The 225434-nt window shown below is 37.3% G+C and overlaps 8 protein-coding genes across 16 annotated transcripts; 4 read left to right on the top strand and 4 right to left on the bottom strand.

Annotated features, from left to right (window-relative positions):
* Positions 1–3015: 3015 nt before the first annotated feature.
* On the bottom strand, positions 3016–4532 carry LOC121316101 (transmembrane protein 252-like). The gene is made up of 2 exons (XM_041250915.1): positions 4258–4532; positions 3016–3283 (listed from the first exon to the last, which is right to left on the bottom strand). The coding sequence occupies exons 1-2, from the start codon at positions 4530–4532 to the stop codon at positions 3016–3018; spliced, it is 543 nt and encodes a 180-aa protein (XP_041106849.1).
* Positions 4533–8145: 3613 nt separating this feature from the next.
* LOC121314921 (protein unc-45 homolog B-like) lies at positions 8146–24918 on the bottom strand. Its single transcript, XM_041248678.1, is given in 21 exon segments — positions 8146–10403; positions 10751–10906; positions 11380–11497; positions 12453–12568; positions 13376–13489; positions 14017–14083; positions 14955–15082; positions 15395–15535; positions 15994–16135; positions 16866–16960; positions 17463–17710; positions 17713–17759; positions 18279–18450; positions 19606–19776; positions 20128–20293; positions 21413–21580; positions 22165–22254; positions 22819–22994; positions 23375–23411; positions 23651–23809; positions 24820–24918. Coding segments are annotated over 20 exon segments (2772 nt in total). The 5' UTR covers positions 24820–24918; the 3' UTR covers positions 8146–10142.
* Positions 24919–33225: 8307 nt separating this feature from the next.
* On the top strand, positions 33226–87786 carry pip5k1bb (phosphatidylinositol-4-phosphate 5-kinase, type I, beta b). Of its 4 annotated transcripts, none has more exons than XM_041248650.1 (15): positions 33226–33337; positions 49728–49805; positions 50538–50606; positions 51519–51649; positions 53681–53798; positions 56263–56415; positions 57181–57480; positions 66135–66340; positions 66881–66964; positions 67142–67190; positions 67820–67904; positions 68762–68917; positions 70658–70805; positions 78820–78937; positions 86398–87786. In XM_041248650.1, exons 3-15 carry the CDS (start codon positions 50538–50540, stop codon positions 86398–86400), a joined length of 1620 nt encoding a protein of 539 aa, XP_041104584.1. In that variant the 5' UTR covers positions 33226–33337; positions 49728–49805; the 3' UTR covers positions 86401–87786. The 4 variants fall into 4 exon arrangements, with proteins under 4 accessions (XP_041104584.1, XP_041104576.1, XP_041104598.1 ...); XM_041248642.1 differs by having other exon boundaries at positions 33226–33368; XM_041248655.1 differs by lacking the exon at positions 33226–33337 and adding an exon at positions 42028–42275.
* A 4033-nt stretch (positions 87787–91819) lies between these two features.
* fxn (frataxin) lies at positions 91820–100115 on the top strand. 2 transcript variants are annotated; one of them, XM_041248623.1, is made up of 7 exons: positions 91820–91983; positions 92688–92786; positions 93242–93330; positions 93460–93580; positions 98121–98218; positions 99039–99216; positions 99858–100115. In XM_041248623.1, the coding sequence occupies exons 1-6, from the start codon at positions 91858–91860 to the stop codon at positions 99193–99195; spliced, it is 690 nt and encodes a 229-aa protein (XP_041104557.1). In that variant the 5' UTR covers positions 91820–91857; the 3' UTR covers positions 99196–99216; positions 99858–100115. The 2 variants fall into 2 exon arrangements, with proteins under 2 accessions (XP_041104557.1, XP_041104566.1); XM_041248632.1 differs by lacking the exons at positions 98121–98218; positions 99858–100115 and having other exon boundaries at positions 99039–99126.
* Positions 100116–101470: 1355 nt separating this feature from the next.
* Positions 101471–146593, top strand: LOC121314858 (tight junction protein ZO-2-like). Of its 5 annotated transcripts, XM_041248610.1 has the most exons (25): positions 101471–101657; positions 105483–105548; positions 106167–106235; positions 122428–122481; positions 124040–124164; positions 124309–124411; positions 124571–125213; positions 125679–125782; positions 126177–126330; positions 130207–130318; positions 130859–131001; positions 131980–132043; positions 132941–133091; positions 135274–135382; positions 138043–138262; positions 138700–138884; positions 139282–139377; positions 139479–139558; positions 139934–140144; positions 140489–140589; positions 141214–141435; positions 144037–144147; positions 144539–144862; positions 145329–145414; positions 145715–146593. In XM_041248610.1, exons 4-25 carry the CDS (start codon positions 122437–122439, stop codon positions 145878–145880), a joined length of 3555 nt encoding a protein of 1184 aa, XP_041104544.1. In that variant the 5' UTR covers positions 101471–101657; positions 105483–105548; positions 106167–106235; positions 122428–122436; the 3' UTR covers positions 145881–146593. The 5 variants fall into 5 exon arrangements, with proteins under 5 accessions (XP_041104544.1, XP_041104535.1, XP_041104528.1 ...); XM_041248601.1 differs by lacking the exon at positions 106167–106235; XM_041248594.1 differs by lacking the exons at positions 101471–101657; positions 105483–105548; positions 106167–106235 and adding exons at positions 111076–111350; positions 113053–113108.
* An 8332-nt stretch (positions 146594–154925) lies between these two features.
* Positions 154926–186088, bottom strand: LOC121314849 (endoplasmic reticulum metallopeptidase 1-like). Its single transcript, XM_041248567.1, has 15 exons — positions 185705–186088; positions 177061–177362; positions 175127–175254; positions 171243–171348; positions 169720–169866; positions 169340–169432; positions 166582–166794; positions 165610–165830; positions 162390–162564; positions 161191–161381; positions 160422–160574; positions 159388–159590; positions 158930–159045; positions 158280–158443; positions 154926–157007 (listed from the first exon to the last, which is right to left on the bottom strand). Exons 1-15 carry the CDS (start codon positions 185995–185997, stop codon positions 156840–156842), a joined length of 2673 nt encoding a protein of 890 aa, XP_041104501.1. The 5' UTR covers positions 185998–186088; the 3' UTR covers positions 154926–156839.
* A 3088-nt stretch (positions 186089–189176) lies between these two features.
* On the top strand, positions 189177–193440 carry LOC121331241 (melanoma antigen recognized by T-cells 1-like). The gene is made up of 5 exons (XM_041278542.1): positions 189177–189281; positions 189973–190071; positions 191468–191564; positions 192096–192215; positions 193059–193440. The coding sequence occupies exons 2-5, from the start codon at positions 189998–190000 to the stop codon at positions 193125–193127; spliced, it is 360 nt and encodes a 119-aa protein (XP_041134476.1). The 5' UTR covers positions 189177–189281; positions 189973–189997; the 3' UTR covers positions 193128–193440.
* A 2113-nt stretch (positions 193441–195553) lies between these two features.
* On the bottom strand, positions 195554–215067 carry LOC121314841 (uncharacterized protein KIAA2026-like). Its single transcript, XM_041248555.1, has 8 exons — positions 213296–215067; positions 212265–212465; positions 207863–209553; positions 207360–207439; positions 206363–206452; positions 205686–205801; positions 202850–203037; positions 195554–201587 (listed from the first exon to the last, which is right to left on the bottom strand). The coding sequence occupies exons 1-8, from the start codon at positions 214729–214731 to the stop codon at positions 198235–198237; spliced, it is 7155 nt and encodes a 2384-aa protein (XP_041104489.1). The 5' UTR covers positions 214732–215067; the 3' UTR covers positions 195554–198234.
* Positions 215068–225434: the final 10367 nt, after the last annotated feature.

Here is a 225434-nt window from a genome sequence, read left to right as displayed (position 1 = left end):
TATATCCTAATTTCTGTTAGTTTGTTGAGGTTTGTTGTGCACATTACATTATCCTACATAATGGCTAACCAGGGAATCAGAAGAACTCATAGATTGTTCAATTAAACTGACCTTAACCCTGGTGGATCTAAATATTGCCACTCTTTAGATGATTAAAATATGACCCTTTAAGAACCAAGGTTAAAATATTTAGGGGTATAGTCAATGTATTTAACAGCAGCATATTTAAACACTGACACTAAATCATCAATAAAGATTTCATAGTTATGAAAAGCAAACATCCAACAGGTTTTTCTGCTGTAAAAATCTTTAAAATATGTTAAAGATTCAAATTATTTCTTTATTTAGATCCACCTCAGTTAGATCAATTGAATATACCCATTGATCTCTATTCGAAAGTATGATATACTGATAGTTCAGATTGCCAGGTCAAAACAGAACTTGTTCTATTTCATCATTATACCATGTACTGGTTTGACAATAAATGTGCTGTCTTTTGTGTAAAGTATAAGAGCTGCAGCTTCCCTTTGCAAGGCAGTTTCAGTTATGATGGGCAGGACAGAGACAACTAGAAAAAGATACAGAGATGATAGGAGTCGCTAAGTCAGTGTCTCCACACCCAATATTGCCCAAATAACTTTATGTTCACAACCTTGCAGTGCCACCCTGGCTACCTTACTGACAGTGCTATGGCAGGTGTTTTCAAAGCCTGTATTTTGCTTGAGCAATGTTTTTTTTCTCTTGCAGAAATTCATGGTTTAAAAAATGCAATGTCATTGTTTTTCAGATTCATTTTATGACTGCATTTTCATTCAGAGATTAAGACATGTACAATAAAAACGATTGTCATTATAAAACAAGACTGTACATTCCAGGTGATTGCATGAAGGTGTGTAATATTCCACAACATAAACCAGCAGTGTATGTATTTACAGTATAAACAATGTATATTGTGGTATCCATGAGTGTTGTTTGAGTTGAATTCCCCACATGGCTCCACATACCTGGAGGTTTAGTGGGCTCCTCCAATCCCACGACCAAACAAGCTTCCTTTTTCACCTGGGAACTCAAAAGTGGATGTCACAGTGAGCTACAGACCTCTGAAGGACAAAAGCCAACATTATTCTATGGAAATGTAAAGCTACAAATTGCCATGTACCAATATAAAAATGTACATTATTGCGAAGGTGTTGCAAGGAAGTGTCAAAATACAATGTTTAATACATTTTTTATTAAGCAAATCTTTATTTTATTTACAATGTAACAATACACACATGTTCTTTGTACACAGTGCAAACATGTCCTTGTTATTTTCTTATTTACACTCAGCATTCACACATTGTAAACAATATATTATTTGATAAAGTGTACATTGATAATAGTGAAGGAGGGTGCACCTCTGCACGTATTCATTATACAGTGTGGCTATAAATTTGTTTTTCCTATTTACAAGAAATCCTACAGTATATTATTCTATACTGGAATAGAGTAGTATCTTCCATTTGCAGAAATTTACTCAGATCTAATCAAAACAATGTCATTACAGTTATTTAATGTATTGTCTAAACAAATATTCTATTATCTCCTCTCAAGCAGTACAGTTCATTAAACAAGACCACTTGACTTATCTTCTCACAAAGACCGTTATTAACAACCCTGATATACTGAATGTAGGGTGCATTGTAAATACATCAAGGCATTGTAAATGACAGAAGAACAGTCCTGTTTCTGTGGATTTAGAAAAAATGAAACATGTTATGGTTCTAGATATGTCATTAGAAGTAGGGTTTTGTGATAGTGTGCACCACCCCTGTGCATATTTTTGTTTTATATCTTGTATGTATTGTGTTAATATTGGTGTTTGTAGTTGGTACACGGGATATAATATGGGTTATGAACACAAGTGATTTAAAATGTATATTTGTATTTAGGCATGAGGATTGCACAGCACTTCACATGCAGGTAAAACTCAATAATATGTGAGCACAGGAAATTGCACTAGATTAATTCACGTGCAGTTGTACCGAGACTCTAATTGAATGATTGATTATCAATCGAGTCTCGGTACAGCTGCATAAAAGCAGCATGTTTTCACTCACTCGGGGTTGCGTGTTCAGTGAGTGGAGAACAAGTTTGGAGAAGAGAAAGTAATTATAAATAAGTAAAGAATTTATTTCACTCAGAGTTTTTGTTTGTCTGTTCGTCCGCTGTTTCTTAGTGTCTGTTTTATTTAGTGTTAATTCATTTTGTTTGTTTGTTTTTGGTCTCAAGTGCCATGTCTTGTTTTTGTACAACTGTTTTATTTTCTAATAATAAACCGTGCAGCAGCACATTAATTTAATTCACCACATCACCAGTACTGTCTGTCTCTTCCTGCTTCTGGTCTGACATTACCCACTGCAGCCATCGTGGTGACAGGTATGCATCGAACATTTTCCTCCTAATTTAATGTTTCCCGTTACCTGATAGTTCCATAACTATATAATCCAACAACGCTTTTTAAGTTGAAAGTGCTGGACATACATTGCACATCTTTGTACATTTTGGTCTTGACAAATGTTAAAATGAGAACCAGAATAAGGCAGTCACAAAGGGTTAAACCAGCATTGGACATTTAGGTTGACTATAAAGCCATGACACAAATTTTGCAATCTGTTATCCAACTGGATATGACATCACAGCTGTTTACAACATTTTCCAGCTTACTAAGTCGCTAATATTTTAGTCTGACTGTAGCCACCTCTAAGGTTATGTAAACCACCTTCCTTGTGCAAGTAGTTGTGGTTAACAGAAGAAACTGTAAACTGTGCTTTGAACCAAGGTAAACCCATACAGAATGTCCATCTTACCCAACAGCCTGCACCTCGAGACTTTTCATTCACAACCAGCATCTTAGCATTGTTGATACGACATGCATATCACCGCATAAATGTGACAGGATGTGTACTGGCTGGTAAAATAACCATCTAGTTGTAAAATATTAACTTTTTTTTTTTTAAGCTTTGTCGGAACCGTTTAATCCCATTCAGATTGCGTGTCCCTTGGTTTTACGCTCATGTCGGTGTAATGATCACCCAGCCTATTAGATCGTAGCATAGACTCTTCATAGGATGGAGGTTGTTCTTCACTTTTGTAGACTTCTTCCCAGATGTCTGATCTATTCTCTGTGTACAGTGGGGGAGGAATGTTGCATCTCTGTTCCTCATCAATGACCACACAATCTACAAGATCCTCAGGGTTGCGTCCAACAGATTCTTCATATGATGGGGGATAGAAGTCTGATCTGAAATTGGAAAAAGAGAGCATAAAAGCGTTCATTTTGATCATAGAACAGCATTTAAAAATAAAGTTTGAAATAGTTTTCATCAGAACTGCAGTACTTACTCTTGTGGTGTTTACACAACCATTTGCTTTAATTTAACAATCGTTTTCGTTGATATACTATCTTTTTTTTATACATTTGTAATATACATTGTAATGTAAATTATATAAATTTATACAGCATGTAACATGATTGATCGAACAACACAATTTCCATCGTACTTTCGGAAGTGATTTTTCTTCACATCTGCACCATTAAAAAAAAAAAAAATGTATTAACTAATCAATTGTACTAATCAATGAAAAGCCTTCATTGTTGAATATTAAACACTAAAATCTAGTAGTTAATACTTCTTAAAAAGTCATTCAGCTGGAGTGCACTTTCATTATGGGCTGCTGGTAGTGGGGCCTGACCAAGAAAGGTAAATATATCTCTAGTTGCACTGTCCAGGGCTACAAAAATAAACTGTATTTAACAGTCAGTGGACCATTCATGGCTCCAGTTAAGGAAGTGATTGCCCCTTATGAGATAAGACCTTTATCCAAGAAACTGGATGTGTTCAATGCCCCAAGACACACTCCACTGTTAGTGTGATTAAATAGTCAGCAGACCTCCTCCATCTTATCAAGCTTATGTGTGTTATGTGTTAGACAGGAAGTTGCACAGCATATTCCACCCCCTTACCACTGAAGGAGAGCTATTATAGACAAGGCAGAGCACTGGTGGAATAAACCTGGATCACAATGTGACAGGCGGCAGCTGTTGCATGTGCACACTGGGAACATACCCTCATAAACACTGAATGTGTTATGCCTCCTATTTCATACCTCTATACATTGTTAATTTGCAGCTTATTGACACTGAGCTACATTCCAAGGAATACACCTGGCTTTACCTATTAATTCATAGCTCTGGTGCCTGCATACATTACTTACCTGTCCACAGTGTTGATATGCACCTCACATTGTCTGGGAAGTAGCAAATTCTGTAGGAAGCTTCTCTGTCTCATTCCCTGGTAGACGCTCCAGAAAATCACAGCCAACAAGACAAGTAACCCGCATGCAATTAAAATATAGGCGAAGATGAGTTTTATTTTATAGTTGCCGATGTTTTTTATGGATACAAGGAAAGCTCCTAAGCATATAACTGCAAAGGCAATCATTGGCAAAGTGATGCGGAAGAGCGCCCAGAGTTTCTGATTGATCTGCATGTTTATCGGCTCAGCAGGAATCTGTTTGACTACTGCCTATCATAGCGGAGCTAGAAGGGTATTTATCGTCTATGGAGAGTTGGCCTTTGTCATGCAAGATGACATAAGTAGATCCATAAAAAATGTTACACATAGCAAAACTACTAATCAGAAGGTGATGGTATCAGTAGCATTGCTGGAAGGTGTGACAAGATAAGGTTTGAGAAAAACAAGGTTTACTCTAGCAGGTCCATTGCAATGGTTTACTTTTGTTTAATAGTCACCTGCTCGAAACCTTAACAGAGAGTCTATTTTTATTTTTTCAACACAGGCCAGTGACAGAGGTCCATTGAATGAGAGGTCACCTGTCTGAAGCAATCACAGCTGTTTAGTTCATTTAACGACAGGTTAATTCAGGTTTTATTAGCAGTTACATTTCCTAAACACCTGATTGTTACAATTCGGAACGTGACAGAATAGGTGAGTTTTCTAGATATAGGTAGCTTTAAAAATGGCCACAGATAGAATTTAAAGGAATGTGTTTGTTCATAATATTACAGGTTATCCACAGCCTTCACACAATGGGATACATGCACATGCAAGGTAATAATATACTTGTTTATTGCTCGATAACAATCTCAATGGGTAGATTTTCCACTGTTTTTGCAGTTATTTCAATAGATGCAAACAAAGATAACAGGAACAAAACAAGGAACACACCAATAACACTGGGCGATAAACTAATTGTTCTCTTACACAGTTTAATTTCAGGTGGAAAACAGCCTTCCGAGTGGATCTAATCAGAGACAGGGGAGACGATTCTCCAAGTATTTATTTATTTTACATATATAAGATCCCAGCCAGCAAGACAAGTAACCCACATGCAATTAAAATATAGCGAAGATGAGTTTTAGTTTATAGTTGGCAATATTTGTTATGGGTACAAGGAAAGCTCCTAAGCATATAACTGTATATATATAAATGATATATATAGTGGTTTGCAGAAGTATTCAGCTCCTACCAATAATGTCACATTTTGTTGAATTACAAATAATCTATGTACAGTTTTTCAAACAAACTTTTTTTTTTTTTAATTCAAAGCTGTGGTGGTTAAACTGAACACTGTTATATGAGGAGGAGGCTAAATCTCAGCAAAACTTGTAAAGAAAATGTACAAAATGAAATTTACTGGTTGCATAAGTATTCAGCTCCTTAAGTCAGTACTTGGTAGATGCACCTTTTGCAGCAATTACTGCTATGAGTCTTTTTGGATAGGTCTCTACTAGCTTTGCACAGCAGGATGGTGAAATTTTTGGCCATTCTTCATGGGAAAATTGCTCCATTGGTAGAAGCACCTTTTGCAGCAATTACTGCTATGAGTCTTTTTGGATAGGTCTCTACTAGCTTTGCACAGTAGGATGGTGAAATTTTTGCCCATTCTGCATGGGAAAATTGCTCCAGTTCTGATAAATTTGTTGAGGATCATCAATGGACTGCAGTCTTCAAGTATCGCAATAAATTTTTGATTGGATTCAAGTCAGGACTTTGACTGGGCCACTCAAAAACATTAATTATTTTCTTGTTCAACCACTCCAGTGTGGCTTTGGCTTTGTGCTTTTGGTCATTGTCCTGCTGAAATTTGAACTTCCTCCCCAGTTTGAGTCTTGCCTGACTCAAACAGTTTTTCCTCAAGGATTCACCTGTACTTTGCACCATCCATTCTCCCCTCTATCCTGAGAAGCTTCCCAGTCCCTGCTGAAGAGAAGCATCTCCATAATATGATGCTGCCAGCACCATGATTGACAGTTGGGATGGTGCTGACTGGGTGCAGTGTTGGGCTTGCGCCAGACGTAACACTTGGAATTTAGACTGAAAAATTACACTTTTGTCTCGTTTGACCACAAAACCATTTTCCACATGTCTGCAGTATCATCTACATGCTTTTTGACAAACTCCACACGTGCTCTAAGATGAAGCTTTTTGAGTACTGCATTCTTTCTTGCCACCCATCCATACAGGCCAGCTTTGTGTAGGGACTAGTTTATTGTTGATGCGTGAACGCTGACTCCAATCACAGACAGAGAACTTTGCAGATCTCTCAAGGTCATTGTTGTCTTCAGTGTGACATCCCGTTGCTCTCCCTGACTAGTGCCCTTCTCGCCCGGGTACTCAGTTTTTGAGGACGGCCTGTTCTAGACAGATTCACAGTTGTGCCATATTCTCTCCATTTCTTAATAATGGACTTTACTGTGCTCTGGGGAATATTCAATGCCTTGGAAATGTTCTTATGTCCTACCCCTGATTGGTGTTTTTGAAGAACTTTATTCCAGATTTGCTTTGAATGTTCTTTTGTCTTCATTATGTAGTTTTTGTTTGGAAATGTACTAACCAGTTGTGGGACCTCCCAGAGACAGGTATATTTAACCTGAAATCATGTGAAACACAGATGGACTCCATTCAACTAATTATGTGACTTCTAAAGACAATTGGTTGCACCAGAGCTTATTTAGGTGTGTCATAGCAAAGGGGGTGAATACTTATGCAATCCAATTATTTTCTGTTTTGTATTTGTAATTAATTTAGAACAATTTGTAGATTTTATTTTTCACTTTGACATTATGGACTTTTTGTGTTAACTCATAATTAAATGCATTTTGATTCCATGCATATTGTTCAATATGCGTATGCAAGTTCACCCTATACATACATAGAGAAATGGTAAACTGGGTAGTGTCACAGCTTTAAAAATATATATAAACCAATTTCTGAATTTCAAAATGCATTTTCAAATGATCTATTAAATCATTGTTAAAAAAGACTACAGTATCTCACCTTGGCAGGTGCATCCCCTGGAGTTACTTTGAGCCTCATATAGGAATATCAGCATGCAAGAAAAAAACACTTCCCAGGCAAGGGGAGTTAGGAGAGTGGACCGTGAGAAGACAAATGCTGGTGTTCCTGCAATGCATGTTAGTACTTGTCAGATAGATCTGTACATTTCTTCACGAGTGCATAAATGGCTCAATTTTTGTTAAATCCTGGGACCCTATTTGGAAGCCAGTGGAAAGCCAAGGGTGAAAAAAATGTGCAAGTAATTACAAATGTTTTAGTCCTCTCTGAAAATGTGCTTTTATCTTTACACTTAAATGGGGTCACATGGTTTTCTTGTGCTACAAACCAAACTGCATTGCCTTGCATTCAACACATAAACACTATTATAAACAGAATATCTCTGGTGGAAGTGCATGCAATAGGAGCAATTAAGTGTAGCATCATTAGGTTATAGATTAAGTCATAAAAGAAACAATATAACACATTGTGGTGTGGAAACTAGGTTGTTGGTTATGAAAGTACATGTACACTCTGGCATTTCCCCCAAATTTTCAAGTTACATGCTGGCACTCAAAGTTTAATTGGTCCGGACAGTCAATATAACATTATTTCTTAATGGTCTTATTTGTGCCAAGGTTGTATAAAATAGAGGAATAAAATTCATACATTTGAAATTTGATGACAAAGGTCTCTGTGCCCATAACTCCACTGTTGTAGCCTTGACAGCACTCTAATGGACAGGTTTGACTCTGAAAGTTTCACCTTTCCTTTGATCATAGAAGAATGTGTAGTCCAACTCAAGTTGAAAATCAATCTGATTTGTCTTTATTTCCAACATAAAAGTCTATTTAACAGCAAAGGGGAGCATCTGGTCTTGTTCTTCAAGGCTAGATTCTCTGAAATCCTAAAAGCAACCAGAACAATATAGACTGGTCCAATTTTTCAGAATTGTTCATATATAAAATGCAGGGGGGATTTTTGAAGAAAAGTTGGTAACACATTATTCAGTCATGTGGATGGGCTGAATTCAAATATGGTGTTTAACAAGCTGTATTTTTAATTTGATATCTTCTAAATAATCATTTAAAAAATTAAAAAAAAAAACTGGTTGCCATCGTAATGTTTACTTTTCTCAAAAATAAAAAAGGTATTTATTTGTTTTCTTAAAATTAAGCAGAATTAACCATTTCTTGCACCTATACGCACCTGCAATACTTGCAAATATGAGGCAATGGTGTAAAGTTGAGTAGCAAATATAAAATAGCTTACTATTTGCTTTGAAATGTTTAATTGCCATAGGTAATTATGAAAACAGGGCATGTGTTCATCATTTCTTCTTATCATGAGCTCTCCTGTCCCATTAATTGGGTAGCAGAACGCTTTCTTAAATGTGGATTCTTCAGTGTTGTCAAAACAGATTGAGAAGAAATATAATGAGGCACTGCAGAGTAAAGAAATCTATTGCAAAGTTGTTGTATTATTATGACCCAGCTTAGACAGGCTGTTGCAATCCAAGGTACAATGTTCACTACAAAACATACATATCCCGTGGCTTTGAATCGTAAAGCCTTGTGGATGCAGTACAGCAGTGGTTCCCAAACCTGGTCCTGGGGACCCCCTGTGTCGTCTGGTTTACGCTCCAGCTGTCAGCTACTCTATAACATTTTATAAGTAACTTGAACTCTGTTACTGTTTAGGAGCTGAAAACAATTAACAAGCTCAAATTAAATTATCAGTGCAGCACATGACCTCAATTCTAACCACTGACATCATTTCAATTCTTTCCAGGCCTGAATATGGTTTTGAAATAATCAGCTGTAAAAGACCATGAACAAATATAAAACATGTCCAATTAAACAAATAATTAGATCAGTTGTGTTAATTCAGAGCTTAAGTTGGAATGAAAACCAGAAGACCCCACGGCCCTCGAGGACTGGAGTTTGATACCCCTGGCTTATGAAGAACAGGGCTGTCAAACTCCAGACTTTTCATAGTAGGTCAACAGATTTAGGAGTCATGATATCCCCTATAGGACCATTTCAGCTACTGCAAACTGCAGTCTATGTGAATGCCTTGAATTGCTATACATGGTAATGTTAAGAAACATACAAATAGGGCCCCTAATACTAATAGAACACCACAAATCACAATGCAAATATAATCTGCAATGTAACATACTTTCTTAATAGTGCATAAGGTGAAATATTAAATTAATGAAACAAAAAAAAAAAAAAAATTGAAAGCACACCAATGTCTTATTGGCTCAATTTATAAAAAACAAACAAAAAAAAAAAAATTTTCTCATTCCAAAAAAAAAAAAAGTTTCACTCAGGCATTTTCATCCATTTTTTTCAACATAACAAAACTAATTAAAATTAAATACATAATTACTAAAGCATACATCATTGTCGTGACGATGGAAATATACTTGTGCACATTTAATGATCTTTGAGTATGAAAAAATAAATAAATAAAAAAAGAATACTGTGCAGATTTTATCCCCCCTTTTTTGTGCCACAATGCCAACATTTTCTTTAAATAGAAATGACAGTTAACACTTTACAATATTGTAATTGTAATTACATGAACTAAAATGCTATTTCCTATTGAATTCCAATTCATGATAAATCTCAGATTTATATAAATTGCCCTTTATTGTAAATGGTTCCAAATCCTATAGCCTACAAGGGGTCAGTTACATTGGGGAGTTTTAATGTATTTTGAATTGAAAATATGGAAGCGAATGTAAAAACGGTCCGTTCATCTTCAGTCCTGTTTGATAAATAATGGTGATCTTCTTTAAGAGAAAGGTTTGATCAGACCGTAGTCCATGGCAGCCACAAGGCAGCTACGTGCAGCATCAATCATTGGCTGCTTCTTGGGGTTATCTGGCTGTTTGCCAATGACACTTAGGATCTCCAGCAGCTCACTCTCAATCAACATCTTGGCCAGGTCTTTGTCTGCCGCGATCATATTGTAAACAATCACAAAGCCCCTGTGCTGTATCTCCGGCCTGTCATGCAGGCAAAGTCTCTGCAGGATCTCCAGCCACTGTGTGGTCTGCAAGAGGTAAAGAGTTTAGAGCTGATCAGTAACAGTTCTATATAATGTTGTAAAAAAAATACTGGTGTGTTCTCACTTTACACTAAATCACTTTATTAGCAATGCAAATCACGATCTAAAATACATTCTGCAACCAAGTTCTCAAGTTTCTCCATTAAGAAAACCACACCAGTGTACATTAGGATACCAATACCCACAGATAACGTAAAACAAGAAATTTGGAAAACGTCTAACAGAATAGGTTTATTTTCTGAATACCAGTTATACAGTGAATAAACTCTTATTTTGTGTTTCTTATTGAAATGCCTAAAGGGTGTTTGTTTAGATGGAGAATATACACTCACTACTGTAGTCAGCTTGGTGCAGAGTTTCTTTTGGGCAGCAGTGAGCATGGCTAGGGCTCCTGCTGCTGCAATCTGCAGTTTGTCGTCATCCTCCGCACACAGCAGGACCAGGAGCTTCAACTTATCATTCCCGTCAGCCATATAATTCTCCTGGACCTGCCGCACGTGACAAGCATACAACAGTCAGCTCTCCGTTTCATTGTGTCATTCCCACCATCATGCCATGTGAAAGAGGTTGCAATTTAAAACACACCCCAGTTAATAGACAGCACAAATCCCCTGCAGCTGCAGTAGATGCTGTGTGGTCAGAACGTCTGTACAGCATGGAGACAGAACTGGGTCAGCATGTTTGACTAATGGCTGGATACTGACTTGTCCGTAAAAAAGTGTGTTGCAATGGTTTTAGACATGCAACCCCCCTGTTTTGTTTTGCTGATGTTTATACAACATTTTACCCAAACTGACAACAAAATAAAGCACTGAGTTTGTTAATCTACAATAATAAAGCTTGGGATAAAACACAGTTAGTTATTCCTACCCCAACCTTGAATGATGGGGTTAAAATTCAGGCATACTATATTTTGTGAGAGGAAACAGTTGAGCTGCTTTATGTCCCTACTGATACCTACATCTTTGCAGAGGACCAGGTTGCACATACACTCCGTTGCTGCTTGACGGATTTGCTCATGTTCTTCAAACATGTAGTTTTCAATCTCTGGTAAAGCCTTTTCTTTCAGTATCTTTAGTCTCCAAGTGAAAAAAAACAAACAATATTGTATTATTCCCCTTTAAGAAACAGGACTAGTCTGCTTATAAACATGTGTACTCTTGCTGCTTCTGACACTTAGTAATCTGGAGCATATACAGCAAAGTATGCACCTGTATGAGTGTCAGTGATGTACAGTATGTGTATGTGTATGTGCATATGTATGTGTGTGTCTTTGTTTGGTGGTTACATTTAACACTCACACTAACATCATTTTTATATGAAATTACTGAAACACCTATAGAGCTAGACTGTTTCAGAATTTACAATGTCAATCTTTTTTTACTTTGAATTGTTTGCTTGTAATCTTTGTAAAGCATTAAGACCTTGAGAATATGTATGTGTTGTTAAAACACTCAAAGCAAGTCCCTTATAAAAGTACAATATACCGTAAACATTTTTTGTTTTTTGGTTGTTAAGCAACACACTATATCAAACCTAGCTCTGTTTCATAAACACCTTTCTGCTATGAATTTTTACAAAATGTGTTTCTAGATTATAATGAAATTGATTGTATTTTATAGAGGATATACAGTAAGAAGTGTAGACTCAAGCAATTAAGTCAGTGATCCGAATCAATATTTTTATTAAGGTTTGTTTCTTAACATAATTACATCTCAATGAACCATGTCCAATGTGTACAAGCAAATCTTGCCTACTTTAATTACACTGACTTTAATTATAAAGTTAGCTCAAAATATACCCAGACTTACAGGAAAGTTACCATTGGAATACCATTATAATACTATTGTACTATTTTGGCTGACCAAGCAATAGCAACACAGTGGATTTGTATCAATTATTGTGCAGTGCTACTGCTCTACCATTGTCCTATATCACTTCATATCCTAAAAGGTCACCGTTTCCAATAGTACACTATTTCTACAGATTCCCTCACATTAAAAGTTGTATTGTGTTGTTGTTCCTTCAGCTCACCTCAGTTTTTCAGTCATTCCTGACAGATTTGTTAGAGCTAAAAGAGAGTCAAAGTTCTGCAGACCATCTTTATCAGTGCTGAGCAGGCTGACCAAAGGTCGTATCACTTCGTAGATCTTTAAAAAAAAAAATTAGAGAACACAGAATAAAAGTCAACGGTTGAATATGCAGTACAACAAGTGAAAGTGTAGCCTATTTTGGAATCTATTTTACATTCATTCAAAACTAAACGTGTGGAGAAACGACTGTTCCAAATAAAGCTACATTCCTCAATGTGGAGCTGGATTTCTGGAAGGCTTTTTAATTTAGGGCTAAACAAACTTTCTTTTCCATATGTCGTACTTATATGGTATAAACAGAATACTACAGTACAAGAATATTCTGACTTCATTTTTGAACTACAGTGCTCCGTGAACATTCATTGAGCATCCTCTATATATTCACTTAACCATCTGCCAATTTTAAAGAGTGTAACACCCAAAAAAGAAAAGAAAGAAAATCTATGGCTGGTTTCACAGACCCTGATTAGTACTAATCTTGGATTACCTAATGCTACCTTAGGTGAGGTAAGACAATAGGGGTTTGTGAAACCAGTCGTTGATTTTAGCAAAATTATGACCTATGACCCAGTTTGTTAATTGAAGATTCAGTATTGTAAACAGGCCTTCGTTGTTTTTGATCTTTTTAAAAACTCCTGTGAAAATGCTGCACTGGAGTGTATAATGAATTTGGACAAAACAACTTCCCCTTAAGTCATATGTGTTCATGAAATGGGATTGCCTAATGTACTTCATTGTGATTAAAGGGAAGGTTAAACAGGAATGTTCTACACATCTGTAAACAAAACTGCTGTGTCACTACAATAACAGCAAACAGACACAGCGAAAGCATTTCAAGCTAGTTTAGGAAAGAGCTCCACCTACCCTTTCTCCAGGGAAAGCAATCTCTGGGTTAGAGGTTGCAGCAATCTTTGCCAGTGCGTGGGAGGCCCTTGTTTTACCCAGTTCTGTGCCTTCCAGCGCAAGAGGAATAAGAGCCTGAATTGAATATTGAAAATTGTCAATAATAACCCTGTACAGTCATGTTCAGCTCATCGATTGAATTTAAGTGGAGTAAATAATGAATATGGAGTTCTACAGGATTTTTTGCAGTAGACGAAATGTAAAGGTACTAAGGGATTGATTGGATACCTACAGGGTACAGCGTGAAATCACCCCCAACTCAAGTAAATACTTATAAAGGCATTAGCTGAAACATTTTCTTCTTGACTTGAATAAGTCCTATTCACTAAACTCCTGGGATATTTAAAGAATGTTTTTTTTATTTTATTTTAAGGATTTATGGAACTCATTTCTTCGCTAATCCCCTTTTTAAAAAGTTTTTTTACACAAAAGTAAAACCCAGGAACATTTCTGGCACTGAAAAATATATAAATATCAATAAGGAATGCAATACCTTTCAATATATTTAGGAACAGATGCATTTCAAACATCTTATAGAATTAGTGACACTTTAATGAATGCTGCTCATGCTAAATGTTGAGAACTGAAAAAGTGACAGTTACCTTTCCACCTCCTTGAGCCACAATGATGCCACGCTCCTTAGGGTCTTCAGACAAGGCCAGAAATACTCTAAAGTTTACAAACAGAAATGATCATTTGTGTTTTTTCCACAATAAAGGGTTCAATGTTGAAGTGTATTGTATGTCCTCATTGAACAGAGAACAACAATAAATAAGCCATTCTAAGATTGTAGTTGCATATCGTTATGTGTGTTCGGTTCTAGAAAGATCATTAACATATATTTTTTTGTTTGATCAAGTCTATTGCATACCAGTATTTCGCTTCTGCAATTTACCTGTTCTTCCTACTACCTTCATTTAAAGTTTCACTTTAACTGTATTCTTAAGGCAAGGAAATTTAAATTATTTACCAAACTAAGACAGTAAAGAGTTGCCTTGGCCCTGTCCACACTATGCCTTTAAACCGGCTTAGAAGTGTTAAAAAAGGTTAGCATCTACACTATTCAACGTTTAATACCATACTCGAGAAGTAGACTGGAGACCACCTCAGGGGGCAGTCGAGTCCGATTCTAAATTAGATCGCATTAGATAGTGCTGTTTATCACAAGTGTGGGCTTTGAGTGCCAAAGTACTTTTTTTTGTGTATCCTCCAATATCCCAAAATGCTTTCTGATATGTTTGATGAAATACTCAGAACAGGCACCTGGAGGGCTTGCTATCAGTGTACACTCGGAGGTGGGCGTTAATTTTTATGCATAAGACATCTCTGTTAAACTGGTGGGGAAAACAGCAAAAGCACAAAAATGAAATGCGAGTTAAAAGTAGAATAAAAATGTGTCAGTTCTGTTTGAAATAAAATCACTGGATTCAAAATCCATGAAATGAAAGAACATTATTCATGCCAGCCCTGAATAATAAGCTACATTTCGTGCTAAACGTGATGCATCTTTGTCAATTAAGGATGAGGAGGCTCTGTTTACCTTGCTAAGAGCTCCTTGGTTGGGTCTGTCAGGATAGCACTGTCCGCTTTGACCATGCAGGTTAGTGCTGAGATAACGCCAGCCTTCAGAAGGCGTTTCACACGTTTCTGTATGAAATCCTTCTTATCCTGCAAATGAAAAGAGGAAAAGTAAATGTTACCAGAACACTTTTTTTTTTTTTTTTTTAACAGCTGGGTCTCAGTTAAGATCCATATGTAATTGCTTTCATGACACACAATAGTCTTTTTCCCTTATATCAAATGTTTACACTGCTCAAACTGACCACAAGAATGACTCTGATAACAAGAATTACACTTAACAGACAGTAGAGGGCACAATAGACACAGTAACAAAGAATTGCTGTAGAAGTACAGTACACAGTCAGTTCAATGTGCAATGGGTAATTGATGGTTGTAAACCCAAAACCAGTGTTATTTTACCTTTGGGTGCTGCTCGGGCACATGTTGCTTGGAGAATTTTGCCAGTTGAACAAGCTCTGGTATGATCTCCTTTTTGTCATAACTGTTAGTGCAGTTCACTAGCGTGGAAGCCACAGCATAGAGGATAGTCTTGTCTGTTGACTGCAAAGAAAAACCATGGGACAGAAACTCCAGTTAAATCTGCACTGAAGACCACCTGTCTAAAGGGAACCCTCTGGTGAATCACCACATACAGATTTTAAATCACCTGACCACATGTCTACTGCAGTATGGTTAAGCAGTATGTAAAGCACTAAAAATGTCACATCAATCATCTCGCTCAATTAGGTTCTGAGAGGGGCGCTCAAGCCTTCTAAAGCTAACAGGACTTTATTTGAATGAGATTAAGATTTTCCCTTTAAAAAAAATCATTCAATACTAATTTTGTTAAAAGTAAAAATCTGTAAAAGCTGTAAATACAGGGCCTTGAATGTAACCCATTACTGGCACTTGCCAAGGCTTTATCTCATTAATTAGAGGGGTTTTTTTTCAGAACCTCAGGCCCCTCAGTTCACAGTATCCCCTCAGGTCTCCTCTGATAACACACAATCCTCAGATACCTTGGTCAGTTCAAACATGGCCTGCAAGGCAGGTTCATCTTCCACAAAGTCATCCTTTACATCTGCGTCCATCGTCAGGTAGGCTAGACCCTCCACAGCCCACTTCCTGGTGCGTACATCGATGTTTGGGTTGCACAGCCACCTAAAACAGGATAAAATACAGTTGATAAAAAATAAACTAAGCTTCTGTGGGTTGATTTGAAAGGTTATGAGAAACATTATGTTGGTAAAGGTACTTATAAGCAATGTACTTTTTGTATACCTTCACATGAGTATGGTACAAGTAAATAATTATACTAATTATGCATTCATGTACAGCTATGGCCACAAGTTTTGCATCAGTTAGAATTTTAGGATTGAGACGCAATTTAAAAAAATTAAAACTACATTAACATAATTTAGCTATTTTATTTAACATGTAATCAAAGAAACTACAAAACGATATCGCAAAAGTCTACTGGAAACCATTGTAATAGTACAGTATTCCATGTTAGATTTTGAAATGTCACATTTTTCCATTTTTGTCAGTTTTTCATAAAGTATATAAACTTCAAAGCTGTATGTAATTAAATATGTTAACTGGCTATTATTCAGCAGGTTTCATTCAACTTTATGAAGCAAAATTAGTTAATTGTATAGGGTGAGGCAAAACATTTGGCCCAAGCTGTACATGTACTTACTGTGAGAAAGGTTTAAGTCCAATGATGATGTGAGGGCTGTAAACAGGCTGTGATTTCAAAATATATATCTAGGTACATCTAGGTACTGTGTTTACTAATATGTAAAGATCTCTAAGAGCAGCATACTAATTTGAAAATGTGAAGTTGTTAGTAAAGTGGAAGGTTGCATGAGGTTCCTAGACTAGAACTCACTTTCTACATTGTTTTGCCAGCTTCTCTGTTGAGCCCTCAGCAAACTGCCTGAGGGCGTAATCATCCCCTCCAGCTGAGCCCAGTTTGCAAAGACCCTGTTAAAATGAAACACAAAAAAATAATAAACCACTCAATACAGTATATTGGTTATTGGTATTGAGACATTTTAAATATTCCTTGTAAGACCATGTCAAGGGATGAGTAGATGTTTACTGTCTATACAGTTGATGTCTATGTCTATGTCTATACAGAATGATTAGAATTGGAAATAATAATGCTAGTTCACAAAAGTAATTACATTGGAATTATTTGCACTTTCCTTACATTGGTATATTTATATTTATATATTGACTTGATAAAATCTCAAGAAAATGTATTAAGCCCACTGCTTAAAAATGGTCACATTTTCATGAGACTACAAACGTTTTATGTGTTCTGAAGCAGCAGTGAATAATAACATTAAAGAATAGTAATGTGAAATCACATGTAAAGTGATTATTTGTACTAGGAAAATGTCAAGGTACCAATCAGAAACCTTTCTTTAGTACTGTATATGTTACTTGTTACCATGCCTTAATATTGGCTGGTTTTGCTTACCACTAAAGCTCTGATTTTGATCTTCTCATTCTTAGTCTTCTTGTAGATGTCTTTGAGCAGAGACACTCCATTGGTGATGATAAAGGTTGCTTTGCTCATCTTGGTGGAGGCGTGGATGAGGGCCTCTACCGCCACCAACTGGTCAATCTCCCGGTCAGAGCCGCACAGAGCCACCATCATCTCCATCACTCCCGTCAAGCCTGCAATCTTGTTGCCCACATCGAAGGGGCCCTGCAGCAAACCTGCATCTGGATGGCATGTAGGTTCTTCTCCATGTTGTTCGGGTCAAACTTGCCCCTGTAATAGAATACCATAAAATAAATCTATATATATAAATAATATATATATATATATATATATATATATATATATATATATATATATATATATCACCTAGGTCTTGGTTTAGTTTAAGATAGGAATATTTTGTACAAATGTGCAAAAGTGAAATATATTTGAATGTCTCACTTTGATTAGTTTTTTTGCTATCTTTAATGGACACCAAGTTTTAGATCACAAATAATATTAACCATTTATACTTTGAGATAAAAGAGCAATGCTGGAAATTTCCAAATTTAACATCCTAGACACTCTATCACAGAGGTGTTAAAGAAATTGCAGATTTCTTAATGTTTCCCTAAGCAGGCCAACAGCCTTTAGCTTAACCTACAGCATATCATGTTCCACCTTGCAAAACTATTAAAAATGAGCAGGAAAATGTTCTACCACTTCCTCAGAGAGAGAAGGTGACCCACACAGGTTGGAAAATAAACTCTTCACAGTTCAGATTAAAATGCTTATGGGTGCAGGACTTACATAACATACTCCTCACATGTCACCCGGAAGTTATCTCTCTCTGGATCACAACGCAGGTCGTCATAGAGCTTATTGAGGAGGATGCTCGCAATCAGCTGCGTGTTTTCTGTCATTGGCAGGTGATCGGGCAAGTCTACGAGTTGCCCAGCCACTTTCAGAATCTTTTTCAAACCTACGAGTTTAATTAATACATACTAGTGATAATGTGTACTGTGCAATGTTTAGACAGACAAAAATAACAAAAGCAAGACAACACCATCCAAAATCATTATTATTCATGTGTATATTTATATATATATATATATATATATATATATATATATATATATATATATATATATATATATATATATACAGTACCAGTCAAAAGTTTGAGTACACTTGCTGGAAACTAGGTTTTTTTTCATAATTGACAATGTTTTACGTCATATACGTTTCGGTAAATAGTTGAAAATGAAAACACGTTACAATATACAAAACAAAACATAAGGAGTATCAAAGCAATGTTCAAGAAAACTGAAAATTGTCTCTAAATCTTGGATTCCTCAAAATAGCCACACTTTGCCTTAATAACAGCCTCACAAACACGAGGCATTCGGTTAACAAGTTTCAGCAGAAAATCACCCGACATGTCTTCCCAGCTCTTCTGCAGCGATTCCCAGAAATGAAGGGCACTTGTGGGTAGCTTTGTTTTGACTCTTTTGTCCAGTTCGTCCCATACAAGTTCTATAGGTTTGAGGTCTGGAGACTGGGCAGGTCAGGTCATTAGATTGAGTTGTCCTTCACTTTCCTTCTTCGCCAGATAGTTCTTGCACAACATTGAGGTGTGTTTTGGGTCATTATCTTGCTGAAGAATGAAGGACTACCCAACTAGTTGTAATCCTGATGGAATGGCATGCCTCTGAAGTATGCTATGATAGCCATGCTGGTTGAGTTTGCCATGGACTTGGTAAAGATTACCAACTTTGTCACCAGCAAAGCAACCCCAGACCATGACACTGCCTCCTCCATGCTTGACAGTGGGAACCACACATGCAAAACTCATGCACTCATCCTCTCTGCGTCTTACAAATACTCGGCGGTTGGACCCAAATATATCAATTTTTGACTCATCGGTCCATAAGACCGACTTCCACTCCTCAAACGTCCATTTTCTGTGTTTTTTGGCCCAGGCAAGTCTCTTCCTCTTATTCTGCACTCTTAACAGTGGTTTATTTGCAGCAATTCTTCCAGTTAGGCCAGCTTTATATATATAATCAATTTTCTACACTGCAGTTTTAGAGAGAGAGAGAGACACACACACAAACACACACAAGAGAAGCCTCACCATGATCGATAGTGAAGAGTGTTTTGGAGTTGTCAGGGTTCCTCAAGTCTGTCCTGGGTACATTTTTGGACAGCAGGTTGAGAGCTTGGTCACGTCCATGGCTTGATACCTTCGGACTGATCAACATTTCCAGCAGGGCCAGGAGAATCCCTTTCAGGTCCTTAGTGGTGTCTGCGCAGAACAAGCAGAATGATACTTTGAGTTGGATTCCATACTTCATGTGAGTGATAAAGCAAACAGACAACATAGAAACCAGATAAGGTCACATAAACTTACTGTATGGATTTATAAAGCATTTCATGTAGGAATTTAGCTATAAAAAGATACATACAGATTATAATTGCATTTTATATTTTTGAATATGGAATCTTATTTTTAGTAACTACTGCATGAATACCAGGTGTATGTTTTTCCTAGTGATGAGTTTTAAGGTATGTAACCAAAGTTTATTTATTTATTTAATCAAATTGACATAGAAAAAAAATAAAAGTAAAGAAGCTGGACAAGAAAGACAATATTTACCAAGAACCAAAGCCTCCTCATTCCCATGCTCTTTCTTGTCTTCTCCAGACAATGAATCACAAATAGTCTGGAAGAGGTTGCAGGTAGCCAATGCGATTTCTTCATGGTCAATAGCCATGATGCTGCAGATCTTTTCAATTCCAATCAAATGCAAAATTGCTGTTGCCTATGATATGATAACAAATAAAATTACAGCCAAGTAAACCCATTATACCCATTATACTGTATTAATTCAACGACACAATCAACCTTTTCAGAAACACGTTTTGGTTAGCTTGACAAATAATGAACAAAGCAGAAACGATAACAAATTGCATAGATGAACACAAATAGCCTATTATACAGCAAATACATTACAGGAAAATGTCCATGGTACTGGTACTGCACTGATGGCTAATGCATTTGGTTTAGCTGTCAGTAATTGCCTGAAAATGTCAATTAATTAAAGCCTGATACCCACACAAAATTATGCATAGTATTCATATGCTGTGAGGAAGGAACATGCTGTAGGTATCTACATATTGTATATATTTTTTTCTTCTTTTATTTGTCAAAAAGCTGATTAATTTATGGCTATGTTCTGGGTATAGAGAGTAAAGCAGTGAGAATTAAGATTAGAACATGAGTCAGTTACAAGACATGCTTATGAATACATTCACAGATTCCTAGCGAACATTTTTACGGTAGCTTCAAAAAAACGCACTTTAATTTTTCATTAAAGTTCCAGCTAGGTTGTCTGTTTGATGCATGATACATGATGTGTTTTGTAATGGCTGCTTGACTGAAGGCTGAATTCACCTTTGGGACCTGAATAGAAATAGGAGCCGAGGATCTGTAAAGTAACCAACCGCTTGAATTTAGAAGCAATATAGCAGTGTAAGGATAGAACGTTATTACCTTTATTACCAATTAACACATTTTCTTTAATGATGTGGTATGCTGAAGCCATAGAGGTATGTGTGCTTTTCTTTTTTCCTGTTGCTTTTTTTTTTTATATTGCTTTATATTCTGTCAGGTTTAAGACAATCCCTGAGTTTAAAATCAAGCAGAGAGCTGGATTTGCAATGTCGGTTTCTTATACAGTGTCATGCCATGTAATGTTTTGCAGAAGATAAAGCTTTATTCATCAAGTTATCAAGATCTGTGAATACGTCCTGAAGTCAGCAGAATGAAAGGTTAGAGTTAAGGTTAATAACCCCATTCCTGCCCATGTAGTTCATTACTTTCATAGACAATCAATAATGAGTTGTATAGCTATTACTGTGTTTCCCAGTGTTCAACTTACCCTAGCTTTATGCCCAGTGCACATTCCTGAAAAAGTTCTTACTGCTGCCAGAATCATCTCAGGGTTTTTGGTGTTAATCAGTTCCATGAGCAAATTGATGCCATTATTCTGGAAGATTCTTTCAGCTCCAGCATCTTCTCTTGCAAGAACAATCAAATTGTTTGCAGCCTTGAAGGGAGGATTAAGAAGGAAATTATATAGGAAAAACCTTCTTTACAACCTAGATATTGTTTAGTTGTTTGATTTAACAGTGAAGAGTACATATTGCATGTGTATATCATTGACCTAAACCAAACATATTTGTTTGAAAAAAAGGAAGAAAAAAAACACATATGCTCTTAATATAGTATGTCAAGCATAACATAACTATGGTTGTGGATAATAGTGACTAATATCTGTCTATCAATTAGCAGAGGCATTTTGTTAATACTAACTAATGATATACATTGAAACCTGTTTTAGCATTCACCTAAACTATCTGCTCACCTGCTCCTACCAGTCACTGAACCCTGGATTTTCTTTTCCTTTTTTATTACAAGTTAATGACAGGGGTACCTTGAATAAGCAGCCACAAATGGACAGTCCCTTTGGTGACCAGGTAATGCAGGTTTTATTGTATATATAGTTTATAATAGAAACATTTGTTAAAATGACAGTTAACAGTACATTATTTGTTCATACTGGCCTTATGTAACTCACCCAATACAATAATTCAGCACAACTATTACTCCTCCTGTTTGATATCAACAAACCTTCTCTCTCTTCTCTTTGTCAGTCTCCTCACCAAGCAGAATTTCAAACATTTGCTTGACTCTGGAATCGGTGGAAAATTGGACCTTCAGCTGTGGAAAAAATACATAGATATAATATAATGTGACATTTGTGACCTGCTGATAAACCCTTTTGTTGTCTATCAATGTAATTTATTTTTTGTTTTTTTACTGCAGGTTGTTGCTTATAAAGACTCATAAAACAATAGGCTTTTCTACACAAGCAATCTTCAGAAATGCAGATTAAAAATATATAGACGCTTACATATCGAACTTGCATTTTGCTCCACTGTGCGTTTTATTATATCAGGCACATTGGTAAAAGACAATGATTCGATCTCTACAGATTGTTTTCAGGACCTTTGTCTAAATGGCTGTCTTTTTCTACGTGTTGGATATAAACATTTATAGTGCAAGGTCTATTTGTAGATTTAAAACAATTGTACATGCTGCTGATAAAGATTCAATAAATTATGAGAAAAAAAAATAACGGAAATGTCCTACAAACAATAAGATCTCATTGCAGTTACCCATGGGTCCAACTGTGTTTTCTTTCAAACAATGATGTGGAAGCTCCTCAGTCTGGAAGGGGTTTAGACTAGATGTTCATGTAACTGGCACAACATCATGAAATACCTTTTCTTGAATATCTGACCCGAGTCGTCGTAGAGTTTCCAGGAAGGTTTGGTTCTTCGGCTCAATTGTAGCGCACCTCTGGACATCCTTAAAGGCTTGATCCAACTTCCCCACCTTCTCCAGAGCTTGACAGCGCCTATACAGGGCTTTGATATCTGAGGCGTCAATATCAATCGCTGTATAAAAAAAGGCAACAAAGTGCTAATGAAATTTAAAAAAAATGTAAAAACCTGATCCATTTATAATGTTGTTTCCTTTATTTTAGCTTTAAATACCTTTTGTTGTGCTACAGTGTGTTATATTGAAATTATCTAAACATTTAAATCATTAAAATATGAGCACTTTATTCATTACAAATTATTATTAGAATTCATTATTTAAACAGCAGCTGTGCTTAGATGCTCTATGGTTTTGATCAATTTATTTTGATACACATTACAGATACAGCAGGCCTATTCTTGTTTGTTATTTTTACTCCAATAAAGTGATTTATTCTCTTTCAGAAAAGCTTATTCATTTAATTGTATATTGACAAGAATTAAAAAAAAAAAAATACCTCTTGATGCGTCAGATGCAGCTTGTGCATAGTTTTCCTTAAATAAATAAATAAATAAATAATGGTTATTAGTTTAAAAAGGTCAAACATGGAATCTACCAATTTAAAAAAACAAACAAAAACAAACAAAAAAAGTTTTATAAATAACACATTTTATTTAATAAACCAAAACTGTTCAAACCCTTGTGAATAGTTAGTATGGTGGGTTTTGCGACTAGGGACCAATTGCAGTCGTGTTCTTTAATGTCAGTCCAGGAGAAATGAATGGCGTGATACCTTTTTCAGGTAGCACGCGGCTCTGTTTCTGTGGAGTATACCCAGAAGGTTTTTGTCTTTGCTCAGTTTAAGGGCATTTGTGTAGCACTGGATAGCATTTTCATAATCATTAGCCTGGAAATACTTGTTTCCTTCATCTTTCAACTGGATCGGATCCATCTGCTAGAATAAAACACAATTAAACATTAACAGGGCTTATTTTACACTGCAATAAAATAATATATAAAAAAAACCTCACTGCATACATTGTTGTATTTTGAGACTACTTAATACTGAGATAAAATGTTCACACATTGTTTGTTTTAAAAGATAATTTGGTGACTTTTTCCCAGATATAATTGCATTTGCAGCCAAACTAATTTAGATTAGATGACAGGGATCCCTAAACTGTACACAGGACCCAACAAACATCACTGTACACAAATATCATTTTATATCAATTTCAAAATATGAGCATTGGAAGTGTCTTTATTACATAAAATGAATGAAATAAATACATACATTATTTGTGCTAAACTGTAACTTATAGCCAATAAATAGTAAACTTTTTGCATAAGTAAAATATATATTGATGGCATTTTAGAGTATTTCCTTACCATTTTTCAGCTATCTTTAACCAAAGAAAGAACTGTGTCTAATTTACTGTACTTGGAAGAAATGGCTCAGCACATGTTATCTTACACTTTAAATGCCTGAGTTCATACCTTTTTTGGGCAGTGTTTCGCCCCCCACTGTGTCCTATCACTCACATTTGGCTGGCACTTTTTATGATTAGCTTTTCATTATCATAGCTACAATTTAAAAGCATCCCTCTGATGGAATTTGAAATTTTAACCTTGCCTTATTCTGTTAATTGATTAATCAGAGTATGTGAACTTTTGATCCATCCATGTACCTTATAATTACCAAAGGAAAATAATTCTCATAACATATTTAGTAAAATAAGAACTGTTAACACTAAGCTTTAAAATACCAGGCACTGCAAGTATAACTGCAAGTGCAATCTAATTCTTAAAGTGATTTAAGGTGCTTATTATTAGTGTATTATAGTATATGCAACTACCTGAGGTAGAATAAGAATGTGAAAGGATTGAAGGTAACTTAACATAGGTTCAATCTGACTTGAAACCATGCATTAATTGAAAACCAAAAACAAAATAGCCACCTACCTTGTAAACTGAATGTTTCCTCCCCTACTTTCAGTCAATTTTGCTCCTCTGTTATTACTCCTGGCAAAAAAACCTGTAGTATCGTTAACCACTGTTACCCTAGACTGGCCGCCTTACATCATATATACCTCAATGCAATGGGCAAAAGACAGGGTGTAGGCTGTACCAAAAAAATTAACATGAGGTAGCAATATTAAATGGACAAAATTATGGCTTTTCCTAGTAATTAGTTTAATGGCCTCACCTACTGCCCAGCATGTCTTCAGTATTTAAAATAAAGCTTTCTATATGTTGTGCTTTTTAGAAAGATGTATTTGTTTCTAAAGAAATGTTAATTATTTATACGCACCCCTTTCGAAAGTGGTCAGGCCTAGTCTGGGCTATTTAAGGAACAGATGTGACAGCTGAGAATTTGACCAGCACATGTTTTGGCTTCATATTGGGGAGATAGCTGTCAGCAGCTGCAAGGAAGCCCTAGTAGCTTCTAGAAAGTGGCTTTCTGGAGAAAAAATAGCACATTAAAATTTCCTCACACCAAGCTTACTGGGTACTTCCTGAATGTTCCTTAAATGTGGATTGAGGGCCTCTGCTTTTCATTAGTTTTGAAGTAAGGAATCCAGATTTTTAATGAAGGTAGCCAAATTGGTTTTTCAATAATGTACTTAATTAGATCTTTTTAATTGTTCTTCGCTCCTAAAAAGTTGCCAATTTCAAGTTACTTATAAAATGGTGTAGTTAACTTGAAATCCCCAACTGTTTAAAAGCTGAAAACAATTAAAAAGGTCTAATTAAGCTAATGAATAGTTCAACTGAGGGTTCAATTAAGTAATTGAGAAGTCAGTTGGAATGAAAACAAGCAGACACAGGGGTCCCCCAGCACCAGGACTGGCAAACCCTGCCTTAAGCGTTTTTCCTATATGCAGAGACTACTATAATACTAATTATTATTCTTCATATTATTATTATTATACAATCAGAATTGTAGAATTCCATTTTAAAGTTATTCAATACCCATATGTTGAAGCCCCGTCAGAGCAGAGGGTCCTCTGCTTACAATGCACTTATTAGAAGCGTAATGGTCCAATTAAGGTAATTTAGGGTACATCTGGAACAAAAACCTGAAGGGACACCAGCCCTCCAGGACCGGAGTTGGGAACCTCTGCTTTAGTATTTCCAAAGATTAACAAAAGCACTGTTTAATACAATAGAAATCACATCAGGAGGTTCTGTAAAGGTTTAATTTAAATGCATTTTAGGTTCCAGCACCTAAAAACCTACAGTTTATGATTCATGCTGAAAATCCAAACATCCATTAAAATGGATACAGGGACTGAGGAGGATAATGTAAAATATTGAAATGTGTCTTGAATAGGTATAAAAGAATTAAATTGGAATTAATGTGTTGGTTTCTACATAATTTTAAATAGAATTGCTGACTTTCTCTTGAAAAGGGTTCCATGTTCTCCCTTGGAGTAGAACATGTTTAAAATGGTGGAATAGCATGCAGTGCTTTAGGTACACCTCTTTTCTAATGACCCTAAATCACTGGGATTTCAATTAACGAGATGGTTTACCGAATTCATCCTTCTCCAAGCCAGGCTTTTACTTTCGTTTAGCTTCTTTCTATTGATGCAGCAAGAGCAGCTGGAAGGCTAGAGTGGTGTAGACAGGCTGACTTAGCAACTGCAATGAGTGTCTCACAAAGCATCAACAGGATGCTTTGGACAGGTGCTGTCTTACGGAAGCGTTGTAGAAGGATATTGTGCTGACTAGCCAATGCAAGGAGTGCAAGAGAAAACTACATTAGTTTCAACCCCTTTCCTAAACTTAAGAGTCTATTGTAGCGTCACAAAATCTGAAGTCAGAATTGAAATATCCTGTACAGTTCCAGAGCTAGTCAAGGTTTTATAACACCGTGTAAAATTTATTTTTTTTTTTTTTGGGGGGGGGGGGGGGGTTCCTGGGTAGTAAGTGTTATTTCCTAATTGCTTATGCCTCAAAAGCATAGAAAATGGCTATTATTCCCCACAAACTTTGCTTTTGTGACCAGGACAGTGATATTTTGAAATTTACCTATTTTCCAGAACATTCCAGATAGATTCAGTGCTGAGTAAACTTGAAGTAACTTCTAGAACTTTCTACAACTTTCCAGTAATATCAATAGTAGTATAAATACAAGGGCCTTAAGCCCACCAGTTCAGTTTAGTTCCAGCTGCCTAAGTGGATACATATCTGCATTTTTCTGAGATGGCATCAAGAGACTGCAAGCATCCAGCAGACGCATTTTGCTATGTCTGCGGCCAATTTATCAAGACAAGAGCGAAAAAGTACTCCGTGGAAGCATCTGCTAAGATGTGTGAGGCCTACAAGGCATATTTCGGCATGCCTGTCGGGGATCAAGACAAACCCTGGGCACCTCATTTTACCTGCGAGCACTGCAAAAAAACTCTGGAAGGTAAGATGGACAATTGTTGCTCGGAATTTTATGTTATAAAATTTGTTAAAATTTTTTAAATTGTAAAAGTTTTTAATTTTAAAATGTTTTATAATTTTCAATGTTATTGAAAAAATATATCATATATGAAAAATGTTGCGAGAATCTCTTACACATTAGTCATGGGTGAAATAAATATATTTTTGTAGGATGGTACAGAGGGGAAAAGAGAGCCATGAAGTTCGCTATCCCACTGACCACTCAAGCAACTGCTACTTCTGCAAGGTGGACCCTTCCAATCGTCGGACTGGCAAGAATGCACCTGGTATGCACTCACGTATTCGGACCTTCCTTCATCCATCGCTCCGGTGCCACACTGCCATGAGCTCCCCGTACCCACTCCTCCGGAGAGAGAGCAGCCGTCTTTAGAAGAGAGCAGCAAGTCAGAGAGCGAGGAAGACATCGTAGATCCAGATGACAAACCCATACTACCCCAAACAAAAAGACCTCAATGACTTGATTAGAGATCTTGGTCTCACCAAGTCCAATGCCAAGCTTTTGACGTCTAGGCTCAAGCAATGTAACTTGTTGGATGAAAGTGTGCAAGTCGCAGATCAGAGGAAGCGTCACCAACCTTTTTCCAGCTTCTTCACCTGTCAAGATGGGCTCTGCTTCTGCCACAATGTGACCAATCTGTTCAAGGCAATCGGAATCGCCTGTAACCAGAATGAGTGGCGCCTCTTCATTGACAGCTCATCCAGGAGCCTCAAAGCCGTGCTGCTCCATAATGGTAACAAGTACCCGTCTCTTTCCCTGGCTCACTCGGTACACCTCAAAGAGGATTACAACAGCATCAAGACCTTGCTGGACGCCTTGAAGCATGATGAGTACGGCTGGGAGGTCATAGGAGACTTCAAAATGGTGGCATTCCTGATGGGTCTCCAAGGCGGTTTTACCAAGTTTCCATGATATCTTTGCCTTTGGGACAGCAGGGACACCAAGGCGCACTACCACAGGCGGGACTGGCCACAGCAGACCGAGTTCTCTGTGGGTAGGAACAACGTCATGTGGGAGCCACTGGTGGACCCCCGGAAGGAGCTGATGCCACCACTGCACATCAAATTGGGCCTATGAAACAATTTGTCAGAGCTCTAGATAAGGAGTCGGCAGCCTTCAAGTACCTTCAAGACTTCTTCCCTAAGCTGTTTGAGGCAAAGGTCAAAGCCGGTGTCTTCGTCGGAACACAGATAAAGAAGATCCTGGAGTGCAATGAATTCCCCAAGAAGCTCACTAGTAAGGAGAAAGCGGCTTGGAACAGCTTTGTCACAGTGGTTGGGGGCTTCCTGGGCAATCACAAGGCCGAAAACTATGTGGAGCTGGTTGAGACTCTGGTGAAGAACTACGGCACAATGGGCTGTAGGATGTCCCTCAAAGTCCATATCCTTGATGCTCATCTTGATAAATTCAAGGAGAACATGGGAGCGTACTCAGAGGAGCAAGGCGAGCGCTTCCACCAGGATACACTGGACTTTGAACGCCGCTACCAAGGACAGTATAACGAGAATATGATGGGAGTGATTTACAGTATAATCGTAAATCTCGAAAAACTACTCACTTCCAAATCTTTTGTAGTCATTTTTGTATTACTTTAGTATAAATACATGTTAATTTGGATTCATATGTTGTTTTTTTCTGACTTTATGTGAACGAAAAGACACAAATTTGCCCGTTTTCTCATTGGAAATAGGTAGATTTCAAAATATCACTGTCCTGGTCACAAAAGCAAAGTTTGTGGGGAATAATAGCCATTTTCTATACTTTTGAGGCATAAGCAATTAGGAAATAACACTTACTACCCAGGAACAAAAATTGTGTCACATAGTGTAATACATAGCATTTTAGAAAAATCAAGGCCTAAGACTTTCCAAAAACTGAGATTGGAAACATTATATTTGAGATAAAATTATATTTAAGTATATAAATAAAAAACAACACACAAGATAGTAAGTAAAAAACAGCTGAGGTTTTTTAATTTAAAAAATAAAATACAAATATTGGTAAAATAAAGTCTTAGACAAAACCTTGAAATGAAGATTTTTATTTTCAAAACTAGAATAGTCAGACTGAAAATCATTTCTTGCAAAAAATGTATATCACAAATGGTTAAACAAACTAGCTTGTAACCAGGAGGTCCCTGGTTCAAATACCAGCTCAGCCACTGCGTGACCCTGAGGAAGTCACTTAACCTCCCCATGCTCTGTCTTTTGGGTGAGGTGTTGTTTTGTAAGTGACAACTGATGCATAGTTCACACACCCTAATCTCGTATCTTGTAAAGCGCTTTGTGATGGTGGTCAACTATGAAAGGCACTCTATAAAAATAAAGATTATTATAGTAAATTGTCTTTACTGAAAGAAGAAACAGAGAAAACATACAACAAACAGTAAGGCAAGATCCCATAGGAAAAAAAAAACAACATATATTTTTGATATATGGTAGAAAAGTATGATCTTTATATTTTTCATATATTTAGAAATTGGACCATTGCAATTACAAACTAAAATATATTTTAAATATATCCCATATATTTTAAATATATTAAAAAAGGGGCCAATTTCTATATATTAAAAATATAAGGATCATACTATTCTACCATATATTAAGTATATATGTTTTTTCAATAAGGGATGCAATAAGAAAACTGTATGGCAACATGCAATAAAAAAAACTGTATGGCATTAGGAGCATGCAGTGGATTAGAAGCAGAGGAAACAGACCGTATAGAAGGTACAGAGGGAGGCATGCAGTGACAATGTTTCTTCAAGAAAGGATAAGCAGGTGCAGGAGCAGGAGCTGCAAAAGAGAAGCTAACCACCAAAAAATAAATAATTAGTAAGAAGTGTGTCCAGAGGTCAGGCACATGCAAAAAGTAGGAGAGAACAGGAAAAGCTATAAAGGGAAATTGGGCGAAAGAGAAACACTTGCAGAACAGGATACCAATGTGTACTGTCATATACTTACCCTATAGTTGAAGTGCTAGGCTGGGACTCCTCCAGATCATCCTCATCCTCCTGCAGCAGCAGCTCTTCATCAAGGAGGTCCTCCTGCATGGTGCCCATGCCTTCGAGGTCCTCCACAAGGAGGATCCCCATCTCTTACTCAGTCAGGGCCCTCCTCCTCTTCAGTGACTGAATCAGACGCTGTAAAAAGATGATATATGTAGGTACCGATGCATATCAGTAGGTTTTGAGTAAAGATCTGTTTTAATAAATCCTTGATCAAGTTTAACGAAGGTATCCGTAGGTTTTGAGTAAAGATCCGTTTTAATAAATCCTTGATAAAGTTTAACGAAGGTATCCAAGAATTAAATTTCTGATTTTAGATCTACCGAAATATTAGGATGGATATTATTTGCTAACTCATGAAACTGGAAAAAGGATTATTCTCCATGTGTCCATATTCCGAAAATGACATCCACATGTTCTAAAGGTAAAATACTTTACTCAACAACATATCCTCCCATTTACCCACAATGCAGTGCTTGCAAAATGCTTGCCTAATGTTGAGCCTATTGCTGCGTCATCATTCTGCTTGAAACATTTTTTTCCAAATGTAAAATAATTATTTCCTAAAACTATCTTGATGATATTGAATATCTCCTCTGTACGTATTATGTTCTTATCCTTTTTGTTATCCAGTGCCTCTTTACATGCCTCTAAAGTTTCATTCCTAGGAACACTGGAGCACAGGGATTTTACAACCATGCAAAATAACATAGTATTCTCTGGCAGTTTATTTTTTGATCTGTTAATCCTATTCAGAAAACATGTTGTATCTTTAACACAGCTAATTAAACTTTCAAAATGTGGCAGCAACTGCCTCTCAGCTATTTCTGCAATAACATATATTGGGTTTTCAATTGTGCTAACAATCATCCATGTTTACACTCATAACTTTAAAATGTGTTTCAAATCACTTTTCAAAATGGCTGCTCTATTGCACTGATAACGTAAGGATTTATTGTCCACATTGTCAAACAGGTAACGCACCAATAATGATCCATGATGTGGTACGGAACACAAAAGCCAGAGCACTTGTTATGTTTGTTGTCGTTCTTCCTGCAGTGATTTATAGGACAGATCTCAAACCCCAGTGCACTACAGTGGCCATTTTGAAAATTGCTTTGAAACTGACTTTAAAGTTATAAGTGTAAAAAATTGTCAGGATGTTAACAATGAAAAGACAAATTACAGGCACGTTATTGAAACAGTTATAGCAGCACGTGGGGTTGTATAACGCTATATTTTTTTGGAACCCCGCTACTTACTCATTAAGACCCTCTTGCTTCCTTACTTGCATCAATCCACATTCTTAATTTACTGATCCACACAAAAACTTAATTTCATTTTAATCTTATATGCTATACACGTGATCTGGGGATAAAATTCAAAATAATAGTAGGAATAAATACAGTTAAAATAAATGTAACTAATTATAAGCTTGACTAGTGCAACTTTTTGAAACAGGTATTATACAACATAGTTTACACTGAATTATTTTCGTATCTTACCTATAAATAAGCAAAATCAAAAGAGTGCACCTGTCATTTAAAATCAGTAAAATGCATGTATGTCCGTAAATGTTGCATTAATTATTTAATACATATTTTATTATATATGAACATAAATTATATAATATATAAAAAATATATGAACTGCTACTTCAATATATATTTCCACATATCACAAATATATGGTTTAAACAATGATATCTTTTGATATTTATCACATGTCATAATGTTAGATACCACACTGAATACTGATGTTGTTTCAAGATGGCGCTCACATTAAAAAGAGCAAAATTCAACACATGTAAAAATAAGAATGTGCAACAGACAATGTGTTGATTTATTTTTCCACAGGAGCAATGCAAAGTGTTCCAAGTGACTATAAAGCCAACCTTTTAATGCACATTGAAATCAGTTCATACAGCTAACTGTGCCCAAGTGCTGAACAGAAGTGGAAGAGGGAGCCTGGCAGGGATTGAATCCCTGAAACACCAGGCCATACATGCTAGGGTTATTTACATTACAACAGCGCTCATGAGGATCCAATTATACTGGCTTTTCTCACTGAACTGTTTCTCATTGGACTCATTATCACTTGAGCAAGGGGAGCGCTGCAGAATGTCACAGTAGGGCTTCTACAATAGCTCCCCAAAGGAGCTGTTCTGACTGGCTGTGTGAGGTAATGTACTGTACAGTGCATCACAAAGAATGAAGAGAAATTAATAGAATCAGTTAAAAAAAAAAGTTATACCAGCTCATGTTCAAAGCGACTAATTACGGCATGAAGAAAACAATAATGTATAACCAGAGAAGTGATTTAGGCTGCCAGTGGTAACCTGTGTGGAGTTATTCTAAAACTCCATTACACCCTAAAGGAAACTATAAGTATCTGGTTGTACAATAATGTAGCTTATTAATTTATATGGAATGTACCTTTCTATACTACTAATAATAATAATAATAATAATAATAATAATAATAATAATAATAATAATAATAATAATAATAATTGTTAAATAGCTTGATAATCTACTGCTTTATTATGCAGTATATACCACATATAGGCTTTCTCCTTTTTTTAAAGTCATTAGCATACATCCACATTTATAGTGCAGCTACAGTGCAACAAATACAAAAACAAACACAAAAGGCTTACAAAGCAATATAATGCACGGTGTCCATCATTACTGTAGATTAAAACCTTGTTTGCCAGCAGGCTTCACCCACATCCTGTGACTAGCTAAACCACCAGCAGCCTGCAGGTGGCCTTTATGAAGCAATGTGCTGCGAGTGCTCGTGGTCCCAGTGAGGTAAAGCGAACGCTTCAAATCTCCAGTAAGCGCAGAGAGGGCGGAGTCCGACTCACGCCTGACAGTGTGCGGTTGCTTAAACAAACAGTGCCTCAGTGAGCTGAATGGGGTGCGGGCTGTGTGCTGGAGCGACTAGCATATACAATATATGTAACCTTTCTGGGATAATTTTAACCGATTTCATTATAAGTGACTGCACCTCCTGAAAGTAAGCATTGGTTTTAGAACCACCGTATCAGGTAAACTTATCTGTATGTTTTCCTTTAATCATTGTAACCGATTCTGGCAGACCTGTTATACTGCCTATGCAATTGTACAACAAATGCAGTACGTTAGTGTGAGGGGTTACTTTGAAGACAGAAGGATATATGGATTATGGTTTGTTATGTGGTTTTACTCCCAAAATATTTAACATAATCACGGGACATAGTTCATACTCTGTTTGTGAGATGCGCAGTTACTGTCATTAGAAAGAAACAAATGGAGGGAAACAGTTGTTTGGAGTAGGTAAGCTATCTGCTGCTTCTGCTGTACTAACCTGTTTTGTTGCACATTGCCTGTTCCACATATTTATGTTTACACTTAGTCGTTTTAAAAAAAAAAAATGATTTGATTTGTTTGCAGTGTATGCATCAGACTGCTATTTGTTGGTGTAAACCGACCTAGCACTGCAGGGTGGTGATGCCGTGAGAATATCTTCAGTTATCTGTAGAAAACTCAGATTTGTAGTAATTGCAGGGTGTACAGTGTTTACACATTGCACGAGTTACTTCTTGTTGTTCTCTTGGAAATGCATTTGCTATGGACGTGCCTGCTGTTGGGTGGTCATAATAACATTTGATTAATGATTCATACGCTTAGATAAAGAGCTAGGTATTTTTTACTGAGCTGTGGGATTTTGCCAGCCTCTGAGATTCCGCGTTGTGACTGATTCTGGTAAAGTGACACCAGGATTCACGACTACCTGCCTCCTCCAAGGCTATAGAAAGGTGTTCTGTTGTGCAGCTGCAGTGTTATTGTTTTGTCTAAAGTTTTTTGCTTTATATCTGTATTTATGTGGCAACAGAGGCTAGGCTGCAGGTGTGGTGAGGAATGGTAACTTAACAATTGTGTCTTGTGTTCGGTTAAGCTTTAAGTGCTGTGAACTGTAAAGGGAAACAAAAAAACAACGTTTAACCCTTAAAACGCTCACTATAATGCGTTGTAGGTTTTTACGTAGCTGATTTAATAAAATTAGAACAGTCGTGTTGTCAGGACATACAGATAAATGTTTTACATTGATTTAAAAAAAAACAAAAAAAACGGGTGCACTGTGAAAATAAGATATGGCCAGTCGACTTCAGATAGTCAGGGTATGTTCAGTGAGTGTGGGTGACGCAACGTACTCTTCCAATATATGACCTAGTATGAGGCACATATACGGCAGTGTACTTTTTAAAACATCAGCTAGCAATAAGACGTGATGAGGTAAACACCTAGAATGATTGTATTCAATTTTAATACAAATGTGTATAGCATACTGGTCTGAATGATTTTCCATGAAGACATATTTTCTTGTATTGTGTGTATATATATATATATATATATATATATATATATATATATATATATATATATATATATATATATATATATATATATATATAAGGTATAAGACGTCACATATTTAACTTTTTTTTTGTTTTTTTGCAAAACCTGTTTTCGGGAAAAGCCCTTCTTCAGCTGTGCAGAAAGAAAAGTAAGTACAGTGCAGTATTTTTCAAGAATTCTGTGGATAGGTTCCAAAGTTCCAAGTTTGAAGGTGAATTCATGTTCCCTTTGTTTTCGAGCAGCATTTGTTCCACAGACAGCTCCCACAGGTGGTAATGTCTTCAGCAGTGTGATTATAGTTGGTGAAATGTCAAGCTACTGAAAATGTAATGGTGTTGATTTGAATGCTTCATAAATGTTCCACAAAGTGGTCTGCGAATCGTTTTTTTTTTTTTTTTCCCCCCAATGTTTTAGACAGCCTCTTATAGGGATACATTACATAATAAAGAAAGCGCAGGTTTGCTGAATAGACAGATACTGGTACTAGTTAGACATGTCAGCTGTTTCCCAACAACAACTCCCTTTCATATCCGTGAGTGTAATTAACCATAAGGTCTAATCCATGAGTTCCAGTTGTCAGCCAATTTCCATTTAACGGTCAGACTTGAATACAGACAGATAATTTCCGTTTCCATTGTACCCCAAATCAAAGATCTGTACTTCCACATAACCTCTTACATCACCCCGTGATGCAGTAAGTAAAGTAAAACAGTAGTCTGGCAGTCATGTGAGCTAAGGCCCCAAGTGATAAGCTTAATCAGTACTCTGCATGGAACTTGATGGTACTTGAAAAACTGGCATTTAATGTTGAGAAATGTTCCATGACAGTCCTCATTGCAAATCCCAGCACTTGCCATGATAACATCAGTAACGGTCATGAAGAAGCTTTGGACCCAGCAGTATAAATATATGTTAGTATGGATCTGTATTAAAGGTTGGAAATTCTTTGCTCACTAAGCTCGCCTTGCTGACATGTACTGGAAGAGATTGCTAATAGTAATAGCAGGTGTTTGGCAGATACAGTGTTCACGACTTGCCTGCAGACACTGCTCTTGAATCATGACCATTGTAAAGGAAAGAAATAAAATGAAAGGGTATTCACAGTATAAATATCCCAATAATGCGACAGTCACTGACATTTTTGTATTTTAAAACTAATATAGGAATGTCCAGTGCCTGAGATGTGTTCATAAACTGATATAACCCTAACTGTCAGGCAATAATGTCTAGAAACCCTACCAAACTCACCTTGTGCATCCACTTAGTTTACTGGGTAAAATGAGGCAATTGGCTTGGCAGTAAGATCACAGGTTGCAGAAGTGAGGGGAAATTAGAGTTGAATATTTCAAATTAGATAGAAAATTGGGGTAAAAATTAATTTCAAATTGTTCAACAAAAAAAGAACGTTTTAATTTGTAAGTATTTGTTTTATTCTACGACATACTGTAGTCTATGCAGTCTATTTATTTTATACTGTGTAATATGTGTATTTTAGAAACAAAAACCAACAGTACACAAATAACTTTTTTTTAGTCATCAGGTTATTTTTTTTGTTTCATCCATATTTAGATAGCCTAGTTGTTTTTGTTACTCAAGGCATTGGGTTGGGCTAAGTCAGTTCATTTTAGTAAGCATAGTAACTGGATACTGTATAAAATAAACATTAGTGACTGTCAGATTTTTAAAATCTTAGGAAAAGGGTTTTAAAGATGTAAATAATGTGGGTTGTTTGGATTTTTTAAAACTGTGTAGTTCTATCCAAATTTGTACAAACCTGGTTATTACCTTTCCTTACAAAATATAATCTATAAACAGGTTTTATGAGGCCGGAACGAGGCTAGCACTTAGCTAAACAATAATAAACAAGCTGTTCTGTTGCACGGCTCCCAAAACCAAGGCTGAATTTTCCAGGAAACAGCTCTAAATGCAGAGGCAGAAGGATTTTATTTTGTCTCCAGGAAAGGGGAAGCAGAATGTTCCGCAGATGCTAGAAATGTTACTGTGCTCATAAAGAGTATTTTTATCTTAACTTTCCCTTAAGATTGTGAATTAAAATAGACTAATAGCTGTAGGCCCAGTATATGTAGGTTGTTCTTTTACTGCTGTGTCTGTGCCCAACTCTTATGTTAAAGCATGACAGAATTTTATAACTTTCTCACAACTTAAAGTTATTGATTGAATTTGTTAACCCGGGACAGGAATCGGATTTATAAAGTTGTTTCGATTGTTGCTGTCCCCTGCGTACCACTCACCCTGTGACTCGGGTCATTATTCTTAATTAGGTGCATACTCGTGGGAGTGCTGGTTATATTATAATTAATATAGTAGTATATATACTGTTAAAAACATCAGTAAAATAGTTTACTATTAACTTTATGTAAATTTGTCAGTGTACATATTGTTTTCTGTATATTGAAAGTCTGTTACAGTTAAACTGCCAATTTTTTTTCTAATTTGTTTTTTTTAAACATTTTGGTTTTCTTTTAAACTGTAATATTTTGTCTCCATACAGTAGCAAAATATTATATATCATACTTCCATTACATATCCAGTAACAATGAGATTAATTGTAATGCAAATCTCTTTCTAGCATGGTTGCCATCAGACAGTAAAAGAAAGATTATTCAGAGTAGAAGTAACTTTATACTGGATTCTCAGAATGCAAGGCACCACAGGAAACTCTGTTTAGGAAGAAAAGGGGCTGTAATTTAAACCTAAAACTAATATCTGGCTTCTGACTGGCATTCCATGAGGGGACTTCTGTAGTTCCTTTGTTAAAATGAGGCTTAATCTATGCAGAGTAAATTATTGGTTATTATTGCTTATCATAGACTTGGTGTTCCTTTTAAAGTTCTTTACCTTTTTAAGTTAAATAGCAGTAGTGTTGTTCTCAAAAAAAAGTACAAGATGGTGCCTTCAAGATCGGTGGTTTTGGTTTTACCTCTGTTTTGTGTTATTCAGATATTTTGCTGAGGACACTTTATTGGTCGCACTGTAGTTACCAGGTACACTTAGTGAGAAGACATGTTTAAGAGCGCTTGGGGAGTTTGAAACTTCTGAATTATTCAAAGTCACCAGGACGTGATGACGACAAGAATGCATTAATTAACATACTGTGATGGAAATATTTCATTCCCATACCAAGTTTCTGTTTTGTAATTAAAACAAAAAATAGTCACTACAGGAAACAGCACAACATACAAAAACAAAGCCACCTGTGCATGGAAAATAATACACTCATAGAGATACTGTATGATGCCACACACTGTATTAAATGCACTTTGACTTGCACTTATCTGCTCCCTAGTTTACTGTATTTAATCCTGTACTTAACCCAATCTGTAGTATTTTGTATTTAACCTGCACTTGTATCTAACACTGATGTAACTATCAACACTGTTATCTGCTGTTGAACTGCCCCGATATCAAATCGTACAGTGTTGTGTATTTGCTGTTATCAGGACTAAAGTCATTGTATTTTGTATCTTGATCTTTTTGTGATTCTTGATATGTATTTTTGTATACAACTGTAAGTCGCCCTGGGTAAGAGCGTCTGCTAAGAAAATAATAATAATAATAATAATAATAATAATAATAATAATAATAATAATAATGTTATACAAAAATTGTTTTGAGGGCTTCATGGCTCTCATATACAGTAAAGAATTAATTTTGTTCTTGTCTGCATAATTGACCCACAAAAAGCATGCACTATTCCAAGAACATGGCTGATTTCCTCAACTCTAAGGCATTGCTAGTAATCATTTTCCACATTTTATATGACACCTAGTATGTTATGAATGCAACAGATGGATTCCACAGAGCTTGACTTAATTGCACCTTTTTAATGTTTATCCCAAGGGATGAAGTCCTTTGTCAAACTTATTAACTTGTTCAACGATGGTGACACAGCAGGTTCTGTACTTGGTTTTCTTTGCAAACACATCATTTTGTTTAATGCTTGGTCACAGTTAGAAGCTTCCTTAAACTAATATAATGCCATTATTATCGGATTTTAAAAAATGTACCCATGTAATTATGTGAGCATACAAAAATATATGTTAAATTACAAATTTGTCAGTGCCAAGTGTGAGTGGAATATCTCTTGTTGGTGTAAGCCCTACTATTTCATTGTGTTACAGTCTGCTTGCTTCTTGGTTTGCAGAGGACCCTTTGATTTTGTCTTAGTTGATATGAGCTACTACCCTGGTATTTAGAGTCCCCATTCGCTAAAACAAGCCTATTGTTATCCAGAATGTGACTGTTTGTTTCACTGTAAAGAATGTCTGAAAAGCTATTTCATCAGACAAATCCAAGAGAAATACTAAGGTGGTAGAATTGCCAGAATATCTATTGGAATTTGAACACCAATTTAGTAGTTTCTTCCTGGCAAGTTAAAAAAAACAAAAAAACAATGTTTTGAGCAACTTAATTCAGTTAATGGTAGTGTACTTTACAATTCCTTTAACAAGCAAGACCAGGTGAAAACCAATACAGCCAACTCCAACTAAAACCTTTGCTGAAGTGTCTTTTTTTAAATAATTGTAGATACTGTAAAGTACACAATACGAAACACCTTAAAACAATAAGGGTGTGGCCAGGCACGCAACCAGGGCCTGTTTGGTATGACGTAAAACTTGAGGGAACAGGCAGTAAGGAAGTTCCTGTTTCACAGATTAACTAGCAAGCCATGCAAAGATCAGGTTGGTTTGTTTGGCTAGGAAAGCAACAGATGCAAAATATCCTGACTTGGAACGGTCACCAAGGTGATAGATAGCATTGTTGCCTATCTGTATGTAAATATTATTTCCTTCTGGTGCAGGCCTGAGCTGGTGTTAGCAAAGTTGGTGGCTTGTGCAAGCTGGTACCAGAGGCCTTTCTTTATTACAGTGTTTGTCGTTACTGTGTATAAAACTGCATGACAAAGATAGAAAGCTATGCAAATGAAGACATTGTTGTTGCTTGGCCATGCAGTGAAAACATGTGCAGAACCAATAGAAAATGTGTTTTAAAAGCATACATGAATAGCATTTTCCTGAGGGAGAAAATAACTTTAAAGACCTTTTGGACAATTCCATGTACTAAATATTTGGTAAGACATAATATTTAATCCTTCACTGTTGTGTGAACATTACAGGTTTTGGTGTGCAAGGTACAATACGAAATGTACTTGTATTATTATTATTATTATTATTTATTTATTTATTTATTTATGTATTTTAAATGAAGGTTAACAAACCAAATCAGTGTGCAGGCTTTTACACATTTCTTATTGATGAATTATCCAATATATAAAAAAAAAAAAAAAAATCACCATGGAATTGATCAGATTATTTGAATGTCAACCAGTGGGATCAGTAGGGGGCTTTCAGTAGTTGAAGGTCAGTGCTATAAATACTGCTTTTCCTATTTAGATGTTTAATACAATATTGTTAAATGAACAGATTGAGCCAGTGTGTTGTATCTAGGTCAAAGGGCAGCAATGGCGGGAAGGAAGGAAGCTAAACCTTCCTACAGTAATGGATTTCTACTTGGCTGTTTTAATTACACTGTAGTTTACTTTCACAGAGGAGCTGTATGCAGAATACTTGTAAGTGATGGTTCTAGGCACCATCTGACATTTGCCATGTTTCGCTGACTCCTTAAAACAAGTGTAAGTGTAATTTACTTGAACAAAACAGCTGCAAAATTGAAAAGGTAGTGTTGGGTTTTGTTTTCTTACTGCATGCTTTTTACTTTGATAACAATCCGGAAGATGTAATGTGATCTTACTAGGAGCACGCCTCCTACATTTACCACTTACTTAGACTTTGATCAGACCTACATACCTACTTGAGTGCGCATCAGTGGTAAAGGTCTAGTTCCAGAGTTTTTATTTTGAAAGAAAAAAAAAACGGAGTTAAAAAAAAAAAAATAATAATTCTGTTGACAGAACATGGTGTTTTAATGGAAAGTCTACAAGTTTAGTACAGTAGGAAAATTGATTTGTGAAATATGCACACCACAGCATGCGATTACTGTAATACGTTCTGATGATAGCAATCTTTTTATGTTGCATTATGCTTCAGAAAATGATGAGACTGCCAAAACATTTATGATCTGATGCTTAACAAGGAAGTTAATAGTAAATGAGTCCACGCTTAAGTGGGAGCTGACCTTATCAAAAGCAGTTATACTATCATAATCACTCCTTTTGGGGTTACTAGTATCCATGACAGCATACTGTATTACACATGGGAAGCTACTAAACTTTCATTATGGTAATCTGTTTCCCAACCAACTAGATTTGCTTAGCACACATCATTCACTGTTTTTGTCAGGGCTTTCATCAGGCCACCAAACCTTATATTCCGAACAGTTCATCCAGTCCTCTGCTGGGGGTCCTGCTGTCATGTATAGCAAATGAAAGTTGTGCTGCTAGATATAAACTTTTTTTTATGTGCACATTACATGCTCCAATAGAGCTGTAGGAGACATTGATAATAAAATGCTTCAAGGGGAATAAAGCTTCCTATTGAAATTCTCTTTTTCTTCTCCTTTATTAACTTTTTCAGGTTTGTCTTTACATTTTTCAGGTTTTTAACTTAAGTAACCTTATGTAAATAATTCATTTGGACAGGTGTGTGTGTGTGTGTGTGTGTGTGTGTGTGTGTGTGTGTGTGTGTGTGTGTGTGTGTGTGTGTGTGTGTATATATATATATATATATATATATATATATATATATATATATATATATATATATATATATATATATATATATGGAGGCTGAAGAAGGTGTCATTTTCAAAAAGCTCAAGCCGGATTTATTTTTACAATTAAGAAATACATAAAGGAAGGGAAGGGGAACTGGGAGTAAAATAACAAAACTCTTCTCATTCCGGAACACACAAACTCCTGTCTGCGAGACCCTACTAGCACTTTCACCCACACAAACTTCCCAGACTGTAGCCCGGCTCAAACCTTTATAGCCTCTGGCCCATCCCCATCTTAGCTCCCTCCATCTACTCAGACTCCCCAGCCCACAGACACTCGCTCATGCAATCCACGACTCAGCCACTCATCTTGCACGTCCCACTTAACAACCCCCTCCCAAAATAACACAACATAACAACCCCCCTCCCCCCTGAATCTAACATAACACCCACCACCCACCTATATACACTCCCTTCAAACCACTCTGACTCCCCACCTCCTTATACATTTGTAGTATAACCCTAACCCTAAGTTCCTCACAACTGAGTTTTAATACACATCTGAAGGTAGAAACATATGTGATATTCTGTAAAAAGACAAAATGTTGATATATAATGTTTGGAGGTTAATTTACAGTTAAGATTTTAAAGGGTGGAAGGATGTTGGTTTTTGGGTGAGGGAGGGCTATGCAGTTCAGCTCTGATGATTGGACACACCCACCTAGACATGTTCTGTCTCCCTGTTTCCCTGACGTTGCTTCGGTTGAACTGTTCTCAGACATGCATGTCTCTTTATACACGAAAACAAGGGGATAAGAGAGAAACACCTGGCTTAAATCTGGTTTTCTTGCTGCTGTTGCACTGTAAGTTTCCTTGGAAAATGTATGTACTGTGTTAAATGTCACAACTTAAAAAAGATGAATTTCTGGATTTAATTGTAAAAGGCTTTTATAATTAAACTAACATGTTACTCGTAGAATGTTACTTCCCACACTAGTATGAAGTAGTAAAGATTAGTAGATTCTGTAGACTGAGAATAGGATTAAACTCCCTCTGCGATAAGTGTTGTACATTGAACTGACCTGTGGAATAAAACTAAATTCAGCTGAGTTTTGCAAACGTATGCACAGGAAATATGTTTACTGTAATGGACTGTAGTTATATCTACAGTATTCTACATTTATTAAGGACAATAACAGCTGGATTGTGCATTCTGAAGGTCTCTTATGTTACAGAGGGAAAAAAAAGGAAAATCAAATGAAAATTCTAATACATAACAAATACAGCAGGCTACTGTGCTCTGTCTAGCCGTTAACAAATTAAATCTAGTGCAGCAGCGTATTGTAAATATGCAAAACAAAGGGGCTTTTTTCTCATGCAATGTGGTTCGAGTACTACAGCAACTCTTCCTGTAATTTGTGTGTCATTAAATTACAGAAGCAAAAAAAAAAAAAAAAAAAAGGGGGGGGGGGGGGGGGGGGGGGTTGTACAGTGCCTCTGTTCCTTTTTTTGTGAGAAATGTATTCTGATCCAGTTCTTCAATAACCACATTTTGTTTTTTTGGGGTTTTTTTTTAAGATAAACTGTGCATACTGTAGGTAAGTAGTGCTTGTGTTACAGGTATAAATGGCTGCTTTCTGGATTTACTTTACAGCTAAAAATAACATGGTGCTAATTTATGATCATTTCAAATGTAGTTTTTAGGTTTCTTTAAAAAACCTGTTGAGTTTACGTAAGTAAACAGGGCAGGGGTCGCCACTGTGAGCAGGTACAGTATTTCAAGCCTGGTTCTTGAGCCCAACACCTTCAAGTTGGTTGTTTCTCATTTGGTAACATTAATATAACATTGTCTCTGTTAAAAAAAAAATGAGTTAATTAAAGACTAGAGTAAATGCTTTGAAAATATGGCCCATGGTGTCATTTTAGCAGCCTTTGATAACTGAGTTGCTATGCGCATCTGTCCTTTGCAGAACTATATAATATATGTTCAACTTTTCAACAAGCCTTCCTATTTTGAAACATTCTCTGAAGGTACACCACTCTCCTTGTTTGCCTTTTCAACCTCTGTGCTTGTTACAGTTTGAGTAAAGCAGGAGGGCACATCGTGTACTGAGTTCTAACCTGAAAGGGAAAAAAAGCATGTGGGATTGAAAAAGTACAAGTGCAAAATCATGGACTTCAACAGCTGTAGTGTCGTTGAATGTGCTTTCTGAATGTAATACTGTAATTGTGTTGGGTTAAGTGTATCAGTCAGAGCTGTATGGCTGATTGAACTGTTTATACAAAACTCCAACGCTTATATTCTGTGGATTTACAATAATGTGTTTTAGCAGGGTTAACACCAACAGGACGTGTATCAAGTTAAAATGTGGCAGCATTTAGATCTGATACTGTTGAGATCATTGAAATGTACCAGTTTTAACAAACAATGACAATAAAGGCATCATTATTGGCAAGCTGGCACAGAACTCTTGTAGTGCAGAGGTAGACACGTGACATTGGTTCTTATTAAGGTCTTTAAAACTGAAGAATGAGACATATCTAATCAACGAGTATAATTCTCTACACACTTTATCTAATTAGTGGCATTATAGCAACAATAGTTAAATACTAATACAGAGAACAATGAGTACATAAGTAGGCTTTATTATGTTAGAGGAAACTTATTGTGATGTCAGTGTTGTTGTAAACCCAGTGTTCTAACTGTAATGAAGAGTTCTTAGAACTAATGACGTAAGAGTTTTACCACTCAGCTTGTTTACAGAAAGGCACTTTACAGGCATTGCATTGCTAAATTGTTTTTCAAGTTTTACTTTCTACAAAAACAGGATTGGTGAGTGGTTTCAGGTATGCATGGTTCCTATTGCTTTTGTAAAAGTTAGGCACCTTTACATGAGTGGTACAGCAGAATAGAACAAACCATTCAATCTCGTTTATTAACTAATGATAAACAAAATCTGCATATGTTTTTCTGGGAATCCATGCCTTTTCATCTGGTATAAATCATGCATGGTGTTGAAAGGCTTTTTTCCCTGCTGTGTTCACCAGATTTTACCAGTGATCCTATTTCTAGCATGAGATATTTGTTTACCGTACAGCAATCCTAAGTCATCCTAAATCAGATTGTTACTGTATTGAAAAACAAACAGTGGAGTTATACGTAAACCTCTAATGGCATGATAATTGTATTTATATTTTAAAACATTTTAATCTCTGTTTGAAATAAACATCCTCTGTAACAAGCTATCATTAGGGTATAGGGCCACCATGGGTAGCCAGGTGTAAGATGCTTGTAAATGTTCTGGATAGATACTTGCCCTGTCCTCAATAATTCTTCCAGTCTGTTCTTTAGATTGGGTAACATCAGTAATGTATTGATGTCTATACAGACATTGCATGTCCTGGAATTTACTTATTTTAATTTTTTTATTCTACAACATTTTTAAGAATATGAAATATACACAGGGCTGCATGACCTCCTCACCGGAAAAAGTAGACAAGGGATGCAATTGTAGAATTGAATTGTCCTTGATGGAACAGTGAGCGGCAGGTGGATCCGTGAGTGTGGAAAGAAACAAGCTATTCTGCTGGCCATGTCTACCTTTTGTCACTGTTTGTGACTTACCCAAACTTGCTGTCAGTCTTGTGGGAGTTGGCTGTATGTGTTAGCCAAAGATACTCTGTAATCTCAATTTCATGGGCGTTAAAGGGAGAAAACAAACCCATAAGCAGAGGGCCAGGGATGCATAGGCAGGCTGCAACAGTTTGTGTCGCATGTGTTTTTCAGTTGATATCTGATCAAAACATATCACATGCACAAAAACAGCTAAGAAAAAATAAATGGATCAGTTTTCTATTTCAGTAGAAACGTAAGGAAATCACAAGTATATTATCAACATTCATTATATTTGACTAGCAGTATTTGCCCAAACTAATGTATTTGGTTTATTTAACTGCTATGTTTTATCTGTAATCTAGAACATTTTTGCATGCCTTGCTAAAAGCCATGGCACTGGAAGTAGAAACTTCCCAGAATGGAGTCTCACCTACAAGGTTCAGTGTCTTGAAAAGGGAGGAGAAATGTATGTTCTTGCATTACACTCTGTTCTAACATCTCTCAGAAGTTGTTTTTACTGCTATTGCAGTAAGAGCTGCGTTTCTGGAAAGAGCCATCAAAATCAGTGCCATGTCTATCAGAGGTTCTTGCTAGATTGATTCACTCGTTGTGATTAGGAGCAGAGGGCAGCTGTGGCAACAGTCCACTGTTTAGTAAGATGTGTGCATGGATTGCATATGAGTGCATGGATTGCAATAAAATATAACAGGAGCTACAAATATCTGTGGAGGGGAGATCAAAAGAAGCAAGCTGCATTAGGCATCAGACTTGATCCAGATAATGTTTAACAGAGATATGAGACGACATTGAATAAGAAATAAGATTGGAACACCAACTGAAGAAACACAAAAGACAAGAAAAATAAATAGCTGTTTGCAATAAAGTACCCTGAGGGGAAGGTAACCGGTACTTAAAGAACAAAAGGTTAGTGACCTACAGTGGCAGGTGGATGTTTATATGGGCTAAACCTGTTTTTTCTGTCTGGAGACATTTTATAAATTGTGATTTCATACTGTATAGAGATACCCCAAAAAATGACGAGAGCTAATAGATTTGACCACATGTGTGAGTTTTGTTATTCGTGTCAGGTCAAGTCAGCTTTATAGACACGGCAAGTGGGAAATCGCATAGCAAGATCATTCACTGTGAAAAGTGTAGCATTTACAAGGAATTGAGCGGACAAAGTGCTAAGATACTGATAACAAAACAGAGAACTGCCCAATGGCACACCCTTTCCTATAATAACTGGGCCAGTCACGAAAATGCTTAGAGGCTTATTATAAAGCAGTTTTGTTTTCTTTCTCTTTTTTTATTTAGTTGGTAGCTATTCCTATTAGAACATGTATAATACAAACCGATTTCAGTGTTAAATCTTGACCTAAACTCTCGTACAGCTAAACTAAACACTGATTTGTCTATGAGTATGAATAAGTATTAAAACCTTATTCTAAAACAGAATTATCTTTAACTGCAGATGCTCTTTGCAAAAAGAGCATTTTTAGTCTCAAAGGGATACCTCCTTTGTAATTAAAACATTACTGAAGATGAATTGAGGAAAAACTCAGTAAAGGGTTGAAATTCAGAAATAATTTCTCCCAGGCTGAAACAATTTAGCCCAAATTCCATGGCTGTATAAAATGTTTTTCATTTTACACAACGATATGTACTGAATAATACCTTTCTAGAAGTACCATACAGAAGTTTAATATTTTAAAGTATGACTTAATTAACAACACAGTATAAAAACTATTTTACCTTTATAACAGTTTACTAATATCTAATATCAATTAAATGCCCTTAAATTTAAAGAAATGGGTATATACACCAAAGGGCCATTTAAATGCCCTTAAATATGTACTTGGACCATATTTTTCTTGTTTCTGATGGTTAAGCTGACACAGCTCCTTTCTTATTATTCAACCACAAGCGTATTAGGATGGGAACATTGCCTGTTTAACTAAAGTCAGAACTGTAAATCCAGTAGATCTGTTCAGTTAACGATATTGAACTGTGCTAACCTAGTTGCACCCATATTTTTGTTTGGACAGTCCCAAGCTTTTTGGGATAGTCTATCCTTACACAAAGTTTAATCACCAAAAAGTTCAGTAGTCTGATATTGATGTTGATTGCAATAAAGGTTACATTGAGTGCTGCATTGTCATTGATTAGTGCTACAGCAGCCTGAATTGTCCTATTAAGGAATTTATAAACATACCCACTTACTTTGTTATCATTAACCCTGGCCACGGGCCTATAAAAAGTCCTTTGTTCTTTTCAAGCCTGGCAATGAATCTGTGGAGAACCCTCATGGCTGCGTCAGTGAACCAGGGTGAGGAATGTGTTATCACCGTGAGTAGACTGGGATAACTACAACTGTAAGAACAGGGAATAATATAAGCGATTCTAATCCCACCAGTGATTTTTTTGAGTGTGTGCAGCACAACAGGTTCCTGGAGCGGGCTCCTCCTTTCAGTGGAGGTAGTGTTCGGACGCTTGTAGGCCAGCTTTTGTTGTGTTAGTTGTGTTTTTACTGTGTTTTGTTTTGCATTTTTGTATTTATTATTTTGCTTATAACTTGTGTGTAGGTCCTTCTGCACTGGGTTTTACCATTGCTGATACTACTGTAAATTGGAATTGTAAAAACACTGTCAATAAAACGTCTGCGATTGTGAGGCATGGCAATGTCAACCATTGTGTCTCTCTGGTCAGTCAGAGGATAGCCTCTCACCTCACACCATTGTACTTGTTGTATTCTATTATGGTTTTAAGAGTTAAAACATGCAGTATTGGACACACACACACACACACACACACACACACACACATCCGTGTATCAGATACTTCAGAGGATGTAAAAAACAAGGACTACAAAGTGTCTAGTTTAGGAATAACACATGCTACTGTGAAGTTAACCCACTGTTAGTGGCCAATGTTCAGAAATGTGAAATAATAAAAACCTCATGTGCAATCCTTTTTATTATCTTACATAAAAGCCAGTAGGCCCCATCGCAGGGCCTCAGAAGGATTACTTTGAATTTACTGCATAAATGAGGAAAATGTACAAACCCTATTACCAAAACACTCTACGGTACCTGTACGTTTCTATTTCTACTGTGAATGTCTTTAACATGTCAATCGCCAAAAAATGACACCTTTATTGGTTTATTTGATCCTTGTTAACCTGTCTGAGACCTCCCTACTTTTCCCCAGTAGAAGAATACAAAGTCTAAAATGTATCGTATATAAAAAATAAAGCAGCAATGCCTGAATGTCTGACTCATAACAGTGCTTAGATATACTCATGTGAAATAACATATACCTACACCCCCTACCGTCAAGGTGTCAAAATCATAACTAAGAAGTTTTTTTTTTTTTGCAGGTTTCCTGGTAAAATCTCTTAAAATCCTGCTTTATGCTTACGTCATGTTCACTAAAAACACACAAGCAATGATTATATGGGACAACTACATGGGACTATATGGGACAGTAAAATACTGCAGTAAATTGTTTCAGAGCTACATTGTTTTAACCAATAGTCATATCCATTACTGAGGTCTTTTTCAATTCATCTATTTCACTTCATATGCACAAGCTGTTCCATCAGAGATGCCATTACCCTTACGTTAGACCCCAGGGATGTTTTTGTTCGCTAATTCTCCATTTTCTACAGTGTAGTTCATCCCTAATACCTCTAACAGTGTTTGAATTATGTTTACTGTTACTGGTTGATATACATATCAAGTTTAAAGTTTTGCTGAAGTGTTATTCTGTGCAAGTAAATAGAAAGAAGTGCATTTTGTGACTTTTTAAAATCGTGATTACTATTATGTTGCTTTGTTTGGAATTAGAATGACTGTGCTATTCCCCTTAACAGCAGTGCATGAAATGATCTGTGGGCAGTGTTGAAGGTGGCATTTCTCCACATTCCATTCCGAATTGCTAGAACTCATTCTCTACACAGCAGAATCTTCATAGCACAACAGTTCTTATCTAACCTAATATGTTTTTTTAGCAGACTGAAGATGTGTCAGCCTGGAGAGTGGAATATATTAGGCAGAACTAATTTTTACGGAAAAAAATACATTATAACTGTAATGGCAGCCTACAGCTATTCAAGTGAATGTGAACATATTCCCTGGTTTGCATATTTGCCAGAGAAGATCTTACAGAACATATTCAGTTTAAATATCAAATGTGTAGTTTAAATCCATTTTCTGTCCTCATTACCAGCTTTTACCTGAATCCATTTTGCTTCTACAGATCATTTGTTCGCTAATGTTAATCTGGTGTGGAACATGGGAGAATTAGGGCTAAACCAGCTGCTTGTAACATTTAAAGCTGCAGTGCCTCACTATCCCAGTTCATTTCATAATACAATATGACTCCATGTTGACTGATTATTTCTTTTCAGTTCTAATTTCCACACTTTCTCAGAAATCTAGACGTTTTCGGCTTTCCAGTTAGTTTTCGTTTCCACCCTCCGTAAAGCTTGCATGTATTCTCTTTTTCAGTCTTTGAACAAGTCAGTCAGGCTCCTGTTACTGCCCAGTGCATCAAGAGATTATGATTATCTCCTACACTCCTTCTAATGGAAAACACCTAAAATGTGAACAAAGGAAAGACTCTTTTGTTATACAGATAATGTTTTGTAAATAAAGTAGGTGTGTTTCAGGAAGATCTTTTTTATACTATTTAACAGGATGCAAGATTAGAGGTCACATGACTGAATTATGCAGCCGCCGTGATCAACAGATGACTTACACATTGTTTAAGCAAGGTATTGGAAGCATGGCTTTTTATATAACATACTTTTCACATTTGAACTAGTAGGATATACAGTTTTACTAAGAAAATGTTCCCATTTGCATTGCATGTAATAAAGAAAGCATAATGCTCTTAGTACATTATATACTGGGTTGCCGAATTGTTAATCTGCAGATCTCTAATTACCATAATGTGCTGCTACTGGACTTTTATAATTTAGAAACCAAACTGCTTTTCAAATTACATTCAAAATGAAACCAATGTAGATGTTCCAGCTATGTACTTAAATGAACCCTTATTTGTACCTTCAGTGTGGTAATTCATTAATGGATACAAACATTTATGACAATGGTTTAAAGATTTGAGGATACAGAGAAGGTAATGAAGCAATTGCTTCCATGCCAAAATCACAAATAGATTTGCCTTATTTATAACTATACAGTTGATAATGTATGGTAGTTATGATGCATAATTTTTGTTTTTAATTGTATAGAACCTTTTTTGCATGTTTATTCAGTTGAAATAAATATATAAATACAATTCAAATAAACACTACAATTTCAAGTTTTCTGTTCCACAAAAGCCAGGTATAAATGTTCATTTTACAGGGAAGTGATTTTTTTAATTTATTTTTTTCTTAGCTTTGAATTGACTTTTGGGAAGTCCTGACTTGTTCATGTTGATATCAGAAACAATTTCTTCCCATGCTAGTATTTTTTATTATTATTTTATTTATTTTTTTAAGATGTCGTCTGCCACTGAAAATGGAGTTGGAGTGTCAGGGAAACAAAATGGAGAGAAAACCTACAAAAAGGTAAATGTACTGTGAACATCAGCATAAGCTGTACTGCAGCTTCCAGCCAGCTGTCTTGAAAACTTGCCATGTCCCCTGTCGTGATTTATATCACACAGCAGTGTATATTTCAGTCCATGCAATGATGGGTCATCAGCATTGGGTCAAGAAAAGGGCTTGTAATCAGCAGGATCCCTGGTTCAAATCCCATCTCACACACTGACCAACTGACTCAGCAGGTCACTTAACCTCCTTGTGCTCCATCTTTTGGGTGGGACGTTGTTGTAAGTGACTCTGCAGCTGATGCATAGTTCACAAGCCCTAGACTCTGTAAGTCACCTTGGATAAAGGCTCCTGCTAAATAATAATAATAATAATAATAATAATAATATATTATTAACAAATGTACATGTTGAGACACTGTATTCTTGTGGTTAAAGACTGGCTCCCCACACATCCTGAGTTAAAGTCCCTGCTCAGCCACTGACTGCATGACCTTGGCAAAGTCACTTAATGTGCTTGTGCTTTAGTCCCAATCACCCACATACTCAACCATGAAAAATAAATAAAATACACTTTCTAGCAAAATTGTTTTCAATTAAATATAACATTGGATTAAATTCCATTTATTATATTGCTAATGAAAGTGGTTGTCTTGCTCAGCCCATTTCCTAATTGCTAGTCATTTTTTAATAGATAGTAGCCTTCTGTAAAATGTAAGCAATATATATTTTTTGTCAGAATTTTATGGCTGCCTCTGCATAGAGGGTCAACAGTTTGAGGAGCTTTGGAAGATACCCAATGGGTGTCAAGAGACAGTGACATCACAGTTGAATAGCTCACAGTTTCAGTAATCAAAGCATAAGGGGAACATTATTAGAAATTGAGGACATTATGCTGATGTGCTTACTGTATATTGTGTTTTATTTCCAGACAACATCCACTGCGTTGAAGGGAGCTATCCAGCTGGGAATAGGGTACGCCGTAGGGAATCTTACTTCTAAGCCGGACAGAGATGTGCTTATGCAGGATTTCTATGTAGTAGAAACTGTGTTTTTACCAAGGTAAGTGCAGGTACCCTTTTGGGGCTCACTACTTTGCTGTGGTTTTTGCTAATTGAAAGCTTATAGTGGCGTATCCAGATGGTGTAGATTAAAAAACAAAAAGGCTGTCCCTTACAATAAGATACTGCAGCCAGTGTTATGGCAATACATTTGCAGGGTGTTCGAAGTTTGCTGTTACGCTGCCCCATGATAGTTGGCACAGGTTTGTATGTCATATTTTGTATGTCATATTTTCTGACACCATTCCTGTATATCTATCTATCTATCTATCTATCTATATATATATATATATATATATATATATATATATATATATATATATATATATATATATATATATATATTATATAAGCTGTGTGTGACGGATTTCCATCTTGCTGTAACAACATATTTGAATTGTGCTAAAAATAAAATCAGTTTTGTTCCTTTTTAGGGCCCTCATTAAAAAAAAAAAAGGGGGGACCCTTATATGCTTATCGTGTCCGTCCATCTACTGGTCTGTCTGTCCATCTGTCACACTCTCCATGGTGAACATGATAACTGCCTTGATCTTGCACCTTTTATCATACACTCCTAGCCCCCATAGGCATTTCAGATTACATTCAGCTGTAACACAATAAACTTGATTTTATACACCTATTTGTAACTTGCACTTGTTAAGCTATTATGAGGACCTTCTGTATGTGCGTGCACTGGTTTCTTAGAGAAAAGGTTTCATTGCTTTTGCACCTCTCCTGTGTCTAGCATGCATCAGATTTGTCCTTGACCAAGTTTACTACACCCACACTTGATAATGAACACCTTTATTTTAGGTGAAGGAACTCTTTGGTCTAAAACGTTTTTCTTCTGAGCAGTTTGGCTTCAGCATTTCAAGCTGGCTTTTCTAACTTAGAAAATGGAAAGCCATTAGTTTAGTGGCCTCACAGAGAAATATAAAATATTGGTTAACTGGATTACCTTTTTATTTTTGTTCAAAGCAGTTGCATTAGTTTGCATTCAACCAGCATATTGTTCTGTTACCTTCATTCTAAACGTCCAGCTCGATAAAGTTGCTGCAAAATAAATTAGGTTTGGGAACCGCTGAGGCGATTTATCTCTGGTGACAAATTGCCAGGGATGTCAGCAAGAGAAAAGAAACCCCTCCACATGAGTGACCCTTTAACTCTTATCTGTGAGAGCCTTGATGAGAAACAGAGTAGTTGATACTCTTATCACGTCCTAACAGGAAATAGAGTCAATTCTTCATTTTATTTTAAGCCGAGCGATGAAGATGAAACTTTTTGATGAAGTGCATTTATCAAACAACAATGACTGCTCCTAAAAGAAGCAGATTCTACCCAACTGTCATTTCAACCAGCTGTTGAAAATGTATTTTCAGAGTATTGTTATAATTTTGCCTTGCATAATGAGAATGTTTTACGTTGTTAAAACACGCTTCTGAAGGTCACTAAGTTAAGAGTAGTCTCCTGTGACAAGGTGTGAGAAATGCTGGAACAAGTTGGACAGATATTACTTAAGCAGGAATGACCACAACCACAAAAACAGCTTCCAGCCTTGAGAAAGTTTAAGGGTTTAGCTTGAACTTTAACAATGAGAGCCTTTAAAAACAGTTTTCACTTAGCAAGTAATGTCCAAAAACTTCTAAAATGGGATTGTATCACTTTGGCGTGATATCACACTGCATGGATTACTATAGCCTGGCAATAAATGGGTCTTTTGTAAACTGTAAATGTATCTAACTTGTTTTTTTAGCCAATGTAATAGATCTGCATAGGTTCAGCTGTACACTGAGTACACTGTTTATTCTAAAACTGGAGCAAGAACCCATCATTGGGCATACAGACACATCAGTCATGCACAAAAATGTTCTGTGTGTTTGTGTGTCTAGATCTCTGTTCAACATACATGCATGAACAACCTAATGGTCTTACTTATCTACAGTATTGGTTGCTTTGTATATATTAAACTTATAATCTATTTTACCAGTATTGTTAAATCATGGCAATCTGTTTCTCCTTTTTTTTTATATAGCGAAGGCAGCAACTTGACCCCGGCACATCACTACCCAGATTTCCGGTTCAAGAACTACGCTCCCTTAGCATTCCGCTACTTTAGAGAACTCTTTGGGATCAAGCCAGATGATTACTTGGTAAGCCGCCATCTCTTGTCCAGTCCGTGTTCAGCAGTACACTCAGCATCAGAAAAAGCAAGAGGCTTTAAAGCTGTCTAGTTTTGCCCTCCTTATATCTTTGAACAAAAAGGCAAACAATGATTTCCCTGAACAACTGGAATTTATTGCATAACCCTTTCACTGCTGGTACTAGTTGTTCCTGGAAACTAAACAGCAGTTTTCCTGCAGCACTACAGCGCAGGTCAGCCATTGCATTTGTGATGTGTGCTGTTGTACTGTGTTGCACAAACAAGTGAATGACTGTTTGTTCCCGTATTGAATGCTTTCCAAAATAGAGACAGTGCTGTTCATTTATTTTGAGTTTTTGTCTGATATTAAACTGAAAGGGTAGACAAGCTAATTGATTGCTGTGTAATGATAATTTTAATTGTCTGTACAACAAGATAGAATTAGCTTTAATTACCCACTAGAATTTGTTCATTAAACACTAATTGAGGGGTTTCAGGTAGACATTTCAGCCAAACCTATTATTTGTATTGAAGATGGTGAGTATGACCTCATTAAACTGGCTTGCAGATAAGAATCAATATTTCTAAAATAAAATTTTTAAAAAATTAAAAAATCATCAAACATCACCTGCAACTACAGTACATCCAATATGATTTTAAAACCACTTCTATGGAGGACAAAGCATACTGAAAAATAAGACACATCTATGTTTATTTCCAGTATGAAACATTCAGTATGTTTCCAGTACATGCTGCGCTGTCCCACATTATCTGTCAGAAATCAGCCTGAAAAATGCATTCCAAATGATGTAGATGTAGGAAAACAAAGGGTTCACTTTCTGAATGTGTATTTCCCGAAGCATATGTAAATCTAATGCACTCTGCATATATGTTCATCTACAAGTTGCCTTATAATATTTCTGTTGGCTTATATCAGTATCACTATGGGCAACTAGGATTCTAGAGTGTTTTAATATGAGTTTTACAGTAAAGTAAAATATTCTTTCATTCTTTCGCATTAAGTGTTCGGCTGTTTAGGTCTCTAAAGATCTCTCAAAATGTTTAAATCAAAATGGGTTTTATTTGCATGACCAGATACACAAGGCATGTCACAGCAACTCTTCCTTTCTCTCCCTCTCTCTTTGGGATGCTTGCATGCTTGACTGCTTGAAAATCCATTTTGTTATTCGCTTTATTATTAGTTTACCCTCATAAGAGTTGATCATATTAAAAGGAAAAGTGTAATCAAGTTTACTGAAAGCAGGGTAAAGTATAGGTAAGCATTGTAAAGCCCAGGGAGTTATGGTAAAGCTTATAATAACACATTGTAAACAACAGTAAATGTGTATTATTGCCATAAGAAAAGCCTGGGAACATTAGCAAATTAGCAAAATTATCAGACGGTTGCTATGCAGAAGTAGTTGTAATAATTAAACTGTTTAATTTACTCCTAATTTGGTGCTGTCAGGTTGGGAACGGACTCTGTAAGGCTTCAAAAATACTCAATTTATCACCAATGAAACAAAACTAACAAGTACACTGTAGATCAAATGCATCTTATTAGGTTTCCAGCTTTGAACAAGGACAAACATAGACACCTGGGGCATTTAAGTATGATAATTCCTCAGGAAAAAGACAATTAGTTGACAGTCCCTCTATTTAGGTATGCAAATAGCTCATTGTTATTACATTATATTGACAGTTATAGTAAGGGGTAAGAAAATTGATTTTAACATTGTCCAAACAGAGGAAAAATAGGAACAATTTAAAACTGTGACACCGTTTGTGGATGGCAAGTCATTGTGTAGTGATGTTGCACTTTTTTGGTGTTGATTAACGCAATATTGGACACAGTTGGGTGTTGTGTGTTTAACCACATCCTGTGTCAGAGGGAAGCCATTATGAAAGTGTTTATTCCTGATATTCCTCTCCCTTGAGGGTTACATCTCCAGTAGCTGCAAGACTTTGTTTTTGGTCTACACTGTTACCAAACCCATATAACAAAATTTAACAGTAAACATTTTTATCTTATGTTTAAACACAGTTTACCATGTAAAGTATTAAGTTAATACAAATGTAAAAAATATATATATTAATATGGCATTTACGATTTTAATGTGTAAACATTAATGGCTGTTTTCACAGACCTTTGGCTATCTAATGTTACCTTAGATAAGGTAGTCCAAGACTATTGCTAATCTGTCAAACCATCCAGCAAAAGCAGATTTAATACCTTAATAGTACTATATAAGTACGAGTATTTTGGAGCACTATTGCAATGTAACTGCATTATAATTGCTCTAGTACTTTTTTATGGTTCGGTTGTGTCTACAGTATAAATCACTGTGGTAACATCCTACCTGTAGTTATAGTTTTTTGTACAGGAATATTAGAAGAAGTAGGGTCAAATCAGAATAAATTCAGAACCTTGTGATTGCATACTGATTCACACATGTTCACAATTGTCTTTCCAGTACTCCATATGTAATGAACCGTTAATAGAGCTGTCCAATCCAGGAGCCAGTAGTTCCCTGTTTTATCTAACCAGTGATGATGAGTTCATTATCAAGACTGTACAGCACAAAGAAGCTGAATTTCTTCAGAAGCTGTTGCCTGGTTATTACATGGTAAGAAAAGAATCTTCCAAACATGTTGAATGCTGCTTTTTTGTTTTAAATGGATGGGTGGGGGGGGTGGGTACCTCCTCCCATGGTGGGGGTCCGGGTAGAAGTCATGTTATTTTCCGTATATTTTCATTAATTTGATTACAGTATTTAGTTCTACCATAATTATTCTGTTTTTTTTTCATTACTGTTTAAAAAAGCAGTTTAGTCTAGTAGACATTTCAACAATATGATATACTCGTCCTAACAGTTATCAGCTAGACTTAGTTTACCTCCTAAAGAGGAAGTGAGAAACATCAGCATGTTTAAATGCCTATATATAAATCACTTGCTTAAAGCTTGGCTTAGTCATTTTAGTTGTGGGAATACTGAATACGCCCTTATAGTTCATAAATTCATAGCCATGACAGAATTGATGAAGTTTGTAATACTCACTGGCTGCGCTATATGGCAAACTTTTGCATGTAGAATTTCACGTGGTTTGAAATCCAAAGTCTGTCACTTATGAAAAATACAAACATTCTCTGTTAAAAACCATCAAAATAGGTATGTCTTGAACCAAATTATGGAAACTGATTATGCAACAATGTATGTATATGATTCTCTTTAGGGAATTTTTTAACTTTAAATGTATGCAGAATAGCAGGAAGGGACTTTTTTATGGGCATTCATCATGACAATCCTACGTTTCTAATGTATTGCAACACTAGCAAGCATTTTGTTAAAAGGAAATCCACATTTTGCCATTTGTCTTTCCCTTTTTTTCAGAACTTAAATCAGAATCCGAGGACACTTTTGCCAAAGTTTTATGGGCTTTATTGTGTGCAGTCTGGGGGTATAAACATTCGAATTGTTGTCATGAACAATGTGCTTCCCCGCTCTGTGAAAATGCACTACAAGTACGATTTGAAAGGTTCAACCTACAAGCGCAGAGCGTCACGCAAGGAGAGGGAAAAGTCCTTCCCCACCTATAAGGATCTGGATTTTTTACAAGACATGCACGAAGGCTTGTATTTTGAAGCCGAAACCTATAATGCCTTAATGAAGACAGTACAGAGGGATTGCAGGGTAAGTGCCTGTAAGGATCATAAAGTTTGCTGGTTTCTCACATGATGTTAACAGGCATTGGATGAATAAATACGGTATCTTTATCTTCATCCTTTTGTGCCGCAAATGGCATCTTCAGCTGCACAGGGTATTTGAGATGCATTAAACACAGAACATAAAACTTTGATAGAAATCACATAAAATAACTGGGGCTTAGTGAATTTTCCTAATCTTCAGAAATGTCTATAGTTAGTTTTAGCGCCAAGTTCTACGCTATACTTGAGTCAAACATGTTGTGTAGACCACACTGTCACATGATTTCTCTGGGATCAGGAAGTGCAGCCATATAGTCAAACAACATGACCTGCTTTAGACAAGCTCAAAACGACTGGCAGCTATAGAAAAAATATTAATAAATAAAATTCACATTTCCAGGGGATGCTGTGTGTCATTAAGGTGTCTGAAAGGGAAAGGCACTGTGTAAGAAACTGCAAAGTAATAGACCATGTGATTACTTTATCTAGAGCAACAGCTTTTAAAAAACATGCCTCTATATCCTGAAAGTATCGACATCGATCCTGTATGTCTGTACAAGAGGAAATCAAAGAATATTGACTCAGACAAAAATATGAGAAGTTACTTCTAGGTCTGAGCCAGCAGGACTATTGTGCTGTTTTGAGACTTGAATATATTGCAGGTTGATATACTGTCAGATCCCTTATGAGGGGGACTTCTATGACCTGAAAAAATAATGGTGGGTTTTCCTTGAATTTAAATTTCAGTTTATGTCAGTGTTACATGCATTAAAATGAAAATACATTTTATTTGCAAGTCAATTTCTCCAGTCATTATACAACTCTCTAAGCCAAAAACCACCAAATTTGTAATATGTGTAACTTGAAAGTATTGAAATGTATGGCCTCTTTACAAAGACTTTGTGGACTGTTTGAATACCAACAGGTTTTATGTTGATACAAAGTGATTTGTAATATGAGCTTTAGCTAGTGGTGCAGGTGTAAGCTGTACCTCCCAAAGCAATGTGTGTTTTCTCAAATAAGACGCGGAATTAGTGTTCAGTAACTAGTGTTGAGATTTCAAAACGCACCACACACGTTACAGCATGGCAACCAATGATAAGAACAGACCTTGATTCAAATTGGCACAAATACTGAGATTACCATTGTATTAGCTGTTATCAGCCAAGAAAAGAGAACAGTTTAACACGATGAGATTACATGCTGTATACACTTCCTTAAGGATGCGTGCCAAAGTTGTAATTCAGATGAAAATCACCTTCATCTTTGGGTCTGTATGAATTGAAATAGCAGTTGATTCATAACACTATGTAACACAATTTTTGTTCCTGGGTAGTAAGTGTTATTTCCTAATTGCTTATGCCTCAAAAGTATAGAAAATGGCTATTATTCCCCACAAACTTTGCTTTTGTGACCAGGACAGTGATATTTTGAAATGTACCTATTTCCAATGAGAAAACGGGCAAATTTGTGTCTTCGTTTACATAAAGTCAGAAAAAAACAACATATGAATCCAAATTAACATGTATTTATACTAAAGTAATACAAAAATGACTACAAAAGATTTAGAAGTGAGTAGTTTTTCGAGATTTACGGTTATACTGTAAATCACTTTCACGAGTCAGCCCCCAAATGTAGTCTCCCATCATGTTCTCGTTATACTGTCTTTGGTAGCGGCGTTCAAAGTCCAGTATATCCTGGTGGAAGCGCTCGCCTTGCTCCTCCGAGTACACTCCCATGTTCTCCTTGAATTTATCAAGATGAGCATCAAGGATATGGACTTTGAGGGACATCCTACAGCCCATTGTGCCGTAGTTCTTCACCAGAGTCTTAACCAGCTCCACATAGTTTTCGGCCTTGTGATTGCCCAGGAAGCCCCGAACCACTGCGACAAAGCTGTTCCAAGCCGCTTTCTCCTTACTAGTGAGCTTCTTGGGGAATTCATTGCACTCCAGGATCTTCTTTATCTGTGTTCCGACGAAGACACCGGCTTTGACCTTTGCCTCAGACAGCTTAGGGAAGAAGTCTTGAAGGTACTTGAAGGCTGCCGACTCCTTATCTAGAGCTCTGACAAATTGTTTCATAAGGCCCAATTTGATGTGCAGTGGTGGCCTCAGCACCTTCCGGGGGTCCACCAGTGGCTCCCACTTGACGTTGTTCCTCCCCACAGAGAACTCGGTCTGCTGTGGCCAGTCCCGCCTGTGGTAGTGCGCCTTGGTGTCCCTGCTGTCCCAATGGCAAAGATAGCAGGGAAACTTGGTAAAACCACCTTGGAGACCCATCAGGAATGCCACCATTTTGAAGTCTCCTATGACCTCCCAGAAAAAAGCAGATATGTATCCACTTAGGAAGCTGGAACTAAACTGAACTGGTGGGCTTAAGGCCCCTGTATTTATACTACTATTTATATTACTGGAAAGTTCTAGAAGTTACTACAAGTTTACTCAGCACTGAATCTATCTGAAATGTTCTGGAAAATAGGTAAATTTCTAAATATCACTGTCCTGGTCACAAAAGCAAAGTTTGTGGGGAATAATAGCCATTTTCTATACTTTTGAGGCATAAGCAATTAGGAAATAACACTACCCAGGAACCAAAAAAAAAAAAAAATTTGTTACACGGTGTGATTCATCATTAAGTCTGCGGTGAAAAAGATTGTTTTGAAGAGAGCTGTGGTAGTTCTGCATTGTCTTCTGGGGTTTTTAGTTGAAACTACAATAGTGGAAAAGCCCAGTGAGCCACATTGGTCTTTAAACATCACTGTGTAGCTATTAGCTTGGGTAATACAGGAAATACAATGAGTCATGGAAAACAAATATGTGCTCTCTTTAGTTCCTGCTGCAAGTAATGTTTGCTGTACATATTTCATTAAGTAATTCATATTTTATAAAGTGTTGCACGGAGGCCTGGTGAGTTTTGAATTTGTGCCTGTTTCAGTTTGTGCCTGTTTCAATTTCACGCATCACAATTTGCTGGCTTGAATACGTTCAATAAATGTAAATTAGGTGCTTGCATATAGAAACTTGTCACATTGCTGTCATCTTTTTCGCTGACACATTTGGCTTAAACAACAAAGTAGTACATGCAGAATAGGTATTGAGGATTTACTGATACTAGTGTGTTCTCAGAACCAAGAAGTGTACAGTGACATTTCATTTTAAAACTTTCTTTTTTTTGTAAACTATGACTTTCATATATGGACTGTAGTCACCCGTTGTGTGTTTCAAAGTGAACATTGTAAAGATGAAATGCACATTTCCTGCGTTAACTTGTAACAAATGGTGAAACATTATTACTGTGCTTGGGACTTAGATACAGCTGCCTGTGTCATTAATGACTTTATCGGCAGTGAGAGAGAAGATGAATGTTAAAGCCATCGCATTAGACTCATGTTGACCTGAACAGTGCTCTGTGTGTGAATCAAGTTTCTCTGGGACCTGCCTCTAATACCTTTATATCACCCCAAGGTCTAGATACAGTGTAAATAATAATTTAAAAAAAATGAAAGCCTTTATTGTTTACAGCTCGTGTTGTTATAAGTTTGTCAAATCCAAGCCAATTTCCATGTCAACCTTTACGTCAAGAAAGAATTCCTCATTTTCATCCCATCTGCTGAATAAGTAAAGCCTGGATGTATTGGCCATTCTCCAGTAAAATATCTGGCACCAGATTGTGACATTGTCAGTGATGTTGTTTTCATGTGGATCCGATTTCTTCTGAACCAAGTCCAAGAAAAAAACAGATCGTTTCTTAGGTTCAGAAATACGTTTCCTCAAAAAAATATCTTGAAGGGACAAAATAGCTTAATTTATTTTTAAAAAATTACTTTGTTTGCAATTGTTATTGTTCTAGTTGACATATTCTTATATTCAATATAGACATTTGCAACTCAGACTAGAAAAGCAAAATGTCTGTATTGTTGTAAGAGCCAGCACAACCTTAACCAACTACTGTGTATTGACAGCAATGCAAGGTGAAGTTTGAATCACAGTAGATGTTCATAAGATGGCAATGGCTCCTGCCATACCACAGACAATTTGCAGGTCTAGCAGGTGTCTGTGGTGAGAGCGAACCAATCTTCTAGAAGCAAGCTCCTTCTAGTCTCAGGTTAAGCACTACAGACTATATCAAAAACTATATCATTTGAGAAATTGTAATTAGAACTTCTAAAACAAATGGCAGTCTTGATAAAAAGGTAAAAGAGCAAGTATGAAAATGTAATTGTAAGCACTTATTCTTTAAATGTATCTTCAAATAAAATCTCCAAATACATTCTGAACAATTGCTCTTATTATAGCCAGGATGCAATAAAAGGCTTTAACCAAAGGGAAACAATTCAGTCTTGTCTGTTGTAAAAGATTCAGTGAACCAGCAGGTAAACATTTTCCCCTCAGTCCAAATGTAATACGGCACATCTTGTTTTTCCAACTGCTGCTTTCTTTGTTCAGAGAAAATAAATGATAACATCACAGGGTTTCAGGTACCGTAAGTTAAAAGGCTTGTTTTAAGAACATGTTAAATGAACAGTGTTGTGCTTGGAGTGAAATGTAAAAGCCTTCTGTTGTTAAATTGTCTATTTGCAGATACAGATCTGACCGAGTTTAGCCTCTGAAGCGATCTGTAATTAGACCAAGAAAGGAAATAGAGTCTGAGTTACACCCAGAAAAAGTAAAGGCCGATGAAAACTTTGCTAGTTTAACATGCTGTGCCTTAAAGGAAGAGAGATTGATGCAGACTGTTGATAGGCGCTGATGGACTGAAATACTGACTGTTAAATGACCTGTACCTCATAATTATAAAGCAAAGAAGAAAATACTACAAACAATGTACTGTAAGCCCAATCCTAACAGAAAAAAACAGGAAGCATGTGAAGCATCCTCGCATTTGATTTATTTTAAAACCCAAATGTTATAATCCGGGCTGTCAAGCGATTAAAAAAATAAATAAATAAATAAATAAATCCCTGTTGAGATTCAAAAAATTGAGATTAAAAAAATTAACCTCAGTTAATCTTGGTTTTATTCACATATTTAATTGATACAATTACTGCATCCATCTCACGTCCCAACACAAACACACACACTGTACATTGTATTTTACTCTTAAAGGCTGAAGCTCTTGTCACATCACTTTTACATTGGACATGTGGATGGCATAGAATAGATCTTTTACCTGTGGAACAATAGCCATCTAGAGAGACCTTGCCATAACGATGCATTACTAAATGAGTCTTATAGTTATACTGCATAGTTCCCTTTATAGAAACAGAGCTATTCAGGTTCTGAATAAATTGATAAAATGTGTTTACCTGACCTGATTAAAATAAATCTTGCATTTTGTTCTTGGTACAACAAAAGACTAGCCTCGTTTCCGTATTGAGGACAACCTAACCCCACATTACTGCCACTGTTCTCTAATTGTTCTCAATGTTCCTGGGAAGCAGTGCTTATTCATTGCAATTGTGTTTTGGTTGGACTGCCAGGGACATGAAACTAGGGCGATTTGATATATTTGGATCTGTATACCAGATAGATGTAAAATGCATACCCAACGCTTTCACAGGTAAATTAGTTGTGCTGTTGTTTGCAAACATCTTTGAGGTATCCTAGGTAACATTCAGGTTGAAAACTGATCTAATTTAAGATGTATGGAAATATGATGCTGGTGTTTAAACTAGTCTACCCTCCAGTAAGCACTATGTTCAGACAGAACAGCACTTGTTAAAGGACAGTGCACATTACTAATGAGTACGCCTGACTAGCTCAAATTTGTACATTTACTAATACAGTAATGGTAAATCATCTGTTTAAATGGACCACTTGTCTATAATGCCTCCAATGATGAATGTGCCATGTTAATATAGCTGTCTATAAAGAACAGTTTTAGACGGCCCCTTTAGCAGTTGTTATTAGGAGTAGGAGGTTTACAGTACTGGAACACGTTTGTATTTGTTTTGTCATTAAGAGCCTGGTGTTAATAAATATTGCACAATGGTCAGCTACATTTTTATAACAAGTTAGAATGAGGTCATCATAAATTAAACCTCATTTTACTGTATTTAGTGATGTTATTAAGAGCGTCATAAAAAAAAAAATGACCAGCGGGAATAGTTAAAAGCATATCCTCTACTGTTTAGATCATAAAACTGCACCCTGTTGTCCTATCAAAAGCACTTGTGCCCATTAAATTACATTTCCTGTGAAACTGTACTGAGGATTGCAAGCCCTTCAGTGAAAAGATCTTCTGTATACATTCAAGCAGTCTGCAGTTTAAAAAGGCATTTTAAAAGGTGTTTCTATCAGGATCTGCTTGTTTAGAATGAACTTGAAATAATGTATTTCAAGTTGTTTAACACCATGTTTGATGAATATAAGAGTAAGTGGCTTCAGAGGCCATTTTAATGTCATGTTAATATAATTGTATGGTAATCATTAAGAGTTCTAGGTTCTGTTGCTCTGATATTGAGTTCTGTTATTTTTCTCTAAATCTCCTTCAACATGTTTTGAGCTGCTTTGCGTTTATCTAAAAAAATCTTAAGAGCTGGCATGGAACAGCCTACCTCATTCTATTCAAATCATGTGACAATATGACTACACTAGGAAATTCAGGTCTGATATGTAGCAAACCTATTTCCACTCAAATGTCTTAACAAGGATGATATTGATCAGACAGATTTAGCTTGGATTTCAAATTAGTTGTATTTTTCAATCAGTCAATGTCAGGATTAAAGCAGAAAAAGCTACATCTACTGAATTTGTATTGAGTGTTTGCTTATTTGTGTAACTAAAAATGAACTGTAGGGTCTTCACCCAGTCAATGCATCAGACTCTGACAAAAATGAAAAGCCTTTCCCTTGGTTGAGTGGAGCCCTCCCAGTTTGAATTGAGCCAGGTCACAGCAGGGCAGAATGGCAGAAAAAGACTATATTGCTTCGTGAAGGGTTGCCAGCTCTCCCTCTGCCCTTGTGTTTTGCAAGCAGTAATCTTTACAGTGGCTGTGTTTGACAAAAACTGCATTGGTTCCAGATCAAGTGGTAGGCTAATGCAGGCATAATTATCAAGACTGGCCTTTAAAATGTGGGACGGATCGCAACCCTGTCTTCTAGCACTCTACTGTTGTAGTTTATTTTCATATCTTGAATGAATTTGTATAACTCCACTTAAACTGTGTGACTAAAATTAGCAAAACTGGTTATTGACTGGTGATTAGATGGATCTTACAATACAACAGTTTTGTTTGGCTTCAGCTCCTCATACTCAGATTACAATAGCCACTATTTAGAAGATGGGAAGTTCAGATTATGGATTCTGAATATCCATGTGTACATACACTACAGTATCAACCACACCCTGGTATACATACAGTACCTGACCTTTTGTTACCTGAGTAACACGTTTCAAACAAGCTCTCAAATTACTCTGCAAAAATAAAACAGAGAAAACTTTGCCTTGAGCCTAAATGTAACTCTGCCCTACATTGAAATGCCAGCATTGCAAAGCTTCTGCGTCAAAGTGTAGTGGTGGCATGGCCAGTACCAGTTGGGCATGTTAGATAAAACAGGTGGGAGTCTAGTATGGTTCCAGACGAACAGTGATCTGTATTATTTACACAGTGAGTAGAACAAAAACAAAACAAACAAACAAAAAGTAACTTCACGTTGAAGTAGTGACTAACACAAGAATGTTCCCTAACTAATACAAGACTAATACTCCCTGCAACAAAATAAAATCAGTTATTTTACTTCCGCCTATCAAAGTTCCACAAGCACACATATTTACACCACAACCAGTCTGGACAAAGGACAGCTTTTACCCCAGTCCCCCCCCCCACCACACATTGCAACCAATCAACACACCATTAACAACCAGTTAGCATTTAAAACAAGGGTACACAGCTGTTCCTTATTTGTAGGCTAAGTGTCCCCAGAGGCTTCTGGGAAATGTGTTTTGTTTCTTTTTTGTTTGTTTTTTTTTCAAAAGGATTTTCAGCTATCTGAGGGCCCCTACTGGTCTGCCCACTGTCATTACACTTTAAACGGGGTACAGTGTTTTAACCATTCTAAGGCTGACGCATTTACCAACAGTGACTTTACCACAGCATGTAAGAAAATAAATCTATTTGCAATCAGTTTGCTTTGCTTAATTGCATAGTTAAAGTTGCATTTTTACTCAGTTATGATTGATATACTTATTTATTAAGATAAACAATAAAATCTCTATTATCCAAACAAATTGGTACCAAGGACAATTTGATTGTTTTGTATAATCGTATTTTAATTGTATAACCGTTTAAATTACTTTCCCAATCAGGAAACCTTGTAAAATTGATATGATTTAACTCATTTACCTTTAAATATATAACATACAGTATTGCATTACTGTGTAAATAAGAGAGATTAAAGGCTAAATGGCGCATTTTCTTTGACAACAGGGTAGAAGAACACAGCACACAAGAAGACAGGTTACCAGATAACAGAGGTGTTGGGATAATCAAGGGTCAGATGATCAAGGTTTTACTGTACTCTCGATCTGCGAAGGGAGGGCTAACAATGTTGAAACGAGAGAGTGTTGTTATGTTGTTTTGTTTTCTAAGCTTGTTAGACTGTTTTCCAATGGCTTTCATATTTTTCCTCCTCCATAGGTCCTGGAAAGTTTTAAAATCATGGACTACAGCCTGTTATTGGGGGTTCATATATTGGACCCGAGTCCCAAGGAGAGAGATGGGGAGAATGCGCAGGTGGCAGTGGATGGGAAGCGGCATGGGGCCCAGAGGGTCCTGTACTCCACAGCCATGGAGTCCATCCAGGGGGAAGGCAAGTCAGCAGAGGCCGTTACCACAGACGACACGTGAGTACTGCTCTCCAAGCTGAGGCAACACCCATGATGTTACATGTACAGGGTTGTTGGAAGGAACTCACAGTTTTGGCCATAACTTTCAAAGAGAATGTTGAATAAAGTTTATATTTGACACAGTGGCTGTTGGGTCCATAAGGTTTTTCAGTACATAGCATATGCTAATGTTTAACTGTTAACGTTAACTTTAAATTAGCACATATACAACCGCAACATCCATTGCGCACCCTCTAACTCTGGTGGAAATGGATCAGAGTGTCATGAGCTCATTAAGCTGTCTGTCAGATGTGTTCCTAAGCACATATTCTGTTACAAGTTATTTGTTAGGATCATCTCATTCACCAGACCATCTATATTATCATTGTATTAGCAATTCTGTCTCTCCTAGTCTGTTCAGTTTTTCTTTCTAGGACTCCCCTGGAAACTAGGTAATTCATCCCATAGTTATCTGCTGTCCACTTGGACCCTTTTGAACAAAAAAAGACAAAAGCATATTATATAAACATGGTCACATTTTCTCATTTTTTTTTACAGAATGGGTGGTATTCCAGCCAAAACTCACAAGGATGAAAAACTGCTTATATTTCTGGGCATTATCGATATCCTACAGTCCTACAGGTACAAAGTTACTGAATTAATGACAGTAATAATTAAACAACAATTAATAACAATCAATATTTCAGCACATTTCCTCCTAGGCTTACACATTCTTATTTTGTACTGAATGAAGCGCCCTGTTTTTATTGTCAGGTTCTGAAAGTCGAATTTTTAAGCAGCATGTTCGGTCTCTTTCAGATTGATTAAGAAGTTGGAGCACTCCTGGAAGGCTCTTGTCTATGATGGTGTAAGTTCTTTTAAGCTTTCCAAAAGTTATACAGCAAATCCTGTTTTAACAGTGCACAGTGTGTTAGGCTTCACACTTCTCAAGTTTAATTATTGCATGTTAAGTGTATTATTTAATAAAATGTGAACAATATCTGTGGATGTGAACAAGATAAATATGCCCTAATCCTAAAAATGATTGGACTACTATATTCTCTTAAACTAACAATTGCTTTGAAAATGGAAAATTAACTTAAATTGAGAAAAGGTTTCATGAATTGCAAGCTTGGTTTCATTAATCAGAATTACCTTTAAAAAGTTTAATAATTAAAATAGGACATAGGGAGCTTGCATTGCATTGCATTGCCATGAGAACTGAATAGTAGTGAAGTGTTAAAGCCTTTAAAGCTAATGAATGAGGTAATACTTTGTTGCAATGAGTTTAATGGCATAGTGTATTCTCCTCATCCCTAGGGAGTGTTTTCTGGAGTGTTTCAAAGGATGTTGATACCGGTATTCGTTGCTTTTATTGATTGAGTGGGTGTCCTGTGAGGGCAGACCTACAGCGAGTCACAGTAGAAGCAGTGATCAGGTATCAACATGGAGTCTGCAGACAGAGGAATCACGTGTTGCATCTTCTCTCTCTTGCAGGATTCAGTGTCGGTGCATAGGCCCAGTTTCTATGCAGACAGATTTTTAAAGTTTATGAGCACCCGGGTTTTCAAGAAGATACACAGTAAGTGGGACCTACATTTGAAACTGATTCTGTGTTAACACTTGACACAGTGTCAGTTCATGTGGGTTGTAGTATGACTGTTCATATGAATAAGCGTGGGATTTATTGCGAATTGCTGATTATTCTACTGAAAAGCAATGAGAAATACTATAGTGTTTTACCTCAAATGTAACATTTCCATGCAGTAACTGTTTTCCAATCTTTAGCTGAGATTTAAATGAGTAGCTTTTGTTATGATAATGCATTACTTATATGTACTACATGTGCCATAGTGTCTGAATAAATGCAGGGTGTTTATTGTGTGGAACACATTTATAGAGTGATACAAATGTTAACTGCCGTTTTCGACCATTTTTCCTTTGTATCCAGAAAAAAAATAAAACATTTTACACTGAAGTGGTCACAACAGGATGTATGAACATTTTGCCATTAACCCACTTCCCAGTGCTTATGTTGTGTTAGAAAGAGACGTCACCAAGTTTTGGCACTCTTGAGTACACAGCAGTTGCAATTGTCCCTATACTAAACCAACATTTTACTTTTTTTTTCTTACAAAATACACATTAATTTAATAGAACAATATGGATTATTATTCTGGTGTAATAGCCCATAGGGCTGCTTCAATATTATGCTCTAGTTGGAAGATCCACAGTCTGATGCAGTGTTAAATATTTAGTTGTGCATGTGACCGTTAACATAGATTCAAAATTGAACAAAGTACAGTTACCATGCCACTAAGAATCTACAAACATTACTTCACTGTTTTTTTTTAAACGATCACTAAACCATAGTGACTGTTGGTTCTTCTGAGAAGAATAATGTTGATGGGGTTCATAAGTTCTTTGTTGTCTTTGAAGCTTTCAGATGCTCTCCTTCCAAGAAAGCCCGCAACTCTATCCCAGCTCTGAAGTCCTCTTCACACGAGATAATATCCCCCCAGAGCGAGGAGCAAACCGACGAGAAGAAGGACTGTCTCAGTGGCTCGAAGAGCCTCGTCAGCCTGGATGGACAAGGTATTGTTTCACATATGGTTTAAAACGCATAGTGCGGCACCAACAGCAAGGGGTTACCTACTAAATCATTCAACATTCTCCACTACCAAACGGGCTCCAGCCAAGAGATTTTCAAGGTCTTCTAGCAGATGCTAGCAACTAACCGTCACCAGAGGTGACGCAAAATGATACCTAGAATCCATACCAGTGCTGTTCAACAAAGCCTCAACATGTTAAGGTGCTAATGCTCCTTAGCCGTGATCTGCTTCAAAAGATAACAAGCTCTCAACTACGCGTTATCACTGTTTAAAAAAAGTATTGCAATCAATCCAGATAACACACGATAGCACACATTATGAGGATGTTCTTGTCCCAGCATATCCTAGTGGTGAATTGAAAATGTTAAGGTACTTGTTCATGAATAATCACAGGCAAGTAAGAGCCCATACTGTAATTAAAACAAAAATGCAGGCTTCTTGTAGATTGCACTGCTTACATTATGAAAGACTACTTGAAATACCAGAGAAATGTAAGTGCTTAACAGTAAGTTACCTGTGGGTTGTGGCACACTGCAGGGAAACAGTGAATCATTAAACCTCTCTCATCCTGCTAGCAACCAATTGAAGATTTGCAAATTGCAAAACTCAGCATAATGTGGGCTTGTAATGCCGTATTTACGGTGACCTAAGTCTCTGTTTCTCCTGTCTGTTATCAGTATTTTCAGGCAGCAGATTGCAGATAACATTTTATGAATCGCTAATGAATACACTCTGCAGGTGCATAATAAATAATGCATGTATGACTGGTTTACAAATATTCCTGTAGATAAATAAAACATTTCTGTTGTGATATTTTGACAAGCTCTCCCACCCTCTAGCAGAAGTTGGAATGATTAAGTTCAATTCTGTAGTATTTGAGATATTTCCTACATGTGCTTTAAGATTTTGAGCATGGTAGCAGTTACATTTATCAACACATTATATGATGCGTTGAGGCGTTTGATGCAAATGCTTTTACAGATACCCCCACAGGCGAAACTTGTATTGTCCAGAGGGAATTGAAGGTTAATATCCACCCTCCATCTTTTAGAAATGCATTCAGAACACACAGTGTTGTGTGATACACTGCTGTTACAAATGCTGCTGAACCTTGCTAGCAAGACAAGGTTAGGATCCCTGAGTGGCACAAACGTGTGCTGTGCAGGGTGGGTAAGTCATGCTGTCAGGGCAGGTCAGGCTGTCATTCTTGGCTGGGGATTCCGCTGGGAGCATCACATTGGCCTTGCTGTTTCCACAGGTTGGGGGAGTTAAATCAGGACGTTAACCTCACTTTGCTGAAGCCACTATGAGCTTGAGAGAAGGAGTCACTGAAAATTAAACCCCCCTTTTTATGACCTGTCCCCTTGTACTTATGTGGAAGATCTTTTGGTTACATAGCAGCATTTACATCAACTAACATCACACTACCTGATGACACGTGATTTGTTCATTTGATAATTTTAATAATCTAGTGCCCACTGCCTTAGAAAAATGCAAACTGGTCTTCTTTTTTTATAACCTATTGTTGAAAAGCCTTCCTTTCACCTTGAGTGTCTCTCTCAGACCATTGCTACATTAAAAAAGATAAGAACTATACAAATGAAATCCACTACTCAATACACCATTTCTATATATATATATATATATATATATATATATATATATATATATATATGCCCCTCATCATGACTTTTGTTGCTAACATGTTGTTTTCTGGTTTTAGTATTTGGGTCTTTCTCTCGGCCGGATCTGGTGCCAAACCCTCAGTCCCTTTTTGAAGCTTCCTCCTTGGTCACCACAATCTCCTCCTCTTCCTCACTGTATGCAAATGAATGCTATGCGATGGACAACACTGGGGTCCCTGGATACAGGTACTGCTTCTCATCTGCATCTAAATGACCAACATCTAACCTATAATTAACATTTTAATAGTCAAACTGGTATTGAATTTTAAATAGTGGTAGCTTTGTCATTTTCACATTTTTATAACTTGCTATGATGTTTGCAGTAGTTGTGTAGTGATCCTGGTATCTTTTCCTCCAACGTGTCGCTGTGATCTGTAACTAGTTTTAAGGTAATTCCACTGCTGGTCGTGGACTGCTGTCTGACTGCCCGTTCTTTGAATTTCTCATTCCAGAATGACATGTGGTGCTATGACCTAGAAACTCCGTTGGCTCCATTTACTCTATTTCAGAAAAGAATACATTTAGCTAAAGCCCAAGACATTAGGGAGAAAGATCAATATTGCTTGTTCTATTAAAATCAAAATCTATCTCTAAGGATTGGTTTCCATGCTGTGTTTGGAAGGCTTTGACAGGACAGTGTCAGAGCCCAAGGGGACTGCAGTACTTCATAAAGGAAGCACTCTGGGCTGTTGTAAATCCTCAGAAGTCTTTTCTTGAATCATTTTGATTATTATTATTCAAGAAATGTAGAAAAGTAGATTATTTTACATTTACAGTTGGCTAATTCATTTTGTATTGTAAATGAATACAAGCTAAATTAGCATGTTGCACTTACATGACATTTCATTTGAATGTCCAATGAGCTACTTTGTTCAAATGACCCTGCCTTAGACATACAACACCATAATCCTGAATTGCCACAATTGCATTTCCCAAGGTTAATCCATTTCTAATATTAAATATTTAACAAGCCGTTCAATAGACATTTCTAATGGCAATATTGTTGTTAGTAGCCAATTCAAAAGGTGCTGGCGAAGGCAAATTAAACACAAGGCTGTAACAGTTCTGAAGAATAACAACATGCTCTATATCCAGCCTTGTTATTTATCAAAAGACCTTGTCCCTTTCCTCAGTTCTTTGTAGAAACCCAGGCATTGAGACGTCAAAATACTTAATTTATATAACTAGGAGAAAGCATTGTAACCTTAGTATAACCTTGCACTGGTTTAGTCCGGTCAGTCACAGGTAAATCTGATTGCCATAATGTGAGGTATTAATAGTATACTATACTGTTCTTCAGGACATGTTTTTGTGAACTCAGCCACTGTTTCATTCTGTAATCGACTACAGGTAAGAGCTGGCTGCTTCTGTGTTTATTTTAAAAGAGTCACACTAAAGGTGTTGGTACACATTTTGTAGGGGAAAAAAAATAAAAAATTAAAAATACCCTCCATACAATACTGGATTCACAGACCCCAATTAGCACTGTCTTGGCCTGATTTAGCGCTAATTGGAGTTTGTGAAACCAGCCGACAGTGTACTGTAGTTTTATAATTAGTAACAAATGTGTAATCTACTACTAAACAGATCATATAAAAACATTATCTGTTTTAAGAGGTGTGTTATAATCTGTTCATGGCAGTAGCTGGCACTATAGTGAGATACCAAATCCAGATGGGTTCAATCAGAGCATTTCTACTGCTTACAGTATGCATGCAGAACAGTACACAACGTCATACTGTACTAGTGAAACCGACACTGAAGTTAGTCACTGTTCAACTGAAATGACTGTAGATTACCATGAGTATTCCACAGAGTGAACCCAGAGCTTTCTACACCAAAACAAGATTTATCCTTATTGGGCTGAAGCAGGGCTTCTCAAACCCGATCCTCAGGACTCCAGCGTCTTCTGGTTTACATTCCAACAGAGCTCTCAATTACTCAAGTACTAAAATTACTAAACCCCAAGTTGAACTAATAATTTGCTTAATTAGACCTTTTTTTTAATTGTTCTCAGCACCTAAACTATTGCAGATTTCAAGTTACTTGTACAATGTTATAGTTAACTTGAAATCGCCAAACTGTTGAAGAGCTGAAAACAATTAAACAGGCCTAAAACCACAAGACACTGGGGTCCCGGGGACCGGGTTTCAGAAGCCATGGGTTAAAAGAACAGATCTGCTGTGTCTTAACTATACAACACTGTGAAACTTGTATTTCTCAATGAAAGATTGGGCTCCTGTGTTATTTGACTTCAAAGTCCATCTCAGTAGGGTTACAAAAGTTTCACAGAATTGGTTGCTATGATTTGTTTAGATTTTAAGGATTAGCAGATTAAAACACTGTAGGCTGTAATTACTGAACACGTCTTTGCTGCAACGACAGCATGCATTTTGAAATGTAATAATGCAGGATATACACCATTAACATGCAATTTTGCAATTTAACCTGCTTAAAGGATCACATGCATGTAATTATGTTTATATAGGCGTAGACCTTTCATTTTTCATCATCTGTTTTTGGAATAAAATATTTAGGTAACTGTTCAAAATGTCCAGATAGCAGAAGTAATGGGTGCTTAACATACTGTATATTTTCTAAGAAAAGAGTATGTCTGTTTGGTTTTTTGGGGGTTAAGCTTTACTTAATGATATGGTACAAAAGATATAGGAATTACAAATGATAAATACTGTTTTAAAGAGCCGACAGTCTCCATGTTGGGGGAACTCATTTTAATGTTGTAATTTATGCTTCTTTGTTTGAAGATGCATAGAATCCATCACTCAACAGTAATACCTTTCTATGTGCTGGCACAATGGAAGTGGTTTGTAGCAGGGAGAGATCTGTGCTGACTCTGCTGGCGTGTTCATGGGCTGCAGGAAGAGGGCGGCAATCGCCCAACAACCGCCTGTGAGTCATGGCAGTGACACGGGGAGGTGGGAAAGTGGGTGTGTGGACTTTCCCCCCCTTTCTGAATGGCTGAGAGGCGAGTCTTGGGTGATTGTTGGTCCTATAAAGTAACGCTCTGCTGTCTCCTCAGCTCTGCCCACTTAGACGCACCGAGAGTGCGGAAGCTCTGATCCAGGACCGGGAATCAGGCGAAACAAAGAGAGACAGAGAGAGCGGGGAACCCTTGGGCAGACCCCAGCGTATTGTAAAAGAGCAGGCTAGTTAGCCTACAGAGTAGGACGGTGATCCGGGTCGTGCGGGTAGCGGCGACCGGGATAACGCTGCCGAGTGCAGCACCTTTTATTTGTAGTTTTATTACTGTTTTATTTTCCATTGTTCTTTTCGCCTTCTGTTTTCATTATTATTTCTTTGAGCACCTGCGAGTGCACTTGCTGTTCGCGTACCAGCTGTGGTATTTCTGTGGTGCTGTCTATCATCGTTGATAGGCAGCCCACGGTCAACAGTGCCCTCTGCCGGAAAAAGTAAGAACTGTCAAAAATAAAACTGGGCACTTGTGTGGTGTTTTCAATTACACCTGTCTGTCTCCTAGTCAGTGAAGTACCCACACCCCTTCCACACGGTTCTTTTTGCTTTAGGTTATTTTATTTAAGATGGTTGATACTGAATTTAATTACATTCCTACAGTAAGAATTGTGTCTCATTATGAAACTTGAAAGCGGTAATTGCGATGCATTTGCTATATGTTAGCCTTCACCAGGACGTTGCTTTTAATGAAATGGGTCCTCCAAAAATGACAGTAGACCGAGTCAGCCTGGTATTGAGCTACTGTAACTCTCACTGAAACATGATAAAACAGCCACAGATGTCAGTCCTGGGTGTGCAGATGTGCATGGCATATGTAACCCACTACAGAGTTTGTATAACCAAACAGTCAACAAATAATTTAGACATGTACAAAGAACCAAACACCAATAGAAATAGATCATTAATTACAATGCCCTTGTAGAACCCTCCAGCAAATCAGATTGAACTTGAATAGAATTTTATTTATTTATTTATTTTTACTTAGCAAAACAACGCTGTTTGCTCAGTTACCCAAAGTGTTTAAAGAATATACAGCTATGGCCAATAGTTTTGAATCACCCTGTAGAATGAACTAATTTCGCTTCATAAAGTCAAATTAAACCTGCTGAATAGTGTTACGTTAATATATTGAATTACATACCACTTTGTAATTTTCAAAATATTTAACGAAAAACTGTCAAATTTAACAAATGTGATATTTAGAAAAATCTAACATGGAATCTATTGTTATGGCTTCCGGTAGACATGTTCTTCCAGTATCATTTTGCAGTTTCTTTGATTACATGATGTTAAATAAAATATCTAAATTATGTTCATATAGTTTTGTTTATTATTATTATTATTATTATTATTATTATTATTATTATTATTATTATTATGTCTCAATCCTAAAATTCTAGGTGATGCAAAATGTTTGGCCATAGTTGGGTTTTAGAATAATGCAAATATAATGCAAACATGATGCAAAGTCACTCGCCGACATGATGCCCCATCCAGAACCACAGCATGAGTGAAGGCTTTGCACATAACATGCAGTTTGCATCCTGAAAGTTCACAAGTACAATGTTCAAAATTACTACCAAGTTTTAATGATGGTTCATAAGAATCTTCTTGCGCGCATATATATATATATATATATATATATATATATATATATTATATATATATATATATATATATATATATATATATATATATATATGCCACATGGAAACGAGATCATTTAAATTATTATATTAGTATTATTGTGATATTTCTTGACAATGGCACATAATTCTGTGAGAAAACATGTTATCTTTTATAATTTATATATACATACATACATATTTATACTACAAGCATGGGTATATTTAGCATAGAATATATAGAGGATACTGAATGATCGTTCATGGTGTATGGTTTATATTCGCCGCAGGAGGATGTCCCAGTAAATCTCAAGCCCCGACAGATATTTTGAAGTTGTTATAAAACACGTATCGGTGCTCAATATTGTTTGAATTATGAATGTTCAGCGCCATCCTGAATTACAAGATTGAAATGTAAACAAAGACACTTTCAATACTAGTCCTGGTTAGCATGTTATCCCACTCATGTTATCCGACTGAACTGGGATAACAAAAATGTATCCCACGCTAAATATACCCACACTTGTACTATATAAATTTTTTTTTCAGACGAGCTAAGTCCTATATTTCTAATATAAACAGACAGAGTGCTTTATATAATAACAGCGAACAGCCTTGTCCTCATTTAACAGCAAGACCCATCTACAGCACCTGTTTTCAAGACTCCCCCATTGATATCACATAGAAGAGACAAGAATCTAAGAGAATATGTATCCACAGTGAGATTCGTCTGTCTGGGGAACTTTTAAAAGGCACACTTCCATGCAATAGACCATATATATACAGTGCCTATAGAAAGTCTACACCCCCTTTCAAATTTTTCACCTTTTGTTGCCTTACAGTCTGGAATTAAAATGCATTACATTATTTTTTTCCCATTTATCTACATATCCTACCCCACAACTTCCAAGTGAAAAAAATATTCTAGAAATTTGTAATAAATTCATTAAAAATAAAAACTGAAACAGCTTGGTTGGATAAGTGTCCACCCCCATTGTAATAGCAATCCTAAATTAGCTCAGGTGTAACCAATCGCCTTCAAAGTCACACACCAAGGTAAGTGGCCTCCACCTGTGTTAAATTGTAGTGATTCACATGATTTCAGGATAAATTCAGCAGTTCCTGTAGGTTCCTGCAGTTCCTGTAAGGCGCTTTCAAAAGAACTCCGGGACAAAAGTTGATGAAAGGCACAGATCAGGCGATAGGTATAAAAAAATATCAAAGGCCTTGAATATCCCTTGGAGCACCACCAAGACCCTGCCTAGATCAGGCCTTCCCTCCAAACTGGATGACCGAGCAAGAAGGAGACTGATCAGAGAGGCTACCAAGAGGCCAATGGCAACTTTGCAAGAGCTACAGGCGTTTATGGCCAAGACTGGTCAAAATGTGCATTTGACAACAATATCCACTCCACAAATCTGGCCTGTATGGTAGGGTGGCAAGAAGGAAGCCATTACTCAAGAAAGCCCACCTTGAATCCTGTTTGAAGTATGCAAAAAAACACTCAGGATTCTGTAGCCATGTGGCAACATTTTTTGTGGTTTTTAACGAAACTAAAATTGAACTTATTGGCCTAAATGCAAAGCATTATGTTTGGTACAAACCCAACACAGCGCATCATCCAAAGAACACCATCCCTACTGTGAAGCATGGTGGTGGCAGCATCATGTTATGGGGGTGTTTCTATATATATTTGTATGAACTTAACATGCAGCCTACAGAACTCAGTATTCCCAGGTGGTCTCCCATCCAAGTACTAACCAAGCCCAACATTGCTTTGCTTAAGCATTGCATGGTAAGTTTGATTTGAAGAGCTTTTTGCCATCAGAGACGTTGCCCAGGGGTCACTACAAGGAAGTAGCTCTTCTTGACCCCTGGGGTGTTTCTGATTGGCAGGGACTGGGGCACTTGTCAGGATAGAAGGGAAAATGAATGGAGCAAAGTACAGAGAAGTCCTTGATGAAAACCTGCTGCCCTTTGTAAGAAAGCTGAAACTGGGATGGAAGTTCACCTTTCAGTGTGACAACGACCCAAAGCACACAGCCAAAGCTACACTGGAGTGGCTAAGGAACAAAAAGGTAAATGCCCTTGAGTGGCCCAGTCAGAGCCCCGACCTAAATCCAATCGAAAATTTGTGGCATGACTTGAAGATTGCTGTCCATTAACGCTCCCCAAGGAACTTGGCAGAGCTGGAACAGTTTTGTAAAGAAGAAGTTTTTTAAAGCACATATCCTTCACAAAGACAAATCTGCCCGATTCCAGCCTTGCTGAAGCACCCCCAGATGAGTCCAATTTTCAGCTTTGCCCAACACCTGGTCGTCTAATGGTTAGACAGAAACCTGGAGAGGCCTACAAGCCACAGTGTCTCGCACCCACTGTGAAATGTGGTGGAGGATCGGTGATGATCTGGGGGTGCTTCAGCAAGGCTGGAATCTGGCAGCTTTGGCATGAATCAAGCCAAGCACAAGGTTGTCCTGGAAGAAAACTTGCTTCCTTCTGCTCTGACAATGTTCCCCAACTCTGAGGATTGGTTTTTCCAGCAGGACAATGCTCCATGCTATACAGCCAGGTCAATCAAGGTGTGGATGGAGGACCACCAGATCAATACCCTGTCATGGCCAGCCCAATCTCCAGACCTGAACCCCATTAAAAACCTCTGGAATGTGATCAAGAGGAAGATGGATGGTCACAAGCCATCAAACAAAGCCGAGCTGCTTGAATTTTTGCACCAGGAGTGGCATAAAGTCACCCAACATCAATGTGAAAGACTGGTGGAGAGCATGCCAAGACTTATGAAAGCTGTGATTGAAAATCAGGGTTATTCCACCAAATATTGATTTCTGAACTCTTCCTAAGTTAAAACATTAGTATTGTGTTGTTTAGAAATGAATATGAACTTATTTTCTTTGCATTATTCGAGGTCTGACAACACTGCATCTTTTTTGTTATTTTGACCAGTTGTCATTTTCTGCAAATAAATGCTCTAAATGACAATGTTTTTATTTGGAATTTGGGAGAAATGTTGTCAGTAGTTTATAGAATAAAACAAAAATGTTCATTTTACCCAAACACATACCTATAAATAGTAAAACCAGAGAAACTGATAATTTTGCAATGGTCTCAATTTTTTCCAGAGTATATATATACACACACACCTTAGGTACACTTTTCATGTTTGTCCTTCTTTTAATCTCAAAAATGAAAACTCATTTATTTAGGGAAAATTTAAGAACAAATGTTCCACCAAGATATTTTGCTTTGGTAGTAAATATTTGGTATGTAAGAGGCAATAAAAGCTCCATTCCCCAGTCATTCTGTTTCAAAACAGCTGTCCTTTACTTTGCCTTGAATAGCAATGTTCTGTGTTCTGCTTGGAGGGTCATGATGAATCACACTTGTGTTTATATTAACTCTTAGCTACTACTAGCTACATCAGATCCACCACTGGAAAAGGCAGGTTTTAAATGTATATGTTGGGATTACTGTAAATCGTTTTCATAGTAGTGAATGAATAAAGCCATTACTGAATCCTAAATTTTTGTTATAATGCAGTACCTGATGAAATAATTCTGTCTTTACAGGGATACGATGGCCTCAGGCTCTACCTTTACTTTAGAGGACAGTGCCATCTGCCTGATGTCGGAGCAAAGCACCATGGAAATGGACAGAGATGATGGCTCAGTGTTTGATGTCTATTTAGTAAGTAATTCTTTCTACAATGTATATTGTAAGCTGATAAGCTGATCCCTGGAGCCAGCATTACACTTCAGCCATTAACACCAGACAGAAGGATATCTACATCATTATATGGAAGGAAATGCAAATGGATGGAGACACATATGGATCACATTAGTTTACTGTAAAGCTACGTCTTAGTTGGTGCTTATCTTGGCGAGAGCCGAGTTCAAATCAGCATGAAGTTTTAACATCTACTCTCGTGTAATGGAAATCATGAAGATCTGGATACGTCCAGTGACTGCTGTGAATAGTGCAGCTGGCAACAAGGGAAAGACCTCGTGACAGCATGGAGAGACAGCTGACAGGAGGAAAGAGACCCCATTGGGGCTGGCAAGGGTTAGCTACCCTTATCGGCAGTATCCAGCTCTGTGTTTACAGAATGCTGGAGACACCTGCCCAAGGCTTCTAAGAAATGAAATAGAAAAATACCCCTAGAGTCTGCGAGAGCAGAGGTGGAAGATGACTCAATGTTGGACAACACAGTTAACGACTTAGGAACAGAAATGGATATGAGAATGGAGAGTACTTCACAAAAGACTAGTTCAAGATCTGCAGTTAGCAAAGACATGGAACTCCAGGTTTGTGTCTGCGGCTGGAGCAAGGCGACAACGGTCAGGGGTTTGAAGATTCATCAAGGGAGAATGAAATGCTTGAGGGAGAAGGGACAGGGCCTCGCATTGATCAGTACTTCTTACGAAGTCAGTCAAATCAGTCAAATGAAATCCAGCGACAGGAAGCAAACCACAGTTCGCAGGATATCAGCACCCCTGTCATAGACGTGAGGAGGACTTGCATGGACACAGTTAGTGATGAACCTAATGATCCTTGTGAACCCGGTCAGACAAACCAGCATAAGAGAGAAAAGAACCTCAACGGGCACAAGCCTGGAGTTAAATGGCCAAGAGTTTGTGAGAAAACTGCGTGGGACGCAGTAAATACAGATCTCTGCTTTGCATTGGAAAGGTTAAGTGGAACAGTTGAAAAGAAGCTGGAGAAATTTGGGGACATCATCTACGCATATGGAAGTGAGAGGTTTGGAGAAAAAAGGAAGGAAAAAGTACAAGCTGTTCCTGGAAAGTCTAGACGGCAGCAGGAGATTGAACGCTTAGTTAGAGAAAGGAGACAGCTGAGGAAGCAATGGAGAAGAGCAGAACAAAGTCAGAAGCAGTGACTCAATCTCTTACAAAGGGTCATAAAAGATAAGCTTGCAACATTGCGCAGAGCTGAGCGCCTACGGAAACGCTACAAAAAGAAGGAGCGTGCGAGAGCTAACTTTTATAAAGACCCATTCAAATTTGTAAAGAAGTTATTCACCAGTGAGAAGATTGGCACACTAAAAGCATCTAAGGTTGAGCTGGAGAGATATTTGGAGGAAACACATACAGATTCAAAAAGGCAGGAGCCTATGTCAATTCCTTCAGACATCCCACCTATCAATTCACCAGAATACCAAATGGAGGACTGTGCACCTAAGTGGAAAGAAGTAGAGCAAGCTGTGAAAAAAGCAAGGGCATCATCATCACCAGGGCCTAATGGAGTTCCGTACAGAGTGTACAAGAGTGCTTCAGGAGTTCTACAAATTATGTGGAAATTGATGAAAGTGGCATGGGAAAAACAGGTTGTACCAAGAGCATGGCGCCGAGCAGGTGGAGTCTTTATGCCTAAAGAAAAAGATTCTACAAGCATCAGTCAGTTTCGTCCTATTTCCCTATTAAACGTAGAAGGCAAGATTTTCTTCAGCATTATTGCTCAGAGATTGTCAACCTACCTATTAAAGAACTGCTTCATTGACACTTCAGTACAAAAAGCAGGGCATTCCAGGTTTCCCAGGATGCTTAGAACACATCAGCATAATCTGGCAACAAATTCAATCAGCTAAAAAGGAGAGGAAGGAGCTCCATGTGACATTCCTGGATTTGGCTAATGCATATGGTTCAGTGCCACATTAACTTCTTTGGGCAGCATTTGATTTTTTCAGTGTACCGATGACAATAACAAATTTAGTGAAAGCCTACTTTGGATATTTGCAATTTAGTTTTTCAACTTCAGAATTCGGCACTACATGGCAATGCCTAGAGGTTGGAATAATGTCAGGATGCACCATTTCTCCATTGGATTTTATCATGACAATGGAAGTAATCATTAGGGCATCAAAATGGGTAGTAGGAGGAGAGCGCTTGGCTTCTGGAATGCGACTACCACCAATTCGAGCATACATGGATGACATGACAACCATGACTACAACAGTAGCCTGCACTAATCGGTTATTGGGCAAATTAACCAATAACATTGAATGGGCACGAATGCAATTCAAGCCCACTAAATCAAGGAGCATCTCTATAATTAAAGGCAAAGTAGTAGATAAAACATTCTTCATTAATGGTGAGGCAATACCAATAGTCTCTGAGAAGCCATTGAAGAGTCTTGGGAGATGGTACGACGGGGATCTAAAGGACACAGTTCGTATGGAAGAAGTTGGACAACAAGCAGTGGAAGGGTTGAAGAGCATAGACAGCTGCTCTCTACCAGGCAAACTAAAACTCTGATGCTTTCAGTGTGGTCTACTGACGAGGTTGCTGTGGCCACTGACTGTGTACAAGGTTTCTTTGACAACAGTAGAGAAGCTGGAAGCTTTAATCAGTTCATACATAAGAACATAAGAACATAAGAAAGTTTACAAACGAGAGGAGGCCATTCGGCCCATCTTGCTCGTTTGGTTGTTAGTAGCTTATTGATCCCAAAATCTCATCAAGCAGCTTCTTGAAGGATCCCAGGGTGTCAGCTTCAACAACATTACTGGGGAGTTGATTCCAGACCCTCACAATTCTCTGTGTAAAAAAAGTGTCTCCTATTTTCTGTTCTGAATGCCCCTTTTTCTAATCTCCATTTGTGACCCCTGGTCCTTGTTTCTTTTTTCAGGCTGAAAAAGTCCCTTGGGTCGACACTGTCAATACCTTTTAGAATTTTGAATGCTTGAATTAGGTCGCCACGTAGTCTTCTTTGTTCAAGACTGAACAGATTCAATTCTTTTAGCCTGTCTGCATATGACATGCCTTTTAAGCCCGGAATAATTCTGGTCGCTCTTCTTTGCACTCTTTCTAGAGCAGCAATATCTTTTTTATAGTGAGGTGACCAGAACTGCACACAATATTCAAGATGAGGTCTTACAAGTGCATTGTACAGTTTTAACATTACTTCCCTTGATTTAAATTCAACACTTTTCACAATGTATCCGAGTATCTTGTTAGCCTTTTTTATAGCTTCCCCACATTGCCTAGATGAAGACATTTCTGAGTCAACAAAAACTCCTAGGTCTTTTTCATAGATTCCTTCTCCAATTTCAATATCTCCCATATGATATTTATAATGTACATTTTTATTTACATCAGGAAATGGTTGGGAGTTCCACGCTGCCTCAGCAGAGTGGGACTTTATGGTAAAGGAATACTGCAGCTACCAGTCTCCGCTCTAACCGAGGAATTTAAGTGCGCCAAGGTCAGACTGGAAATGACATTAGTAGAGTCACGCAACAAATGCGTAAGGGAGGCAGCACCTGTGTTGAAAACTGGAAGAAAGTGGGCGGCAAAGAAAGCTGTGGAAGATGCAAAGGCTGCCAGTCGAATTGGTGATATCATGGGGCAAGTTCAGCATGGAAAAGGGGGTCTTGGTCTCAGTTCAGCTCCTCCTACATGGCACAAGGCAACCCCAGCTCAAAGGAGGAAGCTGGTAGTCAACGAGGTGCAAAAGCAGGAGGAGAGGATGAGGTGTATAAAGGCTATTTCCCAGGCCAAGCAGGGAGAATGGATGAGATGGGAGAGTGTGGAACAACACAAGATTGGCTGGCAAGACCTATGGTCAGTGGAACAGAGCAGGATCAGTTTCCTCATCAGGTCAACATATGATGTTCTCCTGTCACCACAGAACCTAAACCTTTGGGTAGGAGAGGATCCCTCATGTCCTTTATGTTCATCACCTGCAACATTAAGGCACATTTTGACAGGATGTAAGGTGGCTCTTAGCCAAGGTCGGTTTACTTGGCGCCATGACCAGGTGCTGCGATGTTTGGCCTTAGCAATGGAAGACAAGCGTAACCTGACCAATAAGTTGCCACCTGTTCCATGAAAACATTACACACAAAAGACAACATTCCTCCTCCCAGGAGAGCAACAACCAAGAAAAGGTGTTAAAACCAATCCTCGCCCAGGACAACTGGAAGCTGCTAGAGAACGGCTTATTTTTCTACCTGAGATTGCCACCACTAACCTTCGACCACATATTGTCTTGTGGTCTGGATCAGCACGCCTTGTTCACCTGGTAGAGTTAACAGTGCCATGGGAGGATGCTGTAGATGAGGCGTACAAGAGGAAGGAACTGCGGTTTGCTCAACTAGCCACTGAAGCCGAACAGCGAGGATGGAGAGTCCGGGTTTACCCAATGGAAGTGGGTTGTCGGGGATTTGTGGCACACTCTGCAACCCGGTTTCTCAGAGATGTCGGATTCAGTGGCCAAGAGTTGCGTCGCACAGTGAAGAACTTATCTGAAGCAGCAGAGAGGAGCAGCAACTGGCTGTGGTTGAGACAGAAAGATTCTGGCTGGGGATCTCAAGCACAATAGAAAGAAAGAAACGCTGATGTACAGGTAAGTAAGCTGGGCTGAGTTGAGTGGGGGACGGAGGGGGGTGATGCTGGGACGCCAGAATCACCGTCGAGCCCTCTTGAGGTGTCATGGACTAGTCGACGAAACACTGAGGATGGAAGGTGCCCACTTGAAGACCCCAGAGATGTACCCTACTTAGCTCAATCCAGACAGTTGTCATGCTGATGCGCTGGGGAGGCCGCACTGTGGTTGATCCCCAGAGCCAGCATCGCAGCCGTTGTGTGTGCTGATGCTCCAGGTAGGCAATAAGCTGATCCCTGGAGCCAGCATTACACTTCAGCCATTAACACCAGACAGAAGGATATCTACATCATTATATGGAAGAAAATGCAAATGGATGGAGACACATATGGATCACATTAGTTTACTGTAAAGCTAGGTCTTAGTTGGTGTTTATCTTGGCGAGAGCCGAGTTCAAATCAGCATGAAGTTTTAACATCTACTCTCGTGAAATGGAAATCATGTTGAACTGGAAACACTGTCTACACTCTCTCAGTCACCGTGTTGGGGGAACTACCTATGCTGTATCAACTACATATCAATAGTTATTCTAGGATTAGCTCTATTGGTTTGATCAAACTTAGATTTAGGGATTGGTGTTTCACACATTGATAAAATATGAATTGGGCATGATATTTAAATTTAAATCATAATGAATACGCACGTCAGTTTTGCTGCACAGCTTGAGGTTGCATGTTATCAAGCTTCTTGTACTTCATTGATTGTGAATGTGCTGCATGCGGTAGCTTGTGAGTGGATCATAGGAATGCCGTGACAGCTAATTGTAGGCAGCCTGGCAATTGCCAGAAGCCCATGACCAATAAGTCTTGGTTTTCAATACAAAAAATAAGCCAAGCAAACAACCGCGTGTTTGAGACTGGTGAATAAGCTCTGTCTATAACAACATGAGGATTTTCCCATTTGAAGATGTCTGCCTGATGAAATACCAGTGTATGTGGTCGGAATTTATTGAGAAGAATCATGTTAACTTGACTTCACTTGGATTGACTGAGGCTGTGTTTGAAGTTTTTATTTTTTTCTTGTTGTTTTTTCTTTCTTTCTTCATTTCAAGTGGAGGAGCTTTGAAAGATGTATAGCTGGACCTGCATCATTCTTGAGGAGGCAAAGCTCTGGAATCTGGACACACAGCTTTGTAACTTAGACGAATCTAGTCTGCATGCATATTTTCAACCTGTAAACCCTTGTGCCATTATTAAATTGCGTGTGGAATCATCCAGACACCTTACAAGCCCTTGCGTCATGTCTGACTAATTTATTTCTGGTTTGGTAGCTTTATTGGGTGAGATTTTCCTTTCTGAAACAATGGGGCAAATGACAGTTTGGAGTAAAAAGTTGAGAATCTAGCCTCGTTTTGACCCATTACGAAAAAAAGGAAACCAATGTTCAGCTTCCAAAATAGAAGACATGTCTCATTTCAAGTAGTTGTTCTCATCTCCTGATTTTACCCCCTTAATTCCACTTTATTCCCTTTATTAAAAGCAAGGCCATCAGCTAACTCACACGTTTATCTCTTCAAGCTCAAATTATCAGTATTGTTATTGAGTTAAACAGGCCAGGTAGTTACACCCAAATTAAAAAACATTGCTTTTACACAAAAACATGTGTGCTAGCCACAATGTTTGTCATGTTTGGGCTATTTTTACATTTGCCTTGGGGTTGGGGATTGGCATGTTGTTATGTTACTATGTTGTAACTGGATCAATGTTATTCAATTTCAGTTCACTGTATTTATATTATCATTTATTATATTTTATTTAGCATTAAATATTTTGTATGTAACATTTTTTGTGTATATATTTTTTCAGTTTATAAGGCCTTAGTTAGTATAGTTACAGTAGTTTTTTTTTTTTTTTAAATTACAATTTAATACCTGCAAAACATTGTCTGACCTTTTAGAAGAATGTTTGAAATAGTGTTTTTGACTGTATTCAAAGATAAAAAAATATTATTATAACGTTTTTTGTTTTAACTAATATGCACAACCAAAATTTGCGTTTAAAAACCAGGAGTTACATTTCTTGGATTCCACAATTGTAAATTTGGTTGCTTTTCTGCAAGAAGAATCCGCCCATAACCAACACGTCATCAGCAAGCACATAAATGCTCTGTGTGTTATTCTCCCATGTCGCTTCTTTTGTTTCGGCCTCTGTCACGCACTGGGACGATGAAACAGACGCCGACCGCTTAGTCTGGAGGAGGGGCTGCCCTGAGCCACCCATTCCCTAAGGGAAGGCCGTCCTCCAGGCTGTAAGCGGTCGGCTCCCGTTTGTGAGTAAGGATTTTTCCTTACCTGAGTGCTGAGCAGTTCGTATTTAGTTCTGCAGGGTGCGTGGTCAGGCTGGAGAGGCTGGGCTCTTTCCCCCAGTGCAGTTATGCTCTGGGGGGTGGACCGTGTCTCAGCTGCTTCACTTTCATTCATTTTTCAATATTTTGGTGGATAGGTGGCAGTGCGCCACTGTGGGGTGTGTTAGACTTTATTATTATTTTCCGTTCATTGTTTGACGGCCTCGTCTTTTGGGGGGAGGTGGAGCCATTTCCTATCTGCGGCCCTGGGATGCATGTATCTGTTCATGTTTTTCCAGCCGGCCTCGTGCAGGTAGCCGTCGGGCACCCACGGACGAGGCCTCCAGACAAATCATTCATTCACTCGGGCCCCGAGCACAGTTCATCACAGCTCATTAAATCATCTGTAATTGCAATCTCTGTGCTGAAACACTGACACTTTTTTCTTCTTCTCATTGCAGTAAACTGTCAGAGAGTGTGTGCCTGATGAAGACGAGCACTTTCTACACTCCAGAACACTCGAAGCACAGGAACAGATTCTACTTCAAACACTCAGACTGAATTTAAAACTCTTCCGCAGACATTGCTCAGGCTCATAGAACCCTGTGTCCTATTTCAACAGCTTTCCAGACTCTGCTGGATATTCATACAGTAGCTGCTATATATGTACATGAATTATTGTCAGTTCATAGTGGATTTTTGAAAAAAAAATCAAATCCATGTGATGTAAATCATTGTAAGCTTCTCAATCAAGGGTGAATATAGTTGTTATTATTTATATATAGTTTTTTCTTTTTCTTTTTTTACCCCTATGTAAGCATGCCAAATCAGTCTCTGGAATAATGCACTTGCTGATAGAATTGTGCTTTTAATAATGAAGTTTACCTGTTTGTATGCAAGTGGCACTGTTTTGATTGTAAAGCTGCACTGTATTGTTCTTAACTAAAACAGCTATTTGTACACTGAATACAAAACAGCCATTATATTTATATTTTGACCAACTGTTTTAATATGATGTAAGCGCATCCTTGCATTCTGAAGGGACTGCCAAAGCAGCATTTTGTACTGGACCCTAGTTCCAATAGGTTGTCTATCCAAGATCAGGAATGATGATTGGATGAGATCATTGAAATGTCAGTCCCCTGATTTTGATTGTGAAATTGACAGGTACTGGCTGAAATGGCATTTCAAGCTCAAGCCTTCGTAAACGTAGATCAGTCTAGGCACTAATAGATGATGAGGGGGAATCAGAAATGACAAAATACACTCAACCATGAAAATTCATACAGATTGCTCATTTGTGCTATGTAGATAATAGATATCTAGACAAATAGTTAACACAGAGAAAGGTAGCTAGGCAGATTTAAAGAATTATTTATACATGGACTATATATATATATATATATTATATATATATATATATATATATATATATATATATATATATGTGTGTGTAGTGGTGCAGAAGGAATCTCTTTGTTAAGAAATCTGTTAAAGACAGATATTTTCTGTCACATCTTGGAATCATTTTTCTCAGGATATCTTCTTCTTTTTGAATTTCTCTTGTACAGCATGTTGCCTAGGCCAAGCATCCAAGCATTTTTAACACTGCAGCTGCTTAGTGGAGCCTTTCGGCCTATGTCAAAGTGTCTTTAAATCTCATAATCACAGCTATGTTGTTCTGAGAAAACGAGATGTGTAATGTATTTAAGAAATAACTATCTTATTATATAGTTTGCTGAAGATGAAAATATTTTATTCTCAAAATGTAAAAATATTGTATTTTAGAAAAATGAAAGTGCTGTGTGTAAAATTAAAAGTCTTTAAGCAGAATAAGATGGGTGTTTATGTTTCTTTCACCACTGCTGTGTCTTTTCTAATAAATTATTTATATTGCCTTTGTTTTAACAGTGTTTTATAATTGCACACACACACAGTACACTTTGTTTGAATATGGAGGCACTCCCCAATAACCATTTAAACCAAACGAAACTGCTGTAAAAAGCATGACATACTGTTCAATTGATCAACTTCAGTAGCCAGTGCAAGTATTGCCCTCTAGTGTTCAAATGACGTTTAAATATAAAATAAGATTCAGAAACACTTAGGGACACACAATCCTGTGCTTCTTACCTATTCGTTGTGGTTAACGAAGCTAATGGTAAAACCTGCAATGGATCAACTTGCAATGGAATAGGATTCCATCCCTGCACAAGGAAGAAATATCCATGCTGAAGAGTAATCACCTAACACAGTATCATTCCCTCCTATATGTATCTGTTCACGATGTGTTTATGCAACGCAAAATAACGTCTTTTGCATAGCAATTTTCATCTGTTTTTTTTTTCTATAATATGTATTTTATAGTAAAGCATGAGATTATTTTTATACCAATGAATTGCTCAGGTAAGTTAACACTTTCACAGATTCAGAAACATGGGTATAGCTAGCTGTTGTATAAATTAACACACACACACACACACACACACACACACACACACACACACACACACACATATATATATATATATATATATATATATATATATATATATATATATATATATATATATATATATATATAAAGAAGATTATTCAGATCTCAAGGTTTAGGCGATCTGAAATATGGTCACTACACACACACTCAAAAATAGAAAATGTTGCCATTTTTGTCATTAAGCTTTAATAGGTCATTTTAACAACAATAAAGTGAGGAAAATACAGAAAATGTTAATTTATTTATGAAATACAAGTGAAAATATTACCGCGTATTACCTTTCAGTTCAGTGCGGTGAGGGTCTAATGTAGTAGCACGAGAGGCCGCTAGAGGGTGCGCAAGAAACTGTTGAAATAATAATAACAGAGTTAGTTTGAAAGAGAGTTTTATGGGTTACATTTAGAGATTAAGTTTAGGGATTAGTTGTAAATTGCATTTGATGTGGACTGAAGTTGCGCGTGGACAAATAAATGGTGTTAGTAATTGTAAATGAGGTGTGGTGAATGAAGGAGTAACATGGTGTTTAGTTCAATTAGTTCAGATGAAGAAGTTTTTGGATAAAGAATTTAAAAAGAAACTGCACGAGCGCAACGAGAGTCGCAGTTGTATGTATTATAACATTACAGCTGTATATTGTTTTTTTATATATTTTTGTAAATAGCTTTAGGATTTATTTATTTTATTTTACGATTTTTTTTTCTTTTACTTTAATATAATAAAGATCAAGGATGAGAAATTTGGTAGAATTTTGTGTTTTTGAGTGTGCAAGTTAACTTTTTTTGCACCACCTAGCGTTCAAGTTTTCTACATCTTATAAGGGTCCTAGCAGCGGCATTTTGAACCAGCTGCAGTCTGTTTATGGCGCGTGATGGAAGGCCACCATTGTGAGAGAGAGTTGCAGTAGTCGATTCGAGAGGAGATGAATGTATGACAGAGTATCTCTCCATCCAGAAGGGAAAGGTAAGGACGGACCATTGAGATGTTTTGGAGGTGGTAGAAGGAGGACTTGGCTACAGAGGAGATTTGGGCATCAAAGGAGAGGTTACTATCCAGAAATACACCAAGGCTTCATATCGTGGGGCAAGGCAGCAGCAGACAATTTCAGAGGTTCAAGGCATCAATATTGAGATTCTTGAGTTGAGTTTTCGATCCTACTTTAAGAAGTTCATATTTGTTTGGTGTTGAACTGAAGATAATTGGCAGACATCCAGGCCTCAATGTTTTGGATGCAAGCTGAGAGCCAGACCAAGGCAGAGGGACTTCCAGGGTTTAGTTTTAGGTAGAGCTGGGTGTCATCTGCATAGGAGTGAAACATGTTGGTGGATGAGGTGACCCAAGGGAAGCATGTAGATGTTGAAGAGAAGAGGCCCGAGAACAGACCCTTGATGGGCACCGCAAGTGACCGGGATTGCATCAGCACTGTTTCCATCATAGAAAACAGACTGCATGCGTCCAGATAGGTAAGAGGACAACCAGGAGAGACAGGTTCCACAGATCCCAACATTCTTCTGAAGGCAGTCAGTGATCTATGGTGTCAAAAGCAGCAGTTAGGTCAAGGAGGACAAGGACAGAGGGAGTAGCTGCATCAGCATTAAGCAGAAGATCATTTACAATCCAGAGTAGAGCAGTTTCAGAGCTGTGATGTGGCCGGAAGCCAGACTGCAGAGATTCAAGCAGATTGTTACCTGTGAGATGTTTTGTCAGCGGGCTGGCTACAGCCCTTTCAAGAGTTTTGGAGAGAAAAGGAAGATTGGCTATAGGACAAAAATTAGATAGGACAGCCCGGTCGAGGGAGAGTTTTTTAGAGTAGTGGCTATATTCGGGCAATCTTGAGGGCAGCAGGATCCAAGCCTGAGCCCAAGGACAGGATGAGAGTGTACATAATGGAAGGGGCAAGATCAGAGGCAAATAGATGGACAAGATTTGTCAGCCAGGGTTCCAGGGGGCACGTGGCAGTAATTGATTTCAGCAGTATATTGGAGATATCAGTAATGGAGAGAGGAGAGGAGGAGGAGAGAGTAGTTGAGTACTCTACTGGGAGTGTGGCAGGAGTGCGTAGAATAGATGGTGTCAATTTTGTTCCAAAAGAAAGAGGAGAAATCATGGCTGGTAAGAGAGGGGAGATGGATTTATCAGCGGCCGGATGTAGGATTTGATCATTGGATTTAAAGAGAATATTAGGTTTACCGTGTCCCATGGATATGATTTCTGAGAAGTATTTTACCCTGGCAGCAGCGAGAGCACGCTTGTAGCCACTGAGGTGATCATTCCAGATCTCTCTGTGAACCGTTAGTCCGGACAACCTCCACTTGCGCTCAAACTTGCGGCAGGTAGACTTAAACAGTCGAAGTTCGAGGGTGTACCATGGGCAGTTGTGACATTTTTTCACAGTGCTGGTTGCGAGTGGAGCAACTGTGTCAACGATCTTGGTAAGAGTGGTGTTGTAGAGGGACACCGCATCATCAACCAGAGACGGGAGAGTGCCAGTCAGAGGGGAGGAAGAGACCGAGAGACCAACAGGGGGGAGGAATACGCTCTGAGAGTATTATAGGTATTATATTATAATATTCATAACACACTACTCTCCAGTAAAACTGCATAAAATGGGAGTCATTCCTAATCATTTGTGCCATATATGTAACCTAACACCTTGCACTCTGCTTCAATGCTTTAGTAGTGTCCAATTCTATTTTTTTGTAGTATATGTAGTAGTGCTGGCTCTGTGGGCACAAAGTGAATAAACTAAACTGTTAATTAAGGACATTTTCTTGGGTAATAACATATAAATATATATTTAAAACATAACAAAGCATATCCTATGTGATAAATTATTGTATATAGTTATTTTTTCCAAATGTGGTAATGTCATATTTCATACTGTGTATGTGTGTTTTTGTTTTTTTTACCTGTGCACTTTATAAACTGATAATTATTGTATGACTCCTAAGATAAATGAAAATATTAGTGAGAAAAAAATACTTATTGTTTAAATTATTATTACAAGCTACATGATGTAAATATTGGGGTTTCAATGTTTAAATTAATAAATAATATAAATTATTTAAAAATTATTTTATCTAACTATTTTAGTAATAAAATATTCTGTTTTAATTACTTTATATTAACTTTTTTGTGAAATGTGAAAAGTTACATGAACCAATAACCGACTAAAAGAAAGAGGCACTTTTTGGTACATGCATCTAAGGTTTGGGCAATACAGGTCATGTGTACTAAAAATACATTTGTCAAAAACAATCTATATGAACGTAGCACCGATGGATTCCATATTATAAAATCGCTGCCTGATTTCACTAACAGACGTAAATAATCGATCGTGAATAACCGGTTATTTCAGACTGTACGAATCGCTTGCGTGGTCGATCGCGTGCTGGTGGTGACAGTCTGCCATATTAGTATATAGAAGATGTTAGGAATGGCAAGTAAAGGTCTATGTGTTTATAAATGTTTGCAGAACTCCCAGCTTCATCAGACATGGTCATTTATGTCCAGAGTTATCAGCTCGCTATCAGGAAGTTGTCAGCTATACAGTGTAAGTACAGTATTAAGGATCTATGCAATAAGACGAACATTGGCATACATTATTTTTTTTCAATGAAAGCATGAATATTTTACAGTCATATTTAATAGGCTTACATTTAAACATATGTTTGTGAAATAATTCATAACGCATAAACCACTACAATGTGTTGATTTATAATATTAACTAGCTTCAAGCTTGGACTTTATGTAAGAAGGTAAACAGAACATGTTTTAAGGTTGTTTTTGAGCAGAGATAAACATTTCGAGTTTATACAGCTGTGGTCGCATGAAACCTGCTGAATAATGTTGCGTTAACATATTGTCGAATTACATGCCGATTTGTAGTTTTCAATGTACTTAACGGGGACTTTTCGAAATCTAATTAAATAATGTGCCTTCTTGTAGACACTTGCGATATAATTCCGTAGTTTGTTTGATTACATTATGTTAGGTAAAATTATGTCCATGTAGTTTTGTTTTTTTAAGTTGTCTCAGGCCTCCTAGTTTAGAATTCGAAATGTTTACCTGCTCATACACTACAACTAACACGTTATCGCGTAATTGTTGTACAGATGGTCTTTCATAAGGTTTGTACTTGAATTTTTAGGGGCACAGTGGTTTTGGGAGGGGGCTACTTCAATTCTTCTAGACTCTTCATAACATGACCACTTTACCCACACATTGTGTCTAGCTTTTTTTTTTTTCTTTAAGAAGTCCAGCAGTTTTAAGCATGCATTTTCCTGGACCCCGTCTCTGCTGCAAAGTCAGCCAGGACACCCAAGAACATGCTGGTGGACCGGGGTATCAGCTAAGGTCAGAAAACATGTCAAAGACTGAGTGTTATTTAACCCAGATTATGAAAGGAAAATATTTTATAAAAACTGGAGAGGGTTTGAGTGCTTAAGAAACCTTGAATCATTTGACAGTGTATTTTATACTAGTTTTGTAAAATTAGCATAACAATCCTCCTTTAAACAAAATGAGTTAATAATAGACTGGAGTAAACGATTTGAAACTATGCTTCAGTTGGTCAGGGAACCCGAGCTGAGTTTCCCATAATCCTGTTCTCTAAACCATGAGCTCACTGTTGCAGTGACTGACATCCCCACGCTGAATTCAGTGGCAAGGTATAGCAGAAGAGGTTACAGGGGGAGAGCAGCCTGTCCATCATATTAAAAGCATCTTGACCTGTAGCAGCACATAACATAATCTCCCTTTCCATTTGTTCAAAAAAGTTTTTTTTTGTGTGTGTGTGTGTTTGCTTCCAGTTTATTAACCCACGTCTGCCTAGTAAAACATGGATCCAGAGTATTCACTGCACAAGTACAAGACACCTAGAAAATACCAAAAATGCAAGGTAAAATGTTGAATTGCTAAATTTACAGTGTACCAATGTATTAATGGGTCTGAGTATGGGGTAAAACCTTAAGCTTGTTTATGTTGAAACCTTTCTCGTGTGGATTTCTTTTTTGTGTCTGTCTCACAGCTTGATAGATGAGGCTACTTATGAAGGACTTGCAGAGGAAACCCTTGATGCATTAGCAGAATACTTTGAAGATCTCTCAGAAAAGCCTTTTACTACTGCAGAGTATGATGTTACATTTATGGTGAGTTTTTCTTTAATGAAAAAATAAACTTCAACTTTTAAATATATACTGGTAATACATTTTCTGTCATATTTGTCTTCTCCAAACACTGAGTTTGTTTTTATCAGTAAGCAAATGGCTCATTGTTCATTAGGTGCTGCCATAACTGCTAAAATAACACCAAAGTTAGTACGTAGTTTTGACAACAATATTCCATGTAAATTAAGTTTCTGAATGTTGTTTTTGTGTTGTACTTAGAACTAAGGACAGGTGGTAAATTCCAAAATTAAAATACTTAACTTTGGAATAATGCAGTGCTAAAATGAAATAAGATTATTGCACACTGTAAAACCACAGGGTGGAGCTGTAAGGCTTGCTTCTCATTGCTTCTGTCTTGGTTTTACAGCTGTCTGTGATTTGAGTGGTTTCAGCACAGAAGCAAGGATCAGTTCATTACACAGTAGAGAGATATCAGTCTGTGACATGCAATATTAGACTAGCTAAATATATAGTTGTAAATTCTTCAGTAAAGCGGTGAACCGCAAATGTTCATAACACTGCAGGATTTCAAATAAAAATTCTACATGGCTATTAATTGACCTACGGTAATACTTATATTTATAATGATGGTGCACAACCTGTCACTTTGGGGGGGGGGGGGGTGCAGTTCAAATTCTGACTTCGGTCCTGATGCCATGGAGGAAGACAGCTGTTTTCAGATCAGGCACAGCACAGTTTAGGGTGGTCCTGGGTTTGTTTCAACTCTGTTGTCACTGTATCCATATCTGGGGTTAAAGGGTACAACAGGTCATTCTTGGTGTTTGCACGTGCTTGCAAAGCAGTCTACAGCTTTAGGTTCCAGATAATGCTGTTCACATCCTGCTCACTACCGTACTTTGTGAATCTCACTAAGTAGTAAAGAGTGTGTTTACTACTACCTCCCATTTACACCATACTCTGTATATAGTGTTGTTCCAGGCAGACCATCCACCCACATTTACGTTTCAACCTGATCAAATTAAGGAGGTTAAAAGTTAGAGCATTTCAAAATGTGACATTTTACTCTATAAAAATATGTCTGTTAGGTGTCATTTTATTGGAAATGATGACCTGATAGCTAAGATAACAAAAAAGTTAAAGTTTTTGACCTTTGATGAAAAGCCAAAGATAAAAGTCCCTGTTTCTCATCTACAAAGTTACAGAAAAATAAGATTCAGGTTGTGACTCAGACAACACACTTGCACAAAGAGTTGAATGGGTTGATTAAAAGGTTGCCCTCTTAAGCTTTGACCCCTTGACCAGATCAGGAGAGTTTTAAATTAAAATAGGGGTGGGGTGAGGGGTACTATGAAATAAATCTTGTAAGAAACTTCACAGTAAGGCAGCATTATTAGTAGGGTTTCTGTTTTTGGTTTTATATGTAAATCAATTTGTTTCAGGGCTTCAGTTTTTTTCTGTACTGTAAAAAATTAATGTTTTTGGTTACTGTCATATTTCCTGTCACAATATGTATAGTAACTCGACAGTACTTGCACTCTTCAATTGTACATTCTTTCCTTTGCTGTCTTGCACAAAGTCATTATTGTCACAGGCGTATTCTGTTCTTTTTGTGTGTTTAGGCATTTTTTTTACATTTTGCCACAGTTTTCAATTCTATTTTAAATTCCATGAGCGTGTAATTACTATGTACTGTAATATATCTTTAAATCTCTTGAGCAAGAACGTATCATTTTAAATCTTGCAAGCTTGTTGCAGTCCTCCAGTAGAAATGCAGGAATTTGCTGCCACTCAGGAGTTAGGGTGGGTTTAAAGTATTCAGAACGAATCAATGCAAGATGCAAGTCAAGAAGGAGGGACATTGCCCAACTGCACTGGTGAAAGTTTTTTCCAGTGTTTATTGGATATTCACCAATGTATTTATTTATTTTTTTTTTGGGGGGGGGGTGTTTTATATTTTTTTTCTATCGGTTAAAACCGAAAATCAGAAGCCTTCATTATAAGTTATGAAAGCTTTTAGGATGCAACCCTTAAATATTGTTTTCCTATTCTTGTGTTAATGAAAGGCAATACTCCAGTTTTCCAGTAGGTAGCATAGTAGAGCTAATAAGGGTGCAACTCGGAAATTTACCATTATCTAAGCAACAGTATAAAAAAAAATCACATTTCAAATACAAAGACCTGGTGCTGGAAATAAAATTAGCAGTTGCAAAGGGATTATGCAATCATGGAAATGTCCAGCCTCAAGGTCTTGCATTACAAGATAAGTGAACTGAACAAATCCATGAAATACAATAGCAGGTGAGAGTTTATATGAAACCATTTCACATGTGCGCTTTCTGAACGTCAGACAGCCACATTGTTTCATTTCATAACAGTCAGCCCTTCGGTAAATAAGCTTCAGACATAGACACATGTTCAGTAATGAAATTGTAAGCCTTCCAACCAACTAATTGTTTCCAATTAGAGGGCCATGTTACATGCTGGGTGATGGGTTTCCAAGATGGATGACAGATTGACAGATACTTTAATTCCCCTGAACTTGCCCAGTTAACTGAGCGGATCACAGTTCAGCATGTGACCGACACAGTTGTTAGTTTTGCACAGAGGATGTCATTCTTCTCAGTGACTGTGGTTGGCACATTGGGGCGTGCATGGAAGGTGTAGCCAAAGGTTGATTCACATTCAATATTTTTCAGTCATAAGGAACTTTCCCATTTGATATTGTCCTTGGCTAAAGTGTATTATAGTAAACTGAACATTTTGTATTTTTTTTATCTACACATTTTGTACAATTATTGATGCTATAAGGTCCAGGTTGTGCACATGCCCAGCAAGGTTGCTGATCAAGCTGTAATGTAAAACAGGTGTACCAGAAATGCCATTCCACATATGTTTTAGAAAAGCAGCTATATTTTGTAACCAAATGTGAAGTGTAAGTGGATTATTGCAGCTGCTGTCAGAGAAGTAGCAAAAGTGACCTGTACATTATTCAGATGGCTGGGATATTATACAAAAGACAATGCCAAATAGATTTCTCTGCCATCCTCCAAAGATCACTGAGTGGCTCATAAAGCTTCTTGTCCAGCCAATTAGCAGAGCGAGACTAAGAGGTCATTCAAATTGTAAGCAAAATGAACATTGAGCTAGACACCACTGGTAATGAGCAGTCAGCAAAGAAGAATGTTACATTCTTTTGATTAATGGAGGAATGTGGTGCATTTTATTGTTTACCAATGAGGTAGTACTACAAGTCAATATTTGGGCTTGATTCACAAAGCTTTTATTCAGTTGACAATGCTTTAAGAAATTAACTGGGCCCCTATCTCAAAGCTTTAACTTTTAAAAATGTTTTTGAAGTCTGTTTTTGTAGATTCAGAAATGTTGTACCCATAAAACTATTCTAGATTGCGAACCAGATTTTGTTTTAAAAAGCTAACAGCAGATTTTGTTATAGAAGCTTACAGCAGTCTTAAACAGTTTTAATGAATAAGGAACTTTATTTGACCCATTAAAACAGACTTCAAATACTTTTAAAAAAAGCTTTGAGAAAGGGGCTGAATTATTTTTTTAAAGCCGTGTCAGCTTGATCTAGCTTCTTGTAGTTTTAGTGAATTATTTAGATCTTTGGTATGTATGTTCCTGGCAAGCTTTTTTTGTTTCCAAGTATCTGCCAAACAGGAAATTGATCTTATTTTTATTTTTATTATTACTCTAATGTTTACTCAATCTGTGTTTGTTCCTTGTCTTCACGTGGTTCATGATTGGCTTATAAAGCAGATGTTAGCCTTGATTGAACATTGCTCCTGAGAACCTTGCAGCAGACACTTGAAAGTGATGAATTTTTAACTCGGCTGTCAATAAAAGATGAATGATTAATGGAGGGAGTGTCCTTGTTTGCTCTTGTCTTTGGGAAGGTTTGTAGGGTGCTGGCTCTACTGTATACGGACATGTTGGTGCTAGGCTTGAGGTTACACCTCTCAACCACTTGCCAAGCTGAGAACCCAAGCATGAGTCACATTTCATGAGACAAGTGGTTGTTTAAGTCACAAAAGGGGATTTTGGCACAATTTAAAAGGCTCTGCTAATCCAAAAAGGAGATTTAGTAGACCTTATTAAACAAGATATTGTGACTGTTTCTTCTGAACCTCTCTCTCTCTTTTGCACAATAGTAATTGACAATGAGTAGTTGTCTACAGTGACCAAAAGAGATAATCATTACTTTCAAGGCAGCTTAGTCCACAGTTGATACTATAATCAACTTTGACCAAAGACAGTGTAGTCCACAAAAAAACAAACAACCTACAGTATACTCCCTTTCTTCAAAGGAAACATTGATCTTGAGACAATACTATTATTATATTATTATATCTGTTTATCTCTTTTTTATTATTATTATTGTTAATGTGTTTTATTTTTCTAGTTAATGTAGTTTTACAATCTATATTTTTGAATGTGTAAGCTTTGTAGATGACAAGTACTCATCACAGCTGTTAAGTACGTAAAACAACTGTGTGCAACCTAAAACCTTCTAGGCAGTCTTATCTATTTTTTTTTTGTCTAGAGTGGGGTACTTACAATAAAAATAGGAGGAGAACATGGAATATATGTGCTAAACAAGCAGACACCAAATAAACAAATATGGCTGTCCTCTCCAACCAGGTATGTGAACATTTTGCCTGCAAAAGAGGCATTTGGGTTCATATATTCTCTTGTCAAAATTTTGAATACATTGCAAATGTTCTAAGGAATGCTATACTTAAAGTACAGACTGTATCATGGGGTCTTTTTTTCCCCCACATACAACCATATTAGTTGGATAAACCCAAAATGCAGACATTGAACCAACATACAAACCCCTACTTAAGTCATGGGGTATAGGCCCTACTAGTATTTCATACTTTGCAGTTTTAATGCAAACCACATTTCTTGTTTTAAGCCACAGATATGGAGTGAAGTTCTATGGATGTTAAAAAATATTTGAAATGTGAATCAAGAATTGCCACAGAAAACGGGTTCGCATACCAATCTTCCTCTCTTTGTTCAATATTTTCCAAGGAGATACATTGCATAATAATAATAATAATAATAATAATAAAGTACAAAAAATACAAACTGTATACAGATCTTCCAGCACTAGTTGCTACTTAACTCCTGCATTGGTTGTAATAGTGCTGTAAAAGGTTGGGAATAAAAAAAATTCTGATTTGTAGTTTTAAACAGAAAAGTGTTTCTAGTGCATTGAATAAGGTTTTACCTGCCACATGCACTGTTCATTGAATAAGGTTTTACCTGCCACATGCACTGTTCATTGAATTTCCAGCAGGAAAAGAGAACATTCTTGGAGTGAAAGGGTTTTGTTGTCCTCTTCACTGGTTATTGCTTGCATAAGGACATGGAATATACTGTGATGACAATACTGAAATTTTCAGAATACCTGCGCTAGGCCATGTGAAGTTGAAGTCTTCCTTCTCTATTTCAGCGGGCCGAAACGTTATGACTGGACGGGCAAGAACTGGGTGTATTCGCATGATGGAAAGAGTTTACATGACCTTCTTACAAAAGAATTCTCTGCGATTTTTAATACCAAGATAGACTTGTCTAGTTTAATGCATTCTGGACTGGAAAACACCAATTGAAACTTCAACAACAAACAAATTGTAAGCCATGACACTTCTACAGTTAAACACATATCTGTAATAATTTGACGCTTGATACCTGATAGAATTGTGCTGCTGATGCCATGAAGACTTCTAAAGGAATTCGAAAGATTTTCTGTGTGTGTGTGTATGTATATATATATATATATATATATATATATATATATATATATATATTATTATTATTTATATAATGTCGGTTTGTGGTGAAAATTAATACTGTTTATTATGTGTGTCGGTTTGTGGTCAGATAATGTTCTTTTCTTGTTATCCATTTAGCATTTTTAAACCATATTGTATCTCTTGTTCTGTTAATCATTGTACGTACTAAGAAATAGACTGTCAGGTGGTTTTTTGAATAATACCTTTATGTATAATAAATTATGCATTAAATAGGATAACCAATTACTGGTTGATTTCCTCTATGCAAAAAATAATTTAATTTAAGCCACTTACCGTTAATTAAAACTGGCCCAGTTTACTGGACCTTTCACAGCATGTGCTGCAAATTTAACATCCACACTGACCCATAGCGGGAGGATTGAGGATTTAGTAAGTCAGTCAGGGTTTAGGTTAACTTTGTAAACCCTTAATCCATGTTTTAAGTAATTCTGTGTCTTTCCTTTTATTTTTTATTACAGTTTAACAGAGGATGATTTAAGACAATATTGTAAGTGGAGCTGGGTAAACTTGTACAATGACTGTCTTTCCTTGGTGCTCTTCTGTACACTTTCTACACAAAGCAGCGCCATTTCCATGGTGTAACCTTTCAAGCCAGTCAAGATTAAACAAACAAAGCTGATGATGAGGCATACATTCTGTAAAGTCCTTTGAGATACCATGGTATGAAAGACTCTGTACGAATACAATAAATAAAGCTATTTACCTCTTAAAATAAATATACAGTTGTGCATGATATCACCTTGCTCCCTCAATATTTCACCATTTTATAATAGATTAAGTTATGTTTGACCATGTTGAAAGTAAAAACAATTTTCCTGTATAAAGGTCCTTCCATAATTCACTGTTTTTAATATTTTGTGGGGTTTTTTGTGTTTTGTTTTTTCTTTTTTTTTGGTCATAGAGGAATAAGGGAACTCTGTACCACATGTTCATATCATATATAACCATTTAAAATATTGAATCTGCTTACAGTTTTAAATAACGATTCTGCTTTTGCACAGTTAAACAGTGTTTTCCAAAACTAGCAAATGTATTAGTTGTACGTAAGATACCTACACATTCTTGTTACAACACTGCTGTTTCCTTTCCAAAAGATAAAAAGTAAGCAAAGCAGGCTGGACCCTGTATGCAGTATTTTAAAGCCAACTTGAACGCATTCATGTTAGAGTTTATACTAAATATTTAATATACTGTAACGCCTACACAGAAATCCTATTATGAGCCATGTAACTACATAATTCCAAATATTTTATTAGTAGAGTCTGATAGGTATTTTATTATCGTTAATTTGGTATATTGCTTAAAATTATGTTGATTAAATATTAACTATTAAGCCCATATTTTGAATATGTATAAAACAGTACTGCATAGAAAATGGATTTTGATTGTTGGCTCGGTTTTTGTAAGGGCTTCGTAATGGAGTGGGAAAGGCCACTGTACTTAAGGTTTACTTATAGTTGCCTTTTTATTTTAAAAAATGCACCTACATTTTACCGTTCGTTAACACCAGCTGTCTGTTAATATAAAACCTATTTTTGCATGTTGAGTAAAATGCAACGTTACAAAACACGTACTTTCTCCAAAAAAAAAAAAAAAAAAATTAAAAATGGTAGCAGTTCTTGATGAGCGTCACGTCTAAAGGGGTAAAAACCAATATGGGCATGCGCAGTGTAGGGTGAACATCGTCAGGGCATGCGCAGTACGCAAAGTAGGAACTTTTGATAGGTAGCTGAAATTGACGTGGCAACAAAAAGATCCTATTACAACAACCACAATACACTAAAAAGTTTACTTTTTTAGTTTGGCAGTGCTTTACTGAATTAAGTTAAATCAGTTGTGTTTCCTGTTTATGTGTATGTAAATGTTTATGACGGGTAGAGATGGAGAACATGTATACCTTTGGTACACAAAACTGTTCCGACGGTCGACGCAAAATGAAACCCGCCTTAAGATAGTGTAGTAATGTTTATTTGTGTCTGCCTACAAGAAACTCACCTGTCGATTTGTTACCCATTGAAGGACACACCTACTATACCCGAGTCACACAGGGAGCTAACAAAATAGTTCCGTTTCACAGCACCTTTGAGTCATACTGTCACACGGTCTGTTCAGATACGTACAAGGTGGATAATTATCTTACTAGAAGTAGAATCAAGTGATAATTTTGGATGTTCTTTAACAAGTGGATTCAACATAACCAATGAAAACTACACCTGATCCAGATTTGTTCTCCTGTTGACCTTCCTGTTAAAAGCAAAGTAAGTTTGAATCCACATATTAGGAAGTTATTTTGTTTCTTGTATTTCCAGTAAGTAAGTGAAAGCCGTTGAACTGGTCACAATGTTAAATTCAATAGCTGACAGCGATGGTGTAATCTCTATTCTTTCACGCCATAACTAATTATGAGATAAAGAGTTACATATTGAATACACAAACTAAACTACAGTACTACAAATGCAAAGAAACTAGTTACTGTGTCGAATGTATTCAGTCTTCTACACTGTTTTGGCAAGTCACATCATGTACAAACTGGTTATGAAATCTCTACATTTCGCTGTGCGTGCTACATTTTATATAATCGGTTAATTATATCCAGTTGATATGCAGAGAACTATTGGAATCTAAATTACAAGGGTCTACTAATTGTTAACCTAAACCTGAAAAAAAATCCATCTACTGTATATATATATATATATATATATATATATATATATATATATATATATATATATATATATATGATTTATTTATGATTTAAAAAAATAAATACACTTTTAACACAAGCCATTTTTGTACAACATGCTTAAACTGATTACGTATGTGTGTTTTTTTTGTTGTTGTTTTTTTTTTATGACTGTTGTGGCTTTTGTCCAGTATAGCTTTTTAATGCCCTTTAGAAAAGTAAAATGTACTTCATATTAGCAGAACTTAACATAAGCTATCTCACCATTTAATTTAATATAACAATTAGAAACCTCAGATGCAGTCTTTTATACTACCTTTTTACCAATTACCTAACTGTTTTGACAACAACCCCTTTTAGACTAAAGGAGTGCTTGTAGAAAAAGCAATAGTTGACCAAATTTTCATATGAAAGATTTGTAGAGTTTAGTGAGAGTACTCCCTGGCTTTGAGCTTGCTTGGATAGTGTGTGTGTGTGTGTGTCCCCAGAGCAGTTTAATTAGTGTAATGTTTAGGGATCTTTTGAATTATGTAACAATAACGCTCATGAGATTTAGAAAGCAAATTTGCATTTTATTAACTAAAGCTCCCCTTTTTCAAAAGAAAAAAAAACAAATCAGTATAACTAAATTGGCATCTGGTAACCTCCATAGTTATTAGATTCCTATAGCATAGCAGTAAGTCTATAGTGTGCAAGAAGAAGTACAAAAAGTATATAACTATAATGCAAGCAGCTATGGGTATTGCACCCCTAAATAAAAGGGAGCGTCTACCTCAGAGCCGGAATTGCAACCTTTGGAAGCAGGCAGGGTAAGTCTCGGTTTTATATTGAATTCATATTTGGCAAAGATGTCATCTGTATTGAAGTCACAGCTTTGTAGTTTAATCTTATGGGTGGGGAGCAGCATCAAATAGGATGACATTTTTACAAGCTAGCAGGAGAAACTCTTGCTGTCAGAAATTGATGAGAGTACAATGAGTTTTTAAATCATGAAACAAACCTGTCAGAGCTATTTATGTCATATCGTGTAGCCGAAGCATCGCCCACAACTGCATTTGCTGTCTTTTCAGTGTTACATTAAAGATACATCGGATGGTAAAAAAGTTTATTTGTGTCAGTAACTGAGCAGTAATTTATAATTTTTTCCATGATTTTACCCTTTTACATTGGCTCAAAAAACAGCCTCAACAGTTCTTTAAAAAAGATGGCCTGTTGACCATTCAGCCAGTTTTTTTAAATGATATCATGGTGTCTGCAATGATTAAGTTACTCATTGGTTTATCCAACATCCAAAACTGATAAACACTCAATAGCTCTGAATTGAAAAGCACTAAAAGAAACATAAATTCAGTGACAAACATTTTGATTAGAAGTCTTTTTAACACATTGTAAAAGACTTCTACTTGAAACGTTCGTCATCAAATTTAAGTTTCTTTTAGTATTTCTTTATAAGTTACAGCAAAAAAAAAAAAAATACAAAATAATAATAATCTTTCTGAAACAGCTAACTGAATGCTGTGTTTCCCTGTGCTGTGGGTCTGTACCATGAGTCGCGTTGCATTTCTGGTAGAGCAGTCACTGTGTCACATTAAAATGTGACAGTGACTGCTGGGGAAACACAGCAATTCACTTCTTTCTGGTTTAGGGTTTTTTTATTAGTTTATCTTGGCAATACTTTTCAGTAATTATAATTTGTATAATTTTACCATGTGATGCTGTTGCATTTGATCCTAAACCCAGCTCTAACATACTTATTAACCAGTATTGTGAGGAATCAGAGGGAATGAGGGGGTATCATCATAATTACTGCATAATTCATTAGCTAATGTCTGGGTGACACAAACCCAAATATAGATTCTAAATAGTGTTCCTTAATTTCACTCCATTTGTCAAAAAAGGGTACACAATGGCAAATGTGAGTTAACGAGTGTGAACACCTTATCCCCAGAGCTTAAACTAGGCCATTATTTACTTTTGTCAGTAATGGCAGGCAGTCTTTGTGAGCTAATGTTATTGTGTTCAGTACATTGCAAGTGGTGCTGATGCAGCTTATTAATGAAGAGAGCTGACTGAGTATAACATAGCAAAACTTGCTGGTGTGAAGTAACTCAGTTAACATTAGACACACATTAAAATTACATTTAGTTTTATCTTTGATTAGTTTTATTGCTGGTCACTCTTTTGGCTGTTTTTGTCTTTTTACATTAATTAAGGACATGCAAATATTTCAAATACAGCGTTATAAAAAACTGCTGCATCCTGGTACCTTTGCAGTAGATCAGGTGATGTGATTGGAGCACAGCAGATCAGGGGATTAGTTACTACGACAACAACTTTTCATCTGTAACATTGTCTTTGAAGTATCTGCATTTTCCAAATGGAAGTATAACATACAAGCAAATAACCAAAATATCTTAAACGGAACAGAAGTGGGACCAGTGCTAACATTTAAAACCTTGGCTAACACTCTTTTTAACCCTTCTTAAAATAGAACAAGGTTGCTGAGGGTATTTTACTCAGGATACAACTGCTTTTGAAGTTCTGATAACATGTTTTAATAAAGTGGAAATATGGAAGAAGAATCAATCTTACTTACACTAAACAATGATTACAATGATAAAAATATTTAGCTAGAAGCAACACAGTCTGGACAGATGCCTGTTTATGTGGTCAGAACATGAAAGCATGTTAATTATTATGCCCACTTGTTTAGAATGTAAACATCTTGATTTGGCGTGATTTAATCACAGAAGCACCACTTAAATATTAACAACTCAATATGCAAATAGGGAAACTGACATAAGTATTTGATTTGATGGATCTTCATTCATTGTCACAATAAGATATAGAGCTGCTAGCAACTTAGCCAATTGAGTGCCTTAAGCCATTTGGTAATTTTATATTAAAATGTAATTACAAAGTAACCACATAGTTGTTGTATTTGATGTAAACAATATTTATCCCCTCCTGGGTGCCCATAGCTTAGGTAGAGTATGTAGCACTTTAGGGTTGTATCTATTGTGAGGAGTCTTTGCTAGTACTATAATCAAAGTTTAATTGATCAGCTCACTATTAAGACCATGTGCCAGGTCCTTTTACATAATTTGAAGCCAATCGCTCAGTTATAAATAGCTCAAAATGATAATTTTGCTGAGACGCACTTTTTGAGAGGCGCATATTTTCAAAGCATTTACTCCAGTTCCCAATTAACATTTTTTATTTTTTATTTTTTTTGCTAAGGTGTTTTACTACTTTTGAAGTCTACTGAAAAAAAATTGTGGATTTCTTCAAAGATTTTGTTGGCAGTGGGACTGCAATGTGCCTACCACCAGGTTGAAATGTAAAGTGACTAATGGTCAGTTAACTGTATAATAATGCCAATTTGGTGTTTTCATTCCAGAGATAATCAACCCTTGTTTACTGCCACCTGCGCCTGGGATAGGAGTTACTGGACGACTGAAACAAGGTACCTCACGGATAACACACATCTAAGGCTGCCGAATTTTGTTCAACTTCGCCAGATATTATTGTTTTCAGGGAAGCTGACATATCTTCCCTTATATGTACACTAACTGGCAAAACATGAGAAATGGCCTTAATAGCCCACAATGTGCCGCTCCGGGCATAGCTTCCAGGGGTAGTTTTATACAGAAATTGCCATTCCTGCATTATCTGGCAAACTGTCTTGATGTTGGACAATGTAGCAACTGTGCTGAGGGAGAAACTGGTTGCATATACCCCTTATAAAGTCATAGTTGTCACTTGACCATATGTTTTCACATTTTGCTTTACTTTTACTTTTACTTTCTTCACATGCTTTGGCAGTTTCATATGATTATCAATGTACTTACTATACCTTTAAGTTCTTTGGGACATCATTTGTGTGTTTTCACTTATTTGAAAAGGTAAAATCCACAATAAGGTTATGAAATCATTACCAAACCACTCGGTGTTATGGGGTCTTGAATGATATGCCCTAGCTTTTTGGCTCAAATTTTGTCAAATAAGCAGGTGCTTGTCTTCTTTGAAAATGTTAATTTGACAGAATGAAGTGGTTTGAAAACAGGTTCCTTTGTTTCTGCAGATTTCTTTATTGCAATGTAAGCAATAGGGCAGCAAGCCAAAGTGACCACACCCCTGTGTATATTATGAGGTAGGAGATGTAGCTGACTGCTGCTAGTCTAATACCTCTCAGGTGTGGTTGTGTCTTGTTGTCCCACCCAGTGGAATGTGTAATTGCTATGATGAAACATTTTGTAACCACTGTATTGTATTTAATTACTTTTTTTTAATTACCTGTACTATTTCTTATTTTCCAATGGGTGTATACTTGATTGGTGTTGTGATTCCCATAAAAAAATCCTTCCATTATGTCACCTAGCTGTTTGCTGAAAGAATTAAGCAAACTGAGATCAAGTAGTTTTATAATATCATAGTAAACAGAGGGGTTGGCAACTGAGAGGTTACAGCTTTAGTAAAATATACACAGCCACAAAAGCATTTAGATTTCAGCTCTGCACTTCCAAGTCTGGAACATTTGTAGTACCATCAGGCCTAAACACAACTCAAGAAAACAAGAGGCCTAATTTTCCTTCTCTCATCCTGCACCTTCTGCGTCACAGCTGCCACCACGCACAGCAATCAATATTAACCTACCTAAATACACTGCGGTGTAAAACTGTCAAAGCCACCTCCATACAGAACTGAAATGTAGGTCCTAGCACGGGCTCCTCCAAGTTTTAGCTAATCATGAGCCAATGCACACACATTTTTTCTTTCATAAAAAAAAACACCCTGTTATTGATTCCTGTTGAAATAGTTGTGTGTTTTGTGAAAAATAACATATTGTGCTCGGTGTGTGAATAAAGTTTGTTTGACTGATGTAAAATATCAGTAAGCCCTTTTCCTGTCATGTAAACAAAATAACTTTATAAAATGAAACAGAAACAAACATGAATGTACATTAGCAGCACCATTACTGCAGGGGTCTAATCTTGCTGCACTGTCTTGGGTACTGCAGCGCTGTGTTATGTTTAGGTTATTAGTAATAAATATTATTATAAATAATAGGTGCCTAGTGCATTGCTGAAGCAGAAGCATGGCTCCAAAACCTCAAAGTTCCTGTTGTATTCAAATGCTTTAAATACAGTACAATAACCTCAACGCAGTTAATTTAGTACTGGAGCTAAAGTGCTTAAAGAACTAGCAAGTTTGGTTGTTAATACACAATTTCTAGTGGAGCAATTTATGACAGTGGAGTAAGGCAAAAATGTATTCAGGAGGAAATAAGGCATTTTATCCAATGATTTTATTATAATATGTGCTCTAGTTACTGGCACAATTGTAACCAAGCTAAACATTCTGCGACAGTGCTGTTATTTTATAGAGTTTATGCAACATTAGCACTGACATCTAGGTTTCTCTAAAATCCGTAGCATTGATTTGTGCCAGTCCAATTTGTGTTCACATTAGCAGAAGTATTGTGGGTGACCTTGAGCCAAGAGAGTGGATACAGCAAACAGAATATTGCATGACTGATACAATATTAGAACAACCTTTAATATATAGCGTGCATTTTGAATCAATGCTGTTCTAGTATGTAAGATACATTGTGACCATAGTTGTGAATGGCATGATGGTGTGTTCAAAAGTGGTGTTCAAGTGGAATTTTAACTATTTGCATGCAGTCTCCTGTGACTATACCTTTTGAAGTTGGGAAAGATAAACAGTTTGACCTGTATAAAATTTGGAAGTGTTAAGGACACTGGACAAATATACTAACAGGATTAGGCACATTTGCGTTGCTTTACCAGTACAGCAATGACTACAACCTTTAACATTAATTTGTTTGGATAGTCGCATCATGTGTATGGGAAAAGGGGTACTGTTATTTTTCCCGGGTCGGGAACGGACGCATATTTTGGTGATAATAATCTGCATTTACAATTGTGTGGAGATGTGTGCAGTGTGTTCATAAACAAAGAATAGTAACAAAATAATTTACTATCTGATATGACAAGAAGAGCCATCACTGGGTTGAGACATCTGAGAATTCAGGCATGTGCAGTATTTTTTTTAACTTAACTATGGTTACAATGTGATAAACTAAAAGCCATGTCTCGGTTTATGCAGTTCATTGTCACTTATTTCAAACCTGTAGCAGTTGACTTGTAAAAACAGCTGAAATGTCACATGGAGATGACATCTGTTATAGCAACTAAAGGTGCTTCAAGCAACCCCTTCATTGAAACTGTTGTCTTTTCCTGTCAGCAGTGAAATGGTGCCACCGGTCATGTGTTTGTGTTTGTTTTGAAATATGTAAGGAGCCTGTCAAGAGAATAAATGTATTTTATAAAACTGCATTTATAGAGTCAGGAACTGGGTCAGTGTTGGCTTTGTGATAACTGGAGTCACAGTAGCAAAGATAAAGGACAGATAAAAACTGCTCTATAATCAGGACCCAACTCTATGGCTAATCCAGGCTATCACCGCAGCTGATGCATGCTGAAATGGCATTTTTCTTATGTTTCTAGGTGCTTAAGAGCAACTTTGTAGTAGAGTTATTGTAACCAATGCATTGTTGTTTAGATGCACATTGTGTCATTTTCGCTTTCTGTCGTTGGATAGTGAAACATTATCAAACTGCAAAGCACTCATCAGTCCTCAATGTACAGTAGCTCTCAGAATCATAACCAACCTCTTTCAATAACCAGTGTAACCATCCGCCTGTCCTCCTGCAACACTGCCTCCAGTGGATGTAGGAAGTACTGCACCACATAGAACAAATGTTAGATATGGAAATTGGAGTTTGGACAGGATTCTGAGTTTTATAAGGATGCTTTAAACTTAAAAAGATGACTGACACATAAAAGGATCCAAAGAAGATCTAAACAACAATAAGAATACATTTGTTAAGATAGATGTTTAAAAGCTGGTGTTGCTGCTGACTTTATTGCAAGGTTCATCCTCCATGGGTTTGTTAGTTTAGTTTGTTTGTTTTAATATGATCTGCTATTGACAAATATTCCCTTTTCCACCAATTGGAGAATGGCAAATAAAGTTAATGATGAAATCTAGTAGTGTGTCACACATTTCTGGACATTGAATAAATGCTGAATATTCTGTTATAAAGGGTGGAGGGCACTGCAATTGAAATCAAACCAATGCAACAAACCCCACAGATTTCAGGTTGCAGTCACTGTATAATACTGTCAATTAACTATTCATTGGACTATACTACACTGCACTATCTTTACTTAGGTTTAAGTTACATTTTTCTGAGTCATCTTATAAAATAAGCAATTGGCAGTCTGGGTTGGGTCAACTGAAATGTTAAGCGTTGTTTCTAAGTTAACGATCTAGAAGACATTTTGTCTTCCACTCATCGTTGTCTTTTTCACAATGGATCGCCAGAATTTTTTTTTTAAGGTGGTTAAAATATACTATTATAATTACTATTTAAAAATGTTATATGGCTTAAATATGCGTTTATATGGAAGTAAATGATTCAGCAATGTTATACACGAAAAGCAATGGGTCTTTTTTCTAACATATTTTCGCCGTATGCAAGTGTTGTTATTAGTTAGGCAAAAACATTAGATTTACAGGCTGGTGTTGATCAATTTTCCAAGATGACAATACCCCCTTTTTAGTTTATCTGTGTACACATGTCATTTAAAAGTTTGCTACATATTTTCATGTTCGAAATTCACAGAATTGTGGTGCTTATTACTTATTATTGTACATTGGTTTATATTTGAAAGAACGTGTCATTCTTTGTGGAAAGCAGATGTATTAAATTTAACACGAGGTTGTTAAGTGTGTATTGTGGAGTATAGAAATGTACTTGCTAGTTCTACTCTAATTACCGTATTTACTTTGTGTACTTTTAGTGAGTAGAAATAGAGCACTGTCGCTTTAAGTAGCGACAAGTTAAGTCTCGCGAGAGGTGGAAGTTTTCGGACTGAATGAGTTGGAGGAATGTAGCTTAGGCTCCTGGGCAGTGAATATCTAACTAAATAACGGAGTGCTTAAGGCTTGTTTAATTATTGTTTTGAATAAAGAAGCTGAATATGTTTAAATGCAACATGTGTCGTATGCAGTTCTTCGATGTTCCACGGGAAGTACTAAAGCAGAGAGGCAGGATTGCGGAAAACAACACGCAACATTAGCAAGTCTAATTGAGATGTATTCAGATGGACTCTAGTTAAACTGATTTCTTGCTGTAAAATGATTAAAACAAAAAGTTGTGCCTCTGTTTATTTAATATAGCCGTAGTTAAAGTATGTAACTGTGAAATATTTACTTAACTGGGATATCAGAAGCTGGCAGCAGTTCCGTTAGCGTTAAAGTTTTTACCCACTTTTAAAACAACGTTTCTGTGAAAACGACGACCGTAATTACACACTTTATTACTATAATGTAATGATTTAGTGGAACGACATTTTCAAGTTTGTTATAAAACCAGCACTTTGCTTTAAAAATAAGTGCATTGCACGTTTTGTGTAATTTATTTTAAGAATAAGAACGACGTTGACGAAGCGCACCACGCTATGTCGTCGTTGAAAACTGGCCCAGTTACTGACTTGTTTGTTCTCGATCAATTCAATAATATTATATATTAAAACAATATAACTATAGTTCATTTCACTGTGTTTGCTTAGGACCCACGGAATGGACACAATGTAAATCATGCAGAAACCCCACAGCCTTGCTGGAACTGAATTAAAAAAAAATTGGGGAGGGTGAAAGCCAATGTTCTCAAACTTAATGTTAAAAACTTGATGTGCGAAATAAACGTACAACAGGCTGTAAAGGAATTACTTATGTATTCTTCAAATGTATTAATGATATTTTGTTATGTTAACACGTTTTAAATCTGTCAGTAATAAAGTCGTCGTCCCCCCCCCGCCCCTCTCATTTCTCCCTATGGTACATTCCTAAAGGTTTCCTCGGATAAGTTTGTGCTCCCCAGGATAATATTTACAGCTGTCTCTGGCTTAGCAGAATTGGTTTTAGGAAAGTCACTGTATGGGGAAAAAAGTAGACCTCAATCAGATTATTTGTTGTACAACCGTCTAAGTTCACGAATGTTGAAGTTCAACGTTTGAGACTTGTATAAGAAAGGACAGCCTCTTGCTCAGTTGTTGTCTCCGGATTGTTTGACGGTAAAATAAATACTCTTTTGGTCTATTCAAAGCGCAGGAGGATGCCAGTGAAAGGAGAAAGGGTGGTTTACGCAAGCAGAAGTGTATCACAATTGTTTGGTGTAAGTACATGAGATTCCTTATTTCGTCGCAATAGGTCGGGTTTCACAAATACCTCTTGATTGCATGACATTTATTTCAGTTGGCTATATGAAAAGTAAATTGTCAGGTTTTTTTTATTATTATTGTTGCGGAATTAAGCTTCGGTACATGATTACATACGTGGTTTCTTGTTTGGAAGTTCACATAAAGTTTCGCCGTGGTGTGCCCCGTGCTGGAATGTAACTTCCACCTGCTGACCTACTTCTTAGTCAAACAGCGCAAGACACAGCGAAATACTGTTTGCAAGATAATTGTGCGTGTTGAGTTCTTTAACATTAACAGGGCGACGTGTATATCGAGGTTGCGCTTTTAAAATGCTGGTTGTAAAAATAACAAATGTACAATATATTTATAGAAACCCGTTATCCATCCTCTCCCTTGGTTGCAGGGTCTGTTTACGTCACATGTCAGAATTAGTCCGAGAGAGAGAATACGTATCTGGGATAAAGGAATGTTGGGACTAATATAAGTAGTTTAGTTTTAAGTGATTATTATTATTATTATTATTATTATTATTATTATTATTATTATTATTATTATTAATGACATGTGCTACATTATAAGTAGGTGCTTTGAAAGCGACGGGTAATAGACTCCAAAACATTCTTTTGGATTCCCCTCCCCCCTCCTCATCGAGCAGGAAAGGGTGGCGCTCTACAGCCAGGTAAAGCCTTAGGCTGTTCTAAAATCTGCACTTTGCGGGTGGAGCCGGGGGTGTTAATTGGTAACTGCGTAAGTATTGGTCTGGTCGACCCTTTTTCTGCGGGGATAGCATCTTGTCGTTTACACCATGTAATGGATGATTTTTTTTTGTTTATGTTGACTCTGCGGGTTTGGACAAAACCACCCGCGTCTGTCAGCAACATGATACATGCACTCAGCTATTCCAAATGTAGTTCATCCCACTATTTCACCGTTCTGCAGGGATCCCTGTTAGAACATTCCAGTCTTGAAGCGGGAGGTAACGTGTGAGTCGTCACAGTAACAGGTGTTGCAATTATAACTATGATATGCCTGTATAAAAACAATAGTAGTTAAACAGCAACAGTTTGGGGTTTAAAATATGAATATAAACGTGCCTACCCTTTTAGGCGACATGAAGAAAACACAAACGCATTCGAGTGCTTCAGTCCTCTCCTGTTCATCCGTTCTTTTAATCTAAAAAGTAGTGTAACCAGTAACCACAACAGATCAGTCAGCGTGAGGTCTTTTCAGTAAAACCATGAAGTGACCTTTTAAAATCAGAGGTACCTGTAATCTCGTTTGGGTCATCAAGCCTAATAGCCTATATATATATATATATATATATATATATATATATATATATATATATATATATATATATATATATATATATATCTATCTATCTATATATATATATATATATATATATATATATATATATATATAAATGCTCTGACTGTCTGTGACCATTAATAAGGCAATTATTCGACAAAAAATGTGGAAGTTCCTGCTGTCAAGTGAATTGGCCTGTATAAGATGTGTGTCTAACCTGTGTTTATTTCCAATGTAAATGTTTGATTTAAAAAAAAAAATAATAATAATAATAATCTAAACAATACTGGTTTACATTCTAATGATTTGGCCAAAGTAGTTTCAGATTTTGAACAGCACGCCTCTGAACTAGTTTGGCTTATTCAGGTTTATCCCAGCGATGGAGATGTAAAGGAGGAGCTGTTACAGACAGACTAATGCATGTAAGTTCCACTTATTTTTAGCTGCATCTTATATATTCCAGTTGTATTGAAATTGCGGGTTCCGCAGTTGAATTTCTAGAAGGTTCCGATAAAGGTTATAGCTTGAACGGTTTGCCAGAACTTGGGTGAAAATAGCATACTGTTTACATGATACTAGTGATGCCTGTAATGTCATTTTTGTAGCTTTTTTATTTTATTTTTTAGAAATTAACTTCTTTGCTGCAGTACTTTCTAATGGGGTGGGGAGTGAATGTTTAAAACTGGTGATCCTTATGTGGAAAATCCTTGAATCAGATAACCAGTATCCTCGTCATGGGGCAGATGCTTGCGTGATTTTGGTTTTCCACTCCGAAGATTAATCATATAAAACCGACACAGGATAATTACAGGAAAAGTAGAGTTTACAGTAAAATTCCTCAGATGAAAATTAAGTTACAGCTCACTAAGTATAATTGGGACAAAGGAAGAAAACCTTAGGAATTGGCCAGCAACTTCAGAAAAAAATATAATATGAAAGCGCTTCGTAATTCAAGTTTAAGTAAAGTTGTAACACAGCGATAAAGGCAACATTGTGATAAATGGTAACTTACTGGAATTGTTTCTTGTTTTTTAGTTTCAGAAAGGAATGCCTGAACTCTTTATACACAAGTCTTGTTGCTTAGCATTTGAAACCTTGGCTCTTCAGACTTGGCATGAGATTCAGATGGAAGTGGACTCAGCCCTGGCATCACATGCAGCTAATTCTCGGTCAAATAAAACATCAAAGTAAAGGCCGGAATCAGGCCCGTTCTACATTTCATTTTATTTTACAATTATCTGTGCCTAGTCTCTGTTTTTGTACACTGAGGTTGTCATCCTTAGAGAAAGTCAAAGTAATTTTAATATGGGATTTACAGTGTTCATTGATGTGATGTCTGAGGCTGCCACCGTAAAAGGGAATAACTTCCTATCCAATGATGAATGAGATTTCCTGCTGGTAAATTTTGTATCCTAGATGCTAATCACAAAACTGTGAGGCTTTTTCTGCTGTGTGGGTTAAAAATCCAAATGACTTTAACTATTGTGTTATGAGTTTCCCCATCAAAGAATGAATAATTAACTTCCTTTCAGGGACAGTAAGAACAATGGACAAAAAAATTGACGTAGCCACTAATAAAAAGAAGGATGTTGGTTTAGAACAACAAGTTAGACTAATATATAAATACATAAATAAACTTTGCATTCACTGCTATTTTATAGTACGGCGCCCAATATCTATGCTGAGCAATGTAAGTTACCAACATTTGGAGAATTACATTTTATAAGTTTCAATTTATTTTTGTATTTTCACAGGGGGGTAAGTCATTTTATCCTAAGAGTTCCCTGGTAATTCTTGAGAGCACCAGCCAAAAAAGCACTGAACAGCTTGCTTTTCCTTATAGCAGTTTAACAGCCACTCAGCTAACACTGTTCACATTTTTAAACATGTTTTATAAGCTTTTACCAGCAATGCAGAGAAACAGGTGGTCATTTTACAGTGCTTTCTGTAATTCAAAAGGGAATACGTGTTTCTCCAATGTACAGACTATCAAAATAATTTAGGGTGTGGTCAGGGATATGAGGCTGTCTTTCTTTGAGTATGTTTTCCTAAAATAACCTAAGTTGAATAAATGTTAATGCTAGTACAGTAAATCCTTTATGAAGTTTAAATATGCCTATATAATTGAACCCATCCGTGCATAAGTTCCATCACTTAACTATTTTGGTATCCTTAGTATTTATCATTTATAAATTGTTACTGGTGGAGCCCCACACCAAGGATGCTGGAACTAGGTGTGCTGGAGGGTGCGGTACCACCCCCTTGGCTTTGCATTGCTTTCATCATCTACAAGGTTTACAGTTTTGTTCAGTGGCTTTCAGTACCCCTACTTTTAAATTTTTTTCCAGTGCCACTGCCCCACACTTCTCGTTTTTGTCTCGTCATTTTATTATATTGGGCTAGCTGTTTTGGAACAGGTAACTCGATTGTTTGTGGTGGGAGGAGTAGCTTTTACGACTCACTACTGCCATTTTAAGTAGAGAATAGTACTGGAGCTCTGGCCTTGAGCACATTTACCTATGAAAGCAACCTGTATTCATGATCATATTACCATGAAGATAGGTGCAGCGTTAATTGGCTGAGCTGTACAAAAACATGGGCTTGGCTACACCCACAAGCCACATTTCATTACTGTGCAAGGGATAGAGGGAGAGTTTGAAAAATGCACTTTTTTTTTTTTTTTAAACAAAAATGTAGCAAGCCAGAAAACTTTTTCATTGTGTTTTTCTCGCGAATAGTATTTACTCTAGAAAAGCTTTGAATTCTGTTGCACATTGGAAGCTACAGGTATTGAAAATAGGTGAAGGGTCTTTTTGTCCAAAGCTATTGGTTAAGGAGTCAGGATATATACTTACCTGAATACAGAGCTCCAAAATGGCTGTCCGATTCCAAGACATGGTAAGACTTGTGTTTGACCCATGGATTTAGGCAGGGCTTAAGTTGTTGTTTTAAAGCTGTTTACATGGATTACTGGCAGATGCTAGAAGGAAAAAAGTGTAAACTGATATTTTATAAGCGGGTAAAGTGTTCTCTTTGGGGTGGGGAGGATGTCCTTGAGTCAGCATGGAGAGTTCAGTAAATTCCCCATAAATCTCCCTGTTATTTTATATATATATATATATATATATATATATATATATATATATATATGTATATATATGTATGTATATATATAAATATATATATATATATATATATATATATATATATATATATATATATATATATTTTTTTTTTTTAAAGAGTAGTAAAGATATAACTTCCTAGACTTTTACTAAACATGGTATCCTGTAATTAAATTGTTTTCAGCATAGAGATTACAGGTTTTGTGTCCCAGTGAAACATTTTAATGTTGTCAGTAGATGAGAGATTTAAACGTTATTCCTTGTGTAATCCCTGTTTTAAAAGTAAAATAGCAAGCATAACGCACAGACAAACGGCGTCTTGATTTTTTCGTTAGTGGACCACAAAATAAAATAACTGCTAGATCGATGAGCATGGATTTACAAACTGATGCTAAATGGAAATACAGCCAGGGCAGTATTCTACTTTATCTTGTTCTGGGGACTCATTTTCAAATGTTGTTCTAATAACTGTTTGTAAGTACAGGCTGTCACTAATTTGTCAAAAGTTGCTGAAGTTAATATTGTGCATAGAAACCAGAGTCTAAATGAGGTGGGTTATGAATCATTGCAAAGCTTTCAAACCATTATGCCCACTGATTTTTAGACGGCCTCTGTGTGTAAGATTAGGGCATGTGTACAGTGAGTAATTGAATGTGGTAATGATTAAACTTACTGTGACTTAGATAACCTCCACTTTTGAGGGCAGCAAGGAGTGTTAGTACATTTTTCTATAAAAACGCCTATTGGCTAATCAGATTAAGCACTGTTTTCTAAAGCAGTGTTGCTTCTCACTAACTTTCCCTATGCAAGTGAAACACCTCTTGCTGTGTGAGGACCAGTTCATTTATAATGGTAGTTTTGTTTTGTGCTCACACTTGTCTGCCAGTAACTCTGCTAATGAACAGCAATCAGATTTTCTATGGAGTACAATTGATCTTGGTGACTTTGCTGTAGGGGTGATGGTCTCCTGAAAAACCTAATCCTAGGCTCTCCTTTGTTGATTAAAGCTAACCATGTCACCGAATTGGATTAGACTCTAATCTAGTTGAGTTAAATGGCTTTCACTAATAGTTTCTGTAATCTTGTTTTTCTAGAGAGTTGTAAAGGCAGTAAAAATTGCAGTTCATGAGTATTCTTTTTATATGTGCAGGTCATTGAAAACGAGATATTTTAAACATAGCAGTAAAAGCACTCTAAAATAAATGTGGCACTAAAGAAGTATGTTGAAATTGCACATTTCCCAGTAAGTTTTGAAGAGTAGCGTAGCACTTTTTCTTTTGTAGAAAAGGGTCAGATGTTGTATATAGATTAAAGACAAAAACAATTTTTGCCTTTAATATTTTGATAAAAAAGTAATATTGTTTGACTGAAGTGTCAGAGTATTCTAATGTACTGCTATTGCTGATGTTGCGCAACCACTGGATAGATCAGCTTGCTCCTTCTGCCAAATTTCATGTAAGGCTTGTTGGTACACGTTGAGTTGGTATTATAGTAGCATGAATTCCTGAATTCTGTTCATACTAGTTACTCCTTCAGATTGGCATTACATTTTGTTTTGTCAACACATGTACCCTAAACCACGTGGCATTGACTGGGTGTTTAAGCTGTACCTTTACTACTGCACTGTTCTTCACACACAGTATATGGATTGGTTTTATTGGAGGTGGAGGTCGATTTTATATAAATGTATGTTTGCTTTATATCGAGTCAATAGCAGTAATCTTTGCTAGCTGTTTGAGACTGACTGCCAGAACTAATCCAATATGCCAAGCGTACCACAAGCTCAGGGCAGTTCCATTGTACTTTGACCCTCATCTGGAGGACCCACAGTTCAGTGGGGCATCTAAACTTTTGGTAGTAGTAAGACATATATATATATATATATATATATATATATGCACCTTATTTAAGAAGGTTGTATAAAGCATTTTTGAATTCCTCTCTTGAATAAGATAAAAAGTTGTGTGCTGCTGCTATAAAATAACGTGCAATTAAAGCCTTCACTGAATCTATCCAAACTTAGTAGTTCAGTACATGCACAGCTACGAAAACAACCTTTCCAGTCTCTCTTAACACAAACACTGGAATATGTTATTTAATTTTGAGCTTGGGGGTGCAAGCTCAGCTTCAGAAATTTTTCAACTGCAAAGGCAGCAGTACTGCAGCTTAGTTTGGAGTGCTAAAATCACAATTAAATCTGATATATTGAGTGCTAAAGTTAAAGATTGGAAACCATGTAACCTTTTAAAGCTTTATAGTTGTAATAAGAAATGGATAGAAAAAGATGTAGAAAAGCGTGAAAAACAACAATTAAAACTGTGTGTGTTAAATGCTAAGAATGGTAATCTTCATAATTGCCATTTGCCATGGGATGGGTTAATCTGAATTGTAGATGAACAGTGTTTTTATTCAATTAAAAAAAAAAATTGGAAAAGTATTTGTCTGTGTTAAATTTCATTTTTTTGATGTTCAGTAACCAGTTGTATAATTTATTGCTTATTCATCTGGCAGTAACGTTGTAGTGCAATATCCTCATTTAATTTAGTGATTGACAAACAGTCATTGACGGTTATTTATTATTATTATTATTATTATTATTATTATTATTATTATTGCATTATTGTGGGAGTGTAATATACTGTTTGCTGCTTCTTGCAAAAGGCTTTCTATTTACTTGGCTGTCAATGTTGTGGACTATATTTAGCAGTGGGCTATTGCCCTGTAATTATTGGAGGTTGTCGATCATGTTGTTTTTATCCAGTTGTTGCGGATATTGACAACAGGATTTATGTAGTCCAGCATTGTATTAGGATTACTTCAGGGCAGGAATTCTGGAAATGGATGAAATTACTGAGTTGTGGTCGAATTCTGCACACAGATGATTATTATTATTATTAATATGAAGACCTTGCAAGCACTGCAGAAGAAATGGGTGCACACTGTAAAACCCTCAGGATTTTCAGAGGTTATGTGAGTTATTTTTAGTCAAGGGCTTTAATCTGTTTTCAGCTCTGGCTATTTAGATTGGGAAGAAGTACTGTAGTTCAGAAAAATGTGCTTTGATTATTGTCATGCACATTTTTGAGCAAGTTTTCCAACATTGGTAAGGTGTGGACAACACCAAGATATAGAAAAACACACCAGAATTGAGGAGCATTTAAAAAAAAAAAAAAAGCAAAAAGCAGAAATGCTTCTAGCATGCTAAATCTGGTGGGGACTCATAGATATTGGCATTATTTTCTCTCTGAATTTATATATATATATAGATAGATAGATAGATATATATATATATATATAGATATCTATACATATATAGATAGATATAGATAGATAGATCAATCACATGATATCATTTTTATATTTGGTACAAGTTTGGACACTGCTTGTGTAAAGTAAATGCTCGAAATGATGTGGCTTATTTTTGCAGAGTGATAAAATATGTGAATATATTTTGTTGTAATATTGGGTTTATACATTTTTGTTCTACAGTTTCAAATTAATGCAGTCTTATTAAGAAAGCTGTTTTAGCCTGCACTGAAGAAACATATGCGCTGTGAAATAAATACATAAATAAAAATATATTTATTAGAATAGAAATATAATCCTCTTTTTTTTTTTTTAAATTTGCATTCTGGTATTTGAAACTTGTTCTTTTTTCTGTGTTCCTCTGTTTCAACAAGCTTTGTGGGTTGAGCTGTAGCATTGCTGTTATGTCCACTCGTTTATGGAAATCGGTTCAACTACAAGAATATAACACACTTTGTACAATACCTACCATTATTTATTAAATAGTTTTTGCCTGAACGTATTAGCATTAAATAAATGGGCGTTGTAGTTGGGGTAGTTATTTTCTCTTTTGCAGAATGAAGAACAATACGCTTTTCAATGTGTACTGTTATTGTGCTGTGCTGGTATTTAGTGTGTGTGTGTGTGTGCACCCCCACATGAGACATATTATTACTGAATCACTGCTGATAGTTTTCACTTGTCAGAGTGATTCTAAAAATAATTAAATACATACATTTGGTTCACAGTTGTGAAAGGGGCTGCCCTTTCATCCAGTATGAATTGAACAGTTTGTGAGGCAGATTCATTTTTTTTGGTTAAACATGGGAGGTCTTTTATTTGTTGGAGATACTATTGTGCAAGAGGAAACAAATTTGAAAAACCATGGAATTGGATGTTTTTAATCACTTAAGTGCTACTCCCTCTTGTTAGTAAATTTGGTGTTGATTTTTTTTTTTTTTACCCAGTCAGTTGACAGAACCTTGGTGTTCTTCCACAAATGTAACACCAGTAGTCCCAGTTGAAGGATTCATACATTTTACGCCTGCTGTCTTAAAGGGGAGATTTTACATAGCAGTTGCTGTTTTATTTAGTATGGCAGTGTTATGTTCCAGTACCTCTTCATAAAGGCGAGCTTTGACTGGGAATGCTGAAGGACATGGACACACAGGGTTTCCTGATCGCTCTTGATAGAAATGCAGCAATTTTAACTTCTGTGTTCTCTGTGTTGCGGAGTCATGATACACTTTTCAGATGTCATCATTTTATTCACCTCTGTTTGAAGAGTTGGTTCTTTAAGTTTAGCAGAGGCTCTTTTCATCCCTCTTGAGTGTCTGCCTTTTGCAGGACTAGGCAGCCGTAGCTCCAGCTCTATTTTAACCATTTAACCTATTTGATCAGAACAGCTACTCCAGTTGTGATATAACTGGCTAAGAATATTCTTTATTGCAGGTTATTGGTAGTACAAGTATATCGGTGTAAACTATGTCTGCCAGTTACATTTACATATTTGCATAGGGAAGCGCTTGTCCGATTGTGACGATGATCAGACAGTTAATTGGACTCTGGATATGGAGTTATTTCAGCTGTTGAATTGCAAGCCTGAATAAAAGCAATAAAGAATCACAAAAAACACTATGCCACAACTGTCAAGAGAGCAATGCCTTCATGCAATCGGCATGTTGGAGGCTGGACTAGGTACAAGGTATGTACTGTTGCGATCTGGGTACGTACTGGGTGATCATAGCCAGCAATTTCAAACCTGGCGAGACGGTATAACCAGACACACTGTGTCAGACAGGACGCGAACTGGGAGACCAAGAGTCACAACACCTACCCAAGATGGACAGATCATTTTGCAGCATCTTCGTAATGTCAGTTGTTAGTTAGCACAATAAAAAGTCAATACACCTGCTCTAGAACAGAGTTTGCAAATTTTCAATCATGAATATATTTGAATTTTATCCAAATAAGTAAGTTTCTTTTGATGCTCAAATATAAGTGATAAGTTTCATTTGATGCTCAGTATCTGCGTGTATAAAGTCTGTGTGCCTGTTACATCCTGATACTAGATTTAACCAATCAGAGTTGATTGAGTGGGTTTTCCATTTTAAGCGGTTCGAGAGGCTGAAACGCTAAAATGACTGAAAAATGAAAAGTAGTGACAATGAATGTGGAAATTACCAAACCGAAATGGATGATGAAAATGAAAAGGAGCAACTTATAGAAAGCGAACTGGGAGAACTGCAAGAGGGGCCAGTGCGTAAAAAATCAAACATACAAAAAAAAAAAAACATTGTGATAGTGGGTATGATGTTATGTGAAAAAATGGAAATGGCTTATTTATGGCAAGGAATTGGGTGGTATGATATGCAATCTGCCAGAAACACAAATAAGATTGCAATGGATCAGGGGGTAAACGGAGCAGTGTAGCCTGTGTACAAATTAGGGTAAATTTGTATTCAGTGTCTTATTATTCAAATGTTTTGTCTAGTTATCTATTTAAGGTGAGGCAATTTTTATTTTTCCATTTGTAAAAGTGCTTCTGGCTATAATGCTGTGCCACCCAGCTATACAGAATTCCTGCATGCCTATATCAATTTGTAAAGGGGTGCATGTAAATCCGTCTTTACTTTTATCATTTATAACAGAGACCACTTGAGACACAGACATCATCATTTCAGTGTAATATAAACTCCTCCAGCATAATTTAGCAGAGAGCAGATCAGTAGAATGACTAACATTACATTCATGTCACTTTTGTTTATCACTCAGAGACCAAACATTTGGTGGGGGGTGGGTGCATTTTTGTTTAGCTGCCCAGCAAACAGAAATGTGCCCAACCCGTATTTTCTTTCAGTACCTTGTTCCTTCATTGGAGGGTGGGGGTGGGAGCACTTGACTCCCTTGTGCTACATGATTCATCACTGTAATTCATAGTGTCTATAATTTTATTGGAAGGTGTACCCTATTTGAAAGGATATGCAGTATTTCTCAGTTGAACAAACCTGAGAAGCCAAATGTACAATTAAGGGATATTCAGATGTGCATATGAAGTATTAGAAATGTCCAGATCCTGTATTGAAATCATGTCCAGTACCCCTAGAGTAATTAAAAATGTTGATGTTATTTCAGGTCATGATTATAACGCTTACTATGCACATCTCTGAAAGTACCTTTTATTGTTTGGAGCAGTACATATAAAATGTATAACATTTTAATTGTAACCGTGGTAAATCAATCAGGTAATGTATAATATCAAGATTTAATACTTAAAAAAAAAAAGTTATTTATTCTGCTATATATTAATGTACTTTTCTCTTATTCACAGACCCCAGGAATGGAGGAGACAATATGGGAGCAATACAGTGTGACACTGCAGCGGGTAAGAACATTCATTTAGCAATGATTGGCCAGCATTGTAAAACTGTACTGCACGTTGCTTTGCCAATGTAGGACCCTTGACCTCTCCTTCCTTTCAAAGGAAAAAACAAGACCCACTGAAGGAGCAACACTGTGCTCAAGTAGTTGTAGTGTATTGTTAAGCCATCTGGATTTTAGTGTCAGTAGTTCAGGGGATAGAAAAACAGTTAAAATCTGTGTGATGTACTTTATGGTGCAGAAATAAATCTATGTTTCTCCCCACATGTAATAGCCGTAATCCCATTTGAGACAGATCCAGATCCAGTCTTCCTGACTGCAGAAGCAGGCTGAGCTAGCTACAGGCACCCCCTGATACTGGTGCCTGCCACTCCAGTTTAAGCTCAGGCAGGCAGGCAGGGTTCTGGTTTCTCTGCTCCTGGGGATGCTCATTGAGAGCAGCCTCTCCAGCCAGCAGCTGAGGTCACAATCTATCTGACTACATCAAGGCTGCAGTCCCACAGTTTGAAACCTCTGTGGAAGTTAACACATGCAGAAGAAACCGCACAGTACACAGGAGGCCAGCTAGTATGACTAAAGTTGTATTCATGTTAACAGAACATACATTCTTGTATACTGTAGGGTGTCATGTTATGTTTACATTTATTGCACCCTGAATACATGCATATATACTGTAACAAACCTGAGACATTTCTGCGTTTTGATCTGGCACAAGCTGGATTTAGCTCACAATATTTTTGTTGCATATTTCTAACGGCAATTGTACGAATTGTGATCTGTTTGTGATTGATTGCTCTTCCATATTCACAGCAGGAGCAGTTATCATACTGTTGAACTGTATGGAGATAACAACTAAAGTGTATATTTCACAGGAAATGCCTCTGAGGAGATGGTTTTATAATTGCACTAACTGCCAAAGTGTTATTAACCAAATGAGGTTAAAGTGCTTATTTCAGAAATGTTTGGGATTTTAATGACTGCATATTTATATAAAACATCTGAAGATAAGTTTGGTGTAAAAAAAATAAATACATTCTTCACTGGGAGCCTTGTTTCCTTCATGTGTTTGTGTCCATCTACCTAAAGCAGACAAACATTTAGAAATATTAAAATAAACTTTGTAAAATTGTTTGTAAAATTCAGATTTTCATAGTCTAATCTTTGGTTTACATTCTTATATCCCTGGGTAGTAATGTGAACCAAAAATCAACCCAATACTGAAGACACTGAGAAGGTCTTCTAGTCAATGTTAGTCTTTGTTTGTTTGTTTATTTTAATATTTTTTAATGTACCTCTGACTGTTTCTGCAGTTATGAATTGCATCATCCGCCTAGCACTAAAGTTGGCACCAACAGAAAATGTTTACCATTTGACAGTCTATCTTAACCGAGCTAGCTATAAATCATTTAAAACCAGTTTAAAACAATGACATACAGAACTGTCAGATTGGGGTGGAATGTTGATGGATACTTTCTGATGTTAGCAGACTTGGAATCAGTATATGGGTAGAAAATACGGCTCAATTTTTATTTATTTTATTATTATGATTTTTTTAACACAAGGATTCCAAGATGGGCTTTGGAATTGCAGTTTCTGGAGGAAGAGACAACCCCAATATGGAAAATGGTGAAACGTCCATTATAGTTTCGGATGTTCTGCAGGGAGGTCCAGCTGATGGATTACTTTAGTAAGTGTAGCCTGGTGAATCACTCTCAAATAATATTAACACAGCTGTTACTACTAGGATGAAAGATGTAACTACAAAAAAATAACAATAATAATAATAATTACAAATATTGTCCTGTAATAATTGTGTTTTATCTTCTCACAGTGAAAATGATAGGGTTGTGTTGGTCAATTCAATTCCTATGGAAAATGTGCCTCATTCATTTGCTGTCCAGCAGTTAAGAAAATGTGGGAAAGTAGCTAAGTTTGTAAGTAACGCTTGTTTGACTTTATTCTTTGTTTTATACTTGCTAATTGTTCTGAACAAAAAAGCGACAAAACAAGCTTGCTTGAAATTAGATGGTGTACCTGTTGGGCAAAAAGTCAATAAACAATGTAATTCTTTTCATTTTGTTATGCTTGTGTAGATGGTGAAGAGGCCCAGGAAGGTTCCTGTGCAGCCCATGAAACGCGGCCCCTCTCCGGGTTTGGAGGACCGGGTGTTTGACCCTGATGAGGAGGAGTATGACCGCAGGAGTGTACATAGTGGACGGAGTGGGTACACTGACCCTGGCTGGCAGGGAGGCAGTGGCAGAGAACACAGCCTGGAACGTGAACGTGGTGGATACAGAGAGCCGGAGTACCGTGGGCGTGACTACGACCTGGAGCGTGATCATGGTGGATACAGGGATCCTGAGCCCCGGGGGCGTGATTATGACCGGGGCCATGACTACGACGGAGACCGCGGCAATGCCAGGGCGCACAGCCGGGGCAGGAGCATCGACAGGCTGAGCCCCGAGCGGGACCACAAGAGAGAGCGCAGCCGAGGCAGAAGCATTGACCGTGACCTGAGCCCGGTACGCATCCGCAGCAGGGACCCCAGCTATGAGAGGGAGTACAACCGCAAGCCTCAGCCCATCAACAGACCGGAGAAAGAGATGATTAGAAGCAAGAGCCGGGACAGGCTGCAGGACCGCAGTCCCTCCCCACCCATCTCTCGAGACACCCGATATAGCGACCAACTTGAAAAACCTGTTGGTGTGCTTTTGCTCAAGAACAAGCCAAACGAAGGTAAGAAGTTTCCTTTTTTTGGGGGGGGGGTAATTCAGTTTGAGAAATACACACATGACCTGCAGATTTAAAATATAACATTTGAATAGTGTTAGAAAAAATAAAATAAAATTATCTGGTAAGTAAGTTTTATGTGTGGGTCTTGCTTTAAAAAAAAAAGAAAGAAATTGTCACTTTTATAACCACTTTAGGACTAAGTTGGTGGTTTGTACATATTTTTCCCAGACAAATATATAATCCACATTATTGTATCCTAAGCCACTTTGGGAGTCATTAGGAATCATTTTAAAATTCTGTTCTCAATGAGATTTTACTGAGGAATAGTGTGTTATGAAAATTAGTGTATTGGATATGTATTAATCAAACAGTACCAATGTCTGCATTCACTAGAATGTTTACAGTTCTTGAAATGTTAAAGTTGTTTTTTTTTTTGTTTTTTTTTTTTTTTTTTTTTTTTCATTGTAGAATATGGTCTCAGACTGGGCAGTCAGATATTCATCAAAGAGATGACCAGTACAGGTCTAGCAGCAAAAGACGGACATCTTCAAGAAGGAGATATCATTCTCAAGGTAATCATTCCATTTTTATTCCAGCATCAAAAACCAACTACTTGCTTATTACTGGCGATTTAGGTTTAAGAACCCTTTATTATTACTGGATGTTTTATATGGATAAAATCAGCTTCCACACACCCTCACTGAATCATAAGCAACTTTGGAAAGAGCAATCCAATATTAAACTAAAAAAAGTTACTATACAGAACTAGTTGCTGAATACATGAACATTTCACTGCTAAACACAGCCCCCCCCCCCCTTCTTTAATTTCAGATCTATCACAGGTTTAATCATCTCATCTAGATGTGGTGGAATACAGTTAACATGTAAAACAGTAGAAGTAGTAGATGATGTGTATTGCACTGTGCAGCTTCTCCTTTTCATATGTGCTTTGTTTCCTCACTGCAGATTAACGGGACAGTAACAGAGAACTTGTCCCTGACAGATGCAAGTAAACTGATTGAGAAATCCAGAGGGAAACTGCAGCTGGTAGTGCAAAGAGACAACAGGCAGACTCTTATCAAGATTCCACTAATGGACGACAGTGACTCTGAACCAGACGGTGAGTAGCAACAGGAAATGTTTGTGTTATTGACTTCTAAGTAATGTATGGCTTATATAAAGTACTATGCAAACGTTTTAGGCAGGTGTGAAAAAATGCTGTAAAGTAAGAATGCTTTCAAAAATAGACATGTTAATAGATTATATTTATCAATTAACTAAATGCAAAGTGAGTGAACAGAAGAAAAATCAAAATCAAATCCATACTTGATGTGACCACCCTTTGCCTTCAAAACAGCATCAATTCTTCTAGGTACACTTGCACAAAGTCAGGGATTTTGTAGGCATATAGTCAGGTGTATGATTAAACAATTATACCAAACAAGTGCTAATGATCATCAATTCAATATGTAGGTTGAAACAATCATTAACTGAAACAGAAACAGCTGTGTAGGAGGAATAAAACTAGGTGAGGAACAGCCAAACTCGGCTAACAAGGTGAGGTTGCTGAAGACAGTTTACTGCCAAAAGTCATACACCATGGCAAGACTGAGCACAGCAGCAAGACACAAGGTAGTTATACTGCATCAGCAAGGTCTCTCCCAGGCAGAAATTTCAAGGCAGACAGGGGTTTCCAGATATGCTGTCCAAGCTCTTTTGAAGAAGCACAAAGAAGCACAAAGAAACAGGAAACGTTGAGGACAGTGGTCGGCCAAGGAAACTTACTGCAGCAGATGAGACACATCATGCTTACTTCCCTTCGCAATCAGAAGATGTCCAGCAATGCCATCAGCTCAGAATTGGCAGAAAACAGTGGGACCCTGGTACACCCATCTACTGTCCGGAGAAGTCTGGTCAGAAGTGGCCTTCATGGAAGACTTGTGATCAAAAAGCCACCTCCGATGTGAAAACAAGGCCAAGCGACTCAACTATGCACGAAAACACAGGAACTGGGGTGCAGAAAAATGGCAGCAGGTGCTCTGGACTGATGAGTCAAAATTTGAAATATTTGGCTGTAGCAGAAGGCAGTTGGTTCGTCGAATGGCTGGAGAGCGGTATGCAAATGAGTGTCTGCAGGCAACAGTGAAGCATGGTGGAGGTTTCTTGTAAGTTTGGGGCTGCATTTCTGCAAATGGAGTTGGGGATTTGGTCAGAATTAATGGTTTCCTCAGTGCTGAGAAGTATAGGCAGATACTTATCCATCATGCAATACCATCAGGGAGGCATCTGATTGCCTCCAAATTTATTCTGCAGCATGACAACGACCCCAAACATACAGTGAAAGTCATTAAGAACTATCTTCAGCGTAAAGAAGAACAAGGAGTCCTGGAAATGATGGTATGGCCCCCACAGAGCCCTGATCTCAACTCATTGAGTCTGTCTGGGATTACATGAAGAGAGAGAAGCAACTGAGGATGCCTAAATCCACAGAAGAACTGTGGTTAGTTCTCCAAGGTGTTTGGGCCAACCAACCTGCCGAGTTCCTTCAAAAACTGTGTTCAAGTGTAGCTAGAAGAATTGATGCTGTTTTGAAGCCAAAGGGTGGACACACCAAATATTGATTTGATGTAGATTTTTTTTCTGTTCACTCACTTTGCATTTTGTTAATTGATAAATATAAACTATTAACGTGTCCTATTTTTTTAAAGCATTCTTACTTTATAGCATTTTTTCACACCTGCCTAAAACCTTTGCACAGTACTGTATGTCGGCATTTTTTTGTGTGCTTCCTGGGTAGAATTTATAGACACCCAGCTCACAAAACCAGACATTTACCTTTCCTATGGTATCACGCTTGCATTGGTCCTGTCTGTACTGGTTATTTCCAGATAGCAATCTGTAAAAAAAAGTGTCATGCATTTAGTGGAAAGGAAAAAAAAAACAAGTGGAAATGAAATGATCGGTGGTATATCTGATCTTGATACCATAGGAAGGTTAAAAAAAAACAGCTTTTGTAAAAGTAAGTCATACATGAATTTTGTTATATTTTTATTTTTAAAAACAGACTGAGAAACCAAGAAAATAAAAACCTTAAATCAGACGTTCAAATCCTGGCTGTAGTTTTAAACAATAAATAAATAATCACAGTAGTTTACATATTTAGAGAACAGTATTTTTCAGTCCCAACAAAATAAGAACATTTAAGTATTAAATAAGATTTTTTGTTCTCTAGAAAAAAATTGCATTATTGCAGTTTCCTTTAAGATAGATAGATAGATAGATAAATAAATAAATAAATAAAAAATACATCCTATTTTTGTGTTTTTGTTTGTTTGTTTTTTCACAGATAATATGAAATTCTTTTAAGTGAAGGATCCCAAGACACAACATTGTTTGGTTGCAATAACTAAAATGTGCAAGCCAGAACAGCCAAACTGCTGTGTTTTACACTTTGCTATTTTTCCCTTTCATACAAAAAAAAAATATATATATCAATAAAATTGTTTTAATCAGCATATACTTGTTGTTATTTGATTTTGTTTCTTAGAGAACAATATTATGCAATGCAGCATTGAGAAAATACATTTGAAATACTTGTAAAGGGTTTGGAAAAGGAGACAGATTCCTTAAGGTTTGGTTGCGAAAGACTCCTAATGCATCCTCGTGATGGACAAGGTGCTTTTTTGTTGTTGCAAAAATGGGTTAGGGTTAGAAAACTAACCTGATACAACAAACAGCGTTGTGTTCAGAGCTCCCAGTTCTTTTCATGTGACATTATTTTGCACATTAAATATAGAAAACCTTAAATAAGCAAAGGCCCCATTTTACAGTAGAGTGTAGTACAGGTTCAGTATGGCAGTAGCAGTGAGGGAGCACAGTAACAGGAAGCACAGCGTATACTGTGTTTTTGACCAGCAAAGGGAATTGTGTTGACCTGAAAGACATTCCACATTGATTGCTTTCAATAATGCTGCTATACTAATTTTGAGCAGAAAAAAATACAACGAAAAATCTAATGGTTTTATATCTTGTTGACTGCTGCCAAACAAAATTAGAAACCAGTTAAATTCACATTTTAACGAGGGGGGGTTAAATCCATTATATCATACAGTTGTCAGAGTAGAATATTTATTTGATTCAATAAATATTTCAGCACATTTTGGTCACAAAACTTGCAGCATATAGTTTTATTTCTTTGTTTTAATCTACACTGTCACAACCATGTTCACACATCTGTTTTTATTTTGTAGGGTTTAATGAGTGTTTCCCATTCTCTCTTGCTGCAGCAATATGCTGCTAAGCCTGACCACTAAAAGCAGCTGCAAACTAAGTTCAGTGGCTGAACTGTCTCACAAAGCATATTGCAAGTGTGTGTTTTTTATGGTGATTTAATTAATTGACTAAGAAGAATAATTATATTTGTTACACCATATATATATATATATATATATATATATATATATATATATATATATATATATATATATATATCAATCATTCATACATACATTAAAGTTTGCAATTATGATGTCTGTTTATGGTGTTCTTTTGCTATATGTCACATAAGCAGTGGACCCCAACATGTTATTCATTTATTAAAAACAATGAACGACTGGGGGTGGAACAGTTATTATGCATTAACTCCACTACATCCCATTGTTAACTAAATATCATGGTATCCATGAATGGGTAATCTGCACTGTTTAAAAAATAGGCAAACATATTTAATTAGCAAGACATTCCACAAATGTAGTGGCCCCCAAATATCTCTTCACTGCTAACGTCGAATAATAAGGTGGGATATTTCTGCTACTTTTTCTCAAACGGGTTTCTGAAATGGCAACTGACAAGATGGGCATCACTTTGAATTTCTAAATGTGGTGAAAGTACTGCCATTCTTGTTTTGCTTCAAAGACTTATTTAAATACGGGTGTGGTTACCTCTTTTAATGTTTTCAAATCCTTTCTTTTTCCCATATCTTTTTTTTTTTTCACAGATATCTCTGAAATTGAGTCATACCACTCTTATTCTCCTCAAGAAGACAGAAGATCACACCATTCTGACCTCTCTTCACATTCCTCCAATGAAAGACTCAAAGAAAAGCCTAGGTAGTTAAAAATACTATCACAGAATGTTACTGAGCATTGTACATTTGTCCTTGCATTATACTGTAGGGTGCACGGGGGAAGGCAGCAAGGCTGGTAGGTGACGTAATCACACACAAAGACATACGCCTGATATACGCTCCTTGCAAAGGAGCTGGAATTGGCGCTATGCTTCAGTGCGATAGGTCCCGGGTTCCCGCCCGCCCTCCGCCTGTGTGTGGATTGCCTCGCCCTGTGTAATGCGCTTGCCCGCGTTAACCAAGATCGCTACAATAGAGCCAATGTTTTTTTGTTGGTTTGTTTTACATACTAAAAGAAACTGAATACCTTCAGTGACAAAAAGTCTTTTTTCAGTGTTTGTTTATATATGTGATTTGGACTCCACCCCCAAATGGTATAAGTGTAAAGGATCACTTCATGTTACAGTTAAGAGTACCTAATTTAACATGTGTTGTTTTTTTTACGTGTTTATTTTAGTATTTCTCAATTTAGCCAATGACTTTTGAAGAAATTTAGTTCTTAGTGTTTTCAATGTTCTTTTAGGGATGATCCACCCAGCAGACTGGCTAGAATGGGAGCAATGCCCACGCCTTTCAGGTCAACTGGTGATCTTACAGCTGCCTTGGATGATTTAAGCAGAGTGGAGAAACCTAGAGAAGAGAAGCCTAGAGAACAGGAACCCCTGGGTTAGACCAATTTTAAATCTTGCTTTCCATGTAATAAATCTGGATGGACTTCCTCACAGCCAGTGCAGTGAAGCTTTCCCCAAGGCTCCACATCTTCTGATGTCTTAACGCTTTTAATTGTACGCCTTTTACACTGCTTTAGTGCTGCATGAATCATTGGCTGCTTTATTTCAACAATGTACTAATACTGCGGACTTTGTTAGAGCTAGATAATCTATTTGAATGCCCCTTTGTAATTAATGTGTATTAGAAAATGGATCAGAGATTTTCTTTAACTTGATTAGTCAACATGAGCGCTTTAATCTGCACAATCTTGTGTATTTTACCTTTTTTCCTGCTTGGTGAAAGAAAATCTCTGTTCTTGAACACGCCCTCTGAATGTTGTCTGTCAATGTAGATTAGCTATTGTCCATGTAGATTAGCTAGTGTCCGTGTAGATTAGCTAGTGCTGTATAAAATCACAAAAAAACAAACACTTTAAATGTTTTAGTTTAAACTCATACATTTTCTAATAGCAATAGAACCCTTTAAGAGGGCTTTCTGGTAAGGCCCTTCTCATTGTGTTAAATGCCCAAGCCTTCAGCGCGGGACATTTTTCTGCATGAGACGGGCCTTACCAGGTGGTAAAACCCTCTTATGAGGGTTCTATTGTTTCCGTAGTGCCCTAATGGAGCATCGTGATGGTAGTTCTTCTTTTTTTTTTTTTTTTTTTTTACCAGGTCACCCTTAAAATAAAATAAATCTGAACTATACCAAGCACTCTGTGCTGTATACGTACTTACTCTGATTTTTAGAAATATTCAGGCAATCATCTGCACAATACTAACTGGAAATGTAAAGAATATAAAGAAATTACTATTTTGGAAAGTGATACAAATGAATCCTTACATTTGAAAGTCAATTTGATAGAAGATAAAGTTCTATAGCAATGGCATCAGTAATTGTCTATTTCTAATTAAAAATGTAATTGTTTTTCAGCTGCGGTAAATGTTGCTCCGAAAATATATCTCCGTCCCAGCCTTGAAGATGAAGAGATATATGGGTAAGTTTCTTAGCTGTTCAGGCTGTTTTTTTTTTTTTTAAACATGATTTGAGATGCAGGTATCAGCGCCTCATTTGTCAACGTCCTAGAGTACACATGCTATAATCTTTATACTGTAAGTATTGGCAGTTTAGGGGTTAGTATCCATAATTTAAGTAGGTCATCTAATTTTCATATTTACATGACTGGCAAAAATTAGTTAATGTAGTTAGTGCACCGAGGCATTGTAAGGGTTTAGAGATTATTTTGGAATCATCACAACCATGCTTGACGGCAGAAGTTAGCTTCACAGAAAAGTTTTCATTCCTTCTGTCCGCTGACTCGCACTTCACTAGAAAATGAAGACACACGGGTCACTACCTCCCCACACACGTGATAAGTTTCAGTTGTGCTGAAATGATCACCTCCGAAGTATGTAACTTTATTATACCGCCACAGCAACATAACAAAATAGAAAAGGCTAATTTCAAAGCTAATTTCATGAAGTGTAAAACAGTAACACAGCTCCTAGTCAAAGAAAACTTTTTTTATCAATCCAGAGAAGCAGGAGTTACATGCAGATTGTTTTACATTCACTCTGGATGTGTCACAGCACTAGCCAGTGCTAGCATTCAAGCAGGCTCTAAATTAACAGCTGTGTCACACGAAGATATTTTATCTGTGTAACGTAAAAAAAAAAAAAACACCACCCAATATTATGTGTAAGAAGTTCTCGATGAGCGACCCCAGAGTGAAATGTCTCTTGTGCTTTATAGGCTGCATGTGCAGTGAACACTGATTCAGAATTCTAATGAATTAGTTTTAGAGTTGTTAAACTTAAAGGGAAATTTTTATGCAAAGAAGTGATGATTTTAAATGATAGTGTTAATGGCTCTATTGTATTGTATCACCATGTAGTTCTAACACAGTGATGGTGCAGTTCAGAAAAGGTGACAGTGTGGGTTTACGCCTGGCTGGTGGGAATGATGTGGGAATCTTCATTGCTGGAGTTCAGGAAGGCAGTCCTGCTGAAGAGGAGGGGCTAAAGACAGGAGATCAGATTCTGAAGGTAAAGGGAGAAGAATTCCTCTCCAGAGCAATGTGGGGTTCAAGGAGGAGTCTCACTGCTGCAGTGTCACTCCAATTATATTTTTATTTCAGTCACATGTCATGATAATCATCAGTAAAAAACAGCTGAAATACTTTAAAGGATGGCATTCGCACAGAATTTAAAGAAAGCTCTTCAGTTAACTTTAATACACTTGTGATTAAGACTTGAAGAGTAAACTACTTATACAGTGGATTGCGAAAGTATTGACCCCCCTTGGCATTTTTCCTATTTTGTTGCCTTACAACCTGGAATTAAAATTGATTTTTATTTGGATTTCATGTAATGGACATACACAAAATAGTCCAAATTGGTGAAGTGAAATGAAAAAAATAACTTGTTTCAAAAAATTCTAAAAAATAAATAACGGAAAAGTGGTGCGTGCATATGTATTCACCCCCTTTGCTATTAAGCCTTTAAATAAGATCTGGTACAACCAATTACCTTCAGGAGTCACATAATTAGTTAAATAAAGTCCACCTGTGTGCAATCTAAGTGTCACATGATCTGTCACATGATCTCGGTATATATACACCTGTTCTGAAAGGCCCCAGAGTCTGCAACACCACTAAGCAAGGGGCACCACCAAGTAAGCGGCACCATGAAGACCAAGGAGCTCTCCAAACAGGTCAGGGGCAAAGTTGTGGAGAAGTACAGATCAGGGTTGGGTTATAAAAAATATCCAAAACTTTGAACATCCCACGGAGCACCATTAAAGCCATTATTAAAAAATGGAAAGAATATGGCACCACAACAAACCTGGCAAGAGAGGGCCGCCCACCAAAACTCACGGACCAGGCAAGGAGGGAATTAATCAGAGAGGCAACAAAGAGAACAAAGATAACCCTGAAGGAGCTGCAAAGCTCCACAGCGGAGATTGGAGTATCTGTCCATAGGTAAGCCGTACACTCCACAGAGCTGGGCTTTACGGAAGAGTGGCCAGAAAAAAGCCATTGCTTAAAAAGAAATAAATAAGCAAACACGTTTGGTGTTCACCAAAAGGCATGTGGGAGACTCCCCAAACATATGGAAGAAGGTACTCTGGTCAGATGAGACTAAAATTGAGCTTTTTGGCCATCAAGAAAAACGTTATGTCTGGCGCAAACCCAACACCTCTCATCACCCTGAGAACACCATCCCCACAGTGAAGCATGGTGGTGGCAGCATCATGCTGTGGGGATGTTTTACATCAGCAGGGACTGGGAAACTGGTCAGAATTGAAGGAATGATGGATGGCACTAAATACAGGGAAATTCTTGAGGGAAACCTGTTTCAGTCTTCCAGAAATTTGAGACTGGGACGGAGGTTCACCTTCCAGAAGGACAATGACCCTAAGCATACTGCTAAAGCAACACTCGAGTGTTTTAAGGGGAAACATTTAAATGTCTTGGAATGGCCTAGTCAAAGCCCAGACCTCAATCTGTGGTATGACTTAAAGATTGCAGTACACCAGCGGAACCCATCCAACTTGAAGGAGCTGGAGCAGTTTTGCCTTGAGAATGGGCAAAAATCCCAGTGGCTAGATGTGCCAAGCTTATAGATACATACCCGAAGAGACTTGCAGCTGTAATTGCTGCAAAAGGTGGCTCTACAAAGTATTGACTTTTGGGGGGGGGGTGAATACTTATGCACGCTCAAGTTTTCTGTTTTTTTGTCTTATTTCTTGTTTGTTTCACAATAAAAAATATTTTGCATCCTCAAAGTGGTAGCAATGTTGTGTAAATCAAATGATACAAACCCCCCAAAAAATCCATTTTAATTCCAGGTTGTAAGGCAACAAAATAGGAAAAATGCCAAGGGGGGTCAATACTTTTGCAAGCCACTGTACATGCCATGGTGCTTCCACAATGCCAAAAAACAGCTTAAATTCCTTGAATTTACAATACAAAAGTCCAGGAGAATAAGTGAGTACATATTCATCATAATTGCCTTTATTTGATGGTGTTCCTCAGGCTTGAGTTAAGCAGCGACCACCCATATACTTGGTCTTTGGTGAAACCAGTAAATTGTCTTTGGTAAAAATAATGTGAACCAGTTGTCCAAGCAGCGCTTGAATAGCAGATGTTGTGTATAAACTTAAGTAATTGAATCTTTCATCAGATGTAATTCACACTTTTTTTTTTATTTTTTATAAATCCACAAGGTAAATAATGTTGACTTCAGATGTATGATTCGAGAAGAAGCTGTGCTCTATCTGCTAGAGATACCTAAAGGTGAAGACGTGACCATATTGGCTCAAAACAAATCAGATGGTACGTAATTTGCCACATTACATCATTTCATTCTGTTATTGATTTCAGTTGGTTCCTGTACTATTAATGGATAATCATATCCGCAAATGATTGTAAGTTGAACTGTGGTGACACATTTGTTTTAGGTGTTCAGTAAAAGTCCTACTTTCCTATATTTGAAATTTATAAAGCTATAATTTCATCATCCTTTTCTATTTTTTGTACAAGCCTCCCTACTGAGCACTTCATACCCTGTGTTAATGGCTTTTTTCTCAGAGCAAATTCAGTTTGGAAAACTGAGCACTAATATCTTGAAGCAAGAATGTCCTGAGCTGAATGTGCAGTTTTGTGCTCTCAACTGATTCAGCGAAAATAACACTCAATTTAGGGTATCAGCAACTTAATCTAATTAATTTAATGTCTTTGGTTAGTCGCATTCTGTATAATTAGCAGATGTTTGTCAATTGTGTAATTTTCTATAGAATTTGGAAGCTTCCCATCTTCAAGCCCATATGTGAATTATAAGGTGCCATAGGCTTCTCTTCACCTGTGCTATCAGTCGCTCCCTGTAACCATCCAGCAGAGACAGCCTTCGGGAGGACATAATATATCCCACCTGTCCCTCGTTCAACGAATCAGAAACCATCAAACTGAATCAAGCCCTGGACCATGCACAACAGTGCTGCATGAATCTCAGCCTTTTGATGGAAGTGGCTTTCTACCCAAACCTTAGCTGGCCCATGTGACTTCAGTAAATGCATGTAAATAAATGACATGCTTTAAATTCATTAATATAAATTTACTTGCTAGGAAGACATATTGTAAGGCCAGAGAACCTAGAAATATGAGCAATGTATATATCTATGTATTAGAAATACAGTGCACTCCATTTATAAGAATCAACTGCATATAGTGATCAAAACCACTGGGACCAAATCATTCCTATACTAACCAATGTAAAATACTCAGCTTGTAAGAATCAAGCAATCTGCTTATAAGAATCATTTCTTTGCAAACGAACTACATGTAATACAGTACTTGATCAAGTTCAATGACGTGCACAGTCAATAAAGCTGTTTTTTTTTTCTTAAATTTGAATTTGATCACATCTCGTGTGATTAGGCATGTACGCAGCATGGATAGTGCAGTGATGCAGGAAACACTGCACTGTTCATAATCAAATGTGACTGCGGCACAGCATTGTGCAGGTATGTTTTGTGTTGCCTGTTAGTGAAAATGTGTTTCAATAAAGTGAATACACATTCGTTGAATACATACCTTTGCATCTCCACTTAATGAAAAACTGAAATTTCCATTGCAACAGAACATCAGTAAGATAGATGATTAAATGCAGTGGTTGTCCTGACAGTAAAATACTGTACTGTAATGTCATTTTAATTCAAAAGCCATTACACGTAACACGGCACAGCAGTTAAACTAGGCACCCTAACGAGTCTATTCCTTCTCAAGTATATTGTAGTAAAATAGGATTCTGCAGCCTTGAGTGAACGATCATATAACAAGCTGCTTACCCACGAGGACTTTTTTTGATGTATTGTCCTCAGTGGTTGAGCTCCATTTACATCTGTATTTAAACTGCTGATGACACGTTTTTGCTAATTGCAATGTGACAGAGTGGCCGAGGACAGTGTATTATCAGGCTAGAGTCTTGATTTACAGTTTTAAATCACTGTTGGTTTTATTTTTATTATAAAACAAAGAAAGTAAACTTAGCTCTCAGTTGGAGCACTAAGTAAACAATGAAATACTTTGTGTGGAACAAACACTAGTTAGATCTCTTACTTTTACTTTTTGGTTCGTTCTTTCTTTCTTCCTTCCTTCTATACCCCCGTCACAAAGCTGTCGGCTAAGCCCTTTTTATTAAGGTGCCATTAACTTGAACAAGCAGACAACTGACCATTATCCTTAGTTCATTAAGGAAAAGCAGCTGTGGATTTTTCGTTTACATGCATACATGTGGGAACTGTTGACATCTAGTGGTCAACCCATTACACTGCAGCGAACAAGCTCGTATCATTCTTATACTAACATAGTGATTCTGAACCGCAGTAGTCATATCAGTCCGCCTATGAGAATCAACCACTTATAAGAATCAAATCACCCGGGACTAATGCGATTCATATAAACAGAGAGCACTGTACCAAAAGTATGCATTGAGTAAGTAGTTGAAAATATATTCTGTACCCATTATATAAAAAGTAAACCAAACTGATTTTTTGTGGTTGTGAAGTCTGTAGGACAGTTTTTGTGGGGGGTACCAGCAGATTTTGAAAGATGTCATGTTTTCTTGAGATGCATGTCCCTGTAAAGACTGCATTGCCTTTTCTTTTTGTTGTTGTTTAGCAATTCATTGGTGCCTCCACCTGCTAATTTCCATTGTACTCCAGTAAAAAAAAACTAACAAAAAAAAACAACAACACAGCATATTGTAGCTGAACAACTTTACATCAGCATCTCATAATAAAGGGCACTAATTCATTGGATTCAATAGTTCAGAGCTGCTCATTACTAGTATTTGTTTCCCCAGTTGAAGAAACTGATCAAAAGAATTGCATGCTAGGTTTTAATAGACATTTTTTTGATGTGTTCCCTTTATTTTATTTAATAGACATTTTTTTGATGTGTTCGCTTGATTTTATTTTATTCTATTTTTTTTACAGTTTACAAAGACATAGTTGCCTCTGGCCGGGGTGATTCGTTCTTTATTAGGACCCACTTTGAGTTTGAAAAGGAGTCCACACAGAGCCTGTCGTTCACACGAGGAGAGATCTTTAAAGTCCTTGACTCCCTGTACGATGGAAAATTGGGAAACTGGCTGGCAGTGAGAACTGGACATGACAACAAGCTGCTGGACAAAGGCATTATTCCAAACAAAAGCAGGTAGCTTAACATGTGTGAGGGTGCTGGAGCAGTGGTTATCATGGTGGGACATTTGGCAGCGCTGCTGTATAGTTTATAGTATGGTGCATTGAGTCAATAGGAGATCATGTGTACAGGGGGGAACATAAGCAGTCGCTGTTAAGGAAGCCTGTGGTGTTTTATACAGCAAGTGATTTCTCTGCTGAAATGAATATCACATCCATTAAAAAAGCGAGTTTGCTTAGTGAATAGTTTAGGGGTGCAAAAAATCATTACACATACCCAAGAAAAGGTTTAAATCAAGCTTAAATTTATGTAGACACTTCAAATGATTGATTTCATCCCTGTGACCTACCTTATAGGCTTTTGTCATGCAAGCATCTAGTACCATATAATAAGGGGACAAGCACATGATAGAATGCTACAGCATTCAGACAATGATTTGTCATTTGTTTTAGAGCTGATCAGATGGCCAGTGTTCAAAATGCCCAGAAAGGTGCTGGCAATGGCAGAGGGGACTTCTGGAGATCGCGTGGACAGAGGGCAGGCATGAAGAAGAACTTAAAGAAGAGCCGTGATGATCTTACAACCATTCCCGTCACCACCAAGTTCCCAGCTTATGAGAGAGTTGTTTTAAGAGAAGGTACTTTAGGCCCTGGAGCTCCAGAACAGTGTCTACTCCTGTTTTATATACAGATATGGCCAACATTTTTGCATCCCCCTAGAATTTTACCAGAAGCCATAATAGTAGTAGTAGTAGTATTTCATGGTAGATTTCGAAATGTCACATTTTTCAGTTGCTGTCAGTGTATGTAAAATAACTCGGGTATATAATTCAGCAGGTTTCATTCCACTGTATGAAGTAAAATCAGTTATATGGGGGATGCGAAACTTTTGCCCATAGCTGTAGAATTTTTAATAACAATAAGTGGATCGTTTTTATAAAAAAGGAGCAAACACAAATACAGTTGTGTGTAGATTGCTTTCCTTGTCTTGTACATACCCTCTAAGATTCATTGTCTCGTCTTTTCTTTTTGTAGCTGGTTTTAGAAGACCCGTAGTTTTGTTTGGTCCAGTTGCAGATGTAGCAGCAGAGAAGCTGGGTGGAGACTTACCAGATGAGTTTGTAGTTGCCAGTAAGTATTCGATTCAGAGGTACAGATTTGAATGAAATGGTATTTTGTGTATTGCTTCATATTGGTGATGATGTTTTTGTTTTGTTTTTTCTTCCTTGCAGAAACTGAACCAAAGGATGCAGGTTCAGAGAAATCCTCAGGAGTGGTCCGTCTAAACACTATCAGACAGATTATTGAACAGGTGAACTGAAGTTAATGCAACTTCTGAGAGGATACAGCTTGTACAAGTGTGTGGCCAGTATACAATAAGGTTGCTCCTATATATATATATATATATATATATATATATATATATATATATATATATATATATATATATATATATATATATATATATTAATATAATCTCAAAAATTAACACACAATATATTTTGCATGTTATTTATTTTGAGAAGATATGTATTGTTTGTGTTCAAAAAACATTTTGAGATTTGTAATTTTTGTTTTGCATATCTATTCAGAGCAACACTATACTGTACAGGTTTTATTTTTCTTTGAAAGCTACAAAATGTAATTTTAAACTTCCTCTAACTACTGTACCTCATTGAATTCCCAGGAAAAGCACGCTTTGCTGGACGTGACTCCCAAGGCTGTAGATTTGCTCAATTACACACAGTGGTATCCGATTGTGATTTTATTCAACCCTGACAGCAAGCAGGGAGTAAAAACCCTGAGACAGAGAGTATGTCCAGCCTCTTCCAAGAGCTCTCGCAAGCTTTATGAGCAAGCTGTGAAACTGAAGAAAACCTGCTCTCACCTTTTCACAGGTAAAATATGCATGGTACTATATAATATTTTCAAATGCTTTTTTTAATTTAAAAACTCTTTGAACATAAAAGTTCCAAATGCACACCCAGTTCCTAATACTGTAGCTAATTGTTTCCTGGAGTGCTGTGAGACAGCTCCTTTATGGGTTCCAGTGAGTGTGCTGCAGCCCACATTCTTGAGGATATTATAATCTAGGTCATGGTGACCTACCAATGCAAGAGGTGATTGGTGCTTGGACATTTGCTACCTTATAAATGCTGCTGTTTTGGTACTGACATTTATTTATTTTCTTGACAAAAATGTGTGCTACTAACATATGTTTATGTACTTTTGATTTTTACAGCAATTATTGATTTAAATTCGGCTAATGATGGCTGGTATGGCAGTGTAAAGGATACAATAAGAGAACAGCAGGCTCAAGCAGTCTGGGTATCTGAAGGAAAGGTAGTTTGTTTTAAATACACCCTTCTGACTTCTTACTGTACCCAAAGGGGGTTCTGTAAAATGCTGTGTTTTACCACCATTTTGTTCCAGAGTAAATACATTATTATTCAAAATCGTTGATTTTTGACTAGTAGCAAACAAATACGTCAATTGCAGTCCTTATAAACAAACGATCCACTACTCTGTGCTGCAAGTCCATGTAAAAGATTAATAAGCTGAATGCTATTTATTAAAGGAATGTCAAAATGAACAAATACTGGCAATTCTGTTGTGCAATTTGATGTCAACAGTGTGTGTGTGTGTGTGTGTGTGTGTGTGTGTGTGTATATATATATATATATATATATATATATATATATATATATATATATATATATATATATACACACACACACAATACACAATAGTGTATACAGAACGTCATTTTATGTCTAAGAGGTTATAAAAATTTTATATATAGTTAAGTCGAATTGATCCAATTTTCTTTAAACTACAGGTTACAAACCATGTCTGTAACAGTCGCGTATGAAAATCGAAATATAGAACCAAAACCTTTTTTTTGGTTATTATTATTTATTATTATTATATATTTTTTTCTAAAGCTCCATAATGTGTCTCTTGCAGCTTGACGGGATAGAGGAAGATCTGGACCTTCACGATGACCACATGTCCTACCTGTCTGCCATGGGTGCCGATTACCTGAGCTGTGACAGCCGCCTGACCAGCGACTATGAGGACACTGCTGATGAGGGAGGGGCCTACACTGACAATGAGATGGACGAGCTGCCAGATGAGCCTCCGGTTTCAGCCATTGGCCGATCCTCAGAGCCTGTTGTTACAGAGGAGGTGAGGGTCATGACCTGTCAACAGAACATAATTCTAGCCTGTAATTGGTTTGAGCAGTGCCTCAAGAGTAATTGTTGAATCATTTGAAAAGTACATAGTGCTGTGGTTCATTGCTTGAAATTTATTTATTTATTTTTTTTTACCTTTTTAGGTTATATTGCTTCATATTATAAAATAACTTGAAACTTCTCTTGTGCTCCTGCTGTCTCGTTGTGGTACTGTGTCATTCCACAATTTATCAAGATTAATATTCTGTATTTTACAGTAGATAGGAAACTAAAGGGGGTCCTGGTTATGATTATATATCAATAGTTTTAAATTCAGTAGTGTCAAGTAAACAAATTCGCTTCACAGGTGCAGCTCATCCTTCTATTATTTATGTGCAAGTCTGTTAGGCCTTGTACACAAACACTGCGGTTAGCGCGACAACCTTATAAACAGACTGCACTCGCTGCGGTTGTTTGTTGTGTGCACACACACGCCTTTCATTACTGAAGTGAGTGCACTCCCTGTTTAAACTAACAACTGAACTCGGACCACCATTACATGACATTTACTAGGTTTGTGTGGCGGCAGCATGGAATCTGTTTTTTAATATTGTACAGAATATTATACAACTGCACTTTGATTCAATACAAAAAAGTATGTTATATTTAATTAAATAACTTGGCTCATCAGCGCACACACACACACACACACACACACACATACACACACATATATATATATATATATATATATATAATTTAGCCATGTTTATCACATGGAAATGTCTAATGAACTATGACATCATTACATGTGCAGAAAGACACAAGCACCTACTGCGGTTGTTTTAGTGCTGTTTTAGTACACCCACACACACACACACACACACACACACACACACACACATACACACCAGTTACTGTGCATTAAGTAACCAAACTGAATTAATACCAGAACTTGCTACTTGTTATGAACAGGATTATCTAGTGTGGCTGTCGCTGCCTTTTGCAACCAAACTGTGCGTGTACTTAAACCATATGAAGAGCAAAAGGTGAACTCGCAACCGCATTTAGGCTGTGTGTGCAAGGCCTAAGAGTCTTCTTTTTAGTCCAAAAGTTGCGACCACAGCTGCTTTCGGTTTTGGTTCAGTCCATTCGAGTACCATAAAAAAAAACAAACAGGCTGCCTTTTATATACTTGCTTTCAAAATTCACAGCATTTGTTCAAAAAAGAGAAATAAACAGATTACTAGAGCATTTGTGTAATTAGAGAGACACTTCTTATCACTGTTTGCCAAGACATCATTTGAAACTAAACATTTTAGATGCAAACTTTTTTACTGCCATTTCACAGGTAGAAGTTGAAGCGTCTCTGCTTAATCAGTCGGCTGCTCTTTTTGGTATTTCGTTGTTCATTTCATCGGTGGTTGTAAGAATGCATTAAGCTGCAGCCTGTTCTCTCCTTTAGAGCCTCTTAGTCAGGTTTGTAACAACTTGGCCAAATCCGAGAAAGATCTCTCGGCATCAACTGAATGGGCAGAATGGATATAAATCTTATTGCAAGTCTGGTTAAAGCTGGCCATCTTTCTGTAGAAACCAGTACGTTGCAGCATCTACATCATGATTTGCTTCTGCACCAGCTGAGCTGTAATTCACAATTGTGTGATATTCCTCATCGCCGAAGCAAAGTGTTTTTTGCTGCAAGACATACTTCATTAAATCTGAGTGAGACCACTCCGAGAAAAGCGTGGGCTGCATCTTCCAGTTGCAGTAACCTGATTAGGGTCGTAGTATCCTTTCAACTTTTGTTCAGTATCAAAACAGATTGAAACAAAATGTTAACATATTTCAGTGCTCAGGTTGTTGTTCGGTGCCTTACTCTCAGCTCGGGAAATGAGATCTGACACATTTTTTGTATGTCTGGTGGATTGAAGGTTTAGAACTTTCAATACCTTTGATTGCAGACAGCAACAAACTCAAATTGATTCAAGCTTTAATTTCTCAACGCTTCAGACAATTCATTAAGAGCATTCAAGTGATGTGAACTGTATTTGAAAACAAGCCTTCCAGTGACTTCCCACACTTTTGTAACTTACAGAACATTATCTGTTAGGAACATGGATACCTGACCTTGCTCCCAGGAGCAATTTGTAAAGTTGGTTTTTGTGCATTTTGTAAACTTTGTTTAGCATATACTTCTTCCACAATGTACATGAACTTGGTGTTGCTCCTCCATTAGTGACACTGTACAGTATGTCAGTCTACATGTGGTACTCCTGGCGTATATTCTCTTAACACGACCCTTTCCAGTTATTTTTGCTGTTACTTTGTCTTGTCGTATTTTTATAAACGTAAGTAATATGGAAACAGCAGCATATAATATGCAATATATGGTGACTGGGGGAAATGCAAAAAAAAAATCATAGAAAAGCTGACCAGCAGAATATTATCTCCTGTTTTCAAGTTATTCTTCCACAAGGTGAATAGCACTAATCTCAGAAATTGAGAAAAACAGAAAATAATTTGTTAAACATAGAATATTTTTCAAAATATGGAAACATGAAAAGCAGTCCGTACTTGTCTCATGCACTGCTAATAGACAGCTCTTTCCTTTTAGAACTTGAAGAGGCACAGTCCAGAGCCCAGATCTAATATGAGAAGAGCAGCCAGCAGGGAGATGCTGAGAGAACCCAGCCCCCCTCCCTCATTCAGACCAGAACCACCAAAGGTAAGCAAGCACTGCTGAAAACAGTTCCACAAACTGCATGTGGCACTGGGGGCTTGGACTTTCTCAAAGGAATTTCAAAGCTGTAAATTGCTTTGTACTAAATAATGTTCATGGTGTGTTGCAGATGTACAGCTTGGGTTTGTTCAGTGTAAGCAACCAAACTGCTGTGGATAATGGAATAAATAAAACTACATGTTACGACTGAATTGTCAATGGTATGCCATTGAATAGGGTTAAATTTTTGAATTTGCAAATAAACATTTCATAAGTATAAATTAATGGCATGTAATTGGACAGAAAGCTCAAGCTTTTCCATGACCACATAGTCCCTTCATGAGATACTTTTAACCCAGAATTAATATTTACAGTGTTACTGTTTTTCCTTACTCAGGCAAAAGTCAGAGAAGACGTGCCCAGGCAGCAGTATGATTCTCACTCCAGCAGCCAGAGCCCTGCCAGCAGTGAGCACCCCAGAAGCCAGGACTCTCAAGGAAGGAAGACCCAGCCTCCGCCCGTTGCACTAAAACCTTCGTTCACAAGAGCTGCCAAACCACCCCCTCCGAGCAGCCAGCCTCCAGAAGAGGATGCCCCAGAGGACAGTGCCCATGATCCGGCAGTGAAATCTGTGCTGGGAAAGGTGAAAGCCTTTGAGAAAATGGACCATAAAGCCAGGGCACAAAGGATCCAGGAACTGCAGGAAGCTCAGAATGCAAGGGTCAGTGAACTGTTCATTAGTTGCATGTTTCAATGCAGTAAGGCTGAGAATAAATTGAGAGAAAATGCCAGATTCAATTAAACATCTAAAAGTTAACTGAGAAAAAAGCTTATCTCTATGTATTTCTCTGCTGAAAATGTGCCCTTTTTGTTGGACAAATCCTTATTAAACAAACAGTAACATATATGCTGCTCAGTGTTCTGGTGTGTGAGCTTTGCATTCATTCTCTTATACCTGAAATCAGGACAGTTTAATTAGTTTGAAGCGCAGGATGTTAAGTATTTGTTTCTGTTGAATGCCTACATTTCTTGCATTCCATGTCACATGGAGAGTGACCTTTTTTCATACTGTAATAAAGGCAGGTTAGAACTACCTGTGTGTTACTTTTGCATGTAGCCTAATTGCTACTAATGTTAAAAGGGAAATATTGTGTTTTTTTTTTTTTTTTTTTTTTTTTATTTTGTAGCTTGAAATAACCCAGAAGCATCCTGACATCTACGCTGTCCCGATCAAATTGCAAAATCCAGAGCAGAATCGAACACAGCCAATAGGGTAAGAGAGAGTCGATTTTTTTTTTTTTTTATCAAATTGTGAAAAACTTGGTTAGGGAATTTTAAGCTCATCAGAATCTTGGGATAGAAGATGTTTGTCTGTCTGTATACAATACCTGCATGTTCTCTTACAGAATATATCTTTCCCCATTACCAAAGTGAAGTAGTTACCACTTTGAATAAGAAGAAAAGCATATTTTTACACACAAACATTTACAGATATTCAGTCAATTTAGGAGGGTCAATACCACTTTGATAGCGCTTTGCCAATTAAAAAATTGAAGAAATAAATGTCTTTCAGTTCCAGCTCCAGACCAGAGCCTCAGAAACCTGCTAAGCCCCATGCTGCTGATGGAACATACTACCACAGTGATGAGGAGGAGGAAGAGTACCGCAGACAGCTGGCACACCAGGCGAAGCAAGGCTATTCTGTAAATCCACAAAAATATAGGGACACTGAGCTGTAGAAGGGCTATCCCAGTCTAACTCCAGAAAGTGCACTTGGACACCATTCCAAAGATGCTTCCTGCAGAAAAATAGACTCGGAGGCCTCTTGCTTTTAAACAATATCGTTTGCTTTTCCTTGAAAGAAGTGAAATTATCTATCCGATCTCATTTAATCAGGAATCACTTGATATTGTTTTTGTCTATGCAAATATTGTATGACTTGATTACTTTAAAAAAGTAAAGACAGTTCTTCCTTGGTGTTATGTAGACCAAAAGTTGTTTTAAAGCAAGTTAATGTTGTATTTTTTTTCTTGTTTTAAATATAAACTGACTAAACTATTCCTCTGGTCTAGAGTTTTGTTTAAGTGCCTTTTTCTTTCTGGACAATCCACATTATGTGCACACTGGAGAATAAAAGTAGTTCATTCCATATATTAACAAAGTACGTTGAGGATTTTATAAAGTTCTAAAAGATCACATATATGTTGTTTAACTGGTTGTGTCCTTGGTTGATCAATGTATTTTTATAGCACCTGAATGATTTATATTTGCTTGATTTTTGTAACCTTATTTACTCTCACAAGTCTGTATATAAGTGCTTCAGTAATTCCTGAATGACAGTGTTTTTTGTATAATACATCCTGTTTAAAACCAAGTCTAAAATGTTTTCACTACTTTTTATGTGTGACACTTCAACACCAAAAAAATAAATAAAAGTAAGCCTGATGCTATACATATGTATAAAGTGTATATTTTTCCTCGGTGTCAGCACAGTTGAATATGCTGCAATTGCATGTTTTTGGCACAAAATGGTTGAGGCACAAAGTACAGCTAGGATAAAACAATATGGCAAAATAGGTCAGGGCAGAATTAAAAACATATGCAACTGTGGTAAGGACACTTGTGTGCAGATATTTAACACTTCTATTTACTTAACACTTCTATTTATGTTCCCTTACAACAGAAATGACTTGTGAGATTTGAATACAGTTTATTACACAGGCAGGAATAGTGGGAGCACCTTCATTTAGCAGTTGCTCGCTAAGTCGCTCATCTTGACATAGCAGTAGCTTGTTACCAAGTACTTCAGGAGTGTTTGTTTGCCAAATATCTCTTTATTTTAACTTCCAAATGATGAATGAGATATTCACGGCAAAGGTTAGCACAACCACAGTATGCAATCCCAGAAGTGCATGCCCCTTGACCTGGATATTTTATATAAGCTGTCCCTATGGAGAAAGCGGAGGGGGAAGGGGTGGACTGTTGCTTGAATTGTTACCAAGTAACCATGAAATGCAGTCAGCGTGGGAATTTTTTTGTGTTTTTTTTTATTTTTGTGACATTATTTAGTGTACATTTTATATACACTTTTTAAACCTACTGTATCGTCTTGAGAACGCTACAAACAGTGAATAGGTTACTATGGTAATGTCTTGGTTGCATTTCCCTTCAATGAGACCGAAAACAGCCAGTACAGATGCTGAGTTTACTCACAGTTTCTTCAGGCTGCTTTAACTTCTCTGTGAAAGGTGTGTGTGTCTACCCAGAGCGGCTGAAACATCTATCGCACCAGTCGCATTACCAGTCAATGCAATTGAAAGGTCTTCATTGTTTTTATGTTGCCTTCTAAACAGGACCTTTTTACAATCTCATACTGTATCATTTCATAATGGAACTTTTTATAGGCACTGCATATCAGTTCCCTAAATTACTAATCAGGATTTTGTTCTATGGTAATATTATAAGTAGCTTTATTGGTAGTAGGAAGCGTGTTCTTCCTTTATTGACTTTGTATATGCTTCCCTTTTTCTATTTCCACTTGATTGTTTCAAAATTGCAAAAGATCTGATCAGGATCCATAAACCGTATTGCTTAATGTATGGGATGCTATTCAGAAATACTGGAAATTCAGGATGACACAATTGTTTTGTTTTTTTTTCATTGCAGGAGCATAAATGTTTGTGTGCAACATAAGTTGAAGATAAACTAATGCATGTAAGATTTAGGCAAGTAATTTAAGCGTGGTTGCTGAGTAATGGTTAAGTTATGTACATTTATCATTGGAGGCTACGTTTGTTAACATTACATCTGAAAGGTAAATGACAGGATTATAAACCAGTGCTGAGCTATTGTCCTCATTTTTTCACAACCACACAAGCAATGCTGGTCAATGTGTATAAAAAAAATAATTGACACTTCTGCAGTGCACAAATCAACAGTAACATAAATTTACTTTTAATAGGGCACCCCCCATCCCTCTGAAAACTGTCTATAACATTCATTTCAATGGGCACAATACCTCAAAAAGCCTGAAATGAGACATTACTTGAATGCAGCAGCTAATATTTTCAACTGTTTAATATTTGGGCTGGGGGTAATGCTACTACATAGAGCTAACAGATACTGGTTTACTGCTACAACAACATAACATGTATGGTAATGACTATACAACAGAGAATCTCGTATAAGGCTAAATGAATCTGAACAGAAGAGGGAAACTGTCAGTCGTATATGATGTTTACCTCATATCACTTAATCTAAAAGACATCCGGTTATGGTTATGTTTAGGGATAGAGTTAGGGTTAGGGAAAGCAACTTGTTTAAAACTTGACAGTTACGTTTTAAACAATTTAATCAGAACAAAAGTCCCAGATTGCACAGAATTATAATCTCGCCTAAAAACATTGTTAAATAAAAATAAAATGTATAAATGAAGTTTTTAACTTAACAGAATAAAGACAAGGTGTTCAGTAAATGCACTGATACATTTTTGTGGAATAGTTTATTATATTTGAAATTAGAATCATATGAAAAACAAATGTCAAACTATACATAACTGAATTTAAATAAAGCATATGAATCTGAGCCAGCCTCATGCCTAACCCCTTGTGTGCCACGTTGTTTATGTAGTAATCACATGGTGATGAGAGCTACTAGGTTGGATTGTAAGAGATTATATTCTTGAAATCTTCACATTTGTGAATCTGGGGAAAAAAGAACCCAGCTTTGAAAGAAGACTTGTGTTTTGATGTTGTGTAAAAGGATTTTTTTTTTTTTTTTTTGCAGTAGCCAGTGCACATTGGAAAGGAAATTGTTTCATCTGTTGCACATTGTATTGAAACAATGCTGTTCATTGCCTTGGCTTGCTCTACTGTCTCTAATGTGTGTTGTGTCTCTGAGGGACACTATTAACATAGCTGTCAACCGTTGTTTTTCTTACTGCCTAGGCTGTGCATTATTGTGTTGTGCCAACTAAAGAAAATACGTTATTCCTGATGGATTTTGACTAATTTGTAGTTTTTAATGGATGACTCTAAAGCCGCTTCTGATCAGTTACAAGTGTTTTCCACAGCAGCATCTCACGTTTACTGGGGTGTATTTTAATAATGTGTATAGTGGTGCACCTATATACAAAATAGAGTTGTCTGTATATTGTATAGGCTGTGCTGGTGTACAGCTAGGGCCTAACGTTTTGCTACCCTCTTCATAAAGTTGAATGAAAGCTGCTGAATAATGTTATGTTAACATGTTAAATTACATATCGCATTGTAATTTTCCATTTAACGAAAAACTGACAAAAAAATAGAAACGTGACATTTTGAAATCTAACATGAAATACTGTACTAAATTATGTTCATATAATCTATAAAAAAAAAAAAAAAAAAAAAAATAAAAAAATCTCAATCCTAAGTCTAAGTGATGCAAAATGTTTGGGCATAACTGATCAACCAAGTTTGAGCTTTTTTTTTTTTTTTAGCAATACCTATTAAAAGGTTTAGCAATATGGAAAACACACTGTTCTCTAGGTGAACTTCCTGAACATAAAGGAAGTTCCTCTAAATTCACCCTCAGAAAACAAAACACATTTCATAACATGGAAAATTAATTTGTTTAAAACTAATTATACTGTTATGATGATAATGGAATTCAAATTGTGTCAGAAATATCTACATTTAGCTTTTTAATTAAACCATGTAAATACTTCTGAAAGCAAGGATGATCTATACATGAATTGAAATTCGGCATAATGTATCAATATTGAGTCCAGCGGTGACAGAAACATCAGTAGAATGAACAAAATAACAATAAAATAGCTGAACTTTCTTTACCTTCCATGTTCACCTCGGCCCTTTTCAAGACCTCTGTGTCTTGAAAGCTAATGTATTTGATCAATATTTGGCTGATACTATTCAAAATCTTCTCAGCAGTTTCCAGGGAAGGGAAAGGTTATTGATTTTCAAACTCAGTATCAAAAACTTCATCTGCAGGTCTTTGAATTACCTGGATTACAATGTGCAGGTGTGTTAAACCATTATGTAATTTGATACATTACATTTCGTCAACTTTTGTGGTTAAGAACATTACAGTAAGCTATCATAACAATATAGTCAAAGAAAACATTAAAATAACAGGTTTGTAAAAAATTACAAAGTAGCCTATCCTCAAATGAGGAAAATGGCACATAATGGTTTAAATTGTGTTAAATATTCAGCTAAAGACCAAACCAAGACAAAACAGTTTTTTCCTTGTTGAACAAATTGCATTTTCCATGAAATTAGGAAGCAATCAGGTCTCACAAATCTGTCTAACAGAGTAGAAATGCTGAATGCAACGCAGTATAGTTTTTGTCTCTGTACTGTTTTTTCAGTTTTCTGTTAATAACGAGTACAATAAATTATTAAAAACTAAAACCTTTATCTTTTTGTGTTTGTGTTTTAGCATAGAGGTCATTTGCATAAATCTAATGCTTTTTAAACTGTGTTTATGTCAACCACTTCGCAATGTGAAAAGTGAACTAACATGGGCATTGCTTGAGACAGTAACACTAGTCTGTTTTTGTGTTATTTAGACTACGCTTGCACTGTGACAATACTTTGGTTGAGGCCCTAAGTCACGAATTACTTTTTGATCATATCCTGTAGTGTAGGGCCCACAAAAAATGACTGGAAACGCAAGGACTATGATGGTGCGCTTTCTCAGAAATACTTCTTTCAGATGATGTCTGAGGAGAGTTAGATTCCCCCACTTCAGTTCACACTGCCCCTGCTTTAACTATTAACCAGATTCCAAGGTAGCACTGTTCCCGCATTCCAGTGGTGTTAGGCAGATCTCTAGCCAGAAGCAAGTATCTCATAGATACTGTGGACAATTGCTTTTCACAAACCTGTCGATGCTGTATCTTCTGGTACTATGCGAGAGTCCCCTATATCAGTAGAAGGAACTATTCGTGTGGTACTAACTCGTTTTGACAGTGTTCATTTATCAGATGCTTTCATGGCAACTTGTGAGCAAGCCAGTTATAACTAAACCTGGCTCTAGTGTTGTTATTTGCTGTATGGCCGATTCAGCCTTTTGTTAATTGTGATGCTGGAGTGTACTCTTTTTCCTATTCTAATGTACAGCATTGCGGTCTGTGAGAATCTATGCTGGTCGAGATAGCCATGTTAAACCAGTTTATTTGGCTGTTATAGCTTTATCTACTTTTAGGACATTAATTCCACAAAGAATAGTTGTTCCTCTAGAAGCACAGGGTGGTAGTTGAAACTGCATGGCTGATGTTCTAAGGAAAATGACAGATCTGCTATAAAAAAATGATTTTTGCTTCTGGGGTAAGCAATGGATAAAGCCAGTGCTGTGTAGATTAATGAAATTGTTGCCTAGGTAGCAAATGAATACAGACTAATCCATTCATAGACAATACCAGCCCTTTCATGCAAATCAATTCCACAACTGAAACTAATCAACAAAACCCCTTGGCCTGCTCAAGCCCACACAGATGTTTCAGGGAATACAAGCAGACATCTGCAAGGCAGACCTCTGGGTTGCAATGTGCCTTTGCAGGTATTTCTATTACAAGATCCCACGTTGTGAACAAAGAGGATTTCAGACATTGTAGTTGAAGGGAAATTTATTCAGTTTTAGTTTGTCCTTTTTGACATTCCTTGTGGCTCTGGTGGCCTTCATAAAGGACAGGCTCGTTCTTGCTATCTCAGAAAATTGAAACAGTAGTGCAATAATATTAAACACACTTCACTTCCAAGATATTACTGTCAATATCAATCCAATTATTTTTATATAGCTCCTTTCATGGCAAAGCCACCTCAAAGCGCTTCACAATCAAAAACCGAAAAAAGTTTAATAAAATACAAAAATGTAAAATGTGTTCACACTCCAAAGGGTTGAGATACTAAACAGGCCTTAAACTTTGCCAGGTAATCAGTATTTCTGATGATCCCTGCTGAAGCATTCCAGAGAACTGGAGCATGGTGGGAAAAACTATTCATAAAGTGTCTACTCTATTCAGAGGGAGATGGTTCCAACCAAAGCTTGTGTTGAAATTATACAAAAAAGATTAACATAATTTGTATTTCTTATAATGACATGAAATTAAACAAGACAAGCAATAACACAAAATGAATAACCTTTTTCCACCTTTTTACAAAACTAATTTTATTTGAACAGCCATTTTTACATGTTTTTTTATTTTTTTTCAATAACCAAAATGATTTACTGTAATCGTGCAAGTCAGAATTTAGGACTTTTCCTGATGTTGTATAAATAAAAGGTGTTGGCCCGTGCTTTTAGAAATGTTGCCCCGTGTGTGTGTGTGTACACACACACACAGTGTAACAGACTACCTATGGCACGAATAAGCAATCCCAATTTGGAGCTATAACAACCCTGCAATTATTCACTCCACTTCAGACCAGGCAGACCTTTTATCCATCTTTTTTTTTTTTTTTTTAATTGATCCCCTCTGCACAGTACTTTGCTAAATGGTAGAGCCCCAGAGTGGACAGAAGGCCGTGAGCACCAATGGTGACACCAATACAGGTAGGAGAAGGAAAGTTAATTCTGCCAACATACAACAGGCAAAGGAGGGAGCAAAGGGTTCTGCATAACAGCGGAGGCACAGCGGCTATTATCCTAATTTTCCACCTCCCCTGTGATGCAAGTTTACATTGGGCCACATGTTTACGCCATCTGCAATATTTAAGGAAAAATCCATGTAACAATGTAAAGAGTGTAACAGGAAAGGAAAGTAAAGAAATGTGCTACTTTATCCACTTTACATATTGATTATGTGCTTCTTTAATTCTTCTGCATTTATTTTTATGGTTAACCTCTCCACCGCAACCCAAAACCATTTTATATAGTAGAGAGCTCTCTTTTTGTCTAGAGCAGTGCTTCCCTATCCTGGTCCTGGTGACCCACTGGGTCTGCTGGTTTTTATTCCAACTGAGCCCTCAATTACTTAAATTGGAATTAGAATTAAACCATTAATTGAACTGATAATGTGCTTAATTAGACCTTTTTACTTGTTTTCAGCTTTTTACTTGTTTTCAGCTGCAGAGTTCAAGTTAACTATAACATTTTATAAGTAACTTGAACTCTGCAACAGTTTAAGAGCTGAAAACAATTAAAAAGGTACAATTATGCAAATTATCATTTTAATTAAGGGTCTAGTTAAGTAACTGAGAGCTCAGTTGGAATGCAAACCAGCAGAGAGTGGGCCCCAAGGACCAGGACTGGGAAACCCTGCTCTAGAGAACTCTTTATAGATCTATTTTAATCTTCAATGGATCTGGAATATGAAGGAACGGAGTGATAGATTCACTAAGCATTTTTGCCCTTAATGCTAAGTTTTGTTTGTAATGATGTTACAAAACTAGCAAGAAATACCTAAGGTGGTGCTTGGTGGAGAAGCATGTTTTGAATCTCACAAATTAAACTAGCGCCTAACTCAGCTGAAATTAGTCCACACCCCCAAAATGGATGTTAATAGGGAAATTAATGACAAATGAAGTTTGAATAGTCACACAATATCAATCGTAAGTTTGAGGTACTCATTTTTTTTTTTTCAAAGCCGTGAGACCACATGACTGTGTTTGGAAGGACAACAGTGCTTTTGTGTGAAAAAGAAAAATAAAAACAAACAAAAGTCATCGTGGGTAAAACTGTGAGATTGTGCAGGTTAGGACTGAGGTGTAGTCTTGTGCAACCAACACTGTGCCTGTACCGAGCCAGGAAATTATCTTCCACCTTTCACATGCAAAGCTAAACGATAACATTACTTAAATGTTGTTACATAAAGCTTTTATTTTTTGCTATTTAGTAAAACAAAACCGGATAAACCTGCTTAGTGAATCAGGTCCATTGTCAGAAAATTTCAATGGCTTCGTTAATTTGCCCCTTGATGCTGTAGGTGTATTTCTGCTGCAGAGAACAATGGATTCTCATAGCTGCAAGACCCATCAGTCAGAAGCGATATTCATTAATTTTGTCAGCAGATTTACAACAAACATTTTTTACATTGTTTACTATGAATTATGATACACAAATTCAAAATCTTAAAAGGGAAGAAAAATCAATATTTGTATAATAAAAACAAGCAACAAACACATTGATTTGCAATAAAGCTAAATCTAAAACAAGACAGTTAAAATAAGTTATCCTGAGAAATATAAAATGGCTCACAGTGTCAAACCCAATTTTTAAATAAGATTTGCAGTTAAATAAGCCATTCATATACAGGCGAAATAACACACAGCCATATCAGTGTGAAACTAACTTCTGCAATGAACATTTTCGTTTAGCCATATTTGTGTTGCATGAGACGCACCATGAGCCAGATTGCAGCAGGGATGAACAAACATTTTCTATAATCAACATTTGGGCCACTTCGGATGGAAGTGTCTGTAACAAATTGTTTCCGGGGCATCGATATGCGCACTGTTTACCTTTTTCTGTCACCCAAGTCAACCCTGCTTTACCAAAAGCAGTGTGAAATTGCGTAACCGACTTGTATGACACTGGGTTCTGACTCGGGTAGGTTCCAACCTGGGTACAGCATGCCAATGTGAAAAGGGCTCCATATAAACCTAATGACATCATCCAGGTCTACAGGAGCTGTCATTTTGATCACTCAATTCAGTCAACATGTTAAACAGGTAAACATTCATGCTACCTATATTGATCTCTTCTTATAGCATTTATGTCTGTAATCACCAAGTTTGATACTTGGTAAGGCAACCTAACTAACAATAGTTCTACAGGGAAGGGAGTTTTTTTTTTTTTTGTCGGCTTGTCTTGTTTAATCATCATCTTAAGTATCCATGTAGGAGTTTAAGAATATTCATTTTAGCCATGGACCAATAAGTCTACAATTCCTTCATTCTTTGATTTAATAAAACCACAGTGACTACTTTTAAATGAATAAAAACACAATAAATCAAACAGCTTTTTGTTTTGTTTTTAGGATTTAGAATTACTCAGCTTTGCCTCTCTTACTACTTAAACAGTCTATGTGGGTTCATTCATTCCTGGAATGCAAATACTGGATGGAAACTAATGTGATATGCACTTTAAAGCTTTTCTGTTATCACCAGCAATGGTGTTACATATATGGTAGTGTACATTGGACTAAAAACGGATTTAGAAAGTTAAACTTATTTGTGGGCAGTATTCCATTTTCTATAGATATGGAAACAGCTCTCTAACCACAAACTAGCAGGCTAAACTTGGCTTTAGAGCAATTCCACAATTTCCTCCCAGCCAAAATATCGGCAATATGTCTTATTATTTTAAGTGTTGGGGTCAAAATAATAAAAATATCATGATTTTACTCTAGACTTGCTCCCGTCTTTTGTAGTTTTTCACAAGAACCAGAATCTGAACTAATGTCATTATTCAAGACTATGGGGTGGAAACTCACAAAGCCATACTCCAAAGTATTATTTGTGCAGCTTTTTAAACCAGAAAACCACCCATAAAAGTTATAAAATTTGACAAAAACAACCAAAAACATGTAATCCAAGGAGTTCGAGGTACTCTTAAATTAGTTTTTTCTAAGTGTTTCTGTTGGTGCTAATGGCACTTTGCAGTAAAGTGTTTTGTGAATTCACTCCATACAGTTTGGCAGCTAAGAGTTATTAACCTTGCACTATAAGCAAAAATTTTGCACTGAAGAAATCTTAACATCAGGAACTGTTTTCAGGCTCAAGTCCCCAACAGACATACTGAAAGTCAGTATGATACGGTTGCTATCTGACAATAAAAATTTGTTTTATTAGTTATGTCAGTTTGTTCCAGTCCAACAGCATAACACAACCCTCCCAAAACAGGAACCATTAAACTATAATGTTTCCTGTACCACGCTCCTTTGCCCATTACTTTTACAAATTTACAAAATAAAAAAATAAAAGCATTTCTATTTTTTTAAAACAAGAACTTTAGGTATTGACTATTAGAGACATTTCCATGGCCACGTGTCTAAATTAATAAGACCGTAGAGTCCCCTGAACTACACTTCTCAAAGACACAAACATAAACAAAACAGTTTTTATAAAACTCTTAAATGGTGACTGAGCAAAAAATTATGGCTTTTACTTGTTTCAATCTTGTAAAATATATCAGCCCTGGAAAAATTCTGTACTTTCTTGTATGAACACAACCTATCTAAACTAACAGAATTTAGTGCTTTGCAAAGTTTATGTACGAAAAGCTCTAGCGACTGAAGTCCTTTTTCATCCACAGGTATGATACTGTCTATGTGTCTCACAATAGTACAGGCTATGCTCATTAAACAGCCTTCCTGCAGCTGCCAGCAACTCAATTAGATTACTGTATGCAGCGTTTTCATCTGGAACTGGATTGAGACTGCCAGATCTCATTACATGTAGTCTCCCAAAAAATATTTTGCAATTTGATATCATAGCAGCTGTCAAAAAAGGCAAGAATGGCATCACATCCATTTCTAATCCACTAATTAGAGAACATGCTGTAAAAGAAAAATTAAGGTGGGGACAGAGAGAAAAAACAATCCTAAAACTAACACATAACTGTTTTAGTACAACATTTTACAGTCTTTAGTAAATAGCCAACTACGTTTGGGGGTTAATGAAGTAAAAACAAAATAATCAAAAAATGTAGAATTGTTGCATTTCAGTCTGTCTGAGTCGGTAGGTGTGGTCTTGACCCTAGTATTGGTAGAGGTTGTAAGTGCTGACCCAGTGGGAAGGGAAGGACCAGTCCGGAAACCTGTGGAGTAGCTCCATCAGCGGAGGAGTCTCCTGATCCTCGCCAAAGAAGTAGTGAGACGCAATGCCAACAGAGATCATCTCTTCCCCTGAGTTGGACTTAGGGGCCTGGAACATAGAAAGCACTTAACTAATGTGTTGGGGCTGTATTCTTGAAACATTTGTAAAATATCTTCCCAAATCCAACATTTTCCTTAAGTTTGTACTGCTGTTCACTACCATTTTTCTTAATTTTGTTCTTAACTTTTTTTGCAAAACAAGGGGAAAAAAAAGAATACTTTGCAGAATGACAATTTTTAATAAAACTATTCTTATATTTAAGACAGAAAAGCCCTTAAATGAATAACCCTTATCAGATATAGAAGAAATACAGTTAATAGTTAAAATAACTATTTTCATTAACTGAAAAGATGATAAAAGGTTTGACAAAAATGTAACCTTGATATATTATGTTTAGTGGGCTGAACCTCACATGACTGATTCATTTATTATACAAGCTGGTGTAAAGCTACATCCACACTGGATGCAAGCGTATCATTTAGAAGTCACTGCAGTCAAGTGGGAGTATCCACACCAGCAGTGAGCGACATCGCTAAAATAGAACCGGTTTCTATTTTTTAAACTGACCAATCAGAAGCAAGGTTAACACCCTTGAAACACGCTTCAAAACAAGTCCTTCATTTTCTGTAGTACCAGTAGGTCATGCCTTGCAGACGGTGCATTTAGCAACACCTAGACATTTACTTTCCAATTATGCAAATTGCATAAAAATAGGTTTATTAATATGCAAAAAATAAACCAGACCATACATGCTGCCTACATATCCAGCATTTAAATGAAAAATGTGCACTTCTGCTGGCTTTTAAAAATGACACAAAAAGGTCCCTCAATCACACAACTTGAACATGTGACTTCATTTTAAGCTATGGCTTTTGTCTACTACACAAAATGAATGCAGGTACAAGTTCATTCCTTATGGGAAAATTAGACAGATCATGTTTGTCAAACAGACTAGTGAGTTTCCACATGGAGGTAATATAGCTTATACAACAGTTCATTGGGCATGCGCTGGGACGTTTCAGGGTACATGCGGAATGTCATGGTTTTTGGCTCAGAAGAGGTGATCGAGAACAGTGATTTTGGACATAGCAGAGTGTCATTATTATGCAGATGTTTGGCAATGATTATTACACAATGACCAAATACATTCAGAACAGCAAGGTAGGAAAGTTTATGTTTTATCTTTCTTGTAGTGCTGATGTACCCTTTAACCATAACAATTGGTGATGTTAAAACACATTAACATGATACTTTAAGTTCTAAAACCAACATCCTTAATAACACTTACAAGGAACATATATATCGTCTTGTTTTACTCACCTGAACTTCGAACCAGAAGCGCCAGGCTGGGGCGTCCAGCCCATGGGAGTAGAAAATGAAATACTCCCCACCGATGTCAAACTGCGGAGTGCCATCACCGAAGGACCAGCTGGTGAGCGCTGCTCCACGGTGGGGCAGAAGATACAGAGACATGTGGCTGGGACCTTAAATAGAAGACAGTAAAACACATATTATCTATAAACAAAGAAGCAAGGCAGGAGAAAGCAAGCCATTCCAGATTAAAAGATGTGTTGAGCAATACAGTTGTGCTATACAAAATGATGGGAGCCAAGTACTATATGCTCAATACCCAAGGTAATGGGAACCATGGCCATTGTTGTCCTTGCTGTTGGTGCAGTTAATATTTTTATTTTCTATGTTTCTGATATAGGAAACAGATACGCTTGCCCACATTTTGGATTCATGTTCCACAGGAATTGCGCCAGAATAACTGGCTGGAACTTGAATCACAGATTTTTCAGTTTGATGAAAACTGCATTCAGCCACACAAGGGCCAATACAAACATTAAGGAATAAATACTAAGTTAAAGCTGTGAGAAACAAAGTCAAGCAGACAAATACATTCGCTGGTGATGATGCTCCATCAGGGAGCAGTGAGCTAATGACCCGGAGGGTAAAGTCTTTCCTACCTTTAACTTCAAATGATAGCTTGGTGGTCCTCCAGTCTGTTTGTTGCTTTGACAGCAGTGCAAACTCAAAAGGGGTCTTTGGAAACACCTCTGGGGCAGGCAGGTACCAATTCTTCCTGGTGAACAAGGCACGGGCATAAATTAACCTACATATTTAAATGATTAGGGCAATTCTGTGAAGCTAGCTGTCACTTAGCCTACACTGTTAACCTACACCTACCTACATTAACTCATGAAGATTAGCATTTAAAAAATCAAGCATGTAAGATTTAAATGTTAAAAACTAACTAACTAACTAAATAAATAAATACTGTATCCAGAGTAATATTTTTATTATCAAAGTGGCACGGGACAAGATTTGTAGATTACAGAGATGGCTCTTCATGAAAAAAGTCACATACTGTACTCTGTAAAATTAAACTTCAACTTTCCCATAGTATCTCATCTGTATTACTCACTTAACAAGAAACTCAACAGGCAGGAACCAGGGAAAGCCACAGAAAGGAACCTGTTTGTCACATGGGGCTCGAATGGTGTCATTTATTTCAGGGATGTGGGGAGTCACATATTTCATTCCGGTGTAGTCAAACCCATTGATCCAGATCCCAGAGTCCTTCTTGATGACTTCTCCATTGAGGCCATGGAAGGTCCTGGTGGTGTGCTACAACAATATGGTGGCACAGTGACCAAATTGTTTTACAGTATATTGGTGGAGACCTTTTCCTGTGTTCTTGCCAGTTACCATTCAATGTATTTTAAGTGGGTTAAAAAGGGAACTAAATGTTACATCTAGTCACTTAGCAATTGTTATAAATGGCTACTATTTGGTGTATTTTTTATATATTTGAAGAAGAGTTAAGTATGCAGTGATTCATATGTAGCAAGCAAGGGGTCCAATTAGGGTAAAAATAGCAATATGGAACCTACAGTACTGTATCTACTCGCTTGTATGCTTGTAATGCAGGGACATAGTGAAAAGAAGAAAACAATATGTAGTATTCATAACAGGACAAATTTTCCTTAGAAAGAGCCATTAAACCAAGGTCCTGGCTACAAGGTGGATATTAAAGAATACACGCCTATTATTTGAAAAAGAGAAGCAGTGTTATCTGGGTATGAGTAAATTTACCCCTAAACCGATACATTTTCACATCTACACAACTCAGTTACCTAGCACTGTTGTCCAGGTCACCACTGAAAATGAGAACCCGTAAACAAGGACGTATGGTGAAGAGGTGAAATGAGCAAGGCTTGGTTTGTTTGCTTTATTTTATTTTGGTGCCAATGCTCATGAGGTGATGGGCAATGGCATGGATTACACTTAGGCAGGACACAGTCAGCCCTGTATCTCAAGCAGAGACTGAAAATAATGCCAAATTATGTAGTGGATTTGAGATACGGACCAGTATAAACTTGGAGCTAAGTTGAGATCAAACTCATGTGTGACCTAACCCATAAGGAATGACCACAGCATTCTCTCCAAGCTTCTCACCTGCAGGAAGATGCGTTTGGGCCGTGGTCTAGCTGAATTGCAGCTGTACGGGAAGAACACGCCGGAGGAGACCAGCACTGCCACCACACCAAAAATGGAAGCCAGCACCACTAGTGTCCGCTTCATGCTTTTGGAAAGGTAAATGAAGTGTATCTAAAAATTGTAAAAGGAAATTCATATCAGCATTCAATATTTTATTGCGTTATGATGAATATTTAACAGTTTCACCAAGTGCTCTATGCAGAAGCCGTAATTTTTTTGGTAATAATTATTTTGTCAGCTTATTTTTCAGTCAATAGTTACATGGTCGATTTTACCTTTTCAAATATTTGGAACATGCATAACTTGTTTACAAATTTAAATGTACAGTAAAACCTTGAGTATCGAGCACCTCCATTATTTACTCAGCCCAGTGGAAATATCCACGTGTCCTAACTAAGTTTTCATCACAATTTGAGAAGTGGTTGTAGACACATTGTACAGTATGCGAAAATGTAGCTTGCTGCATATATAAGCACAAACAAAACAGGCACATCAACAACATCTCTCATGCCTAGAAATATACAAGCAAGCTTCATCACAATAGGAAAAGCTGTTCTACAAAAAGTATCCCTGTTGTTTTGGGCAGTGAATTTAGACTTTCCCAAGACTTTAATTTTTTTATACATATAGTGGGCCTAAAACAGGCCTTGCATATCATCTTCCTTTCGTGCAGAGGTTAGTCAGTTCGAACATAGAGCATGTAGGGATTCAATGCAAACATACTTACAAAGTAGGAGGACAGAATAATGACGCATACTGTAGTAATGGAAGCCAGAACCACATCTGGAGGAATCTCTGTGCCACTGCGCCCCAGAATTGGAGTGAAGATCTCAAACACCACCCACATGAGAAACATGAAGTGTACGTAGGGCAGAGACAGCCCCAGCAGGTACAGAGAGGTGTACTTGAATGTGGCTCCTGTGTGAACAAACATAGACTCTTATCAGAACATCCCTCAATTACACCCTGAACCAACATATTCTGCACAGCACATAAACAAAGTATCAGTCTATTTTAATGATCTAACCACCAGTGAATCCTAATCTCGCGGTCCTAAAATTTGTGATCTTGCTCTATAGCAGTCTTTCCAACACATTTCGGTAAAGTGAAAACACTTTGTTTTTCTTGATATTTTATTTCTTACATGTTTAATATCATATTATGTGTGCTCAGTGTGATTTACTATTGCTTTTCTAGTTAAATGGCTATTACAGCAAAAATTGCTTCTGAAACAACAATGCAAGGCTAATTATGGGGAAGCATACCAGTGTTGCACAGGCTTCAGTGCACAGTGCAATACCGACTTGCTTCCACACCATCAATCTTGAGTAGTGGTTTTAGAAGAAATAAATCTGGAATAGTCACAAGATGAGGTATATAAAATATAGGTATATAATCACCTTAAGAAACAACAATAGAAGACCATGCAAGATAATAAACAGGTACAAAATAAACCTAGGAAAAATGTAGATGACAAAATGTTCATTCATCTGCGTTTCTCTGATCCCACCAAACTTGTTTAACTCAACAGGTGCCCTTCAATAGTCCAGAAACACAGAAGTTTCAGCACTGGAAATACTGTATGGCTGCCTGCAGAATCTACAGGGGGATTACAGAAAGAAAGGCATGTAAAAATCAGGGGACTGATGCTCAGCTGTCAAGAAGTGCCCAGCAAAAGCATATTGAGTAAATATCTGAATACAACCCAACATCCAGGCAACAGCGGTCTAACGGAATTGGCTTTTCATTCTGTGAATTTCAGCCTTTATCATCCAGACGGGTCTACTACCGAGTCTAGTTTTGGGAAAATACAAGGAATGATTACGGAGTAATAAACATTTGTTTTTAAAGATAGTATGCAGCCGATAAAGCCACCAGTATTACAACATTCGCTGCCGCTTGTTACAAATTTATGATATAAGCCACCTCTTTGCTTGAGTTCCTGGCGGAGCAGCAGCTTTGTGATCAGAGGGAAGACCACTGTGATCATGGGGACATAGGCCGAGCAGAGCCCTTGCTGGGTGAGGTAGACCAGTGCACAGCACCAAAGCGTCAGTGTGACGTCAAAGTATATCTCTCCCACCTGGAGCTGGTTCATGTTCTGTAGAATACACACACAGACAGACTGAGCATCACTATTTAAACAAGAGCCCTGAACAGGTTCTCCAAAATAGTTATTATAATAAATTTATTTTAATATGTTTACTTTGTATAGTGCCTTTCATTAAAATAAATTCCAAATTGCTTGATATTTAAAAATAAATAAGACATAAAATACATAAATATACATAAAACAATACAATAAAAACTATACAGTACAGTGAGCCAGTGTATAACAATGGGTCTTGAGGTGTGATTTAAACACACACACTAAGTCTCTGATAGACCTTAGAAGGGAATTCCAGAGATGAGGGGCCACAGAGCAAAAGGCACATTCTCCCACAGTTCGTAATCGCAGCAAGATCTTAAAGTCAATTCTATATTTAACTGGTAAACAGTGGAGAGATGATAAAACTGGGGTTATGTGGTCATGCTTTCTTTTTCTTGTTAAATTTTGAATGTATTGCAACCTATTAAGAACATTAGTGGAAACACCTGCAAACACGGCATTATAGACATTAACTGCAGAAAATTCTGCTGAATCCAAGTTTTTTTTTTTTTTTTTTTCAGTCAGACAGTTAAGTACCGAAACAGTCAAAGCAGGATCACGTTTAGACTGCAAGTAGATTTGCGTGTCGTCAACATAGCAACGAAAACTAATGCCATGACAACAAATTATTTTGCAGAGAGGGAGCATATAGATACTGAATAAAAAAGGTCCAGAACAGAGCCCTGAGGGACACCAGCAGTAACCAAGCCAACATCAGACCTACAGCCACCTATGGTAACAAATTGTCTTCTGTTTAACAGATATGACTTGAACCACTGATGAGCAGTGCCACAAACACCAACATAGTTCTCTAAACAACGTAAAACAACATCATGATTGTCAATGGCCACTCTAAGGTCCAAAAAAACAAGAACAGACGGACAGCCTGAATCTGCAGTCATCAATAATAATGCTTCAAATTGAATGTAGGTAACTGTACATTACTTTCTGTATATGTCCAGTATCAATGTGAAATCTGTATCAGAACACTGTACATTGCCGATGGCTAACATCAGACGCATCGTGGGGTGGCCAACTTTGTCAAGTTGAGGTTTGAAAATGTTGCATTTGGCATTAAGAAAAGTCTTACATGAGACTTCAGCATCATTATCAGTATCGGTAAGTGGCAGATGTGGGAAATATTTTGTGGTACAATGTTTTGTGATTTTATTCTGAACAGGCTAATCATCATTAGTTGTGATATCAATTATTGCTCCCTTTTCAGCACTGTTTTGGTTATATAGAATCTACAGAATATAGATCTGCTGTTGCCGCTTTGCAACATTTCATTCTGTAATACTATATTTATCCTTTGCTACCTTGTTTAAATCTATAATCTACCTATATTTATCTTTCTGTCCCTTATACTTGTGTTTTTCTTTATACAGTCAAACCTACTAATTTGGTGTGTAGACAGATAGATATGAGAATTTGCAAGAACACGTAACCTTTAAAAACCGTTCCTATCTGTGGCAGGCACTAGCGCTGAAAAACAAATGGGTCACATGCACTGGAAATACTAGTATCTGCTGATCGTTACATAGAGGCTATACTAATAGTAAACAAGCAGCAAGGGCGTTGGCAAATTATCGGTGAAATGGCAGGTTTCTTTATTCCCTAACATGTCTGCTTTTGTGACAGTTAAATAGGATCATTGCTTTAATTTAGCTGCCTCCAATGTACTAGAGCAGCAGTTTTCAAACTTTTTGCACCTCTCCATTGAAAACAAAATCAAAGATATCTAATTTGTACAGTATAAACTGTAGTGTGTCAGGACCATATATTTAAGCCTTCTGACATCCTCATTATGTTTAATCTATTCTTATTCTTATTTCTGAAAAGCAAGCTTCCCAGTTTTTGTTTAAAATACCTCTGACCAGACAGTGGAGGTTTTTATGTTCACGTAAAGTATGGTCATTGCATGACAAATCACCCCAGTATTGGATTTAACACCCTGCCACCTCTCATTTACTTGCTTGATCATTTTACCTAGAAGTTGAAATTGTCTCCACCCCTTCATCGGCTTCCTTCCTGTGTTTAACCAACAATATTTACCCAGAAGACACAGGAAGTGCAAGTGTGAAACACTTCCTGGTCCAGCCTTCATCCGCTCTTTCCTCTAGTGTAAATTAACATGTCCAGCTCCTGTCTTCAATGAATAAAGCTACTTGTGGCCCCTTATGTGTAACCAGTGGGTTACAAATGTATTGGTTTAAATATTTGTATATATGCATCAGATTATAGCCAATTTGAAACGTCTGTCAGTACAAGTATGTTTCAGCCAAAAAATCCAAAATTGCCCTTCCTCTTGTTGGGCATACCTGTTTTTTAGGCATAACTGTTCTCACTGTAACACAGGCAAATACATACAAATAACTGTAATACTGTATGTGTATGCAGCTTACTGTGGAAGCATAATATGTACAGTCGTGAAAAAATGTTTTCTTGATAAAAAGAATGTTTAAGAGTGGACACTTTTTCCCCCCATCTGCATGTTTACTGGGAATAAAAGAACATTTTTACAATACAGGGCCATGCATCTGAAAAGGCTTCATGAAAACATTTGGAATTCTGTATGTAATTGCAATCAAGTGCTCAAACTCCTTTACTGGTATTAATGTTAAATAACATGATTAATTTGCCCCACCCCCCCAATCACAGGATTGAAATTAATAAAATCCATGTTTCTTTTTTCTGTGCAGATTTATGTTTGTTTTGAATCCCATAACAATTGCTTGAGGTAATGTTGAAATGACCTTGCAACTATTTTGTTTTTAAGGCTATGGTGGGGGTGATAACGTCAGAGGTAACGTGTGTTGACCCCGCCCAGTCTTCCAAGGTTCTGAAGTGGAAAATGTGTTTACTTCACGAAGGGTGAAGCATTATCATTGTAATGTTCAAACTGCATCCACAAAGAAACACAATGATGGTAACTTATTTTATCAGACCAATAAATATTCCCTGAAATGCAAAACAGTAAAACAGACATGTACTTACTCCACAATAGTGATTCTTTGCTAATGTATGAATGAGCATTAGCATGGCTATGCCTGCAGTTCCATAGAGGCAGACTGACACATAGTAATGGGTGTACCAGAACATGGACTGTCCAGTGAGAGAAATTAACCCAGCTATAATGAGGACAGACACAAAGGCGATGAACCAGCTCATCAGTGTGACACCAATGGCACACGCCAGGCTTCTCATGTACATGAAACCTGCAACAGAAACGGAAAAGGTCTCGCCATCACACACAATTACATTTTTGCCACCACTGTACATCATGAAATGTACCGCTCACAAAACAATAACAGGGATGTGATGCAGGTCTGTTCTCGTTTATACTGTCAAGATATTTAGATATTTGATATTTATAATTCACATACTGGCGTTAATTTGATTGTGCAGTTGCAATAGTACCCTGCACATGTGTTGTGTTCAGACCAAAACACGTGGGGGTTAGAACCATGTTTTAACATGTTCGTGACTTGACAAAAAGGTTTACAAAAAAGGTGCAAAAAATATTAGAAATCACACCCATTTTTAAAGGCCTGTTTCATATAAGTTAAGTCACATTTAACTTAATATCGTCTATCCCTTAAACTGCACAGTGGAGCTTAAATTAAGTGCCATTGAAAGTTGGTAATCAACATCAATAAGGTCCACCCAATACTGTTCAAATATGCCACAGCAGACAGTGAGGTTTTAAGTTTTTTTTAATGCCCTAATGCTCTGGATAGAAAGAAACCCTTCTGGCACCGGGTCCAGCAAATCTTAGCATAATTACAGTATGTAAAAGGAAACTGACACAGTGAAAATTGTCCTAACTGAGTGTGCATCTAGTAGAATATTGATTTTCATCATGTGTTCATAGTAACCTCCGCTTATCAGGCTTACATTGACTTATATATATTTTAGGCACTAGAGTGAAGAAGCATGCAAGTGGAATTTTGAAATCTTTAAACTTACCAACGTTGTTAGGAAGGGAACATTTCTTTCCCAGATAGATGAGAGTAGCAACAGTGACCATATAATTGATAATGGTACCGACCCGGGCTGGATAGGCCACCATAAACACTCCCAGCACATCAAAGAACACCATGTTGCCATGCCGATACTCTGATGAGTTTGCCAGCTCCTCTGACGAGGCAAGAAGCTTTAGAACAGCTAGAATATTGTCACCTGAGAAGAAAAAGCTTGTTTAAATAGCAAGGTTGGTAGTAGGGGTGTGCCAATCACTTTAAGAAGTATTTGTCGGCAGGTAATAAAAAAAATCCATTAATTAAAATGTGTTGATTTCAAAACAAGGTAAGCTGCCATTTCATTACCTTTACAACCGAGTACCAATCAGTAACAGATAAATGAATTCATCTAGGGCGCTGACATTTTTACCGTCATAAGAACATAAGAAAGTTTACAAACGAGAGGAGGCCATTCGGCCCATCTTGCTCGTTTGGTTGTTAGTAGCTTATTGATCCCAAAATCTCATCAAGCAGCTTCTTGAAGGATCCCAGGGTGTCAGCTTCAACAACATTACTGGGGAGTTGATTCCAGAACCTCACAATTCTCTGTGTAAAAAAGTGTCTCCTATTTTCTGTTCTGAATGCCCCTTTTTCTAAACTCCATTTGTGACCCCTGGTCCTTGTTTCTTTTTTCAGGCTGAAAAAGTCCCTTGGGTCGACACTGTCAATACCTTTTAGAATTTTGAATGCTTGAATTAGGTCGCCACGTAGTCTTCTTTGTTCAAGACTGAACAGATTCAATTCTTTTAGCCTGTCTGCATATGACATGCCTTTTAAGCCCGGAATAATTCTGGTCGCTCTTCTTTGCACTCATTCTAGAGCCGTCATACTGCCTTACCGAGGCCATAAAAACTGACAATAACATATGTTGCAAAACTAGCAAGTGATTCATCACATAAATTAAACATTTCCTTAAACTCAAGAGCTACCGCTATGGAAACCGAGTGTATTTCTTCGTCGATTTTAAATCAGAGATTACCTCATCCCCAGGACTACAATCCTAAAATTCACTGCAGAGATGATACATTTCTAAGTGAAGTAAAAACTATTTCATATCAAATAAGGTAGTTTGAGCACGACAGGTTCTATATTGAATAACACTGTCAGACCGTTATTGATTGATACTCAGTAATTGTATTAACAAGTGAAACCGTACTTATCAGAACACTCCTTGTTGGTAGCTTAAAGCTCAAACTAGGAATGAGGAACTTGCGCTTACCCAAGGGACCACATGGTAATTTCTCAAACACCCTTGATGTCTACATAAAGCCCTCATGACATGACAAGGTTCCAAGTGGAATTTAATAACATATTTGCAATTTAAATAATAATAATAATAATAATAATAATAATAATAATAATAATAATAATAATAATAATAACTGCCTTTTTTATTATTACTTTGAGACAAAAACATATTTAAATCATCTTTCTGTTTATAAGCAGTTGGCCAAACCTTATCTACCTGCTTTCTTCTTTTATTTTAGTATTTATTTTTAATTCACAGCTCCCAATTATTTTCGCCTGAGTTTTCAGAGGAGAAAAAGTCCCTGACGGGTTTTCCCTACCTAACTCAGAGTGCCAGAGCTAATGCAATGCTCCCTCTGGAATCCCCAGCAAAGACTGCTGGATTCACACTACCAGGATGCAAACCTGCAATCCCCTGACTGCATGACACATCCTGCACACCACACAGCCATGCTTTTGCTACTCAGGAACCCCGACACTTTCTTTACACAAAAACAAAACTGGAACAACCTTTGCTTCCTTGCATTATCTAATTATCGTAATTTTAAAGGTGGGCTTATATCTATCCCAGGGAACTCAGGTTGCTCAGCCCTGGTTTAAACAAGTGTCTCATCCTATCAACCAAGCAAAGAGGAGCTAGTCCCTGTCCTTCAAACACATGCAACTGTTCTGCTGGCTTAAACTGTAATTGTACCTTTGTATTAATTGTATTACTTTAACTGAATTGTGCTATGGTCAAACTGTCATCGGTATTCAGCAGCACATTCCAGCAAACAACACTAATTTAAACACTAGCACTGCTCCACGGATTAACACTGTGTAGGTTATTTTTAGTATAAAAACCAGGAAGGAAGCCAATGGCCCTGAACTAACCTTTAATTTTGAAAAACAAACACATTATCCTTCTACACCACCGCTGTGAGTAAAACGGACTTGCTGTAAACAACATCACTGACCCTGAACAGAAAAAACAAAACTATAAAATTAATCACTTCCCAATTAGAACCTAGTAGTAACAACAACACATAATTTCCCTGAGAATGGTGTTTCGCCATCAGTGTTTCACCATCAGAATTTCTTTGTGCTTAACACATTGAACCTCCAATATAAGCAGCTGCCTCTTATCACATTAGTGGTTTCTCTTGCACTTTTGGTGCGACAGACAAAATGTAGCCACAGAACACTTACAAGCATGAACCATATAACACTGCAATACGGTAACTGTTTGTGAGGAAATGTGGACATTTTTTTTAGTAAAAGTTAAAAACAAATAGAGATACATAAACAAAATGTACCTTACAGTGGTTTTCCATATCCCGTTCACCTCAGGGGTAAACATGTGTCAATGACTTCACTGGCCAATGCATTTCCTCAAAATGTTTCCCTCCACGGCAACTCACTCAATTCCAAACTGTGACTTCCTAGGTAAGTGTTATTACTCAGTAATACTCACTAACCTGCTCTTTGTATGGTGTCTGTTAAAATCCTGTCCGCCGTGTCATACTTGGTGTGGTAAAGGTAGCCATTTTCAATGAAAGCCAAGTCTATACCTACAAGCAAATGGTAGTTGATTTAAAAAGCTTTCACTTGTAATAACAAAAACAAACATGCATGCATTCTATCAGCTGTCCAACATTATGCCAGGCATAAAAAGTCTTAGCTGTTGTCTCTTGCACAGAGATCAGAAAAGTCTTCAAGGATCTAAGAAAATGTATCAGCTATATAAAATTTACTTGGAAGGCAGTTTGAATCGGCATCCAGTTGCATGACCCTTTACCGGAGCTGTAGAAGTTTTGTGACTAGAGCCCACATGCAAGCCCATAAAAAAACATTATACCTGGAATATGGCCAAAGTCCCTGTAAATGCGAAAGTCAGTGTCTGACGGGATGACACCGCTCTGAAACACTTCTTGGCCAACCACAGACGCGAATGGATGCGTCACTGCGCGGACATACGCCTGCATTAGCCATGGGTTTTCTGGACCTGAAAAGACAAAACAGAGCGAGCTGATTGGCCTGACCAGATCTGTAAACTAGATCTGCTGGAAAAATACAAAGGTTATTCTAAAAGCCAGCAAACCATACATTTATCCGAGTGCTGTTCCATGGATTATCATCTTCTAGCGGTTACTATGCAGTAGTTATTTTGCAAAGTGAGAAGCTATTTGTCTCCCAACGGTTTTATCACAGTACAATGCCTACATCTCTGATACTGTTGCACATTTATACACTGCGAGTTTCACAAAATATTAACTAAACTACAAATTTAATTTTTTTCAGGAATTGCTTTTGTACCTTAGCAGGGAAAGCAATGTTTGTTTTTTTGTTCTTCAACATACTTTATTCATTGAAATAATTGCAGCCAGTTAACACTGATTTGACGCAAAAGTGGAGGCTCCATTGTACTGTGTATTTTTAGTTCTGTTGCATGGGATGACAAACAATTTTGAAATTACACCCACCCTCGTGATATCGCCCCTTGCTATACTGCGGATTCGGATATATCACGGTCCTGGAGTTGGCTCCCCACTTTTACAGCCTAACTGCGCATGCCTTAGCTGCACAATACATGGACAATTTCACTTAGAATTACTGTTCGTTTTATTTCGTACTGCACATCATAAACTAAAATGTACAAAACAAATAAAAACAAAGCATTAATATCACTTATCATATACGCACGCATTGCACAATAAAACAAAGCTAATTAAATGTCTGCTTGCTGAAGAGGTTTTTATTTTAGCCAACCATGTGTTCACGTGTGGCAGCAATGCAGTAGCGTCAGCTCCCTACCAACAAGCCTCCTACGTTTGGAATGGGATTCTTTCAATGCAGTGGGTTTGTGCTTTTGAGAAAGGAGAGGAAGACTCATGAAATTAATTGGAGACTTAAGTTGATGAGAAGCAATTACCATTCGCAGTACGAATTAAAATGGTGTGCTGCTTTTTGTACAAAACATGAGAAAAAGCTGGTTGCGTAGAGGATTTATACTGGACACTGACGCTCCCGATAAAAAACGAGGGAGTGGTTGTACGCTTTGTTAGCCTATTTGATTTTCTATGGGTCTCTTGCTATATTGCGGCCCTCGATATATAGTGGATTTTTAATGGACGCCGACACCCGCAATATTTTGAGTGGATGGTGTATTTGTGATTTATGTTGTTGATAATTTTAAATAATTTCACTGAATGCACAATGAGGGGTAGCAACAAGTGGCATTAGTCCATGTATTTAATGTATATTAGCTTTTTTACACAATAAGAATAATCAATTCTGGTAATACTACTCAACAGCTGATACTTCCCCTTGTTCACAGCATAAACAGCCCCCTTATCCCCCTGATATTAACTCCTTGGGCACCTGTTTGGAAAACAATCTCCTTCCCTCCCACTCCAGCGGCTTCCAGGTTGATGAACGCACGAACTAGCTTTGCCCAGGGGTGCTGTGTGATAAAACCGTGACTCGCCTGCAAACACACAAAAAAAAGATTCCAATCTGTTCATTATTCTACCTGAATGCCCTTTACACTAAAACAAGAACACAGAAACATTTGTAACACACAAGTACGTATATGTATGTAGTTGCAGGATCGTTCACTATATCCCCATCTAGTTATTTTTATTATTGTATGTAAATAGTAAACAAATACAATTCTTAAATGGCACAGTATTTATTTATTTTTTTTTGTAATTAAATTTGTATTGAAAAATATTATACAAAACAAACAGAACGAACGAACACTGGTCAGAAGACCCCCTCCGCTTCCCTCTCTCCCCCCTTACAGGGGTTGTCAAGAAATAAGAGCTATATGTAGAGGTCAAGACAATAGTAAGTTCTTAATTATAGTTGCAGAGTCCCTCCACATCTGTATGGTAGCAGCCTTAGCTTTGTTGACTCTGGCTGAAGACAATGCCTGAAAAATAATGTCTAAAAACACTGGTAGCCAGTGTCGCATGAAAAGCTGAGGAGGAGGGAGCCAACACTGAACAATAATTTCCTTTGCAGCAGTCGTGCCAGCCAACCACAGTCTACTTTCCTTCTCAGAGAGAGGAAATTTAGAGATCTCACCCAGAAGGAGGAGGGCAGGGTCCTGTGGGAAGCACCTCCTGATAATAGCAGAAATAAGAACATAAGAAAGTTAACAAACGAGAGGAGGCCATTCGGCACATCTTGCTCGTTTGGTTGTTAGTAGCTTATTGATCCCAGAATCTCATCAAGGAGCTTCTTGAAGGATCCTAGGGTGTCGGCTACCTGTCCCCAAAACTGCACATCTGGACAGTCCCACAGTATATGCATTAAAGTACCTGGTACCCCTAGGTTGCACAAAGTACAACAGGGAGGAGGAAGGAGCTAGACCCATATAATGCCTTTTGCAAGGGGTCATATCAGTTCTTATATAATTTATTTTAAAGTGAATAAATTGGTGGTTTTGATTTTTAGATGCACCAAAACTATTCTCCCACACTACTTCCCAATCAACAGACCCTCCCCACTTTGCCTAATCCTTCTCCCATAACTTTAAAAACATGAGAGGAGCAGGGAATGTTCAGTGAGACGTCCCAATCCACCACCGAGTGAGAGATTAAGTTGAGACCCCAGGTAACCCCATATGTTTTTAAAAGCAGATCTCAGTCTAAAATAAAAAAACAAAGAAGTATTAGGGATACTATAGCGAGAAATTAGGTCCTGGAAATCTAAGATAGACTCATGACCTGCTACATCATTTAACACGTGTATGCCCCTCCTGGCCAACGAGTCAAAGGAAAAGGGTCTACCTCCAGTTCAGATGTTCGCATCATTCCAAATGGGTGAATGCCTGTGTCACTTAGTTTTGATACCCAAGAATCTTTCCACTACAATAAAAGTTTGCAAAGTACACCCACCCCTCGTTATATCGCCCCTCGTTATACAGCAGATTCGGATATATCGCAGTCATGGAGTTGGCTCCCAATTTTCTGTTGAAGTAGTTTTTTTAAAAGTCAAGAGTAGTTGTTGCTTGATGAAATAAATGCATAGTCCTTTTCTTCAGATATAAGTTTGGTTTACTCAATATATACAGGTTTAATTCTGGAAACAAAATGAATGCTGAAAGCAAAAAAAAATAAATAAATATGCAAACTGCACGGTACAAAACTTAAGTTCAAAACAAAACATAACAGAACAAAATAATACAATGCAATGCTGTAGGTTTGATCCTCCAGGACTTTCTTGATCGACAAGTCTCCAATACTAGTCTTCATGAAAGAGAGAAGTGAGCCGAGCTGTTTGCACCTCGATTAAGTAGCCACTGACCTCAGCACCACCCTCCTTTCTTCTATTTGTGGGTTCAATCACCCGGGGCAACCCCCTGTGGAGAGTTTCATGTGCGTGTCATAAAGAAAACTGGTTCTGGCTCACACTGCCTAAGATGTTGTTATATTGGTCTGGCCCTTTGTTCCTTTATGCTTAACCTATGTTATCTCTTGAGCACATCGGTTTCTCCAGCAATGTGCGACTGTGTTTATTCCAGCAGTCAGACTGTCGTCTTCAGTGCAATGAAATGCAATCTTGTAATCTCGCATTTACCAGTTACTATACCTCCTCTGATAATCTCCTTTTAAAACTAACATAGTGTACAAACCTGCAAACATGTGTATCTTACATTGCGTTCAAACGTCTTTCCATGTTATCCAACATATGCCACTTTTAGAAATAAAGATGAGGGGGTCCTAAAGCGACAGGGTCGCCCACGAGGTACCCCTAGCTGCTGCTGTCTTCTTCACTGGGTATAAACTCCATACACGCCCAAGTCTAAACTATCATGCTATGGTCATTACAATATGTGTTAGTATTTACTATACCTCCTCTGATAATCTCATTTTAAAACTAACAGTGTTTGCAGGTTTGTACACACATGTATCTTATATTGCATTCAAACTTCTTTTCATGTTATTAAACAACTGTCTAACTGTGCATGCCTTAGCTGCAATATACATAGGCGCTTAGAATTACTGTTTGTTTTATTTTGTACTGCACATCACCAACAACAATATACAAAACAATTAAAAACAAAGCATTACTATCGTACTGTTATTATATACACACATATTGCACAATAACACAAAGCAAATTAAATATCTACCTGCTGAAGCGGTTTATATTTTAGCCAACAAGGTGTTCACGTGTGGCAGCAATGCACTAGCAAAAGCCACAAGGCAGTGATGTCAGCTCCCTAGCAACAAGCCTCCTATGTTGTTGGGAATGGATTATTTCAATGCAGCGGGTTTGTGCATTTGAGAAAGGAGTGGAAGATGAAATTAATTGGAAACTGAAGTTGATGAGAAGCAATTACCCTCCGCTGTACAAATTAAAATGGTGTGCTGCTTTTTTACGAAAAATTAGAAAAAGCAGTTGGCGTAGAGGATTTATACTGGACCCTGACGCACCGATAAAACAACGGAGTGGTTGTACAGTATTTATTTGCTAGCCTATTTGTTTTTCTATGGGTCTCTCGCTATACCACAGATTTATATTGGACCCGACACCCGCGATATATCAAGTGGGTGGTGTATATGCGATTATGGGGCCATAGCTCAAGGAGCACTTTTTATATGTAACACCAGAGAACAGTAATTGGGCAAGCCCAACCGCCTTGTGCTTTGTGTTGTAATAGACCACTTCATTCGAGGGCGTATACCATTCCAGACAAACTTTCTTAACAAGGAATCGAGTTCTGACCAATAGTTCACTGGTGGAGGCAATGGTAGCATTGAACTCATAAAATGAATACGTGGAAGAATACTCATTTTAATCGAGGCAATACGGGCAGGAACTGATGCTGATAATAACATCCATCTGTTCAAATCACCCGCCATCTTTTTTAAAACATGTGTGTAATTTACTTAAAATAATATTAGTTAGTCCAAGATTAGTGATACTCAGGATCTTTGAAACCAGCCATTAGTCTATTATTGGCAAATTTGTTACCCCTATTATTTAGGATAGATTTAGGGTATATCATGGGAGACAGATAATTATTGCTGGATTATTGTGTTATATGCCAAAATAATTCAGCTCAGCTTTGTTAAATCATGAGTTGACAGTTAGTTAGTCTAGTAATTCCCTAAACAATCTCTTTGTTGTATAATTCTTTGCAGTCAAGAAATAGCACAGCTAATTTGAGCCAGTGCTTGAACCCACATCTCTGTCAATGTTATAACTAGTAAAAGAGGACAGCTTTCAAGTGTTGCCTGTAAAGCTCTCACCTGCAAGACATTCTCTTCTGCTCCATTAAAAAGGAAAATAATAGCATGCCGTAGTGGAGTTGATAAATTGGACATCGAATGAAGTGCTTCCAGCAAGACAGAGCAGCTGACAGCATCATCACTGGCACCTATACAGAACATCAGCGAAATTAAAACAAATTTATTTATCACACATTCATCTAACATCAATCCCAAGCTCTACACTAAAAAGATTTCTATAAAAAAAAAAAAAAAACAACAAAAAAAACACAACATTTCAAATATCCACAAACTAGAGACTTGAGCCTGATTTAGACATGTACAGGTTACAGGTTGTTTGGCTAGGTAAAGGTTGTACGCAACCATGGAAACTCACTTTCACATGAGTCAATACCCTGAAATAACACTGTGTAACAAATTTTTTTTTTTTTTGGTTCCTGGGTAGTAAGTGTTATTTCCTAATTGCTTATGCCTCAGAAGTATAGAAAAAGGCTATTATTCCAAACAAACTTTGCTTTTGTGACCAGGACAGTGATATTTTGAAATTTACCTATTTTCCAGAACATTCCAGATAGATTTAGTGCTGAGTAAACTTGGAGTAACTTCTAGAACTTTCTAGAACTTTCCAGTAATATAAATAGTAGTATAAATACAGGGGCCTTAAGCCCACCAGTTCAGTTTAGTTCCAGCTGCCTAAGTGGATACATATCTGCATTTTTCTGAGATGGCATCAAGAGGCTGCAATGGTGGCATTCCTGATGGGTCTCCAAGGCGGTTTTACCAAGTTTCCATGCTATCTTTGCCTTTGGGACAGCAAGGACACCAAGGCGCACTACCACAGGCGGGACTGGCCACAGCGGACCGAGTTCTCTGTGGGGAGGAACAACGTCAAGTGGGAGCCACTGGTGGACCCCCGGAAGGTGCTGATGCCACCACTGCACATCAAATTGGGCCTTATGAAACAATTTGTCAGAGCTCTAGATAAGGAGTCGGCAGCCTTCAAGTACCTTCAAGACTTCTTCCCTAAGCTGTCTGAGGCAAAGGTCAAAGCCGGTGTCTTCGTCGGACCACAGATAAAGAAGATCCTGGAGTGCAATGAATTCCCCAAGAAACTCACTAGTAAGGAGAAAGCGGCTTGGAACAGCTTTGTCGCAGTGGTTCGGGGCTTCCTGGGCAATCACAAGGCCGAAAACTATGTGGAGCTGGTTGAGACTCTGGTGAAGAACTACGGCACAATGGGCTGTAGGATGTCCCTCAAAGTCCATATCCTTGATGCTCATCTTGATAAATTCAAGGAGAACATGGGCACGTACTCGGAGGAGCAAGGCGAGCGCTTCCACCAGGATATACTGGACTTTGAACGCCGCTACCAAGGACAGTATAACGAGAACATGATGGGAGACTACATTTGAGGGCTGATTCGTGAAAGTGATTTACAGTATAATCGTAAATCACGAAAAACTACTCACTTCTAAATCTTTTGTAGTCATTTTTGTATTACTTTAGTATAAATACATGTTAATTTGGATTCATATGTTGTTTTTTTCTGACTTTATGTGAACGAAAAGGCACAAATTCGCCCATTCTCTCATTGGAAATAGGTAAATTTCAAAATATCACTGTCCTGGTCACAAAAGCAAAGTTTGTGGGGAATAACAGCCATTTTCTATACTTTTGAGGCATAAGCAATTAGGAAATAACACTTACTACTCAGGAACAAAAATTGTGTTACATAGTGTAATAAGATTAAGAACTTGCATATAACAATTACTGTTAATTACATTCTTTAGGCTCCGAGATAATGTTGTCTATGGCCATATAAAGTCCAAATGAGACTGAATGCAGAGACTTCAAGTTACAGCTTTTTCACAGGTGATTTAACACAGCATTCAATTGTCTGTCGTTATTCAAAAAGCACTGAATAATATTATTCAAAGCTGAACAATTAGACCTACCTGGGCTGTTTGCCACAGAGTCAAAGTGACAGTTGGCAAGCATCGCGTGTTTGGCCCCTCTCTTTGGCTCCAGCTTGACAACCACATTGGAGACTCTATCATAGTAACTGGTGAAACCCCCTAGAAAGTCAATGGTAAAAGATCCTGTAGGTTTTTGGACATCTACTGAAATGGTGTGAGCTTTGTTGCTTCCTGCTTTAATTTTCTCAATTTCCTCCAGAAGGTAGTTAACAGTCAAAATTTCATTTTCTGGACTTCCCACAGGTCTGGGACCAAATGCTGTGATGTGTTCAAGATGCTTCCTGAGAAAACCAACAGAAAAACATGTGAAAGATAAAGTGAAGAACTGTACGATCCAATATCAATATTAAAAGTGAAAAACGGTATGATCCTATATCAACATTAAAAGTGTTTTGTTACTGTTGCAAAATGTATCTGTAGCAAGAACTACTACTACGACTACTACAACGACTACTAAAGCCATACATTGATTTAGAATTGACAGGATTGGAATGAAAAGTAAATGTTGCTCAGCAATAAAGGCAATTTTTAAAAAAAAAAAAAAAAAGTGTTATTTACATACTATAGCAGATAATGTTGAACTTTTGTATTGGAAGGTTGGATGGAGTGGGAAGTATCCTTCATTAATCAGTCAGTCACTGATTAGGTCAAACTTAAAGTTTAAATATACTGATGATTGAAATAAATAAATGCCGCCAGCATTAACAGATCTAGCTTGAAGAAAATAATAACATAGGTTCGACATTTTCATAGTCACATGCAGGTAAGGTTCTCTTGTGTGAGGTAACCATAAATCTATGAGAGGTGAAAGTAACAAAAAGCAAATACAATGCAAACACGTCTATTAACAAAAAACAGCATACCTTAAATTTAAATTCAATTTACTCAAGGACAAAAAACAGCTTCCCTTGAATTGAAATTCAATTTATGCTAGGGTGCGCAAGATCTTTGAGTTGTGTACTTTTGCTCCACAGTTTATTTTACAATATATATACAATTTATTTGAACTGTACAAGCACAAAGTGTCAATCTTTCCCCTCTGCCGACACATTCAGCCAATCACAGCTAACTTTAATTGGAACCCAAAGCTGACACTCAACAGACGAGTTCTGGGTGGGGGCTCCGAGCTTTACAGAAGGAATGGGCTGACGTTAGTTACTTATTCCCGATTCGAGGGCTGAAGTTAGTTACTTATTCGCAGTTACCTACTGAATATTAGCTCACATGCTAATGGGGAAATCACATAGATAGTCTGGATGTGCCACCTCGAGTAGGGTATCATTTTAAAACTTAAGCATTTCACTTCAACATAAAGTAAATTGCAGAGTGGCACAAGTAGGCATTCACAGGCTATGCCGTGAAATATGTATACGTACCCTTCTTTTCCCGCGTATTAGCGCACATTGTGAGGGCTTTGCCACCTCAAGCTGGGTGTCATGTTGAAGGCTAAGCAATTGTCTTGTGAATAGAGTATGGTGCGTAGGGGCATGTACAGTACTATTAAGTAATACTTAGTAGAAAATTAGAGCATTTATTATGAATTGTTTTGCTCAAATCAAACAGGCAAAGAACAAAACAGTAAAGAAGAGACAGCACAGACAGGGACAAATGTACAATAGCAGATTGAACAGCATCTTCAAAATCTGTTCAGGAATTGCATTTGCTCAAGCACATTTTGCAATTTGATTACATCGCTTTACTCAAAGACTGAAGAAGCGGTCTCTCTTCTGTTTCTTTCTTTGCTTGTTTGATATTTTCAGTTTCACCAAAATAATTCTCAAAGACCGAAATAACCTTTCAGTTCCCTCTTGATAATTTGTAAATGCTCAAGTCGCAAAATGGTTTTTGTCGGCGATTGACCGACTCTGAGTGTAACACACACATACACACATGCATACATACAGGGTTAGCAACTTACAGTATTGTGCTACTAGTAGTACCCTTTGAAACTTGCTAGTCCTTATGTGAAGTGCCTAAGTTGAAATCAACAACAGTAGTTGGGGTCTCTAAAATAGGCTTAGATTTTATTTTGCTAAAAAATAGTTGTTGTTTTTTTTAACAAAGCACCTTACTGAGCGATTACTGTACTGTGCGCTGAGAAACTGACACTGACAGCACCAGATGGGATGAGAGGAAAAAATTCTCAGCTGTGTTATCTTGTTGACCACGAAGCTCCGTCTGAAACTGACACCGATGACACAAACAAAATGTTTATTTTATTGTACATTAGAGGTGTTAAATACTGGCTGGGTATGAATTACTATCTACACTTCACTAAAGTCCCAATTTAAATACAGTAAGTTTCACTGAAGCCCTCGGGATGAAATTGTTAGCTAGGTGGCTTTTTTTTAAATTTAGCAGTGGGAGAAAACCGCTTTAGCAAATACAGTAGAATCTGCCAGAATTGACGGATGCTGTATCTACTAGGTTTACATACTGACAATACAAAAGAAAAATTAGGGAAATGCAGATCTTTTCAAGAAAGCTGGGACTTTGTATAAATGGATTTTATATTTTTAAACTCTACAATAACAGTTCTGCTTGTGAAACATCCATACTATAATTTGACAGAACAGTTGATTTATTTGCACTGTGCAGAACCTTATTTACCCATTGGTGCTTGTTCCCCAGAGCACTCAAGGAATCAAGTGCACCTATCATCAGAGATTAAAGCCTGGCTTTCAAATGAACTGATTATAGATCACCAGTACTGTATTAGTATAAGAATAGTGTGTTTTGAAAAAAAGTAATTTCAGCTTCCAATCAATTAAAATATGCTGATGATAATGTAAACAACACCAAGCTCCAGACAAGGAGTCCCAAGCTTTAAACGTGTTACTGTTTATAGATAAGAACTCAACTTTATATTATTATATTTTAAGCAACATACTTCGATAATGTTCCATATGGAAATTGTTTATTAGTTTTAAAATGTTTAGTAAAACGTGACCTAATTTTTGACCTTGTTAGTACAACCGGCCCCCTTTGTTAATGACATCTTCAGTCAGGGTCGTAACCCAGGATAAATCTCCACATTTTTGTAAAATTACTTTACACTTACTTTATAAGATGCAACGCATTTCAGTAAATTCAAACGATAAGTTTTGCATCCCGCACAGAGGGAGAATACAAATGTAAAACGTCATTAAGTGGGGTTAGCAGTGCAGGGGAGATAAAGGGAGGTTTCTGTTTTCTAACCATTATTTGTGAATGCTTATTCACCAGTGCTACACCCTGTTAGAAAACTGACTTCCCTGAATGTTTTTTTAACGCAAGACTACACGAGAATGAGCACATTTGGTTTTAAGTACTCGCCCACAGGACTTCTAAGACACAGACATGAACTACTCCTCATCAGATTTAATTCGCCTCGGGCGAACATGAGTTTCTAACCCTGTGTCTGTGTGTGTGTGTGTGTGTGTGTAATATATATATATATATATATATATATATATATATATATATATACACACACACACACACACACACACACACTCACTCACTCAGTCACTATGTAATCCAGTCACATATGATTACTATGAAAATGGACTTTTACTCATATCATAGGTTGTTTGGGCAGTAAATATTTAACAAATACAAAAATAATAATATTGGAATCTCACTGCATCATACTATAAAAGGACTTTTGACTTACGTGTTTATGTTATTTTATTTATGTATTTTTGTTCTGTGCTAGGATCAATAACAGTAATACTTTTAAACTAAAGAAACATTTCTCAATTATGATTTTGGTGCTCCCCCCCCACTAGTTTTCTTTTAAATTTTTGTACAAATGTTTGTTTCATTTCTTCTACTCTCCATTAATGTGGATTAAAGTCTACAACAAAATATATATTTTAATGTACTTCACACAAACAATGCATTTTATTTTAGGTATACACTTTTTGAAGCAACAGTGGAAACCACTATCTCTAGAATATGAAGAAAGAGTAATTGGTTTTTATATAATAGCCTTAAGGAAGATAAAAAAATATATATATTATATATCACAAAACAAAAGCAGCAATGTGTAATGTAATTTACATACAGGTGTGGATACTTAGCTAAACTTTATAGTAACATTAGATAAATTTAATTTAGTTTATTATAAATTAGTATATTTCACATACTGTATTTGTTGCTCAGTTCAAAATAACATTTTTATTAAATATATGCTATCAAACAAGGCCTTTCTTACAATTCATAATAAACGCTCTAATTTTCACACAAAATAGCACTTAATAGTACTATACATGCCACTATGCACCATACTCTATTCACAAGACAATTGAGCTTAACCTTCAACATCACACCCAGCTTGGGGTGGCAAAGCCCTCACAATGAGCACTAATATGCAGGAAAAGAAGGGTGTGTGTATACTTCATGACATAACCTGTGAATGCCTATTTGTGCCACTATGCAATCTACTTTATGTTGAAGAGAAATGCTTAAAGCTTTAAAATGACTATGTGATTTCCCCATTAGAATGTAACTGTGAGAATAAGTAACTAACTTCAGCTTCAAATTGGGAACAAGTAACTAGAAGTTTGACACAGGCCCGGTTTTTGGGATGGAAACTCATTGTGCTTTGATTAATCCTCGTCTGTCATAGGAATAGGACGTCAACATGACTAGGGAAAGCTTGGAGTCGTTCATAGAGGTTCCACGCGGATCAATTTACATGTGAAATGGTAAATCAGGTCTGTGGTCAAAAATACGGCCGAAGGGAGGGATAGGGTAAATCTCATTTACTCATGAAAATGACGGAACACGTGGGAAATCCACGCCTATTTTCGCATGGAGTCCCACATTTCACTTGTAAATGTTAATGAGCATGTTTATTCTTAACTATAAATATTGCAAGGGAGCAGGTCATTTGTTACTGTGTATTCCAAGACAATAGAAAGTAGTAGCTGATGGGTGATTTTATGGTTTACAGTGGTGTAGTTCAGCTTAATAATGCGGGCGGCTTTCTTTTATTATTGTGTTTTGCTGTGTCTGGACTGTTGTGTTGTCTTGTGGGTTTACAGTTCTGTATAACACCAACTTACCCTGAACTGCATTATGCCTGTGTTCTAGTATTAATGCAGCTGTTTGAGAATACCCTTGCTGCTTAAATGTCTAACAATTAATTCCTGTCCTTTTTGATCCCAGCTATGTCCAAAGAAAACACTTGTCTGTCCAAGTCCACTTATAATAAGCAGAATTGGGCTTGTTTTTGAGAGTCGCTGGTTGGAACATGCATAAACAACTATACTGTAACATGGGTTCACTTGTTTTGAAAACTTGTGTCGCTTTTTTTTTTTTTTTTTCTCATGAGACTTGTCAACACTGGTAACCTTCCCCGTCTGTCTCACAGCAGGCAGTGGCAATTTTGGGAACAAACTAATGCTGCACTTCAGTCCATTTCATCAGTATCCACCACCTCACTTTCAAGTGCCCACTAACCGTATTTGCCAAAGCGTGGTGTTGAATGCTTCCTCAGCAGCCTGGACAGGTAGGGCTTCTAAGCCAGGGTAGCATATGCAGCATCACCTGATCCCCTATCTGCCTGACAGACATTTTCAGCCATGGTGATCTGCAATACCTGTTGGTCAGTTTCATTTTATACCTCTGAGTTTATTTTTAACTAATGAGTTGTAAGATACATTAGTTGAAACAGTATTCACTACTAATGACATTTGAAAAACAATTTGGGCAAGAGCAGTAAAACACATTATTAACCAACCAGGCACAAGGTATTTTGCTTTATTACAGCAGCTTAGATTCACTCATGTACCAGTTCTCTGCACACAGAAACCACATTTTCAAAAAAGTAATCTTCAAAAACAGCACTTTACGCATCGCTAATTTACATATCAACTCCCACAAGTGTTTCCTCTTAGCTTTTTAGATACTAAGGGTAAATTATCAGCGAGAACCCTTCGGCCACACATTAACCCTTTTAATACATATTTGTTACATTATACAATTCTGAAACAATATTCCAACACAAGTATCTCAACAACTTTACAATTTACTAAATTTAAACAAGACATTTATTGTGGCTCTGCCTCTGATTTGGAATCATCCTCTGATCCTATGCAGCCCTGTCGGTTGTTATTCTAGATACAGACTGCCTGCTTAACTGATGGCCTGCATAAACTTGCTTTATACCACTCTGGCATAAAACACTGGCATCTGCACTGCCTTCAATTGTAACCATCTTTAGGGCTACTAATTGTTCCATTCTTCGGAATACCAAATTCTGTTTTTCAAAAATTCCATTTGTTCCCACTTTTTATCAGCGTAATAACTAAATATGGCATTTGAACATAAATATAATGTTGGTAGTTAAAATAAGTAAATTTAATGAACATTATCACATTTTTTTATTTAATTTTTTCCCCAATCAGACTCTTGTTGCTGTAATAGTAAGTAAAGCTCCTGAAGACACTTGAAATCTGTCAGAATGTCCACAGACATCACTTGACTCATTGCTGGCACTAAAATAAGCAGGAAAACTTAAGAACTATATTACAACAGTTCAGAAAATCAAATGTCCAGCACAGTTGTGAGAATCATATTTACAGTCTTCCACTAACACAGTAGTTCAGTCTACAAATAAAGGTGTTTTGAAAAAACCTGTTAGCTTATTGGTGGCATTTACAAAATATGAAACGGTTTAGTAACAGCCCAGCAGTCCAGTAAAAAAATATATTAACTTTGATTCCTGTACTAAGGGTTACTCAAATGAATTCACGATCCAGTTCTCGTATTTTTTTTTTTTTATTTATGGTAAACTGAGCATGCATGACTTAGAAACCTGGCTGTCAGCTGAGCAGAATGTCCCAAAATCTGAGCCGAATTCAGAAAATCAAGCGGTCCAGAATTTGGGGCATTATCTATACACTAAAATCAGCTTAGAATTTAGAAAATAAGAACATAAGAAAGTTTACAAATGAGGAGGCCATTCGGCCCACCTTGCTCGTTTGGTTGTTAGTAGCTTATTGATCCCAGAATCTCATCAAGTAGCTTCTTGAATGATCCCAGGGTGTCAGCTTCAACAACATTACTGGGGAGTTGGTTCTGGACCCTCACAATTCTGTGTAAAAATGTTGCCTCCTATTTACTGTTCTGAATGCCCCTTTGTCTAATCCCCATTTGTGACCCCTGGTACTTGTTTCTTTTTTTAGGTCGAAAAGGTCCCTTTGGTCGACATTGTCAATACCTATTAAAATTTTGAATGCTTGAATCAGGTCACCGCATAGTCCTCTTTGTTCAAGACTGAATAGATTCAGTTCTTTTAGCCTGTCTGCATATGACATGTCTTTTAAACCTGGAATAATTCTGGTCGCTCTTCTTTGCACTCTTTCTAGAGCAGCAATATCCTTTTTGTAGTGCAGTGACTAGAACTGAACACAATAGTCAATTGGAGTTCTTACTAATGCATTGTACAGTTGTAACATTACTTCCCTTGATTTATAATCAAATCTTTTCATGATATATCGGAGCACCTTGTTGGCCTTTTTTATAGCTTCCCCACATTGTCTAGATGAAGACATTTCTGAGTCAACTTAAACTCCTAGGTCTTTTTCATAGATTCCTTCTTCAATTTCAGTATCTCCCATATGATATTTATAATGCACATTTTTTATTGCCTGCATGCATGCAGTACCTTACACTTTTCTCTTTAGGGCGTTATCTGAAAACCAGAGCTGCCCAATCTTACATTCGTGCATAACATGACAATTTATATAAAGTAAGTCACCCACAGTTTGTTACATTAGTACAGCAAAATACCCTATTTTAATTGAAATGTTCTGGAAAGCATATCTATCTCTCTCCGATCACAATGCCACGCTTTCCCCAGTCGCGTTGACGTCACATTCCTGTGACTCATAAGGACCAATCAAAACGCGAGACTTATGCAGAACTCGTCTGCTGAATGTCAGTTTTGTGTTTCAACTAAAGCTAGCTGTGATTGACTGACTGAACGTGTCTGCAGACAGCAAGAGCAAGCCCCGCTTTCCTCGATGGAAGTGGGCGAGACTGAAGAAAACGATTGACAGTTCCTGCTTACACAGTTCAAATAAAACGTATTTAAATAAACTGTGGAGCAGAAATATACAGCTCAGATCTTGCACACCCTAGCTAAATTGAATTTCAAGTTAAAGGAAGCTATTTGTACACAGCTCAAATACAGAACTTCCGCACCTAGGGTAAAATGAATTTCAATTTAAGGGAAGCTGTTTTGTTGTTAATAGATGAGTTTGCATTGTATTATTTACTTTTTGTTACTTCCACCTTTCATATAAATCTCACTTTCTTAATTCTAGGTCGTTCCTGTTGAGTTGTTCATTTTTACTTTCAGTCCATGACTTATGGTCTGACCAAGTTTAGTAGCACGGACAGTTATTTAGACACAAAACTTACTGACAAAATCAAAAATATTATTGTTTTTTTTCTTTTAGGCATGCAATACGAATAAGTTTGATTCATTTCAAGGAATATAGTTTTCCTTAACAATGATTTAATACACCGGTCAGAACGTGACTGTTTACATCAATTTTAAATATATACTGTAATGTAACGGTAAATACTCAAAACCAGAATGATGCAAGAAAAAGTGCCCTCCCCTTACCTAGCCCTGACTGCGTTAAATTCGCCGGTAGATGCTCCGACGACCAGCTGCCGCAGTGATAAATGGACTAGTCCCCATAATGCAAGCAGGAAGAAAACAAGCAAGACAACCCCATTGCTCTCCTCCAGCAAACACAGACCAAAAACGGGTTTCTTTTTTGTATCATCTGAGCCACTGCTGGCGGTCTTTTGGTCAGCACCCGCGCTCTTGAACCCGCTGTCCTCGTCCCGGTCCGAAGGGTTATTCGCAGCCCTATACCCTCTGTTTCTCCTGACCGCTGTGTCGCTCTCCATTTTTACAGCTGGCAAAGACCTTCTGGATACAAGATACACAAAATGGTCAACCGCTGATTTAACATCAGAACTTCCGTCCGTCCGTGCCTAAGCAGTGCATCATGGGAATCCAAAGAGTTCCGGTAGCGACTTTTCTCCTATGTACCTAACGTAAAATCCGGCTCATTTCCTATGCCAAGCCGCCTCTTTTTAAAACGATTGCATTTTTAAACACGATTCACCCCCCTTAACACACACGCGTTATTATTTCTACGATCGATGTTTTCACATGGCCTGGCGATAGCGCTCAGAAATTGCCACTGTCATACATATTCATGAGCAGGCATGACTGGGGCGTGGCTTGTTTTTATTATTATTATTAATATTATTATTATTATTACTAATACATTGGAGATGTATTATGTAGACAATCAAAAAAAAGCATCTCCCTTTTCAATTTTCAGCGGGATGATCTTTTGTAAATTTCGCAGCTCCTGAATTCAGCTTTGTATTTATATACAGTAAATACTGCTGGTAACCATTAAAAGTTGTCTTCTGAAAGTTGTTATCAAGCGAAAAACCATAGCATAATAGGATATATAATAATTAATATGTGTCATCAGACTGCCGTTTGCGCTCTTATTTCCTATGTATGTTGAATATTTCTTTTTAGACTTGGTAGTTTTAACATGTAACTAAGCTTCTGCAAATGGCCAATTGCATATTAATTAAATACTTATTTTTAACCATCGTTGTTTTAAACTACTCTTTTTAAAATAGCATGATACCAATGTATAAATATTATGTTAAATATATCTTTACAAAGTTGCAATTGTGTAACAATTTACACAAGTTTAAATTAGATTAATATATTAATACATTTTAAAAAAAAACTTAAATGTATTATTTATATATAAATAATCACATCTACTTTTTTCAGCAGTAAATGCACTTAGCCAATCATGTTCTTTACAAATATTGATTTAATTAATATTTACAAGTATTTGAAGTCCCTGGAATTTGTTCAGACTGACTGTTTTTCGACTCATTGGTCATTGAGTAAATTAATCTCAGATTTTCAAAACTCAAAACTCAACAACATTCCACATACTGGTTTGAGAGCGGAAAACACACAAAGTCTTTACTTATTCAGTTATTTTAGGTACATTCCAGACCTCAAGTTTAAAGAGCAAGTAGCGGGGTTCCAATAAAAATTTTATTTGTTATACATCCCCACGTGTTGCTTCAACGTTTAAATAACGTACCTGTCATTTTTCTTTTCATCGTTAACATCCTGACAACTTTTTACAATTACAACTTTAAACAGTTTCAAAGCTTTTTTCAAAATGTCCGCTCCACCGCATTGATAGTGTAAGGATTTATTGCCCACACTGTCAAACAGGTAACACAGCAATAACGATCCATGATGTGGTACGGAACAGAAAAGCCAGAGCACTTGTTCTGTTTTTAATTTATTATTATTTTTTTTTAATCGCTCTTCCTGCAGTAATTTAGAAGACAGATCTCAAACCCCAGTGCACTGGAGCGGACATTTTGAAAAGAGCTTTGAAACAGTTTAAAGTTATAAGTGTGAAAAGTTGTCAGGATGTTAACAATGAAGTTAAAAATTACAAGTATGTTATTTAAACAGTTGTAGCAACACGCGGGGATGTATAACGCTATATTTTTTCCAAACCCGCTACTTACTCTTTAAGTATCTGACATTGGCTTAGATCAGTGGTGTCTACGTCCGTTCCGGGTTTAACAGATAAGATAACAAACTACTTCAGGGTCTGGATTAAGGTTTAACCGGTTCAATTGAACAATTTACAAAAAGGTTTGAACAAAGACCAGGAGCGGAAGGTATTTTAAATTCTCAAAGATATTTACCCCAGATCATTAGAGCAGTTAAAAAGAAAAAAAAAAAAAAACATAATTTGCTATTCTAAAATTAATAAAAAACAAAATAAAACGGCTTACTTTCTAAGCTACTAAATTAAAAGTCCAAGATTTATTTCTGTTTTTTCTGGTTTCAGATGCATTTTTCCTTTATGAAAAATACCGATAGTGCAGTTTCTTTTAAGGCTAGTTATTTGTTGTATTCCTGACTTAATATTCACATTCACTACTCACTCCAGTGAAGTCTAGTTGTCCTGACCCACCCGACGTTACCCTAAGGTTTATGTAAATTCAGGTGTGATACAAAAATTTTTTCTAAATGATGTTATTATCCCTTACCAGAGAGCCGTTATACATCACCAGGTTCACTAGGCATAGTAATTGTAATCTAGTGCTTAAACACGCAAGAGCTAAAAGGTCCTGGTACCGATTTATGCAATTCTTAAAATTGTGTCAATCCCTGGTCCTCCTGTGACACAAGACCTCAGTCCTCAGTTTCTTTCACAACGCACAAATCAGCAGTAATTTACAGACAAGAATGTTGTTGCCACTCACTCATTTTAAAACTCGAACTTATAATACAGATGTACTGTATCTGTAAACAATATCCATTCACATTGCAAAAAACGTCAAGCTAAGTTGTTAGAATTTTAATTCCAGAGCTATACCATTAGCTGTACATTAATTCACAAGACTTGTCTACCCATTCCAGGGTTTGAGAAATATTTTTTTTCAAATTCCTTTTTTTTTTTTTAAATTGGGAATTATTTTTAAAATAGAATTGGATTTTCTTTTTCTTAAAAAAAAAAAAAAAAAAAAAAAAAAAAAAAAAAAAAAAAAAAAAGGAATTGACCCCAACCCTGTGTAAACCGCTTCTTAGTCGACTTGCACCATGTTTGTCTCCTACAGACTGAAACTGCTATTTTTTTTTACTTAAACAATAAAGAGGCAATAAATAAATATATAAATTAATACATTCAAAGATGATTGCTAAGCTTACATAACTTTTAATGTAATTGGTCAGCCCAAGATGTGTCTCATTTTAGACCTCTTTACTGTAAAAAAAATAAACTGCAATTTCTTTTGAGAAGTTTTTTTTTTTTTTTTTTAAATCATCACCTGTGTCTGGTTTGTATCCTCCCCACCCCACATGCTTTTGGGGTTTGATAACATGACTGAGGCAGTCAGGAGACCGGCTTAGGAATCTGGTTGGAAAGGAGCTGCGGGTGCTGATGTTTTCACGGTAATTAGACCGAATCAGTAGTTACTAAGTCAGAGATACAAACCCGTGACAGTCATGAGAAATTTCTTTCTTCAGATAAAATGTTCAGTGAATGAAAGGGAACGAACAAACTGTAAGGGATTGATGTTGTTTCCAGTCACCGCTGACGCACATATATTCTTGGGTGAGTTTCTTTTTAAATAAATTATGTTTTCGTTAACAGTGAATTTATATTTACCATAGTCCTAATTGCACAAAGTTAGTTATTTGTATACTAAATAGAGGGCATTGAAAACGATAATTGGTTAATTGTGTTGATTTTAATGTAGTTCGACACTGTTGCGGAAAATTATGTGCTCTTAATTACATTTTGTAAGAACAGGTTCCTTTATTTTCGATTTTCACACCAGTTGGTTTTATGAAGTTATTTCCTACATCCTTACGACTACGACTACTACTACTACTACTAATAATACTAATAATAATAATAATAATAATGTTTTTGTCAATATGCTTTTATTGGTCAATTGAATTACTAAGAGTTAACACACAACGTATAAAGTCGTTCTCAATTAACAACACGTTTAAAGTTGTTCACCTGATTTTGCGTCTGCAAAAAGGAAAGAAAACATGTAAGTAATGTACAATTTTACAAAATTAAAGCTGTGCCTTACTGTGATGTCTCATGTGCACAAACTTTTGTATCATTCGTTTCCAAACTGAGTTTTAATTACAGTCTGGATGATTGAACATGGCTACAAACCTTATTGGGACAACCTGTTGCGCGCCACAGTAAACAATAACACGAAATCTTAAGATTTACAGTTACGGTTATAACTTGCTATGCAGAAGTTAAGTGCATATTGTTTTACAAGGTGTGACCATTTTCATCGACACGACATGCCCAGAGGTGACTTCACCGTGAATTGGTCGAGTAGAGGGAGCGGAGGTGCATTCCACATCCCAGCTGAAGAGTCAGTATCTTAAACAAACTTTTCCCCATTTCATTGTAGATCCTTTAAAATAAATAACCTAATCAGAATTCAGTACAGTATTCTATTTATTGGTTATGGAAGTCTTATACATGTTTCTGAAACCTATAATAGGGATAGACCTTACTTGGATGTGATTAATTTTATTATTTACAACCATTTTGAATTAAAATGTTTTGAATGTTTGAGTATTATAAATCAAATTTTGTTTTGACATGTAGTCTACTGCTAATTTAATGAGATGGTAGATATGTTGTACACATTATGTGTAAAACATAGTGGAGACCCGGGACAGTTGTAACACCTTTTAATTTCTCCAATCAGAAGCAAGATAGAGTGCCATCACTCACTCAACACATGCCCAGTTTGGGTCTGTGTTTGCCTGTAAAAGAGGAGCTGTCTGTGCCAAAGCCCTGAGATTTTATCTCCAAAAAATCCAATTTGGACCTAGAGGGTCAAATTTTTCCCCAATTTTCTTTTTGTGATAAATACTTGTTATCCAGTTTATAGATCCAGGCTTTTATCATTTTCATCCCTGATACTTATAACTGACACAATCGATTGCTCTTAGTTTTGTTGTTTCTTGCTGGAACATGAGGTTTCTTAATGGTGCCCTGGGTTGGGGCCACTTGTACCACCTGTTACAATTGACCCCATACACATTAGCTGAACTATATTTGGGCATGTGAATCTTGCACCGAAGGAAACAAAATGTTTATTTCACAATTGTGACTCGGCATGACATTATTGCTTGATAAGGCTTATTTTAGGGATGTTAAGTTTTAAAAGTAGGACAACAAAAAAAAAAAAGCCTTATGTGAATTTTTATTTTTCAATAAAGATATTCAGTTTTTGAGTTAAGTAAAAACAAACATATTTGAAAATGTGAAAATTGATCTTATTTAATAAAACATTCAATTCTTGAGTGAAGTGAAATGTGTTGTTGTTTGTTTAATTAACATTCACAGAATGTTACATCTGACCCCACCCCTGTTGCAACCAACACTGGCCATGGGGTCAATTGTAACATCGGACACCTTACATTTCAAGCCCTCTTGCCATATGTATATCAGTTCTTAAAACAAATAACTATGAGGATTGGTAAAGGACAGATGGAAGTTGTTTGTATCAAAGTCTGGTCAAACTAGCTCGAATCATCTGTGCTTAATGGAGAAAAGGGTAAAAATTGTTACAACTGTCCTCGGTCTCCCATACCCCATGTTGGCTTATTATATAACATTACACATCAAAAAAAAAAAAATTGTCCCTTTGTAATTTTATATGTATGTAGACCTTTTTAAATTATTTTTTTTTTTTTTAAACTTAACATTTTAAGTTTGCACTGAAGTTAAGATGGAAATTTGCATTTGTCTTTTAGGGCTGCAGGCATTGCCCTTCTTGTTATCATTCTCATGATTCTGCTGATCATTGGGTGCTGGTACTACAAAAGAAGGAGTGGATACACAATGATTTGGGTAATAATTCAGTCCTCTAATGTATTCTAGAAGTCTGCAGAAGGTTTAGGAAGGCTGATCACTTCAGTTATGAAATAATGCTCCATCTCCATACTGCTAGGTAATCCTCATCAGCGAAGTAAGGTAACGACAGGTAACACAAGTCAGATATTGCCTGGTACAATAGACTGCGCATCAGCAATCAAACTAAATCTCAATTTGATTTGACCTCTGTTTGTTACACAATTAGTTCAACACAATGACTACATTATCTGGTGGTTTAACAGTTCTTTTTGATTTTCACATATTGAAAGTTTGTAGCTAAAAAAGAAATAGTTTTTGTTCGATATTTGCAATCGAAATGGTGGCACTGGTGAATTGACATGTGCATACAGGGGTCACTAGCTGGGATGCTTAGTGTACATGTCCAGTATTAGACAGTTTACATCACCTGCAGTTCTGTTTTATTCTTCCCCCAGGGCTAACTGTAGTTGCAGATGTCCTTACATTTTGACTGAGCTACTAAATGTAATTTTTCCTTTTTTAAAACAGAGCCGAGGTACAGCCAGCAGCATTCGAAGAGCCTTGATGAGATCTGGAGACTACAGTGAAGAAGGAGCCACTCCAGAAAACAAATTCCCCTTGAATGAGTACAGCAATCTGAACACAGTGGTAAGAAGTTATGGCACAATACTACTGTCTTCACACTGGCATTACAGAGGTGTGCACTGGCGCTCGCAAGCTGTTTTGTTCACACTTCATGCATCTTTGATTGTGACTACTGGAATAACTAACCCAGCTCTTGGGGTAGTTTCAAGTCCACGTTACTACCAGAGTAATTTTACCCTGCATTTGTGTGTGTGTAGACAAACTAAACCACATTAAAAAATAACACTATGCTTTTATTTTTGATTGAGTATGTGTCATGCACTTACAAGGAACTACATTCAAGCTTTAGCGTGTCTATGCTGAAGAAAAGCTAAGATGTGTGAAATTGGGTTTGTTTCAGTTTTATACTCCCTCAAAGTTAAGATCAATTATTGCATCATCGCTATCTGGCTTTTAATTTTATATTTGACAATTTAAGTCAATAATTAGAGTGTATATATAAACTTTGGACTATAATGAATACATATATTAATTTGTAGCAAAGTGCCTTATTGAGATTCAAACGCTTGGTCATTTTATCTAATGATTCTTTAATTTTGTCTGTTTTGCACTTTCATTAGCAGGTCTCAAATGTGCAGTTTTGAAAGATACAGCAAACATGTGTCTTCTGGGTGCAAACATGTTACTGACTGAACTGTATCTGAAAGCATGGCTTCCAAACACATTTATGTAACCAAAGTTTAAATCACTTTTTTGTTTTGTTTACCATTGTTTTTTTTTTTTTATTTAAGCTAGACATTTGAGACCTATATAGCAAACAGAAGTACACAAGTACAACTTTTATGGAATTTTGTTTTGTTAGCTACAATCTACTTAACCTCTTCTATTCGTCATGTTTTTTTTTAGGTTCCCGATGCCCCTCCAGTTTATGAGAAGATATCTGCAGGATCTTTACCACCTCCGTATTCTCCCTGAAGTGTCCAGTGGTGTCTGCCCATAGTACAGAACCTGAAGGTGTAAATGTGGTCTCTGTGGTGGTTTGTGTTCATTTACATGTTCAAGTGAAAATACTGTATGTTTAAACTGTCCTTGTTTCCTTTCATCATAATCAGTGTTTTTCTCTATTAAATCATACATCCGGAACATGATGAGCAACCCTTTTGTTATTCATAGAAAAAGTAAGTTCCTGGTCCAGATACAGTATGATGGCACTGATTGTGTGTGTGTATATCAACCAACATCATTTATCTATATCTATCATCTTTCATAGTAGACCACCATCACAAAACACTTTTGCAGAGGTAAGCTGTGAACTGTACATTATATGCAGAGTCACTTACAGTGGGACACTGATTTAACATCTCATCTGCAGGATGGAGCACAAGGAAGTTAAGCGACTTGCTTAGGGTCACACAGTGAGTCAGTCAGTGGCAGGATTTGAACCGATGACCACCTGGTTACAAGCCCTGATGTCATTTCCAGTCAAAATGAGAAATTTAAGCATACTTCTAGATTTCGTCTAGACCTGTGGGGTTTTTTTGTTTTGTTTTTCTTTCTCATAGGCTGGTAAAAGGTTGCTCGAGATTATATATTATCCAGTTAACTTAATTGCTGTCTTTGTGCAATATATGATCAAAGTGAGTAAAAGAATGGTGTATAACCAGACTGTAATATTGACATTTTCTAAAACTTTACATGCAACAACAAGCAAACGTGACAAACAAAAATACACAATCCCCCAAAACAAAGGTAACATTTTAAAAGGCAATGACAAACTCATAAAGCACTAAACAAAAAGCTGAAAGGTTTTACAGTAGTCTTACTTTGAAAGCAGAAAAGACATAATGGAAGGTATAGGTTATGCCGTATTTATGCTTGAAGCGAACAGCTGGGATATATTAATGGAAACTGGGTGGTAACTATATGGTAAGATAATAATTTAACAAGGGCCAAAAATAAAATGGATGAACTTGTAAAATGTTACAAGTACAATTTTACAACTGTTGTACCAACTGAAATTCAAATTAGGATATATTCACCTACCCACAATTTAACTTTTTCACCATCTGAAAATAAATATGACCATAAGTTGCAAGAATGTGGCACGGAAACAGTTAATGCTCAATGCACCCGACCTGTAATGAATTTAGCATTGTACCAGCCAAGAAAACACTTTGTTTCTTTCTCGTTCTCTTTTTGTAGCTGCACTGCCTGCACAGAAGCCTCCTTAATAGATTTTGGGCTCTCTGCACTCTAGCACAGATGTTTAAATACACTTGCCTCTCCCTTCCACCATTTTTTCTACATATTCCTCTTGTAACACACTTTCAGCTGGTGTAGTTTTTGAATGCTGCGCAAAAATAAAACGTGGAGAATATGTGTATCACTTGTCAGTATATTTAATATACTAACAAAGAAATAGACTTTCATAATTATAAAAGTGGCTTCACAAGGTTTCATTCTTTATTGTCCATTGAAAACACTGCTAAAAACATAACGGTAAACTTTACAAATTACTGGTTCATCTTACTCAACATCTTAGCTGCCACTTTATATTTTTTTTGTAGTATTGTAAACCACTTGCAGTAAACCAAACAAACATGGTTTAAATTATGGGAAGTTCACATTTACTACTAAGCACTGCAGAATAGTTTTATAAGAAAAAAGTTAGTTTGACACAAATGCTTTGTTGCTGGAATCTAGAGCAGCTGGAAAACTTGCTAATTACATAAACTGCAGCTTTCTCTTTCATCTTAAGCTCCTTTCACACTGACACTCCACCTGGGTCACAATCCCACACAGTGTGAAGCCACGTATCTAGGTTGTACCCAGGTTGATCTCAGGATGTGGGTCGACATGTTTTGACCCGGGTTGAGTGGGACAAAATGCATGACAGACGTTCATAAGCCAACTAAATAACAAACAGCCACGCCCGCGTGAAGGTTTTACTCCTGCAAGGAATGTTTGTTTGTTGTTTGGTCATATTTTTGTTGATTGAGACAAAGCATAAACCAGATTGTAGCAGAGATGAAGAAACATTTGTTCTGATCAACATCTGGGCTTACACACCCCTAACAATCTGCTTCTGGGGCATTGATACGCACATTGTGTACTTGCGTCTGACACCCAGGTCAATCCTGCTTTGAAAAAACAATTGGCTTAGTGTTTTTTTAGTTTTTTTTTTATTTACTATGGTATCATAGAGGTTATATATAATATAAATCCTCACTTGACACAACAACTCTTAATTGAACTTCACCTACCTTTTTTCCTATAACATCTCCTCTTTCAAATAATTATTGATAAGAAGCTTTGGTGTCATGTGATGATGGCTGCCTTATAAAATAACTGTTCACGTTTTTTTTCTTGCATAATGACTAAGAATAGTTTTGTAGTGAGTATGAAGCCAACATCTCAAAATGATGAATAACACTTGACCTCTAGATGGCACAGTTCAAAAGTCATAGGTCAAAATGAGGGGTGCTGTTCAATAACAATGAAAATATGAAATTGCAAGCTGGAATGGTTAATTAAATATTAGAAGATGACAAAGCTGGTCAACTATCTGGGAGATTGCTGTAAAGATGTTGTGAAAATACACTATTTAGATAATTATCTATGACAGTGTAGAGCAAAGATAGCGAGTGATCTAATTACGTTTTTGTTGGTACAACCTTTGACAAAAACAGCAAGTCTGATTTTACAAAGCATGTTCTTTTTATTACAGTCAGAGTATTCTGCATTTCTTTCTAAAGATTGCAATGGTCCAAAATACCAAATAAAATACTTAGAAATATATACATTATGCAAACAGAAACCATAAATAACCTTTAAAAAATCCATACATATTTAATTGCAACCTGGTGAGTTAAAACAATTATTTACAACTTTTACATCTCCCAGCTGTGTTCCAATCATTTATAAATACTGTATTTTTTTAAAGAAACACAACATGGAACACAGAAGAAATCTTTATGTACCAAATCTTTAGTATAAATTATGGAGAACACAAAGAAAATGTTTAAAGGCAATGGTTAGATCACTGCCATGCTCAATGTGCAAATAAAAAATGGCTAGCAAAAAGTGATGAACAGACTTTAAAAGCTTTCACTACTTTGTTCACTACAACAGTTAAAAATATACAATGCTGCCAGAAACTTTATATCCTGCTTTTTAAAACTTCCAACCAAATAGGGTTACTCATTCTCTATTGAAAAGAGCATTCCTGTTTATATTTATTTGGTTCCACTATAAGCAACAAGGGCACTAAATATTATGATCATCACATCACAGCATTAAAAATGTGCAAGAACATACAGGAAGTGTTGATATTGTTTTATACACAGCATAAGTCATTTCTCTCCAGATTGTAGCCTCCATGATCAATCACCTACTATGATCAAACTGAAAGAAACCAAGATAAGCTGTGTTATTACAAGAACTAAAACGCCTACTAAGCCAAACTACAGAACTGGGAATAAATGATGCCTTGCTTCAGCTTTCAAAATTAATTTTTGTAGGATTGGCAGGTTTGAGAACAGCTTTGGTCTTTTCTATAACAAGCCTCTCCCAACTGCTACTCTGATCAGACTACAAATGATAAAATGTTTGACATTTGCAATCAATTCTAATCAGTTCAGGTATACTGTTTCAATATTTATGCTCTCCCAGTTTTTTTTTTTTAAACCTTAAAAGCAAATATGACTGCTTTCTTCCTTGTGTTCATTTAAAAATTAAAATTAGGTGAAAATCAACCATTCAAATTACAATATGAATGCACAAGAAGCATGCTCATTCAACGCTTTATAAATGCAGAAGAAAAACACCTCTACCACTTATGTTGTATATACTTGTATATGACTTACACTTGCCAAAAAAAAAGATGTAAACTAAGGCTGGTACCAGGATTTCATCAATGCTCTTTCACTGTCACTGTGTATACCTGGCCACACTGCAAAACTGGGCAAAATAGGATGAAAGTAAGAGATGTACACAATATAGTGTAGTTGGGCTAGTGGCTCTGTGGAACATAAACCTGTAGTGGAATATCAGACAGAATGTTGGTATGAGCACCAAAAATGTAGCAGAGGTCACATACTGTACACAAGTGTGCCAATAATGCACTGTGCTACACATTTGTTACTTATCCACTCTCCAGTTGGAGCCAGTATGAAGATTTTGCTTTCTTTTCCCCCCCATGCACACATGGGAATTATTTGCAATGACTTATTAGGTATGTCAATACGTATTCAGTTGGACAGCCAGCCAAAATGACTATATAGTCCAGTGCTTGTTCTAGTGAGCATTCTGTGAACATAAACCTTAAAATAACCCTTACATACAAACTGGCAGCTTTAATTAAAAAACAAAATGTAATATCTTCCTTAAGTGCTTTAGAAAGTGGGTCAAAGAAAACTAAACAAATCAAGACAGTCAGTCCGTGCCAGTCCAAAAAGAAACAGAAAATGCTGTTCACAGACGAATTTGAAATCAGCTACCTGGAAGAATGAACTACACTGCACTTACAGTACTGTATATAGTGAATGAATGTAAAAGCTACCGTATTTCTTGAAAAACTTTGTCAGGGTAAGAAAAAGTACAGACCAGGTGCGTCTATATCTAGTATCATGGTCGGCTTGTAATAGGGCAGTCCATAGCAGAAAGAAAACGCTCCATTTGTTGCTGCCCAGATCTCATATTGAGTCAAAATACAGGAAGTGTGTACTGATTTTCTCCTGCCTGTCATGTTAACTGGTGGACCCTGTTTTATCTGTGCCTCCTAAATGAGGAGTGGCATCCTCTACGCTGAAGACAGGAAGCATCCTCCCTGAACTGGAACTTGGAGATACCACCACAGTGGCCACTGGCTTGGACAGTTTCACATAGCTGGGAACAGGAGTACTGATGGCATTTAAAATGGCTCCTTCTGGACTGACTATTAATTTGCTGGAGGAGCTGTTGGTTAGAAGTGAAGGGGAGCTAGCAGGCTGCAACTGCTTGCTTAACATTATTGCTGGATTTGTAAATGGCACCGGCGCCATTATTGTGTTTAGAGTTGTAGCTGTGAGAGGCTGAGCAGGTGTCATAGTAACGGATGTTCCGATGGTGGTAGTGATGCTATGGGGCAAGCCTGTGTCTTAGTAATTGTGCTCCCTATTGGTGGTACAGTTGCTACCGGTAATGTCTGTATCCTAGAAATGGTACTCCCTATTGGGGGCACTGTTGCTGTGGGTAAAGTCTGGGGTCTAGAAACCCCAATGGGTTGAAATGTTGGTGTTAATGGTGAAAGCTGTGCCTTGCTAATCATATTTGCCAATGTTGCATGTGCAGGGGCTGTCTTTGTGGTGTTGACAAAGCTTGCTACACATGGTGCTGTTGCTATAACTGGCCCTTTAACAAAGTTACCAACTGCTTGCACTGCAGCAATTGGCAAGCCTTTCCCTTCTGCCAAAGTTTTCACAGTTTCTCTCAGGCTTTGTTGTGCGGCTGGAACGGCTATTTTGTTATCTGTCATTAAGTGAGAAACCTGTGCTGCTGACATAGCATTCCCTGTTGGCAAAGGGTTTGTTCCAATGGGCAAAGTGAGTGGCTTCTCAACAGCCATGACGAGATCAGATGATGCTGTTGCCAAGGGCAGAGCATGTGTCTTTGCACTGTGCAAAGTCAAGTTCACTGTTGAGGGAGGCTGTGACTTGTTAAGAGCATTTGAGGTTTGTGCAGAAGTAGAAGGTAAACTTCTTGGGTTCTGATTTCCAGGTAAACATACTGGCCCACTGGGTACAGGGATAGCCTTCTGGTTTGGTGGCCCACCAGTGACATTACCAGTGGGAGACATGCCTGGACTAGAAATAAGGAGTACATGACTGCCAGGCCCAAGGCCTTGAGGAGGGACAATTAACCTAGTGTTATTTATCACAATTTGGGTTCCAGGAGCCAGAGGTGTGCTGGTATTGATTACAATCTTCTGTTGCACTGAGGATTCACTTAAGAGATTAACAGTAGCTGACTGAGCCACAGCTCTGGGGGCTGGAACGGGAGTATTGAATATTTGAGTGGGTTTGGATACGTTTTGGGGCACTTGGGACTGGCTTTGAGAAAAGGTAGTAGAGATGGCACACACTGGAAAAGATGCCGTGCACAGTGTGGCAGGGGATCTTGGGTGGCCAACAGCTTGACTTGAGACTAAGGTCCTCAGTAACTGGATGTTTCCATCTGTCACATCTTTCTGAGGCAGATTGCTTGTACAAGGGATTGGAGAAGTCTTTAGATGATTGCTTCTGCTCTGTGCAGCTTTTGGGCTTCCCATTGTTGGAACTGGTGAGGATACAGATGAGACACACTGCTGATGGGAAGCTGCTATAAGGACTGAAGATGCCAAATGCCCAGCTTTCACAGTGGAGACAGACACTGTTTTTCTGTTACTGATTGGGCCTGGGTTCACTGAAGAAGAAAAATCACTGTGGGTAGCATTTGCTGTGGTTGAACTTACAGCTGTCCTAACATCTGCGTCTGCTCCTGGAGCTGACATATTGGTCTGCCTTCCATGATTGAGGGGATCCTCAGTTATCCTAGCAGCCAAACTGGGTGCCAAGTTGATCGCCCGTACCTTCTGCAAGTTGTTGGCAGCAGCATTAACAATGGCTTGGCCTATGTTAAGGCCGCTCTTCACATCTCTTATCTGAGAGAAAGTGGGCACGGCAGCATGGGGGTTCATGGAAGGGTCCATGGCGGCGACCTTCTCTGGAGTTTTCGGAGCACCAATCAAGGATTCGGTTGCAGTAGCAGAAGTTGGGCTAATAAACATCAATTTCTGGGTGTGGAAAGGAGCAGCAAGAGCAGGAGGGCTGAACTTGGATGCTGAGCCACAAGGGGTAACAATGGAAGGAGGGGTAACAAGGATAACTTTCTGTATGGGCGCTCTGTCTGCCGAACCGGCCTCGGACTCAGGTAGAGCCCGTTTGGTTAGAAGCTTGGTGGCATACTGAGCCAGTGGAGCCTGGGTGACCACCATACTAGTTTTCCCAAAGCTTTCTGTAGACACTGCTCCCACAGAGCCTGCCGCCATATTGATAATACTATGCAGAGTGCCAGACAATGCTTGGGTTGTGGTTGCCAAAGTGGAGGAGGACATTGTGCTTTTGCTAAGAGTTACTTGCCCAAAGCCCATTTTCTTTTGTGGTTGGGTTTGACAGACACTGTTCCCTATGGCCCGACTGAAGGGAATAGAGATGGAGGAAGGTACCTGAGATAAGCTAGAAATGGAGGATCCCCCAAAACGTGTCAACCCTGGTGACGTAGTTGCTGAGCAAGTTTTTGCTGAAGCAGCCGCAGAGGAGGAGGCAGACTTGGACACCAAAAAGGCTTTGAATCCGGGTGGGAAAGTAAAGATTGGGCTGGGGGGTAAGGAGCCAGATGTGCTGTGGTCAGGGTTGGTCTGCACCTTGACTATCCCAGTGTTCCCTCCTCTAGTGGTGACAAGGATAGACTGAGAGTCTCGGATGCACACTGTCTTGAGTTCCTGCATGGAGTCGGAAGATTTGCTGGTCTCTGCAGCACTCACACTGGCAGCCACAGCTCTGCTGGAACTTGGCGTCTGGGCTGAAGACTGGCCCGGGGCAAATTTGGAAGAGGAGGCACCCAGGTAGTTTGGTTTTGGAGAAATTCCTGCCGGCTCAGTCTGTGGCACCTCACTCAATGGCGCCACTTGCTGTACAGGGATCTTGCTCAGATCATCAAGCTGAACTGTACCAAATGAATCAAAAAAAGAGCCAGGACTAGCTTTATTAGGAGTTATGGAAGGCTGGTTCTGCTTGGTTTCCATTTCCAGATGCTTGTGATGTTGAAGTAGGTTCCTGGGCAGGATGACCACTTTCTGCAAGACCTTCTCTCCAGTCTTCTGGTCTAGGATGGGCTGCATTGCTATCTTTACTGAGCCACTGCCCCTATCACTGAGCAGGTCAAAAGGCACACAGGAGTTATCTGGCATCTTGTAAAGCATCTGCAGGGGGTTCTTGGTTGGGCCTTGGCCAGTGGTTAAGGGTTTTTCCAGAGGCACAACAGCCACCTTATTTGATGTCTGGCTACTTGTGACTGGCAGCTGATTGATTAAGGTCACTTTGTTCCCAACATTCTTTGCTAGCAAGGCTTGGATGGGCTTATCACCCTTTGTGAAAACAGGTACAGCCTTGGAAGTTTCTGTAGTTGAATGCTTCATTGCTGGTTTCAAGTTGCTTAATTGGGTTTCTGCTAATGCTACAGCATGATCCTCACTATTGCCGAGCTTGGTTCTCTTTTTGGGTGTTAATTCATCGTCTGTGCTGCTGCTCTGCCTGCGTTTGGGATTTTTGGGCTGCAGCTTTAAACCTTCTTGGCAGACACTTCTCAACGGTCGGTTCCTGCCCACAGGAAGTTCCAAGCCTTGCTGCCTGGAATCCTCTGAAACACAGAAATGTTAAAAATGAATAAATAAAATGTAAAAAAAAAAAGAAAGAAGGTGGCAGATCTAAAAACCCATATTTATCAGAAACTAAAAATGTTGAAATAGAAGATGCAGACTGACAAGTACATACTCTCCTCACAGAGATGCTTCATTACATACTGTAAAATCTGGTCCATAAATCAACTTTATGGGAGTCTTGGAAAAAGGAGGAATGACGTATACACCAGCACAGCTCTATAGCAGATGCAGTTTAAGGAGAGTACACTGGATTTAATCACATGAACTCATTTTTTTTTACTTAAAAGTTCTCTGAATAGCATATTTAACTTTATTTGAATCTCCTGCTATTATATTCAAAAGAAAAAAAAAATGTTTTTTTCAATTTTTAAATATTTTGTATATTTCTATATCGATAAACCTAGCAACGGAACATAAAATCACTAAAGGAAACAGAATACTGCAGATCTTTGAACAGTCATGTTCAATTATTTAAAAAAAAAAAAAAATTACTCTATCCAGCTGTATTTTACAAAATCCAAAAATATTTAATTCCGCACCCGTTTGTAAAGACGTTAGACTCTTGAAACGGGACAGATCTGATGATCATGCACAGGGGTGGAACTCCAGAACTACTGCTTTCTAGCTTGATTAGAGTGGATTGGAGCAAATCATTTTTGTGTGTGTTTATTTTAACTTTGTAACTGAAAACATACAATTTTATTATGGCCACCTACAATAAAACGTGCTGTGCAGTGTATCGTTTTATTCAGGAGAATGTCCTTAATGAATTATTTGTTTTGAGACATTTTTTGAAAGCAGATTTCTGCCACCAGATGTGGTTGTGACCTCACCACAATAACTCAGAATGCCTCAGGCGACAAACATGAACTAGTTTTGCAGTCCAAGTCATGAAAATTAGACACCCTGTTAAATGTAGGATAGTAATATTAAATTGAGATGCTGCTTAAAGGTCAAAGCATGATGCAGTAAAACATTATTTCATTGCTGGAAATAAACTAAATTGTGTAAGTATAAATATATTAGTACATATACATTAAATATTATACAATGTAAACTGATGCACATTAAATAGAAACCAGAGTTAGCATCCGCTAACAGATGACCATTCTGACACTTTTAGAAACGTTTGATATAACACCTTTTCAATACTGTTTTGGACCTTGGTTTTGTCTAACTTTCTAGCAAGTACTCTGAAAAGCTTAGTTCCTAAACTCACCCGCCTGGATGAATAACTCACCCATTCCTGTTAACTCTTGTTTTAAGACTTCCTGTTTTTCAGCACCATCAGTTGGTCTGTTGGTCTCTGTGGAAGAAGAATCCTTGCCCAAATCTCCACCCCCCTCTTCCTCAGTCCAGACCTCTCGAACAAAGTTGTTATGGTCAGGATGCCTTTTAAAATCGTCAAAGTCTTTCTTCAGTCGTGCTCTGAAATAAGATATGATACTTCTTTTAAAATATGCAAATAGGAATGGGTACCATGCTCAAAGTTCAAATCCAACCCTATTTTCCTGAGTGGGTATCTCAGTTTAATTATATGAGAAACAAGCTTGGACACTGGGGATGTAATGATCTAGTTGATCAGATAGGTAGTTTGAACCAAAACCCTGGAGTAATATCTTAATTGCAAGCCAATGCACATAAATCAGAACACAAGACGTGTGCCAGTCAAGACTCAAAGCATCATCAGGGGCATTCTGTAAAAGGAATTGAATGGTTTGTAAAAATGAACTAAAATGAATTGCGTGACATAGGCATACCAGTATTGCACACGCATACTAGAAGGAAAATCTTTATCAGCCGTCAGATCAAGAGGAGATGCATAAAGTAATTGCTGTCAATTCAATTTGATTTGAAATATCAGCATATCCTTAATTAAGAACCCAATGATACTCTCCACAATAAAAGAGGAAACAGTATACATTATATCCGATATAAACACAGCCTATAATCTGCTGTTCTTCACTAGGGATTACACAGAGTGCCCCATTGGCTCTGGCCCTCGGATTAGGGAGGCAAAATTGACAGGAATTTTCAGGGGTCCGTAGTCTGCCGTCATGTGCTCTCAAGTTCCTGCGTGTAAACGGGCATTTGGCTTGGCCATGGGAGCATCATTCGACAGGAAAGCTTTCCAGGACCATGTCAGTCTTTAGTTTTTGACATGGACACACTTTTGCTAAAATTGTTTAGCAAAGCAATTTTTAAATAGCTTCTGTTAATACCTTATCTGGCCACTACCAAGAACAGAAATGGCCAGACTTTATACAATTATACACAGTATCACTACCATTCAGTAGAATGAATATATATATATATATATATATATATATATATATATATATATATATATATATATATATATATATATAAGCAATTTCAAATGTTTGTCAGAACAAGAACAAACAACGTTTTACAAGATTTTGATTCTAGTAAAGCTTACCGTACTTAAGGATTGAGAACAGAGGGGACATTTGCAAAAGTTATTCAGTGACAAAGGCTAGCCTATTTTTGCAAGTAAGCTGATTTAAATGCTGTTTTTGCTCCGTTTTTGTTTTAATGTAGTGGTTATTTAGCTGTGTTTCGGGAATTACATTTACTTGGGGGTCGTTCAACAAAACACATTATCCCCCTCCAATGTCCATTGAAATCTGAGAAACCACAAGGATAAAAACTACCAATGTAGAAAAACCTGCAGCTTGTTACGGACACTTCCATCCAAGCTTCTCTGGATTGAACCATCGGCCCAAATGCTGATTAGAGCAAATGTTTCTTCATTCCTGCTGCAATATGGCTCATGGTGTGTCTCAAGCAACAAAAGTAAGACTAAACTGAAATGTTCCTTGCAGAAGTGAAACCTTCACGCAGGCGTGGCTGTTTGTTATCGCGGCGACTCACTAACGGCTGTCAAGCATTTTGTCTGGCTCAACCCAGATCAAAGTGTGTAAACCCACATCCCGAGGTGGGTCGCTGGGACCCAGGTACACCCAGGTGCGTGGTTTCACACTACGTGGGACTGTAGTGTGAACCATATCAATAGTTTAACTGTAATATGAATTTCATGTCAACACAAAATGTGTATGGTTCTTAAATCCAAAACAATTCAATTTTCAAAGAAAGGCTATAACATTTACAATTACTAGAAGAGAAGTACTTTTGTGTTAAAATACTTTCCATCAGTGGGACATGATGATGTGAAACTGCGAGCACCGGCTTTATTAATTGGGCTACCAAGAATGTGTAAGGTGTGTCCACATATTGATCTATCTTAAATTGTTACATTTATTCTGGAATGGCTACATTAAGGCGTTTAGTACATACCTTATCTTACATGTTGTCCTTGTCCTTTATTGGATTTCACTGAACAAAATTAATTTATACAACATGCAAGGACAATAATTAATTTGTCCTTGCCTACAGCTGCAATGTATACTCATGTGCGGTGTTACTGTCATTAAAATTACACATAAAAGTTGCATTTGTACTGCAAGATGAACGTGTTTAAAAAATGTACTTTGGAAACTAGAAACCACATAAAAATAAGTGCACATCTTAACCAAAAAAAAACAACAACAACAACAACTAAATTATAATAAGTAATATCTGTAAATCGTCCTGGATAAATAATAATAAAAATAGGATGAAATTACTGAGTCAGGTCAAATTTGGTAAGAGGCTACTAGTGGCGTGAGATCTTGTATATTCATCATAAAATATTCTATTGGTATTTTTACAATTAAATTTATAGGAAGCTGTGTGGTCCAGTAGTTAAAGAAATGGGCTTGTAACCAGGAGGTACCCAGTTCAAATCCCAGCTCACTGACTCATTTTGTGACCCCGAGTAAGTCAATTAACCTCCATACTTCTCTATTTAATGGTTTTGCTAATAGTCTCTAATTTGCCTTCCTTTAGGCATCCAAATACTAAAAAAACTTAAATAAATATTAATCTACATGAGCCAAACCTACCCTGTAGCCTAAATTCAGAATGGAAGGAGCACAGTAATTAAAGATCATGACAGCAAACATAAAACACAACCTGCCCACAGTGTGTATTTCAAAACCACATGCCCCATTTACCTGTTTCTTTGGAAGGCCTTTATCAGCTTTGGTTCCCACGGCAGCAGCTCATTAAGCAGTCTCACCAGCGTGCAGTGTAATTCCTTCACAGACTGCCTCTTGAAGTACCATCTCCCCTACAAAACATCATATGTTATTGTCAGGGTAATGTGGGGGCTCACTGTAAACGAAAAGGCCTCTTTTCTCCATTCTCCAAGACGTCATACTTAACCAAACCCCAGCCTTCCTCTGCTACTATTAACAAAGATTTATTAATTGTGTTACTTAGCTACCTCCTGCTAAGTATAAAACAGAGATTGCAAAAGAAGACTCCTATATTACAATATGGTTTAGAGTTTAAAAAGTAGAAATAACAGTACTCCTGCACCTTCATTTTTTTAATAAAAAAATAAATAAAATAATTACTGGTACTTATTGTAACTTCTTTGTTGGAATTTTGTCGTGGTAGCCCCACATTTCTGTTTATACAAGGGTAGGGAACAATGGCAATAATTTCCTCACAGCTCCAAGAGTTCAAATCAATCCTCACCTGAAAGCCCCAGCCATTCAGTCCTGGGTCTTCAAATTGGGTTGAGAGAACACCAACTCGTTTAAACTGAGCCAGGTTAAAACCCAGGATTTTAACAAGGTCTAAGTCATTTAACTGAGGCTTAGAGGCAACATGTTGCCTTACTTACAGATTTCTTCCGCATATTCTCTATCTCCTTCAGTTCTCCCTCAGTTTTGCGGATTAGCGCCCGGAGTTCCTCAACATTCGTGCAAACTAGCTGTTAACAACAAAAAAATATATACAAAAATAAGCAAATGATGTGTAACAAGTATGTAAATAACATCCAGCCCCCTTCACAAATTTAAATACAACATTACAGCCATCAGTATCATGGAAAAGTAAAATGTGCACTTCCATTATGTTGAAGTGTGGTGTCTACCTTTTTTTTTCCACAAGAGCTAGATTCAAACCCTGAATGAAATACCATTTCTCCACTATGCTGCTTAGTTTCCCAATATATTAACATTTTAGTATATACTTTATAGCTCTGAAGATGCAGACTGAGATACACATGCCCCATATTAAAAGTTGATAATTATTTGCTTAACCCAATTAACCCAATTTATAGCCAAATAAGTAATTCTGCTCTTGGTACTGACAACCACAGGGTCCAGCTCTTGCATAGTACTGCCGAATGATGTGCTTACTAATAAAGTAGCCACTTCCTGTAAAATGAATTTAGAAATAAGTAATATGTTGTGCATTTTACAATTGCAGTTATTATTACAGGGCAATGCCCGAGTTCTGTACCTACGGAAGCCGCACAAAGATCCCCCCCCCCCGCCCCCCGCCTCAGAGGCAGTCAACGTCCACTCATAAAACACACACTAGAAATCTTTAAATCTAAATAACAAACAGACAAACATGACATTAGCATTCTTAATCTGTTTGTTTAATCATTTAGAACGCTTTGTCAATGACATTCTGATTGTGACACCTACACACTCAGCGAAATTATAACTGTAGTTGCTGCTAATGCACTCCAATGGGGACTTTCAATTCTTACAATGAGCACACTTCAGTGACATAAGCAGTATTTGTCCCTGCAAAGACAGATGCAGATACTGCTTTTAAAATGCACAGACCAGCGAGTCGCTGCACTTATACCATAAGACTGAGCATACTTGAAATCCGGGTTCGAAGGGGAGCTGAAGGCAAGTCTTTCTTTTCTTCACAGTAGTCTTCTTGGACTCAGATTTCTTTCCTAATGATGTCAAAAGTACTGTTATTATACGTGCTGCAATTTAAGATATGTGATATTCATTTAAAACATAGCTAGGCTGTAATTTCACTCAACAGATAACAGGTGTAAAGTAATATGCTTATTTGAGTATTACAGTAATTTATAGTTCTCTTGCAATATTTTACAGGAAATGATAGTGGATATATTTTTTTTTTAATTTATAACACACAGTAGAAGAATGACAAAATATAAGGCAACCCTTAACTGCAGATAGAAAACTGGCCTGCCATTTCACAGTAAGTAATCCCATTACAATTACATTACAATGTTTGATTTTTTTTTTCTTCTTTTTTTTTAACTTAGCTTTGAAATTGGAGTCCCTCTGCTTAGACACGACTAATTTGGAGTTTGGCTCTAGTTTCACCCAATGAAACATGTGCTCACCTGACTTGTGCTTCTTGTGTTTCGCCGCCTTAGCAACAATTGTCTGCTGGAGGTCAGGCCAAGTACACTGGGCCAGGTTCTGCCGCTGCCGTCCTGGTCTTGCTTTCCCTTCACTACTCACCGCCTCCTTCACTTTCTTTTTCTTTTTCTTCTTCTTCTTCTTTGTCCGCATTCGGCCCGCCTTGCCTTCTGTCTGGCTCTCTGGTGCAGAGTGCTCGGGAGATGCCCGCTTCATGGCTGAGGGAGCTGGACAGCTGTGGGCCTTGTTTTCATGGCTCTCATTGGCTGGGAGAGTTCCACATGCTCGGCAGGGCCCCTGGGTTGAGGGGGGTATCCCATTGTCCTGGATGCGTATTTCCCCTGGGCTCAGGGGTGCCCCGAAGCCCACAATCTTCTCCTGGTTTTCCCAACAAGGAGGAAAAGATTCCCTGCACTTCTTTGCTTCACAGTTTCTTTCAGCCTCTCTTACTGCTACTCTCCATTTAGTACAGAGATTGGAATCAGGGACTTGAGCTTTCACAGAAGCTTCCCTTTTAGGGCTTATATTGCACCCAATTTCCTCCTTTATTGCTGTAATATCACCACCCTCCATTTTAATCCTCTTAAGAGAATCCTCTCCTATGAAAATAGTATTAAAAACCAAGTCCCTGTCACCTGAAAGACTACCCTCATCAGAAGCAGAGCCTTTTCTGTCACCCCATTCAGTTATTATCCTTCTGACACCTTCAGATACTCCATTCCCACCTCCCTCCCTCTCTGAGCTGCAACCATATTGCTTATCTGTTAACTCTCTAGTTCGTGTTTTCCAAACAGTGTGACCCAAGTGGTTCTGTCTGGTATCATTTTCCCCTCCTTTTCTACTATCACTGCCACAGCCGGGACTTTCCTGAACCATGCGCTTGTTCCGTTTGACATTTGATTCAGGGGAAGGGCCCCCAAGGGCAGCTTGCTGTTCCTGTCTGTTATGCTCACTCTGTAGCCTCTTGACACAAATAGGCAGCGGGAATTCTGGGGAGGCTGAGGGGCTCTGGCAGTAGATGCGGAGGTCCGCGCCGCAGAAGTGCGGGAAATGGATGTAGGCGTTCTCCTGGCCATCATAGCCCAGGATGGACTCCCGGCACTCGTGGATGGGCTGGCTCAGCACGGCATCCTGCACCTCCTTCTGAGTCTCGTACACCCAGTCACACAGACCCTTAAGAAGCCACACCCGCTGGTAGAAGGGCAGCAGGTGGAAGGGCTTCTCCTCCAGGGGGCTGACCTCTCCTAACACCCGGAAGAACTGAGGGCAGAGTCCCAGCTGCTCAGCACAGACACGCTGGTCCTCTGCCTGCCCCACCGCTACATACCAGCGCTGCACACTCTGCCGCAGTGCCGCCTCCCAGCTGCGGTAGGACAGGGCTGGCCGTCGGTGCAGGGTGTGCCTCTGCTGTGGGTGACTCAGCAGGGAGGTCATGACCTTGGCCAGGAAGACACTGCAACGTGGCATAAGGAGGAAGCGCTCCAGCTCATAGAAGATAATTTCAGGCAGCTTGAGGGCATGCTGGGCCAGGCAGAGGAAGTGGCCGATGGCCGGCACTTCCCATAGGGCATCCATGGGCTGCGGACATGCCTGTGCCAGTAGACTACGCTCCCACTCCTCCAGCTCCTTGGCTGTTGCCTCCTCTGTCTCCTTGCGGTCCTGTTCTCGCTGCCTAGGAGAGAAATAGGAACAGTCACAAGTGATGCTCACTCTGGACAAATAAGCTCAAAGAACCACTGGGACATTTACCAGTACATCTTAAAATTTGCCAATATACAGACTTTTACCATAACACACATATATTTACATATTCGTGACACTTAAAATAAATACAGCAAATGTTTGCCTTGGCAGCTGTTTTAGTTAGTTTGCTTTTGGTAAATGATTGAACACACTCCATAGAGCTGCACGTATTCTTTAAAATGTCTTCAACTAAAAAAGACACCAGCTGCACCAAAGATCGGAAATATTTCTGCCGAAGATCGCTCTGTGCAGTACATTTCACGTGTTTATTTGTGTTTTTATAGTATTTTGTGTGTTTGATAATTCACTCATGGTGAAAATCAAATGCCTTTAAAAGGTGGATATAAAAAGCAAAATATTCTACAGTTTAGCTTTTACTGTTCTCCAGGGAAGCATTTAAAAATATTTAGGAACATTTGTTGTATAATAAGTCTAGAGACAACACCTAAATATAATAGAAACATTATTTTCAATTTACATTGAAAAATATTTGACATTTAAGCTATAGAGCCCTGTGTGGTTTAGATTTTTTTTGTTGTTTTACATATTTAAGTTGATATTGCTTTAATTTCAGTTCTACGGTTTCCCATAAAATGTTTCCTGCTGTAACAAGTTTGTAATAACTTTATCATTTATATTTTTGGGAAATGCACTTTTGCTAGATAGTTCTTTCGATCAGTAGTTTAAAATCGTTATTATTTTTAGTATTTTAAATTGCAGGGTTGTGGGGTTTTAAACAGTAATCGTACATAACCACATAGAAGTTAGAATAGAGGATCGGGGGTTATAAACTGCAGAATATAGAAAGGAAGTCAGAATAGTAATTTTCAAAACTGGAGAATAGGAACTTTAACAAAAATTCCTACATACAGAGGCATAATTTACACAGAGGACACGCCCCCCTCGTTTTTTTTCACAACATTGCAGCAACACTAAAACCTGTACTTCTCAATCATGTATTTGTATAAATCACTAGTCAGTACAGTAGTCTCCACTAGGACCCAGCAGAAATGTCAATCAACTGAGCCAGTGCAGCCACACATTATGAAATTTTAAATTGTGCTACCATTTCCAATGTCTATGGTCTCAATACTATAAAATATTTTCAATTTGAACATTGGCATCTTGTTGTTGTAGAGAGGCTGTGAAATACCCCTCCTGCACCATTCAAAAGGTCTCAAGCGATTTTATAGATTAAGTACAGTTAAGGGTTACCGTTTCACCTCCCAGTGCATCAAATAATAGATTAACTTCAGAAACACATATTTTCCACTCACCGAACTTAAAAATATGATCTGAAGTTTAACAGCCTACTGTTAAACCACAAACACTGATCTTTTTAGAACACTTTCAAAGAACGTAGTAGTTTGCTTTATTTACTGAGCAAACGCTGATGTTGAAAATTGCTATAGACAACCTGTAGCATGTTTTTCAATAAAACAAACACATATCTATGTGTTCTATTGTTATTTTTAAAATATAACCTTCAACAGTGTGTTACCTATTATTAATTCCAGCACGCAAGACAAAATTAACTCAAATCATACCTTATTGGTTCAGAAGCTAAGTAACAGTTACGTGAAAGTGATTTACTCTCACATAATATTAATTTATATGTAAACATATAATTAATGTTATAACTATAGTTACAACCTGGTCATACACCTTTACAAAATACCAGGATGTAAACTGAGCAACTGTTTTAGAAGAGGTCAGGGGCAGTGTTCACTCCGACTGTAAAAACGTCCCTTATTTACTCGTAAAACATGCATTGAATCCCTTGCAGCTTTCGGTTGTTGCAGTCAATGTATACAAATGGGGCTAACGTGTGGTAGAAGCGATTTTGGAACCAAGACTGATAAAGGCCTGTGTCTCAGATAATAACTAGACATACTGTAGTTGAAATACAATGTTTCCATTCAAATCAGATACACAATTTTAAAATAGGGATGGTTGGTACAATGTTGCAATACACAAAAGAACAAACTTGTATACTGTATTGTGTAATTACCAATGCAGTACTTTCTAACCCCCATCATTTCTAATCATACATGCAAGTCCCAAAACCATATTGATTTTTTTTTTTTTTTTGAGTGAACACTGTAATGAAGTTATTGGTAGTGACGTATACTAAGTAAAATCATCAGCATAGAACAAAATTCCTACTTCAATGGGCCTTCTAGTAAACTATAAACTCATAAGCAGATTGTGTGGCCATTTTTACTTTGATTCAAACACATTATTGATAACAAATCAAAAATGGATCCACATGCACTATGCTTGTATTTTCTTAAAACCCAGCTTAATGTTATTTTTCCCAGCTTAGTTATTTGAATTGGACCCCCAAGTCCTTCAAAATCAGGGAGGTTCAATTCCAGTCCTGGAGGGCCATTCCACTCTAGGTTTAATGAAAGAATGAACTACATTATTTCAACACCTGGAAGGTACTTTATTGGAGTGGCTAGGATGGGAGGATGTTTTTATCTCTAACTTGCTCCAAGTGTTCATATAAACGTTCCATATGGAAAGAAAAAAAGACTCAGCTGGACTTAGCATGCCTTGAATACACTCCTATCAGCTGTTAGATGCTATATAACTTAGGCTGTGCCAGTTTCTTGGGAGTGAAAAGTAGGGTCCAACCTCCTCACGTCCTTGGCCCTCTGCTGCTCTTCTAATCTCAAGGCCTGCACCATGATGGATTCTCTGGCCCCTGTCGCTATGGCTCCCAGGTTCCGGGGAGTGGTGCGCCTCCTGGTGGATGTGCTCACCAATACCTTCTCCTCTTCCGATCCATAGCGGCCTTTTGATGTCATGGCTAGTGCTGTCTTCCCCCTCAGAGGCCTTGAAGGAAAAACAAACATTGGTGCAAACCCAACACCACAGATTAAAACTGGGATTTTGATTGGGGCAGTTGGTTTATAAATAAATAAATGCATACAAAAATAAAGTGCAGTGTATTGCAGCAGTGCCTTTGTGATATCTTCTTTAAATTCCTGTTGAGTTATGGCCAATGTAGACATTATCTACAATATTCTGGGTAGAAATGCTGACTGTAGCTGTGGATATTATGCTTTTATATTTTTAAAACAATGCAGGATACAACCTTTGCCTCTCAAAATATTTTGTAGTGTTCAGTACCTCAGCAATAGAATACTACAATGTGCTATTATCCTTTATTCTAACCTAATTCCTGTTCATACAATTAAAATTCCCCACTCCCGAATTAGATGCTTGCATTTTTGTTAAAACAATGGTCCTTATTCACAAAACTTTAAGGACTGTTAAAAAAACAAACAGAACATTGGTAATTAGATTAATTAAATCACGTTTTAGAGCGGGATTCAAGCGTTTGCTTATTGTAAAACATTCCTTCATACAGAGTTGAGAGAATTCTGGTATGTGGTCGCTAAATACAGTTAACTTGAGGAACGGAGCCTAATGCAAACAGGGGTATTAAATCACCAATTAACTCAGGTGCTGCATATAAACGGATAGAGAAGACGGTTGTTCGTTTTTGGAGTTTGCAAAGGGAATGGCTTTGGAGTAACTTTACAGGTAGTAAACAACCCCATGTAGTTTTAACCGCACCTTTCACCAATCTGCATAGAGTGTACTAAGTACAAAAGTATTTTGTATGTGTAAATTCATAATGGTGATCATGACTAACTTACCTTGACAGCAAGGTAAGCTTCTGTTCCAACATCATTTCCAATTTCTGTGCTTGCTTTGAAAGCCAGTGGTCGACCCCGTGATACCTGTAACAGTTTTCCAGCATCAACCTGAAGTCACCCACGAAGTCTGTGATGGTCTCGTATTCCCCGTTGACAAACTTTTGCTGCATTCTCCTTAGCCACATCGGTTCCTGGGTGCGACTGTTATAATCCCCAAATTCTTTTTTACTAACGGGGTTCATGAAAGGAGTCGTTAAACTCCGGTGTTTTTCTAAAAGAAAACCATTCAGAATCCGATAACCTTGCTGCAGCTCGTAGCTTAGATCATCCAGGGCGTTAGCAGCTCCACTGCTAGTACTGCTTTCATGAAAAATCTCTAGCAAAAACCGACTATCCTCCGAAATTTGAACCATCTCCTGTTCCACGTTCACACTGTTGCTCGACTCTGTCCTAGCCTCGGAAATGGCATCTTCCTGCGATGCTGATGATGTACCATTAATGAGAACCTCTGCGCTCAAATTACATTCGGGACTCTGTGCAGCTCCAGGTAATGTGGTTCCTACTTGAGATTCTTCGCATGCGGACTCCTGTGAGGGAACTCTATCCAAACCCACTATTTTCACATTGTCACCGTTCTCTTTATAATCCCCAACTCCGAATAATTCAGAGCGATATTCACAATTTCGGATTGTATCAGTAGCGTTAACCATGTTCATGACGGCACTGCTGGCAGGAGACAGCGTGCCCTGTTTACTAGCAGTGATACAAGAGTTCCGTGTGTTATTGTTTTCCTTGGTGAAGGAAGCGCCTGGACCGAGCCCATCCAGAAGATGAAAGCTTGTCCTGAAACCCGCACTCTCAATGGTCTTGCTTACAGAGTTATGATGCTCAAATGGTGTGTCTAAAACTTCGTGCTGACCATCACAGTTTGTTTGAGGAAAAACTGATAAATGATCTATGCTAGCATTATGCTGAAACGATCTAGTGAGACATTTACTTTTAAAACACAATTTACGTGATTGCTGTAGTGTATCCCGTAGAGTATCAGGATCTTTACTTTTTAAATCGGTTTTATTTCCACCTGAAGCAGTGTCCGTGACTTCTTGTTCTTCGGTGTTTGTTAAAGGCAAACAATGTTGCTTTTCAACATCAGCATTTACATCTGTGTGGCTATTATTTCCAGTCTCATCGGTCAACGCTGCAAGATTTACCGGCTTTAAATCCAAGGGCAAAGTTGTGATGTTAATCCGGGCCAAATTTGTCTGATCCCCACATCCAATAGTGTTGGGGCCTTCTTTTAGACCTCTGAGAACAGCGCTGTCAATTTGCATCCCGAAGCCGCCTGTATCCCCTCTGTCACTGCAGCTCTGCCCTCTTTTGTCCGCCTCTTCATGCGACTCATTGTTCGTAGGGCCTGAGCCGGCCGCTTCCTCCATATCATTCGGGGAAAGAAATCCCGAATTCCTGGGAAAACTGCTTCGCAAGAGTAAAACTACTGTTAACCGTACCAACTCCTCCAAAACCCTAGATCAGTCTCTTCCATGGACTGTGAAAGCAATCCGAAGCCGGTTAAATATGATTTGTCCATCAATTTTGTCTACAGTTTATTCTCAATCACAATCGGGAATTACAATAATCGGACTCTCAGTACTTTTATGCGAATGTATTCAAATATCCTGTAATATGCAGGCAGCGCTTATCCGCTCATTCTCGTCCTATAAGTTACCAAAGCTTTATTTTGAACGTTGTCCCCCTGCCTGCAGGTTGAGTACGGAGACCTGTTTCTCCTGTTGTGCCGACGTCAGCGCCCCGTGACACAGGTTTATCCTTGTGTAATGGTGTCCTAAATGTTAATCGTATCTAGTATAATAATAATAATAATAATAATAATAATAATAATAATAATAATAATAATAATAGAAGATAGTGTGTGTTTTTTAGCGCCTTTTAATTTACAGTACTCTTACAAAACGAATCTTTTAGCATACAGAACGAGGAATCTTTTGTGGTCACTTTTATTTCGATGATCACAAGTTGTTCATGGGACAACAAAGGGGATGCATTAAAAAAAAATCTAAATACGCAATAGATTTAAACTTAACAGTTATATTCTCGTTGGCGTTTTCGTTGTGTATTCAGTACACCGAGTTGAGACAATTTTACTGCAAAATCTGTTCTCGAAATAATACTTTAACAAATAACAATGAAGACATAGCCTTTCATACACCTGTTAACCTTTTCACTATACATTTCAAAAATTTAAAAACAAAAAACAAACAAAACCCACCAAAGCCTGCTTCAACACTGTCAGTAATGTGTAGGACAGCCATATTAGGGAACACAATCCAAACAAATAATCAGGGAGTAGGGGTAGCATATTGCAGCTAATTATGGGAACTATGAACAGCTATAGAGCTGTGTGCTCTAGATCTTGGCTCATTCATGCAGCGTTATATAATTTAAGCTCTCATTCATTACACATGTTGGTCTTGTCCAGTGTTAAAGGTGGCTGTGCTTTGAGTCACTGTAGCACATCTGTTGCTTTTTACAATACTCGACGTGTCTTGATCTGTCGACCTGGAGTTGTGATTTTGGTGGTGCAAGCGCTCTGGAACTAGGGGTGCTGGGGGTGCACCCCCTGGCTTTGCATGGCTTCCATCATATGCAGGGGTTACAGTTTTAGAACATAAGAACATAAGAACATAAGAAAGTTTACAAACGAGAGGAGGCCATTCGGCCCATCTTGCTCGTTTGGTTGTTAGTAGCTTATTGATCCCAAAATCTCATCAAGCAGCTTCTTGAAGGATCCCAGGGTGTCAGCTTCAACAACATTACTGGGGAGTTGATTCCAGACCCTCACAATTCTCTGTGTAAAAAAGTGTCTCCTATTTTCTGTTCTGAATGCCCCTTTTTCTAAACTCCATTTGTGACCCCTGGTCCTTGTTTCTTTTTTCAGGCTGAAAAAGTCCCTTGGGTCGACACTGTCAATACCTTTTAGAATTTTGAATGCTTGAATTAGGTCGCCACGTAGTCTTCTTTGTTCAAGACTGAACAGATTCAATTCTTTTAGCCTGTCTGCATATGACATGCCTTTTAAGCCCGGAATAATTCTGGTCGCTCTTCTTTGCACTCTTTCTAGAGCAGCAATATCTTTTTTATAGCGAGGTGACCAGAACTGCACACAATATTCAAGATGAGGTCTTACAAGTGCATTGTACAGTTTTAACATTACTTCCCTTGATTTAAATTCAACACTTTTCACAATGTATCCGAGCATCTTGTTAGCCTTTTTTATAGCTTCCCCACATTGCCTAGATGAAGACATTTCTGAGTCAACAAAAACTCCTAGGTCTTTTTCATAGATTCCTTCTCCAATTTCAATATCTCCCATATGATATTTATAATGTACATTTTTATTTCCTGCGTGCAGTACCTTACACTTTTCTCTATTAAATGTCATTTGCCATGTGTCTGCCCAGTTCTGAATCTTGTCTAGATCATTTTGAATGACCTTTGCTGCTGCAACAGTGTTTGCCACTCCTCCTACTTTTGTGTCGTCTGCAAATTTAACAAGTTTGCTTACTATACCAGAATCTAAATCATTAATGTAGATTAGGAATAGCAGAGGACCTAATACTGATCCCTGTGGTACACCGCTGGTTACCACACTCCATTCTGAGGTTTTTCCTCTAATCAGTACTTTCTGTTTTCTACATGTTAACCACTCCCTAATCCATGTACATGTGTTTCCTTGAATCCCAACTGCGTTCAGTTTGAGAATTAATCTTTTGTGCGGGACTTTGTCAAAAGCTTTCTGGAAATCTAAATAAACCATGTCATATGCTTTGCAATTATCCATTATCGATGTTGCATCCTCAAAAAAATCAAGCAAGTTAGTTAGACACGATCTCCCTTTCCTAAAACCATGTTGACTGTCTCCCAGTACCCTGTTACCATATAGGTAATTTTCCATTTTGGATCTTATTATAGTTTCCATAAGTTTGCATATAATAGAAGTCAGGCTTACTGGTCTGTAGTTACCTGGTTCAGTTTTGTTTCCCTTTTTGTGGATCGGTATTACGTTTGCAATTTTCCAGTCTGTCGGTACCACCCCTGTGTCAAGAGACTGCTGCATGATCTTGGTTAGCGGTTTGTAATTAACTTCTTTCATTTCTTTGAGTACTATTGGGAGGATCTCATCCGGCCCAGGGGATTTGTTTATTTTAAGAGCTCCTAGTCCCTTTAACACTTCTGCCTCAGTTATGCTAAAGTTATTTAAAACTGGATAGGAACTGGATGACATGTGGGGCATGTTGTCAGTATCTTCCTTTGTAAAAACTTGTGAAAAGTAATCATTTAACATATTTGCTATTTTTTTTTCTTCCTCTACGATTTTGCCATTTGTATCTCTTAAACATTTAATCTCCTCTTTGAATGTTCTCTTGCTGTTGTAATATTGGAAAAACATTTTGGAATTGGTTTTAGCTCCCTTAGCAATGTTCATTTCTATTTCTCTCTTGGCCTTTCTAACTTCCTTTTTGACTTGCGTTTGCAGTTCTGTGTACTCTTTCTGCTTACTTTCTTTTCGGTCCTTTTTTAATGCTCTGTAAAGTGCCTTTTTTCGCTGAATATTTTTTTTAAATTGATCTATTAAACCATTTTGGCAATTTAGTTTTACATTTAGATTTGTCTACTTTAGGGATGTAATTGTTTTGCGCCTCTAGTACTACATTTTTGAAGAACAACCATCCTTCTTCTGTGGGTGTTTTCTCTATTTTACTCCAATCTACTTCTGTTAGTCTCTGTTTCATGCCTTCATAGTTTGCTTTTCTAAAATTGTAAACCTTAACTTTAGTCTTTACTTTTGGGGATTTAAAAAACACTTCAAATGAGACCATGTTGTGGTCTGAGTTTGCCAGTGGTTCTCTGACCTCTGTTTTAGTTATTCTATCTTCGTTATTTGAAAAGACTAAATCAAGGCATGCCTCCCCTCTAGTGGGTGCCTTCACAAATTGTGTTAGGAAGCAGTCATTTGTCATTTCCACCATTTCTATTTCATCCTTCGCGCTACCCACCGGGTTTTCCCATTTTATTTGGGGGAAGTTGAAATCCCCCATTAGTATGGCTTCTCCTTTGCTACATACATTTCTAATGTCATTGTATAACAGATTATTGTGCTCACCGTCTGAATCTGGCGGTCTATAGCATGCTCCTATTATTATGCCTTTTGAATTTTTGTCTGTTATTCTGACCCATATTGATTCGGTTTTATTTTCTTTGTCCAGGTTTAACACCTGGGCTTCAAGACTGTTTCTTATGTATAGCGCTACCCCTCCTCCTCTTCTGTCCTGCCTGTCTTTCCTATACAGTGTATACCCACAAATATTATATTCGTCCCCATCACTCTCAGATAACCACGTTTCTGTAACACCTATCACATCATAGTTACCTGTTAGTGCAGTAGCTTCAAGTTCTAGAATTTTGTTTCTGATACTTCTAGCATTTAGATAAATACATTTAATGGTTGTCTTACCTGAGTTGTTGTTCTTGTTTTGATGCGGTCTCCCTTCTGTTTTTTTGTTGATTTCTCCCCCCTTCCTTTCTAGTTTAAATGCTTCCGAACCTGCTCGAGGATCTTTTCTCCGAGTAGACTAGTTCCCTTGTTATTTAAATGCAGTCCATCCCGTCTATACAGATAGTCTTCGTTGTAGAATGTGGTCCAATGATCAAGATAGGTGAAGCCTTCCCGTGTGCACCACGTCTTCAGCCATGCGTTTTGATTAATTATTTCCAGCTGTCCATATGGTCCTTTGCAAGGACCATATTGTTCAATGGCTTTCAGCACCCTCACTTTAAAAATTGTTCCAGTACCACAGTGCTGGTGTGTTTTATTTTTTTAGACGTTAAACCTGAAAACTCACCATGTTAACCCACTGGATTATTATTAAATTACATTTTGACTTTCAAAAATATAGCTTTAACTTTCAATTATATTTTGGATTCCAGAAACATAATCTTTATGTTGTCCTTGCCAGGAATTTCCTTGCAAACTCCAAACAGTACTATACATTAAAAACCTTCATCTGCCAAAGAGATGCAGCTCATGAGGTAGTGTTTTCAAAGATTCGTTTATTTTCCTTACTGTTGCAATAAGTGTCTTTAAATGTATGACTGTGTTGAGTGCAACCATTGTGCTGAGGGATGAACCAGTTGCATAGGGACCCATTGTCATTAACCTTGAAACCAGGCTTAACATTAGACATGCTAAGTGACAACATACATTTGCATATACAATGCCTGTAGAAAGTCTACACCCCCTTGAACTTTTTTCACATTTTGTGTCTGTGCCTCAGAGTTTCATGCATTTTCATGATTTTTTTCCACTTATCTACACACCATACTCCACACTGTTAAGGGGAAAAAAGTTTGTATTGAGAGAAAAAAATATATACTAAAAATACAAAACTGAAAGATCGTAATTGGATAAGTCTCCACCCACCTGAGTTAATACTTGGTGGAAGCACCTTTGGCAGCAATTACAGCTGTGAGTCTGTTGGGGTAGGTCTCTACCAACTTTGCACACCTAGATTTGACAATATTTGACCATTCTTCTTTACAAAACTGTTCAAGCTCTGTCAAGTTTCTTGGGGAGCACTGATGGACAGCAATCTTCAAGTTGTGTCACAAATTTTTGATTGGATTTAGGTCGGGGCTCTGACTGGACCACTCAAGGACATTTACCTTTTTGTTCCTTAGCCACTCCAGTGTAGCTTTGAGTGTGTGCTTTAGGTCATGCTGAAAGGTGAACTTCCGTCCCAGTTTCAGCTTTCTTGCAGAGGGCAGCAGGTTTTCCTCAAGGACTTCTCTGTACTTTGCTCCATTCATTTCCCCTTCTATTCTGACAAGTGCCCCAGTCCCTGCCGATGAGAAACATCAGCCTAACATAATGCTGCCACCACCATGCTTCACAGTAGGGATGGTGTTCTTTGGTTCTTTGCGCTGTGTTGGGTTTGCACCAAACATAACGCTTTGCATTTAGGCCAGAAAGTTCCATTTTAGTTTCGTCAGACCACAAAACTTTTTGCCACCACTGAATCTCCTGAGTGATTTTTTTTATTTTTTTTTATTTTTGCATATGTCAGAGCCTTGGTGCTCATGGGTGAGTTTTTTGCTTTAAAATGCACTACCCAGCAGAGGAAACCTACAGGAACTGCTGAATTTATCCTGAAATCATGTGAAATACTACAATTTAACACAGGTGGAGGCCATTTAACTTGGTGTGTGATTTTGAAGGCAATTGGTTACACCTGAACTAATTTAGGATTGCTGTTACAAGAGGGGTGGACACTTATCCAACCAAACTATTTCAGTTTTTATTTGTAATTTCTACAAATTTCTAGAATAATTTCTTCATTTGAAAGTTGTGGGGTAGGATGTGTAGATAAATGAAATGAAATATATATAAAATGAAAAATGAAATGAAAAATATATGCATATTAATTCCAGGCTATAAGGCAACAAAAGGTGAACATTTTGAAAAGGGATGTAGACTTTCTATAGGCACTGTATTGCATGAAATTAAATAAACAACATAATTTTGACAAGACATTTGTTTACAGCTAAACTTGTAACATTTAAGCAGGCAGAGAGTGTGTCTTAGCTGCTTCCCTGTTAGTACATTATTATAAAACAAAAGGGAACCCTTTTTTATTTAATGCCATTCTTCTTTTCAGTCAGAGGGTGGAGCCCTATGACTTCTGGAAAAACAGCAAAGAATTATTAAAATGGATCACAGTATCACTTTCCCTCCTTGCAATAAGTATTGCTGCTTTTTGCATTTGATTATCTATAAAAAACACAAAAAGACCTAAGATTATATAAGGTTAGGAACTAAGCTGAAATTCAAAACTAAATATTAAACCTCTATATGTGTGTGGTAGAGTAGGTGTTTCCACCTTAATTGGAGACTTTAGGATCCTGGGGGTTGGGAGACACCTACTCCATATTGGTGTGAGTGGCTGCAAGAGGTAGCCATCTTGAGAAGGTAATTGGTGTAATTGTTGAATTAGCTAATGGGAAAATTATTAGCTACTAGAATAGAATAGAATATTTTATTTCAAAAGCTTTGCATTGTTGAATGCTTTGAGTAAATAATTGAGTAAAGAGAAGAATTATCCACATTCAGTTATCAAATGTATTCTAAGTGAAGTGTGTGGTTTGTCATTTGAATGCGAATATCATACCTTCACCCAAGTTAAAAGCCAGCCACACATATGGTTTAAGAAATCAGCAGAGAGATGAATGACAAGCACTACATTTTATTTTGTTGTAACTGTAACTGTTTTCACTAAAAAAGCTCTCCCTGACCATACCATCGCACTGAAATCATCAGTCTTGCCACAAAAATGTCCCCACACCTGAAATCATCAGTCTTGCCACAAAAATGTCCCCACACCACAAGATTACCGTCTCTGTGCTTAACAGAATGAGTTCTACACTACTGTAGCAGTGTTTTACATTCCAGAATCACTGGAGATCATTCTATGCTGTTTATCTAACAGTGACAACAACTAACTAACAACATGGTAGAAATATGCAGTACCTGGACATTAAGCAGATATTATGCTTTATCAATCAATTTTTATTTTATATAGCACCTTTCATAGTGGACCACCATCACAAAGCGCTTTACCAAGGTGCAGTAACAACAAGAAAATCCATGATATTTTAAATACAGATAAATGCATAATACAGGATATACAGTTAAAAAAAAAAGCATAATACATTAGATACAGTGAAAAGTGCATAATACATGATAGTAACATAATACATGAAATAGTAGCAGAAACACAGCACCTAATAGCAGATATCAGGCTTAAAGAGCATGGAAATCAATAACAGGTGGGTCTTGAGAGTTTATTTAAAGTGAGTTGTCAATTGTCATTATGCCATATTGCATTCACTATTCACAGGAAGTTATGTTTTCAGTGCCAGATTTAAAATGTTTTGTTATATATATATATATATATATATATATATATATATATATATATATATATATATATTAAAACCAAAAACCAAAAAACATGGAATTATTTCTAATTTTTCCTAAATCTTAACTTCCTAAAATAGTATTCTTTAACTTCCACCCCCCATTTTATGTTTGAGATGCCAGAAACATAATCTTAGTGATGATGTGAGGTGCTTGTCAGGAATTTGACAAGGTAATATACATGCCAATCCTTCATCTGCCAAAGAGCTTGGCCTCATCAAGTAGTTTTTTGAAAAATTAGCTGGTTTTGCTAACCTGGCACCTGCATGATCTGGAAACTGGTGCCAGTGGTGTCTGAGTGAAAGTAAACTCTGTAAAACTAACTTTTAGCTTGGGGGGAACTTTAGGAAAATATAGCTTCACTTATTAAACAGAGAAGAGGCACATTTATTTTGAATCAATAAAAAATATAATCTATAAGGCATCAAATAAGTTTTTATTGCCTGAATATTTGACAAAATGCTTTCTAAATTTTAATAGGGAAAGTTTTTTTTTTTTTGACAAAGTGAAGGTTGATTTGTACCATAAAAAGCCATAAATACACTGACAATGTTTGTTTAATGTGTATTTGTTGTCTGATATAGAACACGGAGACATTATTGCCCAGCTGGGAACTATTGCTGTTGAATTTACCTCCACCTCCCCAATTGTCGCATCATTTTCAGCCGCACAAGTCGAACTGACTCCTTCTCTGGCTCTGCAAGGCAGAGAGCACCAAAACCAAGCAAGCCAACAATGCTGTGACACATGCTTAGGTCGACAGTTTTTTTTTTTAATTGTTTTAAATCGCAAGAGTTCCTGACTAAATAGATCATCATCTCATCCTCAAATATGTGCAAAATATTTTAAAGCAATTTGCCCCATAAGTGAACCAATGGTACTGCCAATGTAGAATGGATGATTGGATGTGGGTTCTACAGGAACATGTGACTGGCTGGAACTAGTAGGCCTTTTTCTTTAGTTCAGGAAGCGATGTGTGACACTGGCCTGGATCTTCAATTACGGGTTTGATTAAGTCATTGAGAACTCAGTTGGAATGAAAACCAGCAGACACAGGGGGTTCCCCAGGACCAGGATTGGGAAACCCTGCAGTAGAACATCTGTGGGACCAAATCGCCAGTGCCATGCACGGGAAGAGTGGCGGAACATCCCACAACAGTATTCAGAGGCTGATCAGGTCTATGCTTTAATTCTGCCAGGATTGTGTTAATGCTCAGGGAGGTCATACCTGATACTAACTTTGTATTTTTTTATTTTTATTTTATTAAATCTAATAGACCTGAGTGTTGCATTTCTTTTGTGCATCAGTATATATTTACCTTATTTTTTCAAATGCAAAGCCACAAAATGAAAGCCATGTATTGAGACACATGTATCTACCAACGCAAAAGCATAAGCTGCAAACAATGAGGAACTTTATTCAATATAAATATGAAACTGTTTACAGCTTCATTTGGATAACCTGAAGTGCTGATGTACATAAAAAAATGATATGTTATATTTAACACATTATTATCCTTGTGGTGTGCGGTCAAGGTTGGGCAATGGCAGGAACAGTAAAACACAGACCGGGTAAACTGCAATTCAGTGCTTTGCATTCTTTTATTATGAACAATACCCAAACCAAAACACTGCAAGCAAGACAGTATGCTTTGGCTGTCTCACTGCACAACAACTACTAGCTGTTGCTCTCATTGTTCAGGCTGGGTAGGACCTTCACTGTACTATCTCTCAGCAAACAAACAGCCCTTTGTTCCCTTTTATAGTTTTTCCGGGGCTTGTTTGGCAATCAATTACCACCTGGCCACATTCCATACTTTTCTAATAAACCATTACACTAACCAATTACAATTTAATTAAACACTGTTTGTCCACTCTTGAGCTAAGATGACTGCCAGCCACAAAAACACATATTTTACTTGTGCAGATATACGGAAACAATCTATCTCATCTGTTCTGGTACCACAAAGGTAAACCACACATTGCATCACTGTTAACAGCATTCATTTCATGCTAAAGTATTTTAAACCAGCTTCGTCCTCTAATTAGTGATGGATTAATTGATTTTACAGTATAGACACTGGTGCAGCAGTAAAAAAGGGTCCACTAACTTATTGTTTCTGATCCAGCTTCCTTGTGAAACAAGTTAAACATAAAATGTAGTGCTCGTCATTCATTTAAATACCTTTACTAGCAACAGGTCCTGTACAAAGAAAGAGACAACAGCATAGGTGCGAAGATCTGATTGCCTGATGAACAAGTACTGTTAGACAAATTAGTAGGATAAAAGAGGGAATACTTGAGTAGCTTCAACTAAACGCACCATTGATTATAAGCATCACTGTATCTTCAGTGAGTGGATTCTCAGGATTGCTCCATCAGTGGACACTTCTCACTTACACTGTGAAAAGGAAATCCGTAGAATTATGAAAGACATGCAATAGTGTACTTCTACGAGACTATTATCTTTTTATTAAATGTCTGTACATTTTTCTTGTTTTATTTGCTTCTTAAGCAATATTAGATAGAAGTGTATTAAATGTAAAGAAGAAATAACTACATTGGTGTGATTACAACACATGCACACAAACAGTATCTGTGAAAACATATTTTTCGTAAAAAGGAATTCACAAACACAGTTTAAGACAATATTTGAGTGACTGTGATCAGAACCACCGATTGCAAACATCATACAAAGGTTAGGGCACAAGTTAAAGCTTTGTGATGTAGGAATAATTGCTAAAAATACAGCTGACTTAATAGAAAAGGTAAGGGCAAGTATCCAAGTCCCAACTGAGGTCCCAACTCCCTACTATTTCAATCACAAATAGACAAGCTCAGACACAGTATGTGCTACAATACACAAATCCCTAATTTGACTCAGACTAAGAATAGTCTTTTATGTGTTTTCTTAGGATCAAATATAATAAAAGTGGTTAGATGAAAAAATCTGAAAATAATATAACAAAGGAAAAATTATTTTACAGAAAATTCACAACTGTCCTGTAGAGCCTCCTCTTCCTTTACTGACAGGTGGTTTCCAACAAAAAAAGTAGAAATCCTTGAAGTGAAATCAACATAGTCACT

The sequence above is a fragment of the Polyodon spathula genome, chromosome 1 (genome assembly GCF_017654505.1).
Source record: "Polyodon spathula isolate WHYD16114869_AA chromosome 1, ASM1765450v1, whole genome shotgun sequence".
NCBI lineage: Eukaryota > Metazoa > Chordata > Actinopteri > Acipenseriformes > Polyodontidae > Polyodon > Polyodon spathula.
This window is presented reverse-complemented; position numbering and strand designations above follow the sequence as displayed.

Bases quoted from the DNA above. Each gene is read 5' to 3' on its own strand.
- LOC121314849 (XM_041248567.1), bottom strand. From the start codon at position 185,997: ATGGAGAGCGACACAGCGGTCAGGAGAAACAGAGGGTATAGGGCTGCG. The intron at 171,349-175,126 runs GTGAGAGCTTTA...GTGTGTTTGCAG, and splicing joins CAGAAGAGAATGTCTTGCAG to GCGAGTCACGGTTTTATCAC. The intron at 169,867-171,242 runs GTGCCCAAGGAG...TTGTCTTTTCAG, and splicing joins GGAGATTGTTTTCCAAACAG to GTCCAGAAAACCCATGGCTA.
- fxn (XM_041248623.1), top strand. From the start codon at position 91,858: ATGTTAGGAATGGCAAGTAAAGGTCTATGTGTTTATAAATGTTTGCAG. The intron at 93,331-93,459 runs GTAAAATGTTGA...TCTGTCTCACAG, and splicing joins GAAAATACCAAAAATGCAAG to CTTGATAGATGAGGCTACTT. The intron at 98,219-99,038 runs GTATGTGAACAT...TCTCTATTTCAG, and splicing joins TGGCTGTCCTCTCCAACCAG to CGGGCCGAAACGTTATGACT.
- LOC121331241 (XM_041278542.1), top strand. From the start codon at position 189,998: ATGCCCAGAGGTGACTTCACCGTGAATTGGTCGAGTAGAGGGAGCGGA. The intron at 190,072-191,467 runs GTCAGTATCTTA...TTTGTCTTTTAG, and splicing joins TTCCACATCCCAGCTGAAGA to GGCTGCAGGCATTGCCCTTC. The intron at 192,216-193,058 runs GTAAGAAGTTAT...GTTTTTTTTTAG, and splicing joins ACAGCAATCTGAACACAGTG to GTTCCCGATGCCCCTCCAGT.
- LOC121314858 (XM_041248577.1), top strand. From the start codon at position 111,291: ATGCCAGTGAAAGGAGAAAGGGTGGTTTACGCAAGCAGAAGTGTATCA. The intron at 135,383-138,042 runs GTACGTAATTTG...TTTTTTTTACAG, and splicing joins GGCTCAAAACAAATCAGATG to TTTACAAAGACATAGTTGCC. The intron at 144,148-144,538 runs GTAAGCAAGCAC...TTCCTTACTCAG, and splicing joins TCAGACCAGAACCACCAAAG to GCAAAAGTCAGAGAAGACGT.
- pip5k1bb (XM_041248650.1), top strand. From the start codon at position 50,538: ATGTCGTCTGCCACTGAAAATGGAGTTGGAGTGTCAGGGAAACAAAAT. The intron at 56,416-57,180 runs GTAAGAAAAGAA...CCTTTTTTTCAG, and splicing joins TGTTGCCTGGTTATTACATG to AACTTAAATCAGAATCCGAG. The intron at 68,918-70,657 runs GTATTGTTTCAC...TTCTGGTTTTAG, and splicing joins CGTCAGCCTGGATGGACAAG to TATTTGGGTCTTTCTCTCGG.
- LOC121314841 (XM_041248555.1), bottom strand. From the start codon at position 214,731: ATGGAGGAAGCGGCCGGCTCAGGCCCTACGAACAATGAGTCGCATGAA. The intron at 209,554-212,264 runs GTTGGACCCTAC...TTTCTCTCCTAG, and splicing joins AGGGCCAAGGACGTGAGGAG to GCAGCGAGAACAGGACCGCA. The intron at 201,588-202,849 runs GTGAGTTATTCA...TCTGTGTTTCAG, and splicing joins ACAAGAGTTAACAGGAATGG to AGGATTCCAGGCAGCAAGGC.
- LOC121316101 (XM_041250915.1), bottom strand. From the start codon at position 4,532: ATGCAGATCAATCAGAAACTCTGGGCGCTCTTCCGCATCACTTTGCCA. The intron at 3,284-4,257 runs GTAAGTAATGTA...TTCCAATTTCAG, and splicing joins CATATCAACACTGTGGACAG to ATCAGACTTCTATCCCCCAT.